At 49.7% G+C, this 231,244-nt stretch overlaps 1 protein-coding gene across 3 annotated transcripts; it reads left to right on the top strand.

Moving 5' to 3' along the window:
• The first annotated feature begins 4,617 nt into the window (after positions 1-4,617).
• LOC116938948 (voltage-dependent N-type calcium channel subunit alpha-1B-like) lies at positions 4,618-221,738 on the top strand. Of its 3 annotated transcripts, none has more exons than XM_076061005.1 (52): positions 4,618-5,305; positions 55,905-56,310; positions 62,724-62,946; positions 65,837-65,942; positions 67,402-67,541; positions 73,350-73,441; positions 83,058-83,210; positions 84,731-84,912; positions 85,621-85,724; positions 90,559-90,674; positions 92,107-92,163; positions 94,829-94,918; positions 95,549-95,761; positions 100,220-100,332; positions 102,570-102,682; positions 107,990-108,121; positions 110,622-110,694; positions 116,438-116,555; positions 117,236-117,303; positions 119,334-119,434; positions 119,874-119,981; positions 124,763-124,874; positions 128,175-128,235; positions 128,800-128,990; positions 130,496-130,593; positions 132,455-132,679; positions 133,601-133,767; positions 135,546-135,678; positions 137,092-137,221; positions 138,958-139,017; positions 139,714-139,820; positions 146,177-146,273; positions 147,240-147,400; positions 148,386-148,523; positions 152,357-152,558; positions 154,656-154,820; positions 159,127-159,237; positions 161,063-161,146; positions 166,730-166,846; positions 167,736-167,801; positions 169,407-169,498; positions 170,138-170,291; positions 172,115-172,242; positions 175,735-175,831; positions 183,004-183,109; positions 183,873-183,980; positions 186,927-187,036; positions 189,786-189,845; positions 194,379-194,423; positions 195,565-195,636; positions 198,483-198,980; positions 202,972-221,738. In XM_076061005.1, the coding sequence occupies exons 2-52, from the start codon at positions 56,235-56,237 to the stop codon at positions 203,461-203,463; spliced, it is 6,765 nt and encodes a 2,254-aa protein (XP_075917120.1). In that variant the 5' UTR covers positions 4,618-5,305; positions 55,905-56,234; the 3' UTR covers positions 203,464-221,738. The 3 variants fall into 3 exon arrangements, with proteins under 3 accessions (XP_075917120.1, XP_075917121.1, XP_075917122.1); XM_076061006.1 differs by having other exon boundaries at positions 4,619-5,305; positions 119,874-119,963; XM_076061007.1 differs by having other exon boundaries at positions 4,619-5,305; positions 186,927-187,003.
• Positions 221,739-231,244: the final 9,506 nt, after the last annotated feature.

The following is a 231,244-nucleotide window of genomic DNA, read 5'->3' as shown; positions in this document are numbered from 1 at the left end:
AACCCTGGCGCACTCCAGCAGTTTCACGACAACTCGCGCACTGTTGGGAATCGACGTCTCGTGGCGCGAGACAACCGTCGCAGACGGCTCCAACACCGTTAAGTGTGCCAAAGACTTTGTTTGGTTTGCAAGCAGTCGGATGGACGCCCCGAGGCTTGACATTCTCAGCTCGCTGCATCCATCACGCAGTCCATACACGGCACCTGGCCTCGGCGTCGTCGCGGGAACATCTGTCAAGATCCCAATGCAGACGAGGCCCGCGCCACGTCAACCACTCCTGCTGTGCGAACGCCAGCGCGTGGGGTGTGCTGCAGTGAGACCCAAGCAGGCTGTGCGGGCCTTCCATACGCGGTGCCGGCGACAGATTATTGGTGTCGGGTGCTTACACCTGGGTCTGGCACCGTCCACTCAGGGCACTGCCCGTCTGCTTGTCCATGCTTGCGCCGAAGAGAGGACGACACTCGTGCCCCCACCGCACGCCTCTTCGGCTCGCGCAGGCGAGCAGCGGACCTCGACCGTCTCCGTCCGGGGCACCGTCCAGCGAGCAGCTTCGTGAGCTCAGTCGTGACACCAGCGGCCTGACCGTGCGCGGTGCCTGCCTGTGCACTGCGGTGAAACGTGAAACACTCCTGGCTGGAGCCACGGGGCCTCTGTGACCGACGCGTTTTACAAAGATGACGCCCGTGAAGTCACCCGGAGGTTCCCAGAAGGCCCCAGGGCAGACAGACTGCCACGTGCGCCCCCCCCCCCATTCCTGCATCACAAACAAAGCAAACTGCCCCCGTGGCTATGAAAGGTTCACAGTTGCCCGTGCGGGTCGCACTTTCGCCGCTTGTTGTTGCAAGGTGTGCCGGCAGCCACCCACTGATTACGAAGCGGTCTCTCTCGAGCATAGGGCGAGTATGTTGAACTCGCACATCCAAGTTTAAGTCTGCGGGCGATGCCGATAGCTTCGGCAGCTGGCGCGACTTATGCCGCTCAGTCCGCCGGAGAGCGGGGCGTAGGATGATGCAGTTATTCGCGATGCGGTGGTCCCATCGTCTGGTTCGGGTGGCCACAGTCACACCGTGGGTTGCCTTTAATTCTCCACTTGCGGAGGAGGAGGAGTGTGGGCGCGTAGCGACCACTTGCCGTTCTGCAGCGGTTGATGGGGGCACCGTAGTCTTCTTGGCAGATCAAAAGCCGTGCTCACCGTGAATGTGGGAGCCGCCGTGCGAGGCCTCGCGAGCTGAGCGTTTACACATCCGGCGACGACGGGCAGCGAGGCCCACCCCCCAACCCCCCCCACCCCCCCCCCCCCCAGCCCCCCACCCCCCCACCCGCTTGATTTTCATAACCGATTTCGGTTTATGTTGACGGTGTGTGTACGCGCGTCGTCACAACGTGATGTAACGGGGTCCGCACATTGCCTGAATACAATTTTATAAATAAAGCATCCGGTGGCGTCATTCGCAAGAGTTGGCCCATTGCGCGCCAGCGTCATGGCCCAACATTTGAAAAATCACCCAAATTGGAATTCTAAATCGCCTCCTCCTGACAAAAAAGGGTTATAAGACTCCGTGAGGCATTCCTGGGTAAAGTAACGACTACTACTACTATCATAATCAATCATTTCGTCGCAAGTTGCTTCGGTAAAATGCCACCACCTAAGGGAAACTCAGAGAAGCATCGCGCTCGCTGAATCTGCGGCAACAGTTAGCGCGCGTGTGTCTGGGGCACCTGATGTGGCACCTTTGTAGCGGATACAATGCCTTTACGTGGTCAGAAAACAGCGAATTATGTCAATTTAAAATGAGTGGGTTATCAAACAATGCACGCGTATTGGCCGTATATTTAATTCGGTACCACGGAAGTTTTGCTCCTTTTGGTATCGCCGATGTTTATATATAAAAAAAGATTAAACTATTTTTTTTATTTTACCACGTAAGGCCCACTGAGCTATATGGCTCTTTTTTTTAGATGGCTCAACGAAGTGGCTTATCATCATCACGTGCAAATATAATCGCCAAATACTCTAAACGCGTGATGTTGATGCTAAATGTGGGGGGGGGGGGGGGGGGGAGGAGGGGAATCTGGAGGACCCGGAGAAAAATCCACGCGACCACGGGGAGAGAGGGACAGGGACGCTCAAACGCCAAATACACAGCAGCAGCAGCAGGCGTCAGGGCCTGGATCGGACCCACGGCCTCCTGCGTACCAAGCGAAGTCGTTCACGTCTCGCCACCGAGGCGCCCCGTGGACTCGCTGGCTATTCTTCTTCTTTGCACGGCACAGAAACAAGAGGAGCGGTTGCGTGAAATAGGATGAGGAAGGAGCCGGGCGGATGTCGTGAAGCCAGGCTGGGTAAATATGTAACTACACACGCGAGTACACTCGCTCCAAAGACAAATGCAAAGATCCCCCGTGTAGCCTGTAACAGACTGTTGGGGGCAAGTGCTGTTAGCAAGTCGCACCTATGAAGGCCGGCACCGTGGCACACAAGGGGGTGGGTGTGCCAGCACCACGCCCGGACGCCTTTGTCTCCCTCATGACGATGTTTACTACACACCGCCCACCAGGTACTCATTTGAGGCTGAGTCGACCTAGGGGAGGCCCTGGACCGTTTCAGATAATCGTCACCGGTATTGGCCGCCGGGTTCGTTAGCGCAGCGCGCCAACCACTGCACCACCGCTCCACGCACACACACGCACGCGCGTTACTCAGTTTACACTGTGTGCGACCTCGCGCCTGTGTGTGTGTGTGCGTGGAGGCCTTATACGAGTTACCTGCTGCGGTGTGTAAACATCAATAAGAGGTGGGGGCGGGGGGGAGACAAAGGCGACCGGGCGGTGGTGCTGACCACCTCGCCCACCCCTTGTCGTGCCCTGTGTTGACCGTAACACGCGCTCGCCGCTAACAAGCACTTGCCTCCAACAGGAGAATACGGGGGGGAGAGGGAATCTTTGTCTTTATTTGGGAACAATACCGCCCCCCCCGCCCCCCACGGAAGGCAGCCTGCGCCGCGCTGTTCGTGAGTAGAAACGCGCTCCGACGAGGAGCGGTGGCGCAGCGGTTAGCGGCGCTGCGCTCCGAACCCGGGCGACCCGAGCTCGATTGGCGGTCGCGGCCAACCACGCCAGTGTGCCGATTATCTGGGTCGCCCCTAGGTCGACTCAGCCGCAAAGTGGGCACCTGGGGTCGGTGCGTAAACATCGCCAAGAGGGAGACAAAGGCGGCCGGGCGTGGTGCTGGCACACCCACCCGCTTCGTGTGCCGTTCCGGCCTTCATAGGTGTTGCTCGCGAACGGCACTTGCCCCGACAGTCTGTTACAGGCTACACGGGGGATCTTTGTCTTTGGCCCTCGTATAACACTGCCGAGACGCCCGCGGTCTGGGCGATGTTCATCCTGCGGCGTCTGAGAGCGGCCGCGGTGCAACGCTTCACAAGACTCGATCGCATCGCTCCCATCGACTCACCACCACCACCATCGTCACCTGCGTCTCACCACCACCGACAGACAACACCTCCAACTCACTGCGCACGTGCGCGCGTACAAAGAGACGCCGAGCACGTGACCGCAGCTCCCCTCGCACAGCCATCAATCAGCTCCGCGCACGCATCAAAGCGCCACGGCGCGCTCCCACGTGGCGACACGCCGCCCTCCTCCAGCCAGGTCCCAGCTCTCATCCACCTCGTCCTCCACCACCTCTTCCTCCAGCCAGGGCCCAGCTCTCATCTACCTCCTCCTCCACCTCCTCTTCTTCCAGCCAGGGCCCATCTCTCATCCACCTCCTCCTCCACCACCTCTTCCTCCAGCCAGGGCCCAGCTCTCATCCACCACCTCTTTCTCCACCACCTCTTCCTCCAGCCAGGGCCCAGCTCTCATCCACCTCCTCCACCTCCTCTTCCTCCAGCCAGGGCCCATCTCTCATCCACCTCCTCTTCCTCCAGCCAGGGCCCAGCTCTCATCCTCCACCACGCAGAGCCCATCCCCCCTCCAGCCAAATCAAGCTTTTCCCATCCCTCTTGTTCAACATTTTGTTTTTTTAGAATTTCCCCCCGAATTTGATTCCCCGATTGCGCTGCGCTCGTCGCCGCCAGTGTCTGGGTAGAGAGAGAGAAGTGGTCGCGAGACGCAGAATCCATTCGTATCTCTCACAGGCAGTGCAGTGGGAACGGGACGGGTCCCCGGAAGCGGACATCAGAGAACTACGTCTTAGATCCCGTCAAATAGCACTCTCGTCTCCACAGCAGAGGGCAACACTTGCACACCGGCTCCGCTTATGCAAGTGAGGTTCGTCGCAGGAGAGTGAAACCGATATTTTAATTCTCAGAGCTGGAATTTAACCAGATGGAGTTCATAACTAAATTGAATGTTTTTTTTTTAATAATCCAGTCATCGGGGACCGGACTGAGATCATGAACTCACGAACACTTGAGATCCTGGTTTAATCGCAGGCGGCTGCTTGGATTCGAGCCCAGTATCTGAGCGGTGCGGGCCCAGCGCTGTGACCTGTAATCCATCCGGCCACCTGCAGAGCCCATCCCGACTCCACCTCCTGCAACCGGAGCCCTCCCATTCACGCCCCTCCCCTCTCTACAATCGCCCTCCAACGTCCCTCCCATCGTCCCATCACTTCCATTCAATCCCCCTCCTCCATCCCATCCTCCATCCCTCGTGTCCTGCCTCCCATATTTCACCTCCCTCCCTCTCTCCCATCCTCCATCCCTCTCATCCCTAGTGTCCTTCCTCCCTCCCTCCCATCCACCATCCATCCCTCCCATCCACCATCCATCCCTCCCATCCACCATCCATCCCTCCCATCCACCATCCATCCCTCCCATCCACCATCCATCCCTCCCATCCACCATACATCCCTCCCATCCACCATCTATCCACCATACCTCCCTCCCATCCCTAGTGTCCTTCCTCCCTCCCTCCCATCCACCATCCCTCCCATCCACCATCCATCCCTCCCATCCCTCCCATCCACCATCCATCCCTCCCATCCACCATCCATTCCTCCCTCCCATCCCTCGCGTCCATCCCGTGCTGCCGGATCGTGGAGAGAGAGAGAGAGGAGGGGCAGAGTGAGGGAGTGAGAGAGCCGCCTCTAGAGATCGGAACCCCACCGCGCATCTTCCGGAAGACCGCGCCTCCCTCCCTCCTTCTGGTGGCAACGCCGCTAGCGGAGCGAGGGAGCGAGAGAGAGAGGGATCACAACAACAATAATAAAAATAAAACGACTCGGCACGAGACATCGGTGGAAGCTTTCTGCGCTCCAATGCAAAACAATGGCGATGCGGGATCTTCACGAGTCAACGTAAGGATCACCACCACCATCACCATCATCCTCCTCCATCCGCGCGATCGTTGATCGGCGCCTAAACGCGTGGATCTCTCTCGCTCGCTCGCAATGAGCGCCCGGGTCCGGACGGGGTGGGTCGAGGGGGGGGGGGCTCCTAGTCGTGCGCACGAGAAGGGAGCCGGGGAGGAGGTGGAGGGAGCCAGGGGAGCCGACGGTTGAGCGAGGACGACTCGCCTCGTTCATCTGGCCGGGCTCGCATTTTACGTGGGCGTATGGGCGCCACAAGCGGGCACGCTGTGTGTGCTTGTGCTGCGTCTCGTCTATCTTACAGGGTGGGCGATGCGCGCGCGTGTGTGTGTGCGGGTCCATGATTTGGTTGTGAGACGTGAGTGTGTGTGTCCGTGATTTGGGTGTGAGACGTGAGTGTGTGTGTGTCCGCGATTTGTGTGTAAGACGTGAGTGTGTGTCCGTGATTTGGGTGTGAGACGTGTGTGTGTCCGTGATTTGGGTGTGAGACGTGTGTGTGTCCGTGATTTGGGTGTGAGACGTGAGTGAGTGTGTGTGTCCGTGATTTGGGTGTGTGGCGTGAGTGTGTGTGTCCGTGATTTGGGTGTGAGACGTGAGTGTGTGTGTCCGTGATTTGGGTGTGAGACGTGAGTGAGTGTGTGTGTCCGTAATTTGGGTGTGTGGCGTGAGTGTGTGTGTCCGTGATTTGGGTGTGAGACGTGAGTGTGTGTGTGTCCGTGATTTGGGTGTGAGACGTGTGTGTGTCCGTGATTTGGGTGTAAGACGTGAGTGAGTGTGTGTGTCCGTGATTTGGGTGTGGGACGTGAGTGAGTGTGTCCGTGATTTGGGTGTGAGACGTGAGTGAGTGTGTCCGTGATTTCGGTGTGCGACGTGAGTGAGTGTGTGTGTCCGTGATTTGTGTGTGAGACGTAAGTGTGTGTCGTGATTTGGGTGTGAGACGTGTGTGTGTGTGTGTGTCCGTGATTTGTGTGTAAGACGTGAGTGTGTGTGTCCGTGATTTGGGTGTGAGACGTGAGTGTGTCCGTGATTTGGGTGTGAGACGTGAGTGTGCGTCCGTGATTTGGGTGTGAGACGTGAGTGAGTGTGTGTCCGTGATTTGGGTGTGAGACGGGAGTGTGTGTGTGTCCGTGATTTGAGTGTGAGACGTGTGTGTGTGTCCGTGATTTGGGTGTGTGTCGTGAGTGAGTGTGTGTGTCCGTGATTTGGGTGTGTGTCGTGAGTGAGTGTGTGTGTCCGTGATTTGGGTGTGTGTCGTGAGTGAGTGTGTGTGTCCGTGATTTGGGTGTGAGACGTGAGTGTGTGTGTGTCGTGAGTGTGTGTGTCCGTGATTTGGGTGTAAGACGTGAGAGTGTCTGTGTGTCCGTGAGTTGAGTGTGAGACGTGAGTGAGTGTGTCCGTGATTTGGGTGTGAGACGTGAGTGTGTGTCCGTGATTTGGGTGTGTGTCGTGAGTGTGTGTGTGTCCGTGATTTGGGTGTGAGACGTGGGTGTGAGACGTGAGTGTGTGTGTCCGTGATTTGGGTGTGGGACGTGAGCATGTGTCTATCGTGCGAGACGTGTGTATTGGGCGTTGTGGCGGGTGTACATGTCTGTGTGTGAAGGACGTGCGCACACGTATGCGTGCTTGGTGTGACACACGTGTACGCGTCATGTGTCATGTGTGTGCGATGATGGAGAAGAACACACAGACATACACAGGCTTCACAGTGCACGTGTGTGCCGTGCGTATGCTTAGGCGGCAACCCTCGCCCTGTCTATCATCGGCCCTGCAGGTGCCGTGCTACAGGCTGTGTGTGTCTGTGTGTGTCTCTGTGTCTGTGTCTCTGTGTGTGTCTCTGTGTGTGTCTCTGTGTGTGTATCTGTGTGTGTCTCTGTGTGTGTCTCTGTGTGTGTCAGTGTGTGTGTGTCGCTGTGGGTGTGTCACTGTGTGTGTCGCTGTGTGTGTGTGTCTCTGTGTGTGTCTGTGTGTGTCTCTGTGTGTGTATCTCTCTGTGTGTGTCTCTGTATGTGTGTGTCTCTCTGTGTGTGTGTCTCTGTGTGTCTCTGTGTGTGTGTGTGTCTCTGTGTGTCTCTGTGTGTGTCTCTGTGTGTGTGTGTCTCTCTGTGTGTCTGTGTGTGTGTTTCTGTGTGTGTGTCTCTGTGTGTGTGTCTCTCTGTGTATGTGTGTCTCTCTGTGTGTGTCTCTGTCTGTGTCTGTGTGTGTGTCTCTGTGTGTGTCTCTCTGTGTGTGTCTGTGTGTGTGTGTGTCTCTGTGTGTGTGTCTCTGTGTGTCTCTGTGTGTGTCTCTGTGTGTCTCTGTGTGTGTATGTCTTTGTGTGTGTCTGTGTGTGTGTCTTTGTGTGTGTGTGTCTGTGTGTGTGTCTCTGTGTGGGGAGCTATAGTGTAGCGGTTAGCGCGCTGCGCTATGAACCTGGCGACCCGGGTTCGATTCCCGCTCACGGCCAACACCAGTGACGATTATCTGAACCGGTCCCGGGCCTCCCCTAGGTCGACTCAGCCTCAAATGAGTACCTGGTGCGGTGTGTAAACATTGCCACTTGGGAGACAAAGGCGGTCGGGCGTGGTGCTGGCCACCCACCCCCTCGTGTACCGTTCTGGCCTTCATAGGTGCTCGCTAACAGCACTTGCCCCTACAGTCTGTTAAGGCTATATAGGGGATCTTTGTCTTTGTCTTGTCTCTCTGTGCGTGTGTCTCTGTGTGTGTGTCTCTGTGTGTGTGTCTCTGTGTGTGTGTCTCTGTGTGTGTGTCTCTGTGTGTGTGTCTCTGTGTGTGTGTCTCTGTGTGTGTGTCTCTGTGTGTGTGTCTCTGTGTGTGTGTCTCTGTGTGTGTGTCTCTGTGTGTGTGTCTCTGTGTGTGTGTCTCTGTGTGTGTGTCTCTGTGTGTGTGTCTCTGTGTCTGTGTCTCTTTGTGTGTGTGTCGGGGCACGTTCTGTATGGCTGGGCTGTGTAGTATACAGGACTGGGGATGCACTGTCAGGTAGGAGAGACGGTACGTGTCGTGTTAGGTAGGAGGGACGGTACGTGTCATGTTAGGTAGGAGAGGCGGTACGTGTCGTGTTAGGTAGAAGAGGAGGTACGTGTCGTGTTAGGTAGGAGGAACGGTACGTGTCGTGTTTGGTAGGAGAGGTGGTACGTGTCGTGTTAGGTGTGTGTGTGTGGGAGCGGTGTGTGTGCATGGGAGCGGTGTGTGCGTGGGAGCGGTGTGTGTGTGTATGGGAGCTGTGTGTGTATGGGAGCTGTGTGTGTGCATGGGAGCTGTGTGTGTGCATGGGAGCTGTGTGTGTATGGGAGCTGTGTGTGTGTATGGGAGCTGTGTGTGTATGGGAGCTGTGTGTGTATGGAAGCTGTGTGTGTGTGGGAGCGGTCCGTGTGTGTGGGGAGCGGTCCGTGTGGTCTCTGCAGTGTCAGGCAGAGGTGGTGGTAGACGCTCCGTGTGTCTGGATGGATCGGGGCTGTGTGAGGTGCACGGCACGAGGAAGGCAAGGGACGAGCGTAGATGAGTCGTCTCCATGGAGATGGGAGATGAGTCGTCTCCATGGAGATGGGAGATGAGTCGTCTCCATGGAGATGGGAGATGAGTCGTCTCCATGGAGATGGGAGATGAGTCGTCTCCATGGAGATGGAAGATGCGTCGTCTCCATGGAGATGGGAGATGAGTCGTCTCCATGGAAATGGGAGATGCGTCGTCTCCATGGAGATGGGAGATGAGTCGTCTCCATGGAGATGAGAGATGAGTCGTCTCCATGGAGATGAGAGATGAGTCGTCGCCATGGAGATGAGAGATGAGTCGTCTCCATGGAGATGAGAGATGAGTCGTCGCCATGGAGATAGGAGATGAGTCGTCTCCATGGAGATGAGAGATGAGTCGTCGCCATGGAGATAGGAGATGAGTCGTCTCCATGGAGATAGGAGATGAGTCGTCTTCATGGAGATGGGAGATGAGTCGTCTCCATGGAGATGGGAGATGAGTCGTCTCCATGGAGATGGGAGATGAGTCGTCTCCATGGAGATGGGAGATGAGTCGTCTCCATGGAGATGGGAGATGAGTCGTCTCCATGGAGATGGGAGATGAGTCATCTCCATGGAGATGGGAGATGAGTCGTCGTCCATGGAGATGGGAGATGAGTCGTCGTCCATGGAGATAGGAGATGAGTCGTCGTCCATGGAGATGGGAGATGAGTCGTCTCCATGGAGATGGGAGATGAGTCGGCTCCATGGAGATGGGAGATGAGTCGTCTCCATGGATATGGGAGATAGTCGTCTCCATGTGAGATGAGTCGTCTCCATGGAGATGGGAGATGAGTCGTCTTCATGGAGATGGGAGATGAGTCGTCTCCATGGAGATGGGAGATGAGTCGTCTCCATGGAGATGGGAGATGAGTCGTCTCCATGGATATGGGAGATAGTCGTCTCCATGTGAGATGAGTCGTCTCCATGGAGATGGGAGATGAGTCGTCTTCATGGAGATGGGAGATGAGTCGTCTCCATGGAGATGGGAGATGAGTCGTCTCCATGGAGATGGGAGATGAGTCGTCTCCATGGAGATGGAAGATGCGTCGTCTCCATGGAGATGGGAGATGAGTCGTCTCCATGGAAATGGGAGATGCGTCGTCTCCATGGAGATGGGAGATGAGTCGTCTCCATGGAGATGAGAGATGAGTCGTCTCCATGGAGATGAGAGATGAGTCGTCGCCATGGAGATGAGAGATGAGTCGTCTCCATGGAGATGAGAGATGAGTCGTCGCCATGGAGATAGGAGATGAGTCGTCTCCATGGAGATGAGAGATGAGTCGTCGCCATGGAGATAGGAGATGAGTCGTCTCCATGGAGATAGGAGATGAGTCGTCTTCATGGAGATGGGAGATGAGTCGTCTCCATGGAGATGGGAGATGAGTCGTCTCCATGGAGATGGGAGATGAGTCGTCTCCATGGAGATGGGAGATGAGTCATCTCCATGGAGATGGGAGATGAGTCGTCGTCCATGGAGATGGGAGATGAGTCGTCGTCCATGGAGATAGGAGATGAGTCGTCGTCCATGGAGATGGGAGATGAGTCGTCTCCATGGAGATGGGAGATGAGTCGGCTCCATGGAGATGGGAGATGAGTCGTCTCCATGGATATGGGAGATAGTCGTCTCCATGTGAGATGAGTCGTCTCCATGGAGATGGGAGATGAGTCGTCTTCATGGAGATGGGAGATGAGTCGTCTCCATGGAGATGGGAGATGAGTCGTCTCCATGGAGATGAGTCGTCTCCATGGAGATGGGAGATGAGTCATCTCCATGGAGATGGGAGATGAGTCGTCGTCCATGGAGATGGGAGATGAGCCGTTGTCCATGGAGATGGGAGATGAGTCGTCGTCCATGGAGATGGGAGATGAGTCGTCTCCATGGAGATGGGAGATGAGTCGGCTCCATGGAGATGGGAGATGAGTCGTCTCCATGGATATGGGAGATAGTCGTCTCCATGGAGATGGGAGATGAGTCGTCTCCATGGGGATGGGAGATGAGTCGTCTCCATGGAGATGTGAGATGAGTCGTCTCCATGGAGATGTGAGATGAGTCGTCTCCATGGGGATGGGAGATGAGTCGTCTCCATGGAGATGGGAGATGAGTCGTCTCCATGGAGATGGGAGATGAGTCGTCTCCATGGAGATGGGAGATGAGTCGTCTTCCATGGAGATGAGTCGTCTCCATGGGGATGGGAGATGTGTCGTCTCCATGGGGATGGGAGATGAGTCGTCTCCATGGAGATGGGACATGAGTCGTCTCCATGGGGATGGGAGATGTGTCGTCTCCATGGAGATGGGAGATGAGTCGTCTCCATGGGGATGGGAGATGTGTCGTCTCCATGGGGATGGGAGATGAGTCGTCTCCATGGGGATGGGAGATGTGTCGTCTCCATGGAGATGGGAGATGTGCTACCCATCATGGGTGCTCCTGGCTTACGGCACTTGGCCCAACAGTCTGTCACGGCTATATGGGGATCTTTGTCTTCGTGTGTGATGGGAGCGGTGGTGCAGCGGTTAGCGCTACGCTGCGCTACGAACTCTGGCAGTCGAGTTCGATTCCCGCTCACGGCCAACACCGGTGACGATTATCTGAACCGGCCCTGGGCCTCCCCTAGGTCGACTCAGCCTCAAATGAGTACCTGGTGCGGTGTGTAAACATTGTCACTAGGGAGACGAAGGCGGTCGGGCGTGGTGCTGGCCACCAACCCCCCTCGTGTGCCGTTCCGGCCTTCATAGGTGCTCGCTAACAGCACTTGCGCCTACAGTCTGTTAAGGCTATGGCGGGGGATCTCTGTTATTGTGACATGGTGGGTGCACAGTGTGGATGGGAGTCCGATTCCTCTCAATGGGTGAATCAATGAGTGAAGTTCCCGGGACACTGTAATCATGGTAGTAGCGATAGAAGAGTGATAAGGGGTGTGATTGATTGCTGGTCCATTAACCAACCATGACCTGCTTCTACGTTGAATTCTATCACTGGCGGCGCGGTAGAAACTGGGCGCTCCACGCCGTACACAGCACAAGGACAAAGATCCCCCGTATAGCCTTTAACAGACTGTTGCGGCGAGTGCTGTTAGCGAGCGGCAATGTGGCACACGAGGGGGTGGGTGGGTTACCAGCACCACGCCCAGCCGCCTTTGTCTCCCTGGTGGCGAATGTTTACACACCCATTTTTAGGCTAAGTCGACCTAGGGGAGGCCCAGGACCCGTTCAGAAAATCGTCAACTGGCGTTGGCCGTGAACGGGAATCGTACCCGGGTCGCCAGGTTCGTAGGGTGGTCGATCGAGCCTCTGCACTACCGCTCCCCACAATAACACACCCACAATAACACACCCACAACAACACACCCACAACAACACACCCACAACAACACACCCACAACAACACACCCACAATAACACACCCACAGTAACACACCCACCCCACAATAACACACCCACAATAACACACCCACAATAACACACCAACTCCACAATAACACACCCACAATAACACACCCACAATAACACACCCACAGTAACACACCCACCCCACAATAACACACCCACAATAACACACCCACCCCACAATAACACACCCACAATAACACACCCACAATAACACACCACAATAACACACCCACAACAACACACCCACAATAACACACCCACAATAACACACCCACTCCACAATAACACACCCACAATAACACACCCACAATAACACTCCCACAGTAACACACCCACCCCACAATAACACACCCATAATAACACACCCACCCCACAATAACACACCCACAGTAACACACCCACCCCACAATAACACAACCACAATAACACACTTACCCCACAATAACACACCCACAGTAACACACCCACAATAACACACCCACAATAACACACCCACAACAACACACCCACAATAACACACCCACAATAACACACCCACTCCACAATAACACCCCCACAATAACACACCCACAATAACACACCCACAGTAACACACCCACAGTAACACACCCACCCACAATAACACACCCATAATAACACACCCACCCCACAATAACACACCCACAGTAACACACCCACCCCACAATAACACACCCATAATAACACACCCACCCCACAATAACACACCCACAGTAACACACCCACCCCACAATAACACACCCACCCCACAATAACACACCCACAGTAACACACCCACAATAACACACCCACAGTAACACACCCACAATAACACACCCACAATAACACACCCACAATAACACACCCACAGTAACACACCCACCCCACAATAACACACCCACAATAACACACCCACCCCACAATAAGACACCCACAGTAACACACCCACCCCACAATAACACACCCACAATAACACACCCACCCCACAATAACACACCCACAGTAACACACCCACCCCACAATAACACAGCCACAATAACACACCCACCCCACAATAACACACCCACAGTAACACACCCACAATAACACACCCACAATAACACACCCACAACAACACACCCACAATAACACACCCACAATAACACACCCACTCCACAATAACACCCCCACAATAACACACCCACAATAACACACCCACAGTAACACACCCACAGTAACACACCCACCCACAATAACACACCCATAATAACACACCCACCCCACAATAACACACCCACAGTAACACACCCACCCCACAATAACACACCCACAATAACACACCCACCCCACAATAACACACCCACAATAACACACCCACCCCACAATAACACACCCACAATAACACACCCACCCCACAATAACACACCCATAATAACACACCCACCCCACAATAACACACCCACAGTAACACACCCACCCCACAATAACACACCCACCCCACAATAACACACCCACAGTAACACACCCACAATAACACACCCACAGTAACACACCCACAATAACACACCCACAGTAACACACCCACCCCACAATAACACACCCACAATAACACACCCACCCCACAATAACACACCCACAGTAACACACCCACCCCACAATAACACACCCACAATAACACACCCACCCCACAATAACACACCCACAGTAACACACCCCCCCCACAATAACACAGACACAATAACACACCCACCCCACAATAACACACCCACAGTAACACACCCACAATAACACACCCACAATAACACACCCACAACAACACACCCACAATAACACACCCACAGTAACACACCCACCCCACAATAACACACCCACAATAACACACCCACCCCACAATAAGACACCCACAGTAACACACCCACCCCACAATAACACACCCACAATAACACACCCACCCCACAATAACACACCCACAGTAACACACCCCCCCCACAATAACACAGACACAATAACACACCCACCCCACAATAACACACCCACAATAACACACCCACAGTAACACACCCACAATAACACACCCACAATAACACACCCACAATAACACACCCACAGTAACACACCCACCCCACAATAACACACCCACAATAACACACCCACCCCACAATAAGACACCCACAGTAACACACCCACCCCACAATAACACACCCACAATAACACACCCACCCCACAATAACACACCCACAGTAACACACCCACCCCACAATAACACAGCCACAATAACACACCCACCCCACAATAACACACCCACAGTAACACACCCACAATAACACACCCACAATAACACACCCACAACAACACACCCACAATAACACACCCACAATAACACACCCACTCCACAATAACACCCCCACAATAACACACCCACAATAACACACCCACAGTAACACACCCACAGTAACACACCCACCCACAATAACACACCCATAATAACACACCCACCCCACAATAACACACCCACAGTAACACACCCACCCCACAATAACACACCCACAATAACACACCCACCCCACAATAACACACCCACAATAACACACCCACCCCACAATAACACACCCACAATAACACACCCACCCCACAATAACACACCCATAATAACACACCCACCCCACAATAACACACCCACAGTAACACACCCACCCCACAATAACACACCCACCCCACAATAACACACCCACAGTAACACACCCACAATAACACACCCACAGTAACACACCCACAATAACACACCCACAGTAACACACCCACCCCACAATAACACACCCACAATAACACACCCACCCCACAATAACACACCCACAGTAACACACCCACCCCACAATAACACACCCACAATAACACACCCACCCCACAATAACACACCCACAGTAACACACCCCCCCCACAATAACACAGACACAATAACACACCCACCCCACAATAACACACCCACAGTAACACACCCACAATAACACACCCACAATAACACACCCACAACAACACACCCACAATAACACACCCACAATAACACACCCACTCCACAATAACACCCCCACAATAACACACCCACAATAACACACCCACAGTAACACACCCACAGTAACACACCCACCCACAATAACACACCCATAATAACACACCCACCCCACAATAACACACCCACAGTAACACACCCACCCCACAATAACACACCCACAATAACACACCCACCCCACAATAACACACCCACAGTAACACACCCACCCCACAATAACACACCCATAATAACACACCCACCCCACAATAACACACCCACAGTAACACACCCACCCCACAATAACACACCCACCCCACAATAACACACCCACAGTAACACACCCACAATAACACACCCACAGTAACACACCCACAATAACACACCCACAATAACACACCCACAATAACACACCCACAGTAACACACCCACCCCACAATAACACACCCACAATAACACACCCACCCCACAATAACACACCCACAGTAACACACCCACCCCACAATAACACACCCACAATAACACACCCACCCCACAATAACACACCCACAGTAACACACCCACCCCACAATAACACAGCCACAATAACACACCCACAATAACACACCCACAATAACACACCCACAATAACACACCAACTCCACAATAACACACCCACCCGACCCACCCAACCAGTCACTCAAAGCAGTCACTAGACCCAGTCACTAGACCCAGTGACTAGACCCAGTCACTCAAAGCAGTCACTCGAGCCAGTCACTCACCACCATCTCTTTCACAGGCTTCGTGTTGCCTTGCTCCTGTTGTTTAACAACCCCACCCCACCCCTTGTCTCGCACAGCGTCGCTCCAAGTGCTGTTTGTTGCGGGCTGTTTGACGTCGTTGGCCTTCGTGCCTGTGGCCAGCCCTCCCGTGTGACTACACACAAAGTGAAGGCGGCAGGCAGGGCGACGGTTCGGGCACGCGCGCGGTGCCGTGGGGGTCTGTGCCAGGGTTGAGCAGGTGACGGCGTCTGTGTGTCCATCTGCTGCTGCCGGCATACACGCTGTACGTGTGTGGGGCTGGCAGCATACACGATGTGTGTGTGTGTGTGCTGGCAGCATACGTGATGTGTGTGTGTGTGCTGCTGGCAGCATACACGCTGTACGTGTGTGTGCTGGCAGCATACACGATGTGTGTGTGTGTGTGTGCTGGCAGCATACGTGATGTGTGTGTGTGTGCTGGCAGCATACACGATGTGTGTGTGTGTGCTGCTGGCAGCATACGTGATGTGTGTGTGTGTGTGCTGGCAGCATGCACGATGTGTGTGTGTGCTGGCAGCATACACGATGTGTGTGTGTGTGCTACTGGCAGCATACATGATGTGTGTGTGCTGCTGGCAGCATACACGATACAGTGAGGGAAAAAAGTATTTGATCCCCTACTGATTTTCTACGTTTGCCCACTGACAACGAAATGATCAGTCTATAATTTTAATGGTAGGTTTATTTGAACAGTGAGAGACAGGATAACAACAACAACAAAAAATCCAGAAAAACGCATGTCAAAAATGTTATAAATTGATTTGCTTTTTAATGAGGGAAATAAGTATTTGACCCCTCTGCAAAACATGACTTAGTACTTGGTGGCAAAACCCTTGTTGGCAATCACAGAGGTCAGACGTTTCTTGTAGTTGGCTGCCAGGTTTGCACACATCTCAGGAAGGATTTTGTCCCACTCCTCTTTGCAGATTTTCTCCAAGTCATTAAGGTTTCGAGGCTGACGTTTGGCAACTCGAACCTTCAGCTCCCTCCACAGATTTTCTATGGGATTAAGGTCTGGAGACTGGCTAGGCCACTCCAGGATCTTAATGTGCTTCTTCTTGAGCCACTCCTTTGTTGCCTTGGCCGTGTGTTTTGGGTCATTGTCATGCTGGAATACCCATCCCCTCCACCCCCCCCAACTCCCCCCCCCCACCAACCTCCACGCTCCCCAGGCAGGCGACGTCGCCACCAGCAATGACGCCTCAGAAAATCTGGGCAAGCTAAGCAGGGCAATTAGCCTGCCTAGCCCCTGCCTAGCGCCTGGCTAGCCCCTGCCTAGCCCCTGCCTAGCCCCTGCCTAGCGTGTGCCTAGCCCCTGCCTAGCGCGTGCCTAGCACCTGTCTAGCGCCTGCCTAGCTCCTGGCTAGCCCCTGCCTAGCCCCTGCCTAGCGCCTGCCTAGCGCCTGGCTAGCCCCTGCCTAGCCCCTGCCTAGCGCGTGCCTAGCGCTTGGCTAGCCCCTGGCTAGCGCCTGCCTAGCACCTTCCTAGCCCCTGCCTAGCGCCTGGCTAGCGCCTGCCTAGCCCCTGCCTAGCGCCTGCCTAGCGCGTGCCTAGCCCCTGCCTAGCGCGTGCCTAGCCCCTGCCTAGCGCGTGCCTAGCGCCTGCCTAGCGCCTGCCTAGCGCGTGCCTAGCCCCTGCCTAGCCCCTGCCTAGCCCCTGCCTAGCGCCTGCCTAGCCCCTGGCTAGCGCTTGGCTAGCCCCTGCCTAGCGCCTGCCTAGCGCCTGCCTAGCCCCTGCCTAGCGCCTGCCTAGCCCCTGCCTAGCGCCTGCCTAGCGCTTGGCTAGCGCGTGCCTAGACCCTGCCTAGCCTCTGCCTAGCGCCTGCCTAGCCCCTGCCGAGCGCCTGCCTAGCCCCTGCCTAGCGCGTGCCTAGCCCCTGCCTAGCCCCTGCCTAGCCCCTGGATAGCCCCTGCCTAGCGCCTGCCTAGCCCCTGCCTAGCCCCTGCCTAGCGCCTGCCTAGCCCCTGCCTAGCGCGTGCCTAGCCCCTGCCTAGCCCCTGCCTAGCGCCTGCCTAGCCCCTGCCTAGCCCCTGCCTAGTGCCTGCCTGGCGCCTGGCTAGCCCCTGCCTAGCCCCTGCCTAGCGCCTGCCTAGCCCCTGCCTAGCGCCTGCCTAGCGCATGCCTAGCGCCTGCCTAGCCCCTGCCTAGCCCGTGCCTAGCCCCTGCCTAGCCCCTGCCTAGCGCCTGCCTAGCCCCTGCCTAGCACGTGCCTAGCCCCTGCCTAGCGCCTGCCTAGCCCCTGCCTAGCCCCTGCCTAGCGCCTGCCTAGCCCCTGCCTAGCGCCTGCCTAGCCCCTGCCTAGCGCGTGCCTAGCCCCTGCCTAGCGCCTGCCTAGCGCCTGCCTAGTCCCTGCCTAGCCCCTGCCTAGCGCCACCAGTCGCAGCAGGAGGGTGCCTCGCCTCGCCACGCTGCTGCCGGGTGCCAGCAGAAGGCAGAGAGGGGGCGGGGGGGGGAGCAGCGTCGGTTGCTCCCCCGCCTCGCCGCCAAACCCGCAGGGACCGGCGTGGTGAAGTATGGCCAAATAACTCGCGCGATGCGGGGAGGCGATCATCGATCGAGCAGTGGGGTTGACAGAAGTTGGTACGCGTGCGTGCGTGCGCGCGTGCGCGCACGCACGCGCGCGTGTGTGCGCCCGTGCACGCGTGTGTGCGCGTGTGTGCACGTGTGTGTGCGGGGAGCGGTAGTGTAGCGGTTAGCGCTACGCTGCGCTATGAACCTGGCGACCCGGGTTCGATTCCCGCTCACGGCCAACACCAGTGACGATAATCTGAACCGGTCCCGGGCCTCCCCTAGGTCGACTCAGCCTCAAATGAGTACCTGGTGCGGTGTGTAAACATCGCCACTAGGGAGACAAAGGCGGTCGGGCGTGGTGCTGGCCACCCACCCCCTCGTGTACCGTTACCGGCCTTCATAGGTGCTCGCTAACAGAACTTGCCCCGACAGTCTGTTAAGGCTATAAGGGGATCTTTGTCATTGTATGCGTGTGTATGCGTGTGTGTATGCGTGTGTGTACGCGTGTGTGTGTGTACGCATATGCGTGTGTGTACGTGTAGTGAGTCTGTGAGGCTGTAGGTAGTGGTGTAGTGACTCTGTGAGGCTGTAGGTAGCGGTGTAGTGACTCTGTGAGGCTGTAGGTAGCGGTGTAGTGACTCTGTGAGGCTGTAGGTAGTGGTGTAGTGACTCTGTGAGGCTGTAGGTAGTGGTGTAGTGACTCTGTGAGGCTGTAGGTAGTGGTGTAGTGACTCTGTGAGGCTGTAGGTAGTGGTGTAGTGACTCTGTGAGGCTGTAGGTAGTGGTGTAGTGACTCTGTGAGGCTGTAGGTAGTGGTGTAGTGACTGTGAGGCTGTAGGTAGTGGTGTAGTGACCCTGTGAGGCTGTAGGTAGTGGTGTAGTGACTGTGAGGCTGTAGGTAGTGGTGTAGTGACTCTGTGAGGCTGTAGGTTGTGTTGCCGCGGTAGTGCATTGGCTGCTCGACCGACCCAGAGACTTCGATTCCCGCTCACGGCCAACCTCGCTGATTAATATCTGAACTGGTGCTGGGCCTCCCCTAGGTCGACTCAGCATCAAATGGCTACTCCTGGCGCGGCGTGTAAAACATCGCCGTGGCGGCTTTGATACGTTCAGCTCGCGAACAGCACTTCCCCTCCTCCACCCCCTCCACCAACAGCAGCCTGTTGAGGCTATACGGGGCATCTTTGTCTTTGCGTGTGAGGAGCAGGGCGAGTGGGTGGCACTGTGGGTGAGTTGATGAGAGCCAGGCCAGGATGTGTGCCCGGTGAGGGTTTACCCCGCACCGGCTGCGCGAGATGCTTATGTAATCATCCGAGTGTGCCTGTTTGTAACGTGAGATTTATTTGATGTAGGAAATGAGAAATACTATTACTACTAATAAAAAAGATATATACAGTATATACATACACCATTGACGTATCCGGGCAAGCCTCGCTGAGCCTTAGAGACTTTTCAGGAGGGTCCTGCTGCATTGGGATATTCGGCGACTTGTTTGGGGCTAATGCCACCGTTGCAATTGATGGGGGCTTGGGAGTCGGCATCCAGGCTGCATAGTGGAGCGATTGGCACGACGCGTTGTCCCGGTGTCACTTCATCAGTTCGTCAAGTGGTTGGCTTCGTGCGAGCGGAGGCCAGAGGGCACCGGAACAATCCGCAAGGAGGAGGACTTCTTCACGATTCTGTCGAATCGCCCGACGATCTTCAGCGTCGTCGCTAAAGTTGTAAATGTTGTCGTGGGGTGTCACTCTCCAACACACCGGTGCGCTGAACGAGTAACTAATCGTGACGAACCCCTTTGCTAATTGGTGGGCTTAACGACACATTCATATTTTACGCGATCTAAACCTCCCCCCCCCCCCCCCACTAAAACCCCATCAACTTCATTACGGATAACATTGACCGCGAAAGCGTAAAACGTGTCATCCCAAAATAGGATCGTTGAAATTGCTGAGCTTGGAGCCGCATTCTAGGAGTTGAGCGGCTGGCGTGTCGCGTTGTCACCGTGCCACCCTGCGAGTGAGTGGTTGGCTTCACGAGAGCTCCCCCACAAAGAGAGGTACAGTCGTCCATTGGGTTCACTGCCGTCGGCTGGGATCGTCTCGGGTTGGGGGGGGGCGAGGGAGTGTGGCGAGGTCTGGGCTGAGGCGTGTGATATGCTTGTGTTGGTGTGGTGTGTGGTATGCGTGTGTTGGTGTGGCGTGTGATATGCTTGTGTTGGTGTGGCGTGTTTGGGGTGAGTGCAGTGGTGCACAGCTGGAGAGAGCGCGCTCCATGTGGGGTAAGAGAGCTCCATGTGGGGCGAGAGAGCTCCGTGTGGTGAGAGAGCTCCGTGTGGGATAAGAGAGCTCCGTGTGTGGTGAGAGAGCTCCGTGTGTGGTGAGAGAGCTCCGTGTGGGATAAGAGAGCTCCGTGTGGGGTAAGAGAGCTTCGTGTGGGGTGAGAGAGCTCCATGTGGGGTGAGAGAGCTCCATGTGGGGTAAGAGAGCTCCATGTGGGGTGAGAGGGCTCCATGTGGGGTGAGAGAGCTCCGTGTGGGGTAAGAGAGCTCCATGTGGGGTGAGAGAGCTCCATGTGGGGTAAGAGAGCTCCATGTGGGGTGAGAGAGCTCCGTGTGGGGTAAGAGAGCTCCGTGTGGGGCAAGAGAGCGCCATGTGGAGTGAGAGAGCTCCATGTGGGGTGAGAGAGCTCCATGTGGGGTGAGAGAGCTCCATGTGGGGTGAGAGAGCTCCGTGTGGGGTAAGAGAGCTCCATGTGGGGTAAGAGAGCTCCATGTGGGGTAAGAGAGCTCCATGTGGGGTGAGAGAGCTCCATGTGGGGTAAGAGAGCTCCATGTGGGGTGAGAGAGCTCCATGTGGGGTGAGAGAGCTCCGTGTGGGGTAAGAGAGCTCCGTGTGGGGTAAGAGAGCTCCGTGTGGGGTAAGAGAGCTCCGTGTGGGGTGAGAGAGAGAGCTCCATGTGGGGTAAGAGAGCTCCATGTGGGGTAAGAGAGCTCCGTGTGGGGTGAGAGAGCTCCGTGCGTGGTGAGAGAGCTCTGTGTGGGGCGAGAGAGCTCCGTGTGGGGTGATAGAGCTCCGTGTGGTGGGAGTGAGGTGTGCACAGGGTGGAGCGTCCAACGAGTACAGGGCAGAGAGTGAAGTTTGTGTGATGAGGGTGACATCTGCGTTTGTAGTGGAACGTAGATAAGAGTTGAGTTGGGTGTGCGTGGGTAGAGAGTGGGGTGTGCGTGGGTAGAGAGTGGGGTGTGTGGGTAGAGAGTGGGGTGTGTGTGGGTACAGAGTCGGGTGTGTGTGGGTACAGAGTCGGGTGTGTGTGGGTAGAGAGTAGGGTGTGTGTGGGTAGAGAGTGGGTAGAGAGTGGATAGAGAGTGGGGTGTGTGTGGGCAGAGAGTGGTTAGAGAGTGGGGTGTGTGTGGGTAGGCGATGAGCAGGGATCACAGATGTCGGACTGTGAAACACAACCTGCTGAGCAGAGCCAAACCAGCAGGTGGCAGCCCAGCAAGTTGCTTTTGTCCTTGGTGTTTTAATGCCTTCCAACTCCATGTAGAGTCCAGTAAAACCCCAGCCATCTGGAGCCTGGCTCGCCAGACCAGGGCTCCCTCCTGTCACTCCGGCTCGCCGGGGCTGTACTATTGTATCGTTGAACGAGTTCTTGAATTACTAGCTCTGTCCTTCCGTCCGTCTGAGGTTGGGGGAGGGGTCCATGCTCACTGTCTTTAAGAAAAAACAAACTCGACACATTTTGTCTTGAATGGCGCTTTAAAGGGAAAACAAGTTCTAGAATTGGTGATGCGTTGGGCACTGAACCTCTCTTCGTGGCACCCACGTCGAGATGCCGGGGTGACAGAGTGAATCATACCACTTGGAGACCGCACTTGTTTAAACCCTGGGGCCTGATGACAATTCACGTTTTTTTTAAATATTACTTTTTTGATGACTAGTATTACAATTTCCATATCGATAGTTGCCCAGTAGTAGCTATTGAGTAACAGGCACACTCTTCAATGATCACAGATTATTAGTTATACATAAATAACGTATTTTATTCCTACGTGACTTTACCGAAAGAGCCAAAGAGTATAAATAACGTATTTCTATCAAAAGTAAAATGATTCTACAATGTCGCTGTCAGATTGCATTGTGGGAAGATTTGTTCCCCGTGAGAACAAGGCCCAATCCACACAGCACAGTGTTCTGGGCCCAAGTGGTGCCTCAATAAAACGGAATTTTAACTACCCTACACTTCGCGGCAGATAAATCTAACAAATAAAATGCCAGGTACACGGTGGCTAAGAGATGTTAACTACCTCGCCTGGTCTGCAGGAGGTCGTGGCTTCGATCCAGACCCTGACGCCTGCTGCTGCTGCTGTATATTTGGAGTTTGCGGGTTCTCCGCGTGGATTTTGCTCCAGGTTCCTCCGGGATTTTCCCTCCACATTTAGAATCAACATCACGCGTCCAGAGTATTTGGCTGCGATACATTTCCACGCGTTGATAAGCCACTTCGCTGAGCTATCATTTGTGGATAGCCAAGTCACTTCTGTAAAAGAGCCACTTAGCTCAAGAGGGCCTTATCTGGTAAGGTAAAAACAAAAGTTATTTTAGCGTTAGTTTTATATGAGACTTTAAACAAGGATAGGGTTTGTCTCGCCAGTGAAGGTGAGGGCATTAATTCTGTCCTGCCGGCTGAGCGGTGTTCAGTTTGAATGAGGGCAGCCGTCGCTCGTCTCTCTGCTCGACCGTGCGTACGTGGCAGAGGGTGATGCGCGTGTGGGATTGTGATTTGTGTAGAAGATCGCTCGCGGTGTGAATGGGGTGGGGTGGTGTATAGAGTTTTTGGGGAAAGAACGTGAGATGTTGGGTTTGAGATGGTGGCATGAGATGTGTGCAAATGGGTCAGCGGAGAATGAGGACTCCTCAGGGCACCGTGTGAAATATGTATGTGATGTTGTGGGGTGCGATGGTGTGGGGTGCGATGGTGTGGGGTGCGATGTTGTGGGGTGCGATGGTGTGGGGTGCGATGGTGTGGGATGCGATGGTGTGGGGTGCGATGGTGTGGGGTGTAATGTGTGGGATGCGATGGTGTGGGGTGCGATGTGTGATATGTGTGGTGTGATGAGCGTAAGTGGGTCAATTGTGAAGGTGGAGATGGTGAATGGTGCTGGGTGGTGAGCGTGTGAGGTACGTGTGGGGTGAGTGAGGGGTTGTGATGGTGAGCTGTAGGGGTGGGGTATGGTAAGTGAGGGGTTGTGATGGTGAGCTGTAGGGGTGGGGTATGGTGAGTGTGAGGGGTTGTGATGGTGAACTGTAGGTGTGGGGTATGGTGAGTGAGGGGTTGTGATGGTGAGCTGTAGGGGTGGGGTATGGTGAGTGAGGGGTTGTGATGGTGAGCTGTAGGGGTGGGGTATGGTGAGTGAGGGGTTGTGATGGTGAGCTGTAGGGGTGAGGTATGGTGAGTGAGGGGTTGTGATGGTGAGCTGTAGGGGTGAGGTATGGTGGGTGTGAGGGGTTGTGATGGTGAGCTGTAGGGGTGAGGTATGGTGAGTGAGGGGTTGTGATGGTGAGCTGTAGGGGTAAGGTATGGTGAGTGTGAGGGGTTGTGATGGTGAGCTGTAGGTGTGGGGTATGGTGAGTGAGGGGTTGTGATGGTGAGCTGTAGGGGTGGGGTATGGTGAGTGAGGGGTTGTGATGGTGAGCTGTAGGGGTGAGGTATGGTGAGTGAGGGGTTGTGATGGTGAGCTGTAGGGGTGGGGTATGGTGAGTGTGAGGGGTTGTGATGGTGAACTGTAGGTGTGGGGTATGGTGAGTGAGGGGTTGTGATGGTGAGCTGTAGGGGTGGGGTATGGTGAGTGAGGGGTTGTGATGGTGAGCTGTAGTGGTGGGGTCTGGTGAGTGAGGGGTTGTGATGGTGAGCTGTAGGGGTGAGGTATGGTGAGTGAGGGGTTGTGATGGTGAGCTGTAGGGGTGAGGTATGGTGAGTGTGAGGGGTTGTGATGGTGAGCTGTAGGGGTGAGGTATGGTGAGTGAGGGATTGTGATGGTGAGCTGTAGGGGTAAGGTATGGTGAGTGTGAGGGGTTGTGATGGTGAGCTGTAGGTGTGGGGTATGGTGAGTGAGGGGTTGTGATGGTGAGCTGTAGGGGTGGGGTATGGTGAGTGAGGGGTTGTGATGGTGAGCTGTAGGGGTGAGGTATGGTGAGTGAGGGGTTGTGATGGTGAGCTGTAGGGGTGGGGTATGGTGAGTGTGAGGGGTTGTGATGGTGAGCTGTAGGGGTGGGGTATGGTGAGTGTGAGGGGTTGTGATGGTGAGCTGTAGGGGTGAGGTATGGTGAGTGAGGGGTTGTGATGGTGAGCTGTAGGGGTGGAGTATGGTGAGTGAGGGGTTGTGATGGTGAGCTGTAGGGGTGGGGTATGGTGAGCGTGAGGAGTTGTGATGGTGAGCTGTAGGGGTGGGGTATGGTGAGTGAGGGGTTGTGATGGTGAGCTGTAGGGGTTGGGTATGGTGAGTGAGGGGTTGTGATGGTGAGCTGTAGGGGTGGGGTATGGTGAGTGAGGGGTTGTGATGGTGAGCTGTAGGGGTGGGGTATGGTGAGTGAGGGGTTGTGATGGTGAGCTGTAGGGGTGGGGTATGGTGAGTGAGGGGTTGTGATGGTGAGCTGTAGGAGTGGGGTATGGTGAGTGAGGGGTTGTGATGGTGAGCTGTAGGGGTGAGGTATGGTGAGTGAGGGGTTGTGATGGTGAGCTGTAGGGGTGAGGTATGTTGAGTGAGGGGTTGTGATGTGAGCTGTAGGGGTGAGGTATGGTGAGTGAGGGGTTGTGATGGTGAGCTGTAGGGGTGAGGTATGGTGAGTGTGAGGGGTTGTGATGGTGAGCTATAGGGGTGAGGTATGGTGAGTGAGGGGTTGTGATGGTGAGCTATAGGGGTGAGGTATGGTGAGTGTGAGGGGTTGTGATGGTGAGCTGTAGGGGTGGGGTATGGTGAGTGAGGGGTTGTGATGGTGAGCTGTAGGGATGGGGTATGGTGAGTGAGGGGTTGTGATGGTGAGCTGTAGGAGTGGGGTATGGTGAGTGAGGGGTTGTGATGGTGAGCTGTAGGGGTGAGGTATGGTGAGTGAGGGGTTGTGATGGTGAGCTGTAGGGGTGAGGTATGTTGAGTGAGGGGTTGTGATGGTGAGCTGTAGGGGTGAGGTATGGTGAGTGAGGGGTTGTGATGGTGAGCTGTAGGGGTGAGGTATGGTGAGTGTGAGGGGTTGTGATGGTGAGCTATAGGGGTGAGGTATGGTGAGTGTGAGGGGTTGTGATGGTGAGCTGTAGGGGTGAGGTATGGTGAGTGAGGGGTTGTGATGGTGAGCTATAGTGGTGAGGTATGGTGAATGTGAGGGGTTGTGATGGTGAGCTATAGGGGTGAGGTATGGTGAGTGTGAGGTGTTGTGATGGTGAGCTGTAGGGGTGAGGTATGGTGAGTGAGGGGTTGTGATGGTGAGCTGTAGTGGTGAGGTATGGTGAGTGTGAGGGGTTGTGATGGTGAGCTGTAGGAGTGGGGTATGGTGAGTGTGAGGGGTTGTGATGGTGAGCTGTAAGGGTGGGGTATGGTGAGTGTGAGGGGTTGTGATGGTGAGCTGTAGGGGTGAGGTATGGTGAGTGAGGGGTTGTGTTGGTGAGGTGTAGGGGTGGGGTATGGTGAGCGTGAGGAGTTGTGATGGTGAGCTGTAGGGCTGGGGTATGGTGAGTGAGGGTTCGTGATGGTGAGCTGTAGGGGTGGGGTATGGTTAGTGAGGGGTTGTGATGGTGAGCTGTAGGAGTGAGGTATGGTGAGTGTGAGGGGTTGTGATGGTGAGCTGTAGGGGTGAGGTATGGTGAGTGAGGGGTTGTGATGGTGAGCTGTAGGGGTGAGGTATGGTGAGCTGTAGGGGTGAGGTATGGTGAGTGAGGGGTTGTGATGGTGAGCTGTAGGGGTGAGGTATGGTGAGTGAGGGGTTGTGATGGTGAGCTGTAGGGGTGAGGTATGGTGAGTGAGGGGTTGTGATGGTGAGCTGTAGGGGTGGGGTATGGTGAGTGAGGGGTTGTGATGGTGAGCTGTAGGGGTGGGGTATGGTGAGTGAGGTGTTGTGATGGTGAGCTGTAGGGGTGAGGTATGGTGAGTGAGGGGTTGTGATGGTGAGCTGTAGGGGTGGGGTATGGTGAGTGAGGGGTTGTGATGGTGAGCTGTAGGGGTGAGGTATGGTGAGCTGTAGGGGTGAGGTATGGTGAGTGAGAGGTTGTGATGGTGAGCTGTAGGGGTGAGGTATGGTGAGCTGTAGGGGTGGGGTATGGTGAGTGAGGGGTTGTGATGGTGAGCTGTAGGGGTGAGGTATGGTGAGTGATGGGTTGTGATGGTGAGCTGTAGGGGTGAGGTATGGTGAGCTGTAGGGGTGAGGTATGGTGAGTGAGGGGGTTGTGATGGTGAGCTGTAGGGGTGAGGTATCGTGAGTGAGGGGTTGTGATGGTGAGCTGTAGGGGTGAGGTATGGTGAGTGAGGGGTTGTGATGGTGAGCTGTAGGGGTGGGGTATGGTGAGTGAGGGGTTGTGATGGTGAGCTGTAGGGGTGAGGTATGGTGAGTGAGGGGTTGTGATGGTGAGCTGTAGGCGTGGGGTATGGTGAGTGAGGGGTTGTGATGGTGAGCTGTAGGGGTGGGGTATGGTGAGTGAGGGGTTGTGATGGTGAGCTGTAGGGGTGGGGTATGGTGAGTGAGGGGTTGTGATGGTGAGCTGTAGGGGTGGGTTGTATTGAGGGTCTGTGATGGTGTTGTGGTGATAATGGAGTGTGGCGTTGTGAGCAATGCTAGTGGGCTGAAGGTTGATACTAATTGGCTATTATGCTCATGGCGTGTTAGCAACGGCCACAGTGGACAATGGAGGCACGTAGCCCACGCATGCCCAGCCACCGCATGCCCAAGCAGCTTCTGTCTGGCCGGATAGAGGGGACTAGACCGGCGCGGTGTGGGCTGGAGAAGAGATGGAGCTGATGCGGTACGGGAGGATGTGGAGCTGAGTGGACTCGCCGATGACTGGTACCAGCGGTGTCATAATCTGCCTCTGTGGAGGAGGCTCGTGAAGGACGCTGCTGCTACTGGGTAGTTGGAGGCAGTTGCCCTGCAGCAACAACGGAGGGCAGAGTAGCAAAGCTCACAACAACGAGCGGAGAGCCGGGTGGATAAAGCACAGCAAGTTGACACAGCGGGGGACACGGCTGGTGCGTTTGCGAGTCATCTCAGTCAGTCGATCAACCCATGGCACCTGGGTCTGTCCCATGACCTCCTGCAAGCGAGCCTTCGAAACTTCACGTGGCCTCAAAAGTGCACCTAGCCTGGCATAAGCGCCGTGATGACATCACCACCACCTAGTTGAGAATGGTGACTGTTATTGTGGTTGCTGTGTTATTGTGTGATTATGATGGTGTGTGTGGTGATGGTGTGTGTGATAATGGTGTGTGGTAGGGGTGGTGTGTGGTAGGGGTGGTGTGTGGTAGGGGTGGTGTGTGTTAGGGGTGATGTGTGGATTGTGCGATGTCATTGGGGTGTGATCTGGTGAGAGTGGAACCTTGGGGTGTGTGGGATTGATGGAGTCGGACTTGTTGTGAATTGACAAGCGTGTAAATTGTGTGTCTGATGTGAGAGGGATTTGAGAGGGGATTTGATTTGTAAGTTGTGAGGTGTTTGTGGGATTTGCTGAGTATGAGATGTATAATAATAATAATAATGTAATTTATGCATCTGGAAAAGCCTCAATGAGTCTCTGTGCGTGGGAGGAAACGGGCATTTTCAGAGCACGCACACACAGACACACACCAATGACAGACTTACATTCAAAGGTCTCCAACTCATTTGCGGTACTGCCATTTCGTGGCCAACGTGAGATGGGTTGATTGAAGGGTGTGTGCGTGGGGTTGGTATGGTTTCATTCCCCATGGGACTTGCTTATGGCTGGACCTGGGCTAGATGCGTTGCCCAAGAAGCAACGTCATTGAATGGCTGTGGGGATGCTACTCGCGGTGGCGAGGTGTTAACTAGTTCGCCTGGTATACAGGAGGTCGTGGGTCCGATCACGACCCCTGACGCCTGCTGCTGTATATTTGGAGGTTGCGTGTTCTCTCTGTGGGCGCGTGGATTTTTCTCAGTGTTCTCCGGTTTTCCCCTCCACATTTAGAAACGTGTGTGTTGAATCGTTGGCTGCGATACATTTTCACGTGGTAAGCCACTGAATTGGGCTATCATTTGTGGCCAGGTCGCTTCTGAACAAAAGGGCTAGCTCAGTGGGGCCTTACCTGGTCAAAACAAACAAAAAATTGTTGAGTTTATTTTACCGCCACACCCAGTCTTGAGTCTTCTCAAGGGGAGCCAATAGACTACAACATTGCCCAATAAGTATTACTTGCATCCATCCGATCATACTTCACATAAATTACAAATCCACTACACCAATCACCAGCTCACCAACACCAGTGCCCAGACAGTTGACAAGGTTGGCGCGTGGTCGGTGCTTGAGTTATGACGCGCGCACGCGACGCGCGTGTCTGCGCGTGCATCTGCGTGCATCTGCGTGCATCCGCGTCTTCTCCCGTAAACTCCTTTTCGGTCCCAACATCCCCCGGCAAGACGCAGAGGCTCCCTTGGAGCACCGGCTCACCTGCTTGTCCCCGCGGTGCTACGCGGGACTGATTTTTGCGGGAAGGGCTGCGCCGCTTTGCAACTTTCAGCTTGGGGGCCCGGGGCGGTTGGCTCACGTGGTTAGTGTGAAGAGCAACCGTGTCCCTGTCACGCGCCAGGCCTGGCTCCAGCTCCCTCCTCTTGTAATGGAGGGGCCATCGGCGCTGTTGTTCGGGCAAACATAGCCGCAATGCACCATGGAGGAGAATGAACCTACGTGGGCCACAATGCGACATTTGCTGCTGCAGGGCCCACCTCGGCGCTGCCCTCATGCAGCCGATGTTTAGTTGTACAAGGCCAAATGAATGAAACCGATTGAAGGGCGCCACGGTGGCGAGATGGTAACTACCTCGCCTGGTATGCAGGAGGATTGTGGGTTTGATCCTGAACCCCTGACACCTAAGTTTGGAGTTTGCATGTCTCTATCCCCGTGGTCGTGTGGATTTCTATCTGGGTCCTCCAGTTTTACCCTCCACATTTAGAATCAACATCACACATTTAGAGTGCTGCTGCTATACATTTACACGCGATACGCCACTTCGTTGAGCTAGCATTTGTGACAGCCAGGTCGCTTCTGAAAAAAAACTGCATCGCTCAGTGGACCTTACCCGGTAAGATCAAAAATAGTTTAGTTTTAGTTTAACACGCAAGCCCCCACAGCCGCTCGCAACCCCCCACAGCCGCTCGCAACCCCAGTGTGGTTTTTGGGGTTTGGGCTGCTCGTTGAGCATTTCTTCTCCCAGGATTTTGCCACGCACCGCTGCGGGCATCTGCAGGAGGTGCTCTATCAGAACGGGCCTCTTTACTTATCATGGAGAAACGAAGCCATCTGTCACCGAGGCCCAGTCGATCATCTCGCCAAGTGCTCACACACACTGATTGCATTGCAGTCGTCTCACTCATTTCAGATGGACACACTCTGATTGATCGGTGCCCATGGAATGCAGTCGCTCTCTGCCTCCTTCGATTAGCATGGTTGGCTACGAAAGAAGTCCTACACGCATGCATGCATGAACACGCCTATTGCTCTGCGCCCGTTTTCATCCCCGGGTGGCTGATTAATAATGTCCGCTCACCCGGCATTTTGATCTTTATCCAAATGATGCCAGGCAGAGAAAACCTTGGAGCTCCGCAGGGAGCTCGTGATGAATGCTACCGGGCAGGCGGTGGCAGCCTTGGGCCCTGACCCTGGCATCGGGCCCAGTGGCAGAGGCTCGAGCGCAAGTCGGTCACGGGTTATGGTGCGTGGACGGGGGGGGGGGGGGAGAGAGACAGGGCCTCAGTCGCGTTTGGTTGTGGTTACGCCGTCCACCTTGCCAATGCCCCTGTGGCCACTGAGAGCCTTGGCCTCGTGGTGGGAGGCCGCGGTGTCACTCCCCCACACGCAGTGGGCATACAGTGAGGGGATAAAAAGTATTTGATCCCCTGCTGATTTTGTACGTTTGCCCACTGACAAAGAAATTATCAGTCTATAATTTTAATGGTAGGTTTATTTAAACAGTGAGAGACAGAATAACAACAACAAAATCCAGCAAAACGCATGTCAAAAATGTTATAAATTGATTTGCATTTTAATGAGGGAAATAAGTATTTGACCCCCCTCTCAATCAGAAAGATTTCTCGCTCCCAGGTGTATTTTATACAGGTAACGAGCTAAGATTATGAGCACACTCTTTAAGGGAGTGCTCCTAATCTCAGCTTGTTACCTGTATGAAAGACTCTTGTCCACAGAAGCAATCAATCAATCAGATTCCAAACTTTCCACCATGGCCAAGACCAGAGAGCTCTCCAAGGATGTCAGGGACAAGATTGTAGACATACACAAGGCTGGAATGGGCTACAAGACCATTGCCAAGCAGCTTGGTGAGAAGGTGACAACAGTTGCTGCGATTATTCGCAAATGGAAGAAACTGTCAATCTCCCTCGGCCTGGGGCTCCATGCAAGATCTCACCTCGTGGAGTTGCAATGATCATGAGAACGGCGAGGAATCAGCCCAGAACTACACGGGAGGATCTTGTCAATGATCTCAAGGCAGCTGGGACCATAGTCACCAAGAAAACAATTGGTAACACACTACGCCGTGCAGGACTGAAATCCTGCAGCGCCCACAACACATATACATGCCCGTCTGAAGTTTGCCAATGAACATCTGGATGATTCAGAGGACAACTGGGTGAAAGTGTTGTGGTCAGATGAGACCAAAATGGAGCTCTTTGGCATCAACTCAACTCGCCGTGTTTGGAGGAGGAGGTATGGTGCCTATGACCCCAAGAACACCATCCCCACCGTCAAACATGGAGGTGGAAACATTATGCTTTGGGGGTGTTTTTCTGCTAAGGGGACAGGTCAACTTAACCGCATCAAAGGGACGATGGACGGGGCCATGTACCGTCAAATCTTTGGTGAGAACCTCCTTCCCTCAGCCAGGGCATTGAAAATGGGTCGTGGAATGACCCAAAACATACGGCCAAGGCAGCAAAGGAGTGGCTCATGAAGAAGCACATTAGGGTCCTGGAGTGGCCTAGCCAGTCTCCAGACCTTAATCCCATAGAAAATCTTTGGAGGGAGCTTGAAGGTTCGAGTTGCCAAACGTCAGCCTCGAAACCTTAATGACTTGGAGAAGATCTGCAAAGAGGTGTGGGACAAAATCCCTCCTGAGATGTGTGCAAACCTGGTGTCCAACTACAAGAAGCGTCTGACCTCTGTGATTGCCAACAAGGGTTTTGCCACCAAGTACTAAGTCATGTTTTGCAGAGGGGTCAAATACTTATTTCCCTCATTAAAATGCAAATCAATTTATAACATTTTTGACATGCGTTTTTCTGGATTTTGTTGTTGTTATTCTGTCTCTCACTGTTTAAATAAACCTACCATTAAAGTTATGGACTGATCATTTCTTTGTCAGTGGGCAAACGTACAAAATCAGCAGGGGATCAAATACTTTTTTCCCTCACTGTATGTGCACAGCCACGCCAAGTACTCATTTGAGGCTGAGCCAACCTAGAGGGGGGAAGGCTCAGAACAGGTCGACGATATTTCTCGCGGATGACGTCGCACCCGCGTGCAGGATGTTTCCGCGGTTGTCTTTAACATCCATCGCGGGCGGCAGAAGGGCAAGAAGAGGATGCTTTGAGATCGATTTTTTTCGTCAAATATTTTATCGCCGTAATTCGTGCAACTTAGTTTTTCTATGAATGTTTTAGTTCTCAACACTTCTCATGTAAAAAAAATATATGTATATATAAAGATGCCTATACCACCGCCATAGCAGAACTGAGATTGTGTTTGTAACGAGAAAACCACATTCAGCCCCTTCGTCAATCCACTGTTGGATGAGGGCCTCCCCACGCCAACTAAGGCACGGTGGCTGTTTAACCATACTTCACCCCATTGGTGTAGTGTGGTTAAACAACTCTGTAACTGTTATTATTATTCGCTTTTATCACAGGTCTTCGTTTTTATTGGCATTTCGAGAGTAGTCATTGATATTGTTATATTATCAGCTTTAGATTTCCATTAGATTGTATCACTACTTGTGAGTGTCGTTTTATTTTTACGTGCAGCGCTTTGAGATCCATTAAATATGAAAGGCGCTTCACAAAATAGAGGTTATTATTATTATTAAACAAGGGCCAGCTTAGGTATTGTTCACCGCCGGGAATCAAACTCGGGTCACCGGCTCCACTTTGCAGCATTGCCGCCGCACACCTTGCGATGACTCGCCCCCAGCTCAGCGCCGGATCTTCTATGAGCGTCGTCAAAAAGCACCCCTCGAACAACACCGTTGCCGGACTTGCTCCATTCACGGCTGTATATTAAATCAATACAAACAACTCCATATTCTGTTGCAACCATCACTGGGGTCAGCATCTCCTCCTGCAAATCTCTTTGCGCCGCACCTGCGTGTTCCGACCTTGATGCTATCGGCACCGTCTCCCCGTGGCAATTATAACGAGGCAGCTGCTGCTGCGAGATGGTTGGGATGTTTCCCTCCTCTTGCGGTGGGAATTCTCAGTGGGCTCCCTCGGCTGATGCGAATTCTCGAGTGTCGCGGGGGCCACTTCCAAGTGCATTTCACAGTGTGCGCCTCTTGCATATTTCCGTGGGACCCAGCGCAGCGATGCGCGTGATGTGTGATAGCGGGCGACGCGGTATAATTAGACTCGACGAACGCGCCCCACTGGACCCGTACCCATGACAGCGTCTGGAAGCAGCCCCCCACGTAGCGCCCCCCCCACCCCTTCACCAGGATCCTGGGCCTGGGCTATGGCGAGCACACAAAACAATAGTTTCAAAGTTGCACCGTTGACAATTGCCGTTAAACAATGCGGCAACGAAACTTAAAATGAAACTAAACGTTTTTTTTATTTTACCAGGTAAGGCCCACTGAGCTTTTTAGCTCTTTTTCAAATGATAGTTCATCGACGTGGCTTATCACGTGGACATTTATAGCAGCCAAATACTCCAAACGCTTGATGTCGATTCTAAGTGTGGAGGTAAAAACCGGAGGACCAGGAGAAAAATCCACGTGACCACGGGGAGAAAATGCAAACCCCAAATATACAGCAGCAGGCGTCAGGGTTGGGATCGAACCCACGACTTCATGTATACCATGAGAGGCAGTTAACATCTCGCCACCACGGCGCCCCAACTGACTGTTGATCAATGGCAACCAGAACAGGACAGTGGGACGCTGGCTACTCTCTCAATTGCGAGAGGCAGGCGAGCTCCTCGGAGGCCAGTGGCACGCACAAGCACAGGGAAGCAGTGAACTGCGGCTGGTGGATTGCTCCCGGCCTGAAACCACCGCGACGCAATGTTAACTAACGCATTTCGGGCTAAATCCGTCGGCGTCGCCCGCCGCATGTGCTCGGCGAGGCGGTGCTCGGCGGCCTTGTTGTGATCCAACGGTGACCGCAGTGGCTATTGGACATGGCAGGTGGGAACCGGGCCCTTCGTTACACAAGCCACAAAAACAGACGGAGGGCTTGGCCCGGGCTCTTTTCCGTTGGCCAGCATTCCGCCGCCGTCCGATTATAGGGTGAATTCGCGCCGATGCGTTGAGCGCAGACTAATGGGACAAAAATTGGCAAAAGGGATCGCTTCGTGACGATGTGGCTCTGGCCGCGAGAGGCTGCGGCCGCGAGAGGCTGCGGCCTTGAGCATCGTTCTCTGCGGACGGCTGTTGCCGTGGGCCTCCTCCCCAGGTCTCGCCGCGTCATTGCAGGAGGCCGAGGCGCTGTGTGGTGCTGTCATAATGCCCCTGCGTGAAAATCAAACCCCCGTCGATTTGCATGCATGCAGCATTTTTTTTAACGCTACACTACGCTAATGTGTTCATTAATCTTTTAATATTTCCGTTCGGAGATAAATATTTTATTTTATTGGAGACCCACTCGGATGTGCCCAGGGTTATTTTTTTTTAATTCAGTAAATTCCTTTAACTGACACAAGTAAACCATGACAAGCACCGCATCCACCATAGAAAGCCACCCGCTGTAGCGGTGTGTGATATTTGTACGCACGCTGTACGTACCTTGCAGATGCATTGATTTTGTGCGCACGTGAGTTCGTAGCGGTCAGCGTTGCATTAACGCGGCACACATCCCTTTTACCGCATGCACCGGTGGCGTTCCGCGTGCCGTTTGCACGTGCCGCAGACGTTCGCCTGCTCAGTTCAGCCCGGGTACTGGGCCAGAAATAAGACTGGGAGACAACTGCACTCCCCCTTTAAAAGACTTCTGGGTCAATGCGTCACCGGCATTTAATTTATGATTAATCAGCAGCCAGCCTGAAGACTGGCGAGTCATATGGTCTTCAGGGCATGTATGCACTGTATGCTGAACTTCTTTCACACCATACGTAGCGAACCTTGATCATCCAGGGTGCGGAGCAAGGACAATGTAAATGTGTCGTTAAACTTGTCACCACCCGACACAGCCCAATTAGTAAAGGTTTTGTCACGTAAGCAAAGCACGTGCCTATTCGTTACAAGTTCAGCACACTGGTGTGTTGTGAATGTGGGTTTACTCTCCAACACACCGGTGTGCTGAACTAGTGACGTAATTGGCATGATTTGTTTACGTGATGAACGTTATCCAATTGGCCGTGCCGGGTGCTGCCCAGAATCATGCAATGAACAAAAGCGACAAGCAGTCAGTTCACACGAGACGGTGAATAAGCAGAGGGCAGGGACACCAAACGGACACGGACATGTTCGCGCGTTGTTTGAAATGCGTGATATTCTGGCCCCATGCTGCGAGAGTGAGGACTTCCACCAACGCGGCCTCGAGAGGCAGGGCTTTACAGCAGTGAGCCACTGGCGACTATCCTGTGTCCTAAAATCTGCAGTTAGCCGGTCCACAGTTGCCTGCCACCGCTGCTGTCACCTCGGTCACATTCGCTCAAATCTGTCGCGACGGTGACCGAAGGCGAGATAGGGTTCGCAGTGCGCTCCTTCAGAAACTGCCGGTGGTTTTTGCACAGTGAATGTACGCGTGTTTGAATATGTCAACGAGACGGGAACAGTAGAGATAGTGATGCGATCGATCGCACCCCCCTGATAGGATCGCATCCCCATCGATGGCACTGAAATAGCGTAGTGTATCTCGACATTTAGGTGCATGATTTCACGCATGTATCATGAGTTGAAGAATCAATTTCATTGGCAAAATTATACATTTTGACACGTCTAGTTTTGACAAAGCAACCACAACGTATCAAAAAACAAGTCGGCGTCGGCTGGTACCACGCGGGTTGAGTCCTCTAAACTCCAGTGACCGTACTATGGGCACGTGCGCCTATTTGGATAAAAACAACGGTACATTTTTTTTTATTTGAAGCTTTCGTGACTGCAGGAATCCATACTCTTTGGTTCTTTCGGTAAAGTCACTTGGGTAGAAATCTATAAAAAAAATTCTACCTGACGTGACTTTACCGAAATAATCCAAGAGTATAGACATTTGTTGGACTAATTTTATTTTACCAGGTAATGCCCACTGAGCCATGTAGCAGCTCTTGATCAGAAGCGACCTGGCCACTAATGATATCCGCAACGAAGTGGCTTACCGTCTTGAACTGTATAGCAGCCAAATACTCTAAATGGTCGTATAACCCAGAATTATATTAACTTCAAACGATTATTCTACCCCTTCTCTAACTCGGACAAATGACAGGAATGGAAAGGGAGTTTAGACGTTTTAAAAATACCGTAGGATTATCATGTTGACAAGTTAGGATCATGGGTTTTCTTCAAGATCAGAGGTCGCATCATCATCATTGTCATGACCAAAGGTCCCTGGTTACTTTCATTCCGTACGAGCCGTGACTCAAGACAGCACGATGAAAATTAATCGTGTAATTGAATGACAAACCGACTTATTATAACGCAGTGGTAATAATAATAATAGGTCCTTACACAATTCGACGCGTGCGGATTGATTTTAAGCCACGAGTGAATGAGTAATTACACCGCTACCAACTGTCTCAAAATCATGCACGGGGGGGGTGGTAAGGAGGGGGGTGCTGGGCACGCGTCGCCACAGCTCAGATGGCTCCTGCTAGCTCCTGCTGGCTCCTGCTGGTCGTGCCTCTAATCTTCCCTCTACGGCGGCCGGCTGCTTGGCGGTACGGGGAGGCCTTGTACTAAACACGACCTCCTGCTAGTGCATCCTCCGTGCCTCGCGGGGTGCACAGCGGGAGCTCGTCTGCATGTTCCGCCACTCGGTGTTGGCTCTTTAATGTCGGGACATCCGCGGCGCGACTTAACGAACGCGTACATTGTTTTTCCCACGTCGGTCTGCCGGCTCACACGCCGCTGACAACAGGAGGACGCGCTTCGGCCATGCGCACGCGGGTTCACCCATGAGCTCTTACACGCGCGCGCGGGTTCACCCGTGCGCTCTTACACGCGCGCGCGGGTTCACCCGCGAGCTCGTACACGGGGTGCGATTCGCAAAAGAAACAGCACTGGGCAAAGATATGACGCGTCGTCCCCATGTCGTAAAGTTTGCCAGCACACCAGAATCACCAAAAGTTTATTTTTATTATTATATTATTGTTTGTTTTAATTATGCAAGCCTCACAGAGTCTCACGGCTTTTCCATCAGAGTCCTGCCAAGTTTTTTGTCGTTGTTGCAGTAGGTGGCCACCGATTGCTGCATAGGTTCCAAGTGAGGAATTTGCAGGTAATTAAAAAAAAATCTAATTTAGAAAGTTTGGACTTTCTAAATTAGATTTAGAAAGTTTGGACTTTCTAAATTAGACACTGGCGCGCGACTGCCTGTTCTTGTGAATGACGTCGCGGGATCTTTAACATCCACTCCGAAGCAGACGGCGCGTGGCACTGCCATCGTGGCGGTGGCGATCGCACGCACCGCAGTAATAATTACCATGGCCACCGCTGCTATCGAGCGGTGAACCTCTCCAACGAGCGGCAAAACGTGCTTACGGCTCGGCCCTGCCACCGCCGCGCTCTCCTGACCGAGCGAACGGCCCCATCGCCGTCAACAGCGAGCGAGTGACCACGACCGCAGATCGTAGCAGATTGGACTCGCTCTTCGAGGTGATCGAGCGTGGTGGGGTGGCCCTTTCGCAGGTTGTCACACACAACAGCCATGTACGTGGCCACGTGGGTTCCAACGGTGCTTCGTTTAACCAGGGGCGAAAGCTCAAGACAGAAGGACATTTGCATTTCAGTTTAGCACGGAAAATATTATCCATAACAAAGGGTTTTTGGGTTAGATCGTGCAAATATTAATGTGTTGTTAAACCCGCCACTACCCGACACAGCCAATTAGTAAGGTTTGTCACGTAAACAAAACGTGCCAATTCGTTACGAGTTCAATACAGCGGTGTGTTGGAGAGTAAACCCACAGCAACATTTACAATTCGATTACCTTGACGTTTTGCCGCTAATTACGACCAGCCTCATCAGGCGACAGCTACATAAGGCGACAGCCACATAATTTGCAGAGAAATCCCCCTGCTGTTTCGGTCTTAAATGGAGTGACCTGGTCACACAAAATGACAAAAACGAATTTTAATAAAGTCGATCGATGATGTAAATAGAAATCAGAGAGGGAAAACATCCCTGTCAAAACGATGAGCAATACATTTCTTGTAGCATAAAGTCGGCCCAGGCAGATTATTTTTACATTGATCATTGTAGAATTACAAATTGTCATGGATATAGGGTGACTCTTGGACTAAAATGTGAATAGGCAACGATATTTCTGCGTCAAAATGCGCACGAAATTGCAAATGACGTTATCATAAAGCGGTGGTGGCAAATACGTGGATTGCAATCCACAGATGAATCGCAAATTATATTTCGTGGATCTCAGGACAAATTTGAACAAACATTGACAAGGCATACAATAGTGGCAATGCAGTTCGCTGGGTTGCGATGGGCGTGAGACTGGGGAGCGCTGAGATGGTCACACAAAGATGCCCCGTATAGCCTTGACAGGCTGTTTGGGCAAGTGCTGTTATCGAGCACATATAAAGGCCGGCACGGTACACGAGTGAGTAGATTACCAGCACCTCACCCGACCGCCTTTGTCTCCTCTAGTGGCGATGTTTACACACCACACCAGGCACTAATTTGAGGCCGAGTCGACCTAGGGGAGGGCCCAGGACCGGTTCAGATAATCGTCAACGGTGTTGGCCGTGAGCGGGAATTGAACCGCGGTTTCTGGGTTCGTAGCGCTGAGTCATATCGTGTGCACGCGCAGCTCGGATATCTGAATTCTAATTTGCAGCGACGCAGATCCACATTATCCTAGCTTCTTGAGCAATAAATCCAGAGTTGTTGAAGGTAAAATGGTAGTTATTTACAGAACATTTGCTAAGGCCCGAAAGACCCAAAGAATGTTGCTAATGGTAATATTAAAGCATGGAGATCAGTGTCAAAATCACAGCGTGGTCCTTTATGAGGGAGCGGGGAAGGAGATGAGCGCCAAATCCGCTGGCCAGATTTGCGTCACAATTGTGATCATGTAACGTCACAATAGGTTCGATTACTTTGATACACACGTGTATAGACATACAAACCTTTAGTTGGTTGTAGAAGTTCATAACGTGAATGGCAATTGCGTGGATTGAATTAATGTCGAATATGACGCAGCGGGAGTTGGTCGGGCCTACAATCGGGCCTAGCTGGTCGTGCATTTGGTCGGGCCTGCGCTCTTGCCTAGTTAATCGCCCACGTGGTTGGGCCTGAGTTAGGCCAAGCGTGGCTCGTGCACGTGGCCGAGCCTGAGTTGGGCCTCGTGATGCACTCGGTGTGAAAAACGCAATGCGTCCCAGCGGTTTCTTTTGCCATTTTTGTTTATTTTTGCATTAGAAATTAATTTTTCTTACCCCTTTTTTTAAGGAATGCAAAAAAACAAGGCACTCTGTTTCTCGACCGAGTTTATTTTAAAGGGCATATACCATGATGGGTTTTTAATGGACGACTTGTTACCAGGTTTCAAAACTTCATCACAATCGATGGAAAGTTGTTCTTTCATACTCTGTAATTGCACGTCTGTTACATGTGACAGGACATCAAAAGAAAGCATGTCGTACAGAAAATGGAATATAGTTACGTAAAGTAGCTTCCCGCCTTTATAAAATAATAACGCAAGGGCTTTACGTGGTTAAATGCGGGTTATTATTTTTCATGGCGTTCCGGGAGATCGCAGAGCCCATTGAGATCCACCAAAGTGGATGCATCCGTGGTACTTGGTGACTCGGCCATCACCGTTCACAAAGAATGGACAGCGTGGCGTACAGCAGTACCGCACAAATGTGCAGCAAACGCAACGAGAAATTAAATTGCACCGACACTGTTGAAAAGCTGTGGCGAGGCGTTGTTAACTACCTCGCCTGGTATCGAGGAGGTCATCATTTCGACGCTTGCGTATGGGGGTGTGGGGGTCTACTGACAATGTACGGACGCATAGGAAACGGGGGGAAGGGGCGGTGAAGGCCTCGATAATAATTTGTCTTACATTGGCCTTCAAATGAGTTAGATAGTCCGGTGGTGGACTGTTTTCTTAAACACGTTAATATTATTCATCCTTGATCGTTTTCTGTGTGGATTAAATATCGACCGTTCATTAGGATTGGGGGGGAGGGGGTAAAAAGTCCACGTGCGTACAGAGAGAGGGGGGGGGTGTCAAGTTTTGACAGATTTTTGCGAACCTACTAAATGGATGGCCCCTAAGCCACTTCTTTGAGCTATCATTTGTGATATGCCAGGTCGCTTCTGAAAAATAGCTACGTAGAAGCTCAGTGGGCCTTACCTGGTAAATAAAAAATAGTTTATCTATGTTTAACTTCTTTCACACCGCACTTAGCCAACCGTGCTAATTGTAGATGCGGGGGAATGACACCAAACTATATAAAAAGCATTTTTAAAGAAATTATTTGAATATCGATGATTTAAAAGTGCATAGCTCCAGTGACTTCCTAATATCGGAAGGAAGAGCGAGAGATCTGTTAGGGGCCGTCCATAAATGACGTCACGCACCTAGCGGGGGGGAGGGGGGCTTTGAGAAATGTGACGTCACATCAAATTGCGCAACTTTAAATAAATATAGACATCTTCTACTTAATTAAATAGACTGTTTAATAAATGTTTTCTCCTACAACATCAGAGTGCAGCGCCACATTAAATACGCGCTACAATGACAATAGTTTAAAGCGATTTGAAGCATGTTTTATTTTTGGGAGGGGGGCAGAGCTTTGTGACGTTATATTTGAGGGGGGGGTCTGACTTTTTTGTGACGCCGTGTGACTTTAGTGGGGGGGGGTAAAAAATCGTCCAAAATAGCGTGACGTCATTTATGGACGGCCCCATAGCGCGCGATGCAGTGACCGTTTTTGTTCGATGACATGTCAAAAGCTGCTGCGAGGATGACCGGAGTTTGCGTGGACGATGGTTGAAGTTCCTTGACAGCATCAGCGAGGTGTTCTGGTTCATTTGTGGCAAGCACTTTGTGTGTACCGAGTTCGACCACATACGTTTGTAAAAGGACGAAGCTCTCTCTCTACCTTTTCCCAATGCCACAGCCCCTCCCACTTCTTTAGAGGCCCCACAATTCCCTCTGTGCCTCAGTGACACTTCTTTCCCCGTGCCTCTGTGTGCGTTTCTTGTCCTGAGTCCTGTTTCCGTCACTCCGTCTCCGTCACCTTGTCTCCCGTCACGCCGTCTCCGTCCCTTTGTCTTCCGTCACTTCGTCCGCCATCTGCACAGAGGCCCCCATTCGTAATCCATAAGCAAATGTGCACTTTCCTTGCCAATTGCTTTTTTTAATTATCTCAGGCCAACAAAAAGCCACCGCCACTCTGGACTCAAAAGTCAGAGGCTTTCTTTAGCGCCGTGTCTATTGCTCTCATTTATCTGTGGATCCCTCCCTCGGTGGCACTAAGGTTGGATGAGGCTTTTGCACCTTTGATTCTTAAATAGCACCAGAGGCGTCGCCTACAACCGTGCTGTTGTTGTGATGACCACATCGGGCCGTTTTCACATTCGCGTTTAATAATAATAATACTCATTTTATAGTATTGTTCATGCTAATAGCATCCCATAACACTATATTAATTGTTCGAGCTTTTTTGCCCGTCTAAGGACGGGTGTATATTGCAGTAAATCTGAAATATTCCAGAGAAAAATTGTTCAGCTCATGATTACTAATGAGGGGGGGAGGGGGGTTGCCCCATGTGGAGTGACCTCACCCGCTAATGGTTATTGGGGAGGGGTGCGGCATGTGGAGTGACGCTCACCCTCATCGTTATTGTGGAGGGGTGTGGCATTGGAGAGACGTCACCCACTCATATAAGCCTCTGCCAAGCAAATGAAAACCCCATGTCCAAACAAAATCTAAAATGAATAAACAAATTTAGAAATGGCACCAAAACACAAGAACAAAAGGAAATGAGTCCACGAGGTCTACTACTATTCCTACTGCACGTGTCAGAGCCAAGTCCCAACTTCCCAAACAAGCCAGGAAACTTCGATTTAAAGCTTTCGTGACTGCAGGGATTCATATTCTTGTTTTTTTCAGTTAAGTCACGTATAAGGGAAATAACAAAATAATAAAAATAAAATAATAAAATAAAATTCTCACGACGTTTCGGCCACAACGCAAGCAGCCGTCCTAATCTTAGGACGCTGCCTTTCCGACAGCTCTGTTCTTCACCTGAGGATGGCTGCTTGCGTTTTGGCCGAAACGTCGTGAGAATTTTATTTTATTATGTTTTATTGTAATTATTTTATTATTTCCCTTCTACGTGACTTAACCGAAAGAACCAAGAATATGAAGGCAGGAAACTTTAACAGGAGGGGCGGTGGTGGAGTGGCCGAGAAGTTCGGACTCGTTTAAATAGCTGAACTGATTCCTGGGCCTCACCTGGGTCGACTCAGCCTAAAATGATTACCTGGTGCGGTGTGTAAAAACATCGCCACTGGGGAGACAAAGGCATTCGGGCATAGTTGCTGGCTACACACCCCCTCGTGTGCCGTGCCGGCCTTCATAAGTGCTACTCGCTAACAGCACTTGCCCCAACAGTCTGTGAAGGCTACACGGGGGATCTTTTGTCTTTTTGTACAGTGCAAAGAGGCACAGTGTGGCTCAGCAGAGACCTGTGGCTCGGATTACAGTATGTTGAACTTCTTTCGCACCGTACGTGGCCAAACTGTGCTAATCGGAGGTGCGGGGGAAGGGCAACAGACGAAACGCAACAACGACAACAACAAAAAGCAGTTGTAAAGAACCGGGGGGTGAAGGTCTAGCATGAGGGGTCCCCCTTTGTGCTTCAGTGGCCCCCGTGGTCTTGGCTTGGATTTTTTTGCCCGGGTCGAGCCGTGAGGGAGATGGAGGCTGCTCTCTCGTGCGTGCGGCCACGTCGGGGTGCACGTCAACGGCGTCGGCGTAACGGCTTCGCCAACCTTCCTGAAGGATGCGGGGTGGGGGGGGGGCTTCAGAGACCAAGAGATCCCCACATTTCCGTTAGCCGCAACAATCCCGCGCGCGAGTTAACCACTTGCAGGGCACGACAGTCCCGTGCGCGTGCGTTTCCAATGGAGCGACGGCCCGTTTGTCCGAAGCTCGCCGAAAACACTTGGGTGCGATGTAATTCAATTGAGACCGATAAGATTTCCCCGACAAGCACCGAGACTCACGGTGCCAGTACCTGCCGGCCTCCTCCGGCCTGAACAGAGCGCAGCGGTGCCAAGAGTCCCGTCACTGTTTGTTCTCTCGTCCACGTGACGTCGCCCGAACATTTTCTAACGATGCTGAAACGACCCAATTGTAGAATCGATGATCAGCAGTCACAAGCCGCACCGCCCTTATCCGCATCTGCCCCATTCGGCGTAGATGCCGAGGAGTCTCTTGGGTTTTTTTTATAATTCGCCGGAAATCACGCCGTCCCAAACTAGAAGATCTCTGCAGTTTTGTGCTCTCCCGTAAATCCAGTGCATGCCGTGGCGCTCTGGTGGGAGATGGGGTCACAGATATGCAGTCATGAATTAAGCGAGGAGCCGATAATACGCCTTTTCCCATATCTGTCCCTCCGCGTAAAAAAAAATATATGTCGCCTTGGTCACACAGGCCTTTACGGGAATATATATGTAGCACCATTGGTTCAACGAAGGCAAAGCTCTGGACCGATTTCGACATTCAACGTCTCATCAGCTGTCAGGCTCGCTTCAACCAATGCCGGTGAGCCACCAGATATTTCGAGGCAAGGGCCTTCTCTATTTTAAATGCATCCCAGTTCGACGCAAAAATAGAAAAATGCAAAACCAAACGTAATCATTGCTGTGGTTTCTGGAGAATATAAATAACTCAATAAACTTGGCAATATTCCTCCTTTCCAAGATTTTTCCCTGCACTTAAACATTGAAAGTATTTTTCTTTTTTTACACACGTGACCCCGGCCACACAATATTGCAAACGTACAGGATTCTTCTCAAAGTCCACTGTGCTGGACACGTTGGCGATCCTCGTGCGGTAAACGTGGCTCAGCTTCCGTGCAAGCAGGAATGAATGTTTCCTCGCTCATCTCCTGCTCAACGAACAATGAGAAGAGACAACCCGGAAAGAGAACCCCCCCCCCCCCCACCCCCGGAAAGGCTGAGGAAGCCGCTGGTCTATCCGAGGAAGCTGCTGGTCTATCCGAGAAAGCCGCTGGTCTATCTGAGGAAGCCGCTGGGCTATCTGAGGAAGTCATTGGTCTATCTGAGGAAGCCGGCTGGTCTATCTGAGAAAGCTGCTGGGCTCTCTGGGGAAGCCGCTAGTCTATCCGAGGAAGCCGCTGCTCTGAGGAAGCCGCTGGTCTATCTGAGGAAGCCGCTGGGCTCTCTGAGGAAGTCACTGGTCTATCTGGGGAAGTCGGCTGGTCTATCTGAGGAAGCCGCTGGTCTATCTGGGGAAGTCGCTGGTCTATCGGAGGAAGCCGCTGCTCTGAGGAAGCCGCTGGTCTATCTGAGGCAGCCGTTGGACTATCTGGGGAAGCCGCTGGTCTATCTGAGGCAGCCGTTGGACTATCTGGGGAAGCCGCTGGTCTATCTGAGGCAGCCGCTGGTCTATCTGAGGAAGTCGCTGGTGTATCTGAGGAAGCCGCTGGTTTATCTGGGGAAGTCGCTGGTCTATCTGAGGAAGCCGTTGGACTATCTGAGGAAGCCGTTGGACTATCTGGGGAAGCCGTTGGACTATCTGAGGCAGCCGTTGGACTATCTACCGCATTTGCACTCTCAGCTAGGGGGCAGCGACCTGCACAGAAGGGAGGTTTTAAAGCGGAGGAAACTAGTGCCTTCACACGTCGGCATTGAAGCATCCTTGGATAATGTATCCAGTCTCCTAGTCAGTGTTGTTTGCAAGGGCAAAGACACAGACAAAGATGCCCCGTATAACCTTAACAGACTGTTGGGGCAAGTTCTGTTAGCAAGTAGCACCTATGAAGGTCGGCACGGCACACGAGGGGGTGGGTGGTCACCACCACTCCTGGCTGCCGTTGTCTCACTAGTGGAGATGTTTGCACATCGCACCGGGTAATCGTCACTGGTGTAAGCGGCCGGAATTGGGAATCGAACTCTGGCCGTCAGGTTCGTAGCAAAGCGCGCAAACCGCCGCGCCACCGCTCCCCCCCCCCCCCACCCCTCATGAAGGGGAGGTGCTCACCTACAGTGCTTCTACCCTTGGTTGTGGAGAGGAGAACGTGGAGTGAGGGGAAAGCTCCGGTTTGCCTCGCGGTTTGCCACGTGGTTTGCCACGCGATTTGCCACTCTTCCACTCATACCTCACGCACTGCGCTCCACGGTACTGGGCCAGGTCATTGTGGCCTTGCGCAGCGTCGTATAATACGACGCTGCGCATTGAGTGCTAAATGGCCCATGAATCCTCACCACTGAAGAGAGATTATAAGGGTGTCATCGTACACACGCATGCCCGCTCTTATTTTTTGTTTCAACGTCAACTAAGCAGGCGACTGAATATTGAGAGCGCGATGTGGTTAGAAGTGAGGAAAGTGCAGAAAGAGTAAAAAAAAAACTGTTAGCAAGTAGGAGGTGGCCGGGTGGCTCAGAAGATGGCCCAAGGAGCTAGCACCGCTGAGCTGCTGCTATGATTTAAACTGGGTCCTATTGGTGGTATCGGCCCATGTCACTCAAGAAAACCCTCGCTTTAATTCAGGTTCTGCAATTTTTTTTGGCCAAAAAATTCCAGCTCTGAGAATTAAAATATCAGTCTGCCATGTGATGGACATTATTCGTGTATCCACATTGGGTGGCAAGGTGTCTCTGCCCTGGCCTGTGTGGACCCAGATGTCACTGGCCAGGATCTAAGAGGTAGCTCTGCGTTATCTGCTTCAGTGGAGCTGTTCTCTCAAACACAAAAGGGACGTGCTGCTCTGTGAGAGATGCGAATGGACCGCTTTGTCTCTTGACGTGACAATGGCGATAACGTTTTGAAAAGAGTAAAAAAAAAGGCCAAGGGAAGAATTGTGGGGAAACAGGAAGCGCGAGTGACTTGAAATAGCGAGGAGGCGAGGGCCACTGAGAGACTCTCGGGGCGCGAGAGCGAAGAGGGCAGACCGCAGGCACGTGAGCTGTACCGTGGTAGTTGCGTGCAATGTCACGTGGATTCACATATAACGCCTTTAGACATTCGTGGAAGGCGCCTGAGAAATAGATGTGAATTATTATTATTATAGCGGCGTATAAACACGACTTCATCTCAAGATGCCGTCCCGAAGCGGTGGCCGTGTTTGTTTTGTACAGAGAGGCAGTCATGAACAGAGAGGAAAATCGGCTTCAGCGTGGACCTGAGCACGGGCATGACCTGTGGCGTGCTGAACTAGTAAAGAATTGGCACGTTTTGTTTACGGGACAAACCTTACTAGTTGGCTCTGTCGGGTGGTAGCGGGTTTAACGACACGTTTATATTTACGCGATCTAACCCAACAAACCTTTATTATGGATGATATTGGTCGCGAAAGCCTCCTGCGTGTTAAACTGATGGGCACGGGCTTGAAAGCACGGAAGCCTGGGGACAGCGAGGAGGATGGGCAACCGCCCACCTAGTGAAGATTGACTTAGAAGCGTCCATAGAAAGCCTCGGTGGGGAGTGCGTGGAGGGGAGTGGAGTGAGATGAGAGGGGAGAGGTAGGAGAGTGCTTGGAGGGGAGTAGAGTGAGATGAGAGGGGAGAGGGAGGAGAGTGTGTGGGGGGGAGCAGAGTGAGGTGAGAGGGGAGAGGCAGGAGAGTGCGTGGAGGGGAGCGGAGTGAGATGAGAGGGAAGAGATAGGAGAGTGCGTGGGGGGGAGCAGAGTGAGATGAGAGGGGACAGAGAGGAGAGTGTGTGGAGGGGAGCAGAGTGAGATGAAAGAGGAGAGGTAAGAGAGTGAGTAGAGGGGAGCGGAGTGAGATGAAAGGGAAGAGGGAGGAGAGTGTGTGGAGGGGAGTGGAGTGAGATGAGAGGGGAGAGGTAGGAGAGTGTGTGGAGGGGAGCGGAGTGAGATGAAAGGGGAGAGGTAGGAGAGTGCGTGGAGGGGAGTGGAGTGAGATGAGAGGGGAGAGGGAGGAGAGTGCATGGAGGTGGAGCGGAGTGAGATGAGAGGGGAGAGGGAGGAGAGTGCGTGGATGGGAGGCCCGCTCCTGCCTACGGTGTGTCGTGAATTTAGTTAGTCCGTTGTTACGACGGTCACCGTATCACGCGCTTTCAGATGCGTTTCTGCGGCCGTCTGGAACACGCTTCCTTCCAGTATTAGGAAGTCACTGAAGCTGTGCACTTTCAAATCTAAATAAAAAACAAATTTCGTTCGAAATGCTTCTTGTGTTTAGTTTGTTGTCCTTCCCCCGCACCTCCGATTAGCACAATTGGCTACGTACGGTGCGACAGAACTTCAACATACACACATACAGTAGTTACGTCCTGAGTAAATCCTGAATTTCTGTCTCCCGCGTGGATTTTTCATAATGCAGCGTCAGATTTGGTGCTAAATCAGCGGGTAATCTTGTTAGTGATCCAGCATAATTCCAGCCTGCCCATGTAGTCCTGAGCAAAGTGTTCATGCCGGCATTATTGTGCTGCAGATTTAATCTTGCAGAGTCCTTACCAAATACAAACAGCAAAGGATGTGGCATTGTCGGCTTTCGCGTAATATTATAAGTTGCACCATATTCCCGGAAGCTTGTGAGGATAACACTCTACCGCCCTAAACCACTTACCCAAAGGTCGTAAGTATTGTGTGTACATTGAACTTTAACACCGTACGTAGCCAACCGTGCTAATCGGAGGTGCGGGAGAATGACAACAAACTTAACACGGAAAACGAATTTCTCAAGAAATTAATTTTCAATTGCATGAATGTGCACTGCGCTACGAACCCGGTGACCCGAGTTCGATTCCCACTCACGGCGAATAACAGTGACGGCGAATATCCGAACCGGTCCTGGGTATGGCGTGTAGTAAACATCAGCCCTGGGGAGACGAAGACAGTTGCACGTGGTGCTGGCCACCCACCCCACTCGCGTGCCATGCCCGGTCTTCACAGGTGCTGCCACTCGCTAACAGCACTTGCCCCAACATTCTGTCAAAGGCTACGGCGGCAGGTGTGGAGGGGCACCTTTGTGGTCTTGTGGCGGCTGATTTGTGTTGTTTTTGGTCAGGAGAGAATTTAGCTGCTGGCTCGGGTTTGGCGGGCACAGCCAATTTGACGGGGACGACTTCCGAGTGTTTTCGATGGAACCCTTCGTCCAGACGTTGTTTTTTTTTCTAATTAAATTGCCCGATGCATGATTTGTGCTGTGCCTGCTGATATTGCAATTTACGATTTAAAAAAAAGTGAAATGCCTGCAGCGAAAATGCAGCCATGAATCAACATTTGTTTTCCTTTTCATCGTTAGGGATCGCACGTTTAAAAAAAAAATGTAGTCATTTTGTGTCACTGCAGTGTTTCCCGGGAAAAACGCTGGTACAGTCATAAGCAATTTATATTACTGCGGTGCAGCCGTTAGCGTATTGAATAGGGCTGAGAGTGTGGCGAGTGAGCGCGCTTGTGAAAAGTTATACGAGCAATATCCATTTGTGGTCACGCCTTGGGCCCACTGAGTGTCCAGTTCTGGCCTCCCAACTTTGCCTCTGAGCAGCACCTGCAGAAGGCTCCCGAGAAACGCGTTGGCAGTGCTGCTTAGTAACGTGGAGGGCCGCGGTGGCTAGATTTTAACTCCCTCGCCTGGTATGCAGGAGGCCGTGCGTTCGATCCCGACAATTTCTGCTGTATATTTGGAGTTTGCGCGTCTCTCTCTCCGTCCCCCCCCCCTCCCCCGTTGTCATGTGGATTTTTCTCCGGGTTCTCCGGGTTTCCCCCCCCCACACACACATTTAGAAACGTGCGTTTCAATTATTTAGATTATTTCGCTGCAATAAATTTCCACATGATAAGAAGCCACTTCGCTGAGCGATCATTTGTGGCCAGGTCGCTTCTGAAAAAGCTCTATGTAGCTCACCGGTCCTTACCTGGTTTAATCAAAAATAGTGTACGCTTAGTTTTGAGTTTCCATAACCTGAGCAGTACTTGCAAAGCATTCAGCTGATTAAACATTTCCCCATTTAGCATCAAGCATATGAACGAATGTAAATGAAACTGTTTTTATAATTCTTGTTTACCAAGGAAAGAAAGCTTTACAGAGTCTCAAGACTCTTTCTCAGGAGGCTCCTGCCAAGGTTTTCGCAGTCGGGTCGTGATGTTGCTGCTGCTGCTGTTGCTGTGAGGTTCCACTTCGAGTAATTTGCCGGTGGATTTTCAACATTGGGATGTTTGGACGATGCCAGTCCCATTGTGCGTTGTTGTTTTATTCTGCGGGAAGATAGCGGCGAACCCGGAAGAGACCTCATGCCGAACAGCGGCACAACAAGGTCGTTTACGTACGGTGCGAAACAAGTTAAACAAGCATACATATAGACTCCACGCAGAAAGTCACCCACGTTGATATATCATCGAACCCGGGTCCCGTCTTAAAACATTTTTCTTTTATTTTACCAGGTACGGCCTCCACTTAGCTACATAGCGCTCGGAAGCGGCCTGGCGATCACAAAGGATAGCTCAACGAAGCGACTCATGACGTGGAAATTTAGAGCAGCCAAGTACTCTAAAACGCATGATGTTGATTTTAAATGTGGAGAGAAAAACCGCAGGGCCCGGAGAAAAATCCACGTGACCACGGGGAGAGCTACAGAATAATGCAGACTCCAAATATACAACAGCAGGCGTCAGGGTCGGGATCGAACCCACGACCTCTTGCATATCAGGCGAGGATAGTTCCTCTCGGAGGTGGCTAGGAGATGTTAACTACCTCACCTTGTATACAGGAGGTCGTGGGTTCGATCCCGACCCTCCTGCTGTATATTTGAAATGTGTGCGTCTCTCTCCCCGTTCTCGCGTGGATATGTCTCCGGGTCCTCCGATTTTTCCCTCCACATTTATGATTACAGCAAAACCTTGGATTGCGAGTAACTTGGTCTGCGAGTGTTTTGCAAGACGAGCAAAATTTTTAAATAAATATTAATTTGATAAACGAGCGAGGTCTTGCAATACGAGTAGTGCACGTGTACGCTTTGTCTGCCGAGCGTCACGTGATCGCAACTGATATACGAGTGCTTTGCATTACAACCACGTTTCCGGAACTAATTATGCTCGCAATCCAAGGTTTTACTGTATAAACAACGCGTGTTGTTGATTATCAACAACACGGCTATATAATTCCACATAAGCCAACTTCGTTGAGCTATCGTTTGCGATAGTCAGGTCTCTTCTGATGAAAACGTGCTCTGTAGCTTAGCGGGGCCTTACCTGGTAAAAAAAAAAAAGTTTAGTTTAAGGATGGGGGGGGGGGCAGTCGAGCCGTTGTGTGGGGGGGCCACCGTGGCAGTGACATTTACCACGAAGGGAGATTAGGGGGGGCAAAGGGACATTTGGTGGTGCCAGGGCCCAGCCCAGGATCCCCCAGAGTGCAGCACTGTGCAAACACCCTCCTGGGGAGGAGTTTCCAAACTCATCGATGCTTCTCTTGAAAACAAACAAATTACAATAATGCTGTACCGGAGAGATGGGATGTCACGATTGTCTATTCACATAGGAGATGTTAACTCCCTCGCCCGGTATGCAGGAGGTCGTGGGTTCGTTTCCGACCATGACGCCTGCTGTATATGTGGAGTTTGCTTCTCTCTCTCTCTCCGTGGTCGCGTGGATTTTTCTCCGGGTTTTCCCTCCACATTTAGAATCAACATGACGCGTTTGAAGTATTTTGCTGCTTGCAATTTCAACGTGATAAGCCACTTCGTTGAGCTATCATTTGCCATAGCCAGGTCGCTTCTGAAAAAGCGCTCAACATAGCTTAGTGGGCATTACCTGGTCATCTATTTTATAGTTTACATTTGAAAGCAGGAGCTGTTTTTGTGTGTTTAGGTAAAATGAGAAAGCGGCTGACAGAGATCGCTCGCGCCGTGTGACAAAGAACTAATCCTCGATGAACAGATCAAATATTTGGTGGTGGTGATGCTGCCTTGGCACGAGCTCAAATAACAACACTAAACACGGTCTTCAACAACACTGTGGCCTTAAAGGGGGAATAATATACCAGTGTATTAAACAGGTGACGTTTGGGACAATGGCCCTTCTTCATAGCGCACACACACACAGAGGCTCGATAATTGGAGACATCGAGTGAAGGATAGCCATTCGCTCAAATTTTTTTTTTAACCTCCGTGTCCTCTCCTCCACCGGTGCCGGCTGTCAAAGTAAACGAGGTGGCGGAAAAACGCGAGTAAAAAATCAAACAACAAGTCTCACCACCCCTTTATAAATGTAATCACACAGGTCTACACGGTTTACGTTTCCCCGTATAGTGTTGCCACGCGAGGCGTAGTTCACCTTCCTTCGTTGAAGTGACGATGGTCGCTCGCGCGCACTGGGACAGCGCGCTGGCTTTGTTAACAGGACAACGATTCCCGCGACGTAACGAATGAGAGGCGACGGTGTTGATTGGCAAGGGGCGTACGTGGAGGAGGGGTCGGGCATGGCTTTGCCCAAAAAGTTTTTTTTTTTGGGGGGGGGGGGTGTTCTTCTTGCCCAAAGAAGGGAATCCTGTAACGGGAATTGTCAGAAGCAATGCAGGGACTCCTCTACTTACGAATGAGTTGGGTGGCAGAGGTCTCTGTCCGTAAGGCAATTTGTTCCTAAGTCCAACTTAACTCCTGTCAATTACAAACACGTTGTACACCGTGTACACTAAACACGGGGAATGGCTTTAAAAAGTGGTATAATCACCTCTAAAATGTAGATGCCACTGCTTCTTCACGTTCTGCAGACGCCACCACCACCATCTATTGTGCGGCGGTTGAACTTACGACTCTCGGTTCGAACAGGCGAATGGACATATGGCCCAGGTTTGTTCGTGTCTCCGAAAGTTCGTAAGTTGACTGTTCGTAAGTAGAGGAGTCACTGTAATGAGAAACAATGTATCAAGGACTCTCTTTAACAGTCACTCACAGGGCGCTGTGCGTGGAAGGGCAGACACATTTTGACATTAACCGAGGGAAAAATAAGTGAGAAAGACGTTTGAAAATAATCAAAGAGAAAAAGACAATTTAAACAGGTGCGTTTATCGTGGAGATTTGAAGATTTGTAATTTCTTGGAAGTCTTGACCTTGAACATCAAGCTCGATCAATGCTCGACCGTAGCTCGATCCATTCTCTCCTTTAATCTACAGTGCAGGGGTAACATCCGCGCCTCACAGCAGTACGATACTGGGTTACATTCCCAACTCTGGCGTGTTTCTGAGTGGAGTTTCTAGGTTACCTTTACTTCAGAGTGTGAGTGTGCATTGACTACACCTAGCCACTTAGTGGAGAACGGTGGTTGTTGTTGTTGAGTGAGTGAGCGAATGTAAGTGTATGGAGTTGGTATGCTTTTCTCTTCTTCAGAGTGCGAATGAGTGTGTGCAGACTGTGTGAGTGAGCGAATGTGAGTGTGTGCAGTTTGTATGTTCTCCCCCTGTTCCCCATGCGTTTGCTCCAGTTTCTCCGTTCCACTCTCATACCTCAAGAATCACACCACACAATGGTGCTGATATTGGCCAAACTTCCCAATGCTGAAAAATCCCACTGTAAATCACTCAATTGGAATTACACACACACAGCAGCAACGTCGCCCCTTCTGTGAGCACTTGCCAGGGACCTCCTGAAAAAGAGTACGGGCAGGAACCCGACTTACGAACGGGTTCCGTTCTTGAGACCCGTTCGTAAGTCGCAACGGTTCGTAAGTTAGGACACAGCAATGTACCGCTGTATTTAAATAACCAATGCCGGTCAGTGTTATGAAATGTGTTACGGTTCAACTAAACAGGGAAGCATTGTTAAACTCATGAGAGGAAATATTGTACATTTGCATGTAATACTATGATAAATACTGGATAGTAAATAAAACATAAAATCAAGTAACATGGAAAGATAAAAAAACAATCATTTTCACTGACCTTGAGTCCTGATGCTGGCTTACTTGTTGAAAGGGGCGCGTAATCGGTGCCCACAATTGCACGAACACACGGGGCATGTGCGTATGCACACACTTGCCTCAACAGTCCGTCATCTTTACAGACTGTTGAGGCAAGTGCTGTTAGCGAGCACCTATGAAGGCCGGCAGAGCACACGAGAGAGTGGGTGGCCAGCAACCACGCCTGGCCGCTTTTGACTCCCCAGTGGTGATATTTAAACAGCGCACCAGGTACTCATTTGAGGCTGAGTCGCCCTAGGGGAGGAGGCCCAGGACCCATTCGGATAATCGTCACCGGTGTTGGCCGTGAGGGGGAATTGAACTCGGGTCGCCGGGTTCGTAGCACAGCGCGCTAACCATTTCACTACTGCTCCCCACACACATGCACGGGATACGCACGCTTAAGCGCACACCACGAGCGCTAAACACGCACTCTCACTTTCATACACGTGCACAAAATACTCACTCCAAGCAGGGTGCTGGGACTCGAAACACCTCGCGGAGGATCACTCTTCGGAACAAAATAGTTACGTGGGTCGGTTCGCAAGTCGGATGTGGGAAAATAAGTGCGGGTGTTCGTAAGTCGGGGACTGTCTGCCTCGAGACTCGGTGAGGCTATGCTGGGTAACAGTCGAACTGATAATAATACAGGAGACTGTATTCTTGAAAACAGTGTGACGCCATGAGGAGGGCCTCTGTTGAACGTGCGTGGCTGTGCTTGTGAGTGACCCTCCACTCTGGCTGTGCTTGTGGGTGACTCTCCACTCTGACTGTGCTTGTGAGTGACCCTCCACTCTGACTGTGCTTGTGAGTCACCCTCCACTCTGACTGTGCTTGTGAGTGACCCTCTGCTCTGACTGTGCTTGTGAGTGACCCTCCACTCTGTGCTTGTGAGTGACCCTCCACTCTGACTGTGATTGTGAGTGACCCTCCGCTCTGACTGTGCTTGTGAGTGACCCTCCACTCTGTACTTGTGAGTGACCCTCCACTCTGACTGTGATTGTGAGTGACCCTCCGCTCTGACTGTGCTTGTGAGTGACCCTCCACTCTGTGCTTGTGAGTCACCCTCCACTCTGACTGTACTTGTGAGTGACCCTCCGCTCTGACTGTGCTTGTGAGTGACCCTCCACACTGACTGTGCTTGTGAGTGACCCTCCACTCTGACTGTGCTTGTGAGTGACCCTCCACTCTGGCTGTGCTTGTGAGTGACCCTCCACTCTGGCTGTGCTTGTGAGTGACCCTCCGCTCTGACTGTGCTTGTGAGTGACCCTCCACTCTGACTGTGCTTGTGATTGACCCTCCACTCTGACTGTGCTTGTGAGTGACCCTCCACTCTGTGCGTGTGAGTGACCCTCCACTCTGACTGTGCCTGTGAGTGACCCTCCACTCTGTGCTTGTGAGTGACCCTCCACTCTGACTGTGCTTGTGAGTGACCCTCCACTCTGGCTGTGCTTGTGAGTGACCCTCCGCTCTGACTGTGCTTGTGAGTGACCCTCCACTCTGACTGTGCTTGTGAGTGACACTCCACTCTGACTGTGATTGTGAGTGACCCTCCACTCTGTGCTTGTGAGTGACCCTCCACTCTGACTGTGCTTGTGAGTGACCCTCCACTCTGACTGTGCCTGTGAGTGACCCTCCACTCTGACTGTGATTGTGAGTGACCCTCCACTCTGTGCTTGTGACTGACCCTCCACTCTGACTGTGCTTGTGAGTGACCCTCCACACTGACTGTGCTTGTGAGTGACCCTCCACACTGACTGTGCCTGTGAGTGACCCTCCACTCTGACTGTGCTTGTGACTGACCCTCCACTCTGACTGTGCTTGTGAGTGACCCTCCACTCTGACTGTGCTTGTGAGTGACCCTCCACTCTGTGCTTGTGAGTGACCCTCCACTCTGACTGTGATTGTGAGTGACCCTCCACACTGACTGTGCTTGTGAGTGACCCTCCACACTGACTGTGCTTGTGAGTGACCCTCCACACTGACTGTGCTTGTGAGTGACCCTCCACACTGACTGTGCTTGTGAGTGACCCTCCACACTGACTGTGCTTGTGAGTGACCCTCCACACTGACTGTGCTTGTGAGTGACCCTCCACTCTGACTGTGCTTGTGAGTGACCCTCCACTCTGACTGTGCTTGTGAGTGACCCTCCACACTGACTGTGCTTGTGAGTGACCCTCCACACTGACTGTGCTTGTGAGTGACCCGCCACACTGACTGTGCTTGTGAGTGACCCTCCACTCTGACTGTGCTTGTGAGTGACCCTCCACACTGACTTTGCTTGTGAGTGACCCTCTACTCTGACTGTGCTTGTGAGTGACCCTCCACACTGACTGTGCTTGTGAGTGACCCTCCACACTGACTGTGCTTGTGAGTGACCCTCCACTCTGACTGTGCTTGTGAGTGACCCTCCACTCTGACTGTGCTTGTGAGTGACCCTCCACACTGACTGTACTTGTGAGTGACCCTCCACACTGACTGTACTTGTGAGTGACCCTCCACACTGACTGTACTTGTGAGTGACCCTCCACTCTGTGCTTGTGAGTGACCCTCCACTCTGACTGTGCTTGTGAGTGACCCTCCGCTCTGACTATGCTTGTGACTGACCCTCAACTCTGACTTTCCGTTTCAGGTGATGGTCGCCAGCACATCACAAGCTGCAAGGACGGCCGCACGTGAAATATTTTAACGAACTTTTTAAAAGAAAATCGGAATATTAATAGCAGTGTAGAATTTTTTTAAATTTAATTCCCTATTTTGTTTCGTAGGTATACGTAAAATCCATCGTCATATAACCACAGCGTAGTTTCCATTTTACCTGTTGGATTATTCTTTTTTATTTAATATTTTTACATCTTCATTTAGTTAAATTTATGATTTGGTGCCAACCGCCGGATGTTTAAATGTTAGGCGAGTCGGGGTAGCCAGGGGTTTACTCGGTACACACCGAGCCAGCCGTGCCATGGCGAAGTTTGGGGACGAGTTCTCCGTGCGAGGGAGCAACGGGCCCCATGGTGGACAGGGAGCTCATGGTGGAGGTAAGTGTGCAGTGAGCACGCACGTGCGTGTGCATGTACGTTTGTATGTTGAACTTCATTTTGCATCGTACGTAGCCAACCGTGCTATTCGGAGGTGCTGGGGAAAGACAACAAACTAAACACAAAGCAGCTCTATAGAAATTCGTTTGTCAATCTAGATGATTATTTAAAAGTGCACAACTCCGGTGGCTACCTACATTCGGAAAGGAAGAGCGTTCCAGATGGCCGCAGAAGCGCGTCTGAAAGCAGTGACCGTCTTGTGCATGTTTGTGCGGAGCGGGAATGGTGGTGTAGTGGTCATTACGCCGCGCGACAGACCTATTCACCCGAGTTCGATTCCCGCTCACGGCCGACACCAGTGCCGATTATCTGAATCTATCATGGGCCTCCCCCAAGGTTGACTCAGCCTCAAATGAGTACCCGGTGCAGTGTGTAAGAATATCACCTCGAGGGAGACAAAGGCGGCCGGGCGTGGTGCTAGCCACACACCCCCTCGTGCACTGTGTCGGCCTTGATAGGTGCTCGCGAACAGCAATTGCCCCAAAAGTCTGTGAAGGCTACACGGGGGATCTTTGTCTGTGGATTCGTTTCTGTGGGGCGGTAGCACAGTGGCTGTTCTGCCAACTTTTATTCCCGCTCATGGTCAACATCATTGACTAATATTTGAAACGGTCTTGAGCCTCCACTAGGGCGACTCAGACTTAAAGTAGTACCTGGTGCGGTGGGTAAACAAAGGTGGCCAGGCGTGGTGCTGGCCATCCACCCCCTCGTGTGCTGTGCCAGCCTTCATAGCTGCACGCTGACAGCACTTGCCCAAACAGCCAGGTGACATGGGGGGGGGAGGGGGGAGATATTTGTCTCTGGAGGTGATGCTGTGGTTGTGAGTGTGAAGGTTTAGAGTTGAGTGTATGAGCCACGTGTGTCCCCGGCCGTGTGTGTCAAGAGAGCCGCTGGTGTGATCCCGCATGCGTGGGTGTGTTACGTGTGCGAGTAATACGCCTCGGGGAATACAAAACGTCACGTGAAATGTGGAACGCGAGTTAAAAAGCGCGAACATAATTTCGCCGTTTCACATTAAACACGTTCATCGTGAGCAGTGCCGAATTATTCTCGTCGCAAAAGTAGCTAGCTACATATGCAGCTGCGGGCCCCGCACTTTCAAGGGCCCCGCGCTAAATGCTTTCAAACTATCAATTCCGGTTCACTGATTCTGCACTTGCTCTATTACTATAGTACTATACCACCTTCAACTAATATGAACGACTTGGTGCTTAAGGTTAGCGATTTATGGTATTATCTGGCTGTATAGCAAATGAAAAAATACAATTACTTTACTATGCAAGTTAAACATTTATGTGTTTTAATATTTGCGTGTGTTTTTTTTATTTAGGGCCTCTTCATAACATATGCTACAGGCCCCGCGCTAGCTTAATTCGGCACTGACCGTGAGGTCGTGAATACGGCGGGTCGAGATTTTGACCGAACATCCAAACAATCATGGATGAGGAGCAGTGTCACCGGGAAGACGCTTCTCCAACCGTAGCCATCCCATCTCCGGACGATTTGGCCTTTCCACTCTTGCCCATCTACCTTCGCGGCAGTTGCCCGAGTGCCAACCGCTCAGGAGGCCTCCCTCATGTTCTTGGCTCAGTTGATCATTTCACAGGTCTGTAGTTGTCCATGCCCATGCAGCCCAAATGGAGAAACTGGAGAAGTTAGAGGAATGAAACTATAAACAGTATTTTTTTATTTTTACCACCGAGCTACATAGCTCTTTTTTTCAGAAGCAACTTGGCCATCACAAATGGATAGCCCAAGCAATTGGCTTATCATGTGAAAACGTATAGCAGCCAAATACTTCTAAACGCATGATGATGATGATTGTAAATGCGGAAGGGAAAACCGGAGGACCCCGTGGAATAATCCACACGACCATGGGGAGATATACAGCAGACGTCAGGGTCTGGATCGAAACCCACGGGCCTCCTGCATACCAGGCGAGGGAGTCAACATCTCCTAGCCACGCCAACGGGAGCAACAACTTTGGCAGTGCTGCTTGTTGCTGGCCCACTCAACGCAGCAGCGGCCTGCTGTGGCGGTACCTGCCGTGGCTGCGACTCCAGCCAGGGCCACGGCGCCCGGCGGGTGCCTCAGGGTTCCCTCCGGTGCCGTTTCACTTCGTTACCATAACGACATCGATCCACGGTCGCTGTGGGGTAAATTTAGATCCGTTACTGGAGATTTATATAAAAAAAAAACCTGCCGCTTCACTTGAAGGAAGCCGACCAATGGGCCTGGGGGAGCGACCGCCGCCCTCGTGGGTCAGAAACCCCCCCACCTCCCTCCCCTGACCCCCCCCCCCCAGGCCACCTCCAGTGGCCAGCCGAGTGCGGCCGCTCCCGCCACACACTCTGACGTGGCGCCGCAGTGGCTAAGATATGTAAACTACCTCGCCTGGTATGCAGGAGGTCGTGGGTTCGATGCCGACCCTGACGCCTGTTGCTGTATATTTGGAGTTTGCGCGTCTCTCTCTCTCTCATCATCACCACGGTGGCTATGAGATGTAAACTACCTCGCCTGGTACGCAGGAGGTCGTGGGTTCGATGCCGACCCTGACGCCTGCTGCTGTATATTTGGAGTTTGCGGTGTGTCTCTCTCTCATCATCATCACGGTGGCTAGGAGATGTAAACTCCCTCGCCTGGTATACAGGAAGTCATGGGTTCGATCCCGACCCTGACAATGCCTGCTGCTGTATATTTGAAGTTTGCGGCGTGTCTCTCTCTCTCTCTCTCCGTGGTCACGTGGATTTTTCTTCGCGGCCCTCGGGTTGTTGCCCCTCAACATTGAGAATCGACGTCGCCACGCGTTTACAGTATTTGGCTGCTGTGAATTTCCACACGATGATGATAAGCCACTTCGTTGAGGTATCGTTTGTGGTAGCCAGGTCGTTTGTGAAAAAAAGCTATACGTATGCATGCATGTTGAACTTCTTTTGCACCGTACATAGCCAACCGTGGTAATCGGAGGTGCGGGAGAAGGACAATAAGCTAAACACAAAAAAGCGGCCCTTAAAAAATGAGTTGTCAAAAAAACAACGATGTGCGGCACAATGTCTGACGTGTCGCTCCACACAATCGGAGCTTCTTCAGGGAACTAATGGAGCGGCTCGGGGGGAAGAGATATCATTTGGAAAACAATTTGACAATGTGAGGGGGAGGTTTAGCCGAAGAATGCTCCAGCAGGAGGAAGTAGGTTGAGCGAAAGGGCCAGAGGCAGAAATAAAAGGAAATTGCTGCGCAATGAGCTGGGCTAAGGCAGCTGTGAAATGAAGAGGAAAACTCAAGATCCGGTTGGATGAAGGAAATATGAGCCTGGGACCTGCCATTAGACGGAGTGGTGAAGAGGGGGAGAGCAACTTAAGAGATCGCTGCACACGTCGCTTTTCTACTGTGGCAGAAGGAAAACAATTCCCAATCTACTGCGCGTAATCCAGTAGTTTACCTGCCACCTTGGGGTGATTTATCCTCGTTTAAGGGTGATTTGAGAGCAGAGATATTGACCAGGCTAATTCCATCAATGAGCCATTGGCTATGGAAGCGCTGTCCCGTGAATAATGTCTAGGCTCCGTATGTTTCACGAGGGCCCATTTGTGTTGCTCGCCTTGGTACAATGTGAGTGCAGCGGGCCACAATTTCAGGGGATGAGGTCAAAAGGGCAGCAGTCACTCCCATCATTGACAGTTTTTCAAATGCAACAATAGTTTAAGGGTCAACGTGAAGATTGTTCGTAAAACAAAAACTCTGTTCCCAGGTTTGTCGCTCGACATAAAACAAAAATGAGGTATATTTTACACAACCCAACGGCCACACGGCCTTCTGGGAATGCATCTCATCAGCATAATTTGTTCAAGTGCAAGCAAGCTCTGCCAATCAACATCAGGCAACTCACCAGCATTGCTTCAAGCAAGGTTTACTCTGCTGATGAGTAGCTCATTGTCAAAACTGGTCCAGATGTTGCCAGAATTAAACTGATGCTGCTGATAAGATGCCATCCTAGAAGAAGGCTGTGTTGCAAATATCCTTGCTGGCTAACGTGCATCACGGCTTAATTGAAACAACTTGTTGGTTCAGTCCGTAGTAGTCCCTCCAGGGTTGATAAAATGATTCACCCCCCCTTTGGAGAAAGTCAACAATGGTTGTTCTATGGACAAGCTTGACCCTGACATAGGATTGTGGAATTTAAGACGAGCCACCAATGGAGATGAGGACTACTGAAGGTTAAATCAGGGACCCAGGCAGCCTCACTCACGTGTGACTCGTCGGTATTTATTACTGCACTCATTAATATTTAATTATAATTGTATTGTTAATATTATGACGCTTGTTTACCCAGGAAAGCCTCGCTGAGTCTCAAGACTCTTTCTCAGGAGGATTTTGCCAGGTTTTTGCAGTTGCTTGGGCAATGCTGCTGCTGCTGTGCGTAATCCAAATTGAGTTATTTTCAGGATTTTTTTCAGCATTGGGTTGTTTGGCCAAGACCAGTTACATTGCTTGGTTTAGTCTATGGGGGTAAAACCGTACAACTCGGAAGAAACCCTTGCAGGACAAGGGAAGAACATGCAAAAGCTCAACACAGAGACAGCCTCGAATTGGGATTTAAAATTAAGGTCTTGCTTGCTGTGCGGCACTCATGTTACCACTTCACCACCCTGCCACTCCATCGGTCCCAACAAACGTTTTGCGCCGTGGTGGCGGGATGTTAACTACCTCGCCTGGTGTACAGGAGGTCGTGGATTTGATCCTTTCCTGCACGCTTGATGTATATTTAGAGTTTGCATGTCTCTCTCTCTCTCCGTGGTCGCATGGATTTTTCTCCGGGTCCCGCCGGTTTTTCCCTCCAAATTTAGAATCAACATCATGCATTTGGAGTATTTGGCTGCTATACATTTCCACGCGATAATGATGAGCCATTCTCTTTGGTTCTATTCGGTAAAGTCACGTAGGTTAAAAAATAAAACAACAAAAATCACGACGTTTCGGCCACAACACAAGTGGCCTTCATCAGGTGAAGGGATCAGGCTGTCTCGAGGACAGCGCTGGAGTGAAACACAGCCACGCTCAGACCGCGACCTTTAAGCTGTGTGCGAGGAAACAAGGTGCCTTGACAAAGGAATTAGCATAAAAAATTGCATTTGATTGGCCGACTTAGCATGGAGGTGGTGTACGTGCGGGTGCACTTGCCGTTTGGCGCGGGGGGGGAGGGGGAGTTTACCTATTGATGGTGTGAAAAGGGAATTTTTAAGAGCTGCGAAAGTTTGGGGTACCACTACTTGAAAAATATACTGTACCATTGAAAATTAGTTTAATGTTTGGTTCGATTTAGAACATCTTTCCAATGGTTGATTAATTTGAAACCATCTTCTCGGTTGAAATTGTGTCTGTGTTTGTAGATCTGAATTGCCTCGTGAACAAATCTCTGATAAAAACCCGTGGGTTTGCAAAGAACCTTGGTATCGGAGAAAATTATATCGTGATCACCCACAGCGTTGTAACAGTGATCAGCTACGGCAGAATAATTCGTTTTGCCATGTTTCAAATCTGATTTGTGCTCGCGAATTCGGTCAGAGACATGTCACTTTGTCTCCCCGATATAGCAATCACCGCAGGTACAACTCAATTTGTAAACCCCGGGGTACTGGAACCAAACATTAAACTAATTTTCAATGGTACAGTATATTTTTCAAGTAGTGGTACCCGAAACTTTCGCATCTCTTAAAAATTCCCTTTTCACACCATCAATAGGTAAACTCCCCCTCCCCCCCGCGCTAAACGGCAAGTGCACCCGCACGTACACCACCTCTATGCTAAGTCGGCCAATCAAATGCAAATTTTTATGCTAATTCCTTTGTCAAGGCACCTTGTTTCCTCGCACACAGCTTAAAGGTCGCGGTCTGAGCGTGGCTGTGTTTCACTCCAGCGCTCTCCTCGAGACAGCCTGATCCCTTCACCAGATGAAGGCCGCTTGTGTTGTGTCCGAAACGTCGTGATTTTTGTTGTTTTATTTTTTTACCTACGTGACTTTACCGAATAGAACCAAAGAGTATGGATCCTTGCAGTCACGAAAGCTTTAAATCTAGAAATGATGAGCCACTTCGTTGGGCAATCATTTGTGATAGCCAGGTCTCGTCTGAAAAAGAGCTACATATAGCTCAGTGGGGCCTTACGTGGTAAAATAAAAACATTGTTTGATTAAAAAAAAACATTAATAGTTTTAGTAGTTTAGTTGTTTGCATGGACAGGCCACGAGGCCTGCGATGGGCCCCGTTCGCGAGTGAGGGGGTAACTGGCGCGCGTGACGATGCTGCTGCTGCCATTGCTGCTGCCGCCATCGCTGCTGCTGCATGTGTTTACAGCGGGCCCTCATGGCGGGGCGGGCCCTCATGGTGGCGTGGGCCCCCATGGCGGGCCGGGCCCCCAGCGCGTGTACAAGCAGACGATGGCCCAGCGGGCACGCACCATGGCGCTCTACAACCCGACACCCGTGCGGCAGAACTGCCTCACGCAAAACCGCTCGCTCTTCCTCTTCGGGGAGGACAACGCGGTGCGGAAACACGCACGCCGCCTCACCGAGTGGCCATATCCTCCTCGCCCCGGGGGGGAAGCGGTGGGGCGGGGGTGGTGGGAGGGGCGGAGCAGTGGTGGGGAGGGTAGCTGGTAGTGTAATGTAGCACTCAGAGACGCTGTCTTCTTAAGTTATCTCTATATATATACAAGGCAAAGTTGTGATTATGTGTGTGTCTGTTCAAAATGTTTAGCGTACTTCCCGACATGCAACAAACTTGAAATTTGCCATGTGGGTACTTTACAGACTGTACACCATGCAAAAATTATAAAAATACACTTTCTTTTTAGGGGGGGGGGAGCTCAATAATGCAGATATATTTTTTGCACGGCAAGTGAGCTGTGACGTCAAATCTGTCACGTGACCCTCGCATGTGGAAGCGTAACGCATTGTAGTGTAGTGGTTAGCGCGCTGTTTGTGTGTGTCTGTGTGTGTCTGTGTGTGTGTCTGTGTGTGTGTTTGTCTGTGTGTCTGTCTGTGTGTCTATGTGTGGGTCTCTGTGTGTGTGGAAGTGTAACACATTGTAGTGTAGTGGTTAGCGCGCTGTCTGTGTGTGTGTCTGTGTGTGTGTGTCTGTCTGTGTGTCTGTCTGTGTGTCTATGTGTGCGTCTGTGTGGAAGCGTAACGCATTGTAGTGTAGCGGTTAGCGCGCCGCGCTACGAACCCGGCGACCCGAGTTCGATTCCCGCTCACAGCCACCACCGGTGATGATTATTTGAACCGGTCCTGGACCTCCCCTAGGTCGACTCAGCCTCAAACGAGTAACTGTTGTGGTGTGAACATCGCCACTGGGGAGACAAAGGTGGCCGGGTGTGGTGAATCCAAGTCCCGGGCGAAACCGGGTAGTACAGCCAGTATATTATAAAACAGTGCACCAGATTTGATGACATTTAACAGATGGACACAGGTTGACTATATTACACTGGACGACTAAGTAGCGGCTACACGACGTTCCCTACACAGCTGGCTTACTATATAGGAGCCGTCGATGTAGCAGCTACGGCGTAGATATATAACTTCCCTCGCTAGCCTTCCCAGACGATGAGGACGATCCACAGTGATAACAGCGACGACGATCCCGACTCCCCCACGGCAGCCTCGAGCCCCGCTTTGCGCTGCCTTTTATGTCCCCTCGGCTCTGCCAAGCCCCTTTTCCCGAACTCTCCTGTCGGAGATTTCCTTTGCCTCGCTATAACACCTCGGGGGTTCCATTTCCACCCCCGCGCTGACTCCTCACCCAGTTACACTGTACCTCACTTGACCCTGCCTGTCCTCATCGTTGCAATCAATATGTACGGCCACTAGGCCCCGTACTGTCCTTACATCAGAAAAAAACAGCTAAAGAGATGTAACAACACACGAGGGTTTTGCACCTCGGTGGCGAGGTGGTTGTCTGCGTGCGGTGCGAAAGAGGCTGAACGTACTCGCGCACGCGCACACAAAGGCGTGGCGAATCGCATGGCCTTACGCAGACCACCAGCTTATGAGACCTGGGAAAATGTGGCCAGCCAACATGTGGCAGTGAACCAAACGCAACTGTAGGCCAGCTTCGTGCTTATTAGGACTCGTCAGCGCAGCATGGTTATCAATGTTCACTGCTGCATCCTGGAACCTCGTACATGGAGCGCGCTGGTACCCTCACACTTCGGGGATTCACTGCTGCCTGTTGAGTAGGCCGCAGTCTACAACGTTGTGGGTCGGTGGTCTAAAATGACACAATGGTCAAACATGCAGTCCTTCTAAGCTGGCGGTCTGGATAAGACTGAGAGAATTGGCACAAGCACAATGTTGCGTGTTTTTAAAATCTAGCCGTGTTCCATCCTGTGCTAATCTTTCTGTCGTGATGATGGGTTTGCTCATCATTTAAGAGAGCCTGAAGCAGAATCGGCACTAAACCTCGTGAAATATACTTAGTGTGTGTGTATTTCGCACCGTACGTAGCCGACCGTGCTCATACCCGTCGGGGTGAGAAGCGCGCACGCTCCCGGGACGACCCTTATCCACCGCGCGCTTCTCGGCGGGTCACATGATGCGTCGGAGCTGGCAATCCTGACATTCTTCCCAGTGACCACCAGGCCCACCAAGTGCCCCCCCCCCTCCTACGAGGACTTTTACAACGATCAAGAAGACGGTCCAGCGGTGAGGCTTCCCTTGAGAGTGCGGCTCCGTGACCCCGCGACGGCTCTGTGACCTCGCGACGGCTCCGTGACCCCGCGACGGCTCCGTGACCCCGCGACGGCTCCGTGACCTCGCGACGGCTCTGTGACCCCGCGACGGCTCCGTGACCTCGCGACGGCTCCGTGACCCCGCGACGGCTCCGTGACCTCGCGACGGCTCCGTGACCCCGCGACAGCTCTGTGACCCCACGACGGCTCCGTTGCCCGTTTGGTTACTCTCCAACACACCGGTGTGCTGTACTGGTAATGTTCTGGTTCCGTGACAACCTTACTAATTGGCTGTGTTGGGTGGTGGCGGACTTGACGACACATTTATATTTACGCGATCTAACCCCAAAAATATCTTATTATGGATAATATTGGTCCCGAAAGCCAACGACACGTTGAATAGTTTTACCATTTTACTGGAATGCGATTTATTTTTGCAGGAAAGCCTTACCATATTTCAAAACGTTGGGCCACACGTGCATCACTCGCGTTTGCGTGTGCGAAGAACTTGGCTACCCTGAGAAAACCCACGAGTACAATTCGATACTGCTGAGTGGTCCCCGCGGAACGGCTAGGAATCCGTTTGCCGCACTCTGTGTTCTCTATGTAACACCGTCGTGTGTACGCACCGCACGCTCGCTCGCTCGCTCGCTCGCGCACGCGGATGTGTTTGTGGATATACGGTAATCGCATGTGTTTAGCACTCGATAGTGTGCTCTTCCTTAACCAATGTGCGCACTCCCTTTGAGTACATGATCCTGGCCACGATCATCGCCAACTGCATCGTCCTGGCGCTGGAACAGCACCTCCCGAACGATGACAAGACACCTCTCTCTTTGCGCCTGGTACGTATAGCGACACAGATCGCAGGCAGGGCGCGCAGCACGCTGATCCTCCCGACGCCGAGCCTGGGTGCAACCACGACACCGTCATCTCCACCACGCCCCCCACAATCACCTGGGCACACGCAGCATCCCCTCCCCCGTGTAGCCTTTAACAGACTGTCGGGGCAAAGTGCCGTTCGCGAGCAGCACTTACGAAGGCCGGATATGGCACACGAAGGGATTGGTGGCCTGCACCACGGCCAGAAGCCTATGCCTCCCCAAATGCTGATGTTTACACACAGTACCAGGTGGTCAATTAAAGCTGAGTAGACTTAGAGGCGGTCCAGGATCAGTTTCCATATTCGTCACCGATGAGTGGGAATCGAGCCCAGGTCACACAGGACGCTAACCACTACACTGCCGCTCCCTACCCGGGCGCACACACATATACAGCACACACAGCACACACAGCACACACACACACACACCGCACAGCACCACCTCCATGATCCCCACAATCGTCTGGGGAAAAAAGATTCCCCCATGTAGCCTTTCACAGAGTGTCGTGGGGCGTGTGCTGTTAGCGAGCAGAAATTTTACGAAGGCCGGCACGGCACACGAGGGAGTGGGTGGCCAGCACCACGCCCGCCAGCCTCTTTCTCCCCAGTGCTGCTTTTTAGACACGACACCAGATAAACGCGTAAGGCTGAGTCGATCTAGGTGAGGCCCAGGACCGGTTAAAAATTTTCACCACTTAATGGTCGTGAGCAGGAATCGAAATTGGGTCGCTGGGTTCGTAAGACGGTGCGCTAACCGCGGCGCCACCGCTCTCCGCACGTAAGCACATGCACTCTCCCATGCACACGCACGCTCAAGCACATACGCGTGCAGGAGGCGTGTGTGTGTGAACACGCACCTGCAGCCAGATGCATGTAGAACTTTGCAAGCATATTCTTGTCAATGCGTATGTACGTTCCTGGTAGGGGAGTGGTGGGGCAGTGTTGTGCGCACTGCGCTTTGAACCCAAATCCAGCCACGGCTGACATTAATAGCAAGCGACACTTGAACAGGCCGAGCAAATCAACCCCCCCCCCCCCCCCGGCATAATCCGCACTGACCAGTGTAGTGAAGTATGGTTAAACAATGGCCACTACCGCCTCGGCCTGGAAGGCCTTCATCCAGCAGTGGATTAACAAAGACGCTGTAAATGATAATTATTTCGCACATTGATCCACGCGACAGCTTTCACCGGCGCATTAATGAAAGGGTAGCCCTCGCCACAACAGCATAATTACATTTATATTTATAGAAGTCATAATTAGAGTCGAAACGTGCACATTTGCTTTCGGATTTGTGTAGTAATATTTATGCTTTGCTGCTTCATACCATGTCATCATTCCAGGCCAGTGTTAGTGGTTCTTCTGACCACCGTGATTGTAGCACCGTCTTGTCTGTGCTGTACGTCTGTTGCCGGGTGCAGGAGGAGACAGAGCCATATTTTATTGCCATCTTCTGTCTGGAGACGGCGATTAAGATCCTGGCCTTAGGATTCGTGTTCCACAAAGGGTCTTACTTGCACAGTGGCTGGAACATCATGGACTTTGTGGTGGTGCTGACAGGGTGAGTATTTGTGCAGCGTGCGGATGAACGGGCATTGCTCTGCCAGCGTGCGAACGTTGCCTGTGCTGCCCACTGCTGCTGCCGCCACCATGGGGCAGGATAAACGCCGGTGCAGCGCCATGAGAAAACTCGCCACCGAGGCCCCAGGTTCTCTCCAAACGAGCACCGCAGCACGAAGGCTGCTGAGGAGCTGCACGCGCCGGCCACACGGGCTTCCCTCTGCCGAAGGTGGCTCCGAGAAGGCGGCAGGCTGTCGTCCGGTAGCCTCGCGACAAACCCAAGTTTAATTGCCCGATGTATGGAAGCAACTTAGCGGCAGGGTGGCGCAGCGGCAACGCTTGCGCCTCGCAGCATGAAGGAGCTGAGTTGGATTCCCGCGACTTGGGTGCCTTTCTGTGGTGGGGTATGTGTGCTCTCTCCCCCTTTTCTGTGTGGATTTCCTCGGGCTTCTCCAGTTTCCTCCCATAGCCCAGACACATGGTACGGTAACCGGTATTGGCTAAAATATCCGAGTGCTCAAAGATTTATATACCTGCAAATTACTTAGTTGGGATCACACATAACAGCAACATCACCCCCGACTGTGAAAAATTTGGCAGGACCTGCCCGAGAGAGTCTTGAGACTCGGTTAGGCTTTACTGGGTTAACATGCAGGATAATAATAATATTAATAATCGTTGTCCTTAGAGATTCTCCAGAAACAGAAGGCCACTGACAGGGAACGCTGACTGAAGGCGTTCGGTCTCACATCTGGAGTCGCTAGACACTGCCTGGACCATCTGCAGATTAAAGGAATTGATGGTGTGTCAACGACCCGGCCGTTATCGTCTCAAAATGCTTCCGTGGGTACAGTGAGGTGTTTTCCTTCAGACAAAAACAACAACAACAAACAACCCTTGAGACTTATCTTGAACAGCGCAAGAAATGTCAAGAGAGGGCTAATCAATTGGAGACACCCATTGGGGAGCGACACAAATTGGAAAACAGCAGAATATTACGAACGTTAAGGTAATGAAGTGTGGGCAGTAATCAAAATAATGAAATATAGACGTGCAGGAGATCAGGTTGGATTGCTTTGGGACAGATGAACCCCATAATGAAAAGTAAGATTCCACTTTACCAGAAGGAGAATGATTTTTTAATCAGCGTGTACCACCTGCTGTGAGGCGTGGTTCAGTAGACGTGGTTATTAGCACCAAAAATATCTTGAAAGATTAAAAAAGTAATGAAAATATACGCAAGAGAAGAGTGGAGAGAGACAGATGCAAGCCTGGAAATGACGACGAGAGACCGGAAATTAGAACACAAGGATTGAGAACACACACAGGGTTTAATGACATTGTTTAAACTGTCGAGAAAAGTCAAGTGAGGCTTGGGCAGCACGCGTCCCTCGGAGGGGACGACGTTCCAACGGTCAAGGATAGTGACGACGGAGTGGTAGCCAAGGGATGGAATGCGTCCGATAGAGGACGCCCACTGGGGAGATGGAGCGACGGAATCAGCTTGTATGCCGGTGCGCGGTTGATTGTTGCATTGTAGGAGCGTGAAAAATTGTGGTGGTTTTGTGAAACCTTTCATTCAGCAGTGGATAGGCCATGGATCATGATGACGTCCTTCATGGATACCCAGTTTCCTGTGTATATCTGTATATATTTTTTTAATTGAACATACATTTTGCAAAGCCAACAACAACAACTGCCATTCGCCACTAAGTGGCGTTGACATCAACACGGCGCCTGTGCCAGACCACGTAAACGTTAGGGCCACGTGAAGTATCGAACACCCGCTGGCATGAGGTCATGGGACAGACCCAGGTGCCGTGGATTGACGTGAGACGACCGGCAGATGCACCAGCTGTGTCGCATTGCCACGGCGTGTGATGATGTGACATTGCAAAACCATTGTCACATCGTCACATGCGGCCGTGTATTTTGCAAAACCACGCTATTGCCGAGTCGACGTCCCGGTTTCCGGATTCTGCCGTCGCTTCGACATCGCTGAGCCACAAACGCCGACCGTAGAGTTACCGTGAAATAAACGCCGCTGTGTCCACCGCGCACGACCACGCGCACGCCGACATGCCAAGAAAGTCCACACAGCGTGACTCGCGTGCACCCGCGCTGAATCGCGGTCGTTGTTTTTCAATGGCTTCTCACACGGGAGACGACGGGGAGGAGGTCCGTCCGTCCGTCCGATCGTCGTCGTCGTCGGGTGGTTTGGGTTTAAACCCCCGGCCGTACGAACGAGGCTCCGTCCTCCGTGCGGGCCCGAAGTGGCGACTGAAGCTCTTTCGGGGCCACCAGCTGTGCACGTGAATGAATCATCGTGACGGTTTCACCGCGGGCGCAATCGACTTGCGAAGACGTTCCCCCCGAGGGGCTGCTGTTTTGAATGAGCACAATTGCGCGGTGCTTGCAAAGCTACCCGTCGCGTTTTGCCACGGAGATAGATTGTGCGAACGGCGTGCGACTCTATAACACATTGCCTCTCCGCCAGCTGTGACGGCAAAAGAGGAATTAATGATTACGCACAGCACAGCCGTTTCTAGCAGAAGGAGGCGCATTGTCTGTTGATGTGCTTATTTATATTCCCGACAAATCCACGCTCATGATCACATTGTGTGAAGTATTTATGTCACTTTGCGTCGATCTAGGATCCATATTTAACAGAGGGCCCTTGTCTCTGTATATATGGCAGACACCGAACCTCGAAACTGGTCCAGAGTTTTCTGTGTGTTGAACCAGTGATGTTGAAAAAATACACTCCCAGAAGGCCACGCGGAAAACATCGTAGGTTTAATTTTTTACAATTATTTTTTATGTGGAGAGACAAATATTAGGGTTTTGCTTTTACTAATATGTAAGCACATACAAATAAAGTTTTAAAGACCAAAATTGCAGTTTGTGGTCAGTCTGGTTTTAAATGGCCAGTATTCAAACTGCAATTTTAAACCTTTGTTGGTAACGTATTATAACGCTATGCATGATAACCTCCTGATTGTAATGTCTATAAAGCTAGCAATCCACCTCAATTGCAATGTCAGTGTTGACAGCTGTTGACACAAAGGATGGTCATTTAATGACAGGCAATCGTTTAAACAAAACTAATATTTATTTTATTTTACTTGGTAAGGCCCCACTGAGCTCTATAGCTCTTTTTCAGAAGCGACCTGGCCACAAATGTCAAGTGGAAATGCGTCGCAGCCGAATAATCTTAAACGCCTGATGTTGATTCCAAATGTGGAGGGCAAAACCGGAGGATCCGGAGAAAAAGTCCACGTGACCACGGGAAGAGAGAGAGAGACACAAACTCCAAATATACACAGCAGGCGTCAGGGTCGGGATCGAACCCACGACCTCTTGTAAACCAGGCGAGGGAGTTTCTTTCAGTGATTCAGCAATAAACATGCGTCTCATGCAGTCCTGTGGCGAGATTGGACCTTGTCATAGGAATGATGAATTCCCACCGGTGTCTTAGAGCTGGTCACACACGTATATTATATGAACCACCATGCTGTGCTTTGCAGTGTACGGTGATGTTCAACTCACTTGAGCACATTCTTGGCCTTGGAATCGGTACCCAACCTCGTAAACACTGGTCGGGTCGTCACCAACCCCAGGTTTTTAACCCTGACAGTCCAGTAATTGCCATCTTAGTTCAGGTGGCAGGAAGTCCGGTACCGGTATTGTGTTGCACTTCACGACAGTAAACTGCAGTTTTAATAGACTTGAGCTGACTGAGAAATATGTCTGTGGAGAAGGTGGTGGCCCCAAAACCCTTGCCAGGGCAAAAACCGCTGAAGGGCGAAGCAGTGTGACGTGGACACTCTACCGCCCTGCAATGCCCCATTCCAGCCCCAGGGCTCTGTGCAATGACACGGGCGGGTGCACATGAGTAATGCTGTGTAGATTGTCTTGGTGTGTCAGCGTGAGCATGCGTGGTGGATACAGCGCTGTTTGTTTCACGGTAACTTTGCGGTCGGCGTTTGTGGCTCAGTGGTCGTACTATGGTTAGCTCGCCGCGCTGTGAACCTGGCGGCCCAAGTTCGATTCCTGCTCATGGCCACCAACACCAGTGACGATTATCTGAGCCGGTTGTGGGCCTCCCCTAGGTCGCCTCAGCCTCAAATGAGTACCTGGTGCGGTGTATAAACATCACCACTGGGGAGACAAAGGCGGCCAGGCATGGCGCTGGCTAGCCATCTCCTAGTGTGCCGTACCGGCCTTCATAGGTGCTCACTAAGAGCACTTGTCTGTTAAGGCTACACGGGGGATCTGTCTTTATACTGTAATGTAAACAAGTTGGCGGTTCAATTCTTCTTATTATTATTACTACGCGTGTTTACCCAGTACCCAGGGAAGTCTTGCTGGTCTCTTCTCTCAGGAAGGGGTCCTGCCAAGTTGTCGCACTAGGGGGTTGACGCTGCTGCTGCATGTGTGATCCCACTTGAGTGATTTTGCTGGTATTTTCTCAACACTGGGATGTTTTGGCCGATACCACATTGGGTGTTTGTTTAGCTGTGGGGGGGGGGGGGGTGGTGAACCGGAGGACCCTGGAGGAAACCCATGCAGAACAGGGGGAGGGGCATACAAACTCCAAACGAAAAGGCACCCGAGTCGGGGATTGAACCCGGGGTTACTTCGTGCTGTGAAGCACAAATATGAACCACTCTGCCACCATGGTGCAATTTTCAATGTTATTTTATTTTTTGAGAACTCGAGAGATAGTTTAACACGTAGAAGGCCTTCGCAATCAATTTTGGCCATAATATAAGTTGTGTGGGTTCGATCGCGTAAATATCAATGCGTCGTTAAACCCGCCACCACCCGATGCAGCCAATTATTACGGTTTGTCTGTCAGTAGGGGGCAATGATGGCTGCTGTGTGTGTCCACATTGAATCATTTGCCGAGTTATTTACGAATTTGGACGCTGGCACACAACAGCCTCCTCCTGCGAACCACGTCAGGGGATCTTTCTCCGTCCACTGTGAAGCAGTCTGCGCGTCGCAGTATCATGGTCTACACACACTGCAGTAATAACCAGGGTGGCTGCTGGATTCCAACCAAGAATCTCTGCAACGATCGGCGAATGCGTTACCGCTAGGCTGCATCACCGCTAAATACACCGTGACGTTTCCTACAGTACAATGTTTCCTACTATACTCTATGATGTTTCCTACGCTACAATGTTCACTATACTACAATGTTTCCTACACTACGATGTTTCTACAATGTTTCTGTAGAGATGGGCTGCTGCAGGGCGAATATGTCTCATAATTGCACTTCTGCACTTCAAACAGTGATGTTACTCCTGAGAATTAATCATCCTTCTGTGCATGTTCATTTCAATTAAGTAGCATAAGCAGAATCAAGCAACTATATTATGTTACTTTTGAAATACATATGTAGCGTAATGTTGTGTTACTTAAAACATATTGAATAATCAAATATGAGAGACCGTTTGCTTTCCCAAAGTAACTCTCCCTTCACCGGATTTCACACCAGAAACCATGTGTCTCCCCATGTGGCTGTGTGCGCGTATGTACGTGTGGAGCAGTGTCAGAGTGGTTAGTGCCCTGCACTATGAACCTGGTTGGCCTGAGTTCGGTTCCCGTTCACAGGCAACATTGGTGACGAATATCAGAACTGTTCCTAAGTCCTCTCTTAGGTCGACTCAGCCTCAAACGAATACCCGGTGCGGTGTGTAAACACCGTGCCAGCCAGAATTAGTGGTCGCGAACAGCACTTGCCCCAAAAGTCTTAAAGTTTTTACAGGAGATCTTTGTCTTTGTGTGTGTGTGTGTGCAGTATGTTGGCGATGATGGGCACAGACTTTGACCTGCGAACTCTGCGCGCAGTGCGTGTACTGAGACCATTGAAACTTGTATCAGGAATTCCCAGTGAGTACCCGTCACACGAAAATGCTACACTAAGTCTCTCCACACCACCTTACACGACCACACTGCACCACCTTACACCACCACACTACACCACCTTACACGACACCACCATATACCACACCACCACACTGCACCACCTGACACCACCTTACACCACCCCACCAAACTACTTTACACCACCCCACCTCACCAACTCACTACACCACCTTAGACCACACCACCACACTATACCACATTACACCACCCCACCACACTACTTTACACCACCCTAACTCACCACCTCACTACACCACTTTATACCACCACACTCCTCAACTTTACACCAAACCACCACACAGCACCACACCACCACACTATAACACACTACACCACCCCACCATACTACACATTACACCACACCACCACACTATTCGACATTTAACCACTCCACCTCATCACCTCACTACACCACCTTATACCACACCACCATACTACACCACTTTATATTTCTCCACCACCTTACATCACTCCTCACCATCACGCCTCACAGTGCCACCCTACAGCATTCCACGTGACCACCCCACGATGCCACTCTGGACAATTCGGAGCCCACATTCTTCTTTCACCTCTCCGTTGTCTACAGATGCTCGTTTTTTTCCCTAAGTATTCTGTATTTTTTTAGTCTGTCCATGCACACGGTAAACTTGCATGTCCTCAGACATTAACTGTGGCCAAGTGCACAGTGTTTCTGGCCTCTGGCTGTGAAATCTTCCGCTGCACTGTGGAGCCCAATTCTGGGCTTCGCACGTGCTGAGTCTGACCAAGGTGTTACGCAATCTGGGTCTGGCTTCCAGAAGTGCGGAGCAGGAAATTTGAAAACTGCAAGCAATATTAACAGCGTATTCAGATAGGGCACTATGAACGAGAACATGTAACCCCAGAGACACAGCGCATATTAATAGTGTACGGTGACTATCCTGTTGTCTCTTGCTGAGAAGGTAGAAAACACAGCAGATAGAAAACACATGTTTCATCCAGAGATGATTGCACTTTGTACCAAACTGGAGATAGTACAATGGAATGGCTATGTTGCATTATTCTCTACCACTATATACACAAATCTGGCTGTCGCCTGATGAGGCTGGTTGTTATAATTATAGGTGAAATGTCACGGTACTCGAATTGTAAATGTTGTCGTGGGTATACTCTCCAACACAGCCTGTTTGCTGAACTAGTCACTAAATGGCACGTTTTGTTTACGTGACAAACCTTTCTTATTGGCTCCGTCGGGTGGTGGCGGGTTTAATGACGCATTTATATTTACGCGATTTAACCCAAAAGAAAAACCTCTTCTGGACTATACACACAGTTGCCCAAAAGTCAGCACACGTGTTTTTTTCCCTTTATTTGAACACTGGCGTTAAAACATTGCAATTGTTTATTCTTTACGTTATCATTTGATCTATTATAATTTTCACATTTTTTTCTACTCTTTTGCCACGAATCCACCGTTTACAAACCTTGACTGAGACCTCCGTGAATGAATGGAGATGAAACAGTTGATGAGTGTTCAACGATTACACCTGTAATCGTGGGTTCGATCCTAACTCTTGACGCCTGCTGTATATTTTGAGTTTGCATGTCTCTCTCTCTCTCCCCGTGGTCGCATTGAATTTTTCTCCGGGTCTTCCGTTTTTTCCCTCCACATTTAGAATTGACATCACGCATTTAGAGTATTTGGCTGCTATAAATGTCCCCATGATAAGCCACTTAGTTGAGCTATCATTTGTGGCCAGGTCGCTTATGAAAACAATCTACATCGTTCAGTGGGCCCACCCTGTATACCGCTTAACATCTATACAAAGTATGTATGCATATTCCTTTGAAACAATTACAATATGTACAACTTATGCAATCTGACCTAAACTAAAAATCAAATATTAAAGGAACCCTTTGATTTCATAGGATCCTGTAGAATGATTTTCTAGAATGTGACCCCCATTCCATCCAGTATAAGGCCGAAGCCTATGCCGCCTGAACAAATACTACACGATTGTGTGACCACATTATACCATTGCAGTACTGTACGTATTTTGTATATGTAGGTTGACTCAGCCTCAAATTAGTACCTGGTGCAGTGTGTGATAAACATCGCCACTGGGGAGACAAAGGCGGCCGGGCGTGGTGCTGGCCACCCACCCCCTCGTGTACCGTTACCGGCCTTCATAGGTGCTGCTCGCTAACAGCACTTGCCCCTACAGCCTGTTAAGGCTACACAGTGGGGGTTCTTTGTTTTGTATGTGTACATACAGTATACGTGGTAATAATAATGTACATTTGTTTCTAAGGCGTCTTCTACTAATGTCTCCAGGCACCTTGTAAGATTAAGGTTAAGCCAAGAGAGAAGGAGCGCTACATAGAACAAAAATCGAATTAAGAAAATGTGTTTTTTTTAGATGCAACTTAAATTATGCACATTGTTGAACGAATTGTCAACGGGTAGGGAATTCCACATGATAATTCTACTATCACGGCGCTGGATATTCACCGCATGTGTAAACAAGCCAGCGCTAAAGATTTCTATCTGAGAGGTCACAGAGGTGGCTTGGACATTATTTATATCCAGTGAAACCTCAGTCATCCTCTCAACTCCTTCGTAAACATAGTCCATTAAAATGTTTCGTTTCATCTCCTGGCTAACGTTTACACGCCGAGGCTGCAAGGCTTCTCCCCGTTTTGGTTGGGACTTGGTGATATTTTATTTCCACGCAGTGAGCCAGATCCCTGGGTTTACGCAGGGCACGATAAAGGTTCTTGTAGGCACTTCTGTTTCGTAGACCTTCAGTGATAACTTCCTACATTTGCTACCGCTGTTGTCCCATGTTGCTTCTACTGACACTGCCGCTCCGCTTGTTTCACGCGGTACTTCGTCCAGCAGCTGGACAGATGCCGTTACTGATACGTCAATTATTTAGTCTGTGCCTTCTTTCGATGGGAGCCCGCTGTGTGCTGCAGATAAAGCAGATTTAATTTGAAACACCGTGCCGATCCTTGTGCTCTATAAATATATTCATTCGAGAAGATATCGCGGTTAAATGTTTTATCATACAAACGAAAAACGTGGTCACCTTCTTGTAGGCCCTTTTAAGTTTTCCTAGGCCACAGTCACAGTGCCTACTGTGGCCTCTTGGATGATGCGAGCCTGAGTTTACGTTGACGGCTTCACTCTGGCCCTCAATGCACCATCGGCGTTGTTTCTAGCGCCCTTCACCGCACCGCGCGATGTTTGCGGAGAGGAACCGCCCCCCACACACCTGCGGGCAGCAGCAGCAACGTTGGATATTAAAACACGATCTCTACTGCAGATTAGACCCTGAAAGTTAGTTTGCGATGCGGTAAGGTTTGTATTAATATAGCACTTAATTTAAATGTACAGTAAAACCTTGGATTGCGAGCATAATTCGTTCCGGAAATGTATTTGTAATCCAAAGCACTCGTGTATCAAATCACTCGTCGTGTATCAGTTGTGATCACGTGACGCTCGGCGAGACAAAGAGTTGTACACGTTCGCTGCTCGTATTGCAAGACCCTCGCTCGTTTATCAAATTGATGTTTATTTAACATTTATGCTCGTCTTGCAAAACACTCGCAGACCAAGTTACTCGCAATCCAAGGGTTTTTACTGTATTGTATAGCGTTATTACATTTCAAAACTATCCACATCCGGGGGAATGGAGAAGTTTATTTTGTAGTGAATCAACGACTGTCAAAGGCGGGGGAGGAAATTAAAGTCTTAGATCTTGAACTTGAACAGGGGCACGGGCGGCTGAGGGAAGGGAGTTCCAGAATGAGGGCAGCAGTGAAGAAAGAGCGACGTCAACTGAGTAAAAGGTTAAACTGTAAAACTACGAGAAACTTTATTTTATTTTACCAGGTAAGGCACACTGAGGAGTCAAGGCAGTCATAATTTGGATCGTATGGAATTGAGGAGGCTTAAGATGTAAGAGCAGATCCAGGAAGGAAGTGTGCTGGAGATACCCACATGGTGGTTATAGGAGGATAGACTGTAAATGTTGTGGATTTGCTCTCCAAGACACTGGTGTGCTTTACTAGTAACGAATTGGCACGTTCTGTTTACGTGACTAACCTTACTAGTTGGCTGTGTCGGGTGGTGGCGGTTTAACGACACATTGATATTTATGCGATCTAACCCAAACAACGTGTATTATGGAGGATACACTGGTCTATGGTGACACAAGCAGAGAAGGCAGTCATTTTACCACATGTAGGAGGCTGGTTCATTACAGGGCTCTTGGTGAAAATGAGGTGGCAGTCGGGGGTTGTGAAGACACGGAGTGAATGGAGTTTGGAGAGATAGAAGGAGATTTTCCTTAACAGGACCTTTCCAGGGAGAGGGAGGTTTGGTTTGGGGAATACATTTCATAAATGAATGCTGCTGGAATATTTTGCTGACGGAACTGAATGTTTGTTTCATTTTTAGCAAGCGATGCCGAGACTAGCGAACACGCATTCACGATCGTACAGTTTTCCCACAGCCGTCTCTCGGTCCTGCAGCTAATGACCGTGTCTGCCCGAGGGGATGTGGTCAACCGTGGGCCCGAGGAAGTGAACGATCTCATTGTCATTTTACGGGGCGCGATCACTCAAGACGGTGGTTTCGGGCTCCGTGGTTTTCACGTTGCAAACTCGCGGGGAAGGTTACCAAAGGAGGCACGTTTGGACTGCATTACGTTGATGAAAATAACATTAACGTAATGCATTTTAGATACACATCAAATCTCAAGGATGACCAGCGAGACTCACGGCTGACCACAGTGTCGAGTGTCTCACGGCCGTGCGATGGATTGGTCTCGTTTGGTTTCGCCGTTTGGCCGCACATCACACATCCAGGCCCTCGGTGGCAGCGCGGTGTCACTGGTAGCAGCAGCAGCAGCTGCCGGTGGTTCATCTCTTCTTCTGTCAGGGTCCGCGCCAGAAGTTCGGTCTTCGCCCAGAGGACTTTCTACGAGCACAAAGCGGGAGACTTTTGGCCACAGTTGACTACGTACGGTGCGAAATAAGCTCAACATACGTACATACAATGATACACGGTAATTATTATTACATTTGCTGTTCACCAAGTGGTGGAAATTAGCCTTTTGCTGCTCCACAACCTCGGCCCTTAACCCTCCATTTCCCTTTTTCTCCAAAAGTCCTCTCGCCCTTTCCTGCGTGACGTTAAACGTTTCTGCGCACCACGGCTTTACTCTGGAGAGCGACTTTACTCTTGAGAGCGACAAATGGTCGCTTCTTAAGAAAGCGGCAGTATGTTTAATTACAATTAGAAAATGTATATTTTCTTACTTATTTGTTTTGTATACTCTTGCAGGGGAGTTAGAGTTTTCCACTGTGCTGTTCTTTAAATGATGCTGGAGATGCCCTTGGGTGTCCCGAGGTCTTTCAGTCGCCGTCTCACGGTATTTTGAGCCCTTTGGAGTTCGCGTGTACGCCTTCAGTATTCGCTCCACGCACATAGCGCAGGGCCAGCTCGAAGGCGTTACGTGTCACAGGTGGACAGAGGAGTCGTCTGCCAGTAGAGAGTGGTGTTGCCGTGTGTCGTTTGCAGGAAAAGTTCACATTTGGCAAACTTTGGCGGTGGTGCCGGCACGCAACGAGCCTAATTTTTGAATAACCTTCTGGGACGTTTAACGTCCACTGTCAAGCAGACGCAATGGTGGCGCCAGGATTTTCAGGTAGTGAGGCAACTCCTCCAGCAATGAAAAATGATAGAGGAGTTGTTAGTAAGTAAGGACTTGTCCCTTGCTTTTTATTCAACGCACGTGTGGCGATGGCGCAGCCATCGATCGAGGGTCGAATTCGAACCGCGTTGTGTGATCGGCATCGCGCTCGCTGAAGGTGAATGCCTTCAGGGAAGTCGTGTACGGTATACGCAACTGCTCACAATTATGAGTCACTTATAACCGCTTTGCCGTTACTTATTGCCAATTATGGACTCAGACTATTGTCCTCTCATCTCGTAGAGTCCCTGGCACGTAATAATATGCTACACAGTTGCAGTGGGGGGGTCGCAAAATGCCGATTTATTATTATTAATAAACCCCAATGATCCGATCGAAATGAGGGATTTCGATCGGATCATTGAGGGGGGGGCACGTGCCACCCCCATACTGGCTCTGCCAGTGAGCAGACGGTGTGTACGCTACGGCGAGCACACACCCAGCAATAACCAACGCGGCCGCTGGATTCCTACCACGGAGCTCTGCGACAAGCAGTGAACGTGTTATCGCTGGGCCGTGCCACCCCCCAACAAAGAGTGGAATACTCAGCACGGTGCAACGTGTGTCTACAGGTAGTCCCCGACTTACGATGGAGATGCGTTACGTCGACCCCATCATAAGTCGAAAATATCGTAAGTCGAAGATGGCCTAAGCCTACCCAGGAGTCTTAAAGAATGGTGATAATTTAGCAAAACAGAGCAATTTACAGTACCGTACTGTATAAACTATATACTGTATGTATTTATTAATTACAATACTGTATTGCACAGTAAAATTTAAAGTAAAAAAACAAGGTAAATTCTTAGCCTACCTATATAAACTGCAATTTCATAGAAATTTTTTTCAGGAAACAATCCTATCTGCTATAAAAAAAAAAACTTTTAACATGCATTGAACGTATGTATCGTATCGTGGTAACCCTAAAATGAAATCGCTAAAGCTACGTATCATACATGCATTGAACGTATTATAACGTATCATATTGTACTGTACTCACCAAGAGTCTGTCCGTCGTTTGCATACTTGAACGATGTTAGGTTGTTGATGGCTACATTAACTTAGTTGTCGGAAGAGGAGGATGGCGATGATAAAGTTACAGTATTGTACCTCGTAACGCTGCTGCGTTTGCCTGCCGCGCGAAATAAGAAATATTGATCAATTTTGTCGTATCGCTATCGCCATCGTAAGATCGAAATATCGTAAGTCGGACCATCGTAAGTCGGGGACTACCTGTATTCTTTGTAGACAGGAGAATGTGATGATGATGATAAGTGCTCGGACATTCTGTTGCTATTGCATGTTTCTCTGCTCAATCTGGTACACGATGTAATCATCTCAGAATGCAACATGAATTTGTTTTATTCAGCCATTTTTTCCTGTTGCCTAATCGGCACCCAAAATAATGGACTTTTATTGATGCTCCTTTACTCAGCAAAGCCTCATAGAGACTCGTGACTTCTTTTCAGGCGGGTCCTGCCAAGTTGTCGCAGGAGTGGAGAAATGTTGCTGAGCAGGATCCCAATTGAGTCATCTGTACGTGTGTATGTTGAACTTGTTTCGCACCGTACGTAGGCAGCCGTGCGAATCGTAGGTGTGGAGGAAGGACAACAAACTAAACACAAAAATTAGTTTTAAAGAAATGAGTTTTAAATCTAGATTTGAAAGTGCATAGCTCCAATGGCTTCCTAATACGGGTAAGGAAGCACGTTCCAGACGGCCGCAGAAGCACATCCGAAAGCGACGCGCGATGCGGTGGACCGTCTTTGTTCGACAGCCAGCCAAAAGCAGCCGCCGCCACTGCTGCTGCTGCGAGGATGAGCGGAGTTTGCGTGATGATGGTTTATGCTCCTTGTCGAGATCAGCGAGGTGTTGTGGTTTTCATTTGTGGCAAAGCGCTGTGTGTGTAATGAGCGCGACCCTTATAAAATGTGGAGGTGGAAAATGAAAAAATGATGACGCCCGACGAGAGGGCATGGAAGGGCTACAACCGTACGTCGCTCCACAGCGAGGCCCTCGGATATTGCCGGATATTTTATTTTACACATGACGGGGGGGGGCGGGAGGCGCGGGATGGATGGCTCCCAGCCACCATTGCGGATATATTTTAATCTTGGTTTGCCCTGATTGATCTTGTTCTATATGGGGTGTTAAAATGTCCACCCGTACAGCGCCTTATGATCTATCGATGAAAGGCGCTGATGTAAAAATTAATAATAATTTTTATCATTGTTGTTCCTGCTGCTGCTGCTGCATTGGAGCCCAGAATTTCTGTTGACGGGTCTCCAAATGAGAGTCATTTGGAGGCGCTCAGAGGTGCGCTCACGGTTTGGGCGAGTGGCGTCTGAGAGCGGAAAGAGACATCGGGGTCGTGTAGGTTTAATGTCATTGTTGAAGTAACTATGAGCCTCCAATGCCCGACAGAGCCAATGAAGCAAAGTTGTCACATGGGCAAATATGCCACGGAGAGAGCTGAGCTTTTGTTAAATATTCTTGCTTTTCAGTTTTACGGTTTTACTGATAAACCAAATTGCGTGGCTTATTTTGCCTGCGCACGATGTGAAAACTTGATCTGATCGGCCCTGTCGGGTGCTGGAGGGTTACGGCGAACAGAATTAGACGTTTTTCGCAACACGGCGATCTAACCCTATTAAGGAAACCAACCGATGGATGGCAATATTGGTCGTAAAAGCACCACGGTTGCCTGGAGACGTCAGGAGTTCAGCGACCGAGCATCAGGGAAATGGTTTGTGCGGTCACAGTAGGGACAGCAAAATGATCGTCTCGTGGCGCGAGTTCACACACGCCGTTGTCGCTCAAGGAGTAATCGTTACTGCGTCCTCGACGTCGGCCGTGCCTATGAATGGCGCTGATTTCAGTTTGAAGAGAACAACTCACCCCAGGTCACAACACTTCTCTCTCTCTCTGCTTCTTCCCTCGCACTGTCCCGCTGTCGAATACCTTCCTGACGCCTTCCTCCCATCACCTCCCTCCCATCCTCTCTCCTTTCCATGGTCTCCCTGCCACTGTCTCTCTCCCGTCATATCTCTCTCTCTCTTGTCTCTCCCTCCCCTCGTCGTCTCCCTCCCCTCCTCACTCCCTCCCATTGTCTCTACAGTCACAAATTCTCATTGCTGCCACATTTCCTCTGGGAGCCACATATTTTTTCGGTGCTCCAAAACGACAAAATGGACACGCGCGTGGCGTTCCATGGAGCTGTTTAGTCTGCATAAGGCTGAGAGCTCTTGTGCATGCAGTGCGGCAAATCTGTGTGTGTGTTGGGTGAGGTTTAGATGCTTGCGATGCAGATAATCGTGGTAAGGTGTGCGGAGGGGGGGGGGGGAGCACCGGGACTGTGTTTCGCGCACTGCATCATGAACGTGTCACGTGAGTTATTAACATCAGTGGCAAGTGACATCAGAACTTGTTCTGTGCCTCTCCTGGGTCCACTTAGCCTTGAATGAGTAGCTGGTGCGGTGTGCAAACATCAGCTTTCGATAAGCAAAGGCGGCCGGCCGTGTGTGGCGTAGCGGTTATTGCGCTGCGCTGCAAACTCGGCGACCCGTGTTCGATTACCGTTCACGCCGAACATCGGTGACGATTATCTGAACCAGTCCTGGGCCTCCCCTAGGTCGACTCTGGTGCAATCGATTGAAATCGACTCAAACGTGGTGCAATGCGTAAACGTCAGCACGAGGAGCACAAAGGTGGGAGGGCGTGATGCTGGCCACCCACCCCTCGTGTGCCGTGCCAGCCTTTAAAGGTGCTACTCGCCAACAGCACTTGGCCGAACAGTCTGTTAACGTCGTACGGGGGATCTTTGTCTTTGTGTACTTGTGCAGGCCTGCAGGTGGTGCTGAAGTCTATTATGAAGGCAATGATCCCATTGCTGCAGATCGGGATGCTCCTGTTCTTTGCCATCCTCATGTTTGCCATCATCGGGCTGGAGTTCTACGTGGGGAAGTTCCACACCACCTGCATGCTCAACAACACAGGTACCACTGTGCCCCGCCCTGCCAAGGTTGCCAGATGTTAACTACTGCGCCTGGTATACAGGAAGGCGTGGGTTCGATCCCGACCTTGACGCCTGCTTCATTGTTCTGTATTTCTTGCCCTGGTCGCGTGGATTTTCCTGCAGGTCCTTCGATTTTTCCCTCCACATTTAGAATCAACATCACGCATTTTAGAGTATTTGGCTGCTATAAATTTCCACATGATAAGCCACTTCGTTGAACTATCATTTGTGGCCAGGTCGCTTCTGAAAAATCGCTACATTGCAGATCAGTGGGCCTTACCTGGTAAAATTTGAGATAGTTTAGTTTATAATTTTTAGTTTTACAGTAAAACCTTGGATTGCGAGTAACTTGGTCTGCGAGTGTTTTGCAAGACGAGCAAAAACTTTGAATACATTTTAATTTGATTTAACAAGTGAGGTCTTGCAATACGAGTAGTGTACGTGTACGCTTTGTACTGCCCAGCGTCACGTGATCACAACTGATATACGAGTGCTTTGATATACGAGTGCTTTGGATTACAAACACGTTTCCGGAACCAATTATGCTCGCAATCCAAGATTTTACTGTAGTTTAGTTTATACTTTTTATATGCTTGGTTCTTTGGGTAAAGTCACGTAGAAGGGAAATAATAAAATAATAAAAATAAAACAATAAAATTCTCACGACGTTTCGATTGCAACACAAGCGTCGTGAGAATCTTATTGTTTAATTTTTATTGTTTCCCTTCTACGTGGTGACTTTACCGAAAGAACCAAGGATATGAATCCCTGCAGTCATGAAAGCTTTAAATATGAAATTATAATTTATAGTTTTAGCTCTATTCCGCTTTGGTGCACACCACGACGTATCGCCGTGATGAGTGGGCACCGCAACATTCACAGCCGATTGGCGGTGTCACCTGTGCTGTTGTCACCCGTACTGGCGCGACCCTGCGCTGGCGCGACCTGCACTCGGTCATGTAGCCCGCATGCCCAGCCACCGCGTGCCCAAGCGACTTCTATTTGGCTGGCCAGAGGGGGGGCTAAACGGGCACAACACGGGCTGGAGAAGAGATGGACTGATGTGGTACAGCAGGATGTGGAGCTGAGTGGACTTTCCGATGACTGGTACCAGCGGTGTCGATATCGGCCTCTGTTGAGGAGGATCGTGAAGGACGCTACTGGGCAGTTGGAGGCAATCACCCTCAAACAACAGCGCAGGGCAGAGGAGCGACGCTCACAACAACGAGCGGAGCACCGGGCAGCTAAATCGCAGCAATTTGGTGCATCTGCCAGTCATGTCATTCAGTCCACCCATGGTACCTGGGTCTGTTCCATGCCTTCCTACTCAGCAAGCCTTTGACAATTCACGTGACTGCCTCAAGGTTCACCTAGCTTGGCACAATCACTGTCACTTTGTGGTGAACGGCGCTTGTTGATGTTGTGCTGTTGTGACCCATGCTGTTGTGACCTGTACTGGTGTACCCTGTGCTGGCGTGCCCCGTGCCACGTGTGTCGCAGAGTATGACAGCGACCCGTGTGGCCTGGAGGCTCCGGCTCGCCTCTGCCCCAAGGACCTCGAGTGCAAGGGCTATTGGGAAGGCCCCAACTACGGCATCACGCAGTTTGACAACATCCTCTTCGCGGGACTGACCGTGTTCCAGTGCATCACCATGGAGGGATGGGTGGACGTCCTCTACAACGTGAGGAGGCGCGGCGACAACGTGCACGCACCCACTCAGTTCCCTACACGGCCCCAGCACGCACGCACACAACGCACACGCACACACGCACACACACATACACGCACTCACCGCTCACTCTACTCAGAGATCCATTGACTCATTACAGTACCCACAAATTCGTACAAAGACCCATTTATCAAATAGAGACCCATGGACACGCACAGAGACCCACAGACTCGCACAGAGACCCAAAAACTCATGCTGAGTTCCAGAGACTCACATAGTGTCCCATAGACTCGCACAGAGACCAATCGACTCACAGAGACCCATGGACTCATGCAGATGGCCACAAACTCACACGTTGACTTGGGTGCACACCGTACATGCATGTGCTCACACTCAGCCACCTTAGCTCTTGTGTGAGGGGTTCGGCTGGGTGAAGGCATCTCACCGGTTTGGGTTTGGCAATCTTACGGCCAAATCCGTCTCGCGCTTTAGGTTTCAGCAGAGCCAATGCAGACGTTGTCGGTGACCGTTTGCGCTGTTATTTACAGCTCGGGGAGTGTGACGGCTTGCTTCCGTGCCCGCGTACACATTGCGCAGTACCAACGCGGCAGTTGACGTGAGCGTGAGTGGTTGCCGACGGTCGTGGGCCTGCGTGGGTCAGCGTTCGCGTTGTGAGAGACGGCGACGACGATGCTGCGGGGTGTGCGCATCTCGCCGCAGACCAACGACGCGCTGGGCAACACGTGGAACTGGCTCTACTTCATCCCCCTCATCATCATCGGGTCCTTCTTCATGCTCAACCTCGCCCTGGGAGTCCTGTCTGGGTGCGTGCGAACACACGCGAGCACACGCGAGCACACACTCGCACACACTCGCACACACTCACGCACACACTCACGCACACACTCGCACACACTCGCACACTCGCGTGCACACACTCACACACACACTCGCACACACTCGCACACGCACACGTGCACACACTCACACACGTGCACACACTCACACACACTCGCACACACTCACACACATTCACGCACACTCGTGCACACTCGCGCATACTCGCACACACACACGTGCACACACAAAGACAAAGATCCCCCGTGTAGCCTTAACAGACTGTAGGGGCAAGTGCTGTTAGCGAGCACCTTTGAAAGCCGGCACGGCACACGAGGGTGTGGGTGGCCAGCAACCAGGCCCGGCCGCCTTTGTCTCCCCTAGTGGCGATATTTACACACAGCACCAGGTCATCATTTGAGGCTGAGTGGACGTAGGAGAGGTCCAGGACCGGTTCAGATAATCGTCACCGGTGTTGGCATTGAGCACAAATTGAACTCAGGCTGCCGGGTTTGCACTACTGTTCCCCACAACTACTACTCCCCGCACACATTCTTACGGACATTCACACACGTGTGCTCCCAGTAATCTCCAAAATGTTAACAATGGACACAGGCCGTTATTCAAAAGCACTTGCACAGTCAATTACGCAGTCCCATTGCACACCCACACATGCACGGGCGCCCGGGCGCGCGCGCGTGTGTGCGTGTGGAAGATTTCAAATCTTTCCATGGGTGAATGATTTATATGTACAGTGGCTCGGGCAAATGTATGCATAAACAGATGTGGCTTCTGTTGGGAAAAATGTAACGTCTTTTTTTCCCCATACATGTACCTGCTTGCACGTGAAAATAATTACATGTGTGTGGATACAAAATCAATTGGGAGGGGGAGTGGCGGTTGGCTTTCTCGTTCACGACCAACACCGGTGACGATTATCTGAACCGGTGTTGGTCGTGAACGAGAATCCCCTAGGTCGACTCGGCCTCAAATGAGCACCTGGTGCGGTGCGTAAAGAACATTGCTACGTGGTGCTGGCCACCCACCACCTCGTGAGCCGTGCTGCCCTTCATAGGTGTCCGCGAACAGCACTTACCCCCCACAGGCTGTAAAGGCAATTCCGGGGAGATCTTTGTCTTTCTATACAAAATTATTCTTGACCGGCCCGCACCGACCAGTTTGGTGAAGCACGCTCAAATAACCCCTCCGACTCGCACGGCATGTGGAGGTCCTCATCCAGCAGTGGGATTGACCAAAGGAGTTACGCATATACTTCTATCTGTAATATTAACTCAATACGTTCTCACCGCCGCGTGTACACACACGCGTGCGTTTCTTCTTGGCGTCGGGAGCCGTCCACGCGCTCATGCGCTCCGTGTTTGTTCCCATCTCGTGTCACGAAGCGGCCGCATTCACTCGCGCTCCGCGTGCGTCTCGTACCGGCGCGTGCGGCGTTTGTAACGAGCGTATACGGTGCGTGTCAATCTCCGCAATGGTATTCACACACGAGAGCGATGCACGGGCACCTGCGACAGCGAGTGATGGCTCGGGTGCTTCTGTCTGTTCATCTGTTATGTACTGCCACTGAATAGTAATCTTCATTTGGAATTAATGTATTTTATTCTAAACCATCGTCATGTCTGCTGTTGTCATCGTTGTTGTTGATACATTGAATAGCTTTTTGGGACTATATTAAAAATGGAAGCGTCAAGCATTTCCACGGTACATCAATGGGAGCTGTTAAAAGCCCTTGCTCCATAAATGACCTCCCCTGCCAACATTCCATCCGCCACCTCATTCTCATGCCTCCAAACAAGGAGACAGACTTTTCCCACCTTCAATATTCATTGCATGGCATTATCTCCAGCCGTCCATCAAAAAAATACCACGTTATAATTTCACAGCCGTGGATTCTCGGCAATTCTTGGACGCTCAATATATTTCTGCCATTTACGTTCATCCCGTGAATTTTCTGTTACATTTTCTGGAGGGAAAAAAAATATATATTCTAACGTTGCTGCAAATAACTTGGGCAAGAGAACACCTCCTTGTCCGACTCACCTTGCGATCTACGTTTTACCACTTTTTCTCTTTGCGATCTCAGTGCATCGTGTTCCATTGCTGTAAAGATATTTTTTTGGAATTAAAAAAACGTATACAAACAAAAACCCTCTTCATATGTAGTTACGCGAGAGCGTGGATGACTACATCTATTTACACATAGTTGTAGTACGGAGTTTTCGTAGCATGGTAACCGCAAAGCTCGAGGATATTTGGTATTCATTTGCCTTGTCCATAATCAAGCAAAATTATAAACCTTTTCTAAATCTGACATGGTCATGTAGATGGTTGGCCTCTAAATTGCATATTATTATTATTTTCTTCATGATCCTCATAAACAATTGACATACTTGCTCTTGTTATTTGCTAAGTTCATAAGCACAGCCATGTTGGTTTGTTTCTCTCGAGCAGTTGCTCTCAACCGGGGGTACGTGAGGTCATATACTAATACGTGAAGTGCTATCATGCATGAGAGTCATTGGTGAATAACTGCAATGGAATTCAAATCCACATGTTAACCTGGAAGAACTTTCTAAACTCATTGATCGTAAACAATGTGGATACCAAGGGTAGCCAGCGAGCGGAAACGAATTACGTTACGCGTGCAGACGGCCGTTGGATTTTATTTTTATTCACCTGCAGTTGCTAGCGAGTTGGGGATACTCACAAAAATGGACAATTGCTTAAAATATTGATGTTCATTATTCATACATGAATTTTCCCAGAACCGTGTTGGGTCAGGCAAGGCAGTACATTCGGTTTAAATGATGTTCAACAGGGGGGGGTACAGTAGCCAAACAAGGTTGAGAACCACCGGGCTTGATGTTATGATTCTCGCTGTGGGTGCGAGAGGTATCCCGGGTTCAAGTCCAGCATGAGCCGAGATTGAATATATTTATCCGGGCGGTGGTGGCGCACGACCGTAATCCAGGATTGTGGAGGCAGGGGTTTGTGGATCACGCAAATGTTGTGGGCGTCGAGATGCCATGACCCGGCTTGCCACGAGAAAGCGGTACAGCAAGTGCAGACTGATCTCCATCCATTCCACCTGTGTTAGATAAAGTGTCGTCCCCTCGCATGCGTGGATATTCTCTGGGTGCTCCAGTTTCCTCTCACATGTAGACACTCCTTAACCCTTTTCCCATGCCCACGACGTATGTGTACGTACACGTACGTGTACGTCGTGGGAACGGAATCGGAAGAAAAACTAAAATAAAATAACTTTATCGGTACCAAGGCTCCCACAAGGTCATGCAGGAGGGCGTGTGGCACAGTTTGGTGCCAGCTATCATAGAGTGCGGCGGTCGTGTCCCTACATCTCTCTGCGATGAGTAACAATGTCTTTAAAAACAACGGCGCTGCTATGTCTCTCTAAATAAAATTAATACTGAGCCGCATGCTCGTTCCGAGATCCAGCGGTGAACGGGACAACCCACCCTGCAACTTGCAGACGTCTTGAAATGGAAAAGGGTTAATTGGCTGATAACGCCTTCATATATAGAGGGCTGCAGAGCTCGGGGGGAATATGGCTCAGGGTCACCACGTGGCGGGGCTGCCTTCCCGCTACGCATCTTTGGTTCCTCCTCGCCCCTCTGCATCGTTCTCCATCTTCGAGAGCGAGCGGACACTGTGCAGTAAAATGCTACAAGTCGAATTCATTATTATGCTGTCGCAACCAATGGAAATTTAGTACGGTGCGAAAGAGGTTCAACACACATACATACGTTCCAGCAAATCATTGACGAATGCATTCAAGATGGATAAATAGTTGGGTTCACAATCAAGTGAATCAAGTAAGTCACGTGCATCAAGTTTTACCAGGCAAGTGATGATTTCTGTTGATGAATTGACACAACTGAGACACACATCAGAGCGTGTGGCATAATGACGCTTGTTGAAGGAGGACCGGGATCACAATGCTGAAATATAAATGACGACGAGAGCAGGGGTGTGGAGCCCGATCAGAATTCTGAACGTGATACGGAAAAGCAACGTAGCTAACGTGGCCAGAGAAAAAACATGCAGAAGCAGTGAGTTGAGCACAACAGTACCTGCTATGCCATATACATCGGAAACATGACATTGGCAGTTGGGGGCGCGCTGTTGCTCCGTGTAATCCCAACTGAGTAATCTGCAGCTAATTAAATTTTGATTTAAAGCTTTCGTGACTGCAGGGATTCATATTCTTGGTTCTTTCGGTAAAGTCACGTAGAAGGGAAACAATAAAATAATAAAAATATAAAAACAATAAAATTCTCACGACGTTTCGACTGCAACACAAGCAATCATCATCAGGTGTGAAAACCACAGCAAGAAAATTTGAAAAAAGTGGCGGATTTTTTGTTTACGTTATCACCACGGAGAGCGATTTGGCAGTTATACAGATGGACGAGTCCATCTGAATAACTGCAGCTAATTGTTCAGAATTGTAATGTTTTGCCAGCACCGGTTACATTGCGTCTTCTCTTTTTTTTAAGCCATGGGTTAAAAACTTGTGGAGAGCTCGGAGGTATCCCGTGCAGAACGTGGGGGGAACTTACAAACTCCACAACAGACTAGGCCGCCCCATGTCCCAGGCCCCTTCCTGCTGTAAGGCGTGAGTGTTACGACTTCGCCACCCAATAAACATGTGGGGCGTGGCGGTGATGTTGAGAGTCACTGCACCGACGATGATGTTGGTCGTGCCGTGATTATCATCGTTGAGAACGGCCGCAGTAACGGTTATTTGGCAGTAACGCGGCAGGCGGTTTGTCTGTGCAGGGAGTTTGCCAAGGAGCGAGAGAGAGTGGAGAACAGGAGAGCCTTTCTGAAGCTTCGCCGGCAACAACAGCTGGATCGCGAACTCAACGGCTACCTCGAGTGGATCTGCAAAGCTGGTGAGCGAGCAGGTTGCGCGAATGTGTGAGCGACGGGGTGTTTGTGTGTGTGGCTGGGTCACGTAGCACACATGCTCGGCCATCGCATGCCTTAAAGAGCTTTTGTTCGGCCGGATAGAGGGGGCTTAATGGGCATGGCACGGGCTCGAGAAGAGATGGAGTGATGTGTAAAAAGGAGGATGTGGAGCTGAGTGGACTTGTCGATGACCGGTACCAGCGGTGTCAAGGTCGTCCTCTGTGGAGGAGGCTGGTGAATGACGCTCCTGGACTGGTGGAGGCAGTCGCCCTCCAGCAACAACGGAGGGCAGAAGAGCGACGCTCGCAACAACGAGCGGAGTTCCGGGTGGCTAAAACACAGCAAGTTGGCACATTCGGAGGCACAGGTGGTGCATCGGCCAGTCAACTCAGTCAGTCGACCCATGGCACCTGGGTCTGTCCCGTGACCTCTTCACGTGGCCTTAATGTGCACATAGCCTGGCACAAGCGCCGTGGTGACATCACCGCCACTTAGTGGCGAATGCCGGTTGTTGTGTGTTTGCGTACGTGGGTGTGGGGAGCGATAGTGTAGCGGTCATACTGCCAAAAAAAGGTCCCAATAGGTGGCTTTAGGAGGTGTCCAAGAAGTGATACGTTGAAACCTGCATCGCCGTGCGTCTGCCAATCCTGAGGCCTTGGCCTCTCCAGGACACAGCCAGATAGCGCATCGAGGGGTTGTGATGTTTCAAAACCGAGATGTGTTCCTAAGTGAGGAGTGCTCCATTCTAACGAAGCTGCTTCTATACGCTACTTGCATACGATAGGCCTTGGTCCACCACAGCACATAGGCCATGGCTTGTTATGTTGTAGGATGTGTTGGAGTCTTTCTCCTTATTCGGCACCTTACTAACGTGTGAAGTCAGAGATGATCGCACTCAGGGTGGTCTGCTAAGATTAAAACTGATTAATAAAAATAAAGAACGGGAACAACCACAAAAACAACTCGCTGCAACTCACACTATAGCTACGCCCTCACTGACCAAAACGGCGGGAAGAAAATGGCTGCGTCCGTTTTTACCATGACGACCAAATGTAAGTTGTCGACAGATGTAACCGTTCTGATGATTTTGCAGTGGCAAGTGAAGTAGTGGCGATTTGGCCACTTGTCTGCCGTATTACCGGTAGAAACCGTCGTCCCGCCGACACCCACACACAAGTAGATTTAACAACACACAAAGATGCGTGTTGCATGTTCAAAAGCCTGATCCACACCACACCACCAGCGCAATGGCCACTCACAGCCAACATTGGTGACGAACGTGTGAGCAGGTCTTGGGCCTTCTCTGCGGTGTGTAAACATCAGCAAAGGTGACCGGGCGTGGTGCTGGCCACCCACCCACTGAGGCGAAGCTGGTGCTTGGTTGGGGGGGGATCTTTGTGTCTTTGTGTGTTCTAGAGGAGGTTATGCTGGAAGAGGAAGACAAACACGCAGAGGACAGGTCAGCCCTCGATGGTAAGCTCTCCTCATCCGCATGACATTCATCGTGCCCTGTGCTGGAGGATTGTGGGGTGACTCTGAATCAACAGACAGGGCCTATCTTTCACCAAATAGACATTTTACCTCACATTTTGAGACCAAAATATATTACAGCAGCTCAATGTTTCGATTTAAAGCTTTCGTGACTGCAAGGATTAATCTTCTTTGGTTCTATCGGTAAAGTCACGTAGAATGAGAATAAAATAATAAATTGATAAAATAAAATAACACAATAATATTCTCACGACGTTTCGGCCACAACACAAGCGGCCTTCATCAGGTGAAGGGACGAGACTGTCTGGTAGGACAGCGCTGGAGTGAAAAAGCCACGCTCAGATCACGACCTTTAAGCTGTGTGAGAAGAAACAAAGCGCCTTGACAAAGGAATTAGCATATAATTTATCATTGAAATGGCTGAGTGATTAGCTTGTGACTGGTCACAGAAATGGCTATGTTAAAGTTAAAGCATACACATCCGCAGAGGCACCCCTTGACAAAGGAATTAGCATAGAATTTAGCATTGAAATAGCTAAGTTAAAGCATTGCTGTCAATGTTAAGTGTGATTTGTAGAGTATCTTGTACACATCCGCAGAGGCACCCCTTGACAAAGGAATTAGCATAGAATTTAGCATTGAAATAGCTGAGTGATTAACTTGTAACTGGTCACAGAAATAGCTACGTTAAAGTCAGAGCATACACATTCACCGAGGCACCTAGTACAAATCAAACAGGAGAATTTAGCATTGAAATACGGATCGAGTTCGGTGCGTGTAAGTCTGATTTTTTCCGAGATAAGAGCGAAGCTAGTTCTAGCTAGAATTCGTGTTGCATTGAGAGAAGTTGCAACAGCAGAGGGTAGTGTAAATGCGGTTGGTATTACCTTAGAGTCGCGGCATCTCTTCCGAAAGGTGAGAGACTCGATTAGTTGAGCCTTCTTATCCCGGAGTCTGTTGAATGATCTTAAGGTTGTGTGGAATCCCTCCCCGTAGAGGCGGTTAAATTTCGATTTAAAGCTTTCGTGACTGCAAGGATTCATCTTCTTTGGTTCTTTCGGTAAAGTCACGTAGAATGAGAAGCTATTTCAATGCTAAATTCTATGCTAATTCCTTTGTCAAGGGGTGCCTCTGCAGATGTGTATGCTTTAACTTTAACATAGCCATTTCTGTGACCAGTCACAAGCTAATCACTCAGCCATTTCAATGCTAAATTATATGCTAATTCCTTTGTCAAGGCGCTTTGTTTCTTCTCACACAGCTTAAAGGTTGTGATCTGAGCGTGGCTTTTTCACTCCAGCGCTGTCCTACCAGACAGTCTCGTCCCTTCACCTGATGAAGGCCGCTTGTGTTGTGGCCGAAACGTCGTGAGAATATTATTGTGTTATTTTATTTTATCAATTTATTATTTTATTCTCATTCTACGTAACTTTACCGAAAGAACCAAAGTAGAAGCAGCTCAATGTGTTTAGCACGAGGGGAAGCAGGGCAAGCCCTATCTACCAAAACATCACGATGGTGGTGATGGTGGTGTGAATGATGGTGACATTGGCCGTGTTAATGATGGTACTGGTCGCGGTTACCGCACTGCACTACGAACCCGGCGACCCGAGTTCAATTCTCGCTCACGGCCAACACCAGTGGCGATTATCTGAACCGGTCCTGGGCCTCCCCTAGGTCGACTCAGCCTCAAACGTGTACCTGGTGCGGTGTGTAGTAAACATCGCCACTGGGGAGACAAAGGCGGCCGGGCGTGATGCTGGCCACCCGCCCCTTCATTTGCCGTGCCAGCCTTCATAGGTGCTCGCTAACAGCACTTGCTCCTACAGTCTGTTACAGGCTACACGGCGGATCTTTGTCTTTGTTAATGATGGTAATGGGAATGATGGTGGTAATGATGGTGTTGATGATGGTGATGGCGATTAGAATAGCGATGATGTTGGTGATAATGATGGTGTAGATCGAGGTGTTATTATTTTTTGGCAACTTAATCCAGACGTGTTTTTATAGTTTGTTGTTTTAATATATGATTTTTGTTGTGGGTTTATTTTATTGTATGAACGTAGAATTGAGATAAATTTTCTCCAGGTTTTCAATGCAAAGTTTCGTTGATTAATTTTGTTTTAAGCAAAGCTCTGTGAAGATTTTATTGAGGCTGGTGATGATGATGTTGGTGATACCGGTGATGATGATGTTGGTGATGCTGGTGGTGATGATGATGATGTTGGTGATATCAGTGATGATGATGTTGATGATATCGGTAATGATGATGTTGGTGATGCCGGTGATGATGATGATGATGTTGGTGATGCCAGTGATGATAATGATGTTGATGATATCGGTAATGATGATGTTGGTGATGCCGGTGATGATGATGATGATGGTGATGCCGGTGATGATGTTGGTGATACCGGTGATGATGATGTTGGTGATGCCGGTGATGATGATGATGATGTTGGTGATGTTGGTGATGCCGGTGATGTTGGTGATGCCAGTGATGATGATGTTGGTGATGCCGGTGATGATGATGTTGGTGATGCCGGCGATGATGATGTTGGTGATGTTGGTGATGCCGGTGATGATAATGTTAGTGATGCCGGTGATGATGATGTTGGTGATGATGATGTTGGTGATGTTGTGTGAGCAGTGCTCCGCAGGGCCACGGTGAAGCGGAGCCGTAACGACCTCATCAACGCGGAGGAGGGAGACGGCTACTTCAGCGACAACTCGTCCGTGGGTGAGCGCACCGCCCGCCCCCATCTCTCGACGCTCGTGCCGACCCCCTGCCGATGGCCCCAGACCAGGCAGGGGCAGTGGCGGCGATCTCCGGTCAAGAGCCAGCCGACCCGGTGCTCGAGGACCGTGGCTCCAGCGCCATCCCGGCCACTCGGTCGCATGCGTGGGGGGAAGGGTGGGGAGGATCGAGGCGAGCGAGTTGACTTCAATTTACCCCCTTATTCGCAAATTCAGGTTTAGAGACCCTGACGTCTGCTGTGTGTTTGGAGTTTGCGTGTCTCTCTCCCCATGGTCGCGTGGATTTTTCTCCGGGTCCTCCGGTTTCCCCCCCCCCCCACATTTATAATCAACATTCGTTTAGAGCATTCCGTCGCTATAAATGTCCGCATGATGAGAAGCCACGCTTGGTTGAGCTATCATTCGTGGCCAGGTCGCTTCTGAAAAAAGCAACGTAGCATCGCCCAGGTGAAACGATTTTTTTTTGTTTTTAGTCGCCAGTGGAGTGGGGGGCTCGCCGCCCCTCTCCAGTGCCACCCCCACCGCCAACACGGGGCTGCTCCCTCCCTCCCCTGCGTGCTGTGCGTGCTGCGTGCTGTGCGTGCTGCGTGCTGTGCATGCTGCGCACGAGCAGACTCTCCGTTTGCGCACGGCAGCCAGCGCAGCGGACGCCACAACGGCGGCGCCACCTACTTCCGCCGCAAGGAGAAGCACCTCCGCTTCTCCATCCGGCGCATGGTCAAGTCGCAGGCCTTCTACTGGGGCGTGCTCTTCATGGTGGGCCTCAACACGCTGTGCGTCGCCATCGTGCACCACGACCAGCCCGAGGAGCTCTCCGTCTTCCTGCGTGAGCGCTCGCACGCGCGCACGCCGGCACTTCTGCCGTCTCGTTGCCTTCTCCGATTGGCTCGTCCCCGGTTCGCCCCTCCCCCTCCAAGTATCGTCTCGCTCCTTCTCGCCCTCTCCGTTCATGATCCCAGCTGCCGTCTCCGTCTGTTCCCCCTCCTCCCGCGTGCCCAATCACCATTCCCTTCTCTCTCGCTTTTGGCACCCTTTGCACTGGAACAGGCTGCCCCCTATACGTCAACCCATCGGCCTCCCTCACTGTGTTTCATTCTCCCCGTAGAACTCACTCGCTGATTGTCCCCTCACTTACCCCAACTCCCCTTCCCCCCCCCCTCCCAATGGCTACCTCCATCCCTCTTCCCAACCTCCCTACCCATCCGTCATCTCATTCGCTCGTCGTCAACCACTCATTGTCACTTTCATCATCGGTTATTTCACGCATCATCATATTCATCGCGCAATCGCATCCTTCTCATCAACTCATCTCATCACACCATTTGACTGTGCGATTATTATCTGTGTAAATTAAAGTCCGATAAGGTAATGACTGCAACCTGCGCCACCAAATGTGGGCCACCCATGTTGACAGTCTTCAGCGGTGAATCGCTGTGGTGGTGGCGGCCACTCCCACACATACACACACACACACACACGCGCGCACCCACCCGTGGCAGTGCAGTGCTCGCCGAGCCGCATTGGCGTGCGGTTGTTGAACTAATACTTTATAAGGTCGCACCCATTGCACACAATACCTTGCGGAGGCCGTCAAGGAGCAATAAACCGTCATGCGAACTCCGGTCATCCTCGCAGCGCCTTTTGACTATTCGTCGAACAAAGATGGGTCACCGCATCGCGCGCTTTCAGATGCGCTTCTGCGGCCGTCTGGAACGCTCTTCCGATATTAGGAAACCACTGGAGTTATGCGCTTTGAAATAATTTATAATCACAACTCATTTATTTACAACTGCTTTTTGTGTTTAGCACGGTTGGCTAGGTACGGTGCGAAAGAAGTTCAACGTACATTACACACAACAGCTCTCCCTCCCATCTGAGAGGAACTGCAATGGGGCCTGGTACAGGCTCGTCTATTTAAACATATGAATAACTACATTAAATATTATTATAATAAGCTCACATGGATCAGGTGTCCAGGGTGGTCAACTGACGCGTATACAAACATACACAACAACAACTACTGCCGTTTGGGGAAGTCACCATGACGCTTGTGCCCAGCTAGGTGCACGTGAAGTTTTCGAATGCTCGCTGCCACGTCACGGGACAGACCCAGGTGCTACGGGTTGACTGACAAACATACGCACACAGAAAAACAAATGCACGCACATACACGCACATATTAGTTACTAAAATAATGTTAGGATAACATTATACTCACCAGCACAATGGTGTGCTGTACTGGTAGTGAATTGGCTTGTTTTGTTTATGTGACAAACGTTACTAATTGGCTGTGTCGGGTGGTGGCGGGTTTATATTTACGCGATCTACCCTAAAAACCTCTATTGTGGATGTTCTTCATCTGTAGGAATATAACTTGAAAGCATAAATAAAGGAAATTGTTTATTCAAAAAATAAGATGATGTGTGACACGCAGATTAACACAGCTCCCACCCATCGTGCTATCTCGTGAAAATCACAAATCGCACCGCATTCCGTTTCTTCTGACACCCTCCACAACCATGTGGAATTGATGACGCTACAACGTCTTCAAAAGTTAGAGAAATCCTTCTCCATCCGAGGGATTGCACAACCCTGGCCTGTAGGAAATACAACAGGGCAATGGTTTGCTACTGCACAACAGACCTTGTCCGTTCAAGTGAATCGCTTTATTCTTCAAAGAATCCAGCTGTAATCAGCTGACCTAAGAGTTGAAGTTTTATTCGGACCGAACACAAATGGGGAGTGAGAGTGTAGCGGTTAGCGCGCTGAGGTACGAACCTGGCTGCCCTAGTTCGATTCCCGGTCACGGCCAACACCGGTGACGATTATCTGAACCGGCCCTGGGCCTCCCCTAGGCCGACTCAGCCTCAAATGAGTACCTGGTGCTGTGTGTAAACATCGCCACTGGGGAGACAAAGGCGGCCTTCATAGGTGCTCGCTAACAGCACTTGCCCCCAACAGCCTGATGAGTCTATACGGGTGTTCTTTGTCCTTGTCTAGAGACGTCAATTAGATTTGCTCACACGCTTTTTGACGTGCAATATCGGATCATAGGTGTGAACTGTCCAAAAACATGTACTTGTCACACAAGGCCACCTGAGCGTACAGAGATTAAAGTGTCATCACGTTGCCACTGAGTTATAGAGATGTAACGTGATGGTGACAACGATTGTGCTGATGACGTTGACAATCACGTGAAAATGGGATTGCTGACATGAGAAGGGGTGACTGTGTTTAAGAGACTAATGTGCCGCTGGCATGGTGCGGTGCTCAGTGTGTTGCACAGTGGTGGGTAGGTAGAGTTCCTGCAGCCACGGTGGCGAGATGTTAACTACCTCGCCTGATATACAAGAGGTCGTGGGTTTGATCCTGACCCTCATGCCTGCTGTATATTTTGAGTTTGCATGTTCTCCTCTGGGTCCTCCGGTTTTTCCCTCCACATTTAGAATGAACATCACGCATTTAGAGTATTTGACTACTTTAAATCTCCACGTGATAAGCCACTTCGTTGAGCTATCATTTATGGCCAGGTCACTTCTGAAATAGAGCTACCTAGCTCAGTGGGACCGTTACCTGGTAAAATAAAAATAGTTATTATCCAATATAATAATAGAGTTTTTCCCCTTTTTTCTGGCAACAAAACTGAAACCTTTTTACAAGGATTCATGTCTGCATTAACCACGATACCTGCAGTCAAAATGCAAACCAAAAACATACTATGATAATATATGCATTGTCCTTGAAACTGATTGGTCCACACCAAGGGACGGCTTTCTTTTGAGCTTCGACCCAATTGGTGTTCGACCAGATGACGCCAAAAGGCGTCACACAGCTCAAAGACAATGCACTATCAAAGTAATGAGGGCTCAGGGTGAGCATCTGCATCTTTAGACTTCCTTTGCCACTACCAAAATGTAATAATAGGATTTTTCCCCTTTTTTCTGGCAACAAAACTGAAACCTTTTTGTCTTTGAGCTGTGCGCCTTTTGGCGTCATCTGGTCGAGCACCAATTGGTTCGAGGCTCAAAAGGAAAGCCGTCCCTTGGTGTGGACCAATCAGCTTCTAGGACAATGCATATATTATCATAGTATGTTTTTGGTTTGCATTTTGACTGCAGGTATTGTGGTTAATGCAGAGATGAATCCTTGTAAAAAGGTTTCAGTTTTGTTGCCAGAAAAAAGGGGAAAAACCCTATTATTACATTTTGGTACTGGCAAAGGAGGTCTAATGATCTAGTTGCTCACCCATTCCGCGTGCGTGCGCCAGGTATTGTCTCCGGGTCTCTTCTACACGCTGTGTCCACACGGCAGGAATCGTCTCTCTCGGATCTTCTCTATCAGCGTCGCCCCTTGTCCCAGTCGAGCCCTAGTCTGGATGTTAAATGTAATTGTGAAGATGTCAACAACCACTTCTTGCTGCGACTGAATCCGTTTGTAGGGATTGACATTGTTCCTTTGGGAAATTAGACAGGTTTTTTTTTTAAGTTACCCTCCTGCTCACAACGTGCCACTTACAACTCATAGTGCCCTAGGGTGGATGATGCATTGGCCAGAATTCAGTCATTGCGTGTGAGTGAGCATGCATCGCCTGTCAATCAACCGAGTGCCCTGGCCGGCCAAGTGGTTAGCAGGAGAGCGAGTGGCTCGCCGTCAGAAGGATGTGAGTACGAATCTTGGTTGGGGGTTGACAATAAAATGAGTACCACTTTGTACGTATGTTTGTTGAACTTCTTTCACACCGTATGTAGCCAACCATGCTAATCAGAGGTGCATGGGTAGGACAACAAACTACCCACAAAAAGCAATTCTAAAGAAATGGATTTTCAATTTAGATTATTTAAAAGTGCATAGCTCCAGTGGCTTCCTAATATTGGAAGGAAGAGCGTCCCCACTTTGTCCAATGAATAGACTCGTCCCACCTGTGGCAACGATGAATTTCCAGCACTGGCTCAGAGACATTAAGCAAGAGAAAAAAAATCCCATTCGTGCGTTTGGCTACGTACGGTGCGAAAGAAGCTCAACGTACACACCATCACCGCCTCAATGCTCATTTGAGCAGGAATTTGCCTTGATGTTGACTGACGAAAGTGCTGTGTCCGTGCATCTTGTGCTCCCCCTGCAATGTCGTCAGTCTCAGCCCTGCACATGAGCACTTGACATCTCAACAGCCATCGGCGTGGCCTTGGGGGCGCTCGGCCGCGCTCGATGCTGCCGCTGTGCCTCGGCAGCCGCCCCTTTCACGCGGCTGCCGTCGTGCCGTGCTCTCGCGTGTCCCTCTGTGCAGACTACGCGGAGTTTGTGTTCCTGGCGCTCTTTCTCCTGGAGGTGATGCTCAAGATCTATGGGCTGGGCCCCCGCCCTTACTTCCACTCGGCCTTCAACTGCTTCGACTTTGGAGTGAGTCGAAGCACGTGGCCTCCGCGTGCACGCGCGCGTGTGCTTGCGCGTGTGTGGGCACGTACGTGTGTGTGTGCGTGCGTTTGTGTGTGCAAAGTGTGTGGGGAGTTGTGGACTGGTGGTTCGCGCACTACGCTCTGAACCCGGCTACTCGAGTTCGAACCCTCCCCGCGGTTGACTCGATTTTCCCGCACCTCCGATTAGCACGGTTGGCTATGTATGGTGTGAAAGAACTTCAACATACATCTTACTCCTGCGGTGTGAAAACATCAGCACTGGGGAGCTTCAAGCTCAAGTATATCTCGCACAACCAGGGGATAACTCATGACCAGGATAGTTTCATTCGTAAGAGTGACCTGGGGTGTTAGTCTGCCAGGAGGGGTTGGGGGGTGGCGATGATTGTTATTTGTAACTCCAATTAAGTCATTTGCGAATTTGGAGACAAAGGCATTTTCGATGACTGCGGTTTTGGCTACATACGGCGCAAAAGAAGTATATACATACATACAAAAAAGACAAAGATTTCCCATGTGGCCTTAACAGACTTTTGTGGGAAGTGCTGTTAGCGAGCACCTATGAAGGCCAGCATGGCACACGAGGGCATGGGTAACCAACACCACACCCGGCCACCTTTGTTTCCCTAGCGGCGATGCTTACACATCGCACCAGGTATCCATTTGAGGCCGAGTCGACCTAGGGGATGGCCCAGGTACCGGTCCAGATAATCGTCACTGGTGTTGGCCGTGAGCAGGAATCGAACTCGGGTCCCCTGGATCGTAGCGCAGCGCGCTAACCGCTGCACCACCGCTCCCCATACATACCAATACCCGCCATTCGCCGCTAAGTGACGGTGACGTCACCCATACACACATACATACACGCATAAAGACACACACACATACATCATCAACTGCACAGTACGGTGTGGGAGCTGCCAGGCATTGTCGCTCCATGCAGTAGCAGCTGCGGGGATCGTCTGTCTGTCGTGCTTTGCGACCCGTTGCCTTTCTTGCGGTGTTACCTTTGCCAGATTTCAAACGCAGAGCCCCGCTCCGCCTCTGCTGCCCTGTGGGTTAAGTTATATTCAGGCCAATGTGGACTCGCCACGCCATTGTGCGTCATGCCAGATTAAATTCTTCTTCTTGCATGTGAACGCATTGGCGGTACACCGGTGGTGTGCGGTATTGAAAAAGAAAATGCACATTTTCAGCATTAATAATTTATTTTCCTGCGATTCGCAACGCCGGTCAGAAAATCTTGCGGCGGTGGTGGTGGTGGTGCGTCAACATCAGAATTCTCGTGATGTCGAAGCGGTGGGAAGACGCATGTTTAAATGAGCGGCTGAACACGAAGCTTCACAGTCTGTTGCCGTATAGCAGCACCCAGCCTGATGACGATTGGCTGGCTGCGTGCTTAACTCCTCGTGTCCCCTAGCGACTTGGTCGGGCGGTTCCTCGATTCATTTCCGGAATAATTTTTTGGCGGACGGTGCCATCAAAAGATTACGACTCACGGTGTTACCACTATACGTTCGAATGGGAAAGCAGCTGCTGAATCCTAAGTGCAAATTCTGATAAGAGAGTCTGCAGCTCACTCAAGGGGCAACAGCGACATCATTGGACCATTTAATGAGGACCGGTGTACTGTTATGCTGCACTGGTGTACCGCCAATACGTCCATATCGCGCCGTGAATTGCTGCGTAAAAGACCAACATCAATCGTGAAAGCTACACGCGGCAACTTCAGGTGAGGTTGAATGAATAACTGCTGCTGTTGCTGAATTTTCAAAGATCACGGGCCTTCATAATTGCCTGCGAATGGCCATTTCCCGTGACGGTCGCTGTGCGCATTGGGATGCTGTGTGTCCCCAGGCGATTGTGGGGATCATGGTGGAGGTGGCTGTGTGTGTGCTGTGTGTGTGTGTGCGCGCCCGGGTCGGGAGCGGTAGTGTAGTGGTAAGCGCACTGTGCGACCCGAGTTCAATTCCTGCTCACAGCCAACATCGGTAACGAATATCTCAACTGGTCGTCAGCCTCACCTAGGTCCACTCAGATTTAATTGAGCACCTGGTACTGTGTGTAAACATCAGCATTTGGAGAGGCATAGATGTATCGGCATGGTGCTGGCCACCCACCCACTCGTGTGCCGTGCCGGCCTTCGTAATTGCTGCTCGCGAACGGCACTTTGCCCCGAGAGTCTGTTCAAGGCTACACGGGGGGGATGCTATGTGTGCCCAGGTGATTGTGGGGAGCATGGTGGAGATGGCGGTGTCGTGGTTGCGCCCGGGATCGGCGTTCGGGATCAGCGTGCTGCGCGCCCTGCGTCTCCTGCGCATATTCAAGGTCACCAAGTGCGTACCTCGCACCGCTGCACTCTTGCCATTTGCACTCCACAGCCCTGCGCTCGCTTGTTTGTGGCACCATCTTCGTCGTCGTCGCCTTCTTTGTGTGCCGACCGCGCACTCCTATCCCACGCATAAACACGAGCAGACACGCACGGCCGCAGCAGACACGAACACGAGCAGACACCCGCGGCCGCAGCAGGGCATCGCTGCTCATGAGTGACAGGCCGAGAGGAACAGCACTGCCAGTTCCTGATTGGGACCACATGGTTCAAGAACAGAGCAGATGCTTTGCCCTGGTGGATCAATCGTCCACACAACTGACCTCGATAGAACACGAAGCTCATCAACATGATTATTCCGTGGTACGTTTTGTCTAGTTTTGCGTCGAACTCGGGCCCTCATCAAACAGAGAGGGGTCCTTGGCCATAAACGTCTTTGAGTTCACCATCAGTGGTTCAAGCGGGGGGCCTCACTCTGCTGATGAGACACCGAACATCCAGAGTTTGCTTTCACAAAACACCCAACATTGCTAAAAAAAAAACAGGGATCGCTCCCGGAACGCCGCATGGCCAATGGGACGTGAAACGAGTGCTTAAATTTGTTACGCGTCAAGAAAGATATGGGAAGGAGGTGAATTGTATGGTTATTTATGTTGTTACTTCTAATGTGCCCATCCGTGAAGCGCTCCATCACAATTTTATCACGAAGGGACGCCCTACTAAATGACGTTTGATTGATTGACTAAACTCAAATAATTGTGTCGAAGCAGAAAGGTTATAATCCTAGCGCCACAGTTCCCGAGGGAGAATCTTCCTCTCAACCCTCCTCCATTGGTAACGGCCTGGGGATTCTCCGAACGGGGAGGAGGGAATTCAGCCAAAAAGCAGTGCTGGGGTGGGAGTATCGAGCTGGATGTGGAAGGTTTTCTTTTTGTGATCACTTTTACGCATGACTTTCACAGGGTGCCAGATACACGGGGCAAATATAAGTAATTAAATAAATACATATGTACGTCGGTGTTCTATTACTATTTCTATTTTACTAGGTAAGGCCCACTGAGCCATATAGCTTTTTTTCAGAAGCAATCTGGCCACAAATTATACGAAGTGACTTATCGTGTGGAAATTTGCACCAGCCAAATACTCTTTAAGCATGTTCATTCTAAATGTGGACGGAAAAACCGGAGGACCAGGAGAGACATCCATGCGACCACGGGGAGAACACGAAAACTCCAAATATACAGGCATCAGGGGTCGGGATCGAGTCCACAACGTCGCCACCGTGGCAACAGCCAGTACCGCCCGGCACGCCGTGACGCACTGCACATCTGGAAGGTGAAAGCAGACAACAGAACCATTGAACGGTTTCCAGAAGCCTCGTCACTATGAAGAGCATTGTGACATGAATGTCGGAGCAGGGCGATTTTGAAACGGACGAAGACTTATGAAACATAAGAATAGGTTTTACCCTTTCTGGCAATAAAACAGGTCTTATGATGTTCAAACACCAAATCAATACATTTTGTAAGGAATCAAATTTGCATTAAGCACACGTACTTGTGGTGAACATGCAAACAAGCATGCTCTCATAATATATGGGCATAGTCTTTGAAACTGATTGGTCTACACCAGAGACATTGTATAGTTGCTCACCCCGAGCTATTAATATGTGATACTTGCATTGTCTTTGTGCTGTTCGCCTTTTGGCATTCTCTGGTCTAACAGGCCAATCAATTTCAAAGACAAGGTATATATTATATTCTTGGTTCTTTCGATAAAGTCACGTAGAAGGGAAACAATATAATAAAAATATAAAACAATAAAATTATAACAATGTTTCGACTGCAACACAAGCAATCATCAGGTATGAAAAAAACACAGCAAGAAAATTTGAAAAAAATGGCGGTTTTTTCCTTAACGTTAGCACCACGGAGAGCGATTTGGCAGTTATTCAGAAAGACGAGTCCATCTATGTTCGGAAAAGAGGAGGGGGGAGACGAAGAGAATGGAATGCGGTCTGAAAGCCACCGTAAACGTGAACAATCAATTAAGACCCGAAATGGTTTATCAACCACTTTTTTCAAATTTTCTTGCTGTGGTTCTCATACCTGATGATGATTGCTTGTGTTGCAGTCGAAACGTCGTGAAAATTTTATTGTTTTATATTTTTATTATTTAATTGTTTCCCTTCTACGTGACTTTACCGAAATAACCAAGAATATGAATCCCTGTAGTCACAAAAGCTTTAAATCAAAATTTAAGGCATATATTACGTATCAGAGCATGTTTGTTTGCATGTTCACCACAAGTAGGTGTGGTTAATGCAGATTTGATACCTTGCAAAAGGAATCTATTTGGTGTTTGAACATCTTAACACCTCCTGTTTTATTGCCAAAAAGAGTAAAAACCCATTCTTCTTTTTCATACTTTGATACTGGCAAAGAAGGTCCCAGAACGAAGATTTGCAAAATGATTCGCAACTCAAACATCCGGTCGCTTGGAGTTGTCACGTCCACAAAGCGCCTGCACGTGACCTGGGGGATTACGTTGCCCTTACAGAACTGTTCAAGGTGTTTTAGTGTTTGGCCATTCCTCTCGGGCCCAAGCGTGACACTTTACAATTTATATTTGCCCACATCGTAGTAAGCAGTGGAGAAGATTAAATAAAAACCACAGACCGTTTGTTGGAAGGGCATCCGAATGTCAGTTTGGGTGTTTTATTTTGGCCTTCCTCACACATAACAGGAAGTTTGGCATGAGGCGCTCCCAGAGCCACAAAACAGCCGCGGGCTCCGGCCGATAGGCAAAGCTTGAGTTGTGGTGACGGTAAATTCGAAGCGCCGGACACATCCAATCGTTCAGTGACAAGCCCAGATGAATTCACCGTTGTGCCATTAATTCAATTCAACTTAATTTCGTATCGGGCTCTGTCGTGGCGTGATCCAAAAGCACTGCACAAGGTTACGCTGAAACCAAGAGTGTGGTACAACAAAAATTACTAAATGTAACCAGTGTGATTGTGTTACTCATGAATGGTGCATATATTCGCACTACAGTGTTAGAGAGGACGTTATTAGAGGGGTGTTAAACTTTGAGAATGTTGCTGGGTCACGATTGGCTTAGGATAGATGGGCGGTATGTTAGGCAGGCACGTGACTCAAGCCAGAGTCACGTGACCATTGGATAAGATGAGAGGGAGGCCTGTATTGAGGGCCAATCGTGACCACATTGATATTACAGTTCCGTTTGCGTACTTGTGTGTTGGGAGCATAGGATTTACCCTGTGAGCCATTCGGCTCTTGATTTGGGTTCAACCGCAACAAACAATAAAATTACAAGATACACCTAAAATTCATTGTACACAAATCTAAACATCACATACGTAAATTTTGATTTAAAGCTTTCGTGACTGCAGGAATTCATATTCTTGGTTCTTTCGGTAAAGTCACGTAGAAGGGAAACAATAAAATAATAAAAATATAAAACAATTAAATTATCACAAACCACAGCAAGAACATTTTATTGCTGTGGTTTTCACACCTGATGATTGCTTCTGTTGCAGTCGAAACGTCATGAGAATTGTATTGTTTTATATTTTTATTATTTTATTGTTTACCTTCTACGTGACTTTACCGAAAAAAACAAGAATATCACATACGTAAACAATGCAATCCTACAGAAAAAGCACAACCCGTCCATGCTGCGTACAAAAAGTGCAAAAAATTCCATTTCGATGTTTTTATCCCAATAATCATAATACCATAAAGATCAAAATTTTAAGTATAAATCTATACTAAATAAAAAAAATCGGTCCAAAACAAGCCCCTCTATAACTTACAAATAAACAGATGCCGTTTTGGAACCTCGTCACCCCCTCGGAAAGTCGTTGTGCGTGCACGAAGGCCGGTAGTGTGCTGATCTTAAAGGTGCATTGAAAAATGTGATACTCCGACTGATGCTCCTGTTGTTGTGGAGTGACTCATGCAGCCAGCTGTGGCTCTAGGATTTGGTGTTACATGTTATTTATGTAGTTTGTTAAAAAAATCAGTCACAGTCCCTATGATCACTGTTACATTGCATTTATGGCTTTATTTTGGTGATTTCGAAAACGGTTTTTTTGGTTTGGCCATGTTTTTGTTTATTGTAGTACAGAGTTAGACTGATGGCCTTAATCTTAGTTGTCTTGTGGTTGTTGTTGTTGTTGTTTGACTTGCATCCCACTGGGATTTTTGCACACAGCGTTGGTGTATGGTGCTATTTCAGGAATATTTTGATGTTTTTTTCCTGGATTTTCTGTTTGCACAGTCACATAGTCACTTTAATATGTTTTCTTGTTCATGTTTTTTGTTTGTTGCGGTTGCACCCGATTCAAGAGCCGAATGGCTCACAGGGCTATACCAAATAAATGGAATTATGAACTATGAGAGCGAGTTGAGTCACAGCTGACGAAAAATAGGATCACACAGGGGAACCAAGGGAAGAAACGCAGGAGTACCACCATAACTATTACTTCAATCACTTGTTGATGACCACCACCCCTCTGCCGGGAAAGATCAAGGCACAGTGGGTACAGGTCACACGAGGTTATGGTAGAAAATATGAACACTGACCTAAAGATATCTCTCTCCCTGCGAGCCACGTCCTTTGTCAAAAACGTCAGTGATGATGGCCTTCTTCTCTGCCTACGTATTTACTCAAGAACATTGCATTGGATACCCCCTTCCCCCAGCCAGTGTCATCAAATTATAAAAATTACTTGCGTACTCAATTCACCCTCTTCCATAGCTTCTTGTACCTTTGATTTCCCCAGCCAAAGCAGTATTCGGTTTCATTCCATGTCCAAGAAATCGAACCCTGCCTCTCTCTAATCACTCTCATTGATTTGATTTTATTTCCTGCTGCTGTTCGTAATACATTCATGTTGGCCATTAAGTTACTCATCTCTTGTCTGCCCATGAAATGTTTAACATCCTTCTCTCTTTTTTATTGAGACAATGCACGGGCCCGTAGCAAAACACGTACACACGGTCAACATAAACTAAACCAGTTTATGCAAGGCAGAGGGGATAGACAGAAGTGGAACGAACAATCAGAAATACCGTATAACCCTTTGTTAATCCACTCCTGGATGAAGGCCTCGTCACACCCCTGTCAATAAACGGGAGTCGTTTGACCATACTTGGCCGCTCTGGTTAGCGTGGTTGGTTCATGATGTCAAGTGACTCCCGCACCCTTGTGATGCTGTTGCTTCTGCCGCCACTGCTGCCGCTGCCGCCAATACTGCTGCCACTGCTGCTGCTCGTGCACTGTGCAGGTACTGGGCCTCGCTGCGGAACCTCGTCGTGTCCCTGCTCAACTCCATGAAGTCGATCATCTCTCTCCTCTTTCTCCTCTTCCTCTTCATCGTCGTCTTCGCCCTGCTCGGCATGCAGCTCTTTGGCGGACAGTGAGCGGTGCACGCATGAACAAAGACAAAGATCTCCCCGTGTAACCTTAACAGACTGTTGGGGCAAGTGCTGCAAGCGTATAGCACTTACGAAGGCCACACAGTACACAAGGGGGTGGGTGGCCAGTACCACGGCCAACTGCCTTTGTCTCCTGAGTCGTGATGTTTACATGCCACACCAGGTACTTATTTGAGGCTGAGTCGACCTATGGGAGACCCAGGACCAGTTCAGATAATCGTCTTGGCCGTGAATGGCCCTCTACACCCATGACTGTACGAACACACACACACACGGGCGCAGAAAATAAACCCCCACACACACACACAAGCGTTCATTAGGACAGGCGCACACATAGGCTTATTTGACTGTTGGGGCAAGTGAGCTATAAAGCTGAGCTTTATAAAATACTACCGCACATTCTACTTCACTTTACAGGGACTCCCTCCACTTACAAACAAATCGACTTACGAACAGAGACCTCTGGAACCTGACGTTGAAGATCCAAGTGACGTCATTCACAAAGAGTAGGCCATTGTGTGGCGACATCATGGTCCAAATTTGATTTACAAAAAAATATAACAACGTATTACTTGCAAAATACCTCATTGTGGAAAGCATAGCAATCTTCTCTACCAAAAGCAAAAAAAAACCTTAGGATTCTCCTGCAAAAAACAGTCTGGAGACTCAGTGAGTGGGTGAAGAAGCGTAGTTGTCAGTTTAAGCGCTCGTAGGCTATAACGACCAAGATTATCCATCATAGATGTTTTTGGGTTAGATTGCGCAAATATGAAATGTGTTTTTATATTTACATATTGGTACGTTTTGTTTGCGTGTTTAAGGGCACATTTATATTTACGCTATCTATACCCAAAAACCTCGACTATGGATAAGCGTAGTTGTAATAATATTACAATTACCGCGACTGAAAATGGGTCTTGATCATCTGGTTTGCTCCTCACTCCTGGCATTCTTGTAATTGCAACGAATTTCCATCGTGAAGATGATAATGTAGTGAGTCCAACTGAGTCGCAGACGTTGTCTTGGGAGCAACACTATTTATTACATCAACCCAACCCAACATAACGTAACCTACACTTGGGTGTTGAATGCTCATCTAGCCACGCTACGGCAGAACTAGACACGGTTTGCTCTCCCGGCCTTGACCACAAGCTGGGTCCCGGACCACGTGGCTAGAGGCTTCTTTTACCCGACGTGGATCTTCATCACCAGCAACACGAAGAACCCCGAGCCCCTCACGGGGCCCCCGTTATATCGGCCTGGGCTGGGGCTGGCTCCGCCTCTCGCCCCGCCCACCTTCTAGATCTCTCGAGCTCTTTCCCGAAGGCTCCCGAGAGCTCCTCTATACCACGTGACCACCCAGCGGCCCCCGTCCACCGGTGGCCCCCCTCCAATATCATCTGGTCACGTGTCGGCAGGTCAACCAGCGTATCATGCCCCAACGTAACCCTGGCTGGCTGACACTCCCTCTCGCTCCCTCACCGGGAGCCCACACCGCACACTGTACGTGGTGCCTCTGCGCTGACCTGCGCTCACCCAAGCCCACTAGGGCTGGTACTACGCCCAGTAACCGGGCTGCACATAATGACAACACATTATCCGCCGTGGCCTCGCAAGCCCAGCACCACACAGTGACAATCACAGTCACTAGAATAATATAAAACGAAGTAACGCTTTACAGTTCGCTTGTGAGAGCGCTTGTATCTTACGATTTAAACGCGGCTTAATTGCAATCCACATTCGCCATGGGAGCAAGTGATGGTGCAAGTACGGATGGCCTGAATGTGACTCGTCATCAATATGAGTTTCAAGTTTTTTGTTTGTTAAAGCCGGTGAGAGCTCCATGACACCCAGAACAGTCTCATTGGCACGAGTGACCTGAGGTGGCATTCGTTTCTCAATAGCTGGCGACGATTGCTGCTGCTGCTGCGTGTGTATAGAATCCGAATTGAGTAACTGGAAGTGTCATTTTCCAATTTTTTGCAAATTTGGACCCTGCTGCCCGCACACGACGGTCTGCTCTTGCGAATGACGAAGCAGACGGCACGTGGTAGTATCGTGGTTGTTACACACTGCAGTAATAACCAGGGCAGCTGCTGGATTCTAACAGTGAACCTCTGCAACGAGGGGCGAGCACGCTACCGCTGGGCCGCGTCACCGCCCTGCCATGGTGGCGAGATGTTAACGACTTCGCCTGGTATACAGGAGATCATGGGTTTGATTCCGACCCTGACGCCTGCTGTATATTTGGAGTTTGCATGTTCTCCCCTGCGTGTGAGTTTTTCTTTGTGTGATGATGATAAGCCACTTGGTTGAGCTATCATTTGTGATAACCACAGGTCGCTTCTGAAAAAGAGCTATGTACCTCAGTGGGGCCTTACCTGGTAAAATAAAATATAAGTTTTACTTTTTAGTAGTAGAGTGACAGTGCTGTTTGTGCATGCGCGTGTGTGTGTGTGCACGTGTGCGTGTATACTGCAGGTTCAATTTCGAAGAGGGCACACCCCCAACCAACTTTGATACTTTCCCAGCAGCCATCCTCACTGTGTTCCAGGTGAGAGGTGTTCACACAGCTGCAGGTGTTCACATGTCTCTCTATCATTATGCATTTGTTCAAGAGCAAAGGAAGGTTCTGTAAAAAATGACTCTCGGCATTGAGCGTTTCCCCGCTCGAGCGTTGACCACGCGCCTCTGCGGCCATCTCCTGGAGTTGAATTTTTAATGTCCCGTGGAGAAAGCTTGAGAGAGAGCAAATGCTCATTAACACAGCCCAGCCCCTGCAAATCTGCGCTTGCTTTACAAGCGACCGCCAGCACGCACGCGGTTAAAACGCAGCGTCGTTCTCTTCCGTGTGGAATCGAGATGGGGCCTTCTGAACGCCCGCGTGAGCCTGAGAGAGTCGAGGGCCATCGTGCAGGTGACCTAGACAGTGCCAGATTAAGCTAGTGCGGGGCTTGTAGCATATGTTATATAGGGGCCCTAAATAAAGTAATTGGTTTTTTTCATTTGCTATACAGCCAGATAATGACAAATCACTAACCTTAAACACCCAGTCATTCATACAAGTTGAAGGCGGTATAGTACTCTAGTAATAGAACAAGTGCAGAATCACTGAACCGGAATTGATAGTTTGAAAGCATTTAGCGCGGGGTCCTTGAAAGTGCGGGGCCCATAGCATATGTAGCTACTTTTGCTATGAGGATAATCTGGCACTGGGCCTAGACTGTCTCACTGCACCAAGAGCTCCAGGGAGGGGGGGCCCCGCTTCACTGCCATGCTTCTCAACTCGCCGAAGGCTGCAGCCACGGGCTGCGCTTGCACGAATTTGAGACCCTCGTGTAGGCACCAATGTGCAGAGGTATGCAGCGCTCCGTTGCACAAAAGCTGTCCTCGGCCTTATCCAGACCACCAGCTCGGAATAACTGAACGAGTGGCGTTTTGTTGTTGAGACCACCAATGCAAAGAGTTGAGATAATCTGCCATCCCACACAGGCAGCAGCGGGGAAATAAACTCTTTGGGTCGGTGGTCTTAATTGTGGCGAGATGGGAAATACCTCGCCTGGTATACAGAAGGTCGTGGGTTCGATGCTGACCCTGACGCCTGCTGTATATTTGGAGTTTGTGTGTCTTTCCTTCCTCGTGGTCGCAACGATTTTTCTACGAGTCCTCCAGGTTTTCCCTCCACTTTTAGAAACATGGCTGCTATAAATGTCCACGCGATAAGTCACTTCGTTGAGCTGCTATCATTTGTGATAGCCAAGTCGCTTCTGAAAAAGAGCCACATAGCTCAGTGGGCATTACCTGGTAAAATAAAACAATATTTTAGATTATAGTTTAGTTTTAATGAAACAATGGACACACATTAAGCTGTTTTGAGCTGGTGGTCTGGATAAGGCTGAGGACAGCTATTGTACCAGCGATGCTGCACACCTGTGTACTTTTACAACTACAGGTAGTCCTCTACTTACGATGGAGATGCGTTACGACGACCCCATCGTAAGTAAAAAATATCGTAAGTCGAAGATGGCCTAGCCTACCCAGGAGTCTTAAAGAATGGTGATAATTTAGCAAAACAGCAATTTACAGTACCGTACTGTATAAACCATATACTGTATGTATTTATTAATTACAATACTGTATTGCACAGTAAAATATAAAGTAAAAAAAACAAGGTAAATTCTTAGCCTACCTATATGAACTGCAATTTCATAGAAAGTTTTTTCAGGAAACAATCCTATCTGCTATAAAAAAAAACTTTTAACATGCATTGAACTTATCGTATCGTGGTAACCATAAAATGAAATCGCTAAAGCTACGTATCATACACGCATTGAACGTATTATAATGTATCATATTGTACTGTACTCACCAAGAGTCTGTCCGTCGTCTGCATACTTGAACGATGTACCTCGTACGCTGCTGCGTTTGCCTGCCGCGCGAAATTTTAAATATTTTACAATTTTGTCGTATCGCTAATCGCCATCGTAAAATCGAAATATCGTAAGTCGAACCATCGTAAGTCGGGGACTACCTGTATTTGTCTTTTGGCCAGCATTGAGTTTTCTGGCGTGATGGTTATTTACAGATTTGAATGTGAGCCATTCTGCATGGCTGAAGGTCACAACATTTCCCAGTGCGCCTTTGTGTGTCTTTCAGCGCAGGCATTATTATATTTTTATTGCCTTTGGTTTACGTAACTCATAGGGCATTCCAGGCATGCATTGGTACTTGGTACAAATGTATGGAAAAATGAAAGTGTCTGGTAGGGACGGCTAGTAGACACGTTCCATGGAAAAGGTGGAGGCCCTGTTATCAACCAGGCGACCCTGTCGACTCACAATCAGAAGTCAAAGTCCCGGTCAAGTGTTGACTCATTTAGTCTTACATAGTGAATAAATGAGAACCAGCGATTGGGAAGTCAAATGTGGTAGTCCGGTGATAGACTGGTACCCGGCATAGGAATGTGGAATTGAATTTCGACCAATTAATTTTTTTTACACAACTAAAATGCCTGGCAACAAAGCAGCCCGTGGGCATTCCCACCCGTTATTTCACCGGGGGTCGTGGGTCAGTTCTCATGTTTCAGAGGTTCAGGAGTATACACACCCGAAGTTAGATTTAGTGACACTGAATTTGATTCGATCACGGAACATTTTGTCAGCTGCACTATGCTGTGTAGCATCATTTCACCACTGTTTAGTTTGTTCTTCCTTTGTTGTTCTTCCTCCTTCGCAACATACATACTTTAATCTGTTGCACCGCAGTGTTATTCTGTGCTGCACGGATTCTCTTTGGAAGTATTATTTGGCCTGTAAAATTAAACGACCGTACGTTTAAAAAATGACAATAGCAAGACGAGATGAAAAATGTGAAAACCTGGTTTAAAACTGAATCGGGCACCGAAGTTGTGGGAAGAGCGTTGCTCAGAACTAAAGTGGGCTCATCGTGGTGCTCCCCGTGTTCTCACACCCAGTGCCCCTACTGTCGCCTCGTGCTGTCAACGGCAGATGTCAAAGTGTCCCCCTGGTCGAGCCAGTGTGGGCTGCCTCTCACCTGGGGCTGGCAATCCTCACCCGGTTGTGGAAATTCCATGGGGTTATGGCCGAGGCCAGACTCTGTGTAATGCACCCGCTGCATAAATGTTGCGTAGAAGCAACTACTCAAAAAATGAAACGTTCTGATGTTTTACGTTCATTTTTGTATGAGAAAGCAGTGCCATAGAGTTTACAAGCTTTGTTTTGTGCATTCTGGGTTAGTTCTGGAAAACGATCAATCGTAAAATAAGGCCCTGTTTTGCCACCAAAATTGTATGTCGAGGTGAGTCGGTCTTGTCAGCCTTCTGGAACAGTGTTTCCCACTGGCCTTTGTTTAATCAGGAAAACCGTGGACCGGTCTCAGCTTTCTGAGTGTCATTCGCAGTGCATGGCCTAGAAAAATACCAGCACTGCAAAGGAACTCAACAGGAATCGTGTAGTAGTAATAGGGTTTTACCCTTTTATATGGCACCAAAACTGACACCTTTATACAAGGGATCATGTTTGCAATAACCACAACACAAGCAGTCAACATGCAAACAAAAGGAGACAATTCTGATAATGATATGCACTGTCCTTGAAATTGATTGGTCCACACCCGAGATGGCTTTTCTTAGAGCCTAGTCTCCACTGGTGTTGAACCAGATGACGCCAAAAGGCATACAACTCAAAAACAGCACACTATCAGAGTATTGAGAGCTCGGGGTAAGCATTTACATTATGAGAAATTATGAGACCTCCTTTTTTGAGATGTATGCCTTTTGGTGTCATTTGGTCCAACATCAGTGGAGACTAGGCTCTAAGAAAAGCCGTCTCAGGTGTGGACCAATAAATTTCAAGGACAGTGCATATCATTATCAGAGTTGTCTCTTTTTGTTTGCATTTTGACTGCTTGTGTTGTGGTTATTGCAAACATGATCCCTTGTATAAGGTGTCAGTTTTGGTGCCAGATTAAAGGGTAACAATCTATTACTATATCTTGCTACTGGCAAAGGAGGTCTCATAATGTAAATGCTTACCCCGAGCTCGCAATACTCTGATAGTGCGCTGTTTTTCACAACTATATTCGTAAGCAGTGAATATCTCCAGGGCACATCCTGACGCCTGTCTCATCTCATTATGGCCTACTGCTTTGGCCATTAACAGTGCAATTAAATGTCGCTGAATCCTCAATATTCTGTCAGCTCTATTTACTCTTACGTGGAGTTGAGACATAAACTAATAGTTACGCTGAAACGGTGGCTCAGTGGTGATACTCGTGCCCCACAGGAAAGAGGCCCTGTATTTGATTTCTGGCTCCTGTGCACCTTCCTGGGTGAAGTTTGTATGCTCTCCCCTTGTCCCACGTGGCTTTCCACTGGCCTCTCTGGTTTCATGCCACAGCTGAAGGGACCCACAATTTAACTGGTATTTGTCAAACATCCGAAAGCCGAAAATATCACCTGCAAGTTACTCACTTGGGTTTACACACAGCCACATCACCCCTGACTGCAAACATTTGCAGAACCATCCTGAATAATAAGCCTGAGACTCGGTGAGGTTCTCCTCTTTGAACAAACCTAACGGTAAACAAACAGAGAAGAGTCCCGAGTTCAACTCTGCGGAGGTCACGGTCTCCAAAAGGGTGTCTCTGCTTAGAATGGCACGCGGTGGTGACGGTGATCCATGCAGCATGTGACGGGGGCAGCTCGGGGCACGGGCGAACGGGCGAGATGCTTCGGAGTGATGCGTCGTTGTTAACGCGGCGCGACTCTGCAAGTGCGCGTGTTAATTTGACGTGACGAACCGACGGGCACAGCGCCGCATGCCGCAGCACCACAGGGTCAGCTGCTGTACCCTCTGTATGTTCCTGCGGACGATTTTTTTTTCTCCCGATGGCTACATTCAGCATTTGCATCGGGGAGAAACGGTGCTTCTGTGGTGATTTGTATCCGCCCAGGTGGCTCGTCGGTACAGCGAGCGCGCGGCTCGCAATCGCAAGGCTGCAAATTCCACTCCTGCTTGGGGATTGACGCAGTCCATCATCTCTCCAGGGTCAATTAAATAATTTCCACTTTTGTGTGGATGTCAACAGTGGTTGTCCTGTGAACAGAATCACCCCTGCCATAGGAATGTGAAATTTCCACCACTGACTCGGCAGCGCTGTAAACGGGAGATGAGCACCAATGCTCATTTTAGTGGAAAAAATACGTAGCTTTGTTTTGGCTTTCAGTGATTTTTGTATGCTGCTGTTCTGTTGAGTCACTGTATGCGTGCTTCTGTAATGGGACCCTTTCACCGTTAGACGTCCGCACATGAATAGCTGTGGGATTCAGAGATTGCACAATCACTTCATTAAACATAAAGTATATTTGGTGTACAACCACTCGTGTCGACAACGTGCGTTTTACTTATGATCACCTCTGTGTCTGATGAACATACGCTGGCAACCTCTTCGCCTAAACTGTCAACTCTTCTTTACCGAAAAGGGTTGAAGATTCGTATATTCGTTGTAAATTCAGCACATCCGTCATTTAATCAGATGGTATGCTGTGCATCAGTATGGTATTCGTACATTTCGTCTGATATCGGTGTATGTGTTTGTGTTCAGCGGTTGTAAAGCAGGTTGGCGCTTGCTGCATGGCGAGACAAAGCGTGACCGGATCTCTCACAAATTCCAGTGGATGAGCGAACGAGATTCTGTCACAGAACCCTGGTGCACGAGCGTCGCCATACCGGATGAGCATGCCTTCACATGTAATAACCGAGCGTGCGTGCGTCCAGATTCTAACCGGGGAGGACTGGAATGCCGTGATGTACGATGGCATCAAGTCCCAGGGCGGGGTGAAGAAGGGAATGATGGCATCGTGCTACTTCATCGTCCTCACCCTCTTTGGGAACTGTATCCTCTCGTCCAAATCAAAGCATGGTTCACCACGAGCCACGGAATTGGGTGCACGAAAGGCGAATCCGGGTGTGAGAGCGCGGGGACTCGTGCGTCTGGGTTTAGGGCACGCGCTCCGATGAGCCTCGTCGTGTTAAAGGGCATCGCACGCTCGGAATGCATCAGCGGTTCAGGTTCAGTTCATGCCACGGACTCTTGCAGTGGACATTTAGACTCCTGTGGCGTGAGCTATTGCTTAGATACGCCATGTTGAGTTAGTTGATGCAAGATGATCTCGATTGTAACATTTGGTTTACACGCGTGGAACTGTGTCTCTGAACTTTGCTGCTGCTAACAGATCTTACATTGTTATTATTATTAGTCCAGTTTCCTCAGTATGTGTGGTGCAAATGTCCCACTGATGTTATATCAGGGATCAAATGTAAATGTTAGTCTCCATCCCGAGAAGATACATATAAGAGGAAGTTTGAACCAATTGGGGAGCAGAGATCCACTTGGCAAGAAGAGGGATTCGAGAGGATGAATATCTATTAGGAGTTGCTAAAGACGCAGAGTTTGACAATATCCCAAAGCCTCGCTGCACATTCGGTGCAACGCAGCAGACCGAACTGCTCTGGGGGCATTGCCAGCACGAGCTGCTGTCCAGTGAGTGACCCCTTGACAGCATCGCTCGCCAGACACCCTGCTCAACGTGTTCCTCGCCATTGCCGTGGACAACCTCGCGAATGCCCAGGAGCTCACCAAGGTGAGCGCCCCCGCCAAGGCTTGCACGTGTGAGCCAAAAACCCGATGCAATTTAATGGCCATTGTCGTGTTGGCGGTCACAGACGGTGAGAGTATTTGGCCGCTGTGAATTTCCACGTGACGATAAGCTACATCGTTGAGCTGTCATTTGTGGCCGGGTCATTTCTGAAAAACAGCTGTATAGCTCGTATAGCTCAGTGGGCCTTACCTGGTAAAAATAAATATTTGTTTCGTTTGGATTCTATGGACTAGTCTTTCATATAACTCTAAGAGGAATGTTGGTCGTGATCGTCATCGTGAAGCCGCCCCCAACCACTACCGACTGTTGTGGGCACGCACACTCGCCCCCCCCCCCGCCCCCCTTCCACAGCCCCCTCCGCCACCCACTAACACTCTCTAATCAATTTGGATTTTGCCCAGAATTTCGCCGTCTCGCGGATTGGGGGGGGTGGGGGGGGGGGGGGAAGCAGCACTGCCTTTAGAAAACAAGCTTTGAACAAGGCCAGCCTGTGCCCGAGAGAGAGGAGTGGGGTCTAAAGAGGAAGGGGCAGGACACGAACAGGAAGGGGTGGGGCCTAGAGCAGGGTTGGCCAACCTGTAACAGACCACGAGCCAAAAAGTACACCATGAGTTCTGCAAAGAGCAAAGTGTGTATATATAAGTGTATATATATTGACAGTTTTCGGCACAGCACGGGAGACATTCACGATATTTTGCAACTGTGATAGTACATTCTACGTTATGCCCCTTCGATAGAGCCACATGTGGTGGATTAAAGAGCTGAATGCAGCTCGGGAGACGCCAGGTGGCCACCGCTGTCCATGAGGAAGAGGATGTAATGAGGAAGTGGCGAGGTCTGGGGCAGGGCCTGAAGAGTAAAGGGTCGAGGCTTAAACAGGAAGGGGCAGGGCCTAAAGATGAAGCCCAAATAAGCAACCTCTAATTAAAACATGTCCAGAAAAACATAAACCCGCAACTCTGGAAGATACAGCAACTTAAAAAAAAAACAATTCCACATATAGAGGAGTGCTTCAATTGTGAACCTCTCTCTTAATATAAGGCAATAAAGGCATACAATCAAAGTCGTGGATCAGGCAGCGAACTTGCATTGCCGCAGGTGCAGCCACAGGGCCACTAGTAAGCTATAATTGTTGATGAACAGCCAATTTCAATCCACTGCTGGATGAAGGCCTCCTCAAGGCACCGCCACCTGCTTCGATCCGTCCTAACGCCTGGACGTGAACTGATGTCATCGCTCCATCTCCCTGGTGGAAGTGCCCTCTCGGACGCATTTCATTCCTTCGCCACCACTCCGTTAGTATCTTTGACCATCGTCCACCGTCCCTTCTAGACATGACGTGTCCACTCCAAGCACACTCACCTTTCTTAACTATTTCAAATCTGTGCTTATCCTGCACAGGTTCTCCATGCCACGAGCCACTTTCTCTTTCAGTGTGGCTCCAAGCGTGCATCTCTCCATGCTTGGCACACTTTTTTCAGTTCTGTATTTTTCATCAATGTCTGTGTTTCTCAAAGCATGCGTCGTAGTAGAGGGAGTACGCACTCATTGAAAACTCGAGGCCACGTTGCTACATTGGTATTCATTATCAGCTTTCCCAAAGCACTCCAGCCTGCTCTTGCTCCCATATGTATTTTGCCTATACAATAACAATGATTACGTTGTATTTATAATGTTGACAGCAGCTGACACAGTAACTCGGACATTGTTGCTCCCTTTCAGCTTAATAAGCTCATCGGACACAATCCGGTCCTCTGCACAGCCGGGCTGATAATTCGATCCGATCTGTTTGCTTTTTTTGTTTGATTCAATTGTGAAATGACTCGGTCAGACGTCATTATTATTAGGTTCCTGTTACCAGTTATTGATGCTAAATGCTGCCAGAGTGCCCACCCCGGACAGAGATTCATTACCTCCAGCGCCGTTATTTAGCAGTCAACAGCTGCCACGAGTGTGGCAGCAGTGTCACGACGACGTCGGTCGACGCCCGCTCTCGTGGTGACGTTCACCAGGATGAAGAGGAGGAGCAGGAAGCGACGAACAAGAAGATGTTGTCGATTAAAAAGGACGCCGAAGAGATCAGCCCCTTGTCTACCGTGAACACACCCAGCAGGTAACGTCATCACCGTACCACCGCCACTGCCACCACCACCATTGATATTGCTCTCCTGTTCAATGTATATATACACACACACACACAGGCCATAGAACAATACACACGCCACAATACATACCCGGCACACCCTAAGTGCTGGCTTTGTTTTATTTTGTATACTCAAACACTCACCTCCACGCTCATTCACCGCCATACTCACCTCCACACCCTGACATTTACACCCTTACACTGCACACCCAATACATTACACACGACCACTACCCTCAAACCCATAAACGACCAACCTAATCTACTATACACATCTGGTCATCACACCACTATCTCCCTTGTACAATCGTCTGTAAACTGGCTGAACGGGACCATCATCCAGCTAACAAATAAATCTAAACTCTAAACCCTGTCCTCCCCCCCCCATCCTCCCTCCCATTGTCCGTAGCCGCCCTCTGTCGGTGTGGGAGCAACACTCGACCCGCCTGCGCCGCTCCAGCTCAGATGCCCTCAGGGTCAGCTGCGAGCAGCTGTACAGGTGCGGGAAGCCTTACAGGTGCGGGCAGTCGTACAGTACAGGTGCGGCAAGCCTTACAGTACAGGTGCGGGAAGCCTTACAGGTGTGGGAAGTCGTAGAGTACAGGTGCGGAAAGCCGTACAGGTGCGGGAAGCCTTACAGGTGCGGGAAGCCTAACAGGTGTGGGAAGCCTTACAGGTGCGGGAAGCCTTACAGGTGTGGAAAGCTGTACAGGTGCGGGAAGCCTTACAGGTGCGGGAAGCCGTAGAGTACAGGTGCGGAAAGCTGTACAGGTGCGGGAAGCCTTACAGGTGCGGAAAGCTGTACAGGTGCGGGAAGCCGGAGAGTACAGGTGCGGAAAGCTGTACAGGTGCGGGAAGCCTTACAGGTGCGGAAAGCTGTACAGGTGCGGGAAGCCGTAGAGTACAGGTGCGGAAAGCTGTACAGGTGCGGGAAGCCTTACAGGTGCGGAAAGCTGTACAGGTGCGGAAAGCTGTACAGGTGCGGGAAGCCTTACAGGTGCGGGCAGTCGTACAGTACAGGTGCGGAAAGCTGTACAGGTGCGGGAAGCCTTACAGGTGCGGGAAGCCTTACAGGTGCAGGCAGCCTTACAGGTGCGGGAAGCCTTACAGTACAGGTGCAGAAAGCCTTACAGTACAGGTGCGGGAAGCCTTACAACTGCGGCGGTGCCCGCTCCTTATGCTTGCGTCTCAACTCTGCCCCTGATCCTCGTGTCCTCGTAAAAATAGGTCCCCCCCCCCATCGACGTCGCAGCGTTCTCTCGTTGTTTGTGCGACTGCGGCGTTGCGCTTGTTCGCGAATCGCGTCTGGAACTCTGTATGGCTGCTGCATCGAGAGAGATAAAGTAATAAGATTAAGTGATGAGAGATAAAGTGATCAGAGATAAAGGGATGAGAGAAAGGGAAGAGATAAAATGTAATTCATTAAAAAGTTAGGTTTTCGTAGGCTAACATCATTATCTACAAAATGTTCTATTCACGCGCATCCCCGGGAAGGTATCCCTCGCGAATGACGAGGGGGCGCTGGACTGTGCCACTCATTTACCAAGGAAGGCCTCGCTGAGTGCCATAATTAATTTTCAGGAGGGGTCCATGCCGAGCCTTCACAGAAGGCTGATGGTTGCAATGAACATTCTGGTTGGGATAAAATTTGCGGTGTCATTTTCCAATTTGGACGCCAGACTCTTGCGAATGGCATCGCGGGAATCTCTGACGTCCACTGTGAAGCAGAGGAAGCGCGGTGTTTTCATAGTTAATTGACGCCGCGGTATTAACCAGGGCAGCCGCTGGATTCGAGCCATGAACCTCTGCGATGGGGGACAAGGCAGGCGACTGCTCTGGCCGTGTCAGAGCCCATGAGGACCACGCAGCGCTCATTTAGAGGTCATTCCTTTGTCGTGGCCTTTTAATAAATGACACCAAAAAAGAAGTAGATATTGAGTATATAGTAGTGCTCGTTTAACGTTTTTGTATACGTTCCATGAAAATTACTATCCACCGAAATAGCTGTTATTCGAATTCACTTAAGTTAAAAAATAAGTAAAAATCACTGAGTCTGTAAGAGAGCTGTTTTTCAACGCTGCAAAACAGAAAATGCAATTTTTATTTAAAGCTTTCGTGACTGCAGGGATTCATATTCTTGGTTCTTTCGGTAAAGTCACGTAGAAGGGAAACAAATAATAATAAATAAAAATATAAAACACTATGAAAAATAGAAAACAATAAAATTCTCACTTTTATTGTTTATATTTTTATTTCTTATTATTTTATTGTTTCCCCTTCTACGTGACTTTACCGAAAGAAACAAGAATAGAACATGCAATGTAAACAAAGCAAGTCGAGGTCTAAACTCTTATAAATGGGCTTCGCTGATTGGCTAACGGCACGGCTCAGTCCCAATTACGAACGCTGGGATTGGCCGAAATTGGCACCACGGCATGCATAACATAAACGTGCCGTTAATCACAATTTTAACGTTACTCAAAACCATAGGGGGGGGGGGGTCCTATGGGAGGCGAAACGTTAACCGATGTCACTGTTAACCGAGGGACTGCTGCATATACACTATAGTGAATAAACCAATGTCTGGGTCTTCTATTGGCTGGCTGATACAGAGGCATGGCCAGGGAAGTTCAGTCAGAACGCAGGAGAGTTCAAACTCGCGTATGGAAACCTTATAAGTTTGCCGAAAGTTAGGGCAGGACCAAAATAAATGATTTAATAATATTTTTTTTTTACAATAATTAGAAATTGTGAAAAATATAAAATTACAAATTTTAATACATGTTAAACGTATACGCATGCACACACACACACACAGGCCATAGAACAATACACACGCCACAATACACACAATACATGATGAATCCTTGATTCCTACTGGAACGCATTTGGGGTTCAAATCTTCACTCCCCACAACGGCGTTTCGACCCAGTTCCACCACTGCCCATGCCCCAATACATTAGACTCTCGCTTATCCGCGTGCGGTGTATCCGATTTGCGGATTAACAGGGTACCCGATTTTTGACGTAAATTAAAAAAGCGTGGATTTTTCCCTTATACCCAAAATAACCATCTAAAAACAGGCGTGTATTGTTATTCTTGGTAATGGTTATTACAAGTCCCTTGCTTAAACTGAACAAATATGTTGCTCCGGTTAAACCCAAATCCACGTGATCCCCACTACAGTACAGTAGTTAAATAACGTTACGACATATTGCACTTAGTGGGCAGTCTTTTCTGCGCTGGAGCTGGAAAGTGTTATCACTGAGCACGCAGCATAGATCAGTTGATCTTTAGTATTCGTTATACATAGAAAGAATAGCAATGATTAACAAACTATATTTTATTCAGCTAAACTTAATGTAGTAGTGATTTTTTGGCATAGAGATCCATGGGAAATGGATATTTTTGGGTCATCCACGATTTTTTGTTATCCGTGGCCGTCCTCCCTGACAGCGCAGATAATCGAGAATCTACGAGCGTTACCACTCCAAGCACTTAACCACCTCCCCTGGCTATTTCCTTACTCGGCACCTTACTCACTTGTGTAGTCAAGGATGATTGCACTCAGGATGGTCCGTAACAATGACACTCTTTTGACGAAGGAGACATTAAAAGTGTGTTGTTGTATGGAAAAATGGAAGGAACCGGAAAGAGAGGAAGACCTGACGGAGAAATGGCTTGACGATGACATCGCAAGAGATTGATGCCAGAAAGATGTGGCCACTCCGCGAGCAGTTTGGCACTAAAAGACAGAGGAAAGTGAAAACAAATCACGAAATGTGCAGTGGACATCTACGGGCTCACAGCCCTATGGATCGTGATGACTATGACGGTGATAAACTCCGGAGCAACGCCGTCCTCCTGCCGTCAGTACCGCGACTCCGCCGGTATCATCCCGGACCGTTGGAAATAAAACTTGGGAGCCCTTTTGGCTTGACGTTCAAATGCACACATTGCTGCCACCAATGTCAAGCTGCCCAACGACGCAATGCAACACGCGGGGCCGGTCGTATGGCCGTAATTAAAATGTGTTGGTTACTCCGTTGTTGCGTTCCGTTGGTGTCTTGTGGTTCATGCTCCTCTCATCAAGGGGCATGAACCACCGTCACGCGAACTCCGGTGGTCATTCTCGCAGTGGTGGCTTTTGGGCTGGCCGTCGAACAAAGACGGTCACCGCATCGCGCGCTTACAGATGCGCTTCTGTGGCTGTCTGAAACGCTCTTCCGATATTAGGAAGCCGCTTGAGCTATGCACTTTTAAATCATCATCTAGATTCAAAACTTATTTCTTTATAATTTATTTTTGTGCTTAGTTTGCTGGCCTTCCCCCGCACCTCTGATTAGCGCGGTTGGCTACGTACGGTGGTGCGAAGAAAGTTAAATGTACATACATACACAAATGCAAAGAAGCTCAATGTACGTTCGTACTTACGTAGCAGTGGTAGCGCTAAGCATAAGTGGCGGTGGCTACGCACGTGGCCTCTAGTCCAACGCTGGAGCCAGAGAGGATTGGTGGATCTCCGCACAAGTGTTGTGAAACCCCCTCTCCGCGGGTGTCGAGGAGGTGCCGTACCCTAGTTTGCCAGGAGATGGTGGTACAACAAGTGGACTCATCTCCATCTGTTTCCATCTATACAGGGATAGTGTTTTACCCCTCTCTCACATGCGTGGGTTTCTCTGAGTGCTCCGGTTTCCTCCCACATGCACAAACACTCATTAATTGGCTGAAAACATCTTAATAAATGGGGGACCGCAGAACTGTGGCAATTGTTGGTAGCGCCGGCCCACCGCCTGGCTGCCACCTTCCCACTTGTCTGGTTCCTTACACACCTGAATTGTTCTCTCACTTTAAAATAGACCGTACGCGTGACGAGTTAAAATTATGAAGCAATAACTAAGGGCCCCACGCAGCTCCGAGGCCCTTGATATGTTGGGGAAGCATGTGTGGCTGTACAGTATATCTATATTTGTGTTATATCACAATTTTGTTATCACTCCATTGCCATGATACATCTATCTCATATTCCCACTTGTTCATGCCCTCTGCATGGCTTCTGTCATGCATTTATGCCTCGTCTGTATCTCGCACATCTCCACGCCTTCCATTTCCGACCCCGTATCTACAAGTCCTCTACTAGCCTCACACAATGTCTGCTCTCAGTCGTGTCATCATCCTACATGCCTCTCTCTGCACACTTTGTGTCATCTCACTCGCAGTTTGAAGCATTCAAATGCCCTCCCCCCCCACCTCTAAAATGGGACCGAGCGCTCTTTTGTTTGTCCCGTGATGCTGCAGCGAGCTGGACCCCGCGGCCCAGCGGCGGATGGCCTACTCGCTCCACATCGGGCCGGACTCGCACAGCCACCTGGACCGCCCGCTCAGCGTCACGCCGCGCCCTGCTGCCCAGGTACGGCCCATCGGTGTTCATTTTACGAAAAAATATTTTAACACATTTGTACCAGTGGGTAAGGGCCCACTTGAGCTCTGTTGTTGTCGCCAATTTTTAAGAAGCGACCTGGACATCACAAACGATAGCCCAACGAAGTGGCTTGTCATGTGGACATTTATACCAGCCTGTAGAAATTTGTAGAAATGTATCGCAGATAAATACTCTAAACTCACGTTTCTAAATGTGGAGGGGAAAACCTGAGGAAAGTCCATGCGAACACAGGGAGAGAGACATGCAAACTCCAAATATTACTGAAAGGACCAATAATAAGTCTACATTATAGACTGCCAGTACACTCACCGAGGTTAAGAACCAGGCTACAGTCTACATTATAGACTGCCAATATGCTCACCAGCTTAAAAAGCAGGCTATCGTCTACATTATAGACTACTAGTACACTCACCAACCTTAATAACCAGGCTACAGTCTACATTATAGACTGCCAGTACACTCACCAAACTTAATAACCAGGCTACAGTCTACATTATAGATTGCCAGTACACTCACCAAACTTAATAACCAGGCTACAGTCTACATTATAGATTGCCAGTACACTCACTCTGATTAAAAACCAGGCTACAGTCTACATTAGTGTGTTTTTTATTGGCTTTATTTTTTGTTATTCTTTTTCTATCTACGTGACTTTACCGAAAGAACCAAAGAATATGAATTCCTGCAGTCACGAAAGTTTTAAGTCAAAATTTACAAGAATATAATTATATATCCATTATTAATTATCTTCCATTGAGATGGAACATCTTGTTTGCAAGGGAGTCAGTTTGCAGTTTTATTTATTTATTTTTCAGTTTAATTATTTTGGTATAGCCCTGTGAGCCATTCGGCTCTTGAATCGGGTGCAACCACAACAAACAAAAAAACAAAAACACGAACAAGAAAAACATCTTAAAGTGACTATGTGACTGTGCAAACAGAAAAATCCATGAAAAAAACCAGCAAAATATTCCTGAAAAAAGCACTGTAAACCAACGCTGTGTGCAAAAAATCCTAGTGGGATGAAAGTCAAACAACAACAACAACCACAAGAAAACTTAGATTTAGGCCAGCAGTCTAACTCCGTACTACAACAAAACAAACATGTCCAAACCAAAAAACGTCTTCGAAATCACCAAAAAATAAAGCCATAATTGCAACGTAACAGTGATCACAGTCCGCGGTGTCAGGTGACACGTGAGGAGAAAACACGAAATGACACGTGTACACACACACAGAGACCTACACGTATACACAGACACAAAGATCCCCCAGTATAGAGTCTTAACAAAATATTGGGGCAAGTGCTGTTAGTGAGCACCTGTGATGGCCGGCATGGCACACGAGGGGGTGGGTGGCCAGCACCACGCCCGGCCACCTTTGTCTCCCCCAGTGGCGATGTTTACCACACAGCACCAGGCACTAATTTGAGGCCGAGTGAACCTAGAAGAGGCCCAGGACGGGTTCAGATATTTGTCACTGATGTTGGCCGTGAGTTGTAAATTAACTCGTGTCACCTGGTTCGTAGTGCAGCGTGCTGCTAACCACTGAACTACCGCTTCCCACACACACGTATAGAACAGCCTCTTTGCCACAAACTGGCGGTGACGTCACCACGGCACTTGTGCCAGGCCAGGTGCACTGGAATTGTCGAAGGCTCGCTGACAGGAGGTCACGGGACAGACCCAGGTGCCATTGGTTGACTGACTGAGATGACTGGCGGATGCACCCAGCTGTGCTCCCTACTGTCTCAACACACACACACACACATGTGCACACAAATTCATAGAAGACATGTAAATGACATGTATACGTTTTAAATCTATAACTTGTAGAGTACGTGCAAATTTCCACCAATATCACGCCAACAGCCAAACCCATTGGACAAACAAATAAATAAATACATCAATGGCGTTCATGTAGAATGTATCAGTTGCACGTGGGTTGCTTGTGGAATGATGAGTAAATGCGACCGTGCGTGACTTCTGCCCACACTGAGTGTGTGACGCGTAAACACGCCGTGTGCAGCCATGCCGTCTAAAAATGGAAAGTGTATTGATTCGTTTCTACTTCAAAGATTGTGTCCTTTGTATCTGTCTTCAAACACGTCACGCATCTCGGGGCGCGACAGCGCCAGAGTTGCTGCTGCTGTGAAGAGACAATCTTTTCGAGCCTCCTGCCGCTGCTGTCTTTTACAAGCAGGGCTCTCGAGGCGTTACAGTGTCTTCGCAGAAAGGCGCACGAGTTGGGAATTGTATCCAGACCCATTCTGCTGTGAGGCACAAGTGTTACCACTGCGCCACCTTGCCATCAACGTAATGTCTTTGATTCTGTTAACCCTTTCCTCGTTTTCATGACGTATGGGTACGTCGTCAGTTTTTTTTCTTCTTCTTCTTCTTAAACACTGAAATCAAATTATTTCATCAGTACCGAGGCTCCCACAAGGCCATGCGGGAGTTCGTGTGGCACAGTTTGGCGCCAGCTAACATCGAGTGTGAGCACAATGTCTTGAAAAACAACGGCTCTGCTACACCTCGAAATAAAATTAACGCTAACCGCTTGCGAGATTCAGCGGTGAACGGAACACCCACCCTGCAAACTTGCAGAAGTCCCGGAACAGGAAAGGGTTAATACTTATTATTTTAAATACGCATTGGGAACGTGACTTTAAATTTACCTGCCATAATAAATTATTCCTTTTTTTTTGATACCGTGACATCGGTGTATTTAATTTATGATGAATTCCACAAAGAATGTGATTTGGAACTAAAAAGCATCAGTTTTCTCTGGATGGCTTTGTAACATCCATATATTATATACATGCAAACTGTATAGGTTATCGATTTTAAGTGTTTGTATACGTGTCAATACGTGTTTGTTGCGCGTGTAATTGACACCCTGCACATCCTTGCAAATGAGATGTTCCATCTCAAGGGATTATAAGCAGTTGAAACATTGTAATATACGTAAAACTATTTTTTAAAAAAAGCACAGGCGGTCTCCGATTTAGGACGATGCACATTTACGATTATACAAGCGCCGCCATGGATCGATTTACGACGCATCTTTCCGACACGATTCCGAACGCATTTGAACAACGTTGCTCTGGTTTCCGACGTGGCGCTTTTGTTATTCAATGTCGGTATTTTGAACTTATTTCGCACCGTACGTAGCCAACCGTGCTATGATCGGAGGTCTATATGTAATCCGTAAAATATAAATATTTTTTTATGTCCCATGGAGTAATCTGTTGATGTTTGTTGACAGTGTGCGTACCCAGACGGGAGAGAGGGCTGGAAGCCAAGTGACATTTCGGAGGAATCGAGCGGTAAGAATCTCACGTGTGCAATCCGCCTCCCAGCCTGGAGCCCTGACCCCCCCCCCCCGTCCGGGTCCCCCCGATCCTCTGATTAAATGAAGCGCTGCAGGTGCACGACACGTGCGCACGCGTGTGTTCGCTGACTGGTCACACGACTGCATGCACAGTCAGTCATTCTAACTCTGCGCATGCTCGCGTCTCTTACTCATCGCATTCAGACCACTCGCACGGTCGCCACTGCAGGTTGTTCTCGCGCCGTGAACGTTCACAGTTTAACCATCTTTTAATTTTAAAATGCAACTGCTACCACAAGCAAACTGTACGGAATTACACCGTGACCCCCTGCCAGCGAGCCTTCCACACTTCACGTGGCCTCAGTGCACCGATCCTGGCACGAGCGCCGTGGTGACATCACCGGCACTTGGCGGCGAACAGCAGCCGACGTTGCTGCTGTGCGTTCATTGCGCGCGCGCACGTGTGTGCTCACCGTGCGTGTACTCCTGAGTGCGTACCCACCGTGCGTGTACTCCTGACTGTGTACTCATTGCGTGCGGGCACTTTCGCTCTCCGTAGCGCCACAGCGGAAGCAGGGCGGCTCCCGGTGCTCGGGTGTCGCCGCTACCGCCGCTGCCACAAATGGTGAGGGCACGGACGGCGCCGGGCTCAACCATCGCAGGGGGCGCGGTCACAGCAAAGCCGCGAACAACCAGGACTCGGACCCAGAGAGAGGACGGAGCCATGGCACCACGGTGGAGCCCGGCCAGGTGCTTGCACAGTCACCGAGCGGCACTCTCGTTGCCACGGTGACACACAGGCTGTGGTGGCGCATGGGCCGCGGTGGTGCCATGCGAGCCGTGGTGGTGGCGGCATGCAGGCCGCGTTGGTGGTATGCAGGCCACGGTAGTGCCCGCCTGCGATGTAGTGCACTGGATGCACCGAGGGTTGGTGGATCGCCGCGTGAATGTTGTGAAAACTCCCTTGCTGTGGGTGTCGAGAAGGTGCCCATACCCTGGCTCGCTGGGAGAAGGCGAGCCAGGGTTTGGCCAACCCACGCGTGCGAGCGTTTCCCCCTCGCACGCGTGGGGTTTCTCTGAATGCTCCATTGTTCTGCCACATTTAAACCCTCATTAATTTGCCAATCACGTCATAAACTAAACTAAAAACGTAACTATTTTTTATTTTACTAGGTAAGGCCCACCGAGCGAAGTAGCTCTTGTTTCAGAAGCGACCTGGCCACAAATGATAATAGGTCAATGAAGTGGCTTATCACGTAGAAATTTATCGCGGCCAAATACTCTAAATGCTTGATGTTCAAATCCACGCGACTACGGGGAGAGAGACACGCAAACTCCAAATATACAGCAGGCGTCAGGGTTGGGATCGAACCCACGACCTCCTGCGAGGGAGATAACATCTCCCTCGCCTGGGTCCCATAGGACCCTCCTGAAATAGCCCCACTAACATGGTAAGCTTTTCCAAAATATATCAATGGCATCATCATTGTCACTACAATCATCATCTTCATGCTTCCACGTGAGTGGTTTTATTGTGGAGTTCACATGAGGCGTCTAGTGAAGTCTCATTCCAGAGTTGTTGCGTGCACACTCGCTCACGAGTAACTGTGTTAAATTACGCTCGTTCACCGAGGAAAGCCTCACTGAGACTCAAGACCCTTTTTCAGGAGGGTCCTGCCACGTTTTCACCGCAGGAGGGGGGTGTCCGCTGCTGCGTGTGATCCCAGTTGAGAGTGCGCAGCAGGAAATAACCAGACGCGCAGTTGGGGAGAGTTACGGGTGGCGACGCGGCCCAGCGGTCGTGAGTTCGCCGCGCGCGTCCTGGCTGTTTCTCCGCCGGTGTATTAACCGTAAACAAAACAAAAAACGTACGTTGCCATCTGCTTCGCTGCGGACGTTGAATATCCCGCGATATAATTCGTGAGAAGTTGCGTCATTGTCAAAATCTGATACCAATTTGAAAACTTACCCGCAAATCACTCGGTTGGAATCTGCACGGCATTCATCGCCCCCGAATGGCTTGGAGTCCCCCCTGCTGACCTGACCTAGAGCCACTTTTGTGTGTCAACAGGGCAACTAAACCCGGTCACGTTAGCATGGACGCACTGGCGCATGTACACTATGTAGCAGCGAGACACTCTCGCAGTCTGGCTTGCTGTTATGGTGATGATGATGATGATGATATCGTTGAGGATTGGCTGCAGGAGAGTGGTGTGGTGATCTGTTATGATCTGTGTGATTCATCTGCCCCCTAGGAAAGAGAGACGGAGACAGGGCGGGGAAGGAAACGCCACTCCAATCACCGACATCACCATCATCACCATCACCATAATCACCACCATCACATTCGCAGGTAATTTATCCGTGCACCACGCTACGTATCATTCAGGTTGTATGCCACATTGCCAGTATGATGCAGCTGTCTGTGTCGGCATATACTGGTTTTTATTATTTTTAATATTCTTTTTCATTCGTTGATAAAGCAAATGATTGAAAATAGTTCAGAATATTAAATGTCGTGTAGTTTAACGTCTGAAAATAATTACACACACATCTATAATATTTTGGAAATGTTTTTACATTAATACATAGGAATAAAATGATGAATATTAATTGTGAGCAGTTTTTTTTTCAAATGTAAATGTTTAAAATATGAACACATTACCAAAACATAACTTTTTAATGTTTGTAATTTAAAACATCTGATTAATAGCAATCCATTATCGTTTTGATTTGTAGATTAAACAGACTTGGGCTGATGGTTTAATTCAGCATTCATTTATGCTTTTTTAGGAACACAAGGCAGGCGAGATGTGGTGAGATGTTAACTACCTCGCCTGATATGCAGGAGGTCATGGGTTCAATCCTGACCCTGATGCCTTCATATTTGCAGTTTGCATGTTCTCCCTGTGGCCGTGTGGATTTTTCTCTGGGTCCTCCAGTTTTTCCATCCACATTTAGAAACATGCGTTGAGAGTATTTTGTCTGATATAAATTTGCACGCGATAAGCCACTTCATTTGGCTATCATATGTGGGCAAGGTCACTTCTGAAAAAGAGCGACATTGCTCAGTGGGCCTTACCTGGTAAAATAAAAAATAGTAACATTTCTGTGCTGAAACTGAGACACAACCCAAGCACACTTCAGCTCCTGCCTTGAGCTGACCAGTTTGAGTTTGAGGCTTCATGAAAGAAATATGATAGACTTTCTCTATTGAAAATAATGATTACTTTTAAAAGTACCCAATGTGTGCTCGTTGTGAGACTTTGCGTTGCTGTATGTTAAACGTGCGTCGAGGGATTCTGTGCAAGCCGTAGAAAGGTTTCCCGTTTGCCCTGACGGCCGAGTTGCTAAATGCCCCGACACGGCCTGTAAATATTTCAAGTAAGAGTTCCCAAGAAAACCATCTCGCATGATTAATTAAACATCTCGAAGAGCATTTTCCCTCCGATGTGGGTCATTCCAGGGTAAACCCTGCCTAAGGCACTGCAGGGTCTGCGGGAGCTACTGCGGCGTAGTGCGGAGGGGACGTGTTGGGGTGGTCGGCGCAGATGCTGAATTTAAGGAGCGCCAACGGTGGCGTAATGTTAACCACCTCGCCTGGTATGCAGGAGGTCGAGGGTTCCATCCCGACCCTGACGCCTGCTGCTGCTGTATATTTGGAGTTTGCGGTGTGTCTCTCTCCCCGTGGTCGTGTGGATTTTTTTTCCTCCGGTTCCTCCGATTTTTTTCTTCCACTGTTTAGAATCAACGTCACGCATTTAAGAGTACTTGGCTGCTGTACATTTCCACGTGATGAGCCACTTCGTTGAGCTATTATTTGTGGCCAGGCTGCTTCTGCAAAATAAGCTAATAGCTCAGTGTGCTCTGCCTGGTAAGATTAACAAAACATTGTTTCGTTTTATTGGTATATTTTTTAAGTGATTTGTTAACCTTCATACTTTGCACTATCTTGTTTTTGTATTGTTTGTTGCTGTAACGTTCTGACCCTGTGCCTTTACTGGACATCTGCGAAAACGAGCTTTATAGCTCATCGGAATCCTCCAGTAATGAATAAATATTCTACTTCTGGGTCATGCGCGGTGGCGCTGGGCTGGAGAGGCTGGCAGGGACGTACGGCGACCCACAATCCGGGGTCACCCGTGCCTATCCAGACACGCGACGTGACGATGATCGCTTGCGACGGCACCTCGAATCGCTCGCTGCGCCCACAGGTACAGCCCGGCAGACGATGATGTCACCGGATTGCAGTTACCACGGCAACCCCCGCTGTCCCCACTCCCCGAGGGCGGGGTGCTGGATGGGCCGGCGAGGCCGGGGGAGTCGGGGAGGCCGGATGGAGCTGGTGGGCAGGGGGCACCAGGTGGCTCGGAGGGCCCGCAGGGAGCCGGAGAACAGCCGAGACATCACAAGAAAAAACATTCCACCTGCAAGAGGAGGTGTGTGTGTGTGTCTGTCGGGAGCAGTAGTGTAGTGTGGTTAGCGGACTGGGATATGAGCCCGGCCACCCGAGTTAAATTCCCGCTCAAGTTCCACTAACACCAGGGACGATTATTTGAACCGGTCCTGGGCCTCCCCTTGGTCCACTCAGCCTCAAATGAGTTCCTGGTGCTGTGTGTAAACATCGCTTAATCGGGAGACAAAGGCGGTCGGGCGTGGTGCTGGTCACCCACCCCCTCGTGTACCGTTCCAGCCTTCATAGGTGCTTGGTAACAGCACTTGCCCCTACAGTCTGTTAAGGCTACACGGGGGTTTTTTGTCTTTGTGCTCTGAGCCGTGTGCTGGTGGAAACGACTTGTGTTTGCATATATATACACATGCGTGTGTTCGAGAGCAGTTCTTGCCAAGCGTTCTGCACACGCAGGACTCTCACTGTCAACCCTTAATTATTTTATTGCCCGCTGTGCATCAACGAATTTTTTTTATAATTAAAACAACTCTAGTGTAGAATCTGCAACGGTTTCATCGCCCACTTCCCCCAGCCAGTTGACCTCCATCTGAGATTTTAACATCGCTGTTTTTTTAGTTTAATTTGTAAGGCATTTGAAGAGCAATGTGATTATAAATGTGTGTTGAGTTTGGAAATCCATTCGATGGCCATCGGGAGTTTTTGGGTCAATCCCTAAAACCCAGCACGACCTATTCATCTGGCGTGTGTAGAGCCTGGTGGGTTAGACACCACCACCCAACACTACCCACCACCACCATCCAACACCACCTAACACCACTCACCACCACCGCCGCCCCGCCGCAAGATTTTCCGACCGGGGCTTTCGAATCGCGGGAATATAAATAATCATTGCGAAAAACGTGCTCCTGTTTTTTTTTTTTTAATACCCGCGCACGTTCGATCGCTGCAGGCACCAGCCCGTGACGCCGGAGAGCTCCATGGATGCCCCCATCCCTGAGCAGGCGGAAGACGCCGACAACCAGCTCAACAACCGACGAGCCGTCACCGAGACGACGGCACAGCCGCACACGCTCGGAGGCACGCCCAGCGGCCAGCCACAGGAGAACAGCATCCCCAGTGAGGCCCTCGCGTACACACGCAAGGAGTGAGGGACGGGGGGGGGGGGTGAAGCTACGGCAGGGGCGGGGTCCGTCCCTCTGTGTGTGAACGCGAACTCGCATCCCCATCCGAGAGCCTCGTGCTGTGAGCGTCTAATGATTGTAATATTTCCGCAGCAAGGAATTTCTGACTTTTCTGCTTTGGGTTTGTGTGTTCTTCCACTTGTTCTACGTAGGTTTTCTCTGGTTTAACGGGTAGGCTCTTGCGACCAATATTATCCATAACGGAGGTTTTCTTTGTCAATGTTGTGGGTTTATTCTCCAACACACAATCGGTGTGCTGAACCAGTACCTAAATGGCATGTTTCTTGTTGACGTGACAAACCTTACTAATTGGCCTTGTCAGGTGGTGGTGGCTTTAAGGACACATTGACATTTACGTGATCTAACCCAAAAAACTACTTCTGTTATGGATAAGGTTTTCTCCAGGTTCGTCAGTTTCCTCCATTTGCTAAAATAACGTACAGTTTAACTGGTATTGGCCCGCAAATGCAAAAAAAGAATCCTGCCTATTACTGTTTGAAATTAGACGTAGCAACGTCGCCCCTCCACTCCTACCCCCCCCCCCATAATGTGAAAACTTCACAAGACCCTCCTCCTGAAAAAGTCTTGAAACTTTGTGAGGCTTTTCTTGGGAAACACGCATAATAGTGATAATACAGCATTGCTTAAATGCCTCAGCATCTCAAACCACCTTCCACCATGTTTCACCTCAACAATCCTAAGCGGAAACTGTCCCTGCACGGCAACAAGGTGACCGCACCTCGTTGCCGTAGTTTGACAGTCGCGCGCGGTGGCGATAATTTCTACGTGCAATGGTACTTGAATTATTTGTGGACATTTAATGTTATCAGACTTGACCATGATGACGGCACGCAATGGCCAACTCATTTAGAAAGGCGTCATGGTATATAAATTGCGTACTTTGAGTAAACAGCGCCTTGTATTTTATGGTTATTACTGGGCGCCATGGCGGTGAGATGTTAACTACCTCCCGACCCCGACGCCTGTATATTGGGAATTTGCCTGTTTCTGTCCCCATGGTCGTGTGGAATTTGATTTCCTGCTCAAATGAGCACAAAATCACTTGGACTTTTGAAATTATCTGAATGACGTTGCAGGCATGATCACATGCACATTTTTTTTACAAGTCAGACTAAATTGAGTTTCACAGCAAAGAAAATATCATAATTATAATTTTCCCACCGATGACTTGGATGGCATTGGAAGTAATCATTTATACACTTCTGTCCCTTCTGGTACACTACATCAGTGCCATTACCTATTAACTATTTGACACAATTTTGTGTTGCATAGGTTGGCAATGTCCTGGGAGTGATCATGATAATGTGTCCGAAAAAGCCGGCTCTTGTCTGCTGCGATAACTGCAAGATACTTGATCTCACACGGTAGAATTTTGCCGTGTTCTATTTGGGTTGCATGTGGCAGTTGGATCATGTATTGCATAGCGTGGACATGGGGTGCCCTATATGATAGACAGCGCCGACATTCTGAATGTGTGTCAGTCTTGCCACCAGCATGTCCCATTGCGAGCGAGACCCAGGGTACCGTTCACTTTCATCAGATGAATGATCTTCGGAATATCATTCATGACTCTCGCAACATAGCCGTGGTTGTGTATGTATCTATGTTGAACTTCTTGGGCACCCTATTTAGCCAACCGTGCCAATCGGAGGTTATGATGGCGATGGCGCTGATTCTGATCGGCGTGTGCAGTGAACAGCCTCGGCGTTCAGCTGGAGGTCCTGCCAGAGAAGAAAGATGATGGTGGCGATGTCAACGGAGGAGGAAGTGGTCCAAAACCGATGGTGCCTTTTAGCTCCATGTTCATTTTTAGTCCAACCAACCCGTAAGTGACACGCACGCATGCCCACCACGCACACACACAGACAGACACACGCGCACACACACAAAGATAAAGACAAGATCCCCTGTGTAGCCTTAACGCACTTTTGGGGCAAGTGCTGTTAGCGAACACCTATCAAGACCGGCACGGCACATGAAGGGGTGGGTGGCCAACACCACGACCGCCCGCGTTTATCTCCCCAGTGCCGATGTTAACACACCGCACCAGGTACTCATTTGAGGCTGAGTCTTAAATTAGGTGAGGCCCAGGCACGGGCTCAAATAATCGTCACTGGTGTTGGTGGCCTTGAGCAGGAATCGAACTCAGGTCGCCAGGGTTCGTAGCACAGCGCACTAACCACTACACCATCACTCCCCGCGCGGAAACACAACACACACACACACTGCATACGTCAACCAATGAACCACCATCCATTGCAAGAGGGCTTATCGATGTAGATTGAGAACTCACATGGCAACGATAACAAAAGGAAGCGGCGCACCGAAGGGTAGAGGTGAAGACGTCCTCTTAGCCATAACGGTGCTTGAGCCTGCACAGCGCAGACTTCGAGTTATTTTCGGTTTAACTGCACACACGCATGGGTGGCGAGGGATCTCTGTGTGAGCCCCCAAACGCCACTGGGAAAATCGACTTAACAACACTGCACCTCCGATGAGCACGGTTGGCTACGTACGGTGCGAAAAAAGTCCAAGATTTATACGTACACGCGCAGGAATGTGCAATGCGTGTACAAAAGCTGTCCCTATCCTTATTCGTGACCGCAAGCTGGAAGGAACTGAATGTGTGGCAACTTTGCTATTCAGGCCACCGATGATTTGAGAAAACGTGGCCAAAGACGCGGCCGGAGACCAGCTAGGGTGTTCTCGTCATTCACGGATTTGAAGCACTGTGTAAGGTGCCACACGGGAGTCTCACTAAGGAAGGGCCGCCACACCCACGAGGTCACGGGGTCACGGGGTCATGTGGCTAGGGTCAATTCCCGCTTGGATTTGTTTCAACAGTCCTGTTTATACATCTATAAAAAAAAACCCTTCCCATATCTGTCCCTGCACAAAATCATTCAAATATATGTTTTACACATACTCTTTGGTTCTTTCGGTAAAGTCACGTAGGTAGAAATAAAATGAAAATGTATTTCTATTTTACGTGACTTTTCTGAAAGAACCAAAGAGTATGGATTCCTGCAGTCACGAAAGCTTCAAATCAAGATTATGTTTTACACATCCCATCTGCCACGGCCTTCTAGGAGTGATTTTTTTCATCAGCATTTATTTAATACCATAGGCAAACTTTCGGATTGGTCACTCAGCTTGTTAATTTAGGCCGAGTCAACTTGCCCCAACAGTCTGTTGAGGCTATACTGGGGGGGATCTTTGCCTTTGTGTGTGTGTGCAGGATTCGGCGCGCGTGTCACTACGTGGTGAACCTGCGGTATTTTGAGATCACCATCCTGTCCGTGATCACCATGAGCAGCATCGCCCTGGCGGCCGAGGACCCCGTCCGTACCGACTCTCTGCACAATAACGTGAGGAGGGGCCAGACTCCCGAGGCCTCGTGGCCTCCTCCATGCATTTGCTCTGTCTGTTCGTCTGTCCGCAGCGGCAGGGTCATGATAACGCTCGTGAAGACAATGCAATGTGAATTGAGCTTTTAACTTTTTACAACTCAATATTGGCCCGGCACAAAACGGCGATCATAGAACGGAGGGGGAGCAGAAATCCTGCAAACAGCAGCAGCAGCAGCTGGCGTTTGTAGGACCATGAGCCAGGCGGGAACATGAAGATTTATAGAGGGAGGGGAAAGAAGATAAGGGGGAAGGTGACTAACACACTGGGGGAACGAAAGAGACGGGGAGGGGGGAAGGGAATGGGAGAACCCGGGGGAGGGGGTGGGGGAAAAGACAACTGTGAATTAAGCTCAATTGTAAAGTTGTGTTGCACTGAGAGACTCGTCTTTTAGAAAACACAACAAATCTATCAAAGGTTTGCGATAGGCTGCCACTGCCTTGGCCTCTTCGGCCAAGGCAGTGGCAGCGCACAAAAATGAACGCGCTGCACCCAGTTGTTGCGCGCAACGCGACCTCGTGATGCCACGTCACGGCACCCTGTGACATCAAACTCGTCGTTAGGCTTGAAATGTGACGTCATTGTCGCTTGTTAGAAAATGTGACAGGATGATGAGTTTCGTAGCAGAGAGGAGGGTACTGCGGCACTGCAGTTATCACCCTTGAACCATGCCTGAGCAGGGCGAGGCCAGAGGACATTCTGCTGGAGGCCCGTAGCGGTTTCTGACGTGCAAATCGATCGTTCGATCTGGGTATAGGGGCAAAAGACTAATCGAACCATCTAGTAGCTGGTTCTCTCCGACGTTTCCCTCAGGATAGCTTGCGCTCGGCAGGAGCAGTTTTATCCGGTAAAGCGAATGATTAGAGGTCTTTGGGTTATCTAACTCTAAATGGGTAAGAGACGCCAGACTCGCTGGCCTACAAGGTCAAAATCATTTTATAGAGTCGCACTCACTACACACAAAGTGCTTGACCACAAATGAACCACAACACCTCGCCAATCTCATCAAGGAGCATGAACCATCATCACGCGAACTCCGGGTCATCCTTGCAGCAGCCTTTGACCTGCCATTGAACAAAGATGGTCACTGCATCGCGCGCTTTCAGATGCACCTCTGTGGCCGTCTGGAACGTTCTTCCTTCCGATATTAGGAAGCCACTGGAGCTATGCGCCTTTAAATCTAGATTGAAAACTAATTTCACAAGAACTGCTTTTTGTGTTTAGTTTGTTGTTCTTCCCCCGCACCTTCAATTAGGCCCGGTTGGCTACGTACGGTCCGAAAGAAATTCAACATACGTACACACATTGCGACAAACACATCAAATGTTATTCAAGTTTGCCAAACATCCCAATGTGGCAGGATGCTCCTGCGAGTGTTCGGACTCATGTGTGGCATTTCTGGGTAAATAATCGATTAAAAAAATAGTATCAACAAATAATAAATATTCTTGTAATAAGTGGCTTTGCACAACACCAAACACGTATACCAGCAAGTTCCCGAACATTTGAGCCTAAAGAAGCTCGCTTATTTTTGAGGGACAATGACTGAGCGTGGACCGCGGGATGTGAGAGATTAATACTGTGGGACTTCTGGGACTTCTACGTTGCCATTGCAGCCAGCGATTATGACGGTATGACACTTTCGAGTCGGCAAAACCGCGTGTGACTGTGTTCCTTTCCTCATTTGTGCCCTCAGGTGCTCAAGTACTTTGACTTCGTATTCACCGGAGTGTTCACCTTCGAGATGGTGGTCAAGGTAACGGTTGTGCGTCCGGGTAGGCCCGTGCAGGTGCCTTTCTGCGCACGTGACGATTTGTTCTGTGAGGAATGACCGGAAACGGTTGGGGGAGCTTTTGCATGGGTAGTGCAAAGGTTACACTTCGATTTAAAGCTTTCGTGACTGCAAGGATTCATCTTTTTTGGTTCTTTCGGTAAAGTCACGTAGAATGAGAATAAAATAATAAATTGATAAAATAAAATAACACAATAATATTCTCACGACGTTTCGGCCACACCACAAGCGGCCTTCATCAGGTGAAGGGACGAGACTGTCTGTCCCTTCACCTGATGAAGGCCGCTTGTGTTGTGACCGAAACGTCGTGAGAATATTGTGTTATTTTATTTTATCAATTTATTATTGTATTCTCATTCTATGTGACTTTACCGAAAGAACCAAAGAAGAAGAAAAAGTGCGAAGGTTGTTTGTCGGTTAACAAACAAAGAAACTAAAACCCCGATAGCAATTGCGAGCACCCATCGTGTTAACAGAGTTCTCGTCACTTCATTCTGGGAACCATTCATCGTGGGCCAATTTGTGTGGCTGCCATTTTGTAAAAGCTCGCCGTGTTTGGTTGGCGGCAGCCTCGGAACGACGATCGCCGCTGCCGCACGCCGGTGGGCGCGTGCGAGTCTTTAAGGTTCAAGCGGACGGCGGTTGTTGTCGGTTTGGCAGATGGTCGACCTCGGGTTGTTTCTGCACCGAGGATCATACTTTCGTGACCTCTGGAACATTTTGGACTTCATCGTCGTCAGCGGAGCCCTGGTGGCCTTCACCTTCACGTGAGTGTGCGCCCAGCGGAGCCCTGGTGGCGTTCACCTCCACGTGAGTGTGAGTGTGCGCCCACGTGAGGCCTGGTGGCGTTCACCTTCACGTGAGTGTGAGTGTGCGCCCAGGTGAGGCCTGGTGACGTTCACCTCCACGTGAGTGTGTGCCCACTTGAGGCCTGGTGGCGTTCACCTCCACGTGAGTGTGCGCCCGCGTGCGTGAGCGGTGCGCGCTGCCCGCATTGGGCGGCCGTCCCGTTGCCAGCATCCTTTGCTGACCAGCACGGTGAAATACGCTCACGTGGTTCCTACCCGCCCCCCCCCCCCCCTCCGAGCGGTAATGCAGCCTGAACCCTGTCTCGCCATTAATTCGTTAATTCGTCACGTACAGCGAAGGACTGCTGCGCCAAACGCGCAACCTCTTGCGACTCGCAGCGTTCGCATAAACTGCTTCTAGCCGCCTGTACACCACCGGCGTCTCGAGTGATTTGCTTGATCCACGGATCACGGGGTGGGGGGGAGGAGGGGGGCGACCACGGTGGGGGCGGGCGGGGGGCGTCATTCTCACCAGGTCACCTGTAAATCTGGTTTCACGAGATGTGGCATTGGCAGGCAAGGTGAAGGAATAGGGGCAGTTCAGAATCGCCAGGTACGAATAGAATGAATACCTTTTTGATTTCATCACAAAGACAAACACACAACAACAACAACAACCGTCATTCGCCTCTAAGTGGCGGTGACGTCACCACGGCGCTTGTGCCAGGCTAAGTGCACTTCAAGGCAGGAGGGCATGGGACAGACCCAGGTGCCATGACTTGATTGTGTGTGTGCTCTATATGTTCTATAAATATAAAATATAGAACACACACAGGCGCGTGAATAAATATACGTCCTTAGCATTGCATTTCAGCGAGAACACCCATTTCCTTTTTCCAAAGCAATATTTTATTAAAGATTGTCATGCACAGCGTACTCCAAGGCTGCCCATATATCATCATTATTATTACATACTCTGAACAGTCTTTTGATTTAATGGAAGCTGATGCGGTCACCGAGCATGTCACCCACCAAGGCCTGAATCGAATTACAGTAATACCCCGATTTACGTCTCCCCCTTTCGCAAATACGCGAGCCGATTTGCGTCGCCTCAACCCCACAGATTTAACGTCGCTGACAGCATCGTCCGTCCCTTTCTCGTTATCCGTCGCCTCTCAGCCTTTGCCTCCACCACCGCCCTTACCCTGTCAATTGCTTGGATTGACGTCTTTTATGATATTCGTTGTCGCGCCTTTACGGGAACGCATTCCCCTGACATAAAGCGGGGTTATTGCTGTACGCGAAATTGACAAAAACCTGTGTCATAGAGATGGAAGAGCCACACTGAGGTTGCTCGTGGAATAGTAGCGACGTGCACGTCGGGACAGGTGACCGGGGCAAGGGGAGTCGCTCTTCTCGCAGTTAATCCACCGTCACTTTTTTTCTTCGGTTTTATTTGGGGAGGTCGATGCATGGACACGGATGGAGAGAATATTCACCCTCTTAGATTTTGCCGATGACATCGTAATAATAAGAACCAGTGGAAAGGAATTAATAGGAATGCTTGAATAACTTATTTTGTTTTGCAAAGATAGGTTCAGTAAAAATGATCAAAACAAAAGTCACGTCAGACGCGACCAATATTATCCATGATGGAGGTTTTTAGTTTTTATCTCATGAATATAAATGTGTCGTTAAACCCACCACCACCCGACACAGCCATTTAGTAAGGTTTGTCACGTCAACAAAACGTGCCAATTAGCCACTAGTTCGGCACTTACCAGTTGTGTTGGGAGAGTAAACCCACAATGGACCTGCGAAACTAAATAAAATCATATCGAGGGACACTGCTGAGATGGCAACGATGAAATGAAGAGGAGAGTGCAGGTTGGAGCGCTTCTGTAAAGGTCGCTGTGGCAAATGACAAGCAACGTGCATAGTAGACGCTCTGACATCGGAGACATGGACTGTTGTCAGGGACACGCTGTCGGAGTAAAATGGAACAAAAACTGAAAAGTACACGAGGAAGCGTGGAGAGGTGCATGCTGGGAATCACACTGAGAGACAGAGACACAGGTGGATCGGAGAAGAAATACAAATTGGAGATATCGTTGAGTGGACTTGGGAAGGACACTGCAGTAGAATGGATGATGGCAAATGGACAAGACTTAACGATGGAATGATAACCAAATGCAGGAACATGCCCAAGTTTACGACCGCCTTGGAGTTTGGGTTGTGTGGCCACAATCGCAATGTGGCTGTGTCTTTTCCATTCGTGAAGGAGATGTACACATTGGCCTGTTGATGTTCTGGTGTGATGAAATGAAGAGGAGAGTGCAGGTTGGAGCGCTTCTGTAAAGGTCGCTGTGGCAAATGACAAGCAACGTGCATAGTAGACGCTCTGACATCGGAGACATGGACTGTTGTCAGGGACACGCTGTCGGAGTAAAATGGAACAAAAACTGAAAAGTACACGAGGAAGCGTGGAGAGGTGCATGCTGGGAATCACACTGAGAGACAGAGACACAGGTGGATCGGAGAAGAAATACAAATTGGAGATATCGTTGAGTGGACTTGGGAAGGACACTGCAGTAGAATGGATGATGGCAAATGGACAAGACTTAACGATGGAATGATAACCAAATGCAGTAACATGCCCAAGTTTACGACCGCCTTGGAGTTTGGGTTGTGTGGCCACAATCGCAATGTGGCTGTGTCTTTTCCATTCGTGAAGGAGATGTACACATTGGCCTGTTGATGTTCTGGTGTGTTTGATCGTTACACCACCGGTGTCTTCGAGGTGGCGTGTCAAAGTTTATTCCGGACATCCACGTTGTTCCACTCCGTTCGCCAGCGTTCTTTCAGATCCAAGTGAGATTGTAGGATGCGGTGACAGCAGCATGATTTGGACCTGAGTTCGCAGTGAGGTGCGTTGTTTAGGTCTTGGTTGATGATATGTAGGCACTCATCGTTTACAACGGAACGTGCCAACTCCCTTGCAGTTTGTACATCTCTTTGGATATTTGGTGGCAGAGAACGTTCGCCAGAGCAGGGAGCCAGGGGGATTGGTGTCCGTTTCGATGTTCTAGTTATGATGCAAAGTGCGTTATAGAACTCTGCATCGAGCAGTCTTGCGTATAAGCTCTGAGACCGGGCTCGAGCAGGGTGATTCTTGATTTGGTCTTTCACAGATCTATTTTCATTCTGAGGTTCAAAGGTCAGGCTACTGTCCATGATAACCCCGAGATTTCTTGGAGTGGGGTCACAGCGCGCAGGGCTACCACAAGAGGACACATCCCGGGTGGCATTTGCTGCATGACTGTTCAGCGAGGTTGGCAATAGTCTCTTAAGTTTATGCCACGTGCAGCAAGGACTATGTCATCTGCGTATACAGGGACTCCTCTATTTACGAACATTAGACTTAGGAACTCTCAGAGATACGGATAAACCTGGTCCATATGTCCAGTTGCTTGTTTAGACCGAGAGTCATAAGTTCTACCATCGCGCAAAAGATGGCGGTGGTGGCATTTACATCTGCAGGACGTGAAGAACCAGTGGCCTCTATATCTGCAGAACGTGAAGAACCAGTGGAATCTCCATCTGCAGAACATGAAGAACCAGTGGCATCTGTATCTGCAGAACGTGAAGAACTAGTGGCATCTGTATCTGCAGAACGTGAAGAACTAGTGGCATCTACATCTGCAGAACGTGAAGAACCAGTGGCATCTACATCTGCAGAACGTGAAGAACCAGTGGCATCTACATCTGCAGAACGTGAAGAACCAGTGGCATCTACATCTGCAGAACGTGAAGAACCAGTGGCATCTATATTTACAGAACGTGAAGAACCAGTGGCATCTACATCTGCAGAACGTGAAGAACCAGTGGCATCTACATCTGCAAAACGAAGAACCAGTGGTATCTACGTCTTCAGAACATGAAGAACCAGTTTCATCTACATCTCCAGAACGTGAAGAACCAGTGTCATCTACATCTGCAGAACGTGAAGAACCAGTGGCATCTACATCTGCAGAACGTGAAGAACCAGTGGCATCTACATCTGCAAAACGTGAAGAACCAGTGGCATCTATATCTACAGAACGTGATGAACTGGTGGCATCTACATCTGCAGAACGTGAAGAACCAGTGGTATCTACATCTGCAGATCGTGAAGAACCAGTTCTATCTACATCTTCATAACGTGAAGAACCAGTGTCATCAACATCTGCAGAACGTGAAGAACCAGTGGCATCTACATCTGCAGATCGTGAAGAACCAGTTTAATCTACATCTGCAGAACGTGAAGAACCAGTGGCATCTACATCTGCAGATCGTGAAGAACCAGTTTCATATACATCTCCAGAACGTGAAGAACCAGTGGCATCTACATCTCCAGAACGTGAAGAATTAGTGGCATCTACATCTGCAGATCGTGAAGAACCAGTGGCATCTACATCTGCAGAACGTGAAGAACCAGTGGCATCTACATCTGCAGAACGTGAAGAACCAGTGGCATCTACATCTGCAGATCATGAAGAACCAGTTTCATCTACATCTCCAGAACGTGAAGAACCAGTGGCATCTACATCTCCAGAACGTGAAGAACTAGTGGCATCTACATCTGCAGATCGTGAAGAACCAGTGGCATCTACATCTGCAGAACGAAGAACCAGTGGCATCTACATCTGCAGATCGTGAAGAACCAGTAGCATCTACATCTGCAGATCATGAAGAACCATGAAGAACCATGTTCTGTACATGCCGTGCAACATGTTTAGAATCGATACGAGTAAAGTTGCACTTACGAACAGACCTCTGGAACCTAACTCGTTCGTAAGTAAAGGGGTCCCCTGTATGAACTAGCGAGGTGATGTACATGGGAGGTCACGCGTATATATGTTAAATAGTTACGGTCTTAAATTTCGATTGAAAGCTTTCGTGACTGCAGGGATTCATCTTCTTGGTTCTTTTGGTAAAGTCACGTAGAAGAGAAATAATAAAATAATATAATTACTTTATTATGTTTAATTTTCATTATTTTATTATTTCCCTTCTACCGAAAGAACCAAGAAGAGTTATGGTCTTAGTACCAGGTCTTGAGAAAGGCCATTGTTCACCAGCAAGGTGCACCCTGGCAGTACAGTGAGGCAACGACAATGTCCTTTGGATCTGGCCACAAAGTCACAATCAGCTGTTGAGAGTCCTTCAGTGCTGGTGGGGTCACTCGGACACCTCGTCCCATTGCTTCATGACCAATTTTTTTTTTGGGGGCGTTTAGCTCGACTGATCGCATCTGGATTTGAATTTCTACGACGTCCGTTTCGCCCAGGCGACGATGGCATCGGTTGCGTTGACTCTGACGTGAGAAGACGTTAAGCAAGGCGGGCCGGCGCGAGAAGGCCGCCTGCTTCCCACAGCACGATACCCATTTGGCGTGCGCACGCGGCCCACTTGCAATGTTTTCTCTGACGTGTGTGCGCGTGTCTTTTGTCGGTTCCCTTTTGAAACGCGTCTTGAAGGAGCGTTTCCAAGTAAGGATGCTGCGCACGCACGCACGCTTCGCATGCACGTTCACAATGTGATGCACGTGCAGCGACACGCACACACACACACAGACGTACGGGGCATTGCCCACTCACCGCCGATACGGTTTTGCCTCGTCGCAAAGAAACCGGAACTCCCGAGAATGTGTTTTCTTTTTTTCCCCCTTATAAATACTCGCTTGTAACGTCCGTTTCGATTTGTATACGTTTGTTGAGGTGTAAACTCACACGGAGACTAGATTCTCCGTAAGAGCTATTGCCAGTTTATTAAACACTACACTCCCGTATAGTATCTCTGGATCACACGCGAGGTAGACACTTCTACACTTGGTCCTTCCCGTGGACCGTCCCGGTACCCGCCTAACTCCTCGGCCTATCCTCACCTAAGGTCCCCACTAATCCTACTCTTCCTCGGCCTAGGGTCTCGGTGCTGAGCGGCATGTCGTCCGTTCGGCGTGTCTTCCGTCTCCTCGAGACTCCCGTTCCCTCGGCTCCCCACAACGACCCCGCCCCTCGGCTCGGGGTCCCCTTTAAGTACCCCTCTCCTCTTGGTAACATGACGTCACCCTATGACGTAATCCCGTTCTTTCCTGCCGATGCCCTCACTTCCTCCCACTACTCCTCCACACGTTGAGAAACTCCGACCTTGTTGCAGTAAAGGTGACGTGAAGACAAACATCCCAGGCACAGAAACAGAGTCCCGGAGAAAGACATTATAATGGCATGCACCCGCTACTGGTGACGATGTGCGGGGGCGGGGGGGGGAGTGTTGACGTGACGATGCCTTTGCAGAGAGAGCAAGGGAAACAATCTGAACACGATTAAGTCTCTGCGAGTGCTGCGCGTGCTGCGCCCCCTCAAGACCATCAAGCGGCTCCCCAAGCTCAAGGTGTGCATCCGTGTGCATGTATACACACGTGAGAGTGTGAGTGTGGGTAAGCGGTGGTGTAGCGGTTAGCGAGCTGCGCCACGAACCCAACGACTCGAGTTTGATTTCCGCTCACGGCCCAACACCAGTGACGAATATCTGAACGTCCTAGGCCCTCCCCTAGGTCGACTTAAATGAGTATGTGACGCGGTGTTTGAAACATCACCGCTGGGCGTGGTACAAGCCACCCACCCCCTCATAGGTGTACCATGCCGGCCGTCACAGGTGCTCGCTCACGTCTTGCCTCAGCACTCTTTGTAGGCTCCCCAGGGGAATCTGTGTCCTTACGTACGAGCGCGAGTGAGTCAGTGAGTGGATATAATTGTGCGTGAGAATGTGCTTTTGCGTCTCGGCAATCGCCCATTGCTCGCAATGTCAGAGCCACGGCTGTCCCTCCTCGTTCAAGTCCGTCGTGACGGGAAACCTCGCCAATCGCAACAGAAAATTTCGTGCAGGCCGGGAATAAAACGTGCACTGGCTCAACGCCGAGCGTCGGTGCGCTTTGCATGTACAAATACTCACCCGCCTTGAGCAGACCAGAATCCAAAGAAGGGATGGCCACATGTTCTCAACACTTTGAGATGATGGCATTTTAGTTCGTTTGAGCGGCTGGCCCACGTGTGCATGGATGTTGAACTTCTTTTGCGCCGTGCTAATCGGAGGTCCTGATGGTCTGGATAAGGCTCAGAGATGTTTTACATGTATGTATGTTGAACTTATTTCACATGGTACGTAGCCAACCGCGCTAATTGGAGGTGTGGGGGAAGGACAACAAACTGAACACAACAAGCACACCTTTGTGTTTTGTTCAAGCGATTATCCTCACCTCACCAGCTGCTCCGCAAGAGAGGCTGCTGCACATGTTGACGATGTCACTGCTCACCTGGAGGTGTCTGCTGCTGCTGGCTGCTGCTTCTGCCTCACCAGGCGGTGTTCGACTGCGTGGTCAACTCGCTCAAGAACGTGCTGAACATCCTCATCGTCTACATGCTCTTCATGTTCATCTTCGCCGTCATCGCTGTGCAGCTCTTCAAAGGCCGATTCTACTACTGCACAGACGAGTCCAAGGAGTACGAGAAGGATTGCCGGTACGTGCGTGCGGCGCACGTGCGTGTGTCGGCGTGAGTGTGTGTCCGAGGAGAGCGGTGGTGTGGCGGTGAGCGCGCTGCGCTACGAACCCACGAACCCGAGTTCAATTCCCGCTCATGGCCACCAACACCAATGTCGTTTATCTGAATTGGTCCCGGGCCTCCCCTCGGTCGACTCGGTCTCAAATGAGTACCTGGTGCGGTACATAAACATCGCCACTGGGGAGGCAAAGGTGCTGGCCACTCACCCCCTCGTGTGCCGTGCCGGCCTTCATAGGTGCTACTCGCTAACAGCACGGGGGATCTTTGTCCGTGTGAGTGTGTGTCAATGGATACGGTCGTGTAGCGGTTAGCGCCAGTGCCGGATTATCCGAGTAGCAAAAGTAGCATATGCGAGTGGCCCCGCACTTTCAAGGGCACCGCGCTAAATGCTTTCAAGCTATCAATTCCGGTTCAGTGATTCTGCACTTGCTCTATTACTATAGTACTATACCGCCTTCAACTTTTATGAACGACTGGGTGTTTAAGGTTAAGGATTTGTCGTATTATCTGGCTGTGTAGCAAATGAAACAATACAATTACTTTACTATGCAAGTTAAACATTTATATGTTTTAATATATACGTGTTTTTTTTTATTTGGGGTCCCTTTATCACGTATTTTACAGGGCCCGCACTCGCTTAATCCGGCACTGGTTAGCGCGCTGTGCATCGAACCCGGCGACCCGAGTTCCATTCCCGCTCACAGCCAACAGCCCCCTACGAATATCTGCACCGGTTCCTTGCCCCCCCCCCCCCAAGGTCGGCTTAAATGAGTACGTGACGCGGTGTTTAAAACATCACCGCCGGGAGTGGTACTGTCCACGGCCATCGCCTCGAGCGCCGCCGTTTTAGCCGTCATAAGTTCTCGCGAACGACACCTGCCCCAGCTGCCTGCTCAGGCTACGCGGGGGATCTTTGTCTCCGGTTGTGCGCGCGCGTGGGCAGTGGCTACTTCTTGGAGTACGACCGCGACAAAGTGGACCCTCACCCGCGCGAATGGAAGCGGTTCGACTTCCACTACGACAACGTCCTGTGGGCTCTGCTCACGCTGTTCACAGTCTCCACGGGGGAGGGCTGGCCACAGTGAGACACGCGCACGCGCACACGCCCACATACACGCATGCACACGCCCACATACGCACGCACACGTGCTCGAACACGCACATACGCACGAACACGTTATGCACACGCTCGCTCTCACGCGCGCACACGCACGCACACGCGCGCACTCACATGTATGTAGACACACATGCACACAAACACGTACGCACACACACGCTCGTATGTGCGCAACACACACAAGCGCACACGCACACAGGAACCTCACATGCTCACACACACATACTTACACACATACGTACACGTGTGTTTGTGTGTGTGCATGTGTGTGGTGTAAAGCGAATGCGAGCCCATGTCCTTGACACCAGGACCTACCGTGGAGCTGATCTGCCCTCTGACCATCGACTAGTCATCTGTAAGATGCGCCTGCCATTCTTCCACTCCGGTGGTGGGTGTACACCCAGGACCCCATTCCAACCTAAAGTGGCCTGGTCTCAGTTATCTGATGAAAGTTGCAAGCGAGAATTTCATCATCGCTTGCGGCTGGGATTGGCATCGTCCCCGACTCCTCCTGATGTCGAGGGTAAATGGGCGAGGTTTAGGACTGTGACTCATGCAGCTGCAATGGCTGCTTTGGGTATGCGGTCCAGACCTCCCCAGACACCCTGGATGACAGAGGAGTTGTTCAGGATGGTTGAGAAAAAGCGACAGGCCCACTGTCATCGGCTACAGAATCCCACGTCAGAGAATGAGGAGGCTTACCGCAGCCTTCGCTCGGAGGTTCGGAGAGCCGTGAGGCGCTGCAAGGATGGGTGGTGGCCGCGGGTTGCTGAGGAGATGGAGTCTGCCTCAGTGGCCCGTGATCACAAATCGCTATTTAACTCCATCAAAAAAGTAACCTGCAGCGCCACACCTATTACCATCATTAGGGGAAAAAACGGTGATCCAATTTCCGACCCCCAGGAACAGGTTTGCAGATTTGCTGAGCATTTCTGTGAGGTCCTGGGGGAGGGAAAATCCCACAGCCAGGAAAACATCGTGGCACAAAGTGAGGATGACCCTGCTGAGGCTGCGGTGCCTCAAATATTGGATGAAGTCACCCCCTGTGAGTGGCTGGCTGAGGTGCCATCTGCTGAGGAAGTATTGAAGGCGATCCGGAGTCTGAGACCAGGAAAGGCAGCGGGCAGAGATGATCTCCCAAGCGAAATGCTGAGGGAGGGTGGCGTTTGTGCACAGACTGCCCTATATGACATCATAACAACAGTCTGGACCACTGGACGGGTTCCGCAGGATTGGAAGGATGCCCTGGTGGTCCCCCTTTTTAAGAAGGGGGACCGCACAGACTGTAACAACTACAGGGGCATCTCACTCCTCAGTGTGCCGGGAAAGGTCCTGGCAAGGATTATTCAGCATCGCCTTGCCAGGCACGCTGAGGAGAGGCTTGCGGAGCCCCAATGCGGTTTCAGGAAAGGGCGGTCCTGCACAGATGCCATATTTTCTGTCCGTCTGCTACAGCAGAGGTGTAGGGAATTCCAACAAGACCTACATCTCTGCTTTATTGACCTGGTCAAGGCCTATGATACCATCAGTAGGCCTGGGCTCTGGGTCGTTCTTCGTGCTTTTGGAGTACCTGACCCTCTGCTCACGATCATTAAGGACCTTCATGATGGTGAGCGGGCCCGGGTAAAACTACGTGGCCGGGAGTCAGAGCCATTCCCTGTACACCTTGGGGTGCGACAGGGATGTCCTCTGGCTCCCACATTATTTAACATCTATTTTGACCACGTAGTTCGTGAAGCCTTCAATAGCTGTACCGGGGGAATCTCCATATGGTACAGATATAATGGGAGGCTAATCGATGCCCGGGTGCGGTCAAGGGATGGCTCCCTATTGCTCAACCACGTTATGTATGCTGATGACTTGGTAATAGCTGCTCAGTCAGAGGAGGAGTTGGAGACGCTGCTGCTGAGACTGGAGCGTGCCACTAAGAGGTGTGGCCTTACCATCAGCCCCACCAAAACTAAGCACCTGCCTGGGTATTTTGTACCATCGGACACTCCACCCCCACAACTCCCAATCGGTGATGGGGCAGTTGTGGAGAGAGTGGAGAGTTTCCCATACCTGGGCAGTGTGCTTATGACTGGCTCCAGTTTAACAGCAGAGGTCTCACTCCGAATCAGTCGAGCGGCAATATCTTTTCATCGGTTGCGTAACGCTGTGTGGAAGCTACCTGGTCTGTCGCTCCGCACTAAGCTTCAGGTCTTCTCGGCCACGGTCATTCCCTCCCTTCTCTACGCTTGCGAAACGTGGACCCCCCTAATGGAACATCTTCGCCGGTTAGAAACATTTAGGCTGACCTGCCTACGATCCATCCTGGGTTTAACCAGACTGGATTGTGTGAGGAGCTCACAAATCCTTGAAAGATCTGGGCAGGGTCCCATCGGTGAGCTCCTCCGGCAGGCAAGGCTGCGATGGCTGGGTCATGTAGCCCGCATGCCCAGCCACCGCATGCCGAAACAGCTTTTGTTTGGCCGGATTGAGGGGGCTAAGCGGGCGCGGCACGGGCTAGAGAAGAGATGGAGTGATGTGGTACAGGAGGACGTGGAGCTGAGTGGACTTGCCGATGACTGGTACCAGCGGTGTCAAGATCGGCCTCTGTGGAGGAGGCTCGTGAAGGATGCTACTGGGCAGTTGGAGGCAGTCGCCCTCCAACAACAACGGAGGGCGGAGGAGCGACGCTCACAACAGCGAGCGGAGCGCCGGGTGGCTAAAGCACAGCAGGTTGGCACAGTAGGGGGCACAGGTGGTGCATCAGCCAGTCATCTCAGTCAGTCGACCCGTGGCACCTGGGTCTGCCCCGTGACCTCCTGCCAGCGGGCGTTCGACACTTCACGTGGCCTCAGGGTGCACATAGCCTGGCACAAGCGTCGTGGTGACGTCACCGCCACTTAGTGGCGAATGGCGGTTGTTGTTGTTGTTGTTGTAAAGAGAGCGGTAGTGTAGCGGTTAGCGAGCTGCGCTATGAACCCGGCGTCCCGAGTTCGATTCCCACTCAAGACCAACACTGGTGACGATTATCTGAACCGGTCCTGGGCCTCCCCTAGGTCGACTCAACCTCAAATGAGTACCAGGTGCAGTGTGTAAAATCATCGCCACGAGGGAGACAAAAGCGGCCGGGCGTGGTGCTGGCCACCCACCCCCTCGTGTGCCGTGCCGGCCTTCATAGGCGCTGCTACTCGCTAACAGCACTTGCCCCAACAGTCTTTGTCGAGTCCATGGAGACCGGTGGTGCAGCGGTTAGCACGCTGCGCTCCAAACCCGGAGACCCGAGTTCGATTCCCACTCACAGCCAACATCCCCAAGGACGACTCGGCCTTCAATGAGTACGTGGCGCGGTGTTTAAAACATCACCGCCGGGTCTGGTACTGGCCACAGCCACCACCTAGAGCGCCGCTTTGGCCGTCATAAGTTCTCGCGAACGGCTCCTGCCCCAGCTGCCTGCTCAGGCTACGCGGGGGATCTTTGTCTCTGGTTGTGCGCGCGCGTGGGCAGTGGCTACTTCTGTGTCCGTGACGAGCGGCGACCCAAGTTCGATTTCCCGCTCACGGCCAACACCAATGCCGTTCATCTGGACCGGTCCTGGGTCCCCCCTGGGTCGTCTCAACCTTAAATGAGTGCTTGCTGCAGTGTGTAAACATCAGCACTAGGGAGAAAAAGGCGGCCGGGCGTGGTGCTAGCCACACCACCCCCTCGTATGGCGTTCTGCACCATCATAGGTGCCACTCGCGAAGAGCACTTGCCCCAACAGTCTGCTAAGGTTATACGGGGGGGGGGGGGGGGGGCCTTTGTCTTGGCAGGGTCCTGAAGCACTCCGTGGACGCCACGTACGAGGAGAGGGGCCCCAGTCCCGGCTACCGAATGGAGACCTCCATCTTCTACGTCGTCTATTTCGTCGTCTTCCCCTTCTTCTTCGTCAACATCTTCGTGGCGCTCATCATCATCACCTTCCAGGAGCAAGGGGACAAGGTCATGTTGGACTGCACTCTGGAGAAAAACGAGGTACAACCGCCGCGCAACGCAGCCAACGTTACGGGGGCGCCAGCATTCAGGCTCGCGCACTGATAGCGAGCGCCTGTTAACGGCGGGGGAGTGGGAGGAGGGGCGGGGGGGGTGAGGGGGTGGGTGGGAGGGGGGGGAGTGACCGCCACTGTGCCCATCTGCCTGCCGGCCGCACCGGTATTTGCGCACCACTCATCATTTTGTGTTCCGTTTGTTGTTCTTCCCCCGCACCTCCGATTAGCATGGTTGGCTACGTACGGCGCGAAAAAACTTCAGCACACACACACGCACGTATCCATTAGCCGGGAACCGAACCCGGGTTGGTAGTGCAGTGCGCAAGCCACCACGCTGTACAGGCTCCCCATCCTAACTGCTGCGTACAAGCCAGCGTTGCTTCGTGAGCGCTCATCCACCTATTGCAACTGGGGGAGGGGTGGGGTTAGGCAAGATCCGACCGTGGGTCCCCCTCCTTTCTCCCGATTCACTTTTACTGAAATAGCGACGGATGTTTTTAGCCCCATGTACAATAACATGTAGGCTATAACGATATAGGTATTATTTTAGTTGCACCGTGTATCGGCGTTCCGAGGAAGACCGTTTCACAGTTATTCATAATGAGATTTTAAGGTTACGATAGTCACAATTAAGATATCACGCGTCTCGATTTCATGCTGGCCCCGTCGGTCTAGGACTTCCTCAAAGGGGGTGGATCGCGCAGCTTTACGCTGTGCTCGATTGATGCGATGGCCATATGCGTTAGTCAGGCTTTGGTCCATGGTAGACCGAAAGTAATTTTTAATTAATCCCAAAAAAATGTTCTTAACATTTATGTACTCGTTAATCTGTTGATTCGGGGCTCCCTTATGGCCGACTGGGCCCCTACGTGTCGCTTCACGCTGCTGCATAGCCCGCGCCCCCCCCAACCCCCCCCCCCCCCCCGTTACGCCGCTGCGTACACCCAACAGGTCTACACACGTCATCGTAGCAAAGTGCAATGCCGGGAGCGCTTGCTAGGGGCAGCGTTACTCGTGTGAGGTTGTCGTTGCCAGCATCGCACCCTGTCACCTTTGTCTCGCCATTGGTAATGTTCAGATACCACGCCGTGTATGAGTCAACCTACGGGTCACCCAAGGTTAAGTTTAAGTGACAACCGCTGTTGGTTTTACTCATGGAAATTACTCATTCCTGATATCCGCAATCGTTTTGGTATTTCATATCTGTGATTGACAAGAAAATTAATCACAGCAGAAAAAAACCGGTGCGGGCCGGAACAATGAATAGATTTAATAACACGCGAAAAGGAGCATTGCTTGTACAACATCTCTCGGCCTTATCCAGATCACCAGTTCAGAAGAACTGAACGTGCGGCCATTTGAACCGCCACATTTCTCGATGGTCTTAAGCGACAAAATGTCCACACAGGGAGCAGCTGCTGGTGGTCTACGTATGGCTGAGGGCTTTAGTGCACTCAATGCCTCTCGCTGCTTCTTGTTCATTCGAATCTTAGGGCAGTGCGTTAACAGCCGCGCCCACTTCACGTGCGCGCGCCAACACACAGATGTCGTGGCTCGCTAAGCGTCCGGCGCCAGTGTACTGCGCCGTCCGGCCGTTTCCAAATGTCCCTAGCACAACGTCACAACCAAGGGGCAACCAGACACAACAGTTTTATCCCTTTCAAATTTTTGCACACTTCAACAGTTTTGGCCATCCGCGCTCAACTGGAGCAATATTGATGACATCCTCTTCACTGGCAGAGGCAGTCACAGTGTTATTTTGGTCAAATTCCCCTTGAGGCATCCGTACTCATCTCCTATTTACAGCCGTGAAGCGGTGGTGGCAATGCCAAATTGTCTACGGCCGGAGGGTGAATCTATCCACAGAACAATCACTGATGACGTCCCACACAACGTGGTACGCATTTTATCAACGAGGGGGCCGCGGGTCGATCTCAAAACCGGAAATTATAATTCCCCGACCTTCCGATGGCGAAGCCGCCCGCTCTGCCGCCTCAGAGCCAGCAGGAGAGGCCCGTAGCTTGAAAGACACCCGACGAGGGACCGTCCGCTCTCTCTCCCCTCTCCCCGCCTCCCGCCGCAGAGGGCGTGCATCGACTTTGCGATCAGCGCGCGCCCGCACACGCGCTACATGCCGGCCGACCGGAACAGCCTCCGCTTCCGCGTGTGGACGTTCGTGGTGTCGCCCCCCTTTGACTACTTCATCATGGCCATGATCGCCCTCAACACCGTCGTGCTGATGATGAAGGTGAGGGGGTTAGCGCGAGTGCGCGCCGCGGGGGTGCGGGGTTTCGATTTGCGCCACTCCAGGACCCGCGTCTCGCAGAGAGGCTCCTTGTCCGTTAACATCTGGGCAGTTTACCAGCATTGGTTCGAGCAAGCTTCACTCTGTTGCTGATGAGACACTGAATGTGTGTACGTATGTTGAACTTCTTTCGCGCCGTACGTAGCCAATCCTGATAATCGGAGGTGCGGAGGAAGGACAACAAACGAATGAATGTCGAAACCGCTGCAGGGTTTTGCTTTTGTTTAACTAACTCTGCTGAAATTATGCACTCCCAGAAGGCCATGCTGCTGGCGGGATGTGTTTTTTTTTTTTTTACGTGGAGGGACAGATGTGTGAAGGACACGTATTTATCCTCTTATTCATATTCTCCAAGACGACGCTTATGATGATTTTGAATGTGGTCTCCGAGAGCCAATCAGTGAGTGGCACTCTAAGAACTTGCTCGTAGTGGTCTCCGAGAGCCAATCGGTGAGTTGCACTCTAAGAACTCGTTCATGGTGATCTCTGAGAACCAATCAGTGAGTGGCACTCTCAGAGCTTGCTCGCAGTGGTTTCCGAGAGCCAATCAGTGAGTGGCACTCTAAGAACTTGCTCGTAGTGGTCTCCGAGAGCCAATCGGTGAGTGGCACCCTAAGAACTCGCTCATGGTGATCTCTGAGAACCAATCAGTGAGTGGCACTCAAGAACTTGCTCGTGGTCGTCTCCGAGAGCCAATCAGTGAGTGGCACTCTAAGAACTTGCTCGTGGTGGTCTCCGAGAGCCAATTGGTGAGTGGCACCCTAAGAACTCGCTCGTGGTGATCTCTTGAGAGCCAATCGGTGAGTGGCACCCTAAGAACTCGCTCGTGGTGATCTCTTGGGAGCCAATCGGCGAATGGTGCTCTCAGAACTCGCTCGTGGTGATCTCTGAGAGCCAATCGGTGAGTGGAACTCTAAGAACTCGCTTGTGGTGGTCTCCACGAGCCAATCGGTGAGTGGCACTCTGAGAACTCGCTCGTGGTGGTCTCCAAGAGCCAATCGGTGAGTGGCACTCTCAGAACTCGCTTGTGGTGGTCTCCACGAGCCAATCGGTGAGCACAGCCCTCCAACGCGGTCACTCAGCCCAAGTAGTCAGACTGCTTGGGTTTAAATGAGTCAGGTAAATTGTCATTTACAGCCCTGAAGCATATTCTTAGTTTTTTCGGTAAAGTCACGTTGAAGAGAAACAACAAAATAACAAAATATATATAAAACAATAAAAAAAAAATTCTCACGACGTTTCGACCATAACTCAAACGGTCATCATCAGGTGTGTCGGTTTGCGTAAATTTATTTTTATTTTTAAAACGGCACATTTATTTATAAAAAACGTTGGCGTCACGCGCAGCCATTGGCAGTTTGCCCAGGACTAGTCCATCTATTTTTTTTTTTTTGAAAAGAGGAGGGGGGAGACGAAATTTTTTATAATGTATGCTGTCTGAAAGCCACTGTAAGCGTGAACAATCAATCAAGAACTGAAATGATTTATCAAATCTTTCCAATGATTGCTAAGATAGAATCCATCTTCTCGGTTGAAATTGTCTCTGTGCTTGTATATGTGGATAGCCTCATGAACGAATCTCTCATGGAAGCCAGATGGCTTACAAAGAACCTCCGTCTTGGAAAAGTCAATGGCATGTGAGCCTACTGAATTAGAACAATGATCTGCTACGGCCGAGGTGTTGGTCCTACCGTGTTTAAGGTCTGCTTTATGTTCACGAATGCGGTCCGAGACATGGCGTTTGGTTTCTCCAATGTAACTACTACCACAGAGGCAACTTAGTTTGTAGACACCAGGGTATTGTATGTCCGGAATCACATCTTTTACAGACGGAACCAGATCACGGATTTTATGTAATGTGTTGAAACGGACCTGGATCTTGTGTTTATTCAAGATTTTGGAGATCTTTTTTGTGATCCCAGCAATGTAGGGTAAAGTGATGGTTTTGAAAGGCTCCTCAAGAGGGTTCTTCTTCATGGTTTGAGTGATAGCTTTGCGAATTGTATAGTCGGAGTAACCATTAGCCCTAAGAGCTTGGTGTACGTGCTTGAGTTCACTGCTTATGTGTTCCTGGTCGGATATGCATTGGGCTCTATGATACAGAGTCTTGATGAGAGAATTCTTCTGTGATGGATGGTGGTGGGAATCCGGTTTCAGATAAGCATCCGTATGGGTAGCTTTCCTGTAGACAGAGTGGCTCATTGAACCATCAGGTCTCTTTTTAATTAGGACATCCAAAAAAGGTATCTTGCCATCTATTTCGACTTCCATGGTAAATCTGATGGCTGGGTGTATGGAATTGATGTGGTCGAAGAATTGGTCTAGAGCAGGCCGGCCATGTGGCCAGATGACAAAAGTGTCATCCACGTACCTCTTCCATAAGGTTGGGCGCAGAGTGGCAGTCTGGATGGCGTCAGTCTCAAATTTCTCCATGAAAATGTTAGCTTAACTGGAGAAAGGGGGGAGCCCATTGGGGTGCCCTCAGTTTGTTTGTAGAAAGTTCCATTCCAAGTGAAGTATGTATTGGTTAAACAGTGTCTCACCAGGGGGGGTACCTCAGTGTTTAGTCCTTGATGAACCAAGTCTTCAATGATTGCAATGGTGTCAGGTACAGGAACCTTGGTGAATAAGGAAACTACATCAAAACTGACAAGCAGGTCGTCTGGGGACAGGGAAATACCCTTGATTGTTGATACCAGGTGAGTAGAATTTTGTACCGCAGAGGTGGTCTTTCCAGTGAAAGGACGCAGGATTTCAGACAAAAAACGAGCTAGTTTGTAGGTGGGGGAGCTGATAGTAGAGACTATGGGACGAAGAGGTGTATCAGCTTTATGTATTTTTGGTAAGCCGTATAATCTTGGTGGCCTGGCAGCAGAAGGTTTCAACGAAAACTGTTTAGATTGATCAATTAATGCGGTTGAATCAGAAATTATTTTGTTGGTTTGTGTGACGAGGCTGTTGGTGGGATCTCTTTTTATTTTTGTATAACTACCATCGTCGAGTAATTCTTTAATTTTGTTGTTGTATTCTATTTTATCCATGATGACAGTAGCATTGCCTTTGTCAGCTGAGAGAACTACAATATCATTCCTCTTTTTTAATTTATATAATTCAAAACGCTCATCTTTGCTGAGGTTGCTAGCTGGCATCTTAGCGTTTTTTTTTTAATATATTTTGTTATTTTGTTGTTTCTCTTCAACGTGACTTTACCGAAAAAACTAAGAATATGAATTACTGCAGTCACGAAAGCTTTAAATCAAAAGCCCTGAAGCAGTGATGCAAATTCCACATTCCTACGGTAGGGGTGAGTATCACCATAGGATGACCATTGTTGACATCCTCACAAAGTGGTACTCGTTTTATTGACCCCTGAGGAGGTGGCCATGGTTAAGTAATTTGTGAGATGTATTTAAAATCTGAGTTGCAAAAACAGATAATATTTAATAATAAAACATTTTACCGTTTTTTTTTCAATCCACTATTGGATAAAGGCTTCAACCAGCCTAGGCATTGGACATCACATAGCTCGTCTGATTCCTCCAGTATAAATAAATATTCTGAGTCTGTACACTTTGGTTCTTGTGGTAAAGTCACGTAGGTATAAAATAAAATAAATCACGACGTTTCGGGCGCAACACCCAAGCGTCCGTCATCAGGTGGGAAAGCATAGCCTGCTGCTGAGGCAGACTGTTTTAAAAGTTTGAAATGGGTGTAGCTCAAGGGTTATAAAGAAGTGGCCGTGGCTAGTGATGTTAATGTGAGAAATGAGCATGTCACTGATTCTGTATTACTGTTTCTAGCATGACTCAACTGGAATCACTCAACAGCAGCAGCAGCAGCATCGCCCCCTGCTGAGACAACTCGACAGGACCCTCCCGATGGAGAGTGTTGAGCCTAAGTGTGGCTCGGGGTGGTTGTTAATGCTGGGCAGAGTGGCTTTCATGAAATGGGGATGCCAAGGACCGGTTTACAGATTACTCGCCACTGATGGCCCTCCTCTTGGTCGACTCAGCCTCACATGAGCACCTGGCGCGGTTTGTAAAAAAACATCGCCACTAGGGAGGCAACGGTGGCCGGGCACGGTGCTGTCCGCCCACCCCCTCGTGTGCCACAGTGCCAGCCTTCATAGGTGCTGCTCGCAAACAGCACAGTCTCTTCAAGCTATACGGGAGGGGGATCTTTGTTTTCTGCGGTTCACCGCACGTGCCGGTGAACGTCTCCCCGCGTGTGTGTGTGTGCGCGAGCGCAGTTCTACGGGGCGCCGGCCGCCTACGACGACTCGTTGAAATACCTCAACATTATTTTCACCATCGTTTTTTCCCTGGAGTGCATCCTGAAACTCGTCGGCTTCGGGTTCCTGGTACGTGCGTCCGGGGGCGCGGCGTCTTCCGCCGTGCCGAGCGGCGCCGAGGACGCGAGAGCTCTGCGGCCGTGCACGGGAATCACTCGCGCCCCCCCCCCCCCCCCCCCACTGCGCGATGGGTGGCCGCGCTTTGCGACGCACAGGCTTGTTGGCGCCGGCGCGGTCACCGCGTGCGTGTATCCCCCACTCCTCGCGGCAAGTGAGCCGGGAGCGGAATCATCCGGCGTTGACGAGCACAGCGCATCATCCCTTGGTCCACTTCTGACAGCATCTTGGCGTGAGGGTGGTCGCACTCGTACCCAACGCGAGACGCTTTTTTGTGTGGAGTTTGTCTGTTCCATCGCTCTCCCTGCTCGGGTTTTCTCCGGGTTCTCTGGTTTCCTCCCATAGCTGCTGGACAAGAAAAAAACAACCCGTAAAATGTAACTGGTGTTGGCCAAACTTGCCTTGGCTAAAACGTTACCCGCAAATTAAGCAATTGGCGTCACGCTAAACAACATTGCCCCCGGCTGAGAAAACTTTGCAGGGTAAATAAGCTCAATAGTAATAATAGTAATAGTAATAATTTCCCAGCCACATCTGAGCTGCTGCTAAATTACACCTAAGCTAATAAAAACCCGCTTGCATAATTGTAATTGTTTATCTGCATGAACGAATCGACGGATTACATCGACAGACGGCACTTTGACGGCTGCTGGTTTGGCGGGATTGGTGTGCGCCACCCTCGGAAAGAGGCATCGTCACGTCCTGTACAATGGCAGCGACTATCGGGGAATGTGTTGAGGCGTTTTCTTTTTTTATACGCAGTCGCTGAACACCTGGCCCAAAGGCCCCAAAAATATCATAGGGCCAGCAATAAACAGCATTATTATCAAAGTTGTAGGGAATAAAAAGACGACATGTTTCTTGAATTGAGCAAGGTCGTTTTAACCTGGGGAGAATAGACGATGGGAGGGAATTGCAGAGCGGTGCGAGGGAAGAAGCAAAGAGAGAGGTGAGGTGACTTGCAGTGTGGTGAGTGGGTGAGTGAGTAACTGAGTGGGTGAGTGGGTAGCCGTAGTGTGGTGATTGAGCACAGTGCTGATGAGTGTGAGATCGTCAGTGTCTGGTAGACCCGAGTGCTCTAAACGGGCGGAGGAAGCGATGGGGTAGATTCACGGCAACGGTAACCACGGGGTAGATTCACGGCAACGGTAACCACGAGGTAGATTCACGGCAACGGTAACCACGGGGTAGATTTACGGCAACGGTAACCACGGGGTAGATTCACGGCAACGGTAACCACGGGTTAGATTCACGGCAACGGTGACCACGGGGTAGATTCACGGCAACGGTAACCACGGGGTAGATTCACGGCAACGGTAACCACGGGGTAGATTCACGGCAACGGTAATCACGGGTTAGATTCACGGCAACGGTAACCACGGGGTAGATTCACGGCAACGGTGACCACGGGGTAGCTTGAGTGCGACTGAAGCCGGTTAGTGCTCGGTTTGGCAAGAGGGCCCAAAACATCATCCTTGCACGCCGCGCGTGCAGCAGCACACACGAGCGTGGCCTGGCGGGTTTTCTCATCGTTTTCAGATTCGGATCCGCGCGCATGCGCGCGGGCTTCCGCTGTACAGGGCGGTGTTAATGACGAGCGTGGGGAGACTTGTCGGCGTGTGATTGGACGCTGCCATCAACGCGGCCCCTCGGTTCTTATTGTGCGCGGCGACGTTCTGCTTCTGCTATAAGGCGGTGCCAATGTTGCACGCGCGCCGTTTGAGGAACAACGATGTGATTGTCATCGTCGTCGACATCACGTTTCTGTTTCGTTCAGAATTATTTCCGCGACGCTTGGAATGTCTTCGACCTCGTCACCGTCGGAGGGAGCGTCACGGACATTTTAGTGACGGAACTCGTGGTGAGCGCCACACGCAATGCCACTCGCCACCACACCCTCACCACCATCACCACTCCTGCATGATCTCACAATGATACCCCCGCCTCCCCTGCCACATCCCACCCCGCCTCTTCTGACCTGCGCCTCTTCTGACCTGCGCCTCCTGCATTGTCGAATCCAGCTCCACATCCCACATTCTCATTTAGGGTCGCCACCTGCCCAGGCTTGACTCGAAATAGTCTGAGGTCTGGTTGCCCGTGTTGCGTTGAACTTTATTTCAGCAAACTGCACAGTTTTGAATGACTCGTGCCGACTGAGAAACGTGTCCAGGGTTTGATCTACGGAGAAGGTGGCGACCCTGCTCCCATCCCACATATTAAATGTGTACCAAATGCAGTACCTTACATCTCCATTTGCCCTCTTGCTTCAACCTCATTCACCGCCTTGCATCGTTTATTTTGTATATACATTCGCAGCATATGTCCCCATCATCCCCTTATTTTATAATGCATTGCGAGTCGGTGCATTCTGCTGGCGCGTCATTCTCCCCTACGATCTCCGCCAGCTTGCCATTCCGCTTTTCTTTACAAATGCAGGATATGTGTTTTTTCAAATCGAGTTGCATCTCACGGCTGCTCCCGACAACTTCGCCCGCGGCCCAGCTCTGTTTTGTGTGTGACCGCCGCTTGCTTTCCCGGGGAGGCCACAGAGCCATTGCCCGCGGGGGGCCTCCCCTCGCTGTGCGGCCAGCTGTCGCGCTGCGCCAAATTGCCGGCCTGCCCGCTCCCTCAGCCCTCCGCCATTCAGACGGCCATGCGTCCGCACCGACCGTGAGCTCGCTCAGGGTTTCAGGATGATACACAAGCAGACAAGGCGCCTCCATCACTAATCTGTCCCTCCACAGAACGAAACGATAACGTTTTTTTTTATTCTTTACGCATCCCATCACCCGCACGGCCTTCTGGGAGTGCGTGATTTCAGCAGCATTGATTCAGTACAAGCAACCTCGAGACCAATTGCGACATTCATTGCCTCATTCATTGCCTCATATGCAGTCAGGCTTGCTTGAACCAATGCTGGCAAACTGCCAACTGTTTATAGATATTGGTGCTAGTTGGACGCAAAACTACATAACACACAAAATAACAACTTAGGTCTTTGTGAAGGATGTGAGTGGCCACATAAATAGCCGGGTTGACGTGTGCGGGAGGCGAGTTGTGGACTTTACACGGAGAGTGGTGGCAGGTGGAGCTGCGCAATTCAGGCATTGAGTTTACATCGCTTTTTTAAGTGACTACAGCTCACATTCGAATGTGAAATTAATGGGCATTTGTTTAACGTTTCATGGCTCGCTGCAGCTAAATTCTAGCACGCCCGTTTCGTTTGATGGGTTCTGAAGTATTCGCTCCCCGTGACCAATCCCAGCTGTCATTCTTTGTTTGCAAAACTGCGTGTAGCTACTAAATACCGTATTCTCAGGATTACAGAACGCTCCAAAAAACGAAACGCACCCCAAACGAACTTGCGATCAGTGTCAATACATTTATGCAAATCTGGTCACACGCACTACACCAACACTAACAACAGCCGCCATTCACCACTAAGTGGCGGTTACGTCACCAACAGCGCATGTGCCAGGCTAGGTGTACCTTGAGGGCCACGGGAAGTGTTGAAGGCTCACTTGACAGGAGGTCACCCGGGCATCGATCAGCCTCCGAAGATGGAAATTCCTGTGGTACAGCCATGTAAAGTGTCTCAAATTACGTGGTAGACAAAATGTGAAATGATGTAGGAGCCAGAAGGACATCTCTGCTGCACCCAAAGGTGAACAGGTAATGGCTCTGATTCCTATTGATCGCTTCATAGGCCTTGACCAAGCCAATAATGCAGGGCAGTAGATCCTGTTGAGATTCCTTACACCGCTGCTGTAGTAGACATACACACTGTATAGCTTCTGTGCAGGACCAACCCATTCTGAAACCACACTGGGGCTCCTCAAGCCTCTGCCTTATCTTGCCTGTCAAGGTGATGTTGAAGAATCCTTTCGAGGATCTTTCCTGGCACACTGAGGAGGGAGATGCCCTGCTAGTTGTTACAATCAGGCTGCGGCGAGCCTCCTCATTCTCCGATGTGGGATGTTGTAGGTGGTGGTAGTGGGCCTGCCACCTTTTCTCAGCTAGCCAGAACACCTCCTCCATCAGCCAGGGTCTCCGGAAAAGTATGGACTGTGTATCCAATGCATTCATAGCTTGTGCATGAGCCACAGTCCTGAACCTCACCCATTTCCCCTCAGCATCAGGGGGAGGGGGGACAATGCAAACCCCAGCTGCAAGCAAAGATGACATTCGTGCTTGCACCTTTCATCAGCGAGCCGAGACCAGGCTGTTGTGGGTTTTAATGGGGTCCTACGTGGACAAAGACAAAGATCCCCTGCATAGCCTTAAGAGACTGTCGAGACGTGCTATTAGCGAGCACCTATGAAGGCCCGCAAGTCACATAAGGAGATGGAATGCCAAGCACCCTGTCCGGCCGCCTTTGATGCCCACACACGCACGCACATATTTGCCAAATTATTATACGGATTCCCAACATTGACTTGAAAAGAACATGGAAAAAGAGTGCATCTTATTCCAGAGAATACGGTCCATCATCGCTTGGCTTGTTTGACCTCTGGGACATGAAATCACATGTTCCTCGTTCACGGTATACGAGCCGCTGTGCAGACTCTAGATGTCGTTACTTTCTATCCAAAGCTGTGTGGCCTCTTGGTTCAAAAACACAACGCAAAACATACGCTTTAAAAGCTCCCCTCGGAGCACGTGCGCTGGGATTGGTTCATCCGGATGTGCCGTAGCCTCCCTCCCCCCCGTACCGGTGTCCCGCATCGCTCAGCTGGGCTGGCATCGCGGGCCCCTCTGGCACGCACGCCCACTCGCAACAGAAATCTCCAGCGGGCAAAAGTTGACGGTTAAAACTCCTGCTGGGCGATTGCTCCAAACGCTTTGGGGCTCCGTGAACGATCGGCTCCCGGTGGCATTGCCTCAGCTGGCTCTGCCCCACCGCTCTTTGCGAGGCCGAGCGAGCGATCACAGTGGAAGTGTCCGCGGTGCCGGGGCTGGGACGAGGCGGCTGCGCGCGCGCACCTGGGCGGGGGCGCGCAGTCCGCCCGCCCACTCACCTGGAAAAACCCATCTCTGTGTGTTGCAAATCATCCGCCTTGCTGTTGTGTATTCCAGCGCCTGCCATTATGTGATTACGTTTGTGATCCACGCGATATCTCCCTAACATCCGTGTGTATGTTGTATGTTTGTGTAATCCATTTCGCTCTCCTGCCTACCATCCGATTCCATCACTGAACCCATCCTTTCATCCGCTTTGGACCAATCAGCAAGTGGTAATTGTGCTCCTCTTCCATTTTAACCGCTTCACAAGCCTATCACAGCACACGCATCGCGTACGCTATATATACACGCCACGTTAAAACACACAACCACACACACACACGTGTGTGGTTATGCCTGTGCTGAGCATGAGCGAGCAAGATGTATTCACTTCTCACTAAGGGGGGGGGGGGGCGGTCTATCTGCGTATTCTTGCAATGCAGAGCCCGCCCCCCTCCACCCCCCCTCCACCCACCCCCTCCACCCCCTCTCCACCCCCTCTCCACCCCCCCTCCTCACCCCTCCACACACCCCCTCCACCCCCCCTCCACCCACCCCCTCCATCCCCCACACCCTCCACTCCCCCTCCATCCCCCCTCCACTCCCCCTCCACCCCCTCCCTCACCCCTCCACCCACCCCCTCCATCCCCCCTCCCCACCCCCTCCACTCCACTCCACCCCTCCCCACCCCCTCCACTCCCCCTCCACCCCCCTCCTCACCCCTCCACCCACCCCCTCCACTCCACCCCTCCTCCACCCCCTCCACTCCACCCACCCTCCACCACCCCTCCACCCCCCAGGGTTATTAGCAGGGCCCACTTACACGCTCGTCGTCGTGCTTGTGAACTCGCACCGTCAGACCTGCTCGTGCTGCAGACACGCTCACAAAACGGCCACAACAGCAAGTCCACACAGTGGTTGTCATCACATCCCTCCCAGAGCATGTCCGTCGGGCTGCACGCTAAGGCCGCGCTTCCGGGTCCGCGGGCAAAAAGAGGTTTGCTCTCAGGATAAGTCGGGCAAACGTCGCGTTCCTAAAACGTCACACGATTTAAGTGGACGTCCGTGCACGTGTGGTGGCTTTGAACGGGTTACACTGAAGAGGTGTGTAGATGTCGCACTACAGCCTGACGCAGGAGGTCACAGCCGCTAACGGCAAAATGCACACGGGCCGGACAGGGCACGCGTGTGCCAAGACGTCAGGGTGTCCCGGCGAATAGCCGACAGAAAGCCTTCAACAGCCTGCGTTTAAGCCACTGTAAATGCAGCAGTTATTTAATGGATGGTTAAAACGAAGGCGTCAAAGAGAATATGTTTAACGAGTAGGTGACAGATAAACAGGTGGACGCTACGCCTCCTTCCCCCATCCTATCCACGTGAAAAAATAAAAATGCGCATCCCCTCAGCCACGGCCTTCTGGGAGTTAGCTCTGGACCAATTTCGACATTAATTGTCCCACCAGCAGGGTGGGGCTAACTCCCATGCTGATGAACTGCCAGATCGATAGGCAAGGACCATCTCTATTATATATATGGATCCTACTTCGACACTACTCTATATACAGTAATTTTAAAAAATTGCATGACACAAAATAAATTCCTTTCGGCTTGCGTGCACGTTCTGTCGCTATCACTGCGGTCCAATTACTTTCGAGAGCTGCCTCATGACTGCGTTTCCATGGCACGTTAGCATGGGCTGCAAACATAACATAAATAATTGATAATGTTGACTTGGGTAAGTGGCTGGGAATCAATGTGAAGTTTTAACGCCGAACGAAAAAAATCAATCACTGATAATCGTGTGCATGATTGAGTGAAGTCGTGAGCATTGCACATTTGCGTGTACAGTAACTCTCACTCACTGCTTGGCTGACTGGCACTGAGGTTGAGCACGCTCGCACGGCGAGTTAACGGCAGTGCTGCCCCTCCATTGGAATGTGGAATTTCCATCGCCGGTTCAGGTGGTTGCCAATGGCTCGACTCGCACGACGGAGCGCCTCACATCGGAGCAGAAACCAAACTCTGCGCTGGATCGTGGAGGTGTTTGACAAATGAGTTTCAAATGAGACAATAGGGCCCCCTACGGATTCCACGGAGGAAAGGGAAGCAGTAGATGGGACAGATTTCTGGAAAGTGATGTTTTCTTCAAACATTTGAGTTGGCGGCAGCAGCTCTGAATTGGAGGCCCCTCCAGTGCCGGTGAGACAAGGGTGGGGTTATAGCGGCACGCAGAAACGGGGACATTTAGGGTTAAACCGGAATCTGTTTTCTCAAGTACAGCGGCAAAGCGTCTCTACTTGTGAAGCTCACACCCGCCGCGGGGGCGTTGAACCTCGGGCGATGCGTTTTGCTGCCTCTCCCCCCCCCCTCTCTCTCTCGCGCGCGCGCCGAGCCAGTCGCCGAGGCCCGTCTCATGTCCCTACCACCCCCTCCACCCCCCGCAGAACAATTTCATCAACCTGAGTTTCCTGCGGCTGTTCCGTGCAGCCCGCCTCATCAAGCTGCTGCGCCAGGGCTACACCATCCGCATCCTGCTGTGGACCTTCGTGCAGTCCTTCAAGGTGCCCACGCGTTGATGCCAAGCGACGGCGCGGCGACGCGACGCTGCTGCGTAAATGAATCGAGATTTCAACGCTGAGCAACAACAACAACAAAAATCAAATCGCTGATCATCGTTGTGCGTGATTGAGTTCGGTTGTGATCATTGTAAGCTAACTCTCGCTCACTGCTTGGAAGACTGGCACTGAGGTTGAGCACGCTCGCACGGCAAGTGAATGGCAGTGCTGTCCCTCCATGGGAATGTGGAATTCCCATCGACGGGTCAGGTGGTTGGCGATGGCGACGAGAGCAGGAAGACAGCTCTGACTTGCGCCACAGAGCGTTACACGCAACGTTACGTGCGCACGTCACCTTACGTGTGTAACGTACATGTAACGTTACGTGCGTAACCTTACGTGAAGTACACGTAACGTTACGTGCGTACATACGTGCGGGCGTGGGCGCTGCCTACGCGGGCTCGCTCGCGCTGTGCCTTGCGGACGCGGCATCTACACAGCATCGCGGTCATCTCTTGCTGTCCATCCAGGGTTTTTACCCTGTGATATTATAAAAAATATATAGATCGCTGTGGCGTATGAAACTAATATTTACATAATCTTGGGTTTTCAAAAGCCAAAGTGATTTCCTGCTTAAATGAGCATTGATGTATTGGTGCTCATTAGGTGCTTACAATCCTCAGCCAGTGGTGGAAATTACACCTTACTATGGCGTGGGCGAGTCTATCCACAGGATGACCACGGTTGACTTTGAACACAAAGTGATGCCCGTGTTGTTGACCCCAGAGGGATGAGGCCTGTGTTAGATGCCCATGTTGAAATGTTACATCGCAGTGAAGAGGCAGACGAGTTAGTTTCCAGCGTACGCGTGACGTGACGGGGTGGTGTTTTGCAGGCTTTGCCGTACGTCTGTCTGCTCATTGGGATGCTTTTCTTCATCTACGCCATCATCGGCATGCAGGTACAGTCTCCTCATAGTCACACACACACTCACACACCACACGGCCATGCACACACCCCGCTTGGTCACACACACACACCACACGGTCATGTACACTCACACACCACACATGGTCACACACACACACACACACCACACATGGTCACGCACACACTCACACATGGTCACGCACACACTCACACATGGTCACGCACACACTCACACACCACACGGTCATGCACACACACACACCACACACTCACACCACACGGTCATGCACACACACACACTCACACACCACACATGGTCACACACACACCACACACGGTCATGCACACACACACACCACACGGTCATGCACACACACCACACATGCTCACACACACACTCACACCACACGGTCATGCACACACACACACACCACACACCACACAGTCTCAACAACAACCGCCGTTTGCCACTAAGTCTCACTGACGTCACCACAACACTCGTGCCATGCCAAGTGCACTTTGAGGCCACGTGAAGTGTCGAAGGCTCGCTGGCAGGTGGTCACAAAACAGACCCAGGTGCCATGGCTTGAGTGAGATGACTGGCAAATGCGCCATCTGTGCCCCCACTGTGCCAACTTGCTGCATTTTAGTCGCCGGGCGCTCCGCTCGTTGTTGTGAGCGTCGCTACTCTGCCCTCCGCTGTTGTTGGAAGGCGACTGCCTCCAACTGCCCAGCAGCATCTTTCATGAACCTCCTCCATAGAGGCCGAAATTGACACTGCTGGTACCGGTCTGCGACAAATCCACTCAGCTCCACATCCTCCTCTACCTCATCAGTCCATCTCTTCTCTAGCCCGTGTCGCACCTGTTTAGCCCCCTCTTATCCGGCCAAATAGCATATGCTTTTATTTCGATTTAAAGCTTTCGTGACTGCAAGGATTCATCTTCTTGGTTCTTTCGGTAACGTCACGTAGAATGAGAATAAAACAATAAAAGAAAATAAGACAATAAAATTCTCACGACGTTTCGGTCACAACACAAGTGGCCTTCTTCAGTGGAAGAAACAGCTCTGTCTCCTGGATAGACCTGTTTCTTCACCTGAAGAAGGCCACTTGTGTTGTGACCGAAACGTCGTGAGAATTTTATTGTCTTATTTTGTTTTATTGTTTTATTCTCATTCTACGTGACTTTACCGAAAGAACCGAGAAGATGCTTGCGAAATGCGGTGGCTGGGCATGCGGGGTATATCACCCAGCCAACGCCGCCTTGCCCCCACCAGAAGAGCTCACCAATGAGAATGTGTACCCACATCTCTCAAGGATTTGTGAGTTCCACAGTCACGCACACATACACACTTGCCATACAGTCACGCACACATACACACTCGCCATACAGTCACGCACACATACACACTCGCCACACAGTCAGAATCAGAATCTTTATCCTGGAGAAATCCGAAGAGCTACAAGGCTTTTTTTTGCCGGCTAAAACGCACACACACATGGCAACCCTGCCCACAGACACGATGTGTACAAGCGCGCGCATTCCGTCGTTGTTTTAACCCACGCCTGCGTGGCGGTGACCGGAAGGTGTGAACCGTGGCCCAGGGTGGATTTTCATGTTGTTGTCGTTTGCAGGTGTTTGGCAATATAGCACTGGATGACGGTTACGGGATCAACCGCCATAACAACTTTCGATCGTTCTTCCAAGCGCTGATGCTTCTATTCAGGTGACCTTTTCCGCCGTCAAATCATCTCAGGCACGCTGCCGTCGCGAGCCCCTCCCCTCCGTCCCACTGTGTGTGAGTGGTGGCACACACATGTGCGGGAAGCAGACTGGAACCCAGACGAGACTCAGTCCTGTACCACTTTATATTCAATGAGTTGAGAGAAGAATGATGGACAAATGACAACAACAACAACAAACAAACATCTTTCAATACATCATCGATGATATGCTTTATGGAAACAAACGTATCTGAGTGAATCAATAGTAGTAGGATCCATATTCTTGGGTCTTTCGGTAAAGTCACGTACAGTGAGGGAAAAAAGTATTTGATCCCCTGCTGATTTGGTACGTTTGCCCACTGACAAAGAAACGATCAGTCTATAATTTTAATGGTAGGTTTATTTGAACAGTGAGAGACAGAATAACAACAACAAAACCCAGAAAAACGCATGTCAAAAATGTTATAAATTGATTTGCATTTTAATGGTGGCGGTGGTCATGGTGGTGGCGGCGGTGGTGGTGGTGCTGCCCGTGGTGGTTACGGCGGTGTCTTTGGTGGCGGTGGTGGTGACGGCGGTGGTCGTGGTGCCGGCGGTGGTGGAACCGAGGCTGCGGTGTTCCGTGTCGTGGGTGCTGCCAGGAGTGCGACGGGCGAGGCGTGGCACGAGATCATGCTGGCGTGCCGCTCGCCACGGCCGTGCGACGAGCTCGCCGGCCGCCACAAGAGCGAGGAGTGTGGCAGCGGATTCGCCTACTTCTACTTCGTCTCCTTCATATTCTTCTGCTCCTTCCTGGTACGCCGAGCGGGTTCCTCTCCCGCTGCCACCGCTATTGTTGCGTACGGGGGGGAGCGGCGCGGTTTCTCCGCTCCGGTGGGCGGTTGGGTGGCATTCGCCTCCGTGAGCTGTGTAGCTCGGTGGACCTTTCCTGATGAAACGAAAAAACCAGTAAGACCTTGGATTGCGAGTAACTTGGTCTGCGAGTGTTTTGCAAGACGAGCAAAAACTTCAAGTAAATATTAATTTGATAAACGAGCGAGGTCTTGCAATACGAGTCGTGCACGTGTACGCTTTGTACTGCCGAGCGTCACGTGATCACAACTGATATACGAGTGCTTTGGATTACATGCACGTTTCCGGAACGAATTATGGTCGCAATCCAAGGTGTTTTACTGTAGTCAATTGAGTGGAGCTCACGGGAAGGGGGAAGAGTCACCGCAATACTTCCCGTATGTCGATGATAATAATTCTCGTAGCGCGAGGCTATCGCGAAGGAGGGCGCTGCCGTCTTTCCAGAAAACGATCCGCAGTAGTTTCACGTTAGGGTTCGTTGCTTGCTGCGTGCAATCCCAATGGAGTCATTTACGGGTAAGGACGTTCTCAAAGCCTCAATTAAACAATGCGATGTCGTCAACATCAACTCATGGGAGTCCCGAGCTCAGGATCGCACGAACCGGAGAAGCGTTTGGGGTTGGCATCGTGCGTCTTGAGCCTTACCGGCAAGTGCAAAAGGAAGCAGGGACGGGTGTAGCCCCTGCAGCTCAATCCACCCACCCACTCTACCACCCACCCACTCTACCACCCACTCACTCTACCACCCACTCACTCTACCACCCAGCCACTCTACCACCCAGCCACTCTACTACCCACACTACCACCCAGCCACTCTACCACCCAGCCACTCTACTACCCACTCACTCTACCACCCAGCCACTCTACCACCCACCCACCTACTCACTCTACCACCCACCCACTCTGCCACCCACCCACTCTACCACCCAGCCACTCTACCACCCAGCCACTCTACCACCCACCCGCCCACCCACTCTACTACCCACTCACTCTACCACCTACCCACTCTACCACCCAGCCACTCTACCACCCACCCACTTTACCACCCACCCACTCTACCACCCAGCCACTCTACTACCCACTCACTCTACCACCCAGCCACTCTACCACTCACCCACCTACTCACTCTACCACCCACCCACTCTGCCACCCACCCACTCTACCACCCAGCCACTCTACCACCCAGCCACTCTACCACCCACCCACTCACTCTACCACCCACCCACTCTACCACCCACCCACTCACTCTACCACCCACCCACCCACCCACTCTATCACCCACCCACTCTACTGGTTAACTGTGTGCACACCAATCGTTATCAATGGTAACTGTGTGCACACCAATCATTATCAATGGTAACTGTGTGCACACCAATCATTATCAATGGTAACTGTGTGCACACCAATCATTATCAATGGTAACTGTGTGCACACCAATCATTATCAATGGTAACTGTGTGCACACCAATCATTTTCAATGGTAACTGTGTGCACACCAATCATTACCAATGGTAACTGTGTGCACACCAATCATTTTCAATGGTAACTGTGTGCACACCAATCGTTATCATTGGCTGGCGCTAGGTAGCGAATGCGAGCGTCATTTAGCTTCGCTGCTCTCTAGTCTGCTTGTGAGAATGAAGGGATGCCTTTTGCATTGCGCTTCTTTGTCGGACGCCGCTGGTTTGGTGAGCTGGAGGCCTCGGGCAGTCACGTGGATTTTGTCTCGTTTCGTTACCCCCCCTCCCCCCCCCCCCCCCGAACAGATGCTGAACCTGTTTGTGGCGGTGATCATGGACAACTTTGAATACCTCACCAGAGACTCGTCCATACTCGGGCCTCACCACCTGGAGGAGTTCATACGCGTGTGGGCCGAGTACGATCCTTCCGCCTGGTGCGTGCGCTCGCGTGGGCCAGGATCAGCGGTGTCCTTGCGCGCGCGTGTCGGAAGTTATCTGTCTAAATAAAGACAAAGATCCCCTCTGTGTAGCCTTTCACGGGCTGTTAGCGAGTACCACCTATGAAGGCTGGCACGGCACACGAGGAGGTGGGTTGGCCAGCAGCCACGCCTGGCCGCCTTTATCTCCCCAGTTGCGAAGTTTACGCACCGCACCAGGTACTCATTTGAGGCCGAGTCGACCTAGGGGAGGCCCGGGACCAGTTCGGATAATCGTCACCGGTGTTGGCCCTGAGCGGGAATCAAACTCGTGTGGCCCGGGTGTGTTCGTTGCTCAGTTCGCTAACCGCTGCTGTCCCACTCCCCACAGCCAGGGGCACCAGCAAGTCACGATGTATCAAACCTTCACACAGTAAACACATATATACATACCTGTCAATCCCTTATCAGTGCCTACCTCATTACAGACCAATTCAGACCCTTATTGGTCACACCGTGCCCTTATAAATCTCAATGTGCATCCTACAAAGTCCCATCATAAGGGAGAAACACAAACAAATAGACTATTTGTTGCCGGTATTGATAATGGCTATATGCCATATGGACCTGCAAACTCAATTTCACTGTACAAGAATACAGGTAAACCATATGGGTTGACAGGTATGTATTTTTTATGTTTTTATTGCGGTAAGCACACAAGTTCGGAACTATGTGTCGATGGTTTCTTAGGGCGGGAACAGAAAAAACGTGGTGGTGGGGGGGGAACATTTTGCGCCTGGCCGTGTGTAGGTGAAAGGGTGGAGTGCTCGATGCCCACCCTGGGGGGGGGGGAGAGGGGGGCTCTTCCGTCGAGGGAAGGAGAGGCAGCTCATATATTTTTTTGGAGCTTCATCATTCGTGGCGTTTTTGGCGACAGATTCATCGCGGCACTATTTGAAATTGGCGGGGTCGGGTTTTTAAATATTCGCGGCTGTAGCTCGCGGCTGCCCGACGAGATAAGTGGTGAGGTGTGAATGGCGGTGAGGCAGGGCGAGGAGAGTCGCCCCCTCACGTGATGCTCGCTGCTCTGCCTCCCAGGTTGCCTCTGTCCGACGCTCCGTTCACACGCCAGGGCTTGCCCTTGATAATTTTATTTTATCACTTTTCTGCATAATATGCATTAGTTTGCTCGTTGCTTTTTTCACTTTTTAACATGTTTACGTTCATCGGCAATTACGGGTAAGTTAAATAACACAATAATACTATACAATGTATGTACGCATTAATAGAGTTTGTATGTTAATGTTTAAACGTAATATATTTTTATGCCCCTGTTCCTATTTCCCTCATAAGCTGTTCACCCTATTTCCCTCGTAAGCTTTTAACCCTGTTTCCCTCACGAGCTACGAGTGTTGACATTCGCGGATGTCACACTCGCACCACACTCCAGCAAAGCACCCCACGCAAATACTTAGCCATCACTGTGTAACGTGTCAGATCTGCATCTTAGAAAGCCCGTGTTTCCCGCGAGCAATCGCCATCTCTCCTCGGACTAAGGATCACTCTCTCCGAGTGCTCCTCGATACGCGCCTCTCATGCAGTGGGGGTACGAGTGAGAAGGGGGGGGGGGGGTAGGCTGTGACATGGCTAACATGCAGGAGAACATTTTAAAAGCCGTGCGGGGAGAATGTCGGCGCCACGCAAATACGGTAACGTCCGCGGTGCCAGCTCATTTTCCACTGCAGAAGCTGGTCCAAAAAACACTGAGCTCGGCCTCTCTGCTGCTTTTGACACACAGACAACTCCGTCCTCCCGTGAGCGCTTCGATAATGACATCGCTATCTCTTCTCTCCTTACTCCGCTCTCACCTTGCGTATTGCCCCGTGTCTCTGCACAAGGGGACTGCCCTCTGTCCTACTCTCAGAATTCCCCCGCTCTCTGGTTTGCCACCTGCCCTTCTCAATACGTCTCCCGCCTGGAAAAATCACCTCCAGTTTTCATGTTGACCTTCACTTGTACATGAAGACACTCGGCTCCGCACCGCCACCAACTACATAAACCCAGCCTCAGTGGTCTGCTCGTTGGAATCCTGTCCTGACGCGGTCTCATTTTTTATTACTTGAAACTGAAGTCTTCCTCGTTAGAAAGAAAGTCCACTTTCTGTAATGACTTCACCTCGGAGTGTTAATTGACCCTGAGCTTCTCACTCTCGTCCCGCGTCTCTCAACTCTGCAGGTCCTCATTCCTCCATCCCCCATATCTGCTGCTGCTGCCGCCGAGACCCTTACCAATGCCTTCACATCCTGACTTGACGACTGCAGCTCTCTCCTGTAAGGCCTCCCCAGATCGCTCATGTCCCTAAATCCCTCACCTCACCTGTAGACTAAATTATATTATCCCAATATGTCGATACAGCCGATGGAGCCCAATCTAATCCTAGATCAATTTCAAGGTCGCAATCACTGTGTTCAAGATCTTACACGGACTCACCAGCCTACCTCTCCCCTCTCGTTTCACTCTACCCCCCTCCACGCACTCTCCTACATCTCCCCTCTAATCTCACTCTTCTCCCCTCCACTCACTTCTTACTCCAGCAACCAAGGCTTTTGATCAAAGGTGGTAACACGGCCCAGCAGTAGCACATTCGCCGCTTGTCGCAGAGATTCCCGGTCAGAATTTTGTTAGGCCACCCTGGTTAATCCTGCAGGTGTTATAAACCGTACAAATACTCGTCTGCTTCACAGTGGACGTCAAAGATCCCCTGATGTAATTAGAAACAGTGGGCCATTTTATCATGGTCCTCATTTGCGAAGTTTGAAAAATCATCCGCAAATTACACAATTGTAATTGCACATAGTAATCTGGTAGACTAATGCCCATTTTTGCAGGCCAGATTTGAGGCATCTTGTGCCAACAGGGTCAGCTGCCACTCAGGGTGCCCTTTCAAATGTGTTCATCTGCTGCTGCCCTTATCCTCCCTTGGAACCCCCTTCCCACAGCCGTCTGTGCTGTCTGCTCCCTGCCCCTGTTTAAATCTAGGCTGAATACCTTCTCGTTTGTATCTGTCTATAGCTGCCTGCTGTCTCTCTATTAAATCAACAGGCCACCCGTTTCTTTACACGTGACCTGAGATGCTGTAGCATTTAGCCGCTATGTAAATTGTAAATCGCATTGTGTGACGTAGAAAAGGATCTGTGATTCATTCTCAAAAATTTGAAATGTTTCGGTCCGTACGCCAATGGCCATTCACCATTGCTAGTCTATGCATAGGACAATCACAGCTGACTTTCCATGAAGGGACACTCCCTGCTCTTGACGCTGGAGGTCATCGGGCCCTGAACAAAATGAGAACTCACAGCCTAGAAGTCCGTGTTTGGTTATAATATTTTTCTTATTTTTTGTATTTATATACATATGGGAAGGAGACAATGTGCTATTAAAATTGTCCACAATGACACTGAATTATATTCTCTCACATATCTGTGAATGCACGTCTGTGTACCGGTTCAGTGGCAGGATCAAGCACTCGGACATGCAGGCCATGCTGCGTCACATGGCCCCTCCGCTGGGGCTGGGCAAGCGCTGCCCGGCGCACATCGCGTACAAGGTGAGGCCTCAACGCACATGGCCGCCCCCACCGTGCTCGCTGCATGAGGAGGAGAAGTAGCCGGCCCGTCCAGTCCTCTCTCTCCTGCGATTGTACGGGGAGAGAACAGGCTGGCTTATAAAACCACATTTGGGGACGATTGTGTTGCAGCTGGCCCATCCTGTTCTCTCATTACGATCATGGGACAAGACTGTCATTAAAAACTCTCTAGTAATGTACAACTGTGGTCATTCAGAACAGACCGTACAACATATAATGATGCAATGCCCGTTCTACAAATATGAAGGAGACATTCGCTGCTCCTTGTCTGGCTTGACCGCCTGAATGTGAAATTGTAGTTGTTTCCCTACATCTACATCATCAGCAATACGAAATAAGAAGATGGGAGGAGACAGGACAGGCCAGCTACATATTGGCACGTAGGGCATATCCTTGAAATAACGTGGCCAGATTGTACCGCAGTAGCCGCTAACGTTCCTCTAGGTGTCGCCGCGAGCCATCGTCCCTAGCCAGGCCTACTGGACAGGCTCTTTGTCCGCGTCTTCAAGTGCCGTGATGATCCGTGAGCAGCACCAGGCTGAAGGTGGGGGGTCCCCTTACGGCGAGAGCCCACGTACTCTCGGATTTTAATCTGGATTTATATATTCGACGTTCAACCACAGGGCGAGATGTTAACTCCCTCACCTGGTACACAGGAGGTAGTGGGTTCGATCCCGACTGAGATGACTGTATATTCTCTCCAGTGTTGCCGCTTGTTCGAAGTGGAGAGACCAAGTACTACGGGAGCACTTTGCAAATGGCAACATCGCCCCTCGCACTTTCCTGTTTTTTCGCCAGCCAGCCAGCCAGCCCAGGCCTCCCGGCATACTGGAGCTGGCTTCTCATTATTGCTGGGGATATCGAATTGAATCCTGGCCCGTTTTTGCCTTGTGGCGGCTGCGGCAAGAACGTCAATGCAAATTCTATCCAATGCAACGGTTGTGCAGCTTGGTATCACAAACGCTGCACTACTTTAGCCCGCATCCCCAGTTCAAATTCCGGCTGGTTCTGCAAATATTGTACATCATCCACTCCAACAACTCCACCTTGCACAAGAACACTAGCACCACCACCTCATCCATCGCAACCACCGTTTCAACCACAACAAAACGTCCATGACAAAAACGACCTAAAAATCCTTTCAACTAAACATCAACGGCATCAACAACAAATCTCTTGAACTCAGCACCTTCCTACAACAAAACCCCATTAATATAGCCGCCATCCAAGAAACAAAATTAAAATCCACTTCTCGCCCGCACAACTTTCAAAATTTCACTTTCCTCCGTCGACACCGACCAACAGCTGGTGGCGGTCTAGCTTTCCTCATCCATAACAGCATTCAATTTGAAGAAATTAAAATCCCAATGCCTCCCTCTGATATCACCACAGAAGTCTTAAGCGTCCGTATCAAATCCCATCTAGGCCCACTCACTATAATCAACGTCTACATCCCACCGACCAGTTCTTGCCCTCGCAACTATCAGTTCAATATAAATCGACTTTTACCAAACAACGACTCAGTTGTTATTGGAGATTTCAACGCCCACAACAAACTTTGGCGCTCTTCCCTTTCAGATGCACGTGGCGACCTAATTGCTGATATCTTGGGGTACTCAATGACAAGAATCAAACCAGAGTTCCGTCATCTGGCCCTCACCAGATATCTCAATAGCGTCAGGAAACCTCCTTTCATCAATTGACTGGCAAGTCTTTACAGCCCTTGAATGCGACCACCTACCTATTGTGTTGACCCTCAATGCCACCAAGCCTTCACAAACGCCTAACAACCGCTTGTATTACAGCTTTAAAAAGCCAACTGGCCACTTTTTACTTCAGAATCAGAAGCATTATTCGCCGACAACATCAACCATATCCACACATCCGCACATAACTCTGAAAAGATTTTCAGAAACATCATTGCAACTTTCGATTTAAAGAATATCATTGCAACTATCACCAAACACACCATCCCGGCGGGTTGCTACAAGCAACACCTTCCCTGCCTCCCTAAAGAAGCCTCAACACTAATAAACCAACGAAACACTATTAGGATTAAAAATCCTACTTCACCACAAATCCCAGCCTTCAACATTGAAATCACAAAGTTAATCAATCGAGCCAAAACAGAACGCTGGCACGAGTTTGTTGAATCTTTTGACCACCGCCAAAACTCATCAAAACTTTGGAAGACCATCAAAGCCTTACTTAGATGGACACTCCAAACCGCCACCCAATTGCGCAATCACTTTCAACAACAAATCTGTCATAAACAACAATAACATCGCCAACCACTTCAACAAACTTTCCTCATCAGTCGTCCCACACTATTGCAATAAATCCACCCGTCAAAAAATCCGTCAAATCAAGGAATTACCTCTAAACCACGCCCCCCAATTTAGCCTTGAAGAAGTGAAACTAGCTATCAAAAAAGCCAAAAATTATTCTGCAAATGGCCCCGATGGTATAGCTATGCCCCACCTCAAAGTCCTCGGCCCCCTTGGCATGAAGTTTCTCGCCTCCACCATTAACGCCTCACTCCAGTGCAACCTCTTTCCGGCCATCTGGAAATCATCGACAATCATCCCACCTCTAAAACCCGGCAAAGGCCTAAATCAAGCAACATCCTACAGGCCGATTTCCCTACTTTGCCCATCAATCAAGATTTTAGAGGCCCTCATCCTTGCAATCATCACCACCAACTTACCTCCTTCATCTCACCAACATGGCTTTCGCCCTGCACACTCAACAACAACAGCTCTTCTCAACCTAACCACCCAAATTGCAAACGGTTTCAATGAGAAAAAGCCCCTATCACGCACTATCGTCGCTTCCCTTAACCTTACAAAGGCTTTCGACACTGTTAACCACCTCACGCGCATCAACATCATCCAGGGTTCTACGCTACCATCAGGCCTTGTTTTCTGGCTTACAAATTACCTAAGGGGCCGCCAATCACGCGCTCTCTTTCGTGATATTCAATCCTCCTCACGAAACATGCAGGAGTACCACAAGGTTCCATAATATCCCCAGCGCTGTTAAACGTCTACCTCAACGATCTACCAACTCCTCCAAAAGCAGGACAAGTAGTCAGCTATGCCGAAGACATCACAGTTTACAAAATGGAAAACTCCATCAACTCCTATCTAAAACGGCTCAGCACTTTCCTAGCCAATAGATCGCTTCAACTCTCAACATCCAAATCAACAGTCACCCTTATCACACCTGATCCTCGTGAAGCCAACTTACATCCCGACGTCATAATAAACAACAAACACCTCCCACTAGCAAAAACCACAAAAAATATTGGTGTAACCTTTGACACCATGTTCAGCTTCGCTCAACACGGCAGAAACGTCCATGCAGAAGTAATCAAACGAAATAACATCTTACGAGCTTTCGCCGGCACATCTTGGGGTCGATAAAAGGAGACTTTACTCCTAACCTACCAAGCCATTGGACGTCCCATCATCAATTATGCCAGTCCCATTTGGTGCCCAAACCTCTCCTCTACAGGTTACCAAAAGCTCCAAACCGCCCAAAACCAAGCACTTCACCTAGCCACAGGATGCCACCTCATGGCGCCCATTGATCATCTCCACCAAGAGACCAAAGTTCTTCCGATTCAAGAACACTGCAAGCTTCTCACCGATCAATATCCGGCTTCATGCCACTCGACAACGCATCCTTGCACAAAGCTACTCAAAGCCCCCCTGCACCTGCTAGGAAAATGAAAATCCACCTTACTTTCTTTCAACTCTGCCAACGTGCAATTGACTTTAAACGCTCTTCCACCAAATAGCACCACCAAATCAATTTTTAACCACTTGCACACCGCTGCCACCATGCACTGCCTGAACGCCTACAAGCCCAATGTCGTGCTAGGGGGTTGGCCCCCACCCATAGCAGACGACGAAAAATCCTTGACCCGGGCAACTCGCACAAAACTGGCTAAACTCCGTTCAGGTTACTTCTCCATGCTAGTCGATTACCAAAATCGAATCGACCCAAACGCCCCAAACTGCTACCCTTTGTGCCAAGCAACGCCAGAAGATGTCTCCCATTTTCTCAGTTGCCCAAAACGCAGACCAAAAATTAAATCGATTGATCTCTGGCTAAACCCTTCCAAAGTGGCGACACAATGCCACCTATGAACAGAAAGTGCGAGGGAAAACAACAACAACAACAACAACAAAAACGACGACTGTATGTTTGGAGTATGCGTGTCTCTCTCCCCGCGGTGAGGGGATTTTTCTCTGGGCCCTCCAGTTTTTCCCTCCACATTTAGAACCAACGTGCATTTAGATTATTTGGTTGCTACGAATTGCCACGCGATAAGCCACTTCGTTGAGCTATCATTTGTGATAGCCAGGTCGCTTCTGAATAACAGCTACATAGCTCAGTGGGGCCTTACCTGGTTAAAATTAAAATAGCCACCCTGACCAAATTTCGTGCGGCGTCGTTTCCAGTGCATTCGAGTGCGTGTACCGCCACGCAAACAAAGACAGAGATCCCCTATATAGCTGTCGAGGCAAGTGCTGTTTGCGAGTAGCACCTATGAAGGCCGGCACGGCACACGAGGGGGTGGGTGGCCAGCACCACGCCCAACCGCCTTTGTCTCCCTCGTGGCGATGTTTTTACGCACAACACCAGGTACTCATTCGAGGCTGAGTCGACCGAGGAGAAGCCCAAGACCGGTTCAGATAATCGTCACTGGTGTTAGCCGTGAGTGGGAATCGAACTGGGAGCGCCTGGTTTGTAGTGCAGCATGCTAACCGCTACACTACCGCTTTATGTATGTGGGCCACACACACACACAGAGGTGGGGGGGTGGGGAGGTGAACTGTCGATTTCTGTTTGTGCGCGAGTTAGATATGATGGTGACATTGCGTAATCTTGTGTCAAGTCGACACTTGAGCTGCCAGAAGTTGGTAAACCATCCGACGATGACATTTCAGCAATAAGTTTATTTTGTTGTTGCCAAGACAATCACTTTCCGTAATGCATTTGTGGCAAGTGCTACGGAAAAATCCATGTGAAACTCGAGACCAGTTTTATTTACAGAGCCAAGAGCAATCCTTGTGAATGGAGAGTGTGCAGGACCTTACCGATCCCTGCAGAGCAATGGCAGTCCTCAGAAGTAAGTGTTGGTTGCTGGTGATTTTACTTTTTGGGGCCTTTTGGGCTTGTGCTGAGGAACCGTGTTGAATTTAAAAGTGTTAAAAACCACTCGACACAGAAGCAGAGTCACCGAGTCTCTCACCGCTCCTCTCGTATGTGCACGACGCTCATCACTGTTGGTGACCCCAAGCCAGTGGTGGAAATTCCACGTTCATTTGGTGGGGGCCAATCTCTCCATAAGACGGATTTACAGCTAGTAAAAAAAGTCTCCTGGACATCTGTGAAAAAGAGCTTTATAGCTCATCGGATTCCTTCAGTATAGATGAATATAACTGATTCAACTCCAAATCAGAGCTTAGAATATTCCTGCTGTGTGTCAGGCACCCTTTCACAATGCTACCTGGATATAAGATTACCATCTGGGAGATACGCCATAGACGTCTTGTTATGATGAATAATATTGTTATCAATCTACTTGCTTTCTCAGGAAAGCCTCACTAAGTCTCGCGACTTTGTCAGGAAAGTCTTGCCAAGTTTGATCACATTCGGGGGCGATATGCACAGATGCAAATCCAAATTGAGTAATTTTTCAGCATTGGCGTGATTGGCTGATGCCAGATACATTGTATATATTTATTAGCCATGGGAGGAAACCAAAACAACCGAGAAGAATCCCATCCAGAACTAGGGGGAGAACATGAAAAGTCCACACACAAAGGGAATAGAATCCAGGCCCTGCTTGCTGTGAGCCACAAGTGTTACTGCTGCGGCACCTTATGACTTTTTAACCTTTTACTTTACCAGGTAAAGCCCACTGAGCTATGTAGCTCATTATCAGAAGTGACCTGGCCACAAATGATAGCTCAACAAGTGGCTTATCACGTGGAAATGTACAGCATCCAAATACGCTAAACGCATGGCGATGTTGATTCTAAACGTGGAGGGAAAACCGGAAGACCCGGGGAAAATCCATGCGACCATGGAGAGAGAGAGAGACGCAAACTCCAAATATACAGCAGCAGCAGGCGTCAGGGTCAGGGTCCAACCCACGACCTCCTGTACACCAGGCGAGGGAGTTAACATCTCCTAGCCACCGTGATGATGATGAGAGAGAGACACGCAAACTCCAAATATACAGTAGCAGCAGGTGTCAGGGTCGGGGTCAAACCCACGACCTCCTGTACACCAGGCGAGGTAGTTAACATCTCCTAGCCACCGTGATGATGATGAGAGAGAGAGACACGCAACTCCAAATATACAGCAGCAGCAGGTGTCAGGGTCGGGGTCAAACCCACGACCTCCTGTACACCAGGCGAGGTAGTTAACATCTCCTAGCCACCGTGATGATGATGAGAGAGAGAAACACGCAAACTCCAAATATACAGCAGCAGGCGTCAGGGTCAGGGTCAAACCCACGACCTCCTGTACACCAGGCGAGGGAGTTAACATCTCCTAGCCACCGTGATGATGATGAGAGAGAGAAACACGCAAACTCCAAATATACAGCAGCAGGCGTCAGGGTCGGGGTCAAACCCACGACCTCCTGTACACCAGGCGTGGGAGTTAACATCTCCTAGCCACCGTGATGATGATGAGAGAGAGAGACACGCAAACTCCAAATATACAGCAGCAGGCGTCAGGGTCGGGGTCAAACCCACGACCTCCTGTACACCAGGCGAGGGAGTTAACATCTCCGAGCCACCGTGATGATGATGATGAGAGAGAGAGACACGCAAACTCCAAATATACAGCAGCAGGCGATGGGGTCTCGGGATCGAACCCACGACCTCCTGTACACCTGGCGAGGTAGTTAACATCTCCTAGCCACCGTGATGATGATGAGAGAGAGAGACACGCAAACTCCAAATATACAGCAGCAGCAGGCGTCAGGGTCGGGGTCAAACCCACAACTTCCCGCATACCAGGCGAGGGAGTTAACATCTCCGAGCCACCGTGGCGCCCTGACAATGCTCATGATGCACGTGTGTGTACGTGTGTGCGCGCGTGTGCAGCGGTTGATGCGGATGCACATGCCCATAGAGGTGGACGGAACCGTGCACTTCACGTCCACGCTGGTGGCGCTCATCCGCACGGCCTTGGAAATCAAGATGGCGTCCGGTACTCGAGCTTGCCCACACTTGCCCTCTGAATGTTTGCCCGTCACTGTGTGGGCACGCACCACAACAACAACAACAGCCGCAGCCATTCGTCACCGCGGCGCTTGTGCCAGCCTTGGTGCACTTTAAGGCCACGTGAAAGGGAAGTCGATTCCAGTGGAGGAGTGGACGGTGGGAGGAGGAACGATATGTGAACACTACAAGCCTGTCTGCTCTAAATCCACATTGGGGTTTGCCTTTAATTGGTTTTATGTAAGTATGAACTCACGAATGGAGGTGGCCAGGTAACGCAGGGGTCAGAGCTCCTGAGCTGACGCTGGTGAGATCCTGGGTTCAAATCTGAGTGTAGGCTCCCGTGATTAAACAGGGTTTCCACACCGAGAGAAAGTTGCTTTTGCCATACAGCAAATACCCTAACGATCAAACGGCAGCGAGCCTACGCAACTATTTTGGTACATTTGCACATTCTTCGTCGGCTTGCCCAAGCTCGTATAGCCGTGTTCAATTCATGAAACACCTCCAATTATCACGGTTGGCTACGTATGGTGCGAAATAAGTTCAACGTACATTAATACGTACAAGAAACATCTTTACTCTCATGTATTACAACTGTGATAGTGCTGTTTATTGCTGACCTCTATAAATGTTGGGCTTTCCGACCCCACACCGCCTAAAAAACACATACAATTTCATCAAAGGTCCGATTCAGCTGCCAAAGAGGATTGTTTGCGCCACTGTTTCTAAATGCATTTGTCCACGCACAGGGGCAAAAGACCAACTGGCCATGGACATGGAGCTGAGGAAAGAGATCATGACAGTGTGGCAGCACCTGTCCAACAAAACCCTGGATCTGCTGGTGCCGCCCAGAACGCGTAAGTCTGCACGTGCGGTCCCACGCAGCCTCTCTGTTAAAACACAAAGATCCCCTGTATAGACCTTGACATACTGTTGGCGAGCGCATACCGCTACTGACTACTTTTATTTTACCCCGGTAAGGCCCACTGAGCTATGTAGCTCATTTTCAGGAGGGACCTGGCCACGAATGGTAGCTCAACAAAGTGGCGCTAATCACGTGGTAATTTATAGCAGCAAAATACTCTAAATGCACGTTGATTCAAAATGTGGAGGCAAAAGCCGTAAAACCCGGAGAAAAATCCACGCGACCATAGGGAGAGAGACACCGCAAACTCCAAATATACAGGCATGAGGGTTGGGATCAAACCCATGACCTCCCGCCTACCAGGCGAGGTAGTTAACATCTCGCCACCGTGGCACCCCATATTACACATATTAAGGCTGGCACGGCACGCAAGGGAGTGGGTAGACAGCACCACGCCGGCCGCCTTTTTCTCCCCAGTGCTGATGTTTACACACCGCACGAGGTACTCAACTGAGGCTGAGGCGACCTTGAGGATGCCCAGGGGCAGATTCAGGTAATTGCCACCATTGTTGGCTCTGCGTGGGAATTAAACTTGGGTTTCTAGGTTCGTAGCGTGGTGCGCTAACCATTGCACTACTGCCTCCAAAAACGCGCCTTGTGCTTTGCGCGAACGAAAGCAACACGAATTGTACCCACACGTGTACACACACACACACACTATGTATATATGTAGTGGAGTAAACGATATGCATAGGTAAATTGGCCACATACAGTACATACAGACATACAAGCAGAGTGGGTCACATAAGGTCGAGCAGGTGGTCGAGTCACGGGTGGCATAAACAAAGCGAAGTAATTAAAGGAGTCATGGCACGAGGGCTGTGATTGGTCGAGAGGTTGTCAGCGTTAAATGGCGGCGTCGCGAATTCTGACCGTTGGACAGGTGCGAGCTGGCGGGAAAATGCCAGCGAGCCACGTGGCAATTAAGGATAATTGAAAAGGGGATAAAACGCTAGGTGATTTGAACGGGGAGTTGAGTTGTTGTTGGGCAGTTGTTGGCGAGAGGTGGAGAGATATGAAGAGGAGAGCTGGCAAATGTTAGGGAAGAATAGATTGAGAGCCGAACCCAAAGGACAGTAAATAGCGATAGGGAGAGTTAGCGTTAGCGGAAAGGTAGTTACGGGGGAGATAGGTACAGGGAGAGTTACAGATAGAGTCACTGTGTGTGCGGAGATAGATAGAGTCACTGTGTGTGAATAGACAGGCAAGTCACTGTGTGTGCGGAGATAGATAGAGTCACTGTGTGTGAATAGACAGGCATCACACTGTGTGTGCAGAGATAGATAGAGTCACTGTGTGTGAATAGACAGACAAGTCACTGTGTGTGCGGAGATAGAGGAAGTCACTGCGTGTGAAGAGATAGCGGAGACACTGTGTGTGAGGAGATAGAGGGAGAACCACTGTGTGTGGAAGGAGGATGAGCGGACGGTGCTGAGGTGAATCGGAGTGTCCGAGTTGGGGAAGAGGAGAATTACTGTGTGTGCGGAACGATGGAATAAAAGTGACGGTGGAAGAAGACGGTTGTCGTCCGAGTAAATTCACGGCACTACATATATATGCAATGCTAGAATTGTACCCTTTACCTGTGGTGGTTATTGGGCTCCATTAGGAGGAGAGGGTGGCTCGTAGTTTTACTTCTGTGCCTGGCTCCCCTCCTAGGCTCAGTCTGAAGTCAGTGTTACGCACAGTTTCTCATCGAAGCCGTTTTGGGGAGTTAAATTTTGCCGATTGTGATGGTGGCTGCACCATAGTGTAGTGTAACGGTAGTGCAGCAGTAGTGCAACGGTAGTGCAGCGGTAGTTTAGTATCGCAGTAGTGTTGTGCAGCGGTTAGCGTGCTGTGCTACGAACTCCGGCAACCCTACTTCAATTCCCGCTCACAGCGAACACCAGTGACGAATATCTGAACCGGTCCTGGGCGTTCCCTAGGTCCACTCAGCCTCAAATGAGTACCTGATGCGGTGTATAAATTATCACCACTGGGGAGACAAAGGCGGTCGGGCGTGGTAAAGGCCTCACCCCCTTTTGTACCGTGCCGGCCTTCAATAGGTGCTTGCTAACAACACTTGCCCGAACAGTCTGTTCAGGGTACATGGGGGGATCTTTGTCTTTGCACCATACCCCATTCCATGCCGAGTAGACTAATTAAAGCACGTTATAATTAATTACATTTGGTATTCGTGCCATTCTTATAAAGCTCTAGGCCAGTGGTTCTTAACTTTTACTGCAGCCTGCACTCCTCTGGTTCTCAATAAAAAACATGTTTAATTTTGATTTAAAGCTTTCGTGACTGCAGTAATTCATGTTTAATGTTAATAAATACATCGGTTTGATTAAACAAAGTAGTTGTACTAATGTGCCCTAGCTTAATATGGGTCTTCGATGATTTGCCTTCTAAAAAAAAATTGGCCATGTCTCTCACCCCCAGAGAGGGCATTTCGCACCTCCAGGGGGTGTGTGCACCCCAGGTTAAGAATCACTGCTCTAGGCTATCACGCAGGAGGGCGCTGCGTCTCACAGGCAGTGTCTGCGGTGGTTTCAAAGGAGGGGGATGGGGTGTGGAGCGATGTTTCAACGTGTGGTTCTAAATTGAGTGATTTTACCGCTCATTTTTCCAACGTGGCAAATCTGGACCGCGACATCGCTACACAATGGCCTTCTCTCTTGCGAAAGACGTCATCGGATCTTTGACCTCCACTGTGAAGCGGACGGCGCCTATCTTACAGTTAATACCCCCGCGGTAATAACCAGGGCGGCCTGCCTGCAAAGCCTCTGCAACAAGTGGCGAGCGCGCTCCCGCCGGGCTCAGACAAGCAGGTGAACTCCCCTCAAGCGGAATACTCCACCGCTGCTTCTCTCGTCGTGTCTCTTCGTTACAGCTACCGACCTGACGGTGGGGAAGGTGAACGCCGTGAAGATGATTTTGGATTTTTACCGAGTGCACCGAAGCAAGCAGGTGGGCACGGAGGCGAGCGTGCCGCACTCCAGGGTAATGTGGCGAGCGCGAGCAGAGTGCACACTAACACGCACACATCCTCTTCCCACGCTCGGCCCATGCACGATCACCGTTGCGGTTGTCCCACTAGGGCACAAGGTGCTGCCTTTTGTCGAAGTGATGTGCGTCTCCACTTTATCATTGGCTCAATAACGTCATTGTCATCAGCCAAAGTGTGTCCACTTCTGTACAAAGGCCTGCCCCACGGTCTCACAATGCCACACTCCGTCTCACTCCCTCAGGTGAACTAATCTGAGCGTTTCAACCCCGCGCAGGCGGTCCGAGCTGAGATGCCATCACTAGTCTCGAAGCGATGGTTCCTGCCCAAGCCCACCAGAACTTTTTTTTTCCAGTCCTCTCGTCTTTTGCATTCTACGTAAGGACACAGGAATGGAACGTTGACTGATTGTGGACAGGGAGATCGTGATGCCTTCATTATTACCTCACGTGCCCCTTACACCATTTGGACCCACAATCACCTGAGACACCACTCTAGTTCTTCATATATACCGTGACCCATGGATGGTTTGTCAATTATTATCAATACACAACCTTTGATTTAAAGCTTTCGTGACTGCAGGGATTCATATTCTTGGTTCTTCCGGTAAATTCACGTATAAGGGAAACAATGAAATAATAAAAATATAAAAACTATAAAATTCTCACGACGTTTCGATGCTTGTGTTGCAGTCGAAACGTCATGAGAATTTTATTGTTTAATATATTTTTTATTTTATTGTTTCCCTTCTACGTGACTTTACCGAAAGAACCAAGAATATAATCCACAACCTGTGGAACCTTCCATTGACAGTACCTCCAATTAGCATGGTTAGCTACATACGGTGGAGGCAGAAGTTCAACATACATACGTACCTCTGTGGCAGGACTACCTCGGGATGGTTATATGCTTTTGAGCTACTTCACGTCACTGACTTGGTGATTTGGAGGAGATGCAGCTTACTCTGGGCATTGCAGTTGTCCATGAGTAAATCGGGCCTTTGGCCACGTAATTATAGAGCCAAATTTGTGTCATTCCTCACTTCCTGGATTATTTTCTTCTCATCTCCTGGATCTGGTCCTATTTGGTGTCTGACGCAGTATCAAGAGAGATATATGTGCTCCTTAGTACTCTGCAACACACCACATGTATTCCCCTGCAACACATCAGACAGTTTCCCCTATTAAAACTAAACTATTTTGTATTTTACCAGGTAAAGCCCACTGAGCTATTTCGCCCGTTTTCAGAACTGACCTGGCCACAAATGACAGGTCAACAAAGTGGCTTATCACGTGGACATTTATAGCAGTAGGCAAATACTCTAAACGCGTGGTGTTCATTCTAAATGTGGAGGGAAAAAACCAGTGGGCTCGGAGAAAAATCCACGCGACCATGGGGAGAACATGCAGACCACAAATATACAGCAGGCGTTAGGGTCGGGATCGAACCCACGACCTCCTGCATACCAGGCGAGGGAGATAACATCTCGCCACGGTGTCGAGATTAATATTTCACAGCAATCTAGCTTCCCTATTCCTTTAGCAGCACCAATATTCAAGATAATAAATATATTAATGTCAATACAACGTAATTATAACAATTATATTCATTTTGTTAATTGTCTATCTACCATATACAGTAAAACCTTGGATTGCGAGCATAATTCGTTCCGGAAACGTGCTTGTAATTGAAGCATTCGTATATCAGTTGCGATCACGTGACGCTCGGCAGTACAAAGCGTACACGTGCACTACTCGTTTTGCAAGACCCTCGCTCGTTTATCAAATTAATATTTATTTTAAATTTTTGCTCGTCTTGCAAAACACTCGCAGACCAAGTGACTCGCAATCCAAGGTTTTGCTGCATACGATCCCACCCCTGCTCGTTTGCACCAACTTTTTCAAACTTTTTACAAATCCACATTTTTATTGCTACGGGCAAAAATATGGTATCGTTGAAAGCCCGTCATCTGCGAGGTGAACTGGTGCATGCCTAACATACACCATATGGCAGGGTCCTGGTAATGCCGGTCACCGCAATACCTTGCTGAATTCATCGAGTGGCATGAACCTTCATGCAAACTCCGGTCAACCTCGCAGCGGCGGCTTTTAGCTAACCGTCGACTAAGACGGCCACCGAATCTCGCGCTTTCAGATGCGCTTCTGTGGCCGTCTGGAACGCTCTTCCTTCCGATATTATGAAGCCACTGGAGCTATGCAATTTGAAATCTCGGTTGAAAACTAATTTCTTTAGAAATGCTTTTTTGTGTTTGGTTTGTTGTCTTCCTCCCACACCTCCGATTAGCACGGTTGGCTACATACGGTGCAAAAGAAGTTGAACACACACACATATATACGTACACAAAGACAAAGATCCCCCGTATAGCCTGTAATAGACTATTGGCGCAAGTGCTGTTCACGAGCACCTTTGAAGGCCAGGACGGCACACGAGGCGGTGGGTGGCCAACACCACGCCCGGCCGCCTTTGTATCCCTCGTGGTGATGTTACACATCGCACCAGGTACTCATTTGAGGCTGAGTCGACCTTGGGAAGGCGCAGGACCGGTTCAGATAATCGTCACGGGCGTTGGTGGCCGTGAGCGGGAATCAAACTCGGTCGCTGGGTTTGTCGCGCAACGATCTAACCGCTACACCACCGCTCCCACATATATACTTACACACACACACACACGTAATCCGCGTTCTTCCCTTTACCCCTGTTGCCCCCTGGATGGTGCGTGCGCAGCGTAAGATCGGACCCACCGTGGTGCCTGCTCCCGTCGTTGCCAAGTCTCCGCAATACAAGGTACAGAGCCGCGCACGTTCACACGGGGCGGCGCGTGAGTGTTTGCCTTCACACACCTGGGTGCAATTCCCCAGGGCACACGTCATTGGCACGTAATAGCTCCACATGTTCCAGGCATTCTGTCGGTCGAGTTAGCCGACAGAAATTAATATCCGTCGAGTGTGGGTGCCGTGGTGGCAAGATGTTAACTGCCTCGCCTGGTATGCAGGAGTTCGTGGGTTCGATCCCAACCCTGACACCTGCTGTATATTTGGAGTTTGCGTGTCTCTCTCCCCGCGGTCACGTGGATTTTTCTCCGGGTCAGGTTTTTAACCTCCACAATTAGAATCAACATCACGCATTTAGAGTATTTGGCTGCTATATATTCCCACGTGATAAGCAACTTAATTGAGGTGTCATTTGTGGCCAGGCCGCTTCTGAAAAAGAGCTGTGTATCTCAGTGCTCCTTACCTGATAAAAAATTTTTTACATGTAAGCATCAGAACTGGAAAGACAAAGGTGGCTGGGTAAGGTGCTGATCACCTCAACCTTTCACATGCCATGATGGAAATGTCACACAAACTCGGCACATTCGTCAAGAACACTGTGACCCGAAAAGGAACACACAATACACACACAGTAGCGGGATGTGTTTGGGCAATCGCCATTCTACATGGCACACGGACAGAGAGAACCGAGAGACTGAGTGAATCATAGGTGGAGACGGTACTACTATAATACACCATGGGGCACTGATCAAACATTACCGTAGTCCCTCGGTTAACAGTCACATTGGTTAACGGTTTTCCGGTTAGCGTTTTGCCTCCCATAGGCACCCCTCATGGTTTAGACGAATGTTTACAAAAATTATGAACGGCAGGTTTATGTTATGCACTCTGGCACCAATTTCGGCCAATCCGAGCGCTGTAATAAAGGATATTAATCCATTGATCTGTTCTTATAATAATATTTAGTGTTTAAACGTCTTGGAACAGATAAATGCTTTCAACATGTAATTCCTACAGTGAGGGAAAAAAAGTATTTGATCCCCTGCTGATTTTGTACGTTTGCCCACTGACAAAGAAATGATCAGTCTATACTTTTAATGGTAGGTTTATTTGAACAGTGAGAGACAGAATAACAACAACAAAATCCATAAAAGCGCATGTGAAAAATGTTATAAATTGATTTGCATTTTAATGGTGGCGGTGGTCGTGATGGCAAAACCCTTGTTGGCAATCACAGAGGTCAGACGTTTCTTGTAGTTGGCCACCAGGTTTGTACACATCTCAGGAGGGATTTTGTCCCACTCCTCTTTGCAGATCTTCTCCAAGTCATTAAGGTTTCTAGGCTGACGTTTGGCAACTCGAACCTTCAGCTCCCTCCACAGATTTTCTATGGGATTAAGGTCTGGAGACTGGCTAGGCCACTCCAGGTCCTTAATGTGCTTCTTCTTGAGCCACTCCATTGTTGCCTTGGCCGTGTGTTTTGGGTCATTGTCATGCTGGAATATCCATCCACGACCCATTTTCAATGCCCTGGCTGAGGGAAGGAGGTTCTCACCCAAGATTTGACGGTACATGGCCCCGTCCATCGTCCCTTTGATGCGGTGAAGTTGTCCTGTCCCCTTAGCAGAAAAACACCCCCAAAGCATAATGTTTCCACCTCCATGTTTAACGGTGGGGATGGTGTTCTTGGGGTCATAGGCAGCATTCCTCCTCCTCCAAACATGGCGAGTTGAGTTGATGCCAAAGAACTCCATTTTGGTCTCATCTGACCACAACACTTTCACCCAGTTGTCCTCTGAATCATTCAGATGTTCATTGGCAAACTTTAGACGGGCATGTATATGTACTTTCTTGAGCAGGGGGACCTTGCGGGCGCTGCAGGATTTCAGTCCTTTACGGCGTAGTGTGTTACCAATTGTTTTCTTGGTGACTATAGTCCCAGCTGCCTTGAGATCATTGACAAGATCCTCCCGTGTAGTTCTGGGCTGATTCCTCACCGTTCTCATGATCATTGCAACTCCACGAGGTAAGATCTTGCATGGAGCCCCAGGCCAAGGGAGATTGACAGTTCTTTTGTGTTTCTTCCATTTGCGAATAATCGCACCAACTGTTGTCACCTTCTCACCGATCTGCTTGGCAATGGTCTTGTAGCCCATTCCAGCCTTGTGTAGGTCTACAATCTTGTCCCTGACATCCTTGGAGAGCTCTTTGGTCTTGCCCATGGTGGAGAGTTTGGAATTTGATTGATTGATTGCTTCTGTGGACAGGTGTCTTTTATACAGGTAGCAAGCTGATATTAGAAGCACTCCCTTTAAGAGTGTGCTCCTAATCTCAGCTCGTTACCTGTATAAAAGACACCTGGGAGCCAGAAATCTTTCTGATTGAGAGGGGGTCAAATACTTATTTCCCTCATTAAAATTCAAATCATTTTATAACATTTTTGACATGCGTTTTTCTGGATTTGTTGTTGTTGTTATTCTGTCTCTCACTGTTCAAATAAACCTACCATTAAAATTATAGACTGATCATTTCTTTGTCAGTGGGCAAACGTACCAAATCAGCAGGGGATAAAATACTTTTTTCCCTCACTGTATATTCGATTAACAGTCATTTCAGTTAACAGTAGTTTTTGTGGATCGGGTTAAAAACGTTAATCGAGGGACAACTGTAATCATAAGAAACCCATTGGCTACGAATGTAAGACTGTTCATCGAGACACCTTGAAAATTAAATTTTATCGGGGGTCCCATGGTGTATAGCGCAGCCTCCAATTCCATTCACTCAGTTGCTCTGACCACTTGATCTTCGTGCTCCGAAGAAGAGCCACAGCCCGATAGTAGCAACTGTAGACTACTTTTAGGGCCACGATGTTATTGGCGAATGTGCGTTGTTATTATTGACGCTTGTAAGGCTGCTGCCAAACGTGTATTTACGTGAACACGTGGCCAAATATATACAATTAGAAACCAACAAAGGAGAAGTCCGTGGCGTCATTTGTGAGTTCTTTCAACTACAACTTAAAACCAAATCGCATGGATTAAAATACAAAGCACAGACGGTCTCCAGTTTACGACGATTATACAACGCCACTGTGGATCAATTCACGGCGCAGAAACTTGATTTACAGCGCAGAAACTTGATTTACGACGCATCTTCCGACCCGACTCCCGAACGGAGTCCGTCTGGTTTCTGACGTGACTCCGCGTGGCGATCTTTGCTATTCCCGAGCGTGTTTGTATTGATGTTTACCGATTAAACCCCGATAAATACGGGTGATAAATGGAAAAAAACACGTCGGCAGGTGATGCCTCTACCGTTTCTGCCGCCTATGGGAAAATAGGCGTCTGATTTGCGTCGACGGGGTTTCCAGGAACTCTTCGTGACATCGTGGAGGCGGGGGACCGCCTGCACCACTTCAATTGGCATTTTGTTTTCCAACGCTAGAACGTATTTTGAACCAGCACCACAATGGAGCGTTGCAAGGTGCCATTGCTGGCAAATGTATTCTGATCCATTGTGAGCTGTGGGGAATCTTGAGAGAAGAGCCCCTGTCTTCATGAATGACCACATCGTGTCATTGAATGCTTAGAGAACATGTCAAAGTATTAAATGTGAATAATATCTGGAATTTTTTTTAATATTGCAGAGAATTAATACTACAAAATAACACGAAGTGCCTTGACGTAATTTTTAATTTGAAGGAGAAAGGGAGTCAACGATCAGTATTCATGGGTTACGTGTAAGCTCCCTGTTGATGGAATGTTTTATCTATACATCTTGACCCTTAACTGGGATACAGATAATGGATGGAGCAGTGTAATACAATCTTAACGACAAGGGAATAGATTTCGATTTAAAGCTTTCGTGACTGCAGGGATTCATATTCTTGGTTCTTTCGGTAAAGTCACCACGTAAAAGGGAAACAATAGAATAATAAAAATAAAACAGGACGCTGTCTTTCCGACAGTTCTGTTCTTCACCTGAGGATGGCTGCTTGCGTTGTGGCCGAAACGTCGTGAGAATTTTATTTTATTACGTAAAATTTTTATTATTTCCCTTCTACGTGACTTTACCGAAAGAACCAAGAATAAGGGAATAGATTTGTTTTTTTTTTTTGACAGCGATACGAACACTGATGGCTCTGGGTGTGATGAGATAGAAGTGGGTAGTAATGACCTCTAAGGTTGTATTTGTGTGTCAAACGTGGAGAGTGGTAGTCCAACGGTTAGCGCTACGCTGCACCATGAACCTGGCTGGTCGGGTTAGATTCCCGCTCGCGGCCAACACCGGTGACGATTAAATGAACTGGTCCTGGGCATCCCCTAGGTCGACTCAGCCTCAAATGAGTAAATGGTGCAATGTCTAAATATTGCCACTGGGGAGACGGAGGCCGAGTGTGGTGCTGGCCACCCATCCCCTCATGTGCCATGCCGATCTTAATAGGTGCTCGCTAACAGCACTTGCTCCTACAGTCTGTTAAGGCTATACGGGGAATCTTTGTTTTTGTGTCAATCGCGAGTGATGGGATTGTGTCTCTCTTTGTCAGCTGGAGTGTATGCAACCATTGTTGGCCCCAACCCTCAGTGCCGAGGTAAAGCACGCGCAGACAATCACGCGCGGACAATCACGCGCGGACAGTCACGCGCGGACAATCACGCGCGGACAATCACTCGCGGACAATCACGCGCGGACAATCACGCGCAGACAATCACGCGCGGACAATCACTCGCGGACAATCACGCGTGAACAATCACGCGCGGACAATCACTCGCGGACAATCACGCGCGGACAATCACGTGCGGACAGCCACGCGCGGACAATCACGTGCGGACAATCACGTGCGGACAATCACGCGCGGACAATCACGTGCGGACAGTCACGCGCGGACAGCCACGCGCGGACAATCACGCGCGGACAATCACGTGCGGACAATCACGTGCGGACAATCACGCGCGGACAGTCACGCGCGGACAGTCACGCGCGGACAATCACGCGCGGACAAACAGGCAGAAAACATTCACAAAGGGCCAAATTCACACGTCGATGAAACCGCTAAAACACTTTGCCCTGATGATTTACTCCAGCGTTGGCTATGAAGACATTGGCATATTTTACTCCTCGAAAAGACGAGGATGCAGCCGTGCAATTGCCTGCTTGGTCACGACACTCTGGGGCCAGAAGCGCCTCCACTCGAGCGTCACTCGTGAATGCTGCGCTCTCAAAACGACGTCGAATTTGGAACGCGCCCAGTTTGAGCACAGAGACATGGGAAACCGCAGACAAGTCACCTGGAAGACAGTCACAGTCAGCGCCAGCAATAGCCCCACGCTCTACGGTCCAATATTAGGATGTTTGGCCAAATCCATGAACGAGTGGTTATGAATGGGTGTTCACACAGATGTTTGTGTGTGTGTGTGGAGAGTGGTTCAGGTAGCGGTTGGCGCACTGCGCTACGAACCCGACAACCCGAGTTCCATTCCCACTCGTGGTCAACACTAGTGACGATTATCTGAACCAGTCCTGGGCCGCCCCTAGGTTTATTGAGCCTCAAATGAGTACCTGGTACTGTGTGTAGTAAACATCGCCGCTGGGGAGACAAAGGCGGCCGGGCGTCGTTGCTGGCCACCCACCCCCTCGTGTGCCATGCCGGCCTTCATAAGTGCTCGCTAACAGTCTGCCCCAACAGTCTGTCAAGGCTAAACGGGGGATCTGTGTATTTGTTGTTTTTATAGAGTGACTGTCTGCTTTCCCTGGAGAGTCAGGGGCGAGCCGTGTCCATGCCGCGGCTAGCTGGGACCACGCAGGTACGTGCGCGCACACGCGAGCGTTGCCTGCAGCCAGGGGAGAGACCACGGAGACGATGGTCCCTCCTGCAAAGAGAACCTTGAGTGCACACACACACAGACACACAGACAAAAGTACTGGGCAGAGGTGGCCCGGGTGGCTTGGGGGTCAAGAGCGCCGAGCCGGCACTCACGATACACTGGTGGCCAACCGTGGTTAAACCGGCTTCTCAAGCGCAGCAAGTTAATGGCCTTAGTTCGATCGCCAATGACAGCACAGACAAAAAATATATATGTAAAAGACATTTTTATTCAAACTTACTTCATCACGTGATAGCCAAATGCATGTTTGCTTTATTCTCAAACCTGGAGTTTATCCAAACCTCATCTCATAGCCGAGTGTGTGGTAAAGTGCGCCCCCTTTTGTGTAGAGATGACGAGGCCACTTGAAGGGTATATGACGTATGAGGTCTTGTGTCAGACGCACAAGGTCACAATGCTCTGTGACATTTCCAAATGGATTATTTTGGCTCGTCACAATATTGCTAAGGGTGCACCGGGAAAGAAAAATTGGAAAAAGACCAGAACTTAACGTTTTTTTTAAAGACAAGTACTTGGCAGAACATCAGCGCATAAAACAAATCATGAGGGCACGCACATTAAGATAGGAAAAAATAATCCTCCTAAAATACATACATGGAAGTACAGAACTACTATACACAGTCAGTTCTGCTGTTACATAGTCGTTGCATTGGGACTTGGTTACTGTGTAAGGTAAAGCACAGTCCGCAATAACACGTGAGATGCGTATGGAGGCTGAACAAAGACTGAGATACGTGGGTAGCATCTAAAAAGCATACAGCAGCATCCCGCCTTGTGCGATGCTACGCTGAGGCAGCCGTACGACCGCTTACTCCTACTCGCGCAACGTAGTTCTGGTCACTCTATCGCGTTATATCCAATTCGCATCCGCGTTAATAAAAAAAAATGTTCTGTAATACATTCATCATCGCGTTATATCCAATTCGCGTTCTGAAAACATGTTTTCGCAGAACTGACTGTATGTGTAAGAACGCTAAAAAGCATTTTTTATATTTTAAAATTGCACATCGGGTTGGTGGTAACGTACAAGCATGGACAAACTGCCAGGCGTAAATATCGGCATGGGAAGCCCTGCGTTGCCTGCGACGCCACTCATGTTGACGACTGCAACATGGCCGTTGGCCACTGCACTTGAGGCCCTCACGTTGGTCGAGCGCTGCCTGAACAAGTGGCTCGGCCATCCGGTGAAGGCACAAGGGGCCCGAGTTAGCCGTTGGTAAAACGCTCACCGGTTGGCCACTTGCGAAGAGGCTCGAGAAGCGGTAGTGTTCAACGGCCGGACCATCTGGGTACACTACAAGAGTGGCATCTTAGTACACACAAGAGTGGCATCTGTGTACACATAAGAGTGTCATCTGAGTACACACAAGAGTAACATCTGGGTACACCACAAGAGTGGCATCTGGGTACACCACAAGAATGGAATGTGGGTCCATAAGAGTGGCATCTGAATACACAAGAGTGGCATCTGAGTACATGAGTGGCATCTGGGTACACAAGAGTGGCATCTGGGTACACACAAGAGTGGTATCTGGATACATAAGAGTGGCATCTAGGTATACACAAGAGTGGAATCTGGGTACAGAAGGGTGATAACTGGGTACACCACAAGAGTGGCATCTGGGTACACCACAAGAGTAGTAGCAGTTTGCTTATTTAGTAGACAAGGAGCATGGGTAGTGTAACTCGGGGCCATTGACCATTGACTTCAACTCCCTTACAGGTTTGTGTCTTTAATAAAGCGAGGCTGTTCAAGGCTCGCCCCACGCGTGCTGGAACTTCTCTTGATATTCAAGAACAAAGTAATAAAAGCATTCCAGTTATACAAAATGTTAAACGTATCTTCTCTGGAAAAAAAAAACAACTAAGGTTGGCGAACCACACGTAACATTCCCCAGCTTATTAGGCTGAAAGTGGTCAGGAGATGACAGTACAGCAAATATACTTTTGAACCGACCCTTGCAGAGTTTGGAGGGTTTCTACAGGTGCTTTTATGTTCTCCAACATTTCAAACACTCATGAAAGAAATTGTCTAAACATGTCCTCGCAGAATGCTCCTTGTTAGTGGACGAATAACGGGAATTATTATAATCATACGTAAAAAGTGACTTGAGGTAGTTTTCGCCAATCATCATGAATTCGTAAAACATTTATGATGCCAATCAATTCTCAAACTACATGAGCATTCTAAAACACTTTTGAGAACATGTGTATTGCCTACCTGTGGCGGGTACACCCGGGGGGGCCATGGTGGCGAGATGTTAACTACCTTTCCTGGTATGGAGGAGGTCGTGGGTTTGATCCCGACCCTGATGCCTGCTGTATATTTGTAGTTTGCCTCTCTCTCCTCGTGCTTGTGTGGATTTTTCTCTTGGTCCCCTCAGTATTTTCCCTCCACATTTAGAATGAACTTGCTTTTAGAGTATTTGGCTGCTATAAAATTCCATGCGATAATCCACTTGATTGAGCTATCATTTGTGGCCAGGTCACTTCTGAAAAAGAGCTATATTTTGATTTAAAGCTTTCGTGACTGCAGTGATTCTTATTCTTGGTTCTTTCGGTAAAGTCACCTGATGATGACTGCTTGTGTTGCAGTCGAAACGTCGTGAGAATTTATTGTTTTATATATTTTATTATTTTATTGTTTCCCTTCAACGTGACTTTACCGAAAGAACCAAGAATAAGAGCTATATTGCTCAGTGGGCCTTACCTGGTTAAATAAATAAAAATAGTTAGAGGCTTTCGTCTGCTTACGTCTGTTTTAGGAGACGGGCCCAATGAAGAGATCAGCGTCTGCCGTTGGAAATGGAAACCGATGTGAGTTAGATGACGGTGTGGGTGGAGCGGGGCCTAAGGACAGGCTGGGGCCTGCTATGAGAACAGCCGGAGGAGGTTCGCGAGAAGGAGCAGGCCCGAAGGAGGGGACAGGCCTGACAGAAGGGACAGGCCCAAGGGAAGGTACAGGCCTGAAGGAGGGGACAGGCCCACGGGAGGGCACGGGACGAACCAAGGGGACGGGGCCCAGGGACAGGACAAGGCCCAAAGAGGGTGTGGAGTCTAAGACAGCCACTTTAGAGGGGGTGGGGAAAGGTGTGGGGTCTGGAGACCGCTCTCATACCGCGGAGAGAACTGGAAACCATCGCTACCGATCACGCGAGCGACACCGTCAACAGCAGCAGCAGCATCATCATCATCCCCAGCATTACGACACTGACGTGGAGGCCTACAGGACGTGCTCGCCCAGCCTCAATCATGAGAGACAAGTAAGTACCGGAATGTATCTCTGCCTGTTCTTTTGCTACCATTCTCTATAATCTGTATGTTGATGTAGAATATATTCAGAAATTTATATTTTTACCCCTTGTCACCACTCTTTTGTCCACCCGACTCGCATTTGTTTTTGCTAGTCAGGGAGTTGTTAACTGTTACTAGTTTAGACGCCCTCTGTCACTGCCCTGCCTCGATTCCATTTCTCTGCACTGCCACGTTTCCACGCCCGATACGAAGCATGCCAGCCTGGTTCATGAGGCCGCATTGGTTCATGAGGCCGCATTGGTTCATGAGGCTGACATTGGTACAAGAAGCCACATTGGTTCATGAGACACGTTGGTTCACAATTGTTCATGAGCGAGGCTCGCAGGCTCAGCCTGGGTTCCCATGACGTGTGAACCTGGGCCAGCCTGGCACCACGTGGATCTGGGTGGCAGCTCTCCCTCTAAACAAGGGAGCCATGCGTTTTTACCCGGGCCCACCTCGGCACCGGCCTGAACCTCACGGGGCTAACGGGGGAAGCAGAATGTGGGGTTGACGGCGTCTCTTTGCGTAACTCAAATTGAGGGCCATGTTTTTCATGAAAAATAAAGACGTGCCGGAAAATTACAACATTGCCATTTTTAATCGCCTACCTCCAGAACCACATGCAGCTCTTTAAGGACTTCTTTGTGACCTTATTCATCAAGGACCACCGTCTCACATTCACGTGCATTGTGGCTTTTGACATGTTGAATTTTTTACTGAATTCGACAAAAATCGCTCTTCCTGTTATTTTGGTGGCCAAAACAAAAATTTTACCGGGTAAGGCCCACCAAGCTATATAGCTCATTTTGAGAAGTGACCTGGCCACAAATGATAGCTCAACAAAGTGGTTTATCATGTGGAAATCTATAGCAGCCAAATACTCGAAATGCATGTTTCTAAATGTGCAGGGAAAAACCGGAGGACCTGGAGAAAAATCCACACGACCACGGGGAGAACACGCAAAATCCAAACATACAGACATCAGGGTCGGGATCGAACCCACGACTTCCTGTAGCACAGGCGAAGTAGTTAACATCTCATGATCGTTGTGCCCCAAAGTAGTCGTAGGGCTCAAAGCCCCATGACGTGTGGAGTGTGGGGACATGGGTCTGTGCCATGATGTTCATCCACGATACTGCGTGGGCCATTCCTGGGCCCTCAAGCCCAGTTTCCAATGGGTGTGTAAATGTAACACGACTCACAAAGTCACAAGTGCTGGCGCAGTTGTTTGCACACTGCAATTATCAACCCGGTGACTTGAGTACGATTCCTGGCCATGGCTAACATCCGTGGCGAGCGACGTGGGCCCTGAACTTCACCGCCCCTTATTGATCAGCACGGTGAAGCATGGTAGAACATCCTCCATGTCTGAGATAGCACACGGGGCATTGATCTAGTAAGGGATTGAGAAATGGCTGTAAATCATTGTTAATTACAGAACTCCTCTTATCCATGTTCGTCTTACTCCTGTTATCCACGGCAACTGTTGGGTCCGATTATCCACAATTTTACCCATCATGCATTGTGAAGCGGCTTTGTAATACTTGCAGGTTTCCATGGGTCAGATGAGCTTCAAATTATGTTTCATTACCAGTGGTTCACCGCAATTCAACAAAGATGGCCGTGATCAAAGCAAGTTTACACCGGCACTCGCTATGATCACGAGACAACACAGACAAGAATACAGAGACACAGAGACATCACAAGACAACACAGATACAACCACGGGGACACAGAGACAAACACGGATACACGCACACACAAGACAGACACGAATACACTGCCACAGGCACACGGAGACGCACAAAGACACGGAGGAAGATGAAGACAGAGAGACTCGAAGACAGGGAGACACGGAAACAGAGAGACTCGGAGAGACAGAGACATGGAGACAGAGATCGTAAGACACCCTTCCTGCAAGTGAGGTTGGGCAGGACATGTCACTCGCCACTTACACGTACAGTACAAGAGATGAGAGATCCATGTACGGTAACACCTACTACACCTTTGCGTGTCTATGTCTTTTTGTCCCGGTGTCTCTGTGTCTCCATGTCCGTATCTGTGGGTGTATCCCCTCTGTGTCTCTGTTGCTCACACGGAGATACAGATGCTGCCGTGTGTCTTAGAACCGCCACGTCATTTGCACTCACGCGCAAACACCTTGCGCTTCATTGACAGCCGCTGTGCTTTAAAAGCTCCTATTATCCGCAATATGTTTGTGGATATGAGGAGTCGCATGGCAATTTCGTCCCATTAACCTGCGGGTTATTCACAGATGTTGAGCTTGCAGATCAGATTTTCCGTAAGTAATGTTACGGATAACCTCGTGGATGATTGGTCCGCGATACTGGTCCCTGATATCATTACCGTGTATAAGAGGAATTCTAGATTGTAAATGCGTGTAATGTCTCTTTTGATCTGCTCTCATATCGGACCACTTTCATCTCAGAGCATCAACATTTCACCATCCCTCTACTCGCCTCCGATTAGCACGATTGGCTACGTATGGTGCCAAAAGTTCAACATACATACATACAATGTGTTTAAAGAAGCAAGCGTTTTAAACTGTATTTGTAATTGACAATACACTCTGGGTGTATAATGTGTCTTGTTTTTCTGACGTAACTTTCCAACCAACTCTGACCTTTATCAGTTGACCTGAACCTCTGCAACTTACCCATTTCCCTATCAAATTCCAATTCCCGCCTTGAACAAATTCCCGGTGCAGTCGATTCCTGAACCTCCAACACCATGCACAACCCTCACCCAAAGATCCAGCGAAACTTTGTAATTCCCAGCGAAACTTCGTCCTCAAATTCTAAATGTTGTGGATTCACTCTTCAAACACACCGGTGGGCTGAAGAAGTAACTAATTGGCGTTTTGTTCACGTGACACATTTTTTTTTACTGATTGGCCATGTCGGGTGGTGGAGGGTTGCAACACATAATAATGTGATCTAACCAAAAGACCTTTATTATGAATAATACTGGTCGCAAAAGCCTACGTGCTAAACCAAATAGATATATTTTGCATTGTCAAAGACAATGCATATATTATAAGACCATGTTTGTTTTCGTGTTCACCACAAGTACGTCTCGTTAATGCAGACTTGATTCCTTACAAAAGGTTTATATTTGGTGTTTGAACATCTTAACACCTGTTTTATTGCCAGAAAGGGTCATTATATTCTTTATTCACCACACTGATCTGCGCTGGTTGATTTCGAACCTCTTTCGCACCGTACATAGCCAACCGTGCTAATCGGAGGTGCGATTAAGGCAGGAACCGTAGATGTGGGTGCATAGTAGTACAATACGTTGGATTTTGCTGAATTGCCCTGCGCTGCCTAGCACATAGCCCCACAGCCCCGACAACCAGTGTGTACATTGGTGATCACCATCCAAGCACTGACTAGGCCCCAGCATGCTTAGCTCCTGATAAGATCGGGCACATTTTCATCGGCAGAATTGGCCAGTGAAGTCAAATGTAAACGTTTAACTCCTTGCAATGCTGATGCCGAAAAACTGGGTTAAACATCAACTGGATTTGTGTCACTGCACTGTGTTCCCCTGTATGCTCTACCCATTGCAACTCTGACTTTACCTCGGTAAGTGCAAGGGGAGTCACCTTATCTGAAACTGTAATTCCCTCAGCCCTTTTGCCTGCTCTTCGTTCATTTGGTTCCCCATAATCCCAAGAGGTGGCATCAACGGCTTTAGCCATGATGACAACCTGACCTCTATCTTGAATTGCTCCTATTAACCTGTTGACTTTCACCTTTGACCTTTGAAACCTGCTGCCTTAGCAACACAATCCTCCATCTGTCCCGTACACCCCCCCCCCGTTCCCCCCACTCCCCCCTGCCCTGTCCCCCCATCCCACCCCCTCCCCCCCATCCCACCACCCCCCCCCTCCCCGCTCCCCGCCCCCCATCCGTGGCGTTGCCACTTCCGCAGGTGAGCCCGGGCCCCGCCCCGTCCACGTCGGGGGGCAGCACCCCACACCGGTCCCGGCGGCAGTTGCCGCGCACGCCGGCGACGCCGAGGCCCACGCTCACGTATACGCACAGCGGGCAGGACGCGCCCTCGCCGGGCTCGCAGCACCCGCACGGCGCGCCGCTCAGGGCGCACCGCACGCGCGCGGGCCCCGCCGCCGCCGCCACCGCCCGCGGCGGCCAGTGCGCGGCGGGGCGGAAGCGGCACAACCACGTTTCCCCGCCGGCAAGGATCGCCGCGTCCCACGCGAACTCGACGTCCCCGCGCGGCGGCGGCAGCGCGGCCGTGACACCGGTCTCCTCGGCGCAGGAGGACGGCTCCATGGTGTCGGCCGTGTCGCACCAGGAGCGCGCACCCTCCGACCGCTCCGGGCTCACGAACCGGCGCTACGTGTCGGAATCCCAGCTGAGCTGCAACTACAGCGATGCGGAGAGCCACGAGAGATACGGCTAGCGCTGAGCCCCGACTCCAAAAGCCATAGCCATGTCCCCCACCGCTGTCAATGCAGAGTGTTTGTTTCGCAGCCCGTGCCTGTCAGCATTAACCTGGATTTTTCAACAGCAAAAAAGGGCCTCATCCTACTGTGACCTCGTGATCACTAACCATATCCCTAAATTGTAGCCATAGTCTAATTCTCAATCTGAACCCCATCCTCCTCAGGCACACATTCTCAGATCCAAATTGTAGCACAAAGCCATTTTCTATATCGTAATGCAGAGCTCTCCTTTACAGTGTTAAAATTTTAGAAAATATATCGGCCTCCCGTAAGATGAAGTTATGAAATTGAAGTAATATTTGCAACAGCCGACGGCAATGGTGGCTGTGAAATCCTTCATCGCATCCATCGTTTTGTTTTGCCACCGGCACTGAAAACGCTGTCTTCGCGATGCTCAAAGAGCCTCCCTGAGGCCCGAGGCGCGGCGATCGCGCTCAGGATGCACCGTCGTCCCCGCCGCTCTGGATCCACCGTCCACGTAAACAAAACGCGTGGCAAGAGACACGCCTGCAAAGCCATCCCTGACGAAAGCGGCTGTCGCCCGGCGCGTTCAGGACCTCGCTTGGTGAGACACCGACGAGAGCGCGCGGCGCAATGCATGTTGCACTATAACCACTAAATCGACGGCGCGCCACGGACGGGCGCGGGGACGGCCGTTCGCCCATCCCCCGCCCCCCCGCCCCCCCCCCCTCCCTCGACGGCCCCGGCGACGCGGAGCTGCTCTAGCGCCCTGTTGTCCCGCACACGGATTTCACAGTGAGCGCGCTCGCCAACGCAAACGCTCATTTTCCAAGTGTGGCTTATGGTCAGGTGACACGACTGCAAGTAGCAAGGCAGCAACAACACAAAAGCTTTCCAACGTGACGGGATGTCCCCTGAGAGCCATGCGGTTGGTTTCACTGCATCGCGGGTCTACTCAGCGCTTGCGTTCGCTGCCACTCCTCAACCCCATGGCCAGCGGCTTTTTGCGAGGCACGTGGCACACATTAGCACCTCTTCAGAAAGCCCCCTGGATGTTGGCACATTCTTGGTGAACTCCCCTCCACAAGGCATAGGGCTCAAGTTGGCCTTCCAGTGGTCATTGCACTAAAATGCAACCACGTGTGCTTTTAATAAATCACCCAATTCGTATGCATGTACAGAGAGATCTAAAAGCATGGGAAATGTGTGTTTATGTCTCTCTCACTCTCTGTGCAGACCTTGTTTTGATTGATGGGAATATCACTTGGGAAGGGACGGGGCTTATGTGTTATCACAGTGGCATTCGGTCTCTGCTTCTGTGCTGCCTAAAGTGCGCAAATAATGAGCGGCTCGGACGCGCAAAAGTATAAAATGTCAACCGAAGTGCAGCTATGCTCACAGCCTGAAAACTGACGGACGTAAGTGTGTTGTTTTATAATTACCGTGCGTTGTACATACACTGCGTGCCAGTTTCTCAGGGCTTTGCATACAGTTGAAAGTTGTGGTGCATAGGGATTTCGTCACTGTGAATACCTTACGTTAGGTTTCTGTAATCCAAGTAGCGATGGGGATTTTGCCGACAGGTCAGCTGTATTCTGAAGAGTCACTGGATGCACGAGTCCAAGTTGTGGGGGGCATTCCGTCGGGCTACAGACGAAGGAATAAAAGCGATGAAACTCGCGGATTAGCACCAAACTACGGTGGGTTTTTTGCCGCGTTAACTCGAGAAGTTACTGGAAGCTGTTGGGGGGGGGTGGGTTAGGGTGGATCCAAGTATATCCTAGTCTGGTACATTCCGAAGAACACAATCATTCCAGAGGACACAACGCACAGACAACTTAGAGGTGTTTAAACGAATGTCACGATTCCCGCCACTTGTGTTCCCCGAGCACAGTTAGAAGAGTTAATCGTCATTCCCCGACCGCTGTGTTCATCGTGAAGTGAAAACTCGGTAGATTAACTGTGGAAAACAGCTCCTCCTGCACCTGGTGACGTCCGTGTCGTGGTGGATTGTTGCACACCCCCGCCTCCCCCTCCACCCACACCCCCCACACACGACACACCATCCACCTCCCCACCTGATCATTTCCGCACCGTTACTTTTCTAACTCGATCATTACGGCCTTAAAACTCCACCTGTGTGTCAACGATGTTGATATCAAACCAAATTTAGTGTCGATCTGATTAAAAATGCCAAAGTTAAAAAAGTGGGAGAGGCGCGTACACTTCGCACGCACGCACGACGCTCGCCACTAAACACACGACGGAGCCCCTCCTTCGCAAGCGAAGGCCAGACCCACGTTCCTGGCTTCACCTTCACGGCGTTGTGACGTACAATCCCAGAGGACATTTACTTTGACGCTGACGAGGAAGTGAACTATGAAGCACAATGAGTCGACGAAACTATGTTTACGAAGTAGCAAATAAGAGGTAGAGAGTCTGCACCCTTTAGCGCAATGCAGTGGTGTTCTCTCGAATGGGGGACGGCCCCTGGTCAATTCATTTTGTTGGTGGCGTCACAGTGATACTGCCGCTGTTTGCGCAGTCAACGATTGTGGTTTTCAGGGCTAGCCCAAAGGTGGTGGGGGGGGAAAGAGGCAATTTTGCCCGGGACCTCACAAAAGAGGGTTCCACAACGGGGCTGTTGTTTTCTTTTTGGTTGCTAATGAATGGATAAGACGGCTACCCACGTGGCATTCTGCCTCGGGCCTCCAGCCCAAAGGCTCGTTGCGACCTCTGGGCCGCCCGATTGTTGTACTTGCTGCGGGAATTGGGTGCGACGCCACCGCCACAAGCTTGTCCGCCCCAATTAAAGCACTGCTTCTGAGGGTGGGTTGTTTATAGATTGATTAAAGCCATGGCTCACAAGCGTCTCACGAATGAACTGTGCCACCGCAGTTTAACGGGTAATTAGGCACAGACTGTAGGCAGGCTGGTGGTCTGTGTGGCCGCCTTGAGTGATATAGCGCAGGCTGAGAAAGCTGGCAGCAACTCGTGCACATTTAGGAGTTTGCAGATGAAAAATTTAGGATTTTAAGCAAAATTTCTGATTTGTGCAGATCATTAACACGTTTATACTCTTTGGTTCTTTTGATAAAGTCACGTAGGTACACATAGACATGCCATTAACTTGCTAATCCCCCTAATCTCCCTGTCTAATCTCTCCCTTCAACATAGTGCTAATCTCCCATGAATATTGCTGTGGTGCGCATATGCGACGATTCTCTTATGCGGCGACAGAAGCTCATTTCATGCTAATCTCTCTCCCGAATCTCTCTCTCCCTAATCTCCCCCATTAACACAACTGACGTGCTTGCGTCCGGGGATGGAATTTCTTTCCAGCTCAGACCCCACTTGCTTGCCCATCGCCACATCTATAACCTCTTGTTGTGACAGCTCCCTCGCTGGTTCAGCAGTTCCACTGCTGGATTATTTTCTCCGCCTGAGGACGACCGCTTGTGTTGCGATCGAAACGTCGTAACATTATTTTGTGTTTTATTACATTTTTCTACCTACGTGACTTTACCGAAAGGTACCAAAGAGTATGGATTCCTGCAGTCACGAAAGCTTCAAATCAACATTGACATGTTGTACACGAAAGCGACATTGGTCGATGCCATATGGAAGTGATGTCATGTTTTGTGATGCCACTTTCCTTGTGAATAATCCAAAACAAAGGGGAATTCTAGACCTGCTTTTGATTCACGCGCAGAAATGAGTACAGTCCTGGTATGCATACATTTGTGCGTGGCAGTGCAGGCTCGATTGGCCTTTCAAACTGTTCCATTCACTCCAGTAAACGAGAAAATCGATGACACAAGCTCCACCGCTTCTCCCTGCAGCGTCCGTGGTGCGTTTCAGCCGCTGTGTTGCCCGCTTTAGCATGCGGTGGCAATCGCTTCACACGCGCGCTTACCTCCGGTCGAGTCCAGAGGCACTGCTCTTCACATTTTCTCCGCGGCAGCCCAGCCCTGCCTCCGCTTTCACGTGTGTTTGGTCGTTTTCCAAACGTTGAACGCTTCATTATGAGACCTCCTTTGCCAGTAACAAGATATAGGAATAGGTTTTACCCTTTTAACTGGCACAAAAACTGACACCTTTATTCAAGGCATCATGTTTGCAATAACCACAACACAAGCAGTCAAAATGCAAACAAAAAAGACAACTCTGATAATAATATGCACTGCATATGATATAATGATATAATGATAATAATATGCACTGCATCATGTTTGCAATGACCACAACACAAGCAGTCAAAATGCAAACAAAAAGACTGCACTGCATATTATTATCAGAGTTGTCTTTTTTGTTTGCATTTTGACTGCTTGTGTTGTGGTTATTGCAAACATGATGCCTTGAATAAAGGTGTCAGTTTTTGTGCCAGTTAAAAGGGTAAAACCTATTCCTATATCTTGTTACTGGCAAAGGAGGTCTCATAATGTAAATGCTCACCCCGAGCCCTCAATACTCTGATAGTGCGCTGTTTTTGAGTTGTACGCCTTTTGGCGCCTTCTGGTCCAACACCAATGGAGACTAGGCTCTAAGAAAAGCCGTCTCGGGTGTGGACCAATCAAATTCAAGGACAGTGCATATTATTATCAGAGTTGTCTTTTTTGTTTGCATTTTGACTGCTTGTGTTGTGGTTATTGCAAACATGATGCCTTGAATAAAGGTGTCAGTTTTTGTGCCAGTTAAAAGGGTAAAACCTATTCCTATATCTTGAACGCTTCAGTTAAGGAAAAACGTGATCTGACTAACTCTCACCCGGCCATGAGTCCATTGGGGGCACATACCCTTCCATTTGAACACCACTGCTGTAGAGGGGGTATCCTGGTATTTTAAGTTCAGTATTTTATGTTGGTTATAGTTGCGTATTTTCTTTTTACTTGGGACTCATTTGTGGGGATGTTACATAAGAACACGCCATAAAGTACGTACAGTCTAAATTTTGATTTAAAGCTTTCGTGACTGCAGGGATTAATATTCTTGGTTCTTTCGGTAAAGTCAAGTTCTTTAGCGTCAATATACTAAATGCCTCTGTTGATATGTAAACTCTGACTTTAACATAGCTACTTCCGTGACCAGTTACATGCTAATTCCTCACATTAACATCATGCCAATCTCCCAGTTACATCCTAATTTCTGACTTTAACATCCTGCTAATCTCTCACATTAACACAGCTACTTCAATGCTAAATTCTTCTGTTGATATGTAAACTCCTTTGTCAAGGTGCTCTGCTCCTCCCACCCAGCTTAAAATACGCTGCCAAGCTTAGCAGTGTTCATTGGAGCGCTGTCTTTCCGACAGTTCTGTTTCTTCACCGTGAGGACGGCTACTTGTGTTGTGGCCTGAAACATCGTGAGAATTTTATTGTTTTATATTTTTATTATTTTGTTTCCCTTCTACGTGACTTTACCGAAAGAACCAATATACGTACAGTCTGTTCTCCTGTAATGCGGTAGTTGCGTTCCTGAAGAATGCCACTTTACGGAAATGTCGCGTTATAATAAATAATGTATGTTATATGGTAACGTACAGTCTGCGAGAACACGTAAGTTACGTATTGCAGGCTGAACAAAGGCTGAGTCACGTGGGTAGCATCTAGAAGCATCCAGCAGCATCCCGCCTTGTGTGATGCAACCTCGCACGACGTCGTTCTGTTCACTCAATCGTGTTAGCTCCAATTTGCATCCGCGTGAAAACAAATGTCTTCCCTAATACAGCCATCATCACGTTGCATTCAATTTGCGTCGTGAAGACTACACGCGTTATAGGAGAACAGACTGTATTTCGTAATTGTAATTACGACACGTGAACATGCTATGTATGTATGTATGTTGAACAACTACTCAGGGTAAGTGAACGAGTGTTAACCAGACTGCACAGCCGTTGCTCCGTGTCCTCGACGTTACAATGCCGTCTTCACACACATTGCAGCTAAGGGAGCTGTGTGCCAAATGAGCCCGAGTTTGCATTAAAAGAAAAATGTTAACTGGATGTAAAACCATCCTGTTAAATAGATAACGCAAACTAATCATGTATTATATCGTTTGACGTCGAACTAGGACCCATATCTCAGAGACTTTACCTACAAACATCGGGCAGTTTTAACAGCATTGGTTCAAGCAAGCCTAACTGCTGATGAGACACTGAATGTCCTATAACCGGTGCTGAGCGTTGCTTTGCGTTGAACAAATGCTGTGGATGTGTTGCACTTCCCAGAAGGCCGTGCGGCCGATGGGATGCGTAACATTTATTTAGTATGTGGAGGCACAGGTATGGGAAGGAGGCTGTGTATTGTCTGCTTGGTGATCGCCGTTCCTGCCGCAATGGGCTGTGGACACGGCCGGTCGCAACTGAAGGACGGAGCGCGCTCCGCTCAGGAGGGAGCACGCGCCGCTGACCCCGCGTTCACGCTTCGCGGCAGACGCGCGAGCACGCAGCCCGGCCGATCCACAATCGTGATCGCTGCTGAGATTTCCAGCTGGTTTAGGTTGGCTACCGTATAGTCCAACGTACATAAAACGCGAACAATTTTCAATCGTGCGTATTTAACCCACTTGAACCGGGAGTTGAATTCGTCTCATCATTCAGTTTCAGATGAGTTCACGTCAGATATTTTTAGCTAGACGCACTGCACACTTTTTGCAGGCTCGTCACATTCCCCCGGATCGCAAATCAATATTTGCCAATTGCTTTCGTTCGTAGTTCTTGTCAGACGCAGAGTGAGTTACTCTGCCTCAAGAGCCAATTTGCATCCCTTCTCAACGAGTGGTTATCCTTGAACAGAATTGATTTGTTTTTTTTATATCAACAAGAACAATCAGAGTTGTAATACAGGAATGTATACATAATTTGGAAACTTTAATGACCGTGATTCTAAATCAATACGTGGACAATACACCTCCATCAGATATCTTTCCCTCCACATCAAAAATATAATCTATTTTTCTACACATCCCATCAGCCTCACGACCTTCTGGTACAGTATAATATTGTTTGCGCCATAAGTTTAATACTCTAAGCAAACTCTGGACCGGTTTCGACAATCGGTGTCTCAAATTATAGATTTGTACTTGCTCATTGTAAAAACGTTTTTACTTCAGATTCATGACCACAGGATGGCAACCTCCACCGAACAGCAGCACGCAGCTTTACCGAAGTTGAGCTGCTTAGATTCGAACACCTACGGGAGCAAGCATCTGCATTGCAGCCTGGTGTAAACGGCACCGTGGTTAGTAGGGTTGTCACCTGACCCCGGTGTGTCCCTGAGCACGGATGCCATGACCCGGACAGTGACCCAGACTTATCCTGGCCACGGCATCCCTGTTCACGGTGCAGACATTTATTACCACCGTTGTTAAACTTTAGTGACTGCACATTTTGTGATGTGTCTGGGTTCGCTCTGTGGAAACGGTGGCAGCCTTACATTGGTGGTGGACGTCGGGCCTGCAGCGCGATGCCCAAGGAGTACAGGGCATCCATTCCAGTCGTGAGTGTAACCTCCTGAGGGCACCGAGCATCCGCTTGCGGATGGTGTTGCGAGTTCAACGTTTGCGTACGTTCCCGTGTGACATCCACTCGGCTGAATTTTCCTCCCGCCAGTTCAAACTTCCAATGCTTGTGCATAGTGGTGTAAATGGGCCGGTATATGACGGTACGCACGTATCGGCACTGCTCAGAACACCAGACACGCGTGTATCACCGGAACGTTATGCCAGAGGGGTGAGCTGGCAGGGAGCACGGTGGGCTGCGGCAGGACGAATATCCGGCGTCGTTCCGGCACATCCACATTTACATAACCCATGAATTCCAGAGTGTTTTGTTGACGTAAAGAACCATTATTTACCGTGATCGTCCCAGCATTTACAATTGAATGTCTGGCCTAAGCACGACAACCAAATATAGGATGTGGTAAAAGTTCTTTCATTCCATTCCCACGAACACACATTCAACGACCAAATACGGAAGGAAAACAAGAGACTTGTAAGTGCTTTGTTTAACACGTAAGCTTTCACGACCAATATCCATAATATAGGTTTGTTTGGGGTTAGATCGCATAAATATAAATGTAAGGGTTGCCACGTAAACAGAACGTGGCCAATTCGTTACTAGTACAGCACACCGGTGTGTTGGAGAGCAAATCCACAACATTTACAATTTGAGTACGACGTTTCGCCAGTAATTACAACCAGCGTCATCAGGCAGGCAGGCAGGCAGCCAGATTTGTGAGTGCTTTGGTCCACGTGGCATCGCCGTGATCACGCGGCATTTCGGGGGTGCAGCCGACTTCTGATGACATAGGCTGTATAAGCCAGTAGTACAACCAATGGGCCGTTTAATGAGGACGTGTTGCTTCTTCTCAGGCATCACTGCATCGTTCCTGATCTTGCGTTCGTAGTTTGTCGGTGACATCCTTATGCTTTTTTCCTCCGAGTCAATGTACGGTAGACGTTATTTATTTATTGTAACGAGCGTTTCGCGTTGTAAGGAACTTCTTATGAATGTCATTTCTGCGGCCTGGCACACGAGTAAGAGAGAGACGGGCAGTCGGTGTGTTCGGCGCGAGAGCGGGGGATGGTGATGCTCTCGTGGAAAGGCTTCTCGCGCGATCAATCGGCGGCGGAGCAGGTGGGTGCTGCCTGTCTGTCCGAATCCCAAACTCCTCGTCACATGCGGGTGAGTGACAAGGAAGTCACCTCCTCACATGCGGCCAGCCCAGCATCACGCCACGGCCCTCCCAATCTGCAGGTTCGTTTGGATTTAAAAAAAAGAAAAGAAAATCATGGTTATTGAGCACAGTCAACAAACGGCCCCGACGCATCAAGCGTCCAGAAACAAACAGCACTAAGATCAAGTTCTCGATAGGTAATAGTTCACGCGTTTCTGGAATTGAGCGGAAGGTCATTATGAGAGAGCTGTGTGGGCAGAAGAGACGATTCCACAGTGGAGCGGTGCGAGCGAAGAAGCCGAGAGAGGGGTGAGGTGAGCTGCCGTACTGTGGGTGAAATCAGTGCGGTTGGCACGAGAACATGAGTCTGGATGATGGGATTTCTCTTCCTTTACGCACTTGGGGGTAGTGCTTCTCATGAATAAAAAGCCGTGTTGCGTGGGAGTCGCTTAACATCAGACACCCAAAAGCATGAGCCGTAATTAAAATTTGCCTCTATGTAAACATTTGCCAAGAGCTGTCGTGCATATACACCGATTTTAAAATCGGTGTAATTTTCACCTTACATCCCGAGTGTAAAAAATAGTAACACTTTTTGACACACTGGTAATGAAGAACGTGTCATGAGTTCCATTTTGGGAGTTATTTTGTAAGCAGTACGCCCATTGCGGTCCCTACCCATTCGCCACGGTTGGCTATGTACGGTGCGAAAGAAGTTCAACACACTAGTCTGGTTTAAATTCACTCTCGTCTGATGCAGCTGCCGCTGATGTCTGTTTCCCACTGTGGAGCCAAATCGGTGGTGAAGTGATCAGTGGCATGGACAGCCATCGCACGCTGTGGTCCTCACTCGGAGACACCGACCCATTGTAATTGGAGGAATGTGGAATTTACGCCACTCGCATTTCACATTTCAATTGTACAATTTTTAATAATAATAGTAAATGTTTATCCAGGAAGGTCACACCGAGTCCGATGACTCATTTTCCAGGAGGGTCCTGCTGCATTGGGTTTTTTAGTGTGAGATGTTTTCAGGCATTGTGTGAGGAGTGTTTTGTATACAACGTGGGAGGGATTCCCACGAGTCTGAGGGGCGCTGTGTAACAGAAAATGAATCCACGATAGAATGAATGATACATTATGTTTATGTGAAGAAATCCAATCAACGCCCAGGGGCGGCCTAATATGGGCGTTTTCGATCCACACCGTCTCTTTAAATCCAGAACTCATGTGACAGGAATCACTTTAACGATTTAAAAATATATTCTAGATATCACAGCTATGTGTTTGAGCATGGATCAAGCATGGATCGAGCTTTGTATCTTTAACAATTGGTCGATTCCTGTTGAATCGAGCATTGGATCGTAAAAAATATGTCGATTCCCGTTCCTTATACAGGCAAAGCCACGCCTGATGACTCCATATATGGGCCTAAAACATTAACATGATTTATCAACCATTCTGTCGCGTATTCATTTTATCCTGTTTACAGCGCAATCACAGTCCAGCACTGCAGCGACGCGTTGAAGGTAGTGCTGCTGCTACGTCGTCTCTGCCTGGAGTGCTGGCATAGACACACCGTAGACTATTTATGCTTATGTTTATACATGTGTATTTATGGGTATATCACTTTGAATTTAGTTTTTATCTTTGTACGTGATTGTGTATATACCGTGCATGCATGTGCGTTTGCATTTTACAAGGCTGCAGCTAGCTTTGATTCTAATGAGCCAACATTCTCCCCCCCCTCCTCACCACTTGGGTTGGTGAGATTGCTCGTGTAGTTGGCAAAGCGAACATAATGCAGTGCAGTACTTTTTGTTTTAAAGCAGTTACGCGTGAACGCCCATCGACAGCAAACGGTCTGCGGGCGAGATCGGCTACGTGTACTGCGTGTCGTGTTATTTGTGCGTGAGCGAACGTTTGTGACGTGTTGCCGTGGATCCGTTGCTCTGGCACGTGCTCTGGCACGTGCTCTGGCACGTGCTCTGGCACGTGCTCTGGCACGTGCTCTGGCACGTGCTCTGGCACGTGCTCTGGCACGTGCTCTGGCACGTGCTCTTGTCTGCTACTTGTCCTCGTGTCCAGGCGTGTTGTCTGTGTCCAGGCGCGTTGGCTGTGCAGGATTCTAGCGGACAGGTGAACATAAATCATGATCAACTTGCTGCAGATTATCTAAGTCCTACCAAGAATCCGAATTTTTACGTAGACTGAGGTGAGAAATCCGATGAGCTATGAAGCTCTTTCACAGATGTCCATTAGTAGGGGCACGGGGGTCAAAGTAACAACAACAAACAATTCAAAACCCGATAGGAGTGCAAAGTATATGAAAGGTAAGCAAGTAAATTATAAATAAATAACGTTTACAGGTACAAATCACAAAAGAACGTAAATTCGGGACGACTTTTCAACAATAAATGCAAACTTGGGCAAGGCAGCAATGTCACCGTGGGAGTTTGCGGTATCTCTCTCCCCATGGTCGCGTGGATTTTTCTCTGGGTCCTCCGGGGTTTCTCTCCACATTTAGAATCAACGTCACGCGTTTAAGAGTCCAGTAGTCTCTCGATTTTCTAAGCCAATGACGGGAGGACGGCCGCGGATAATTCACAATCACGGATAATCCAAACCTATACATTTTCTGCGGATCTCTATGCCAAAAGCCACTAATATAGGTATAAGTTATGTTTAAGTTCGGAACATTTAGTTTGTTTAATGATCCTTATCGATTTAGAACGAATACTAACGATCGATCAGTCGATGTGCATGCTCAGTGATAAGAACACTTTCCTGCTGCCTTCCAGCAGAAGACTGCGCCCACTAAGTTGATAGCAGCAGAACCACGCCACTCAATAATTTAAACCCCGCCCACTGAGGTAAATATACGGCAACTACTGTACTGTAGAGGCAATCACGTAGATTTCGGATTAACTGGAGCACATATTTGTTCGGTTTAAGCACGTGACTTGTAATAAACATTTCCAAGAATAACAATGTATAACTGTTTTTAGAGTATTAATTTCAGCTTAAGAGAAAATCCATGAGTTATTAAATAATGTAAATGTCAGGTGCGCGGTTAATCCGAAAATATGATAAACCACACACGAATAATTTGGCTGCTATAAATTTCCACGCGGTAAGCCACTTCGTTGAGCGATCATTTGTGGCCAGGTTGCTCTTGAAAAAGAGCTACATAGCTCAGTGGGCCTTACTTGGTAAAATAAAAATGAGTTTTGTGTATGGCTATGGTGAACTTTTTGTTGTGGTTTTGTAACCAAAGAACAATGTCAACATTTTACAATCGGTGGTTTTCATTCGGCAAACCACAGATATCTGCTCAAGTCACAAAGACAATTCAGATTGAAGGTGGGGGAGGGGGACAATTGTAACGTTTGGTCTTTACGAACGCAATGCAGGCAGTAACGGGGAATCATGTTAATGACAATTGAAACCAGCGTTTGGGAAATGGGTGACGTGCAATCAACATTCATGACAAATCCAGCAGTGGAGTCGGTAAACAAAGTAAAATGGGAGCTACCACTTCTGATGTGGGTAATTGGGATGTACCATGGGTTAGTCTACCTAAGGAGTGAATTTCAGATTGAAACGCGTGAGATTTATGTTATTTTGACGAACATTTTTGGATCGTTTACACGATGTCGCTTTGTGCTCACACAAGTGTCATCTCCGGACGCCACGCGGCATAATTGTTGGCAGGAAAACAGCGCAGGCGATGTAATATTAGTCACGTCACTTGGCTTTTTGGAATAACCCGAAATATTTTTCTTAGATACCGTCCGAAAATCCTATCTTGTCTTGATTTTTGTGTTTTTTTTATTAATATGAATATTGGAACCACATCTCGAGTTTTCACATTTTTGTTTTGATCACAGTGCCGCTCGACTATTTCATCCAGGATGAAAACACTTTTACAACATTAGGATAATTGGCCGATACCAGTAACATTGTGTATTATTGTGGGAGAAAACCAATGAAGAACGGGGAGAGAAAACATTTCAAATCTACACACAAAGCCACACCCATGTTGGAAATCATACTAGGGCACTTCTTGCTGTGAAGTGTGAGTTTTAGCACTTCGCCACCCTGCCTCTTGTAAGTATAAATGTGGCCAAATTCAAAGGATTTAAGAGATTACAAAAAAAATGGAGCATATCGGAGCGCTTTACTGGCTTCCACTTTGCCTGTACGTCATCAGCAGCACCGAGAGAGTTTACACAAAGTGATTGGATGGCACTGCAGAGGGACTTCCCAGAGCCGCACGTTATTTTCGGTCGGGGCATCAAAAGTGCGTGCTCTGAAGAGAACGCTGAAGACTGTGACGCCACGAATTGAAATCCAGATTGAAAGCGCGTTTCTTTAGAAACTGCTTTTTTCTGTTTAGTTCTTCACCGCACCTCCGATTTAGCACGGTTGGCTACGTACGGTGCGAAAGAAGTTCTCACATAGAAACGTCTGCCCATTTTCCTTCAGGTGCCAGCGCCATCGTGGAAACTGGTTACGTCTAAAATTAACACTGTTCACGTCACAGCTCCCTCTTGCTTCATCAAAAGAGCACAGTGCTTATCGCCTTAATAATTTTGTCTGTCGCCTGATGAGGCTGGTTGTAATTACCAGCGAATCGTCACAGTACTGGAATTGTAAATGTAGTAGTGGGTTTACTTTCCAACACACCCGTGTGCTGTACTAGTAACTAATTGGCACGTTTTGTTTCCGTGACAAACCTTTACTAATTGGCTGTGTCAGGTGGTGGTGGATTTAACGACACATTTAAGGATCTAATCCCAAAAAACACCTATTATGGACAATATTGGTCGCGAAAGCCTCCTGCTACTACTGCTACGACTGCGTGTTAAACTGCTGATCTCCTGTTGCACACAATCTTTGGACAGGCTAAACCCCCCTCACTGTTGAGTCCCTGATACCGTTTAGACGCCCGTTAGTTTCACCTCCATTCAAGCCGTGACTGCCTGCTCCAGGGGCCTTAGGTTACACAAAAACCGGGCTTGTCGGCGGACGACTTCCACGACACTTACAGCCCGAGACGTCTATAATAGAGGTGGTTTTTTTTCAGTTAGATCGCCCAAATAAAAATGTGCCGTTAAACCCGCCATCACCCGACAGCCAATTAGTAAGGTTTGTCACTCCTAGATTTGTAGCTTTCGTGACTGCAAGGATCCATACTCTTTGATTCTATTCGGTAAAGTCACGTAGGTAAAAAAATAAAACAACAAAAATCACGACGTTTCGGCCACAACACAAGTAGCCTTCAGGTGAAGGAACAGAACTGTTGGGACGACAGAGCTTCAATGAACGCTGCTAAGATTCGTAGCGTCTTTTAAGCTGGGTGAGAGAAGTGAGGCACCTTGACAAAGGAGTTTACATATCAAACAGGAGAATTTAGCATTGAAATAGCTGAGGGATTAGCTTGTGACTGGTCACAGAAATAGCTATGTTAAAGTCAAAGTTTACACATTCACAGAGGCACCTAGTACATGGACGCCAAAGGGGCTGCACTACCCAACTATCATACAGTAAACCGATGTGAAAAAACTAAGTCTAAATTACATCAATATAATAAATGTACTCAATATATTCTTCAATAAGCTGAGCTATTAACAGCAACTGGGTATACACTACACTATATACTGAATACCATATAATAAACCAATAAAAAAATAAAATATAAACTACCTCAATGTTGGAGTGAACACAGCCAAGCTCAGACCGCGACCTTTAAGCTGTGTGAGAGGAATCAAGGTGCCTTGACAAAGGAATTAGCATAAAAAAATTAGCATTTAATTGGCGGACTTAGCATGATGAACGGTGTAGAGGGGGCGAACATGTGCAGGTCGGCGAGGGGGGGGGGAGTTTACCTATTATGGTGTGAAAAGGGAATTTTAAGAGCTGCGAAAGTTTGGGGTACCACTACTTGAAAAAATATACTGTACCATTGAAAATTAGTTTAATGTTTGATTCGATTTAGAACATCTTTCCATTGGTTGCTTAATTTGAAACCATCTTCTCGGTTGAAATTGTGTCTGTGTTTGTACATCTGAATTGCCTCGTGAACAAATCTCTGATAAAAACCCGTGGGTTTGCAAATAAGTACATTTATTATATTGATGTAATTTAGACTTAGTTTTTTCACATCGGTTTACTGTATGATAGTTGGGTAGTGCAGCCCCTTTGGCGTCCATGTACTAGGTACCTCTGTGAATGTGTAAACTTTGACTTTAACATAGCTATTTCTGTGACCAGTCACAAGCTAATCCCTCAGCTATTTCAATGCTAAATTCTCCTGTTTGATATGTAAACTCCTTTGTCAAGGTGCCTCACTTCTCTCACCCAGCTTAAAAGACGCGTCGAATCTTAGCAGCGTTTATTGAAGCTCTGTCGTCCCGACAGTTCTGTTCCTTCACCTGAAGAAGGCTACTTGTGTTGTGGCCGAAACGTCGTGATTTTTGTTGTTTTATTTTTTACCTACGTGACTTTATCGAATAGAACCAAAGAGTAAGGTTTGTCACGTAAACAGAACGTGGCCAATTCGTGACAAGTACAGCAGCATACCGGTTGTGTGTTGGAGAAGAATTCCACGACACAGCCCCGAGATGTTTGATTCCATCTCCGCTTTGTTTTCCACTCTCCAAGGGGTTTGCGCATTCGTGAATGTGAAGCCACCAACGTCAATGCTGCAGTTACCGTCGGCTTCAGTTGGTTACCGCGTGGATATTTATTGTGAGAATTATATTTTTTTGTCAAACTCTTCTTATTTAAGAGTATTCATTTATGTTATGTATACAATTTTGTTTGTGTCAAGTTTGCACAGTTTGTATTTGCACTAATTGTGTGCACTTATTTTGTTTACGCTGCTTACACACACACACACGTGTATTGTATACATGTCAGTATTTCCTCCCAACGGGTGTCGTCACACCATTCCTGCCACGCAAGAGATGTTAACATGTTAACCTCATGTTGACAGGATCTCAATTCATTTTAAATGTAGGACGATGCTTCTGACAATGGCGGCGACGATGATGAATATGATACGGATCCTGGGAAAGCCTCTGCAATGAGTTCTAAGACTCATTTTTAAAGATGATTAGGTAGTACCCAGAAGAATATATGATTAGGGGGCGGGGGGGGAGCTAAGACTCAAACATTCTCACAGATGGATGCAGGAATCCACGTGCTCTGCTGCTGTCACCTGGCCATCTTAACGTGATCCACCATCCCATACCTCCTCGGGGATGGATTATATACTCCGTCCAGACACCGTGCAGACATCGTGCAGATGCCGTGCAGACACCGTACAGACACCGTGCAGATGCCGTGCAGATACCGATTTAACGCTGAGTGGACCTAGGGGAGGCTCGGAAACAGCTCTGAAATCACTCGCCGCTGGTGAATGGCAGGGCCGGTGATGAAACTCAAGTTGGCGGCTTCGTAGCGCAGTGCACGAACCCATCGCACCCCTCACATTACCCACGCAAACACCCACGCGCATTCAGACGGCGTACACTCGCATGCGCCGTCCAACGTACACGCGTATACAAAGAATCGCACGTAAACACAGTTCACCACCGTACCCTTATCGACCATCCACATAAATCGGTGGTGCCTGTTCTGGAGCCTCCCCTAGGGCAACTCGGCCTTGAATGGGTGACTGGTGGAGTGTGCGCTTTCGGGGCAAGGGTTGTTGGATCACCGCAGGATAGGGGTTGGTTTGGGCTGTTGCAGTGGAGGATTGCGGATCGTCCGTCGTTGCACCAACAGCAGTGTTGTCATCTTCATCGGTCATCATTCATCCTAAATTATCCTCGCTTGTCAAGCCTGTCTTCATTGGCTAGGCATGAATATTAAAATACAACACATTGCTCTCAAGTAACATTGTTGTTAAAATAACAATGCTTTGGTTTTTTTTTGCGAATGCAGTCGATTTCAAGACTGTGGAGTACCATTTGAGTGGGAATTATTAAAAGAGTTGAATTACATCCGTTGATTTAAAAATGGACTCTGTTGCGTCCCTTGGATGAATACGCAAACCCTTGTTACGGGAGAGGGACGCATTCACAGCCACACACAGTTTGTTGGAGAGACACGGAATGTTTATCAAACACGTAAGTCTTAGGCCTGGCTCTATGAGAACGCCATTCGACGAACAACTCTGTAAGGGGCATTACACATTGCCTATGAGTATTCTCCATCGGGGTGAATGGGTGGCTACGTGTGATGTGAACTGTCCATCGTTTCAAGAGCGAGAATATTTTACTGTCGAAGTTGGCTCATTGGTGAGCATCATGGACCGGAGGCTGTCCCGCTGTTTTTAATTAAGATGTACAATTGCACGGTTATTATTTTTCTACATTATGAATCTTAACTCCCGCCACTTGATGTAAACCCCATCTAATACTAATTGAAGCGCAAAATATCCTCACCACAATGTCATCATTCATTGTAGATTCGGGTTCGCGGAGAAAATTTGGACCGGTTGTTTTTTTGAATATGTATTTAAAAAAATCAAATGTCTTTTGGACGAGGTTTTCGTGAAGTGCAACGGCATTTGTTTTTAAGAGATAGAGAGAGAGCGGCCACGTTGGTGTTGGCACAGAATGCCTTGGGCAACACCCGCTGGTGAGGGATCGCCCCCTTGGACCTCTCGCGAATTGGGTGGCACGCATCGCACCGATGATTTCGTCCAGTTGCCCGCCGCGACGGAAAACACGAGCGGCCCGCGCTGTCGCCAAAAAACACATCTTGGCGACAGTGGTGGGTGCTGGGGGTCCCTCGCCAGTGCTTCAATTGGGATCCTTAGCGTAGTACCCCCCCCCCCCCCCCGTGGCTTCATTGAAATGCGTGCTTCAGGGCACTTGAGAGTTTTGCCATTTTTTTACGTGCTTTTTTATACGGACTGTAACCAAGCGTTAGTTTCTCCGAACATTAAGGCCCAAACTGAGACTGGCTTTTCCAGCTTGTTTTATGAATATGTCTTTTAAAAAAAAACTGGGTTTTGGGAGGGAGGGGGGGGAGGGTGGAGAATACATTTTTGTAAGTGCACGAGACACATTTTGCTGTTGTTTTATAATTTGTTAAATCACAAGATATCTGTAAATGGAAGAAGGGGAGGCACAAGCTGGCCAGCGGCTCCCCGTGAACACGTGCGCGCATGCCGTACAGATTGCGTTTGCGTCGGTGCGCCCCGTGGTTCAAACGCTAGCCAACTTGTTACTTTCCTTCCGCGTTCTTTTTTTACGTCCTTTCTTATTTAGTCACCGAAAGGATTGGTGAAAGTTTACACCTGCAGCGTTATTGGGTACGAATTTTCAACAGCGGCAGCCGCGTGGTGGTGGTGTCGGCTCTGGAGGCCCGCGCCCTCGTGTGAACATCGCGACAAATCGGAAACTTTCTCATTTTGCTGCAACAAAAAAGTAAATTTTAATCAATTCATTTCACGATTTAGATGCTTTGAAAAATATTACAATTCAAAGTACCGATTTTGTTTTTTTTTATATGCATGGATTGAAAATCGCATGTATGTTAGACTTCTTATGAGAAACAATAAACAAAATACAATATAACCGTCTGTAATTGTGCATTTTAAGTAATATTGTCAATGTGTACGACGGCGATTTGTGAATGTACATCGGGGATACGTTCCTGAAAGGTGCGACGACGAATATCGAAACGACGTCAAAGCGATGTCCAGGGTGAGGTGGTGGAGGCAAGGTCCGAGAGGCGATGCTGTAAGCGACGTCAGTGGAGTTTAGGCGACGCAAATCTGGTAGTAGCGGTGTTAACACTAAAGTGACGACATACTTGCGAAACGATGTTAAGGGCGGCGACGTAAATCGGGGTATTACCGCATTAATTTACTCGCACCGATCGTTAAATCAGGAAACCTATAATCTTCTCGAGGTAAATCATTGCCGTCAGCAGAGGCCCGTGCTTAGAGCAGGATAAATAATGCACCTTGAGGCATGTGTAGTGACTTCGAACACGGACTGTTGAGGGTTTCTCTATTGAAACTTTAACTTCACTTAAGAACCCGGCGCCGCGAGACAGCGGCGACGTGGAGACGGTGACGACGAGAAGAGAGTGACGTCGACAGAAGAGGCAGCAACAACGAGGAGACAGCGACGATGGCCCGAGCCCCAACCAAACAAGCCCCGAACCGCCTCGCCTCGACACAGCCCTTTTTATGCACGGCGTGGCCCTCCTCCCTCCTTGGCCCCCCCTTTGATCTTGAACCCTCTGGCGAATTCCCGAACCTTTCTGGGGCTTGTCCACACACTGTCTTTACACAGGCATTGAGAACTAGGGCAGGTACTGCTGTTCCTTGGCAGCCTTGCTAGGCCCGCTGTGCAGAATTGGCACATTGGCGCACATGTTTATGACAACAGCAATTTCAAAAGATTGGTGAATTGTGATTTGAAATAAGCAAACAATTCCACGGTGTTATTTAAAGTGGTGAACTTTTATATTAGCTATGGTTGGGTTGATAATTTAAGTACAGGATTTCAGCACGATATTTTTTTTTTATCTTTTGCAGTAAAAATTTCCACACGCAAGCCAGAGGAAATTTGCCAAAAATGCAGATTTCACAACAAAAATTCAGAAGTTAAATGGTTATAAGTGTAATAGCCACACTATATTAAGCCACTAGACATTTATGAGGCCATTTCACCATATCATGTACAGGCTTGGTAGCTTTATTGCTGCATTGATTTAGACAGGTTTTTTTTTAGGTGTATGGCAATGTTTCATTTCTTTAGAACTGCTTTTTGTCTTAAGTGTGTTGTTGGTCCATCCCCGGCACCTCTGATTAGCACGGTTTGCTACGTATGGTGCGAAAGAAGTTCTACATACATTCATTTATTTCAATTTGACTTTCAACAATGTCAAATAAAATGTCAGAGGTGCTGCGGCTGGGCTAAAAAAGAATAACATGCCTCCCTGGACTACAATTGTCACCTGTCCAGGTTTGACCTGAACAGAGTGTACGTTGGCAGGAATAGTTGAATTCTGTTACAGTTTTGTGGGAGTCTGCCACCGCTATCGCCTCCTATAGGGAAGCCTTTTGAGAACCAACCCTAACGCGCCGACCGAATTTCCTCCAAAGGCTTTCGTGGGTGCACTGGGCAAAGGGCAGTCGCAGCCAACATTTATCTGGAGTCCAGTCGCGCTCCTTTTTTTAACGTTTATTTTGCCTTCAAGCCACCCGTCGTGTTCCGATTTTACACAGTTGGCCAGTCCGTGGTCATCGGCCAAGGAACGCACTCTGTGCTACACGTTCTCGCTTTTGCACAAACGTTGACTTTGCTCCCTGGAGCTCAGTCCGGACCTTCTAGAACAGGGGTCACCAAACTTTTTTTACAGCGGGCCGGATAACTGATAGAATGACGAGCGCGGGCCGCATAATCATTCTGTTCAATACTTGGGGGCGGGAAAGATGCGTGTTTGTGTGTGTTGCCATGGAAACCATGGTAACGTGTTGCCATGACGTTGCCATGGAAACCATGGTAACGTCAAAGCCGTGGCGGAGCTACCACGAGCCGGGGAAGGACTTGGGATGGCGCGAAATAAACAAACATTACAATAAACAAGAAAATCTAGATACAATAATTTAAAATAGTAAATTTAAGGCACATAGCAGTAAGGAGGTCTCCGCACGCGTGAAGATCCCCTAGTATTCTAAACATAATATTTAAATTGTATCACAACGTCTCGTGTTCCATACGTTTTTATCAACCAAATTCAAGTACCGTCGGCGGGCCTGATGGACTGACGTCGCGGGCCGGGTTCGGCCCGCGGGCCGTAGTTTGGTGACCCCTGTTCTAGAACAAAGTGTTCTTCCTTGCAGAGCCCGCTGACCACTGGCGCCCCCCTGCTGGCCTTTAGTGAGGCCCCTGACGTGCGAACCCCCGACGATACACGAATGTGAAAACACCCCCCCCCCCCCTTTGCAGGCGGTGTGGCGGGCCCTCACATTGATGGTGTCTGATCGGCGAAAGTGGCCCACCTCTGAAAATCCGTGAAGAACACTGCTCTAGAAGGTTCTCTTAAGTTATTCCTCTTGCGTGCGCGCTCTTCGTGATTGGCGCCACGTTGTCTCCTCTGCCATCCAATTCAGGCGCACCTTTCCCCCTCGACAGCAAACTGCAGCCGATCTCCTCTCCAGAACTTACCTCCCTGCTCATCATTCCTTAGCCACTCTGGAAATCTGTGTAAAAAGAGCTTGAGAGCTCATCGGATTTTTTTTCAGGATGAAGAAATATTCTGATTTGGGGTCCGTTACGCAAGCGTTATGGTTCCACCTTGCTGTCAAAGGATAATTGTTTATTTACCAATGATAAACTCTTGCTGCTTTTATGCCGCCATTGTTTGTTGTGACCTTTCCCGTCAGAAATGCTTGAGCAAGATCCATCCATTTTATCTTTTGGCCGGAACTACAGTATTAATAATTTTCATAAATTAAGCGGCTTTTGTAGGGTGGGAGGATAACTGTTTGCATGAGCACGACTCCCCAGATTCAACCTGTGCCTATTCGCCACGACTCCCTGATTGGTGTTTAATGTATTTTCACAGAGCTTGTGAATAGACATTTATTCACCATTCACTGCCCACATGATGCGTCTGTAAGCCTGTTTTTTATTATCGGTGACGAAAATATGTTTCGGTGCCATGCGATAAAAAGTGTACAGATAACCTGTGCATAGGATCACTTGTCCACGCGACGATGGTAAGAAACCATTCCGTAATTCGGGATGAGAAAAAACAATACGGATATGTGGTGCCACGGCCCCATAGCAGCTTACTCGCAGTGCCCCAGGGTGCTATGAGACTGAGGGCCGCATTCCCAAAGGGGCCTTCTTGTGCCAACAACGTGAAGGACTGCTGGGTGGGTCGTTCAAGTCAGAAGACAAAGACCCCCCGTATAGCCTTAACAGACTTGGGGCAAGTGCTGTTAGCGAGCACCTATGAAGACCGGCACACGAGGGGGTGGGTGCCCCGCACCACGCCCAGCCGCCTTTGTCTCCCTAATGGAAATATTTACACTGCACCAGGTACTCATTTGAGGCTGAGTAGACCTAGGGGAGGCCCAGGATCGGTTCAAATAAGTGTCACTGGTATTGACCGTGAATTGACACACGCACACACTGACTACATCCATGGAATAGTCCAAACTTTAGCTGGTCCTCACCCCCAACCCCTTCACCTGGATGTTTATATCCTGACGACTGAGCGAGCGACCTTGCCATGGCTTTCTCGGGTGAGGGAGGAGGAACACTGGGAGTGAGGAAACCGTGACACCCCGAGGTTAAGACAACGGTGAGCCCCACACGAGGCCACCTCCAGGGGGAATCCGAGTCACGTTAAAGTTCAACTATGAGTTATGAACCATGATGCAGTCAATGCGGATACTCAAGCAGACAAAGGTAAAGTGATATTGAGAGTTAATCCTCAATCGACAATAGGCGGTTCACAAATTTACTAGTTCATAGTCGGTGAACTCCGGTCATCCTCGCCGCAGCGGCTTTTGGCTAGCCTGTTATCAAAGACGGTCACCGCATCGCGCGCTTTCAGATGAGCTTCTGCGGCCGTCTGGAAAGCTCTTCTTTCCGATATCAGGAAGCCACTGGAGCTATGCACTTTAAAATCTAGATTGGAAACTAATTTCTTTAGAACTGCTTTGTGTTTCGTTTGTTGTCCTTCCCCCGCACCTCCGATTAGTGCGGTTGGCTACGTACGGTGCTAAAGAAGTTCGACATACATTCATAGTAGGCAAAAGGTATGGGGAAATGCCCGACGTGGTTGCTGTGGAGAGGATACCAGAGGGGGAGATATTACACGTCCCGAAATGTGGACAAGGCTGGAATTGACACAATCAGCGGTGCGGGAGGGAGAGGGGGTATAAGGCGACGACGCAGAGACCACGTTTACTCTCTCCTGCCAAACTCGCCACCGTGCACTTCGCTGCGGTGCGGATAGCCCCCTTCCTCGTTCCCGTCGGAGTGAGACGGAGGACGGGCACCTGTGCAGTGCCAGCTGACTCGTAGCGTCGGGCCACTGCTCCCGTTCAAGGGCAAACGTTTTGAAGGCTCACTCGAAACTGAAACGCATCGGTTTGATTTGTGCACTGGAACGCACGTGTTTGTAATTGTGGACATAAACGATTTAGAAGTTTAGAGAGAGGGAGAGTTTGTCTCTAGAGAGAGAGAGTTTGTTTATGTTTTGCGTTTCTGTGTGGAGGAAATGCCTATGTGGTTGTCTCTGCAGTGGTTGCCAAACGTGGATAGCAATCCACAGGCAAATCGCTAAATAGTTTTTTTCTCATTAGCACAGTTGGCTACGTACAGTATGCAAATACAGGACAAATTATAATAAACACTGACCATCACCCATATATATACAATTCTTCCATTGTCTGTAATTCGTCTATGTGCCACTTTTTACACACCTTATACAAATCCACATTCTCCAAGCTCCGCGGACATGTGTGGTATTGATCGCAAGCCCGTCTGTAGATGTGCAAGCAAAAAAAGAGTTGCTTCGTTTATCCACGAGCTTCCCTTGCCAAGTTACGGGCGCAACAACTAAACACGTGCTTACATGGACTGCACGTGTATTGTAGCTCTCAGAGACACTGTCTTGTTCAGTTATATGTATATTTATTATGAATAAAGTCCGCCGACTCACTGATAACTTAACAAGTAAACACGAGTGACTATACAGAGGCTGGGTAACTTAGGTAACTCTATTCTGAGACAACGTAACTCTAAGCCCTTCAAGACTACAAGGTGCCCACTCCAGGGTGACGAAGACGACCTGCTCCAAGGTGACGACGGCGACGGCAGTGCCCCCACAACAGCAGCCCAGAGCCCCGGTTCACGCCGGCTTTTATCCCCCTCACGACCCGGCCACGCCCCTATTCCCGAACTCTCTCTCACCACACCTGGTCCTGTCTCTCTCCGCCCTCATTACAATTTACGACCGTTGAGTCCCGTGCTTCCCCTCACGTGACCCTGTCAATGCTTGTCCCATCAATCATTATTAGCGACCACTTAGGTCCCACATTACCCTAACGTGATCCTGTCTGCTCCGTTACGTTAATTAGTAACCATGGACACGGGGAGCCATACTGTCCCTACATCACCCCGTACTGTCCTTACACACATGTAAAACCCTCGCAATGCTAACATGCTTATGTGCATGTATAAATGATAAAATGCTGTTCTTTGCTGGCTGTGAGAACCAACGGTCAGCCTAGTAACAGGCGTCTAGCAACGGCCGTCCCTGTACAGAGGGGAGCATCATGAAACACGGTGATTGTATGTGGTGAAAATTAATGATAAGATTGAGTGATTGAATGAGCGAGGAATTAGATAAATGTTACCTTAAAAACGTTGCAAATTTCTTTCACAATGATGGTATGTGGAGGTGGTAAATATAACACCTGTAATTGAAAGCGCTCATGTGCATTGCAAAATCAAATGTGTTGCTGCTGCTGCTCACCAGAACACAGCGTGAACAAATGAGAGCATTCGTACGTACATCCTGGAAGAATGAGAGTGTGAGGTTTGAATTAACTTGAAAAAAGAGTAACCGAATGAGGGAGGAATGAGTAAACACATGAGACATGAGTGAGAATGAGGAACGCAGAAATGAGAGCATGAGTAAATGAATGAAAGGTATGAGATGTTGAGGAAATGAATGAGTCAAGTGATTGAATGAGGCTCAAATGAGAATGAATGAAAGAATTTGAGTGATTGAATGAGGGACGAATAGAGATGGGTCCCCGGTCGAAACCCATGCAATAGGCCAGGGGTCGGAGGCCAAAATCACAAGAAGAGCCATTTTTGATTAAAATTTGGTAAAAACTCGATTTTGCATAAGCCGCAATGCAAGTGGTGAACACGGAGACGGTGGTCCTTAATAAATAACGTGACGAAGCAGTCCTTAAAGAGCCACATGCTGCTCCGGAGTCGCATTCATACCTGTCAACCCAAACGGTTTACCCCGTACTCTTGTACAGGGAAATTGAGTTTTCAGGTCCATACGGCGTACAGCCGTTTCAATACGAGCAAAAAAAGTGTCTATTTGTGTTGATGGGACTTTGTAGGATGAACGTTCAGATTTATAAGGGGTGACCAATAAGGTCTGAATTGGAAGGTAGGGCACGTATAAGGGGTTGACAGGTATGGAGCTTTGTTGCCGACCCCTGGTATAGGCTCTGAACACCACTAGGGTAAATCACAGGGACGAGATCCCGGCTCGCGACAAGCTGCATTTCCAACATAAATAGTCGAGACGCAGAGCAAAGGAACCCTGCCCCTTACGACTCGTGGGTGTAACAGTTGGGGTGCCATGTCACTTGACAGGAGTCAGTTCAAGAAGCCAAACAGGGTCTGGACAGCGAAGAGAGAAGATGTGTGTTAGCACCTCCGATTAGCACGGTTGGCTGCGTACGGTGCAAAGAAGTTCAATATACATAGCTCTGTGAGCTAAGATAAGGACAGAGATAAGTTAAGAGTTAGAAGTTAAGTTTAAAGTGACGATATTTATCGTGTGGTGCCACCGCAGCGAAGCCGCTCCGTCGGGGCCGTGCCCACCACCGTGACGCCGCCACCAACGAGCGACGGGGCCGACACTGCTCGTCCCTCACCACCCCCCACATGAACACACGCATAACCCCCACATACAGCCCCGAGGGGAGGTCACCTGGCCGGCAGGTTTTCACCCAGAAGCTCCTCATGGGATCAAGCTTCACGGTTTCCTGCGACCAGGGAATTGGCCGACCTACCCCGAGGCTAACGCGCAACGCAGCGCCGTGACCTGGTTTGTAGTTACATGGTCACGATGGGGGCTGCTGAGCCACCGCGGATAGAGGGCACCCACACCCAACACGGGTCAGCAGGCAGATAGAGGGTGGGGCAGAATAGCGAGCGGCAGGAAAAACATGGGGGCCGTCCTCTCCGTGTAGGACGTGTGCGCTTGTGCGAAGGGGAAGAAAGCGGACGTCGGAGAAAGCACTAATCCGGTCATCGAAAGAGTGGGAAATCCGAGGCCCCTGATTGGACGGGAGGCCAGGGGGCGGGCAGCGCGGTGCCCTTTGATGTGAGCATGATAAAAGGGGGTGAACCAGGGAGTGAAGGGAGCGGTGTTCTTCAAGGCATCGAGGTCAGTGGAGTGGTCGGCCAGCAGTTCGAATCGTCCATGTGACGAGCCTCCAGCGCAGCCAGGCCGAGTTCTCCACGGAGACGACGTACAGTATCGCCCTTCCACAGCTTCCGGCGCATCAGAGTGGGAGTAAGAGTAAGTAAGGGAGAGGTGAGTTTGGGCTAATCAACCAGAGGGTAGAAAGTGGAGCGACAGGCAGGATAAATTGAGTCCCAGATCACCGAGGGATAGGTTAGTGTCTGCTGACCCACACAAACACGCGGAGTATAGTTGGTTTATTCGCGGGAATAAATCATCAGTAGAGGATAAACTGTGTCGTGTGGTCTTTGTGAGTGCGAAGAGGAGGGTGGAGTGCCTTGTGTTCGCGTGCACGTGTGGCTGTTTACATGGCCTTTAAATCGGCTCAGAGGTGCCTCCTCCAATCGGCGGCGAGCGCGCGGTGGACGCCCCTGCCCTCTGACCCCCGACCCCGAGTCCCTCGCGTGCGATTGGTGTACGGAGCCGGGCAGGTAGCGGCATCGGGTTTGTTGGTGCCTGGGCACGTAGGGCGTGTGTGCGAATGGATCCCGGGGGCTAAGCGCCGGCCGCGGACCATGCCTCGCACAGCAGCGGCAAAGGTTGGAGAGCCAGAGGGTAGCAACCCTCCCCCGTGTGTAGAAGAGGAGAGCCACGGATCGCAAGGGAGTGGGGATTCGGGGAGCAGCGGTCCCGACAATCGTATTGAACATTCTGAGTTGTATTTTTATTGCTACTTTTATATAACAGGATATATTATTTTACTCATTGAAATTGGTCTGCCCATCTGGCTCTTACTTTAAGTTGCGTCCGAGTCTTCACGAGTTAGTCTTAGACCACATTCGGCGGCAGAGTTGATTTCTATTAACCGACGAGCCACTCTGCGGACGAGAAAATATCCGGGAATGGCGTCTTCATGGAAGGAGGAAGGGAATTCGAGTGATGAACCAGCGGCTACAACTCCTCATCAAAACATATACAAACCCACCCAGGGTACCACACATATATAACCGTTATAAAATCGACTAGAACAGCAAAAATCATCTGAGTGGACAGATGCGGAAGCTGTTCGTGAACCGCCAATGTATTTCGATGAGGACCCGTTAGGGACATTTCAAGCAATGAATTAAGCAAAAAGAGAGACTAAATTTTGATTTAAAGCTTTCGTGACTGCAGTAATTCATATTCTTAGCTCTTTCGCTAAAGTCACTTTGAAGGAAACAATAAAATAATAAAATATATATAAAACAATAAAAATTCTCACGACGTTTCGACCATAACAAACGGTCATCATCAGGTGTGAAAAACCAATGGCAAGAAACATTTGAAAGAAGTGTCGGTTCGCATTTATTTATTTTTTAACGGTGTATTTATTTATAAAAACGTTAGCGCCACGCGCAGCGATTTGGCAGTTTATTTAGAAGGACGAGTTCATCTATGTTCTGAAAAGAGGAGGGGGGAGACGAAAAATTAATGTGTGCTGTCTGAAAGCCACCGTAAGCATGAACAATTAAGACCTGAAATGGTTTATCAAATCCTTCCAATGATTGCTAAGCCAGAATCCATGGTTTGAAAGGTCCTGAAGACGGCCGCTTGCGTTGTGGCCGAAACGTCGTGAAAATTTTATTGTGTTATTTTATTATTTTATTCTCATTCTACGTGACCTTACCGAAAGAACCAAAGAAGATGAATCCTTGCAGTCACGAAAGCTTTAAATAGAAGTCTATAGTTTATACAGTACGGTACTGTAAATTGCTCTGTTTTGCTAAATTATCACCATTATTTAAGACTCCTGGGTAGGCTAGGCCATTTTCGACTTACTATATTTTCGACTTACGCATCTGCATCGTAAGTCGGGGACTACCTGTGTAGTAAAGTTGAGTTTCAGACT

The sequence above is a fragment of the Petromyzon marinus genome, chromosome 5 (assembly GCF_048934315.1).
Source record: "Petromyzon marinus isolate PM22_M1 ecotype Great Lakes invasive population chromosome 5, UKy_Petmar_22M1.pri1.0, whole genome shotgun sequence".
Classification (NCBI taxonomy): Eukaryota; Metazoa; Chordata; class Hyperoartia; order Petromyzontiformes; family Petromyzontidae; genus Petromyzon; species Petromyzon marinus.
The sequence above is the reverse complement of the archived record's forward strand: the minus strand, read 5'-3'. Positions and strand labels throughout refer to the sequence as shown.

What these genes read in the sequence shown, in the direction of transcription:
- LOC116938948 (XM_076061005.1), top strand. Translation starts at nt 56,235, where the DNA reads ATGGCGAAGTTTGGGGACGAGTTCTCCGTGCGAGGGAGCAACGGGCCC. An exon ending in ACGGGGGAGGGCTGGCCACA is followed by an intron (nt 148,524 to 152,356) that starts GTGAGACACGCG and finishes TTGTCTTGGCAG; the next exon opens with GGTCCTGAAGCACTCCGTGG. An exon ending in GCGCTGATGCTTCTATTCAG is followed by an intron (nt 169,499 to 170,137) that starts GTGACCTTTTCC and finishes GGGTGCTGCCAG; the next exon opens with GAGTGCGACGGGCGAGGCGT.